The 288,358-nt window shown below is 35.7% G+C and overlaps 2 protein-coding genes across 7 annotated transcripts; one reads left to right on the top strand and one right to left on the bottom strand.

The window, feature by feature from the left end:
- Positions 1-36,250: 36,250 nt before the first annotated feature.
- Positions 36,251-42,665, bottom strand: NDUFA4 (NDUFA4 mitochondrial complex associated). The gene is made up of 4 exons (XM_053553424.1): positions 42,501-42,665; positions 41,483-41,571; positions 40,803-40,863; positions 36,251-36,466 (listed from the first exon to the last, which is right to left on the bottom strand). Exons 1-4 carry the CDS (start codon positions 42,540-42,542, stop codon positions 36,410-36,412), a joined length of 249 nt encoding a protein of 82 aa, XP_053409399.1. The 5' UTR covers positions 42,543-42,665; the 3' UTR covers positions 36,251-36,409.
- Positions 42,666-72,567: 29,902 nt separating this feature from the next.
- On the top strand, positions 72,568-268,047 carry PHF14 (PHD finger protein 14). 6 transcript variants are annotated; one of them, XR_008383698.1, is made up of 21 exons: positions 72,580-72,972; positions 73,451-73,561; positions 82,568-83,361; positions 89,181-89,325; positions 118,896-119,055; positions 124,396-124,507; positions 132,607-132,744; positions 141,388-141,534; positions 142,155-142,425; positions 142,713-142,819; positions 143,548-143,643; positions 145,488-145,591; positions 147,730-147,861; positions 149,905-150,073; positions 166,543-166,593; positions 166,719-166,840; positions 168,702-168,780; positions 207,198-207,222; positions 208,326-208,393; positions 210,687-210,716; positions 211,509-211,626. XR_008383698.1 is itself a non-coding variant. In XM_053609493.1 (18 exons), coding segments are annotated over exons 1-18 (2,853 nt in total). In that variant the 5' UTR covers positions 72,568-72,971; the 3' UTR covers positions 267,921-268,047. The 6 variants fall into 6 exon arrangements, 4 of the variants coding, with proteins under 4 accessions (XP_053465468.1, XP_053465470.1, XP_053465469.1 ...); XR_008383697.1 differs by having other exon boundaries at positions 208,326-210,716; XM_053609493.1 differs by lacking the exons at positions 168,702-168,780; positions 207,198-207,222; positions 208,326-208,393; positions 210,687-210,716 and adding an exon at positions 267,846-268,047 and having other exon boundaries at positions 72,568-72,972.
- The last annotated feature ends 20,311 nt before the right edge of the window (positions 268,048-288,358 follow it).

Raw genomic sequence — 288,358 nt, 5'->3', positions numbered from 1 at the left:
AATCATATATGTATAACATGTTCATGGGCAGGAGAAGGGGAAACTGAAATCAGCAAAAACACACAGTGTTGTTGTCTGGCTTCTATGGAATCAGAAATGAATGATTTTCTGTTTTTCAAGTAAGTTAGTGTCTAATGAAATAACAGTCACATCAACATGCCGATAAAACAAAATAACTGCTCAACTCTCATTCTTAAAGGATTCCAAAAAGAAAACCCCAGTGAGAAACATTGTCTTGGAACTTATTTTCCAGGAAATATCTAGAATATAGTTCCGTGTGTTGACACCTGAACCGTCTCCTAGACTTGGGTGCTCAGTTTGTGTCATGTGAGAATACACGAACAACAAAACCAGCCAATCCAAACTTCTAGATTCACCTTGAGTGAAAAGTATGAACTTAACCTTCATTACCATAAACTGAATCCTAAAGAAGGGAGAATACCTGATGTTAACCGTAATAGAACATGGGACTGAATCAGTGAGACTTTACATAAGTGACTGAGCTATTCATCTGCAAACTGAGAGAGCAAGGAAGCAAAAAGAAGTAGTCCCCTGGGTCCACAGGAGTCCTGGAGCTATTTTTAATTTTTTGAAACTATAATAGAATTAATGTATTTGTTCCCAGTTAGTCTGCTTTAAATGCTAGATTTTTAAACTTGACTGAAATTCACTCTCTCAGGATCGTACTATTGCTGAACCCAGGCTAAAGAGATCAGCAGCTATACGTGTTTCGGATTTATTTAAAATGAAAAACCCAATTATCATTTAAGGAGTGCTTTTGGTGAGAAAAAAATAGACAAAATATTTTGAAATGTTGAATCACTAAAGAAAAAATAATTAAAAGAGCCCATAGCAATGAAAATGTCAAGGACCACTTGTACCAGACAATGCTGTGATATCTTCCAGCTTTAAAAATCAATTTGACTGTGCACCATTTTTAATCATATTTTTTAATTCATTGTATAAAATTAGCTGAAAAGGATCATATTTTTATTTCCAGGCAGTTTTAAAGGTGATTTTTTTAAATGTCTCCATTTTATATTTCCCTGTGTCTATTCATAAGAAAGTAGGTTATCAAAAACTGTTTATGGTCTAATGACAATCAACCAGCTCCTCAAATTTATCTACTTACTAAAATTTTCCATAAAGACATGAAATTCAAATAGCAATAACTTCTACTTTAAAATAAGGTTACATATAAATTTTTTTAAAAATTTGAAAACCAAAACGAAAGTATTAGTAATCACATCATGATAGTTGAGCGAAAGGAAACAAGCATTTGACGATGGGTTTATTATTATCTAATACTTCAGAATTCAAAAATATAAGCTCATATGAGAGTAATCTAAAATATTCCTAAAATACTTTAAATTCTTCCTAACTCCATGGCCCAAGGTATTAATAACTAAAGAGTTTAAACTGCACTAAACTATTTTTGTGTATTCTTTTTACAAGTTCTAACTTAGAAGACTTTACAAAGACACACACCAATCTATTTAAAACAGAACAAAGAATCTTGGAAAACCTACTCCATCTTCCTTTTATGTGATGTGCCCCAGCTTTTGTTCTTCATATAGAACAAAAAGTGCCCCAGCTTTTGTTCTTCTTATATGTACAAATAAATGGGATTGCAACGTTGTCTGGCTAGCTACCTTAGGACAATTAGTAGGAACTAAGGAAGGAAGGATGCGAGACTCTTCTGTCATTCTGCACAGTGTTATGGGGTGAGAGTTTCAATTAAACTAATCACCAATCTAGTCAAGGAATTTCAGATATCTTGGGTATCTTTGAATTGATTCAGTCTCCAATCCCCTAATTTGTCCATGAGAAGACAGAATCACAAGTAGGCAAGTGATTTGCTCACGATCACGTACATAGCTAGTTTGTAGATAGGCCTAGAATCCAGCTCTTAGGACTCCTAGTAGTGATGTTTCCACTAACAGAAGTTAGAAACTGTTTTTCTAAAAAACAGTTGCCCCTTCTTACAATTTCCATGCTACACAGGTCCTCCCGCCCTACCCATTTGCTGCTCACTTGTCCCCCCCACATTTGGCCTCTTCTAATGGAGGGTCTGCTCAGTAATGTCAGAGCCATGTTGTCATAACCTTCTGACATCCAGGTTCCTGTACAGACATTACATTTCCCTGATATCTGCTTTTCAAGCTTCACCACAGCTTTATCTTCTTCAAAGGAGTCACTGGTAACCCCTGGCTTTTGACTTACACTTGGTGATTTATTTGTTTTTTTATTTGTTTGTTTCAATTCTCCAAAGGGTTTAAGGTAAGTGCCTGTTAAGCACCTGACCCTTCTTAGCACTCTTGTTTCTCCTTCATTTTGTTGGCCTCTCAAGCTACCAAATAGAACCTTTAATGCAGACTCCTTGAACCCAAACTTCTGTCTCTGCCCTGAACAGATGGTTTCCCAGGCTGGCAGAACCTCTTCAGTCTGTGAGTTAGTGCTTTTCCTGCCAGTCCCTGGCTTCTGCTGCCCTCTAGCATCCATTGGTAGCATGGCAGGACTTGAAACAGTAAAGTCATGTTTTCACTGACATGAAGCACTCCATGGGCTGTTTTAGATTTTATGCAAATACAAGCTAAAAAAACTATGACATGCAATCGGTATCAATGTTATGTGATTCCTCCACCCCAGACCAGTGTCAGAATGGTTTTAAAGTTGGAGTTATAATAGGACTAATAATGTCTAGGCATGCTAAAGATTACTTTGTTTCAATTATTTGCCCAACTCTGATGCTCATCAGTGATTCCTTTCAAGAGACAATTGTTTAAGCCTTGCATCTGTTCATTTGAAATCCTGGCATAGGAATACTTCAAAAGGAAGAAGTGAGAAAAACAACCTTAAATGTCCTTAAATTGTTAACAACCTTAAATTGTTATCAGAGATTACTTAAATGAATTATAGTACATCCTACAATGGTATATTTTATGACTATTAAAAATTATGTTTCCTGGGCGGCACCTGTGGCTCAGTGGGTAGGGCGTCGGCCCCGTCTACCATGGATGGTGGATTCAAACCCAGCCCCAGCCAAACTGCAACAAAAAAAATGGCCGGGCATTATGGCTGCTGCCTATAGTCCCAGCTACTCAGGAGGCTGAGGCAAGAGAGTCGCCTAAGCCCCAGAGTTGGAGGTTGCTGTGAGCTGTGTGACACCACAGCACTCTACCAAGGGCAGTAAAGTGAAACTCTGTCTCTAAAGAAAAAGAAAAAAACAAAAAAAAAAAATTATGTTTCCTGGCCCAATGTGATAGCTCATGCCTATAATCCTAGCATTCCAGAAGACCTAATTGAGAGGATCCCTTGAGCTCAGGCATTCAAGACCAGTTTGAGCAAAAGAGAGACCCCCATCTCTACTAAAAATAGAAAAATTAGCTGGGTATTGTGGCAGGCACCTGTAGTCCCTGCTACTTAGTAGGCAGGTGGATCACTTGAACCCTGGAGTCTGAGATTTCTGGGAGCAAGCTATGGCACTCCAGCCTGGGCAACATAGTAAGACTCTGTCCACAAAAAATAATATTTTCAAAACATTTCCAAAACTATGAGGAAATGTTTATAATGTCATATTAAATGGAACAGCTAAAAATGTATATATTATAAAATTCCAATAATAGAGAAAGAAAGAAAGAAAAGGTCAAGGGCCCCCCCTTTCAAAAATGGTCTGAAATGTTAATAGTGGTTAGTTTTTGTACTATACAATAAGCACACATCACAGCTTACAGTCATAATAGCTGCATCTGTGGAAGTTAAACTGTGGATCACTGATGCCTGAGTACAAGACTAAGAGTAAGAGCTTCAGAAAGACTACTGTGGCCTATACAGGTTATTGCAGTGGTGACAGTGGCATCATCACAGCCAAGGACATGGGCATATTAGTTTGAGTGGAATAAAGTGTTACCACGGCAAGACTTTTCTTGTCTCGTTGCCTAGAGTTTGCAAGATAATCCCTTTTAGAAAATTAAACTTACTGAATTTTTCAACAATTCACACAGGGGTGGCTTCAAAAGTGAGTTACCAGATAGATATTTTGAGTGTGCATAATATTGGGCAATTTATATGAATGTAATTTTTTAAACTAAATATGACCTGTTGTGTAGCTAGGCTGGTGAAATAGCTCAATCATTTACATGAACAACACTGACATTATTATACAGAAGTTGGGGTGTCAGCTATCATAAATACGTTTCAGGTTTTCTATATACATAAACAATTTCCTTCTGGGAAGTTTGTACCAATTTACTCTGCAGGTATAGTGTGCGTAGGGCTGCAGTTTGTGTTAATCCTCCAGCATAGTTGCTGCAAATCCGCTGCTTTCTCTCTTTCAAAAAGGGGAGATTCTGATTCAAGCAGCAGAGATAGGGGGGAAAGGAGGTTATGGTAATAATCATCACATCTGTTCTTATGTCGTTCTTTTAAGTAAATCTTACTCAAATTTTGGTTCTTCTTCATTGAAGACAGCACATGTACACAAGGACACATTGTCGTGGCAAGTACAAGAGATTTACTCCCCACGATGAGGACCAGATGCCCACACCTCGGGCAGGTGCTGCTGCCTGGAGTGAGCCATTACTGAGCCCAATAAGAATCTTTATATTTTCCTTGTTTTAGTTTTTAGAAAGTATTTGTGGTAGAGGAAAACATTTAACAGTACATTTTTGTTGGCCCTTCTGAGTGCCTTTTATTGTACCCCACTCACATTTTATTGGCTACCCAATATTTTGGGAAAGTTACAGGTTTCCCAATAGTTTCCAAAGACAATTTCTATACCCTCATTAATGAGGAAGTTAGGAATGCCAAAAAGCACAAAGACTAGGTTTCTTCTTTACTTTTTATTTATTCATTCAACAATTCAACAATCATTATATTCCAAGCATTGTTGTAGGAATTGGGGCCACAAAAGCGAACAAAAATAAACCTAACCTCCCTCCAAAAAATCTCTGACCTCATTAAGCTTACACATCAGGATTTTAAAGTAATTCTTATTCATAGTAAATTCAGATTTATATATTTCTGAACCAAAGTCATCACCTTTAACTATGAATCTTCACTTTCTTACTTGCTGAGATTAAATTGCATCATTATATGTATCTTTCGAATATACCACCCACTCCCTTGCTCCCTGCTCCCTGTCTTTGTGCCAGCCTCCTCATCTGTGCCTGCGTTCCCTCAACAGAATGTCTTTGGGGAGAAAAACATACACCCATGCAAACTCAACTATCCCAATCAATCTATTGCTTTGAATTCATGACTTCTAACTCAAGAAGGTGCTTAGCTGCCCAACAATTACACTACATTCCTTCTGGTCCATTCCTTCTACCTCTCACATAGACCACTAGCAGCAAATCAGAAGAGAATGTCCACAAACTCACCACCATATTTAACCAGCAATCTTCTTCCATACACGTATGCCCTGCCTTATCTTTTACTGATATGTACACATTTTCTGTCTTCCTAATAAGGGTAATCCTCTCCACGTATATATCAGATCCTATTCCCTGTGACTCACTAATGAACATAGCTATACCTATTTTCTCCTCTCTCCTGCATCATCAGTTTTTTCCTTTCTATTAGATCTTTTCCATCAGCATAAAAACATACTAGATTTTTCTTCCTAGCAAAACAACCTCTTCGCTAACTACTTTCCCACTTCTCTGCCATCTTTATGTCAGAACTCCACTGAAAGGTTGTGAGTACCTTGCTTTACCCAGTTCCATTGTTCTCATCCTCTCTTTCACTCGTTCCAATCAGGCTTTTGTCCCACCTCTCCCCTGACTCAGCTCTCTTCAGGAATGACCTCTATCTCAATCCTTACTTGATCAGTAACATTTCTCTCCTTCCTAGAGCATTTTGTCCATTCTGCTTTCAGACACCTTCCTGAGTTTTCCCCACCTCATCTGTCACCCCCTGCCAACTTTTGTGCTTGTTTATCCTCATCCTGCAGCCATGCCCTGGGCTGCATTTCTTGGTTCCATGTCTGTAACTCCCTTTTTCCAGCACATTGCACAGGTCTGTCACCCCACCCTCCTCTTGTAGATAATTAAATTATTTAGGAAGGCAGGAAGAGTATGGAGTTGCAAGTTTCTTTTATTATTATGACTTTTTTGAGACAGGGTCTCTTCTTATCCTACACTCACTCTCCCATCTACCATGTCTTCAAGCCCTTTGATGATGAAAATTCTCAAATCTTTACCTCCAACCCAAAGTGTTCTCTCAAACTCCAGATATAGACTATAGTCAATTGCCTATTAAATGAACATCCTTTTTGACATCCCATAGACACTCAAGCTTAACATGCTTAACACCAAACTCTTAAAACACGTATTCTCACTCAAACCCCCTTTTCCCACATGCTACCCCATTTCGATGAATAATAATCATTCTACCAGTTAGCAAAACTGTGGAGCTGTCATTAACTCTTGGTTTTTACCCTCTACATCTAACCCATCAGAAAATCTTATCCACTCTAACTTCAAAATATGTCCAAAATCTGACCAATTCTCACATTTTCAGAGATACCATACTTTGTCTAATTTAATTACTCTTCTGATAATCCCAATACTATCCTTACTTTCAACTTCCCTCTCCCTAAGCCCCAGCCATCCCACATATATGAAAATCTACTCTACATGAAGCAGAGGTCAAACTCTATCAGTCCACTGCTCAAAATCCTCCTGTGGTTCCAGCTGACTTGAAGAAAAAGCCAAGACTGTATGATGGTCTACGAGGCCTTAACTGAATCTGCCCACTTCATATCTCATCTGCTGCTCTTTGCCTTGCTCACGGTGCTCCAGTGATGGTGGCTTCTCTAAACACACAGGGACGGTACTTTTGTGCCTCAGGGCCCTTGTATATGTTACTGCCTGAATACTCTTCCCCAAATAGTAACATGACCACCTCTTCTCTTACCAACTTCAGATCTTCACCTTGTAATCTTAGCAAGGTGTTACCCTAGCTTTCTATTTAAAATTGCAACTCTATTGGCTGGGTGCCATGGCTCACACTTGTGATCCTCACACCTCTGGAGGGCAAAAAGGAAGAACTGCTTGAGGCTAGGAGCTTGAGACCAGCCTAACCTACATAGAGAGACCCCCATCTCTACAAAAAGTAAAAATCAGCTGGGCATACTAACACACATCTGTCGCCTCAGCTACTAGGGAGACTGAGGCTGGAGGATCACTTGAGCCCAAAAGTTCCAGGCTGCAGAAAGCTATGATTGTGTCACTGTACTCTAGCCTAGGCAACAGAGTGAGACCCTGTCTCAAGAAAATAATAATAATAAAATAAAATTGCAACTCCATACTCTTCCTGCCCTCCTAAATAATTTAATCCAAACCCCCCACAAAGTAATCATCCGTACAGGGTGAGGGTGAGGTGACAGACCTGTGCATTTTGTTGGAGTCCATGAGCACAGGGGACGCTGACAGAGGAAGCTTAAAGGGGGATGTTGCCATCTACACGGGAGTGAAGAGCTCAGCCCTGTGCAGGAAGGGGGAACATGAGCAGAAACAGGAAATCGGTTCCATTCAGAAAGGATTGATGTAACATCCTATTAATACAAAAAAATTAGCTGGCAGTCTTCAGAAGTGTCAAGTTTGAAAGTCAAGAAAACACTGGGGCGGTGCCCTGTGGCTCAAAGGAATAGGGCACCAGCCCCATATACCAGAGGTGGTGGATTCAAACCTGGCCCTGACCAAAAACTGCAAAAAAAAACCACTGAAAAACTGTTCTTGATTGAAAAAAACATGATAATTAAATATAATACATGATCCTACATGGAATTCTTCTGTTAATAAGAACTTTATTGGGAAAACTTTTGAAAATGGATGAGATACCGTAAAGAATCAGTGCTGATTTCCTGATTTTGATGATTGTGTTATGGGTATGTAGGAAAAAGTCCTTGTTGGTAGTATTCAGGAGTAATAGCAACTTAACTTAAATGGTTTATGAAAACAGAGGTTTCCTATAATAGTCTTACTTTTTTCTATAAGTTTAAAGCTATTTCTGAGTAAATAAATAAAATTATAAATCCTCCCAAAGCCTTCCTTATCTCCTTCTCCACTTTATTTTTCTCTAGAGCACTTATCAACATGTGACACACACTGTATTTTATATATTGGCTGCTATTGTCTGCCTTCCTCTACCAGAACATAAACTATCCGGATTTTTGCATTAGTTTTACTCCATATTCTAAAAGTGTCTGGTCCGTAGATGAGTCTCAATAAGTCTTTGTCCAGTAAATTAACCCTTCCTCTCCTCGGGTGCAGATCCCCTATCAGCTGCTAATGAAGTTAAGCATGCAGCCCCAGCATGCCAGTTAGGAGGCAAAGGTCCACACAATGACATGTGACATGCGTAGGAAAGAATCTCTGCTCCAAAGGAAATGCTTTCTGCAGAAATGCACCTCTAATCTTCCCACTCCTAGGACAGTTCAGCCCCTCAGAACCCCCAGAGTCCCAAGTTCCTCCAATCCTGTTAGTTGTACATAACAAAATGGCCCACAGCAGTGTTTCCAGAAGAAACAGTGTGTGTCCAAGTCAATTCAAGTTACCTCTTTTACAAGTCAGGTTTTAAAAAACAACTTTCTGGTTAAAATGGACAATACTTCTACTATCTACCAATCTCATTAGTTTTCAATGTTTTTAGGTCAAATTTAAGGTATCTTGTTAAATCATCTATCGACGTTCTTAAATGTACACTGGGAGAAAAATCATTTAAAAATTCCATTTGAAAGACAAAAATTAACTGAAGCATGTTTTGACTTTTTTGTATCTTCTTTATTAGTCATGCAGTTCTCTAGAGTGTAGTTAAATCAGTATGAGAATATTATGGAAGGCACAGGAGCATTCAGCATAAGAGTACTAGTCTTAACATCAGAAAGACAGAGGTGCATTCCACCTTTGCCAATCATTAGTATTATAATATTGGGCAGTTATTTAACTTTTCTAAGTCTGTTTTATTATTATAAAACTGACACAGTAATGGTAGTGCCTACTTTATAGGTTAATTGTAAAGATTAAAAAATAATAAAGCACTTAGTATAGGCCCAGCACATGGTAATGAATATATAAATACTAGCTTTTACTTTTGAAATACATAACTTAAATGTAAAATCTATAATAAAATATAAATACAAAATAAACCTAAGAGAAGGAAAATATACAAACTTGTGGCCTTTTTCCCCAAGTTTTATTCTGGTAACGTTTTACACATGGAGTCTCATTTTCTGTAACTCACATTAACATATCCTTGAAAAATTATGTTGTAGTGTGATATAAATATGAAGATGTGATGTGCCCTTTGCTTTGTTAATGTTTATCAGAAATTCAAATTGTACATAGAAATTATATCTTTCAATTTGAAAATGATTTATGCAATATGACATTCCATTCCATTTGCAGACATTTTGTCTCTTGCTGCTTAAATAATTTTCTAAATCAACTTGGATTTGTCCTCTCTATTTATAGCTGAGGGTAACAACCAATTTGTTTTTGAACTCATATACATAGTAAATAAAGTGTTTTTTTATATAAAGTATTATGTATAAATATTAGCTCAATAAAATGTTAAAGAACTTAGAAATTTAAATTAATTATGTGATCTGCATACATTTTTATTTATATCCCATTAAATGTTAAAATAATAAAAGCAAGGCAATTGTTCCATGGGCTATTCTTTTCTCATAATGAGTTGATGTGATGATAACTTACCCTAGTCTTATACTGAATCCGGTTTTGTAAAGGTAGCCTTGGTTGTTCCTAATACACTTATCTCCAAAGTTAGGTGGCAAAATGTTTCCAATTCTCAGGCCTAGTCTTGAATTTCAGATCTTCTGACTTATACCAAACCCAGCTAACAGCAGGAAAGCCTACACTGAGGACATAAGAATGGTCAGTACATTCTTCAGAAGCTACAAGTCACAAGTTCAATGTAATGTTATTTCATCTATGATTAGATTATGTTCCTGAGTTCAGACATGGTTTAAGGAGCAATTAAACTTGTAGTAAAAATAATATTAACTTCCTTTATATATTTATATTTTCAAAAAAAGTTTCCAAGAGCTGCCATACCAAAGACTGCCAGGTCAGTCAGGATAGGCTATGTTGTCCTGTAATAACAGTAAAACTCTCAGTACAGATTATGGCAGGTCAGCTACATGTTACAAGTCATAATAAGTAACTAGTTACACATTAGCTCCCAAAATTAATGGGAACTACAAATCCATATTAGAAGCCAGAATAAGTAACTAGTTACACATTAGCTCTCAAAATTATACCCAGAAATGACATATTACTGTTGTGCCCAGATCTCGAAATCCCCCACAAAGACCACCAGGTAGCCGAGTCTGATGCAAAAGCAAAAGGGCCTTTTATTGCAAGTTCGAACTTGGGCTCCCAGGGACTCCTCTGCAACGGATCGGAGCCAGGAGCCCCGAGCTCTGGAGCAGGGGGTTCTTATGGTCCCACTCAGCGGGTGGGCATGCACAGCTTGAAACAAAGGGGGCGCTTCTGGATTGGTTAGGTTGGGGGGGGGTCCCTGATTGGTGGGCAGTTGTCTCATGATTTCGGGGAATTGCCTGGGCTTGTACTGAGTGAAATGGCAGGGAAAGTGAAACTTAATTCTTAAGATGGTGCTGGTCTGGTTCTTTCATTACTATTCACATTTCATTGGGCAAAGACACATGGTCCCATTTAACTTCAAAGGTACAAGAAAATGCAATCCTACCATGTACCATGTATCCAAAAAAGGAGTAAACTAGAAAGATTCAATGAACAGCAACACTGAGAACCATAAAAGGCCCTACAGCTCACCAAATATCCTGTTCTTCCACTGGCAAAATATACTCACCACCTCCTTACAGAGACAATTTAAAAGTAATGGTATGAAACTTAGAGTTCGGGATCTTCGGTGATACACAAAGTCTCTACATCCATGGCTGATGTGAAGTCCAGGTTGTGGCTTCTCTCATTCTTAGGCTTCTCTCATTCTTAAAAAAGGCAAGTTATCTGATCTACAAACCCAATAAACAACAGTAGAACAAGACAGGATAATCAAAATAAATATATTCACCAAGTGAAAAAAATGGAAGAAGATGCATCTTTGGCCGTTCTAAAATCTGCAGGGCAAAACTGTGAGGATCCCCTTACATTGAATGAAAAATGATTTTTGATTAGGCCTTAATTTCACTTCCTGAAAGTTGCAAACTTACCATTTTCCTCATGGTCCCTGTCTCCACCCCCTGAGGTAGACCTCCTTTCCCACAGGTGCCACACCTAAGGCAGGCACCAAGATACACACGTGTCTTCTTTGAGGCTGGAGCTGCTTCCTTCTGCCCATAAATGGCATTATTTTAAGCCTCAAATAGTTCTATCCTTTTTGTATTCCAGTCTAATGGCTTATCAACATGACTTTCTTACAAATACAGAAAACTTTTTATCTCCTTGATTCTAGTTATTTTAAGGTGGCAATAGCCATTGTCAAGTTTATTTCTAGGCATATTTCTTTGATTTGCTATTTGTTTATTTCTTTGTTTTTCTTTCTTGCCACCACATCCACCTCCAATATAATTATGTATGCTATGAGACTATCAGAAGTGGAGGATAACTCATTAATCTCTTTTTCCTGAGCCATGTTTTTTAATTTAAAGGATTTACTGATTGTTCCCTTAAGATATTCACAAGTTTCAGCAATGGGTATACTGAGCAAACACTTGGTTTGATTCTAATCGTGTGGTTTAATTTTAATGTATTTGTCATTTTGTATTTACTAGTTGAGACTGTGAAGCTTCCCCTTGTCCAGCCCTGCATGTTTGTGAATTTCTAGACTCACTCTATTCCATTTAATCCTCACTTATAAGCAGACGAATTTTTTTTCTGAGCTTGTCTCTATCTTATACTGCCTTGTCAAATGCAATCAATAGACGGTAGCTAATATTTCTAATACTTCGCTTAAATCCTCTTTCCTATAAGTTACATATTAATTTGGTTCATAATTTTCCTTCTACATCATTGCATATAACATTTTCCCCAAAATTTTTACCACAGCATGTGGATTGCTATACTTCCTCTCTCCAAGAACCACTTTTTACATGTTGTCTTCAAATCTTTAAGCCAATACCATACATTTTAGATTTTTAATGACAGCCCCTACTTCTGGTACCAATTTTACGTAGAATAGGCCTGATTATGCTTTGGTAACATGAGATACTCAGTGTCTTAGAACAATGGTGGTCTATTTCTTAGTCATGCTACATGCCCATTATGAGCAAGCTTGGGTGGAGAGTAGGAGGTGGACACTTCCCCATATCATCCTCACTCAGGAATTCCAGCTAACGGAAGTCCATCTGCATGTTCCCATGTTCTAGGACAAGAAGAAGAGAAAATGCTACAATGTGTAATGACTCCTACAGCTTCTGTCTAGAAGTGACTAGCATCACATCTGCCCATATATCACTATCCAATGCAAGTAACCTCAAGATACAGGAAAGTACAATTCTACCTGTAACTGGATATATTTAGGTACTAGAACTAATTACTCCTCAACTATTAAAATGAGATCAGTATATAAATGTAAGAGCTATATTATTTGGACTTCTCACACTTTACTAGCACCTTATCACCCAGGGCTAATTCTGTCTTATGGAAGAACATCCCTCTATCATTCTATGTACCTTCTTTTTAAAGCTGCTACTCTTTAACAGAGCAACATTTATAAAATAGAAGCAAACCCATTCTTAATAACAGCTGCGTTCTTCTTCTACATGGATGCCAACCCACTATAAGATTCTAATATGACCTCCAGAAAATATTGGCTACTTAGCCAAAGCAATCCTGAGAAATAAAAAGCAGGAGTACTCACATTTCATGATTTCCATACTTAGTGCAAATCAAGACAGTGTGTACCAGTACAAGGACAAACACACAGATAAATAGAAGAGAATTGAGAAGTTCAGAAATAAACCCAGACATCTATATGTCAACTGATTTTGGGGGGAAGAGGGTCAACTGATTTTTGATGAGCATGCCAAGACCATGCAGTAGAGAAAGAATAATTTTTTCAATGAATGATACTAGGACAGCTGGAGAACCACCTGCAGAAGAATGAAGCTAGACCCTTTATGTTGTAAGATCTGACATTTCATGTGCTGCCTTGATAACTTCAAGTTTCATAAGGCCCCTAAATCCTAACCATGAGATTCCTTACTCTAACTAGAGTAGAAAAGTCTCCACACCTGGTTAGTTCCCCTAATCAGCTGAGCCAGCACTCAACGTTCCCATCAGCCCCTCAAGTTCAAACAAGCAAATCACATCCTCTCGTGGGTACCAGGAATGACTTCGTCCTCTGGTTACTATAAAGCCAGACATCCCTGCCCCTGATGTCCTTTCTATCCCCAAGTGCAACCCCCACATGGCCCTTCAGGACAAGCTCCTGAGGCTATGTTTATGTTGATTAACAAACTATTTGATTTCATCTGTCTGGTCTTAGTTATCATGTGTTCAATCATCTTGTAATATTTATAATAGAGGATCTCTCCCTCTGCAACAGGGAGAATAGAAGGCAAACACCCTTACCTCACAATAGATACACAAATTAATTCAAAATGGATCAAGTACCTACATGTAAGAAATAAATCTATAAAACTCATAGAAAACATGTAATAAGTCCTCACAATCTTGATGAGGAATTCTTAGTATACCGAAATCATGAACAAAAGAAAAAAGTAGATAAATGGGGCTTCATCAAAATTGAAACTTGTGTGCTTTAAAGGACACCATCAAAAAAGCCAAAAGACAATCCATGCAATGTAAAAAGACATTTTTAAATAATATATCTGGTAATTAAACTTGTGTCTAGAATATATAATAATAAAAAGACAAATAGCCCGAACAAAAACTGGGCAAAGGCACCGAGCATGGTGGTTCATGCCTGTAATTCCGGTACTTTGGGAAGCTTAGGCAGGAAGATTGCTTGAGGCCAGAAGTTTGAAACAAGCCTGGGCAACAGTGAGACCCTGTCTCTACCCAAAAAATTACAATTAGACAGGCATGGTGGCTTATGCCTGTAGTCCTAGCTACTTGGTAGGCTGATGTAGGAGAATCACCTGAGCCAAGTAGTTTGAGGCTGTAGTGAGCTATGATAGCACCACTGTGTTCCAGCCTGGGTGACAAAGTGGTAAGACCCCTTCTCTCTCTTTCATTCTCTCTAATACAATAAAATAAGGCAAAAATCTGAAGAGATGTTTCTCCGAGGAAAATATACTAATAGCCAATAAGCATATGCCTAACATCATAATATCATTAGTCAATAGGGAGATGCAAGTAAAAACTGCAATGAGATATCACTTCATACCCATTTGAATGGCTAGATTTAAAAGTTCAGATAATAAGTACTGACAAGGATACAGAGAAATCAGAACATCCATATGCTGCTAGTGGGATTGTAAAATGGTACAATCACTTTGGAAAGAGTCTGTCATTTCCTTAAACGATTAGACATAGAGTTAATGTATGACCCAGCAATTTCACTCCTAGGTGTATACACAAAAACTTGTACATAAAGTATTGTATCTGCATTATTCGTAACTGCCAAAAGGTGGAAATAATCCAAGTGTCTATCAATGGACGAATAAATAAACCATGTGATATAAACATGCTATAAAATATTGTTTGGCTATAAAACGAAATGAAGTACTGTCCCCAGTGGCTGTGGAAGATGGCAGGGACATGTCCTTGTGCTTAATGGCTGGGGCCATCTCCTGGGCTATCTGATAGCCATCATGGCCAAGCAGGCACTGCTAGGCTGTATGGTAATGGTCATGCACTGTAAAGGCATCAAAAAGTTTTATAGAAACAAGTTAAACTACCTGGCCTTCTTCTGTAGGTGATGAACATCAACCCTTCCAATGAGACCCACCAAGCCACCCACCCACCCCACTTAACCACTGCATCTTCTGGCAGACAGTGCAAGACATGCTGCCCCACAAGGCCAAGCAAGGCCAGACAACCTGGGCTGCTTCATGGTGTTTGATGACATCCCACCACCCTATGAGGAATAGAAGTGAAGGGTGATTACTGCTGCCCTCAAGGTGTGCATCTGAAGCTTGTGAGAAATTTTGCCTACTTTGGGGTACCTGACACATGCAATTGGCTAGAATTACCAGTCACTGACTGCCACCCTGGAGAAGAAAAAGGATCTACTACCAGGAGAAAAGAACAGCTCATACAGCTATGGAAACAGAGCCAAAAAGAATGTGGAGAAGAAGGCCAGGCTTGGTGTCTCATGCCTGCAATCCTAGCACTCTGGGAGGCCAAGGCAGGTAGATCACTTGAGCTCAGGAATTCTAGACTAACCTGAAAAAGAATGAGAACCCAGCTCTACTAAAAACAGTCAGTTGTTGTGGTGGGTACCCATAGTTCCCAGATACTTGGGAGGCTGAGGCAAGGTGATCACTTGAGCCCAGCTGTTTAAAGTTGCTACAAGCTACGACACCAAGGCACTCTACCTAGTTCAACAGAGTGAGAGTCTGTCTCAAAAAAAAAAAAAAAAAAATGAACGTGGAGAAGAAAATTGAAAAATAAGCAGAGGTCCTCAAGACTCATGGACTCCTGGTCTACACCCAATAAAAACTGTTTATTCCTCATGCTTGTCCTGGCCTGCCCCTCCTCCACAACTGTCTCAGGTTGTGAGGGACCCAAGAGTGGTAGTCTGGGTACTGTAGGCAGCTTGGAACTTACAAGACTGGGGACAAAGAGAGGGCCTTAGTCACTGCCTTTCTATAGGATTACTTGAAATGATTCTAAGACTCGGGCAGACATACAGTAATTTGTCTATAACCTACTTGTTCATGAGAGACCTTTAGAACATTGTTAATAAGAATAACCAGTTACTTCAGTTTCAGTATTAGCAAACGTGGCCTGGAACACTAATTGGAGCAAAGCCCTACCTCGTGAATGAGGCATCTGTTTTAACTCCCCACATGGTCATACACTACACTCTGTTAGCTCTTGGAATGTGAGAAGACGCTCCTGAGGGCAACGTGAGCCTGTTATTGTACCAAGTATGTATAAATGCATAGACTGGGAAGATGTGTGACCAAGTGGTCACAGGTATCACCCTGGCTCCTTCCTGTGTTTTGTAATCAGAAAATAATCACTTTCAAAGAATAAAAAAAAAAAAAAACACCAGTACGATTTAGATGAATCTTAAAAACATCATACTAGGTGAAAGAAGTCTGCCACAAAAGTTCACGTATTATATGACTTCATTAAAAAAATAGGCAAATCTATAAATCTATAGAGGCAGAAAGAGGATTAGCAGTTGCAGTTGCTTAGGGGTTAGAGAGTTACGGAAGAGTAGGGTGACAGCCAGAGTACGAGAGTTTCTTTCTGAGGTAATGAAAATGTTCTGAAATTGACTGTGGTGGTAGTTACAAAACCACATTGAATTATACTCTTTAAAAAGGCAAATTGTATGATATGGAGATCATACCTCAATAAACTTATCTAAAAATATATATTTGCTACTACCAACAAGAGTATGACAGTAGATTCCAGAAGCTTGACACAAATACACAGATGACTAATTCAAAATAAATTGTTAGGAAAAGTTATCAAACTTGGTTTCAGTTCTTGCCCAAAGGGAATTTTGTTCTCCTATAAAATATTTCTTCAGCTAGGTGTGGTGGAACACACCTATAGTCCCAGCACTCAGGAGGCTAAGGTGGAAGGATGGCCTGAGCCCAACAATTTAAGGCTGCATTGAACTAACTATGATCATACCAGTGTACTTGAGCCTGGGAGACCGAGCCAGACCTCATCTCTAAAATAAATAAATAAATAAAATAAAATAAATATTTCTTTGTAGCTTTTATACAAAGAAGATAGAGATAGATGGCCCACTGGGTCTAAAGAAATATGGCATTTTGTGGGCTTTTATATGATTAAAAAAAGATAGCGTTTTCAAAATTTAAGCTCTGAAATAATGAATCCACTCTTTTCCCTTATCATAACCTCTCCCAGTTCCTTGAAACCATCATCCATCTTCTGATTTTACTTGCCTTCTTAGAAAACTTAAGCAGAGCTCTCTGAAATGATGCTTTCTTTGACCTTGGGGACACACATGGGGACCTAGACCTACCAGGACAGCACTTAGTCACCTCTGGCAAAAAGCAGGCTCCTCTGGGGCTCCTCAGAGGGCAGCCCAAGTGACATCCACCAGTGGTGAGTAATCTCTGGTGCCATGACACGTGCAGACAAGGATGTGCTCTGTCACCTGGACATCCTCAAAATCGGTATAAACATCCAGTAACTGCACATTATACACAAATGAGCCCCGAAGCTGCTAAAGGAGTCTGTTTTCCAGCCCACACCCAGAAAGTTAGGGGTGAGGAAGGAAGGCAGGCAAACACAACTGGAGGCTATCTGCCCAAAATCAGTCATCGTAAATAATATTGCTAGCTAATTTGCCATTGTAGTGGCCACTAACCTAGCTATAAGGTTATTCTTCTAATAATGCATATGTATTTAAATGTTTGGTCTGGAAAAATTTACTTTGATTTGAATCTCTGTTCATTATCTAAAAATATTATATATTTGTCAATAAAAAAATGATAATATGTTTTTAAAAAGTTTTTGAAACTGATTTCAATGCTTATAAAATTAAACGATCCTATAGAATATGATTTGCTATTTTTATTTTAATACATACTTATGTGAATAACATTTTTTATCAATAATGATAATGGTTCAGGCAGCTGTCTGCATTCTCAGTTCTTGGTGTGCTGTTTGCCAAGGAATGACCAGACCCACAAAAACCAAAGAAAGCATGAAACTAAGTTTATTGAGGAAGAGAAAGATAGATTTATAGAAAAAGAGCAAGACATAGGTTTACAGAGCAAGCAAAATGCGTTCTGCATACACAATAGATGGGCCCCTGATAATGGTCCACAGTCCTGTTTTATAACATCTGGATTTAGCCCTCCATGTGGTTCAGATGTCACCATGGCACCACTTTGATGGAAAATTAATGATACGACAATTAGTCTTGTTATTCTAGGCCACTTTCCAAATCCTCTTATACCTGGGCTGCCTGGCCCAAGTGTGGCAATTGTTCAAGATAGGATTAAGCTAGGGCAGCACTAAGGAGCCCACCCTTGTTCTTCTTCCCAGGTAGGACAATTGCTGGACCTGGGATCAAGGTAGGGCAGCACCAAGCCTGGGTACCTGCCCTTTGACCCCCAGGAGAGCCAGAGGTCTTAACTATCTACCTAACATGACTATCAACAATTTAAAGGAATCATCAAAAAGTCTTAATTGGTCCAGGGGTAGTGGCTCATGCCTGCAATCCTAGCAAGGAGGCTGAGGTGGGTGGATTGCTTGAGCTCGTGAGTTTGAAAGCAGCCTGAGCAAGACTGAGACCTCGTCTCTGAAAAAAAAAATAGCCGGGCGTTGTGGCAGGCACCTGTAGTCTGAGCTACTCAAGAGGCTGAGGCAAGAGGATCTCTTGAGTCCAAGAGTTTGAGGTTGCTGTGAGCTATGATGCCATAGCACTCAACCCCAAAGTGACTCTGTCTCTAAAAAAAAAAAAAGTCTTGATCTGGAATTGCATTTGGTCATTTTAGGGGGAAAATAACCCTGATTTTAAACAATGATATGCTTATGAAAATGAACCTGAGTTTTTCATTAAAACATTTTAAAAGATGTTATTTAGAGGCTGGGCACAGTGGCTCATGCCTGTAATCCCAGCACTCTAGGAGCTCCAGGTGTGTGGATTGGTTGAGGTCAGGAGTTCGAGACCAACCTGAGCAAGAGCAAGACCCCCGTCTCTAAAAATAGCCAGGTGTTGTGATGGCGCCTATAGTCCCAGATACTTGGGAGCCTGAGGCAAGAGAATTACTGGGGCCCACAAGTTTAAGGGCATTCTACTGAGCATGACAGAGTGAGACTCTGTCTCAAAAAGATTGTATACAAATTCAATAGTTAATATTTTCCACAATATTTGATTTTCTCTATTTTCATGATAGTATATACTACTAAAAAATAAAATAACAAAATAATTTTTTCCAGCAAGTCCCATAAAGATACCTCCAAATGCCACAAAAAGTGTCCTTTCTATGTCATTTTCCTGCCAAGACATGAAAAAAGTAGAAAGGCATTAATTTAAATCCAATAGTCAACCATTTCAAGGAAGCCCTCAACAATATTGTCTGTTTTCTGTCCCCTCCTTCATTCTCCCAAGAGGGCTTCTCTTTATCACTCCAACTCACAATCCTGTTTACCTTGGCATGTATGCAAATTCACATTCCCAGGTGTCAATGTCTTGCTTGGGAATATGATCAAACTGCAATAAACAGATGCACAGTCTTCCCACTTAACTACCTAAAAGCATCGGGGGGTGTATTCTCCTTTTGTAAGAGTGAAACTATCTATTATAGACTGGGTTGTGCCCTGCAAAATTCATATATCAAAGCCTTAACCTTCAATGTGACTATATTTGGAGATAGGGCCGTTAGGGAGGCAATTAAGGTTAAACAGGTCATGGAGGGGAGCCTTAATTTGATAGGACTGGTGTCTTCATAAGAATAGGAAGAGATACCAGAGTAGATGTCACATGCGAGGACAGGGAGAAGGAAGCAGTCTACAAGCCAGAAGAGAGGCCTCACCAGAAACTGAGCTTGCCGGCACCTGGATCTTACACTTCCAACCTCCAGAACTGTGAGAAAAAGAGTTTTGTTTTTTAAGTCACCCAGTCTGGTGCCATTCTGTTAGTGCCGCCTTAGGTGACTAGGATCCAATCCCAGAAGAGTTACATTGTTGGTCATTTACTACATTTTGCTGTGTTTGGTTACATCCTATCTTCTTTCTTCTTGCCTCTGTGGAAAACAAAAACAAGAACAAAAAACCAAAGCTTCTTATGTCCAGAGTCCATCCTTCCCCTGCAGCCTTCCTGCCAGCCCTTTCCATCCCACATCATCTCTGTTTCTCTCTTTCCCAGGGACATTTTCCTTTCTCTTTGGGATCAAGTCACTTTGGGACACTGAATTATTAGGGAAAAGGTGGTTTTTAGGCACGAAACCAAGTGAAGAGAGATGGATAGTCTTGAGGAAATATTTGTTCAGAGAATAAATAGCAAAATCTAAAGAATTGTCCTTGTCCTTTAACAAAGTCAGCTCTGTCGTGATGAAAATGGTTCTCTCCAGGTTCATTGTTATGCTCCCTTTTCGGTTGCTGGATTAATAGTATCCTAGATTCCTGGATTTTGGTCTCCCTTTTTTAGCTTCTATGCTGTCACTCTCCGTTAATTAATTTTCATCTAGAGATAAGTAATGTAATTATAAACTGGTAAATTTTCCATTCACTGTAGTATATGAAGTTGCAATTTAATTATGTTACAGCTGTTTACTATTAATATGATTCATTTATGCCTAAAGACTCTTATCTATATTCACTGTCTCCATTTCCTGACTTTCCACACATTTCTCAGCCCACTCCACAGACATTGCTCTTGTCATGATCTGCAAAACAAGAGTGACAAGTTGCCATCCTTTTCTTCTGGAACTTTTTGGTGCAAGGGCACAGTTACCCACCACCACAGTCTTCCACTGGGAATGCATTATACTACACTATGTCTCTAGAGCACTTTTTCTGTCTCCTTTCCTTTTCTTCCTTCTTCATAAGATCTCTAAATGTTGGTGCACTTCCAGATCTTTCCAGGACCACCTTCTGTTCTGTATCAACACTCTCTCCCTAGCTGATCTTAACCAGTCTCCTGCTTTTAAATGCCATCAGTATGTGGATGTCTCCTTAATGTTTATCTCTAGCCTAGCCTTCTCTGCAAGGGGCAAGACCCACAAATCATACATGATACACTCACTGGTATGTGATACACCCACTTGGATGTCTAACAAATATATCAAACAACCTGTACAAGTAGAATTCTTTTTTTTTTTTTTTTTTTTTTTTTTTGTAGAGACAGAGTCTCACTGTACCGCCCTCGGGTAGAGTGCCGTGGCGTCACACAGCTCACAGCAACCTCTAACTCTTGGGCTTACGCGATTCTCTTGCCTCAGCCTCCCAAGCAGCTGGGACTACAGGCGCCCGCCACAACGCCCGGCTATTTTTTTGTTGCAGTTTGGCCGGGGCTGGGTTTGAACCCGCCACCCTCGGCATATGGGGCCGGCGCCCTACTCACTGAGCCACAGGCGCCGCCCTGTACAAGTAGAATTCTTGACTTTCTCACTAACCTTGTTTACTCCAAGTGTTTCCATAGCTCAGTAGTACTCTAAGGTCAGTAAGATAGTACATCATTCATTAGGTTGCTCAAGTCAGAAACTAAATAGCCATCCTTAATCTTTCTTTCTTTCCCCCTTCCATCCATCATTAAGTCCCCTTTCTTCTGGTTCCATATCATATCTAAAATCTACCCTCTTCTCTCCATCCCCACTCCCTGAACCCTAGTCCAAGTGCCCTTGTCCTGTCAAGATTGTGAAAAGTGGCTCTGAGCTAGATTCTTTGCCTTCACCCTAGGCCTCTTCCATCCATTCCCCAGACAGCAATCAGATTACTCTTTGGAAAATAAAAAAGCAGAAAAAAGCAAATCATATCACTTCCCGGATATAAATCTATCTATTGCCAAAATAAAGTCTAAACTCCTTACTCTGGTTTGGCTCCTACCTCCTCTTCCACATTTTTGTATTGATTTTCCACAAGGCTACATTTTACTCACATGGCTTCCCTTGGTTCCCTTTCTGAGCTGAAGTGTCTTTGCACTTGCTGACACTTGTGACTGTAAAGCTATTCCACCAGGTCTTCCTTTGCCAGAGCATTCCTACCTCTTAGGTTTCAGCTTGCATAACCACCTCCCCCCCCCCCCCCACATACACACACACACACACACACACACACACAAAACAAACTTCCTGGATTACCAGATTCAATAGTCTTCCTGCCTTTTCTTTGTACTTACCACAACCTAAAACCATTTGTTTACTTCTATCCCCCAATAAGAACAGGGCATTGTGTCTTACCACTCTGTATCTCTAGTCTCTATGACAGTGCTTGTCATTCAATAAGTATTTATTGGCCAAATAGATGAATAGATAAATAAATAAATGAATGTTATTTTGAGCCCACGCCCCACTAACTGATAGACTTGGAAATTCTTAAAGCTCATTTTCACATTCAGTGAGTTCAGAGAGAGTAATTCTACTGGCAGCTAATTTGCATTCATTCCCTATATGTTCTCCACAATTTCATTTCCAGAGAGTAACACTTCTTCTGCATTACCTCTACTACCACATGCACATGCCTACTTACTGACTAAAACCAAGCAGGCATGTGTTCCTAAATGTATAGGTCAAAAGCAGACTCTGTTATTCTTTGGATTTGTAGTTTTAAAACCAGAACAGTCCCAGGCAAAACCACCCTGGTTTGACTGGAACTAATGGTGGCTCCGGGATGAGAGTGAACCTGGGAAAGATCTTGATAAACCAAAATTGTTTGGTCACCTGCAATGTTACAAGAAAGTGTTAAGACAAAACTTTCACCACTCTTGATTTCAGAGTGGATATGATGAACAGAGTGGATATGATGAATTCTCATTCAACCCACAGTAAGCATGTAACATGAAAGAAAAATGAGTTTGGGTTGAGTAAGTCACTGAGATTTAGTAGTTTTTGATTCAATGTCATATTCTTACCTATCCTCAGAAATGTAGAAATTGGTACTAACCAGTCAAGTGCTACTGTAACAACAAAACCTAGCAAATGTCACTCTAGGCCTAGGCAATTGGTCTTAAGGAAACTCCAGAGGCTGAAAACATGTTTTTTTAATACTATGCCCTGGCAAAACTTCTGATAATTTTGCCACCTGGAATAACATAAATGGAAGATAATATATCTAATGAACTTGTAGACTTAAAGGAAAAGGTTGGAAATAGAAGTTTATCAGCATGTTTTGGTTGCTGTGCCTATACTTAATGAGATATTATAAGAAAATGAAAATCTCATGGAAATAATTGGCTGGTAACCAACAGAAATATACGATTTAGAGAGAACGTGCAAATTCAGGGATTTGTAGGGTCAGAAGAGGTGATTATCCTTAAACCTAAGCTGTAAAAGATAAAATAGAGAATACCTTTGAGCAAAAAAGATTAAAACTCAGCCTTCTAAAAGAGATCAAAGCTAGGGTTTGTAAATAAATTGAGGCCAGCACAGTATATGCTTTCAATTGGCTAAAATGGAAAGAAGTTAAGAGTGTGCTTTTGCTACTAAAGTCTGAGAAGTCCAAGATACTCCAATTAGGTTGAGACACAAGAGAGAATGATGAGAGTGAGAGAATAATAGAAATAGAAATGGAGAAGGAGAAGATGGGATGGAAAAGACAAGATATATAGTAAATCTAAGTATTTTGGACAGAACTGTAGGTATGTTATTAGTACATAGAAGCAACTGTAATCAGATTAATATTCTATTAAGTTTAAAAGAGCACTTTTTCTGTTAAATAAATTATGATCCTAGACTAGAATTATCTGTGACTGTTTGAAACTTAGAACAACCTTTATCCTCCAACTGGACAAGAAGCACCCTGGAAAAAAAAGCTATTTAGTCTCCAAGGAAGGCATATTCTTCAATGTCAGTTTTAAATGGAATCAAAAAGAATAATGGAAAAGAAGAATCTTCAAACAGAAAACCTGAGGACCACAGAGAACAATGCATGGGTAGGATCTCCTAGATCATAGGATTGAGCTAATCAAGGAATATTCTCTATGCTAAAGTAGGGAATCCTCACACCATGGAGAGATTTCATACACCAGGGACTCCTGTGTGCTCCCGTTCTTCCTCTTTCTGAGTGGAAAGTTTCTTCATGGTTACCCTGTCCCTATCCTACCATTATTTACTGAGTATTTGAGATGTAGACAGCTTGCCCTGTCATTCTCAGGTCTCTGTATCAAGAGGGGCTTTACACAGACCTGCTTGAGAAATCACTACACATCACTCCCTATAAATGTGGAAACTATCACACATCACCCCAAGAATAACCCAACTATATGCAAATTAGGAGGTGACCATTTTGCTTGAGAGAAGGTAAATGAGCCAAATTTTTGGTGACCCTCCGGTGACTGAGGAAATAAGACTTCCATCAGTCTGGTTTCAGTGTGACTATGACAAGCAGAGCTTCCTTGTTGGCCTGTTTTAGAAATTCTCTATAAGTGAGAATAAACTTTTAGACGTACTCCATAAGTGAAAATAAACTTCTGCTAGTAAAGCCAATGAAATTTTTAGTGTTGTTTTTTAGCATAGCACATCCTAGCTTGTCTTGACTGACACAGCTAAAGTATATATTTCAGTCTTCTTTGCAGTTAGACTTGGGTGTGTAAATGAATTATTATCTTAGGAGTGTGACAGAGGGATATGGATGAACCACTTCCAGACATGGCTTATACAACCTCCCATGAATGATCTTCCATTCTCTTCACCCAGTTACCAAATGAATGCAGAGAACTCTATGGCCCTACAAAAGGGTGGAACACATCACAAAAAGGTCCCTGAATAACCCATATGGAAAGCTTTCTGCCAATCAAGAACACCTGTTTTGGACTTCATTAAATTCTATCATAGTAAACCATGGATATTTGGAGGTTTTATGGACTGAACATTTGTGTTCACCCAAAATTCATATGTTGAAGCCCTAAATCCCAGTGTGATGGCAATTGAGATAGAACATTTTGGAGGTAATTATGGCAAGATGAGGTCATGAGGGTGGGACCCCCGTGTAGGAATGAGTGTCCTTACAAGAAGAGACACCAGAGAGTTCACCATCTCTTCCACCATGTGATGACTCAGAGAAGGCAGCCATTTATTAGCCAGGAAGAGAGTCTTCTCCAGAAACCAAACCAAATGGGCACCTTGATCATGGACTTTCAGCCTCCAGAATGGGAGAAAACATATTTCTGCTGTTTATGTCACCCAGTCTATAGCATTTTATGATGGCAGCCCAAGCAGACTGAAGGGGATTTGTCTCATTTAACAATTAATATTGTCCTAATAAATATACATAATATAAGTTATTTTTAAATAGCCTTTCATTTGGACATCTTAATTCCTGTGTCTTTTCTGTCTAAGTCACCAAGGACAACTATGCTAAATTAATCTCACAAAAGGAAACCTCTGGTTATGCTTATCACACTCCTCCTCAACTGCCATGTAAAATCCAATCTTATCTTTTTCTCCTTTCTTGATCTGTCCTCAACACACACTTGCAGTCTTATCTCTTACTACTAGCTTACACACCTTACACTACAAACCATATGCCTTATAAACCTTATATCCCTATTTGCCACTATCCAAATACACCTTTTGTTTTCCTGCCTCTCACAACATAAACTGAAAGCAGAAGTTGCCATAACACAATCACCAAGGCAATCCATTAAAGCACTGCAACTGAGCTGCCTTCCTTCACTGCTCCCTCCCCCCACACATGCACCTCCCCCAGCCACCTTTCCACAAGCAACATAAATCACCAGGAGATAATGCAACCTATGGTAGGGAGAAAGGATTACTTTTCCTCCTCTATGAGGCTGGGCATTGTAGCACAGTGGTTAAGTGCACGTGCTCCAGAGTTACTCTGCCTGGTTTCAAATCTCAGTTCAGCAATTTGTGTCCTGTGTGACCAGAGATAATTTTCTTTAACTCCAATTTTCTCAGTTGTTATAATATGAACTAAAGTAGCCCAAGGACAATGAAAAAAAAAAAAAAAAGCAAGCTACAATTAAGGCAAACATAAGCCACTCTCCTCAGGGCGGCAATTTTGTAAATCTACAGAGTTTTGCCAATGACTTTAGGACTGTAAGTAACTGACACCTCTTCATGGGCTGCCCCAGCAAGTATAGCTGCAAACATAGAGGATCTTGCCAGAAAAGAGGAATGGGTAAAGAATGGACTTGAGAAGCAATATATTAATATATTTGGATTTAAATATCTGCTCTTAAAAGCTAATAGTATGACTCTGAATCATGTATTCAGTCAGACACCCTGAACTTTATTTTTTCTATATGGAAATGAGAAAAATAATGGCAGCCCTAAAAGACTGATGTAAGAATAAAACATAAAATAACCCATGTAAATAGCCTTGCACACGTAAACCAAAGTCTTTTCTCTCCCCTCCCTACTCATTACAGAAGCAAGAGCAAAATTAATACTCCTAATTCTTTAAGCTTCATTTTTTATCCCCAGCAATCTGATTATTCGATGTTCTTTGCTTCCTAAGCATTTCTTCCCTAATACAATATTTCATGAAGTTTGTGCTTTTAAGAAGCAATATAATTAGCAAAAATGTTCTCTGTTTTCTTTCCAGTGAACTAATTCTCACTGCATTCCAATAAATAAATTGCACCGCATATCTTGCACTTGCATATGATCTGTGATCTTTTTCATATATTGATGTGCCAGCAAATACGATTCTTATTGTTTTCTCCTGGCAACATTTATTTTAACTCAACATTATACCTAATTGAACCTTGAGTTCAAAACTAGAATTAAAATCATTTTTTTGTACCAATACTGGCCAGTAATATGATCTATTTTGTTTGTTTCCAAACGTGAAAATTAATAGTAAGTATCCAGTTCTTACTTCTCCATGGCATAATTTATTATCCTTATCCATTAGGCCCTTTGTTGTAGCTGCAGTAATGAAACTAAAAGAAGAGGAAATTTCATGCTTATAGTCATTTTGCTTCATTATGAAAAACAAGTCTATAAATTTATTCATGACTGTTAGTTACTGTGGGATTCTAGTAAAAATAAGAGGTGGCAATGTCGTCACATTATAATAATAAAGTATAAATGCCTACATACATCATTTTTCCAGAGTAATTCAAATTAATAGCTTCCATCTAGAAACATCATATAAGGTGTCTACATGGTAAACAATTGTCAGTAATTAGAGTTTCCTCAATAGCTATTTTATTGCTGTTGTATATATAATCCCTTAGGTGCTTATAAAAAAACATTTACTACATTTTATCTTTATTTTAATAACCCATGAGTACTTGAGTTTCCACTTCTAAACATTCATTCAAAATTCAGTTACCATCTACAAATTAAATTATGCTATCACTGAGAAAATGTTTATACATCAAAAGCCTCTGCAATCGCATTATGTTCAATATATTCAATCAATGAATACTTACAAGCCTATTACATGGACACTGTCAGGCCCTGGAGATTCAATGATGAGCAAAACAGACATAGACCCCCATTCTTATGGATATACAGAAACCTAAGTGCACTCAGTGTGTGTAATGTAGAAGTAGAATTAACAAATCACGTTTTTGAAGATATTTTAAATATTAAATCCATGGCCAAGTATTGTGGGAGGTGGAAGAGAAAAGGAATTAAAGTGGCTGGAAGTCACACTCTGGATTTTTTAAAAGAAACAGAACTAGAAATAAAGTACTCTTCATAAAAAAAAACAAATTCATAAAGTATTACCCAGTACATATATTCCCCTCTTCCCACACCCCCTACCTTTTCACAGCCCTTATGACATTTCTGGATTGAAAGCGAGTTGAAAGTGGCCATCATTTTTTTTCTCCATTAGCCAGATGTCCCAGCATACTGCTCTAACCCTAATGACCTGATGTATCCGTTGAATTGTATTTAACACGTCAGCATGCTTATTCAGATGCACCATTTTCTTCTAGTGGAAATTTTTATCTGTGAAATATATATATGCACAAGGATTGTGTCATATATTTTTAAATGGCAATTTTAGTTGAGGTTAAATATCCAGCAAATATATTGGAATTACATAATATTAACATATTTTTAATGGTTTAAATAAATTTCAAGAATATGGATTCACAATAGGACATATGAAAAATTAGATGTTCTTGCAGGCTGAAATCATAGAAAACAACCAATTTTCCCATAAAAAGAAAGTATTTGTGAATTAATCCAAGAATAATTGGACCATTAGTGTACCTAAACATGTTCAGTCTTATATTGGAACATTAGACAAAACACACATACACACATACTCAGAATACAGAGCAGTAAAATTAAGGAAAAGATGAAGGAAACAGGCTTGGTGTGATGGCTCACACCTGTAATCTTAGCACTCTGGAAGGCCCAGGTGGGAGGATCCTTCAGCTCAGGAGTTCAAGATCAGCCTGAACAAGAAGGAGAACTCATCTCTACTAAAAGTAGAAAACATTAGCTGGGTGTTGTGGCAGAGGCCTATAGACCCAGCTACTCAGGAGGCTCAGGCAGGAGGATCACTTAAATCCAGGAGTCTGGGGTTGCTGTGAGCTAGGCTGATGCCACTGCACTCTAGCCTAAGCAACAGAGTGAGACTCTGTCTCAAAATAAATAAATAAATAAATAAATAAAAGATGAAGGAAACAATAATTTACTAACTACTCGTTTTAGGTGATTTTATCATTTATTAATTTAATCAGAAAACGATTGCTGAGTGTCCATGTAAAGCAAAATACATGGAAAAGGAGTATGTACCCAGAGCAACAGAAAAACAAAGCATAAAGTGCCACAAAAAGCAACTTTCAAGAAATAAAAGGAGCTGTACCACACCAAATGCAACAGAGATATCGTATCAGGTAAGAAAAATTCAAAAAAATTATCATGGCCATTAGATTTGGCAATAAGGGCTGGGCTCAGTGGCTCGTGACTATAATCCTAGCACTCTGGAAGGCCAAGGCAGGTGGATTGTTTGAGTTCATAAGTTTGAGACCAGTCTGGGCCAGAGCCAGACCCCATCTCTACTAAATATAAAAAAAAATTAGTTGGGCGTGGAGGCAAGTGCCTGTAGTCTCTGATACTCAGGAGCTGAGGCAAGAGAATCACTTGAGCCCAAGAGTTTGAGGTTGCTGTGAGCTATGATGCTAAGGCACTCTACTCAGGGTAACAGAGTGAGATTCTCTCCAAAAAAAAAAAAAGACAAAAAAAAGCAATAGGAATTCAATAATGACCTCAGGGAAAGCAGAATCAGCACTTCTTTATTTAATTTATATTCTACTATGAAATATAAAGAGAAAATAAACAAAACTTTTCTTATTTGACTCCACCCAGTGGTGTGCTGGAGTCAGTTCACATCAACTTCCAAGAACTAATTATTCCTTTCTTTTCTCAATCTTTGATCAGTAATGCCAAATGTAGTGGCTTGAGTGGCACAAATTTATTATCTTATAGTTCTGTAAGTTAGAAGCCTGTCATGGTTCTTGGTGGGCTGAATTCCTTTCTGGGAGCTCTGGGAGAATACATGTCAATAGCTTTTCCAGCTTCTGGAGGCAATCCACATTCCCTGGCGCACAGCCCCATTCTCCATCTCTTCAAAGCCAGCAGATTGCACTTCTTTGACCATTCTTCTGTAGTTATCCTTCCATCTTTTTTCTTTAGCTTCCCTCTTCCACTTGTAAGCACTTTCTGATTACATCGGACTAACCTGGATAATCTAGGATAATCAATTTTAGGATCATCTAATTAGCAACATTAATTTCATCTTCAGCCTTGCTTCTTTTTTGTATATAACCTAATATAGTACATATTCTCAGATTTCAGAGATTAGAACATAGATATCTCTGAGGAAAGGTCAATCACAGCAGAAATATTTAACACAACAGAAATAAGCAAATGCTGCAAATCAGGATTTTTTTTTCTCCCCAAAGAGCTGGTTGTTAAACGTTTGCCAGCATGCTACTACCTACAAGTAATAATGAGAAAACATCAGACAAATCTCTTATTAGAATTATAGGATTAAAGCAATTTAACAGGATTCTTCTAACAATGTTTTGTAATTTAAGATGTTTAAATGGACTACAGATGTTCCTCAATTTGTGATGGGGTTATGTCCCAATAAATCCACTGTAAATTGAAAATGCATTTAATACACTTAATCCACCAAACATCCTAAATTAGTCTAGCCTACTTTTAACATCCTCAGAACACTTACATTAGCCTACAATTGGGCAAAATCATTTAACACAAGATGTATTTTATAATAAAATGTTGAATATCTGTGTAATTTGCTGAATAAATTATCTTGTATTGCAATATGCATATTTCTTTTATACAATTCTAAGTTGAAAAATTGCAAATCATCAAAGCTGGGGAAAATCTTTATATACAAAGAGAGGATAAATAACTGTTTGGCTTGTTTAAAACAAATTATATATTTGCAATGTAACTTCACCTAGAAAAGAGGTGTAGCATTAACTCCTTTCTTTTTCTGGTTAGGAACAAACAAAAAAAGGTTATTATGGAACATACAAACTATTGCCTTTTTTTTTTTTTTTTTGCAGTTTTTGGCTGGGGCAGGGTTTGAACCTACCGCCTCCCGAATATAGGGTGGGCACCCCACCCCTTCAAGCTACAGGCACCGCCCAGCTATTGACTTTTAAGATTAAAAAAAAAAACCTCAGAGGAAGAGACCTGAAATAAATTTTTCCTGATGCTATTTGTCATTCACATAGCATCAATGAATTCTTTCTATATCAAGCATGGATAAACTCAGTATCATTTTCAACCTAGGAAAGATGACCTGCATATCAAGATTTTAATTCTCTGAGTCATAATGTAAATCAGAAAAGGTGGAACATTATTATGACATGCTATGTGGGCAGGCACTGCTTTGGAGAACCCAGGGAAAAATATAAATCACACCACTTCTTAGACTTACAGCTCTGGTGTAAAGGCAGTCACCTTGTCCATATGTTGAAATCAATGATATTTGCCATAAAAGATTATTTAATCAGATTGTTGATAGTTGGATAGGCTTTTCTTTCCTCTGAGTTTTACATAATGACTTTTAGAATTTTTCCATTAAGGTTTCTGAAGATGGGAAGAAATGCATTTCAGAGTTTATAATTACGGTAGCTAATATTTAAGTAATGCTTTTTCTGCCAGGAGATATACTAAGCCCCTTACATAGAAGATTTCATTTAATTCTAAAGATGACCTTATGAGATAGATCCAGAGGGTTCAGGGCTTGAATTCTGAAGTAAAGTGTTTGGATTCAAGTCTTGGCTCCACCATTTCCTAATTATGTTTCACTTTCAGCACACTTTTTCCCACATTTTTCTAACTTGTTTTAAAAAAAGGAAGGACTGGAAAGAGGGTCTGACTTACAATGCCGTGATTAGTAGTAAATAAAGTAGTACACGTAAAGAGATCACAAAAATTAAGAAACATAAAATCCACAAGGACAGAAACAAACAAAGCCCTCCCAGCAACACCAATAAGCCAACCAAGATGAAATTTGCACACGTCACTCAGAAAGGACACTGTCCACTGTGCTTTTTAGAAGTGACATAATGAACCATAACACTACACAGTCTGACTCAAAATTTTTGTAGTTACCTACGTAAGAGATGCTCTTATAACACTTTCTTTTGCCTTTTATCTCTACATTCTACATAACCAGAAAAAAGATTTCCTCTCAAGATGAATTCTACCAACTGCTACAATAAGAAATATGAAAATGTATACTAAGATGCATTTTATAAATGTATATATAATTAGCTAATTTTAATTTTCAAATTAGCATATAGGATCTGTATTGCTCAACAGCTACTGTTATTTGTTAAAATAATGAAGTTCCTGAATGCCATACTTGAGCATTTTTTTCTTTTTTATTGTTTGGGGTTCATTGAGGGTACAAAGAATTAGGTCACACTGATTGCATTTGTTAGGTAAAGTCCCTCTTATAATTGTGTCCCACCCCCAAGAGGTGTGCCGTACACCATGACCCCCCCATCTCCCTCCCACCTCCCTTCTACCCACTCCCTCCTTCCCTATCCCCCACCTGGTATTAGATCATCTACTGCCTTCATGAGAATTGAGTACATTGGATTCTTGCTTCTCCATTCTTATGATGCTTTACTAAGAAGCATACTTGAGGGTTTTTGAGAGCTCAAGCATTCAACATACTTAACAAACCACTGAAAGAAAGACTGGTATACATAAAATGTTTTTTGTCAATTACTTTTTGAGTATAGATTGCTTCTATAATTGGAAAGAAAAGAAAATATGGAAATAAAAGAAAATGGATAATTTTTAGCAATTATGACTATGGTATTGGATTCCAGGAGATTTTTTTTTTAAGTAAAAGAAAAGACCTTTTTATTTGTGCTTGATTTGCTTATATATTTCTTTTTAAAACTAAAATCCATCTTAATTGAAATATTATGAAATAAAATAAACAACTTTTAAAACCCAGGATGGAAGAGACTGATTTAGAACAAACATAATGCTCTCTTTAGAAAATTTTAAAAATCTATTTAAAAATTATAAACTGGGGTTGATGATGAGAAAATACCACTCACAGTCCCTTTGTATAGGGCCTTCTACTATCTCTAATTATGACTCTGTCACTGGTAAAGAACCACTTGCAGCCACTTGAGACTAGATATTTCAGTCACACTTGATGAACTGGCCCTTTAATCAACAAATATTTATGTGCTAGGTACCATCTTAGGTGTCCAGAATAGAAGTGACAAAAGGCAAAAATATCTGTCCTCACAGTGCTTACATCTTAGTGGTAGAAAGACATTTCAAACAAAATAAGTAAGCTAATTATAACATTAAAAGGCAGTGAGTACCGAATGAAAATAAAAGACAAAAAGTAGGAAGAGTGAGAAAGTGTAAAATTTGGGGCAGGAAAGCCTCATTGAAAAGGTAATAGTGGAGCACAGACCAGAAAGGGAGCCAGGCAGTCCAAGTAGAAGGGCAAATGCAAACCCCTGCTGCAGGAACATGGGCCTGTTAGCAGATCAAAGCGTGGATGTGGAGAGAAGGGAACACTTTGACACTGCTGGTGGGACTGCAAACTAGTACAACCTTTCTGGAAGGAAGTATGGAGAAACCTCAAAGCACTCCAGCTAGACCTCCCATTTGATCCTGCAATCCCATTCCTGGGCATCTACCCAGAAGGAAAAAAATCCTTTTATCATAAGGACACTTGTACTAGACTGTTTATGGCAGCTCAATTTACAATCGCCAAAATGTGGAAACAGCCTAAATGCCCACCAACCCAGGAATGGATTAACAAGCTGTGGTATATGTATACCATGGAATACCATTCAGCCATTAAAAAAAATGGAGACTTTACATCCTTCGTATTAACCTGGATGGAAGTGGAAGACATTATTCTTAGTAAAGCATCACAAGAATGGAGAAGCATGAATCCTATGTACTCAATTTTGATATGAGGACAATTAATGACAATTAAGGTTATGGGGGGGGGAAGCAGAAAGAGGGAAGGAGGGAGGGGGGTGGGGCCTTGGTGTGTGTCACACTTTATGGGGGCAAGACATGATTGCAAGAGGGACTTTACCTAACAATTGCAATCAGTGTAACCTGGCTTATTGTACCCTCAATGAATCCCCAACAATAAAAAAAAAAAAAGCAGTTCATTTAGTGAAAATGTGCCAGCAAAGTGAAGAAAAGTAAGTTAGAAAGTTAGTAATAGGAGAGGTGGCAGATTTTGTAGGGCCTTACTGAATTAAGTATCTAGCTTTTACTGAGTAAAATGGGGAAATGTTGGTGGCTGTTGAGCAGATAATTATCACATTCTGTGTTAGTGCGAAAGATAATCCAGGTTAGATGATGGTTCATGATCAAGAGGATAGTACAAGAATTGGATGCAAAATATGTATTCTAGTTTTATGAAGTCAGACAATTAAGTTCAAGAACTTGTCCTACAAAAAGTGCTTTTATGTCATTGCTCAGTATAATCACCAGATGGCCAAGAGTACTTCCAAGAGGTTTGTAGCAGTTTTTGCAGGAGGAGTTCATGAACTTAAATGCCTGACTTCAGACTTTGAAGGTAAACATGATTTATTGATATATTAGATACAGGGTGTGAGTTAATGAAGACTCTAAGGCTTTTGGTCTGAATCCCTGCAGGGATCCCAAGTGTTGGAGATGGGGCCTAGTAGACATTTGGGTCATGGAGGAAGATCCCTCATAAATGAGTTGATGTAGTTTTCATGAGTGAATTCTCACTCGCTACCCTCAAGAGCTGGTTGCTGAAAAGAGGCACCTTTCACCTCTTTCTCTTGCTGCTTCTTTCAACCAGGTGATTTCTCCATATGCCAGCTCCCCTTTGCCTTTAGCCTGAGGCTTTCAACAGAAGCCCAAACTTCTAGCCAGCAGAATCAAGAGGCAAATAAACCTTTATAAATTACCTCGTCTTGGGTATTCATTCATAACAACACAAAAGGACTAAAACAAGTGCCTTCTGGGAAGCATTTGTAAACACTGAAAACTGTAGCTTTTCAAGTTCACACAAATGCTAACCAAGGACATCTATTATTTAAATGTAGCTTTGCCATGTGACCTCATGAACATGAGAAACTAACAAAGGAGACCATTTTCTGATTAAGTAAGAAGCATAGTAAAAGCACAATTTTAAATAAATTCATTCAAGGGGAAAAAAAGTATGATATCTTTCTTGGCAGCATTGACATCTGATACATTTCCAAAAAGGACAATTTACTTCTATTGCCACTGTTAATTTCCTAAATAGCAGTAAAGTAACACACCATATTTCATTTAACATTTAGTCTTATACTGCAAAGTCCAAGAATAGACACTGAATACAAAGATGTTATTCTAAGTGTCTTTAAAGATCTATAAAACTATCAATAATAGGAAAATGCTGTTACTTCTTACAGTAGCATTTATTTGAAATTGCTTAATGTTTTTCAATTACTTGACACACTCTTTTCTTTACATAATTTTGAACTCTGAGGTCAGTGGTTTGTGCCAAAGTGTCTAGGGTAGTTAGTTCTCAACAAAAGTGGGAGTGGGGCAATTTTGCTCACCAGACATTTGGTAATGTCTGGAGACATTTTTCTACAACCTAGGGGCCCGAAGGGAAGGGATGCTTCTGGCCTGCAATGACAGAGGCCAAATTACCCACAAACCATGCTAAAATGCACAGCACAGTTCACGGCAGGAAAGAACTGTCTAACAGAAATAGTTGATAGCAAGTCTGAGAAATCTTTGTCTGAAATTATACAAGACACAATTGAAAAGCACTCCACATACTCTAGATTCAAAACTATGTAGGCTCAATATTGACCATTTGGCTGAAAGAATGAATTCAAGTAATTTAATCCAAGTTTTAATTTCCTGAACTGTTTAAAAATGAAAAACCTATGTGAGACAATCCATGCTTTCCAACTGCTTAGTTCAGTTCGATACGTAAAACATGCTCTATCTAATAAACAAAATTTAATGTTGCTTATATATTAAAATCCAAAATTGACTAAATTCCTCAAGTTTCTGACATGACGACTTATACACACCTACGTGAAAATCTGATATACATGATAATTAATTCTTGGCCACTCTTGAATGTTCTGCTCATTGGATCATTGGACTCAGCTAAACGGACTAAGCCTTAACAGGTAAACATCAACCAACATACACATTCACTATTTCTCCAACTTAATTCCAGTTCCATAATCCATTTTAAAAAAGATAAACTCTCTCACATTTTCCCCACTTTAAAATTGCTATTAACATATGTTAATAGCCTTGAAAACCTGCCAAGACTCAGCAGCAGAATTTCTCAAAATCTCTTCACTTCTAGGCTCCATACTTAGCAGTGACAGACTTCAGATTTCAACTTCAATCGTAGGACCAGAACAACTGAAATCCTTGAAAATTGTTAATGAAGAGAACCAATAACAGAAATCCAGGTTTTCGTTTTGCCAACATCACAGATTCCATGTTCTTTCCAATCTACCCTTCTATAATTTCCAGTTCCAGTTGCTTAATACACCCTAGTGAAGTACCCATGGCCTATAAAAAAAAGTCAGTGTTTTATTATACAAATACAAAGAAATTTAAGAAATTCTTTAGGCCAGGAGCAGTGGCTCACACCTGTAATCCTAGCACTCTGGAAAGCGGAGACAGGTGGATTGCCTGATCTCACGAGTTCAAGACCAGCCTGAGCCAGAACAAGACCTCATCTCTAAAAATAGCCAGGCATTGTGGGGGGTGCCTGTAGTCCCAGCTACTTGGGAGGCTGAGGCCAGAGAATCACTTAAGCCCAAGAGTTTAAGGTTGCTGTGAACTGTGATGCCACAGAGCTCTACCGAGGGCAACAGGGGAGATTCTGTCTCAAAAAAGAAAGAAATGCTTTACATTTTAATAGTTTATCTCCTATATCCTACTTATAAAGTTCAGAGCATATTTTCAGCATTAAAGAGTGACACATACCAAGTTTCGGATATTTATTAATCAGTGTAATCCTCAACACAATACATCAACATGATTTCATGCATTTAGAGGAAAAATATTTCCTGGTTAAGTGGAAAATTGTGCGGATGGCTTCTGGAAGACCTTCATTCTAAGCAGCTTTATTGCGAAACATTTGGTTTAGAAGTCTGGACCTTCTTTCTTCAGTTTGCTATAATCCACATTCACTGAGTAGAACTTGAAAAAGAAAAAAAGATATTTTAGATAATCTATCAAATACACAGAGATGGCACAGAAATTTTATTCAGTTTTACTATAGTAACAGTTATACAGATACAAATTATACAGATACAAATTTTTAAAGCATGTTTAATAATGTAAAAGATATTCAGAGAAAAAAAATGACACCCAAAATTCCAGTTCTAATAAAGTAAAAACATTCAATCTATCTCAGAAAAGCAGTTAAAGAATAGTCTATTAGTTAAGAACCTATAAAAATTTTATTTTACTTCAAAGTAAATAATTAAGAACTCCTTCTTATATTCCCAATCTGTATGTTTTTATTTCACCACCATTACGTACATGGAGGAATCTCCAAAAGAACAAATAAAGGAATATCAAGAATTATCATCCCTACTTGGTTATAGAGTGCAAAAATTCAGATGAGGAGATCTTGAAACAGCGGCTAGTAATATAAAATAATGCTTTGTTTTTATGGTTTAGACAACTTTTTACAAACAAACTGGCTTGCCTCAATGGCTTTTCTATTTTTTCTGTCTTTGTCACATAGATATTTCCTTAATTTCCTAAGTCAGACGTATGTACCAACATCAAACTGATATTTCACCACCTGTGATAATAGCTTTTAAATAATATTCCAATTTTTTTTTTTTTTTCTAGAGACAAAGTCTCACTTTGTCGCCCTTGGTAGAGTGCCTTGGTGTCATACTCTCAGCAACCTCCAGCTCTTAGGCTTAGGCAATTCTCTTGCCTCAGCCTCCCAAGCAGCTGGGACCACAGGGTGAACCCACCACAACGCGCAGCTATTTTTTTTTTGTTGTTGCAGTTTGGCCAGGGCCAGGTTTGAACCCGCCACCCTCAGTATATGGGGCCAGCACCCTACTCCCCTGAGCTACAAGTGCCACCCTAATATTGCAATTTTTGCATGTCAAAAATTTCCAAAAATGTTTTATATTCAATTAAAATTAATTTTAGAACACTTACTTAACTACTATTAAGCTTTTATGGACAGAAAATTACGAATAAGCCATAAAGCATTATTCTTTCTTCTGACATGATTCCCTTAAGTTATAAACTCAGACGAGACTTAAAAAGAAACTAACTGTCCTACCCTCTAACATATTAAGAAAACATTAGGAAAATATTTACAGAAGGGTCTGCAAGTATATATTAAGAAGAGAAAAATAAACATTTGTTGGGCTAATGTCAGAGACTGGGCTAGATGCTTTATGAGTATCATAGTGAATTATCACAACCCTTCTCATTCTTATTTTATAAAAGAAGCAACTAAAGATGAAGTTGCCAAACACTGAATGAATACAAAGGAAGATTAAGCCCCTTCACCCATGCAAAGAAAGCTCACGGTACCTTTGCCAATTTTCTCAAAACTAAGCAGGCTTCTGATACATTTGCTTCATAGTCAAAATTCCCTCTACAATTAATTTTTAAATCTGCTTTACTTTTTGACTTCTATGCCCCTATTTTTTTTTTTTCCATTTAAGGGTAATAATTTTAATTTTAAGAGTCTTTTTTTTCCTTAACCAGAGTCTCACTCTGTTATCCCAGACTATAGTGCAATGGCATCAGCCTAGCTCACAGCAACCTCAAATTCCTGAGTTTAAGTGATCCTCCTGCCTCAGCCTCCCAAATAGCTGGAATTACAGGCCCCTGCCACAACACCTAGCTAATTTTCCTATTTTTAGTAGAAATGGGGTCTCTTGCTCAAGCTGATCTTGGACTCCTAAGCTGAAGGGATCCTTCCTCCTCACCCCCCAGACTACTAAGATTATAGGCATGAATCAATGACTCTGCCCGGCAAATAGGGTGACTACCTTGAGAGTCCTTGAAGCAATAGTTGGGAAGGCATGACGTATTCTGATCTTAGCTTTGAGGCACCTACTCAGTTGAGAAGTGATGGGCCTTTAAAGCTTAAATCTTGTATTAGTCCTATCTCTTGCTCTGTATATTCATTAATTTTTGCTACATTATAACACAACAACAACTAACCTGCTATGGACTGAATATTTAGGTCTTCTCAAAATTCCTATGTTGTAACCCTAAGCCCCAGTGTGATAGTATTTGAAAACTGGGCCTTTGGGAAGTAATTAGGTCATGAGGGTGGAGCCTACACGACTGGATTAATGCCTTCATAAAAGACAAAAGAGAACTCATATCCTGTGACTCCACCTTGTGAGGACATAACCAGAAGACAGCCCTCATCAGGAACAGAACTGGTTGGTCCCTTGATCTTGGACGCTGAAAAATAATCATGGTACAGGAGCCCAAACTAAGATACCCTCAAATCTTAGTGGGTTACAACAATAAAGGCTTATTTATCACTCTCTTATATGTCATTTGTAAGTTAACTGCTCCATGTTCTTTTCACTCCAATTCTAAAACCAATAACAAGCCCTTACCTGTTAATTTTGGTCTCATGAGAGACCGAAAAGAACAATGAGGGAACCACACAATGGTTCAGAAATAGCAGATATTATTTCCCCTAACTTATGATTTGCAGAGCAACTCACATGGCCAAATCTCATATAGCGAGCCAGAGGTTATCTTAGGTGGGGGACCATGAATGAAGGAGACAAAAATCTAGTCTACCTCACTGTGTCTGGGTTTAAAGCAGTAGTTAAGTAGGCTTCATTTATTCCAGGTTCCCAAGTTTCTGGATTTGGTTCCTTTTTGTTTCTACCATTATATACCATTATTTTTCACCTTCCCAGACTCTAATACAGTGTCATAGCTATTCTCAGACCATTCTAGGCCATATACGTTTTTGATGCATCAACATGCCATTTCCAGTTCACGTGGCTCACACTGGCATGTGTTATCATATTCCAAAGCATCAGCAACTGGATGCGTTATTGGAATCGTCGGTTAAGTTTCTGAAGTATACATAGCCAGGGACTCCAATATGCTCTCTGGTGGAAGGACTAAAGCCTGCTGTTTTTTCACTTACTTTTCTAAAGTTTCATAGATATGGAATAATTTTCTCTGGAACAGACTTAATTTAAATAAATTCATAAAACCAATAAATAAATCAGGATGTCTACTGATCATTTTTTGAGGCAAAATCTACACAGATTAGATGGCTATTTCAGCTTAGCCAGTGCATTTTTATTTGCTTCTGGCAGGGTGATGTATTTAAAGATTTAGAAGCCAAATTATAATCAGGTTAAGAAGGAAGGTTGAAATCAGAAAAGGGTGATCTCAATAGTTGCTGTCAACAATAATATCACCCATCTCCACCATGGATATCTGTTAGCTGAAGGATTATAAACACACACTTGGTCACAGCCCCTCTTCTTGAGAGTGCTAAAGTAAACTGCCAGTTACTTTCTTTTGACAAAGCAGCTTGGCATAGTGGAAAGTGCATGAGTGAGTTAAATACTTCAGTAGATAAAATATATGGTATGTGAATTATACCTTAACAAAGGTACCTTAGTTTTTGATGTTTTTGAGGATCTGTCTTTACATGCAAAAATATTATGCACACAGAAGGCTATGTTTGTTTGGGGAATTAATAAATGATCTCAGTACTAGAAATTATTCTCTAGAATAGTTCCACAGACAATGTTAAGTTTATTTAGGATGTTCTTGGTAAAATTTAAGCTTCAACTGACTTTCATTTCTCATTATGCCTCACCTAAAATATTTCAACCACACCAATAAGAACTAACCAAACCAAACAATAGGTTAGTACTACTCAAAATGTGATCCATGGACCAGAAGCATCAGCATCATCTGAAACCTTGTTAGAAATGCAAATTCTCAGTTTCCACAAAAGACAACCAAATCAGAATCTCTGGGAGTAAAAGTAAAGAATCAGAGGGTTTTTCTTTTCTTTTTTTAATTTTTATTTTATTTTATTTTTTGCAGTTTTTGGCCGGGGTCGGGTTTGAACCTACCACTCCGGTATATGGAGCCTGTGCCCTACTCCTTTGAGCCACAGGTGCCACCCAGAATCAGAGGTTTTAACAAGCTCTATGTACAATTAAGTTTGAGAACCAACTATCATACTAACAAAAAACTAAGGAAATGGTAAATGGTAACTATACCACCTTTTTTAATCTCTTAAGTGAAATAACTATAATTAAGACATTACCTTAATTTCACACCCAGAATCTAAAGACTAACAACATAAAAAACCCTAGAAAAAATATTAGAATTTGCTGTATTATGGAATGTTGCTGTAGATCACAGATCTAATAGTCCTTCAAAGTTCATTATAGTAGATTTTTACTTGTATATTCAATATCAAAATACTCACTTCATAACATCTTTATAAGATACTTTCTAGCAATTTTCAAACAAATTTGTAGTTTACCTTGTATTGATCAGTGGGACCCAGTTTGTTCCATGGTTCTGGATTATTCTTTCTGTCCCAACTAAAAGAAATAAAAGATTATGATTGTTATAGTAATAAAGCACTATTTAAAGCAATGTTTTGTACTTCTTAAGGAGCTAGAATCTTGAATAGATCAATCTCCCTTTCAATCAGTGTTATTTTCATTATAGAGTTGAAACAGAGGTAGGATATATAATTAGCAATCCATGTGAAAACAGTAGAACACAGGTCCTCTTGCAGCAGTTTGTTTTGTTTCTATCCCCATCACAAGACCTGCTTTTTACAAAGTTTTCTATTCATTAATAAAATACTATACAGAATGTTGAATCAATCTTTTCTTTGCTGATTGTTTTCCAACTGCAGAAAGAAATATAACAAGAACCATAATATTTAAAAAACAATTTATTATTATGTCAATCCTCAAAACATTGTAAGCAGTTGACTTTATCAATGAGAAAAATGAGACTCATGGAAATTAGATAATTTCATGAACTAGAAAAAGTAAGTAACAGCGGCAGATTGGAAATCTGAACTTATCATATGACTCTAAAAGTCAAATTCATTCTTCCACTTGATGTTACCTCCCTAGAAACTCTAGACTGTGGCTCCTAAAGCAGTTTGATAAGCTATCAAAGTTCTAAACCTGTTTAAGTACTTACCTGACATCTGGATTGAACAATGCCAGACGCAAGACATACAGTGCTGCTCCAGTACCTCCGGCTCCAATAAATACGAAGAGGGGAATCAGCTACAACCAAACATAAAATAAAAAAAATTAATAGCCATCTTCAAATATCTAGACACTGAACAAAAAGAAGCTCTATGGTAGTTTCTACACATTGATTTCCAAATTTCAAACTACTATTTTATCTTAAAATTTGAATAAAGGTTCATCTTACACTGAGGTAGTATTTCTTAAACCTATGTTCTAAAAAATATGGAATTTTCAAAGGCTATTAGATACAGACATTTGAAAACTAAAATCTCTATGAAATAAGAAGTCTGAAAGAAACAAGTACACCTGTCTTTTACAAATACTGGCATAAGCCAAAATCTCTGAAAACATTTTGCTACCAATGCTTTCTGCCTATTTAGGGAACTGGATTTAAAATAGATTAAAGACCATATATAGTTTTGGGTCCACAGCACATGATGTGCTGGGGGGGAAATAAGATATAAAATAATTTAACTGCAATTAAAATCTACATTACCAGATACCCCCCGGCCCCGAGCCAAATGAAGATTCCAAGATAATGGACCCCTCACATTTGCCACAAGGCCTGGTGGTGCAATGCAGTGAGTACAAATGTTCCAAGAGATGGCATGCAAATTGCAAATATGCCTATGCCAGTCTCTAACTCACACGGCACTCACCTACCCGCCCGAACCAGCTAACCTGCAAGAGAGCGCGGCCACCAGATTGTTTCAACATTCGCAAGTTTGTTTTCCTCGCAGGGGTCCCTCACCTTCCGCCTCCCAGCCAAAACCCCACAATGCACGGTATAAAGGTCGCAACTCCAGTGCTGGGGGCAACTGAGACGGCAGTACTAGGAAAGGCAGGGTCTAGCCCAAGATACGGTAAGTGGCTATGAAAGGACGCTCCCGGGGGACTGAGGCAGCCGCACCCTGACACAAGACGGACAAGGGAAGACACTGGCAGAGAGACCACAAACTTACGCTCGGATGCTTCTTGGCCTGACCGAGGATCTGGCGAAGCATGTTTGCGGCAACGGCCTTTAGTCTACAGGGGAAGAAAAATAAACCTGCGAGCCACGACCTAGACTAAGCGCCGGGGCTATGCGGACGTCCAAAGTCACCCTACCTCCTACCTGAAGGACCCCTGGCTGGAAGGGCAGCCTGCGGCAGGAGGACCCGTATGTGGCTGTCCTTAACAGTGCCTGATTTGATCCAGCTACCCACGTGTCCGTCCTAACCTGGCCGGAAAATAACTATTCCGCTTCATAGTAAAACATCGTTATTTACGGTTCCGTGCTATTTCTGATGGGTAATGTTTTGCGTTGACTCTAGGACCCTTCGAGATCAGACAGGCACTTTCCCAGGAGGCCACGTATGAGGAATGGGTCAACCAGCCGGCAGACGCGCCGCGGGCTGGGAGAATGAGGTCATCTCTAGAGGCGCCGGCGAGCTGGGGCCGCGCGCCGAGGCGCTGGGACGCGCGTGGCGGGCGCGCGCCTCCCGGCCCGGGCTGCCGCGGAGGGAGCTGCGCGGCGTCTCTGGTGGCCCAGCGACAGGCGCCTGGAGGGCGGGTCAGGTCTCTTGTCGCTAAGGTCAGCGGCTGCGGTTTAAGAGGACTGCAGCTGCTTCCTGTCGCAGGCTGTCGCTTACAGGCAAAAGTTAAAAACTAGTAAATGACTTAAAGATGATAATAATCCTGTTAGTGTGATGTCTTAACCCTCAGGTCCCAGTCGCCGGTTGAAAGTTCATCGCCACAAAAACAATTTGCGACATGCCCCATGCCTCCTCCCTGGTCCGATAATTGCATTCTTAAAATGTGTTTCCAGTGGTTCTGTTCCTACACGTCATCTTTTTCACCACCCCAATCCAATTTTCGTTTATCAACTTTTTAAACTTGAACTTGAAAAATTTCCCTAGAATAGGCTTCCTGGGGCCCTGAAGATGAAACACACACTCCGAATTCTTCAATATCCTTACTTAGCTTAAATTAGCATTCATCAAATGTCAGGTCAGTGATAGGAAAGAGTAAGAGAAAACTCCGAAAAGTAACATTAGACCCAAAGGACATTACCGTTTAACAGGTAAAAACGAAGGCAGGCTTAAGAGCAGAGGTAATGCGTGTGAAGGTCTGAAGCTAGCAAGAACTTTTGGGGAGCTGAAGGCGGTCTCTGGTATGGCTGAAACTTGAAGAGGGAGAACAAAGTGGGGATCAGATCTGCAGGCCAATACCTTACATGTCATGGGTTTTGTACTGAGAGCTTTGGGAACTTGAGCAAATATAAGAGTTGTAGCTTAAATGATTTCTTTGTCTATCATTGAGGGTGGATTAGAGGGGGTGAGTATGAAAGGGAGAGACCCATTAAGGTGCCATCACAAGAGCCCCTGTTAGAATAATGGTAGCTTGGACTAATGTAAGGAATGATAATGGCCTAATCAAGAATGTGACCATCACACCTTTGTTAAAACATTTCAATAAAATATTTTCTGTAAATCCTTTCAAGTGAACAATTTGAAAATCTGAACAAGGATGTAGCTCTCCCACAAAAGTCCACAGTGTCAAGGTGACTGCATTAAGGGTAAAGAGAGATATGTCTGAAAAAGACTTGTGGATGTGGCTGTTAGTGCATGGAGGAAACTAGAATCAAATGGAAGTAGAGTACTGCTACAAGAACCAACAGCCTTAGACTGAAGACACTGTGACTGTTCCAAATGTGAAATGACATAGGCTTCCCAATCTTCTGGAGATAAGAAACAGCTAGAGCGACATCCTGATCTTCCAAGGAGGTGTCTTCTCTGATGTCCTCCTTAGATGGTTCTGAGGCAAGACTACTCAGAGTGAGGCAAGAACCACCCAGAAGAGTAGAACAGAACTAATTCCAAAGTAGCAAAATCAGGGCCTAACCAAGGAATATTCCCCACCTCCAGTGAGAAGCAATTGTAAGCCAGTGAAATTTCAGGACCTGTGGATACCTTCCTGTCTTTCACTTTCACAATAGTATCATTCATTGTAATGATCCAGTCCATGTTCCACCATTGTATTTTGAGTGTTGTGGGGCAAATAACTTGTCTTTTTCACTTCATAGATCACCAGATCAAGAGGAGACATACCTAGAACAAACATAGAAATGACAGCATCATTCATAGATCATAGACATTGAGCTGGAAATAATGACAGTAATGACATTTAAATTATCTCCCTCAGGGATTACGTTTTGAGAAAATAATACTGAGATTATTGTACAATACAATCATTGTCTCAATGATTGTAATTAGAAGGGCAGACTGTTCTAGATTTCCTTTTTGTTCACAAATATTTAATGTACTTACTGGGAAGATACTATATTGTATTTCCCTTTTGATATCATTTAGCTAGGTAATTTGATTTGGGTAATAAAGAATAGAAAAGTAAAAATACTGATAATACTATGGAAAGAATTGAGACCATGGGGACTGTGAAGAACTTAATGAAGACTGTGACAATCTATTGGACTGTAGAAAAATCAGACTGGAAAAGAGGAGGAATTGCATTTCCTATAGACGAAAAATGGGTACAGGGTAGAGAGAAAAGTGTGGAAGAAATGGAGATGAGTTCAGTGTAATGTGAGCTTAAATTGCCTACAAAGGAGTTATAGAAAATGAAACTGAAAAAGTTAGGCCAGATTTTTGAGAATTTTAGATTTGGGACTTTATTCCTTAGGCTGTGAAGACTTATAAATGTTTTTTATCTAAGCACAGAATAAAATTTTAATAACTGCAGGGCATAAGGGTTGTAATAAATGAATTGGAGTTATCGTTTATCATCTCACTCTGAGACTTATCCCCCCCGAGATTTCTGTCCTTTTGTTTGCTTTAACTTTGTGATCCATTTACAACATAAAAAAAATAAACATTAGTTGTCCAAATTAAATGCAAGTTGTATGATGAATAGCTCTAAAAAACTATTAGTGTATCAATAGTGATACTGGAATTTCGCTCTTCAATAGGTTCTTGGTCTCAGTGATTCAAAGAATGAATCCGCAGACTACAGATCAGTGGTAAGACAGGATTTATTTACAGAAAAGAATACAGATGGGCCAGAGCTCCTGGCAGAGAGAGAAAATCCAAGTCAGGAAAGAAAAGCTCTCTCTGTCTCTCTCTGTCTGTCTGTCTGTCTGTCTGTAGGCTCTTTGTCTAGGATATATAGTCTCATGGGGCCCTCCGTAGTTACATTCAGCAGGGCTTGGTAATTACATTTAGCATGTCTGGGACATCATGTCTGGGACATGTCTGGCGCATGTCTGGGACAATGTATCTTGGACATGTCTGGGTCGTATCTGGGTCACAAATGAATGGCTACAATCCCTTTCTTTCCCAGGCCTAGGAAATGGGGCCCCCCTGTTCACCCTCCAGCCTGCTGGTTCCCCTGCTTGCTGCCACTGCACCAACATCCCCAAGGTGGAGGCAGCTGGTCCATGCCCCTCAGCTTCATGAGCTGGCTGGGATGTCACTTGTCCTGTATCAATAGCAGTCAGGATAAAGTACAGGTATTTCTCTTGCACAGTTTCCCTGAGATTGCTAGCCTAAAAAATTCTGGAAGGTATAGTGATTATATGTTGTTATTAATGTGTGACAGTAAAGAAATAGCTTCTTTAGAGAAAAATAATTTGTTTAGTGAGCCACGGAATACAATTATGTTAATACAAATTGAAGCCATATCTTACATTTTTTATTGTTTGCATTTAGGCATTTAATTATTTTTCTAATAGATAAATTGACAACTGATTGTTTTACTGATAACACAAATTCAAATTATACCTTCACTTGTTAATAAAGATTCTTCAGCTATTCTTAATCTAAAAACAAATATGTTTTTCCACTGGGTATCATGGTTATTTAGCTTAAACTATGTTTAATTATAAAATTTCTGTTAGAAAAATGAAAACTTTTTTTGTTTGTGGAAGCTTACTTCCACTCTTATAAATATCAAAGCTTCACATACTATCATCAATTTAAATTAAATACCTGAAGCACTTTATGTACAAGATTCAGGGGAACAAAAGCCGAAAGATTCTAGCAATTTTAAATAATGGTGTTATTTTCGCTGAAACCTTCTAGTTAAATAATATTTTAGGATATTGTATTTACAATTTTTGGAATAGTATACAAAACACCTAGATCACGAAATTATAGCCCTTTTTAAAAGATTTCCTGTGTTCTGGCTTGGCACCCGTAGTTCAGCAGCTAGGATGCCGGCCACATCCACCAGGGCTGGCGTGTTCGAACCCAACCCAGGCCTGCTAAAAACAACAATGACAACTACAAGCAAAAAATAGCTGGGCATTGTGGCAGGTGCCTGTAGTCCCAGCTAGTTGGGAGGCTGAGGCAAGAGAATCACTTAAGCCCAAGAGTTTCAGGTTGCCGTGAGCTGTAATGCCACAGCACTCTACCAATGGTGACATAGACTCTGTCACAAGAGAAAAAAAGATTTCCTATGTTCTGTTACTCCTCTATATTTCCCTATATTATCTTTTCAATTTTTATCTTTCCTGTGAATTCGTCCACTCATTCATGTGTTCATTCATTTATACATTCATTAAACATATACTGAGTGCCTCTTAAGTACTATTCATTGTTCTGAGTGCTTAGGATAAGAAGATTAATATGTTGATGTCTTTTTTCAACATTTTGTAGTACAGTGGGGCTAGCATATACATACTTATTACTAAGCTTTATGATAAGTCCTGTAATAGAGACTGGTATATGGCTTTGATTATTCAGTATTACTGAATATGAACTCATTTTTGGAAATGTTGTCTAAGACACCTGTGGAATATTCTCCAACTAGAGACACCCTGCTTGCAGCCAGAAACATTACTGTTGTACTCTGGGGATACAATTTAAAAATAGATGGCATATAGGTTAGAGTTAATATAAAAGAAGTTGATGATCTTATCTATAAGTGATACCAGAATTTCGCTCTTCAGTAGGTTCTTGGTCTTGGTGATTCGAAGAATGAATCTGCAGACCACAGATCAGTGGTAAGACAGGATTTATTTACAGAAAAGAATACAGAAGGGCCAGAGCTCCTGGTAGAGAGAGAAAACCCAAGTCAGGAGAGAAAAGCTCTCTCTGTGTGTCTGTCTGTCTGTGTAAATGTCTGTCTCTAAGCTCTTTTTCTAGGGGTATATATAGTCACATGGGGCCCACGGTAGTTACATTTAGCTGTGCTTGGTAGTTACATTTGGGTCTGGGACATGTCTGGGTCATGTCTAGGACAATGTGTCTTGGGGGCATGTCTGGGTCACAAAAGAATGGCTACAATCCCTTTCATTCCCAGGCCTAGGAAATGGGGCCCCCTGCCCACCCTCCAACCTGCTGGTTCCGCTGCTTGCTCCGAGGTGGAGGCAGCCGGTCAGTGCCCCCTAGCTCCAGGAGCTGGCTGGGATACCACTGGTCCTGTATCATAAGGTTGTATAAAAAGGAGAGTATAAAAGAGAGTCAATGCTAAAACCTTAGAGAACAAATGAGGACAAGGGCAGGCTTTGAAGAGTTAATAAAGAAAAGTTAGAACAAGTCATAAATGTAGGCAGATACATTAGTCAGGACAAAACCTGAGAAGTAGAACTTCTAGGATATGTGTATGTACAATAAGATATATTATAAGGAATTAGCATTCCAGACACATTCCTCTATAACTCCATTGAGTTGTATACCCCGTTTTCCTCTTGATAATCAGGTTCAGTCACCCAAATAGAATAATTTTTTATTTGTCTGTTGATTGACTGACTGTGGCAGTCTCAACTTCCAGTTTAATATTATAGAACATTGTTGTATCTTCTCAGAGTCCCAGCTGCTTGGGAGGCAGAGGTAAGAGGATCGCTTGAGCCCAAGAGTTTGAGGTTGATGTGAGCTATGACCCCACATAGCACTCTAGGGGCAACAAAGTGAGACTCTGTCTCAAAAAAAAAAAAAAAGAAAAGAAAATTAGCCAAGCCCGATGGTACAAGTCTATAGTCCTAGCTACTTGGAGGCTAGGACAGGAGAAGCTTACGAGTAAGGTTAGGAGTTTGAGACTGCTGTGAGCTATGTATGGTTGTACCACTGCACTTCAGCCTGGGTAGCAGAGCAAGACTTTGTCTCAAAAAAAAACAAAAACAAAAACTATTCCCTGCAAAAGAGCTGGAGAATTGACATAATCCTGAGGTAAGATAGTCAAGGTATGTAACTAACTAACATAAAACAAGCTACTTCTGATGGTCTTTAATAATAGCTACAGATACAAAAGTGCTCACCAATTCAATTGTTAAACATGGAGAACCAAGATTTCTGTTTAATTTCTCTAGCAATAAAACCAAATCTAAAACTGCAGCTGCGATTAAAATTACCACCAGATTAAGTCTATAACCATTCACTGTCATTCTCCAAGATCCCCCATTCTTCTCTGCAGTCTTAACTGGTAAATTGAATGGGTAAGGATAAGAAAGACCATTTTGCGTGTTCTGGTGGTACTTATTCCATTGGTCTTCTAAGAATATGTGTTATCTTTGATTCACTATTTTGGAAGCAGTTCTTGGGACCTCCAGTTCTGTTTTCTAGATTAAAATAAAACAATATAAATTCTGCTTGGTACCGGGTATATGCATTGCAATTACACAATTTGGGTCTGTGGAAACAACCTCTGAGTAGATTTGGGAACCCACTGGATCCCTGTGAAATGGAAAAGAGAACAAAAAACTCTACTGACCCCTATAAGTACATGCTCTGACTAGCAGACTACAGAGATGGCTGGTCTTCAGGAATTAGTGTCAGTGCCGAGATAGTGTACAGCAACCCTTGAAGTCTGATTATTTTCCCTTTCCCAAGATGTATTCATCCCAGTAAATGGCTTAAAACTTCTTGGGAAAGCCGAAAGGACATTTACAGTTTAAAATTTAGCCTAGGTAGCTGGCCTGTAATTTGTCTCAAAGCTGGGAATTGGTTAAGGAGCTGCAACTCTCCACTGTGGTGATTAATTTTGTTCAACAGTCCTAAAACTTTCTGCTTATGCATGTCAAGACTTTAGTAAATTTACTATCTATTTCAGTTCTAGGAACTTTATAATCGATTAGTCAATTTCCAACATTTTTGCATCTATGACTATTTTTATTACTGCCTTGGCTCTGCTGCCTGCGACAATAACCATACCTACTTTGTATTTTGTGATGTAAGTGCCACCACTTGGCCTACCACTCTCTGATCTCATCAGTGAGAGTGACTCTCCACTGAATTCAGACACTCTAGTCCATGAATTCTCTTATAAATTCTCAAAATCTTGACTGTCCTGTGGACCCTCACAAGGGAAATCTTTAGGAGATGGGAAAAAAAGTCTTACATGTGCTACACAGTAAATGCACTTTATCATTCCAATCTTCCTAAGTCTTTTGATACCTCCCTTTACGTGATACCTGGAAAGTTTCAGCATTTCAGTTTCCTTAAGTTTAAGCTACCTTTTGGTCCAGACTTTAGTTAATCAAGAAAGAAAGCTGGAAGAGCCCCATTCTTAAAACTTCAGACTAACACCACTAATTTAAACATCTCTGCTTAGCATGACCATGTTAATAAATTTGGCTCAATCCAACTTTGTGTTTTCTCTATCCTCTACCATTATCTCACACTCTTAGTATCCATCCCTATACATCTCCACCAATTTGTGTCTATAGAAATTGGCAAAATTGGCCAATTCTTTTGGTGTACATTGCTCCTCCTCATTTTGTATTGATTCCAGATTTTTCTTCTCCTGGCGGTGTTCTTGGTCTCAGGAATTAAAGAATGATGTGACCATCAGGTGCTCAGGGTTCTATGTCTTTTTTAAAACGCAAAGTTAAGAAATGAAAAGGACAGGAACGTGCCAAGCATGAAGTCCACTCTGCTTATCTTTCTGAAGAGGGTGCTGGGCACCAAGGATGATACCTGATTTTTCTTCTCCTGGCCAGGTCCTTGGTCTCAGGAATCAAAAAAAATTTCATGGACCACCAGTAAGCAGAAGCGCTAGAGCAATAGCTGATTAGAAGATAAGAAAGCTTCTGATACAATGGAAGGGGTCCCTTGCAGCTGTTCCAGCTTGGCTGGGTTGGACTTTTATGCCTTGTCTGGCTGCCCAAACGTGCTGGAAAACACTGATTAAGTCCTTCAAACCTAGCTGGCTTACACTGATTGGTTTCTTTGACTGGCCTCTGTTTTGGCTGCTTATTTGTGTGAGGGATCTTTTTCACCCAATTCTAGAGGAAGTCTCTTCTCTGGCATTGTCATACCAGTGATCCATGGTCCCCGTAAAGGAGCACATTCCCCTTTTCTCTACCCATTTCTCAGTCCTGCCTTAAAGACTTCTAACTCCTATCAGTATTATACACATTGAAGGCTATTTGGACTTGAATTTTATGGAGCACATCTTCAAGTTATATCCATGTTGTAGTATCTGTCAGAACTTCCTTTTTAAGGTTGAAGAATATTTCATGAATGTACATAACACAGTTTCTTTATTAATTCTTTGGTTCGTGGACATTTAGTTAATTTCCATCTCTTGGTTATTGTGAATGATTTTTCTATGAACATGGGCATACAAATATCTCTTAAAGTACTTCCTTTCAATTATTTTGAGTATATACCCAGAAGTGGTATCAGTGAATCATATGATAATTCTATTTTTAATTTTTTGAGGAATTACTATACTATTTTTCAAAGCAGCTGTACCATTTCACATTGCCATTAACAGTGCATAATTGTTCCAGTTTCTTGATTATCTTTACCAACACTTGTTATTTTCTGGGGTTTTTTTTTGTTTGGTAGTACCCATGCTAATGGGTATGAGGTGTGGTATGTCCTTGTGGTTTTGACTTACATTCTCCTAATAATTCATATTGTTGAGTATCTTTTCATGTACTTACTGGCTATGTACATATCTTCTTTGGAGAAATGCCTGTTTAACTCCTTTTCCCATTTTTGAATTGGAATTTTTGTTGTTGTTACTGAGTTTTAGGATCCTGGATGTTAATCTTTTATTAGATATGTGCTTTGCAAATATTTTATCCCATTTTGCGTTTTCACTCAATTGTTAATGTCTTTTGAGTTTTTGTGAAGTTTAATTTGTATGGACTTTTTTTTTTTTTTTTTTGCTCATGCTTTTGGTGAGAGTCAAGAAATCATAGTCAAATCATATATATACATGTATCTCCATATATATAGAGACAGGGTTTTTATTTTTTTTTAGAGACAGGGTTTCACTCTGTCTCCCAGGCTGAAATGCAATGGTGTGATCAAAGCTTACCAATTTTTAAACTTTTTTTTTAAAAAGATGGAGCCTTGCTATTTTTCCCTGGCTGATCTCAAACGCCTGGCCTCAAGCAATCCTCCCACCTTGACTTCCCAAAGTACTGGGATTACAGATGTGAGTCACAATGCCCAGCCTGAGTCAATTTTTGTGTATGGAGTGGGATAAGGGTCAACTTCATTCTCTTACACAAGGATATTTATTTTTTCCAGCATTAGTTGCTGAAAAGACTATTCTGCACAAGACTTTGGCACCCTTGTCAAAAATCATTTGACTGAAGTAACATCAGGAAGATGGTGGAGTAGGAGTCTCTAGCAGTCATCCCCTCACAGAAAAATCAATTTTAACAAATACCCATGCATGAAAATACCTTCAGAAGGGTCAAAGAGTCCAGGTGAGAGATTACAGCACCCGAGTAGAGCTAGAATTGGGTGAATTTCAATGAATTGGCTGAATTGAAGAGGGGAGGAAGAAAGGTTTTATATTACCTGTATCACAACTTCCCCAAGCCCTGGGCAACACAGCATGAAAGAGACCCTCCAGCATGAGGGAAGAAGAGTGAAATGAGCACATGACTTTGCCATGGACTCCGGGTTGCTCTGGTGTGCAAGGCTCCTTGCTGGCTATTAGAGCCCTAGGCTCCAGGCCCACTCCATGAACCTAGACTAGGCCCACTCACCCCTATGGATTCAGGTTTAAAGTCCTCCCTATACATTTGGGTGCCAGGTCAACCCAGTGCTACAGTGAACCCAGGCTCCAGGCCTGTCTACCTGCTGACCCATGCACCAAACCAGCCTGCCACAGAAGTCAGCTGTAGAGGGCCATCTATGGACCCTACCAAACAGTCTACCCAGAATCTCTGGACAAGCTGACTGGTAAAGGGCTTTCCCTGCTAGAAAATGTACCTATTTCTTCAAATATATGGACATTAGCATAAGGCCAGAAGGGTCATGAATAACCAAGGATACATACTACTATCAAATTTAAAACTTATAAGTTGCTTATTTCTGGAATTTTGTATTTCATTTTTTTGGACCAGGTGGATAGGTAACTAAAACCACAATAAGTTAAAGCAAGGGTAAGGGAGTACTACTGTAGTTCTAATAGGGGGTTTATTGATGTCATCTTTAGAGTTTTCTAATATAAGGTCATATCATCTGCAAACAGCAAAAACTTTACATCTTCTTTTCCAATTTAAATGCATTTTATTTCTTTTTCTCACCTAATTGGTCTGGCTAGGATTTCCAGTGCTATATATTGAATAAAAGTGGCAAAAGCAGACATTTTTACCTTGTTCCTGATCTTAGAGGAAAAGCTATCGTTGTTTGCTTTAAGCATAATGTTCACTATGGGCTTTTTAATATGGCTTTTATTATATTGAGGTAATTTCCTTTTATTCCTTTCCACTTTGTTGATTGTTTTTATCATGGTAGAGAGTGGGAATTTTGTCAAAAGCTTTTTCGGTATCAATTGTGATAATCGTGGTTTTGTTTTTTTCCCAATTGCTCTTTTAGGGTAGTATATTACATTAACTGATTTTCATATTTTTTTTTTACCTTTTTTTTTTTTTTTTTTGAGACAGAGTCTCACTGTTATCACCTTGGTAGAGTGCTGTGGTGTCATAACTTACAGGACCTCAAAATCTTGAGTTCAAGTGATCCTCTTGCCTAACCATCCCACCATCCCAACAGCTGGGACAACCAGTGCCCACCACAACACCCATCTATTTTTAGAGAAGGGGTCTTGCTCTTGCTCAATCTGATCTTGAACTCCTGAGCTCAAGCAATCCACCTTCCTCAGCCTCCCAGAGTGCTAGGATTACAGGCATGAACCACCACATGTGGCCCTTATGTTCATACATTGAATTTTCTTTGAATACCCAGGAATATATCCCACTTGGTCATGGCATATAATCCTTTTTTCTTAATTTTATCATTAAAAGTTTAATCATTAGGCATATTAATGTCACATATACTTTGTTATAAACATTTTTAAAAGCTATGTTTTACAATATGATACCAAGAAAACATAGCTGATATAGTTTATGTAGGTGATCATTTTAATTGTATAAGAAATATCAGAATACTGTTCCAGTGATAGAAAAATATCTTCTTTCTAATCATTCACATTCAGCAATAGTGAAAATGCTCTCCATACACATCAGCTCTGAACAACTCCCTTCTTGTCTGTTTCAAACCTGCTATGCCATCTATTGCTATTTAGATGATTGCACAGTTCACCATACAAATGCATCCCACTCAGATCCTCAATAATAAGTCTGACAAGGCAGATAACTTCCCAATCACAAAAACTTAAGATAAGTATTGTGCAAATAAGCATGGAAACCAGACCTGCTATAATCAGGACAAACAGACAACTCTAAAAAGAACACTGCATGTGTAATGCCTGCTGCATTTATACGCACTGGCCTACATTCTCTACCTGGCCTCCTCCTCTCTGAAGCACTGAGGTATAATTACACTAGAAAGTTACTAACTGGTGTAATATGAGAGAACTGTGTTTAAGAAAGCAAGGCTTTTGGATAAGAAATCTCCAAATATTTTCTATCTTACATATTTTTATGATCTTTCTTACAAAGAAGGAGTGCTTTGTGTGCAACACCTGCAAATAGCAATAAGTCTATATTTCACTCAAGCCCAATCAAGTACATGAAGCAGACTACAATGGCAAAATGATTCCCAGGACAGCATGTGAAAAATCCAATGTTTTGCTTTCTATTTACATCATTGTGCTTAGAAAAGAAATGTCCCAAAACTTCCTTTCCCATTCCACTTGAACCGATCCCCCATAATTCTGACAAACATTTCCTGTGACATGAGGTTGTCATCAGCCTGTGTGATCCCAAGCTCATTCAGCCTTTTCTTCTCCATCTGGCCTTTTTGGGTAGAGGCAGCAACTAGTTCATTTATAATTTCACAATTTCCCCCGACTTGCTCAGAAAGGTTGGATCTCTCATGAAACTCCATTTGACCAGCTGCACATTGAACTAGCTCTTCCAGACCCACTCTTCCAGCGGCATCTGCCTCTCCACTCATCTGAAGTCTAAGTGCTCTATTTTATAAGACAGGTCTATCCTGCAGGGCATCCACTGTCTGAGTAAATACTGGAGATATTTGGCATGATTCTTGCGTCAATGTTCTGCATTCACCCAGTTGTTCACCGATTTTTATGGGAGAGAACTTTGACATCATTATGAATCTGTTTTACTCTTCCCAGTGCCTTGAAAAAATCCCCCTTTACTTCCTTAAAAATGCCTACAAATTCTTCATTGATGGTAGACATCTATGTTCAGTATCTCCACGTAAATTTCTCCAAGTCTGCAAACTATTGTCAATGAAAAAGGTTGAAAGTGCCTTGAGAGCTTCCAACATTTCCTTGTCGTTGTCCAGCCTCCTCTCCATGCAGCTTGTGGGAGAGTGTTTTGTTGAACGGTGTTGAGGTCCCACCTGTCCCATTGCTGAGGCCATCGGCAGCCCTGGAGGTCAGCACTGCGACCACTTCCACTGTGCCCTGGGTGCGTCCTGACCACCGCAGCTGAGGTACCACTGTGGCCTTCAACAGGGACTGCAGTGATTGTGCAAGTCATATAATGCTTAATTTGGTTTATTAGTATTTGTTGACGACTTTTGTGTCAACATTCATAAGGGACAGATATTACTATGGTATGTGGTGCTGGGCTAACGTGAGTAAAGCAGGCAGTCTTGCTTAAGCCTGAACCAATATGAAGAAGGAGTCTGGAAGAAGTTGGAGAAACTGTAATCCCCCTACTGGGCATATACCAGTAGACCAAAAATCACACCATAACAAAGATATTTGTATCAGAATATTTATTGCAGCCCTATTCATAATTGCTAAGTCATGGAAAAAGCCCAAGTGCCCGTCGATCCACGAATGGATTAATAAATTGTGGTATGTGTACACCATGGAATATTATGCAGCCTTAAAGAAAGATGGAGATGGGCAGCGCCTGTGGCTCAGTCGGTAGGGCGCCGGGCCCCATATACCGAGGGTGGCGGGTGGCGGGTTCAAACCCGGCCCCGGCTGAACTGCAAACCAAAAAATAGCTGGGCGTTGTGGCGGGCGCCTGTAGTCCCAGCTACTCGGGAGGCTGAGGCAGGAGAATCACTTAAGCCCAGGAGTTGGAGGTTGCTGTGAGCTGTGTGATGCCATGGCACTCTACCGAGGGTGATAAAGTGAGACTCTGTCTCTACAAAAAAAAAAAAAAAAAAAAAGAAAGATGGAGACTTTACCTCTTTCATGTTTACATGGATGGAGCTGGAACATATTCTTCTTAGTAAAGTGTCTCAAGAATGGAAGAAAAAGTACCCAATGTACTCACCCTTATTATGAAACTAATGTAGGACCTTCGCATGAAAGCTATAACCCAGTTACAACCTAAGAATAGGGAGAAAGGGGAAAGGGAGGGGAGGGAGGGGGGAGGGGGGAAGGAGGGGGACTAATGGGATTACACCTGCGGTGCATCTTACAAGGGTATATGTGAATCCTAGTAAATGGGGAATGTAAAGGTCTTAGCAAAATAACTAAGAAAATGCTACAAAAGCTATGTTAACTAATGTGATGAAAATGTGTCAAACGATCTATGAACCAAGTGTATGGTGCTCCACGATCATACTAATGTACACAGCTATGGTTTAATAAAATAAATAAATAAATAAAAAGAAACTGCAAACTGGAATGCTACTCTAGTAGTTGTACCTATATACCCAGAATTATGTGAAATTGAAGGAGCATATCCAGTGAGAGTTGCCCAGTGACAACAAGGAGAACCAGCAGAGCAGTGTTAACATTGATGACTTGCAACAGCATCCAGTGCCCTGAACCAACATTCTTAAAACATAAAAGAAAGTGGCTGCAGCTTCTTTTCTATCAACCAAATTTCATGGAAGTTTCTTGGTCCATACTTTATGCAGAGAAGGAAATTTTCTGCTCACTCCAGCACTTCTTCGGCTATATATAAGAGTATAGTTAGTTGCACTGATTATTAGCCTTTGTATTTCAGTTTCATGCTTTTCTCTTATTGTATGTATCCCTCTTCTATATCTGCTTTACAATGCCGGTTTGGGGACTCTACCGAGCTTTCCACTCAACATGGAGCTTCCCCCAACTACTAAAAACTCTGGAAAGGCTTCCTCCTGTCCTGGACCTCTGTGGGGTGCCAGGTGATCTCAGCCAGTTGCAATCACTTGCCTAATTCATCAGATTTCCACTGCTCTGAATCATACGCTGTATCCAGCTGACCACCTCCTCACTGTGCTCTCTGAACTATGACTTTGGGTAAGGTCCCCAAATCAGGTATGGCTGAGTTCTCTCTTTTTCCCCATTCTAGGAGAACTCAGCTGAACAATACTTTTGATTGAGCATCTTTCTTAACCCCTCCCCACCAAAGCCATCTCTTTGTAGATGGGATCTTCAGCTTATGGGGCCTCTTTCCCCAATTTTTAAGGCATCAGCACCTTAATCAGTGTCTTTACCCAAAAGTCTGAGTCTCAACTCCACAGGGTCTGTTTTTTAAACATTGTGGATATTTGCGGCTTGCTGAAGTTGCTACCTTTGTGATACCTTACTATCCTCTTGCTGGCACTTTAGTTCCCTGATATCTGTTAACACTGAAAAGATTTTTTTTTTTTTTTTTAGACAGAGTCTCAAACTGTTGCCCTGGGTAGAGTGCCGTGGCATCACTGCTCACTGCAACCTCAAACTCTGGGGCTTAAGAGATCCTCTTGCCTCAGCCTCCCGGGTAACTGGGACTATAGGCACCTGCCACAATGCCCGGCTATTTTTTGGTTATAGTTGTCATTGTCATTTGGTGGGCCAGGCTGGAGTCGGCTGTGGATGGTGCCTTAGCTGCTTGAGCTATAGGCGCTGAACCTGAAAAATTTTTTTTTTTTGAGACCGAGTCTCACTTTGTCACCCTCTGTAGAGTGCCATGGCATCACAGCTCACAGCAACCTCCATCTCTCGGACTTAGGTTATTCTCTTGCCTCAGCCTCCTGAATACCTGGGACTACAGGCACCCGCCACAACACTGGCTATTTTTTGTTGTTGTTGTTGTTGTTGTTGTTGCAGTTTGGCTAGGGCCAGGTTTGAACCCACCACCCTTGGTATATGGGGTCGGCACCCTACTCACTGAGCCACAGGCACTGCCCACCTGAAAATTTTTTTTAAATTAAATTTTCTTTGTTTAAATAAAGGATGTGTTTTCTAGTAGTTCAGACTTTCCAACAGTTTATCAGTTTTATTCCTCTTTCCCAAGAAGTCAATATTTGACTCTTTACCGTTTTTAAAATTATCCCTAGTTTTTCTGATTTTTTTTTTACCATTTACCTTATACTAATTTGTTTGGATTTGATTTGTTATTATTTTTCTATCTTTTTGAGAAAGATATTTAGGGCACAGCTTTTCATGCTTTTCCCTAATATAAGTATTTAAAACTGTAAATTTATCTCTAAGCATCATTTTAGTTGCATTGCATAAGTTTTGATTTGTTATACTTTCATTATCATTTAATAAATTGTTTTTTGAAAAGAAAATAAGGCAGTCTCAGTTAAGGCTAAGGAAAATAAGTTTAAGTAAGGTATACATAGTAAAAAAGGAAGGCTACAGATGAAGTCTTATAAACAGTAAGCATGGTATAACAACAGGTATATAAGAAAATTTAAAGAATATTATGACAGACAATAACATTTTTATAAAATAATACTTTTATAAGAAAATACACATAAACACAACTGGCCTATGGTGAGTTTAAATGAAATCAATAATGGTGGAAAAAATTGATCAAGTTATCAAATAATCTTTTGTAAGAGTTTTTATTTATTTATTTACTTTGAGACAGAATCTCACTCTTTTGCTCCAGGCTAGAGAGCCATGCATCTTAAGTGGCAGCAACCTCAACTCCTGGGCTCAAGAGATCCTCTTGCCTCAGCCTCCTGTGTAGCTGGGACTATATGTGTGTGCCACCATACCCGGCTAATTTTTCTATTTTTAGTAAAGATGGGGTCTTGCTCTTGCTCAGAGAGGTTTTAAACTCCTGAGATCAAGCAATCCAACCTCTGTGGCCTCCCAGAGTTCTACTTCTTAAGATACTTAAGCAAAATGCTGTTCCTTCAAAGTATAGGTAATTTCTGTGCTGTTGAATCTATCACATAACATTGAAAGAGTAGACTTCCTTGGAAGTTTCTGAGGTTAATGCAAAGCTAGTGTTAACCTCATAACAAAACTTTATAAGAATAGTCTATATTCTTATAAAGATAGATATAGATGGTTTATTTCATCTTAACCAAACTAATTGAAGGAGTTTCTCAAAGAAAAACAGATTTCTCAAAATGTTGGACCCTAAGAAAATATTATAAGTTAAAATTACTGGATTTTAAAATTGTTCACAGACTTTCACTTCCAGGATTGGCAGACTAGGTTATTTAGATGTTGCAGATTGTGTATTTCTGTTTGGACTTTGAGGACTGTATTGGGTTGAATAGGGTTACTCCAGAATTCATGAATACATGGACCCTCAGAATGTGAACACATTTGGAAATGAGCTCCTGTGTAAATATAATTAATTAGATAAGATCATACCTTCTTCACATGGGCCCTAAATCAAATGATTGGAAGTAATACACAGAAGTAGAGACACACAGGGAAGAAGGCCATGTAAAGACAGAGGCAAGGATTGGAGTTATAGTGTCATGAATCCAGAATCATTCAGAGCCATTAGGAATTGGAAGACACAAAGAAAGATTATCCTCTATAACCTTTGGCGAGAGCATGGCCAGTACATACCTTGATTTCACATTCCTGCTTTCAGAACTGTGGGAAAATAGATTCCTATTGTTTTAGGCCATTCAGTTTGTAATAATTTTCACAGCAGTTCTAGAAATCCAATATAGATTTGGTATCATAAGTGAGATGGTACTGTAACAGATACCGAGACATGTAGAAATGGCTTTGAAATTAGGTAACTAGGATCAAAACTGGGCCTTTATTGCGAAGATGGCAGCCGAGTAACAGCTTCCTTGTATCTGGGCACCGTGAGTCTGGGGAGATAGGACTCCAGGCATCTCTGGCTGGTGGGATCTGCCTATCATCACCCCTGTGAGGATACAGGGAGTCAGCGAGAGACTTCTGGACACCAAGAGGAGGACTAAAACAATGGAAAAACGGCAAGTGGTCACGTGTGTTCAATCCATCTAAACCCGCCCACAACTGTAAGTTCAGTAGCAGTGAGACTGCAAACCAGAAAGGCCTTACCTGTGAACTGTTTTGGTGTCTTTGGACTTGGCACTCAGTTGAACTGCCTTGGGGAGAGCCTGAGCGGGAGTGCTGAGAACTTTGGCCATTGTCTAGGGCCCCAGTCTGAGCCGCTGAGCCAGATGGAGCTAATAGTGTTTGGCTGTGGGTCACAGGTAGCCATTGTGAGCAATCTGCCCCGGCAAGCTCCGCCCTCAGGGTTGCAGAGCTAGAACCGGGTGGGAGCTGGTAACCCAGCGACCAAGTAGCCTAAGGGTGGGGTGTGAGCCACCTTGCAGCCCTAAGCCTCAGGGGCAGAGTAAGACCGGTTTTGGCACACTGGGTAAGTGGATAGCCACTTCAGCAGTGATTCCAGCGACAAGCACTTTCCTGGGAAAGCTTCTGCTCAGCAAGTTTACAAGTTCAAAGTGCCTTTTAAGTGGGCTGAAGAGAGATTTAGGGTGTCTACTTGCTGGGGTTTGAGAAATCAGCAGCCTCCCGTCGTACCAGAACTGTGATTAACATCTCATACACCAGAAGACCACGTGTTGCCCAGACAATATTCAATAACATGTACATACTGCTTTGTTTTTGGTTGTGTGTGTTTTTTTGTGTGTGTGGTTTTTTTTGTTTGGTTGTTTTTTTGTTTATTTTGATGTTGTTTTGTTTTTTAATTTCAACCTTTTCCATACAGATCCTTTTTCTTTCTCAATTTTTCTAGTTTAATTATAATTTCCCATTGCTGCCTTTTTCAATAAATAGAACTTAATTTTTGCTAGTGTTTCTACCGGTATTATTTGGTTTTTCACCCAATTTTATCCCGTAAAGTTTTCTGTTTGCTTATTTTGGTTTGATTTATAGCATTTTTGTCTTTCCTCTCTACTTTATGGAGGTGGGGTACTGTGTCTGATCAGGTTAGCAAAGAGCTGCTGACCTCAAGGGAACCACCCAACTGGGCACCCCCAGAAGGTGGAGTTTTTTTAAGGTTGTGTCAAAGTACCCTACTGTATACCTATATTGCTCTGTCTCCCTCTTTCTGTGCCTCTCTTCTTTTTGTCAATATTCCTTTTACCCACCCCCTCTCCTTTCTCTATTTTTCTTTTTTTTTCTTATCACTCGGTCCTCCTTTCTTTCATCCCTTTTTTGCTCTTCAACCTTCTCACCCTTCTGGTCCTGTAACCCTTAGTCCACAGGCATGAGAACTTAAAGAGCAGGAGGAAGTGAAAGGAAAATTAGGGCAAGGAAACAGATAAAAGAAATCACTCATGAGGAAGAATCAGCAGAAAACTCCAGGCAACATGAAGAACCAGTCCAGAACAACCCTGCCAAGGGACCATGAGGTAGCTACTGCAGATGATTCCACCTATAAAGAAATGTTAGGAATGACAGAAAGGGAATTTAGAATACACGTTTTGAAAACAATGAAAGAAATGATGGAAACAATGAAGGAAACTGCTAATAAAGTGGAAAATAACCAAAAGGAAATCCAAAAACAGAATCAAATAAGAGATGAACGATATGAAGAATATAAAAAGGATATAGCAGAGCTGAAGGAACTGAAACAGTCAATTAGGGAACTTAAAGATGCAATGGAAAGTATCAGCAACAGGTTAGACCATGCAGAAGAAAGAACTTCAGAGGTAGAAGACAAAGTTCTTGAGATAACTCAGATAGTAAAAGAGGCAGAAAAGAAGAGAGAGAAAGCAGAACTTTCACTGTCAGAATTATGGGACATTATGAACCGTTCCAACATACAAGTTACAGAAATTCCAAAAGGGGAAGAAGAATGCCCCAGAGGAATGGAAGCCATACTAGAGAATATTATAAAAGAAAATTTCCCAAATATCACCAAAGATTCTGACACACTGATTTCAGAGGGATATCGGACCCCAGGTCGCCTCAGCTCTAACCGAGCTTCTCTAAGACACATTGTGATGAACCTGTCCAAAGTCAAGACAAAAGAAAAGATTCTACAAGCTGCCAGGAGTAAGCGCCAGTTGAGCTGCAGGGGCAAATCCATCAGAGTGACCGCAGACTTCTTTAATGAAACTTTCCAAGCAAGAAGACAATAGTCATCTACCTTTAATCTGCTTAAACAGAACAATTTTCAGCACAGAATTCTGTACCCTGCTAAGCTAAGCTTCAAAATTGACAGAGAAATCAAATCATTTACGGATATACAAACATTGAGGAAATTCGCCACAACAAGACCAGCTCTACAGGAAATACTTCAACCTGTTCTGCACACTGACCACCACAATGGATCAGCAGCAAAGTAAGAACTCAGAAATTAAAGGACAGAACCAAACCTCCACACTGATGCAAAAGATAAAACTAAGCAATGGATAGAATACTACCACACTTATCAATTATCTCAATAAATGTTAATGGCTTGAATTCCCCACTGAAGAGACATAGATTGGCTGACTGGATCAAAAAACACAAGCCATCCATTTCCTGTCTGCAAGAAACACACCTGGCTTCAAAAGACAAATTAAAGCTCCAAGTCAAGGGTTGGAAGACAATTTTTCAGGCAAATGGAATTCAGAAGAAAAGAGGAGTTGCAATCTTATTTTCAGATACATGTGGATTTAAAGCAACTAAAGTCAAAAAAGACAAACATGGTCACTTTATATTGGTCAAGGAAAAAATACAACAAGAAGACATTTCAATTCTAAATATTTATGCACCCAATTTAAATGCTTCCAGATTCTTGAAACAGACCTTACTCAGTCTGAGCAATATGATATCTGATAATACCATAATGACAGGGGACTTTAACACTCCTCTTACAGAGCTGGACAGATCCTCTAAACAGAAATTAAACAAAGATATAAGAGATTTAAATGAGCCCCTAGAACAACTGTGCTTGATAGATGCATATAGAACACTCCATCCCAAAGATAAAGAATATACATTCTTCTCTTCAGCCCATGGAACATTCTCCAAAATTGATCATATCTTGGGACACAAAACAAATATCAACAGAATCAAAAGAATTGACATTTTACCTTGTATCTTCTCAGATCATAAGGCACTAAAGGTGGAACTCAACTCTAACAAAAATGCTCGACCCCACCCAAAGGCATGGAAATTAAACAATCTTCTGTTGAATAACAGATGGGTGCAGGAAGAAATAAAACAGGAAATCATTAACTTCCTTGAGCAGAACAACAATGAAGACACAAGCTACCAAAACCTGTGGGATATTGCAAAACCAGTTTTGAGAGGAAAATTCATCGCTTTACATGCCTACATTCGAAAAACAGAAAGAGAGCACATCAACAATCTCAGAAGAGATCTTATGGAATTGGAAAAAGAAGAACAATCGAAGCCTAGACTCAGTAGAAGAAAAGAAATATCCAAAATCAAATCAGAGATCAATGGAATTGAAAACAAAAGAATCATTCAGAAAATTAATGAAACAAGGAGTTGATTTTTTGAAAAAATAAATAAAATAGATAAACCATTGGCCAGACTAACGAGGAATAGAAAAGTAAAATCTCTAGTAACCTCAATCAGAAATGATAAAGGGGAAATAACAACTGATCCCACAGAGATACAAGAGATCATCTCTGAATACTACCAGAAACTTTATGCCCAGAAATTTGACAACGTGAAGGAAATGGATAAATATTTGGAATCACACCCTCTCCCTAGACTCAGCCAGGAAGAAATAGAGCTCCTGAACAGACCAATTTCAAGCACTGACATCAAAGAAACAATAAAAAAGCTTCCAACCAAAAAATGCCCTGGTCCAGATGGCTTCACTCCAGAATTCTATCAAACCTTCAAGGAAGAGCTGATTCGTGTACTGCAGAAATTATTCCAAAAAATTGAGGAAGAAGGAATCTTCCCCAACACATTCTATGAAGCAAACATCACCCTGATACCAAAACCAGGAAAAGACCCAAGCAAAAAGGAGAATTTCAGACCAATCTCACTCATGAATACAGATGCAAAAATTCTCAACAAAATCCTAGCCAATAGATTACAGCTTATCATCAAAAAAGTCATTCATCATGATCAAGTAGGCTTCATCCCAGGGATGCAAGGCTGGTTTAACATACGCAAGTCTATAAACGTTATCCACCATATTAACAGAGGCAAAAATAAAGATCACATGATCCTCTCAATAGATGCAGAAAAAGCATTTGATAAAATCCAGTATCCTTTTCTAATTAGAACACTGAAGAGTATAGGCATAGGTGGCACATTTCTAAAACTGATTGAAGCTATCTATGACAAACCCACAGCCAATATTTTACTGAATGGAGTAAAACTCAAAGCTTTTCCTCTTAGAACTGGAACCAGACAAGGTTGTCCTCTGTCACCTTTACTATTCAACATAGTGCTGGAAGTTCTAGCCAATACAATTAGGCAAGACAAGGAAATAAAGGGAATCCAAATGGGAGCAGAGGAGGTCAAACTCTCCCTCTTTGCTGACGACACGATCTTATACTTAGAGAACCCCAAAGACTCAACCACAAGACTCCTAGAAGTCATCAAAAAGTACAGTAATGTTTCAGGATATAAAATCAATGTCCACAAGTCAGTAGCCTTTGTATACACCAATAACAGTCAAGATGAGAAGCTAATTAACGACACCTTCACCATAGTTTCAAAGAAAATGAAATACCTAGGAATATACCTAACGAAGGAGGTGAAGGACCTCTATAAAGAAAACTATGAAATCCTCAGAAAGGAAATAGCAGAGGATATTAACAAATGGAAGAATATACCATGCTCATGGATGGGAAGAATCAACATTGTTAAAATGTCTATACTTCCCAAAGCAATCTACCTATTCAATGCCATTCCTATCAAAATACCAACATCGTACTTTCAAGATTTGGAAAAAATGATTCTGAGTTTTGTATGGAACTGGAAAAAACCCCGTATAGCTAACGCAGTTCTTTGTAACAAAAATAAAGCTGGGGGCATCAGCATACCAGATTTTAGTCTGTAGTACAAAGCCATAGTGGTCAAGACAGCATGGTACTGGCACAAAAACAGAGACATAGACACTTGGAATCGAATTGAAAACCAAGAAATGAAACTAACACCTTACAACCACCTAATCTTCAATAAACCAAACAAGAACATACCTTGGGGGAAAGACTCCCTATTCAATAAATGGTGTTGGGAGAACTGGATGTCTACATGTAAAAGACTGAAACTGGACCCACACCTTTCCCCACTCACAAAAATTGATTCAAGATGGATAAAGGACTTAAATTTAAGGCATGAAACAATAAAAATCCTCCAAGAAAGCATAGGAAAAACACTGGAAGATATTGGCCTGGGGAAAGACTTCATGAAGAAGACTGCCATGGCAATTGCAACAACAACAAAAATAAACAAATGGGACTTCATTAAACTGAAAAGCTTCTGTACAGCTAAGGAGACAATAACCAAAGCAAAGAGACAACCTACACAATGGGAAAGGATATTTGCATATTTTCCATCAGACAAAAGCTTGATAACTAGGATCTATAGAGAACTCAAATTAATCCACATGAAAAAAGCCAGCAATCCCTTATATCAATGGGCAAGAGACATGAATAGAACTTTCTCTAAAGATGACAGACGAATGGCTAACAAACACATGAAAAAATGTTCATTATCTCTATATATTAGAGAAATGCAAATCAAAACAACCCTGAGATACCATCTAACCTCAGTGAGAATGGCCCACATCACAAAATCTCAAAACTGCAGATGCTGGCGTGGATATGGAGAGAAGGGAACACTTTTACACTGCTGGTGGGATTGCAAACTAGTACAACCTTTCTGGAAGGAAGTATGGAGAAACCTCAAAGCACTCAAGCTAGACCTCCCATTTGATCCTGCAATCCCATTACTGGGCATCTACCCAGAAGGAAAGAAATCCTTTTATCATAAGGACAGTTGTACTAGACTGTTTATTGCAGCTCAATTTACAATCGCCAAAATGTGGAAACAGCCTAAATGCCCACCAACCCAGGAATGGATTAATAAGCTGTGGTATATGTATACCATGGAATACTATTCAGCTATTAAAAAAAATGGAGACTTTACATCCTTTGTATTAACCTGGATGGAAGTGGAAGACATTATTCTTAGTAAAGCATCACAAGAATGTAAAGGCATGAATCCTGTGTACTCAATTTTGATATGAGGACAATTAATGACAATTAAGGTTATGGGGGGGAAGCAGAAAGAGGGACGGAGGGAGGGGGGGTGGGGCCTTGGTGTATGTCACACTTTATGGGGGCAAGACATGATTGCAAGAGGGACTTTACCTAACAATTGCAATCAGTGTAACCTGGCTTATTGTACCCTGAATGAATCCCCAACAATAAAGAAAAAAAAAAAAAGAAATTAGGTAATTAGAGACTGAATGAATTTTGAAGTACATGATAGAAAAAGCCTAGATTTCTATGAAGAGTCATGTGGTTAAAATGTGGACACCAGAGGCAATTCTGGTGAGAGTTCAGATGGAAGTGAAAAGGACGGCTAAGAAAGCTTCTATCTTAGAGAACATATAAATTACCATGAACAGAATGTTGGTAAAAATTTAAATAGTGCTTTTGGTGAGGTCTCAGAAAAAAATGAAGAACATTTTGTTGGACAGAAATTTGACAACAGGTTTAGAGTCAAGATAATAACCTACCTTTAAGTCAGACACAGTGGAGCATGCCTTTAATTTTAGCACTTTTAGAAGCCAAGGCAGGAGGATCACATGAAGTCAGGAGTTGGAGAACAGCTTGAGCAAGAGTGAGACCCTCTCTCTACAAAATACAGAAAAATTAGCTGGGTATGGTGGCAGCACACACTTTGTGGTCCCGGCTACACGAGAGGCCGAGGCAGGAGGATGGTTGAGTCCAAGAGTGTGAGGCTACAGTGAGCTATCATGATGCACTGCACCCTAGTGGGGCAACAGAGCAAGACCATGTCTTGAAAAAAGAAAACAACTGGCTTTAGATAGCCAGGAGGGGTATTAATTATTGATAAGGGTGTTTGCTTCATGATGATTCTTTGACAAATACATGTACATATTTATTTTTCGCTTTTCTCTGTTATGTATTTCAATAAATCTTAAAAAGCTGAGTTAAAATACTTAGGGCAATGTTACAGAGTTTGCTTATGATTTGTCCCTTAGAGATTGCAATGTACTGAAAAAAACACAAGGTATCGTTATACATTTTTTTTTTTTTTTTTTTTGAGACAGAGCCTCAAGCTGTTGCCCTGGGTATTGTGCTGTGGCATCACAGCTCACAGCAACCTCCAACTCCTAGGCTTAAGTGATTCTCTTGCCTCAGCCTCCCAAGTACCTAGTACTATAGGCGCCCGCCACAATGCCCAGGTATTTTTTGGTTGTAGTTGGCATTGTTGTTTGGCAGGCCCAGGCTGGATTCAAACCTGCCAGCTCAGCGGTATGTGGCTGGTGCCCTAGCCGCTTGAGCTACAGGGGCCGAGCCCATTACACATTTTTGTTTGTTTGAAAGCTTGTTTTGAGTTGATGACATGAAACTTCCTGTCTGGAACTAACCTTATTTGTCTGTCTAACATATGATATTGTACCCTTTATGATGTTGTTCTACTGTTGCTGTCTTTGCCCGTCTGTTTTGCTTTCTTGGGACTTGCCCCTTGTGAAACACAGCTTCGAAGACTGTCATTCATATGCACTGACACATGAATAAATTCCTCAGTGTTTTTAAGAGATCTGTCTAATAAACAGTTATTATAGCAAATATTGAAGTGTTCACTTCTCACTTTTGTTTCTTTTCCATGCAGAACAAATACTGATAACATTTCATAGCACTGACTTAGTTAAAAACAAATTATATTACAACATGGATGAACCATGAAAACATTATGCTAAGTGAAAGAAGCTGGACACATAAGACCACTTATTTTTTTAATTCCATTAATACAAAATGTCTAGAATAGGCAAATCCATAGAAACAGAAAGCATATTATTAATCAGCAGGGGATAGACATAGGGGAAATGAGGAGTATGGGTATGGGTTTCTTTTTAGGCTGATGTAAATGTTCTGGAATTAGATAGTGGTAACAGTTGTGTACGTTTTTAATAAACACTAAAAACCACTGAATTACACACCACAAAATGGTGAATTATATTTGAATAAAACTGTTATAAGACTCAGCCCTGTGCTAAGCACCATTAAAAATAAGTTACTTTTGTTGTTGCCTCTAAAGAAATGACTAAGTAGGTAGGGCACAAATACACGATGAAAATTCTAGTTGTTATGGTATTCTTGTCCATTTAAAATTTTTGTACTGGTCGGGGAAGTTGCTCATGCCTATAGTCCAACAATTTGGGAGGCAAAGGTGAGAGGATCACTTTAGGTCAAGAGTTTGAAACCAGCCTGAGCAATATCCTGAGATCTTTTCTCTACAAAAAAAAAAATTAGCTGGGTGTAAAGGCTCTGACCTCAGGAGACTGAAACAAAAGGATACCGTGAGCCCAGAAGTTGAATGTTACAGTGAGCAGTGATCATACTACCGCTCTCCAGTCTGGCAACAGAGTAAAATAAATAAAATAAATAAATTATTTTAGAGACCCTACCTCTAAAATAAATGAATAAACAAAAATTTTTGCTATATGTGTACATACTATCTATGAAAAACTAATTTATTAAGTGCAAACTTCAAAAGAATTTTTTTTTGAGACAGAATGTCACTATGTCACTTTCGCTCTTGGTAGAGTGCTGTGGTGTCACAGTGATACAGGACAGGTGGCGTGGTGGCACCCCAGCCACCTCAGCCGGGCTGAGCTGGAGGACCTGCCGCCTCCGCCTTGGCCGTTTTGGTGCAATGGCAGCTGGCAGAGGAATCAGTGGGCTGGAGGGTAGGCTAGTGGGGGAGGCCTCCCACCCCCACCGGAGGCTCCAATAGCCAAAGGAACAGAACAACCGGTGAGGAGACACTGGCACCTCAGTGTCTCCTTCTCTTTATACTTATGACTGGATAGGGAACCCCCATTTCCTACGCCTAGGTCAATTTCATGTAAGTTTCCTAGGCCTCAATTCCATGAATGGACTGTGTCCATTCATTTATACATTTGTTCACTGTGCCCCAACGGAAGACAGTGTCCATTCATTAATACATTCATTCACCTTGCCCCAGTGGAAGGGACTGTCTCCATTCATTAATACATTCATTTATCTTGCCCCAGAGGAAGGGACTGTGTCCATTCATTAATACATTCCTTCACCTTGCCCCAGCAGAAGGGACTGTGTCAATTCATTAATACATTCATTCACCTTGCCCCAGTGGAAGGGACTGTGTCCCTTCATTAATACGTTCATTCACCTTGCTCCAGCAGAAGAGACTGTGTTCATTCATTTCCTGGCCAAGGAACCTGTGCACCTATATATACCACTAGATGGAGAGAGACGGAAAGAGAGACAGTGAGAGCTTTTCTTCCCGACTTGGGTTTTCTCTCCGGGAGCTTTAGTGTAAACATATTCTTTTCTGTAAATAAATTGTCTTACCACCAATCTGTGGTCCACGGATTTATTGTTCAAATCACAGAGACCAAGAACCTGAAACTCATAATAGTTTAAGAACCTCAACTCTTGGGTTTAAGTGATTCTCTTGCCTCAACCTCCCAAGTAGCTGGGACTACAGGTGTCCACCACAATGCCTGGCTATTATTTTTGTTATAGTTGTCATTGTTGCTTTAGCTGGCCCAGGCCGGGTTTGAACCCATGAGGCTTTGTGTATGTGGCTGGCACCCTACCCACTGAGCTACAGGCACCACCAAACTTTTAAAAAATATTATTGATTTGTAAAAAGTTTTTTTTCTTTTTTATTCTGAGACTGAGTCTCACTATGTAGTCCTCAGAAGAGTGCACTGACATCACAGCTCACAGCAACCTCCAACTCTTGGGCTTAAGCCTCAGCCTCCCAGGTAGATGGGACTACAGGCGCCTGCCACAATGTCCAGCTATTTTTTGTTGTTGTTGTAGTTGTTATTGTGGTTTAGCAGGTCTGGGCAGGGTTCAAACCCACCAGCCCCGGTGTATGTGGCTGGTGCCCTAGATGCTGAGCTACAGGTGCCAAGCTAAAAGTTTTTATCGTGTAATATCAGAGTAGATCAATGCTACCTAAATATGGAAGAAAATTCGGTAGCAGTATTTTAACATAATTTGAAAAGGGTGATTAACAATGAACTTTTTATTATGAAACACTGAAATGATTTTAGAAGTTCCCAGACATCCAGAGTTGCTGTCAAGAATTCCAATTTGAATCTGATTCCTGTTCGTTTGTAGATATCCTGTCTTTTCTCTCTGGTAGCATTTAGGATTTTCTTGAATTTCAGAGCTTTCAGCATAGCCTTTTCTTACTTTCTTAGTATTATTTTCTCTTGAATGTCTCTGAAAATATTAATAGTTAGATAAAATGAGCCATACATTCTCTGCAAAGGATTAATGATCTCCTGAAGAGATCATAAATGACAACTATTTGGCTAGCTGCCATACTTTGGAGTGCCAAGTTAACAGGAAGAGAGGAATTGCTGTGGACAAAGTAGAAGTTTTTTTTTTTTAATAAGTCGTATACCAATCAAGGTATAGTGTACCATAAACAGAAACTACTTTCTGTTTTTAAAAAGAAAAGAATGGTTAGAATTAGATGTTTATAAACTCAATGGGAGGGCTGGAGAAGAAGATAGGAAGCTGTGTCCTGAGTTTTGGCTCCAACGTTACACAACTATGTTTACAAGCCAGTTGTCAGGAAGCTGGTGCTGTTATTGCTTTTGTGGTTGCCCACATCATAACCACCTAACATCCACAACTCATATCCAGGTGTTGGAACAAGTCATCTGGTCACACCATATTGGAACTCTTATTTATTGGACTTCATTAATACAACTGAAAGAAATCGGCTATCCCTTCCTTTACTATTTTTAAACCTTGAAAGTCCATCTTATTAGCTGAACCTAAATAACATGTATAATCCTAATTATAAGGTAATCTTAGAAAGGTAGTTTTGATTTTGACAGCTCCTATACTACAGGAAGTGCATGAAAATAGTGCCAGTGGAAAATAGCCCAGTTTTCTGCTTTAGCCCACTCAGTAGTCATACACGCCCTTCTACAAATAAATCTCCCCATAACAATGGTAGTAATAAAACCAGGCTACAATCAGACATAAATTAACCACTCCTAATATAAATAAAAACAGAGTCAGAATTTGTCCCTGCCTGGGGAGCATCTGGATCTGACTAGTTAATAGGATGCTGAGGGGGAATGCAATAGAGATAGGCACGAGAAGACCATCCTCTTGCAAAGTAATTGTCTCAGGTGAAACCGTTCGCTAGAGTGTCTTCAACAAGAAAGAAGAGTAATTCCAACGAAAGGGGGCTCTAAGATTTGGAGGCATCATTCTTTCTCAATAAATATCCTGAAATCTTACAAACTTGCCTGATATCTAAAACTTGAGGGTTCAGACTTTGGGGCATTGATGGTACAGGAAGGGTACATGTGAGTAGGCTCTCCTTTATGGTTTATGAGTAGTTTCTATGCTGGTTTTTCCTATTCCTTGAGATAGATGAAAGTCAGCTGGGTTACTATTTCCCTGCTATCAATCCGGTGCCCATTCTGATAATCTATGAAGTTAGACTTCCCACTTAATAGAATCAAACTTTATGTATAAACAGTGTTAAACAATAGAAAACTACTAATACTGATTCACATTCTAACTTTTTAATAACGTTTTAAAAATAGTTAATTTGTTTGTGAATACACTGTTGAAGGACTACGGTATCTGTACATACCATCACGTTTTTGCGGGATTAAAATTTCCTCTTAAAAAACAAATTCCCTAATTGGATACAAGGCACCATTTCAGTCATGTGGACACAGATCCTGAGAAAACACACACTGTACTTGTGAGAAGGAATTTTCGCCAGATTTAGTCTTCCTCTTTTTCTCTTAGCAATACTGTGTGTTTTATTTATGCGGGAACGTCTGTCCACAGTACAATAGTTCATCAATATAATTAAATACTTTTTCTGTCATGTTTATAATTTTTAAGGCAGCAAAGTCTAATTATCCATTTCCTGCTAATAAAATTTTTGCACGTGCCCTGGAATTTAGCGAAGCAGCAGCAGGTAAAATGCATCTGTCGGTATCAATTGTTTTGCTAGTGAGTTAAGGTAGCAAACGTCCCTTTGTGGAAAGTTTACTCTGAGTAAATTCTTAAAAAACAAACGGGAAACAAAAACGGCTTCCCACAGATTGGGACTGAGGGGCGAGATTAGGCACAGGGGACCGGGAGAGACCTCTGCTCCCGCCCGGCACATCCTGACACATCCCGGCTCCACCCGGCAGCGCTCGCCCCTGCCCCTTCTCGGCGTCTGCTCGGCTCTTCGGTTTCCGCTCCGGGCGGGAGCGCCGCGGCGAGGCCCGCGCACGCGCCCTTGGCTCCGGTTCTCTCCGGGCTGCTCCCGGCCTGGTGTTTTCACTTCCTTCCTCTCAGAGCTGTATCCGGGTCGTTGCTTTCCCTATTGTCTGAGGCAGCCGACCTCGGACTGTGCAAATTCTGGGTCTTTTGTTGGTTCTGGTGCAGGCTAATAAAGTTTTTCTTTCATTTATTTTTTTCTTCTACTTTTGACGGGAGAAATTATCTCCCCAGGGCCGCCGGGTTGGAAGCGCTGCCTAGGCCGGAGGTGTCCTCCGGCCGGGAAGCGCCGTGGTTAGGGGACCGAGCGGCCAGGGCCGGGGGTGGGCGGGGGACACCGCGGCGCTGCTCCTGAGAGCGCCCTGGTCCGGTTGGCAGCGCCGCCGATTTGAAATAGCATCTTTCGGACTTGTCTCCGCGGTCCCAGTCCCAGACCTCGGCGCTCCCTCTCCCTAGGTCTCCAAACGACCACCTCACGGATTCCTTAGTAAGTGTGGCCAAAGCCTCCGCCGCGAGAAAGGTCTAGTAGCCCGTGTGGAAGTCAGGGCTGGGACGAACAGGGCAGGGGTGGGACAGCCCCGCAGGAAGCTGGACCCTTCCACGGTCCGCGGCAATGAACGCCGCTTTGATTCTCTGGGCTTCGCGTTTTCTTTCTTTTGACTGTCACGGTGTCTGAATGAGGGATTCCCAGGGAGTCGCAGAAACATCTTGACAAGATACGCGAGGAGAGGGTCGGCTTGGATTTGGGCCGGCCCGAGTTGCGTTGGCCGTATCTCTGGGCAGGAGCTGTCCGTAGAGCTGCCCGACTCCCCCAGCCCAGGTCCCTGACCTTCCTCCGATCACTTTTGCTGAGAGCTTAGTCAAAGATTCCCTGTACGACGGCATCTTTATCTTCCCTTAGCAGCACACCTCTGCCCCGTGTTTGGTGTGATTATGAATGACGAAGTAAATTTTTCTCTCAACAGTGGATCGCAGCTCCAAGAGGAGGCAGGTGAAGCCTTTGGCAGCTTCTTTGCTGGAAGCTCTCGATTATGATAGTTCAGATGACAGTGATTTTAAAGTTGGAGATGCCTCAGGTAACTGTTTCCTTCTCTCTTCCCCTTAGCCCGGCTTTATGGAGTTGGGCTTATTTTTAGATTTTTTTAAAAATTGGTTTTGATTAAAATGCAATTTAAAGCATATACACTTCATTTGCATTTTGTCTGGTTTCCCACATTACCAGAGATCCTATCAGTAGATCCTATCATTGCTTCTGTTTTCTTTCATACTTAACTCTGAGGTAATTAGAGAGGAAGGCTTTTTCCAAAGATGCAAAAGCATTTTATCTATTCTATACCTGAAATATATTTATGCTTATCTTATACACAGAGGTAAAAAAAAAATCAAGAGATAATATCCGAAGTAGAATAATACCCTGAGAGTAACGTGGACCATGAATAACCTAACTCTTGAACAGTGTTCTTGTTCTGATCTTTTCACATCACTTAGCACCCTGTGAGGGGCAGTTTTGCATTTTGTTTATTAGCTCTCTTTTTAGAATAAAATTGACTGAAGTAAAAGTTGTGCTTTAAATTATGATAGATGCTGGAAGTTGGCATCTGTTGGGCTTTTCAGAAATCTTTGAGGTTTAAAACATACGTGCTTGCTCATTATGTTTAGTGATTTTTAAGAACAACTTTTTAGAAAGTCATATGTTCACATTTTACAAAATTGCAAAATGGAAGTGTGATTTTCCTTTGTGTCTTCTGGTCAGTATAGCTGATACATACATGTTTATATATTTATATATATATATAAAGTTTTTTTTTCTTTTTTTTTTTTTGTTGGGGATTCATTGAGGGTACAATAAGCCAGGTTACACTAATTATATATTAAGTTTTAATTCTTTCACTAAAACTTTGTGTTTTTTTGGAGATGAGGTCTCGCTATGTTGCCTTGGCTGGTCTTAAAGTCTCCAGGGTCAAGTAATCCTCCCAAAGTGCTAGGATTACAGCTGTGGGCCACTGCGCTTGGCTGTTTATAAAGTTTTAGTTGAAGGAATCTGAGCAACATAAAAATTAAGTTGAATATTTTATGTGAAAAATGCTAATGATAATTCTAACATGAACAGTAAAAATTATTTACAGGTTTGCCCCTTTTGATGGAAATTTAAATAAAATGAGAAAATCCTTTCCCATTTCATTCTTTTAACAATTTTTAAATATTCTTCTGGAGAGTTTGCTACATTTAGTCACATTTCTCTCCTTCCTGTTGGTATTTCTTTGTTTTCTTTCCCACTAGAGATGGTAACAAGGGATGAAATTAGGTTGTATCATGTTGCTGTTGCCTTTTTTAATAGCATCAACAAACAGAATTTGCTTTGTGATTTATTAATCACTTTTTGTTTGCATAATCTCATTTAATTTTTACACTGAGTCAGTGAAGGAGATACTATTTTACCGGGTACCAGTATTGAGTTTGAAAAACTTGCATGAGATTACTCAGGAAGTAATGGAGCCATGGATTTGACTCCAGAATTAACAGTCTCCGTTGATTAGATCCCAATAGTTGAAAGATGGAATCTTAAACTGAAACTACTTGGAGATTGTGGTTACTAATTGAGTTCATATCCAACAATCAAAAGTTGCTAAGTTTATTTTGATTGACTTTTTTAATCTTTGCTTCTTCTTTATCTGCCACTTAGTTGGGTTTGCTGGTGTTTGGTACTTCCAAAGAAAGGAAAGAAAGGGAAGGGAAAGGAGGTAAAATTTTAATCTTAGTTCTCTTGCCAAAGACATAAGAATATTTCTGGCAGAATGTAGTTTTGGTTTGTTATGGTTGAGGTTGTAAACCTTGACAAAAATATAGTTGGGTCCCAGAATTCTTATTGGGTCTTACGGATCTAGTTGGGTCTTATGAATTCTTTGACTATCTTTAAGAGGAAGACTCCAAAACTTGTTTTAAGTATTCCATAGTTATTTCCATGACAATAAATCCTTACTTTTTGGATAATTTTTTTTTTCTTTTTGTTTGTTGAAATGAACTCATTCACAGGTATCACTTCTTTTTACAAGGAATAAAATAATCAAATGATGTAAACTTAGACTACTTTCTCAAAATAATTTATGGTACCAAGCTAAGTATACATTCCTGAAAGTCCTAAGCAAAGTTGAAGTGAACTATTTCTGTTTCTTGTGAAGAGTGCGAGGATGACTTTTATTAGGCTGACATATATATATATATAAAAGTGTGTGTGTGTATAAGTATATATATGTGTGTGTGAGTGTGTGTATGTATATATATGTCCCCTAAAAATACTAAAAAATATATACGCATACTTTCTGTTCTTTTCTCAAAATAATTTATGGCAGCAGTTTTCAACCTGTGAGTCACGACCCACAGGAACTGTATTAAAGGGCCATGGCATTAGGAAGGTTGAAAACCACTGATTTATGGTAATAAAACTAAGTGGAGATTGTTGACCTTATTAAATCTAACTAGAATTGAAGGGGACTATTATTTGTGAAAAATGTTGGGATGAATTTTGTTAGGCTTATATACGTGTGTATGTGTGTGTGTATATGTATATCCCCTTAAAGTACTACAAAATATGGAGGGTGCTAAAAATTTACACATTTTAAGAAAGGAAAAAACTATTAAAACTGTAATACTCAATATATACTGATAACATTTGTTATCTTGTATATTGTAATTGCAGAAGTCAAATGTGACTTGAGTATTACAATTTTAATACATTTTGTTCTTTTCTTGAAATAAATACATTTGTTTGGCACCCTCTGTATATAGCCATAATTTTTCAACTGGTGTGCCATGAAAAATTTTAAAGGTCGTTAATGAAATTATTTTTGAAAGACATTCAAGGCACAGAAAGTATATTCTTTTTGTTACTCTTTTTTTTTGATCAACATAATTTAAGTTTATAGGTTCAAGTGTGTTGTGAGATAAAAAAGGTTAAAAACACTGATATATACTTTCTGTTCCTTTTTATCATACAGTACCTGGACTGCTGCATTCATAATTGATTTCTTGGACCCATGGGTAGCTTAAATTTCTGAGCTAAAGTCTAAGGTCACAAATTTATCTGTGTAGTTCTTGATATGTTATTATAAAAGGAAATTAAGTAGAAAATGATTTTGTTTAAAGTAATTAAGAGTCAACAGAAACTGAATCATGTTTTCTCCTCTTGGTTCAGGAATGTTGGTGTTCCCCGTAGGTGAGATGTTGGCTTACTCTAGACATCCAGTGTTTCTTGTTTGAATCTTTTCTCCTCTCTACCTGAGACAGTATAGTTAGACTCTTGTAGGAAATAAGACATGAGTCCTGTCATTGGTTTTCAAACATGCTGAAGTTGTGGAATTGCAAGCCTACTTATGACTAGATTAAGCTGGAGGTGGTAAAATAATAGCCAAACACTGGAATGATCATATCTTCCTTCAGAGCAACCTCTAGAAATGATTTATTTAATGAACTACTGACTTCCTCAGAACTTACTGTTAAAATGGTTAGATTGGTTGGCCTCAGTTTTGTTAAGTGGATTCTGTGCATCAGTTTCTTCTTGTCTTCATTTTGAAATATGGAATTCTCCTATAAAACTTTTCATATTTCTGTTTGGAAAACACCAAAAGATTATGATCAACACTCTTGCAGATAAATGTAATTTTACTCATATGCTTCTCAGGTGATGATACAATAGAAAAAAATCAACATTGCTAGAGATTGGCAAGTGATTAACAACGATTATAAGACTCTACCTCTATGTTTAAAATACTATGAAACTGAAGGTAGTTTATCTTTTATTTCTTAGTCTTGTGGAAAGCAAGACTAAGTTTCTGATTTTTCATTGAGGGCAGTTAATAAATAAAGTTTAAAATGATTAAGTATGAAAACAGAGTATTTATGTGTTAGAATTATGTTGACAACCACTAGAAGAACTATATGTAGAAATGTTAGGGGGAGACCAGGCATAGTGGCTCACTCACACCTGTAATATTAGCATTCCCTAGCTGAGAATATCACGTGAGCTTGGGGTTTTGAGACCAGACTGAGCAAGAGCATCACCTCATCTCTGTGAAAAATAGAAAAATTAAGTGTCATGGTGGGTGTATGTAATACAGCTGCTTGAGAGGCTGAGGTAGGAGGATTGCTTGAACCCAGGAGTTTGCAGTTGCTGTGAACTAAACTGATGCCATGGCACTCTAGCCTGGGCAGCAGAGTAAGACTCTGTCCCTCTCCCTCCCCCCCCCCAAAAAAAAAAAAAGAAAGAAAGAAAAGGAAATGTTAGGTGGAATCAAATGAAATGATCTGTTTTCTAGGTCTAAAGCAGTGTCAAATATTGGCTATTTCCTAGTTCAGTGTAGTAAAAATGGTCATACATCAGACTCAAGCCTGGGATTGGGGATAGGACAGCAGACTTACTTAGATTTAGTTACCTGCTATTTGAATTAAATGTTTAAAAAAAATTTGCGTGTGTTTTATTCCTAATAATGCCATGTTTAGTCTTCCCAACTCCTGACCGAAGTAAAATGGCTAACTTAAAATCTTGATCCATGATTAGTTAAAAGTTATACCATATTACCAGGAAATAATTTGAGCAGAGGAATTTGAGACTTTGGGGGTGTTTTGCTTTGATAGTATTTTATGCTTAATCCGACTTAGGATAAATGAGTTAAGATATGTTTACTGGTCATCTTTAGTTTTGTTCAGTGCTTTGCTAGATGTTATAATTAATTTTCAAAATAATAGTAATAATTTTAAAATAAATAAAAGGATATCAAATAAAATAATAACTAGAATAATTTAATAAAAGGTGAGAAAAAGGATGATTACTTGTATAGATCATGTCTTTCAGAGGACTTGGGATTACTTTCAATTGATGTAGACTCTAGAACAATTAAGGAGATAAAAATGGACCTATCAACTGAAAGAGGGAAAAGATTTAGATAAATAGCAGTCTTGATGTGGAATGTGGGAAACATTAAATGTTAAAGGTGTGGAGCTCAGAATTGTCATTTATATTTGGGGATCAGGATTGAGTAAAAGAATAGTAGAAGAGATAAGCCTGGGAAAGTAGAAGGAGGGCAAATTGATGTCCTATATTCTAGTAGAGAGTTTCTCAACCTGGACACTATTGACTTTGGACAATTTGGTGCTATTTGTGTTGGGTAATTCTTTGTTGTGGAGGTGTGTCCTGTACATGGTAGCATGTTTAGCAGCATCCCCGTCCTCTACTAGATGCTAGTAGTATCTTCCTTACTTGCCCCACCCCCAACTCCCTTGTTGGACTCTTGTTTCCATTCATTGCCAGATGTCCTATGGGGGAAAAAACTGTCCACATTTGAGAATCACTGATTTAGATTTACACAAGAAATGTAAAGTAACAAAACTGGAACTAGAGTCATAAGTAGAGGATGAGTTGTGCTGACTCATTGGATTTTTTCAGGAGATACACAGAATTAGTCAAAGATGACTCCAAGATGAAAATCCTGAATAACTGGTAGATGCGTGCTGTGCCTGTTATCTATTGTTTACATTGATAGTGCTAATCACTGTTGCACAACATTAGTGAACAGAATAATTCAGATTGATGAAATTGATGAACATAGATTATGTTGCAAAGTTAACAGAAAAACTCTGAAAGAAATCATATTGATTTAATTGTTCAATATTTATCATGGAGAAAACTTAAGCATTGGATATAAGGGTATTGATGGTTGATATTAGTAAAATTAATTTTTATTTTATTATTTGAGATTCTGAAGTGGTTCTTGAAGCTTGGTTTCTACAACTGTAAAACAAATCACTTAGTTGACATAGATATTGCTTAGAAAGATTTTGATATATTATCATTGAGAAAGGTTACTTTTTATGTAACCAAATGGGTAGTAGGGTTTGAATTTTAAAGATTTTTTTTATGAAAAAAGTTTATTATAGACTTGGAATTAATGTATACTGTATACATTACTCCTTTTTTTCACTTCTTAAGTCTATTCCATTTTGGAGGAGATATAGGAATGATAGATTTGGAACATGACACAGAGTCATTTTTTGATTTTGTAGCAGTGGGAAATTTTTTCTTTATATTCTATGAAAGTATAAACAGACAGGGACCTTGGTTTTCTTATTGTCATTATTATCCAGCTGTCCTTTTAACTAAATGTTGTTTACGTCTGTCCCTCAAGTGCATATGCATCAAAAAGAAGTTGTGACTAATTAGTTGAAGTTATTTTTCAGAGATCAAGAAAATACAAGACGTTTATATTTCTGATCCCTGTAATTGGAGTATGACTAATGTGTTAAGAATGAAGTGTTGAGGAAACACTAAAATTTGGATTTGTGGAAGAATTTCGTATTCTTCTAATAATACATTAACAAATATAAAATACTTAAATATTTTTTAAAAATTGCTTTCTTTTCAGGAATGATTATAAAATAAAAATAGAATAAAAGTGTATCAATTTACTTCCTAGTTTAAAAAAAATAGTTATTTGGCATTGCAACAATAGGCAAAAAAAATTGCAGAAGTCCCATACATTTTGTAACACTTACCAAGTAACAGCAAAATTTGATTGGCTTCAATTTTGATCAGGTAACCACACATCTGCCCCCAGTTAATTCAAATTTTGTATCTATCATTAATGTTTTTTTGGTAGAGATGCTTTTAGGGTATTGATCCAGAAGAAAAGTACCTTTTGGTTTTATCCTTATCTCCCAGTCTCTTAATTGTTTGTAAGGTATTTCAGTTTTCCTTAGTCAGTGTGCAGAACAGATCTTTCTCTGCCTTAGAAGCATTTGGTCAACTCTGCTTATTATTTATTAAATAATCATTTTTATCCCGGGTGATTTTTCTTGGTAGGTTGTGTTTAATTGTTTGTGGTTTACAAAGTCATAATTTTCTTAGTGCTTTGTAGTGCTCTTGGACTGAAAAGTCACTTGTTTGTAACACTGGGTCCACACTCATTGACATCTAAGAAGCTCAAAATCCAAGTGTTTCCTAAGTTTGACACATACACCTTTGATAGCAAAACATGACTGGAACTTATGTGAGTTTTTCCTAGTGTGTTTATTTCTCATACTCTGTAAATAGTCATACTTTTCACTGCAGAAATAATATGTTTGAGTATAGGATAGTACTGTAGATCTCCCTGGGGGTATTGATGTAATATATGGTGCATATGTCATGCTACTTGTTTAAAATCTGAAAATTTTTGAATTCAAAAACATGCTTGCTCCCAAAGGATAGAGAATTAACTTATATGTCATTGTTTTTGTATCCTGTGCAAGATTGTTTAAGATGAGAGTTTTATTTTTTCATCACAGTCTGTAATAAGTTGTGGATATCTACCTGATAATCTTGAGATTGATATGGATTTCATAGGGTCAGTCAACATTTGTTAAATGTTAGTGTTTTTTTTTTTTATGTGATTGAACTTGCAGAATATTTTTATTATCGGTCATTAGTATAGGTATTCTGACGTGCTTTAGAAATAAATACTAATTATAGAAAACTTCACTCACTAAAATTTTATTGCCCAGTTAATTTTATAGAGGTTAAGGCTAATTAAGTTAATAGAAATTAAAATGATGTGGAAATACTGACTTTTTTCACTATTTTATCATTACCTTTGTTTGGCTATAGGTATACAAAATTCATTATCCTATTTATTTTACTATTGGTATTGGCCAAGACTTGATTGGTTTCTTCTTCACTTCTACTTCCCTCTCTGCTTTCCCTCTTCCTATTAATCCTCCCTTCAAGTATTTTAGATTCTTATTTATTTGATTAGGTACAGAGAGTATTAGAAGATTACTGAGTAGTGTTAGATTGAGAGAGACTGGACTGCCCCTAAACAGAATGGAGGAAACTTGCTAGAAAGAGTATAGTCCTGCGTGAATTTTTTTTTTTTTTTGCAGTTTTTGGCCGGGGGTGGGTTTGAACCCACCACCTCCAGCATATAGGGCAGGCACTCTACTCCTTTGAGCCACAGGCGCCACCCCCTACATGAATTCTTTAATGTCCTTAGTCTAACTTTTCAATAACTACCTGCTTATTCCAGGATAGACTCCTTTATTGGTCAGTTTGTTCCATTCTAGGGCCTATGGTAGTTAAAGCCTAGAATTTTTGAAAGTTAATGGTGACTCTTTTATTGATATGACCAATATTCTGATATGCAGGAACATTGTAACTTCTCTTGCATTGCTATATTGTCTTTTTTTTTTTTTTATGTCTGTACTTAGTACTCCTAAAATTAACTTGGCATAGAAGAGATGTGATATAAGTTGACTATCATAAATACCTATGCTCATTTTGCTGGATAAAGAGTAAAATAAATGAAACAAAGTTTTTTGAGCCAGATTTGTGTTGGATGTGACTCTTTTCAATACTTATAAATTCTTCCAGCTTATAAAAGGAAAATGTAAGGGAAGAATTTTGTTTGTATTACATGAAGTTTATTTTATTTATTTATTTTTATTAAAATTAATCTGAGGGTACAAATTATTAGGTACATTGTTTGTGTTTCTAAGGTAAAGTTCAAGTTGTAGTTGAGGTTGTACCCTTACACTGTGACCATTAGGTGAGACTTTACCAATCCCCACCCTTCCTCCTGTTCTCCCTTTACCTCACTAATATGAAACCAATACAAAAACAACTACAGGGAAAACTCAAGTATATTCAAGTGGAGGGGAGCGGGAGAAGGGAAAGGGGAATGTATTATATTAAGTTTAAATCAACGGCTTAATTTAAAAAGAAGCACATTAACTTTTAGAAAAAAGGTTGCCTCTAAGGTACCAATTAGCATGAAATATATGACACAAAATAGCGCTCCTCTTTTAAAAGCATATTTTAGTTTAGAGTTACATTTGTTCATTTTTATTATTGCTATACTGAACTAAAATCATCATACAACTTCATTGATTTATTATTTAATCAGGTTGGGAATGTCTACCATTCTTTGACTTAAATTTGTTTATATTGTTTTATAAGTTATTCACAAATTTTGGTGGTTTCATTTGTGTCAGCGTTGTGTGTGTGTGTGTGTATGTATATACATATGTGTGGTTTTTTTTTCTCATATTTTTAACAGATTCTGAAGGGAGTGGTAATGGAAGTGAAGATCCCTCAAAGGACAGTGGAGAAGGATCCTGTAGTGATTCTGAAGAAAATGTTTTAGAGGAAGAATTGAATGAAGATACTAAAGTAAAAGAACAACAATTTAAAAATTCTGCAGAAGAAGAAATACTATCATCAGAAAAACAGTTAATTAAAATGGAAAAGAAGGAAGAAGAAGAAAATGGAGAAAGACCTAGAAAGAAGAAGGAGAAGGAAAAAGAGAAGGAGAAAGAAAAGGAGAAAGAGAAAGAGAAGGAAAGAGATAAGGAAAAAGAAAAAGCGACAGTGTCTGATAATGTGGTTGTTTCTGCTGCTGCCTCCACACCACCCACAAGTCCTCCTCCTGTTAACACATCCCCTCCTGTTCCCTCTACGACAGCTGCTACAGACGAACAAGTCAATGAACCAAAAAAGTGGAACCTTCGTCGAAACCGACCACTTTTGGATTTTGTATCCATGGAAGAGCTGAATGACATGGATGACTATGACAGTGAGGATGACAATGATTGGCGGCCTACTGTAGCAAAAAGAAAAGGAAGATCTGCATCTCAGAAGGAGGGAAGTGATGGTGACAATGAGGATGATGAAGATGAGGGGAGTGGGAGTGATGATGAAGAGAATGATGAAGGCAATGATGAAGATCATAGCAGCCCTGCCAGTGAAGGGGGTTGCAAGAAGAAGAAGAGTAAAGTTCTTAGCAGAAACAGTGCTGATGATGAGGAACTGACCAATGATAGCCTGACATTATCTCAAAGCAAGAGTAATGAGGTAGATCAACCCAATTTTTATGATATCTGTCTGTCTGGGGAAAAGGGAATTCTTTAAATCACTCTACACATTATATTAAGTGACTTCCTTGAAATCCTATTTATTGACAGCTGTGGGAGTGAATGAGCATCCTAACTCTAACGTTTATTCATTTGGTCAACAAATTTTTATTGAGTATCTACTATTTGTCACCGTTGTCAAGGAACTCACAATCTCTGTCCTCAAGGAGAAATATGTAATAATTTTTATATTCATAGATTTGGGAAATTTTATTAATAGAGTTTTCCGTTCCCCTTTTCATCCCCTTAATCCATTGTTCATAGGACAGCTGAATAGTGCTGAGTGGATTATGAAAATAAAGGTCACCTTTCTTTCAGCTTAACTTATATCCAATCCATACAAAAACATAGGGCTTTAGAATACTTTAGGACAGGGCAACCGACAGCTTAATGATTTTCTCAAACTTAGAGATTCATTTTTTAAGGGTTAATTTCTTTACCAGTTGTAGCACCCATCATCTTTGTAGTCACCAAATCTTTGCTTTATTTGTATGGGAATACATATGAACATATATTTACTCACATTTAGTGAATAAGTTCTCTCTACAAGGAAATGGGGGAAAAAAGCAAACATTTCCATCATAAAACAAACATTTTTATCATAAAACTACAGTAAATGGCTCAGTTCTTCCACTTGAAGTTCTACTACAAGTTAGGTTTATCCATTGGGCCCAGAGATGCATCATTCAAGACTCTTCAGTCAAAACACATTTGTGTCTTTTTGTCTGTGTGTCTATGTATATGTTTTTCTTCAAAAGAAAGATTGAGTTGTCTTACATGTAGATGTATCTGTTACATCACATGTAGAACTGTAGTATTATAATTAATTGTTATTTCTGTTAATGTGTTTGGTCACCAAAATTTACTTCTTTGCTTGATGCTTTTTTGTTCTTTTCATGTCATTTAAGTAGGTTAAACTGGTAGAAAGATTTTTAGTTAAGCTTCACTTAAAAATTTGGCGATTCTCCTATCAAGATAATGTATAGCAGATTATGAGGGGTTATATGTCAGTGGAGATAAGGTAGTAGTTTATATTTTGGATTGTAAACATTGGTTAACTTCTGGGTGGCCCATTTTCATATGAAGCATGTCACCTGCCATCCTAATTCTTATCTTTAGGTAAAAGAAAATTGTCATTTGTGAAATAGTGTTTTTAGTGATATAGTCCGGGCAATTTCATATTATCAGTGCTATCTCAGGGAAACAGATGTGGAAAATCTAATTGTTCATATCTAATTTAGACATGACTTCTGTTTATAGCACTTAATACCCTATATCTAATGAATAAAATTATTTTTGGTAACATTAGTCCCTTAATTTTTATTAGGCTGATACAAAAGTAGTCTATCTGATGATAGAAGCAGTATAGATTTATGCTAAGGTATGGGGGACACTTGCATGTATTTAGAAATTTGCCATATAAAATGTGTATGTTATCTGTTTGCTAATAACCTGTGGTTCATAACATACTGCTTAAAAGGTTGTAAAGATGGACCTTTATGATGCATTTAAATGCCACATGTGCTGTCTAGTTTTCTCCTAGTAGAAGATACTTTCATAAATAATGAGACCTTTTGTATTTAGTCAATAGTCCCAGAGACATTCCAAGAATGAGATTCTGAAGCACTTCTGGGAAAAGTGCCCATGTAGAAGAGCCTATAGAAAGTTAATTTTCTCTAAGAATAACATTCTGCCTAAAAAATTGATAATTTTTTTTCACAACCTTATTATTCAAACTCTATAATATTTTTTTAATGATCTGGTTTTATTAATGTTACCTAAACTAGATACTAACTTTTAATTAGAGAATTAATCAGTTGAGATTATTACTTAGAGTTTTACATTTTCTATTCATATGATCTTGATTTTACAAAAATATGACTAAAGTTAATCCTTGTTGCCTTGTGGCCAGTGTTAGTGTCTTAATTTTCCTGGTTATTTTATTTATTTATTTATTTATTGAGACAGAGTCTCACTATGTCACCCTCGGTAGAGTGCTGTAGCATTACAGCTCACAGCAACCTCAAACTCTTGGGCTTAAGCGATTCTCTTGCCTCAGCCTCCCAAGTAGCTGGGACTACAGGTGCCCACCACAACGCCTAGCTGGGTTTTTTTTGTTGCAGTTGTGTAGTTGGCCCAGGCTGGGTTTGAACCTGCTACCCTTGGTGTATGTGGCTGGCGCCGTAACCACTGTGCTATAGGTGCCAAGCCTTTCCTGGTTATTTTAGATAGTGGTAATTGCTAAGTATCCATTGGATAGTTAATAAGTATATATTTGTTTACATCTGAAGTTTTATTTTTTCTGTTTTTACTTTAAGTTTTCAGATAACACTTTGTAATAGAGATAGTTGAAAGTATAGCATTAGAAATACATAATTATATCGCATTTAGTTTATAAGCAGGCAAACTTTTTTCTTGACTGCTATGTAAAGTGCATCTGTAGGGAAAGGATGTAGGGCATCATTTTTTTTTTTTTTTCCAACACTAAAATCAAGGGGAAAATGGTAGTTTTTTGGTTTTTGTGAAAGGAGGAAAAACTTTTTCTTACAGAATATTTAGAATGGGAGAAAATTTGGATGACTATTTTGTAATTATAACCTTATGTTCTTTGCTGAGCAGAATTTTTTGGGGGGTGGTAAAAGGATCTGTTTTTTTAAATGGAGTCAATATCTTACGTTAAGAAATAGCAATTGTCACCTGAGTTTTGCCAGTTAAAATATACAAATTTTGCCTGAATTTATAAATATACTTCTTTTGGGGGCTTCTGATTGATTAATCAATTGCCTTTTTAAACATTTCAAGATAAAACAAATTGCTGTACATCCTAAAAAATATCAGTTGTGTAATATTGTACAGTCATTACCTGAGATTTCGATGATTTAATCTTTGTTAAAAACATAGAGCAAGAATTATTGTTCACACTTTTTGGTATACTAGTTTTTTCTCATCTTAAGGGCAATAAGATTATTTTTGATTCTGATTTTACAGGACGTGTGATAGAATTTCCTTCTAGTAAACACATATAACCGAGATAGTAAACTCTGGGCTATTGTATATACCATTTAAAATCATATATGTAGATTTCATATATAAATGAGCCCTAACATTTTAGAGTCCGTAGAAAACATTGGGCCATATTATTATTTTTGGGGTCAATTTTAAGTCTTGAGAGAAAAAAAATAAAATGATTTACTGTTAAGTACCCTGTTTCCCTGAAAATAAGACATCCTCCAAAAATAAGACCTACTTTCAGGAAAGATAAGACGTCCCCTGAAAATAAGACCTAGCACATCTTTGGGAGCACACCTTAAAATAGGACACTGTCTTATTTTCGGGGAAACGGGGTAGTTATTGATTTATTAGTATAGGGCCCTAATTATTCTCTCCATTATATAATATTTATATCTTCATAAATAATACTAACAAAAGTAAATTAGGTTTTATGTGTATTATAGATTTGATCATAATTGTACTTAAACTGTTTGATCTACTAAAGAAAACTTAGATTATAATTTTTTACAAGAGGATACGTTCAGTTTTCCCAAACATTGTCTGCCAGTTGTTTGGCTCGGAGAATATTATAGAGACATAGTTTCCTCCAGTTCTCTCTTTCATTACCTTTCTATTGAGAGTCTCAAATCACAGGAAATCAGAGGGCTAGAAATACCAGTTAATTTTCTTCTCTTTGCCTCTAAGTGATTATGTATGGAGACAAATTGGTATAGAGATACATACTTTTTCTAAGTAAAAGAGAAAAATAGGAAAATAGAATGAAAACTCCTATATTTTCTAAGCCATAAAAATTACTTGTTTCACATGGGTAAACCTTTTTTTTCCAGGGAATTTTATTATAATTCCACCAGAAAATGCTGGCATTGTCCAGAAACAAAAATAGCCATTTACTTCTCAAACTCTGATTGTTTTCTAGGTCATTTCCTAGTCCATGATTTTTTTTTTTTTAAACCTGGATGTGGTCTTTTAAGAAAAAAGGCACTTTTGGACTTAACCAGGGGGATGATATATAAAGTAGCAATGCTGATTGAGGCTTCTAATTTTTCTCTCGGGGTTCTCAAAAGTGTAATGAATTGACAGTTCACATTGCTCTTCTTGAATTACCTATAAGAAATGCAGAGGAAAGGAGATGGGAACGAACATTTATTGAGTGCCTGCTATATGCTAGGAACATTCTTGCCTTACATTATTTTGTTCTCACAGCAATCTCAGGAGGTAGGTATTATTTTTATCATTCCTGTTTTATACATAAAAAATTGCAGCCTTTTAGGTTCGATAGCTATTAAGTGAGAGAGCAAAAAGTGAAACCCAGGAATGTCAAATGCTGTTACTTTGAAGCATAGTTAGTAGTATGAAAATCTGGGCATATTTTTGTTTGCTTACTGTGCTGCAAAACACATGAGGTTTTCTTTTTAAAATGTTTTCATCCCATGAGTTTTCTTTTAAGGGTGTTTTCATCTGTATGTGGCAGCCATTTGTTAGCCCCAGACTATTTTGTGTGGTTTTATGACAAAGATAGAAGCAAAATATAAAACTTTGAAGTACTAGAATTCTCAAGGGAAATGATACTATGTTCTTACTGATTTTTTGCATTCTTTCCTGATTTATTTTACAGATTAACTGCAATTTTAGATGTAATATACAAAATATGTTGAAAGAATTATTGTGACCTTCAAGTGTTGTTCAAATGTCATTTATAAATTGTGATTGAAATGATGGCTCCAAATACTACTTTTGGATATTGGTTGAAATAAAATATATCTAGTAAATATATGGCACAAAGCTAATTTATTAAATTTGTTTCTGAATATTGTTAGGTTCATAAATGAAGTACTATAGACTCAGTGCCATTTTTTATTGCATTTAGTATTAAGCCCAACCTATTAAATAGCAGAATCATTTTCTTGTTCATGTAAGTAGTATTTAAAGGTTAAATTCAAAATACAGTAGATTTAAAATGCCAGATTCTTTTTTTCCTTGAAACTTTAATTTTCTTATATGTATCTGTTGAGGTATCTTCCTTTTTTCTTTTATATTATAATGAGTTTGGTGTCTTTTTTACCAGTTTACACTAGATATTTCTTGGCATAAAACTAATTGGTAGAGTTCTCTGACTCTTACAGCGACTAGTCGGTTGGCTCCTTTTTAAAGATAATTTTCTGTAGCTATCTGGGATATACCTAGGCAGGCTTTCATGGATCTATCTTCTAGTAATTTTATAATGTTGAATTTCTGAATTCCCAGTACTTAGGGGGATAGAGTCTGTACTCTGCTGCCATCACATGCATATTTGCTTCCATCTTATCTTGAATAGATTTCTTCCTATTTCATATACAAGTGTCTTATCTCTCCTAGGTAGAATTATAGGCTCTGAAAGTATAAGAATTATGTCTTATACTTTTTTAACCCATCTGTAGGATTAATAATTACTTATAGATTAATTTTTTCTTTCTCCTATAAAGGGTAAAGCAGAATCGCAAAGCAGTTGAAGAGTTGTTAGTTGTATGCCTGCCTTCTCATTTCCTAGAGGAGAGAGAATATGGAATTTCGTAGAAAAGTGAAAAATTAAGTGAGAGAGTGCTTAGAGAGTCCTTTGACAAAGAGGTATATTTTGTAAATGTAGCATATTTTGAAATCACTAGAGTGGAAAATGGAGCATAAATTTGGAAATGCATAAAATCTTTAAATAATATAAATGAGAATTTTAAACATATCATTTTCTGATGTATTTTAATATTTTGATATTAGGACTCGCTGATTCTTGAGAAGAGTCAAAACTGGAGTTCTCAAAAAATGGACCATATTCTGATTTGCTGTGTTTGTCTTGGAGATAATAGTGAGGATGCTGATGAAATAATTCAGTGTGATAATTGTGGCATTACAGTCCATGAAGGTAATTTTGCATTATTTTGTCTCCTTTTAGAAATGGCTTTTTCATATAATTTTTAAAAAATATAATAGCTCTTTTGTATTTGTACTATTCTAAGGTTTTTATGCAATATTTAACAGTATTTCAACAAAAATTAGGAATATTAAATAACTCAATCCTTAAAGTATGATGGGTGCTATTTGATCATCTTAATTTAAAATGTATTTTATGTGATTAAAGTAGAAATGTTATTATATGGAAATCACAATATTTCTTAAAGGTTAGTGTTACAACCTTTTCTTCATGGTATTATTTATTTCTTGTTTTTAAATAAAGTTTAGAAGTAGAAAAAATTTTAGTATGTTAGTCGTATTATATAAAAGAATGCCCTTGTTTTTCAGAAATACACATATATAGGGGTAAAGGAGGACATTATGTCTACAAAAGTCCATTGCCTCTTTTTTTTTTTACATTTTTTTCTTTCATAATTATATATTTTAATTTCAGATTTGAAAGAGACTCTGTAGAGATCTGAAAAAGGAACCACTCTAATATATTAAAAATGTTCTTTTTCCCATTATGATTTTCAAACATATTTGTTATGTATTTTTTTTACTTAAATTATTTTGACGTAATTTCCCACTTTCAGAAAAGTTACAAGAATAATATAAAAACTGCTCTATAGTCCTTCTAGTCTTTACTCAGTTTTTGCAAATGGTAGCATTTTATCATATTTGATTCTTTGTTTTTTTTTTTTGAGACTGAGTTCACTTTGTTGCTCTAAGTAGAGTGATAACAACATCATATCACAGCAACCTAAAATTTCTGGGTTCAAGCAATCCTCTTGCCTTAGCTTCCCAAGTAGCTGGGACTGCAGGCACTGGCCACAATGCTTAGCTATTTTTTCTATTCTTAGTAGAGATAGAGTCTCTCCCTTGCTCAGGCTGGTCTCAAACTCCTGAGCTCGAGCAATCCACTGGCCTTGGCCTCCTGGAATATTACTATATTTGTGTATCTTCTCAGTCCCAAACAGTTGTCCTCCTTTGTCCCTATATATCTTAGTGTATATGTCTTAAGAACAAGGGCATTCTTTTACATAATCACATAATTGTAAAAGTTAGGAAATCAATATTGATGGAATATTCTGATCTGTGGACTATATTCAGAGTTTGCCATTTGTCCCAAGAGTGTTGTTACTATCCAAATAAAATCCAGGATCATGTATTGTATTCAGTTGTCATGTCTGTTTGGTTACTTTAGTCTGGAATTGTTCTCAAGTCTTTCTGTTTCATGCCACGGATATTTTTGAAGGCTATATATATATTTTGAAGTAATTTTTTTTAAGTAAAAAAATATTGCTTATTTCTGTATTTCCTAATACTGTTTTGTGTGTGTGTGTGTGTGTGTTTTTTATTAAATCATAGCTGTGTACATTAATGCAATTATGGGGTACAGTGTGCTGGTTTTATATACAATTTGAAATACTTTCATCAAACTGGTTAACATAGCCTTCACCTCATTTTCTTATTGTGTTAAGCCATTTATATTCTACACTTAGTGGATTTAACATGTACCCTTATAAAATGCACCAGTAGGTCTTCTGTGTTTTCTCATGGTGAGGTGCAGATTATATGTTATCGTCAGGAATGCCACAGAAGTTATCTTATATTCTTAGTGTATCATATTAGGAGGCATGTAATATTTATGTAGTTGCTGGTGATGTTATTTGATTATTTGGTTAGGAAGATGTCTTCCTGGTTTTGCTGGGGTAAAGTTATTATTTTTTTCTTTTTTTTCTTTTATTAAATCATAGCTGTGTACATTGATATAATCATGGGGCATCATTCACTAGCTTCACAGACCATTTACCAAGTTTCACATATACCCTTGTAAGATGCACCGCTGGTGTAATCCCACCAATCCCCTTCCCCCCTCCCTCTCCTCCCTTACCCCCTTCCCCCTATTCTTAGGTTGTAACTGGGTTATAGCTTTCATGTGAAAACCCTAAATTAGTTTCGTAGTAGGGCTGAGTACATTGGGTACTTTTTCTTCCATTCTTGAGATACTTTACTAAGAAGAATATGTTCCAGCTCCATCCATGTAAACATGAAAGAGGTAAAGTCTCCATCTTTCTTTAAGGCTGCATAATATTCCATGGTGTACATATACCACAATTTATTAATCCATTCGTGGATCGATGGGCACTTAGACTTCTTCCATAAATTAGCAATTATGAATTGGGCTGCAATAAACATTCTGGTACAAATATCTTTGTTATCTATGGACTTCTGGATATATATGCCCAGTAGAGGGATTACAGGATTGAATGGCAGATCTATTTTTAGATCTCTAAGTGTTCTCCATATCTCTTTCCAAAAGGAATGTATTAATTTGCATTCCCACCAGCAGTGCAAAAGTGTTCCCTTTTCTCCACATCCGCGCCAACATCTCTGGTCTTGGGATTTTTGTGATGTAGGCTAGTCTCACTGGAGTTAGATGGCATCTCAAAGTAGTTTTGATTTGCATTTCTCTGATGATTAAAGATGATGAGCATTTTTTCATATGTCCGAAGGCCGCGTGCCTGTCTTCTTCAGAGAAGTTTCTCTTCAAATCCCTTGCCCAGCCTGCGATGGGATCCCTTGTTCTATTCTTGCTAATGCATTTGAGTTCTCTGTGGATTCTGGTTATTAAACCTTTGTCAGAGACATAACCTGCAAATATCTTCTCCCATTCTGAGGGCTGTTTGCTTACTTTACTTACTGTGTTCTTGGCTGTGCAAAACCTTTTTAGTTTGATCAAGTCCCACTAGTGTATTTTTGAAGCTGCTTCAATTGCCTGGGGGGTCCTCCTCATAAAATACTCACCCACACCGATTTCTTCAAGGGTTTTCCCTGCACTCTCCTCTAGTATCTTTATAGTTTCATGTCTTAAGTTTAAATCTTTGATCCAGTGAGAGTCTATCTTAGTTAATGGTGAAAGGTGTGGGTCCAGTTTCAGTCTTCTACAGGTTGCCAGCCAGTTCACCCAGCACCATGTGTTAAATAGGGAATCTTTTCCCCACTGAATGTTTTTAATTGGCTTGTCAAAGATTAAATAACGGTAAGTAGCTGGATTGATCTCTTGGTTCTCTATTCTGTTCCAGACATCTACTTCTCTGTTTTTGTGCCAATACCATGCTGTTTTGATCACTATTGATTTGTAGTATAGTCTGAGGTCTGGTAGCGTAATTCCTCCTGCTTTGTTTTTATTTCTGAGTAATGTCTTGGCTATTCGAGGTTTTTTCTGATTCCATATAAAACGAAGTATTGTTTTTTCAAGATCTTTAAAGTATAACAGTGGAGCTTTAATAGGGATTGCATTGAAATTATATATTGCTTTGGGTAGTATGGACATTTTAACAATGTTGATTCCTCCCAGCCATGAGCATGGTATGTTTTCCCATTTGTTAATATTTTCAGCTATTTCTTTTCTTAGAGTTTCATAGTTCTCTTTATAGAGATCTTTCACGTCCTTTGTTAGATAAATTCCCAAATATTTCATCTTCTTTGGCTCTACAGTGAATGGGATAGAGTCCTTAACTGTTTTTTCAACTTGACTATTGTTGGTATATATAAAGGCTACCGATTTATGAATGTTGATTTTGTAACCTGAGACGCTGCTATATTCCTTGATCACTTCTAAGAGTTTTGTAGTAGAGTCCCTAGTGTTTTCCAGATATACAATCATATCATCTACGTAGAGCGAAAGTTTGATCTCTTCTGACCCTTTATGGATACCCTTGATCGCCTTTTCTTCCCTAATTGCAGTAGCTAAAACTTCCATTACAGTGTTAAAAAGCAATGGAAACAATCGGCAGCCTTGTCTGGTTCTTGATCTGAGTGGAAATGATTCCAATTTAACTCCATTCAATATGATATTGGCTGTGGGTTTGTTGTAGATGGTCTCTATCAGTTTAAGAAATGTCCCTTCTATACCGATTTTCTTAAGTGTTCTGATCATGAAGGGATGCTGGATATTATCAAAAGATTTTTCTGCATCGATTGAGAGAATCATATGGTCTTTGTTTTTTAATTTGTTTATGTGCTGGATTACATTTATAGATTTACGTATATTGAACCAGCCTTGAGACCCTGGGATAAAACCGACTTGGTTATGATGTATAATTTGTTTGATGTGTTGCTGGATTCTGTTAGGATCTTGTTGAATATTTTTGCATCTATATTCATTAGTGATAACGGTCTATAATTTTCTTTTCTTGTTGGATCTTTTCCTGGTTTGGGGATGAGGGTGATGTTTGCTTCATAGAACGTGTTAGGTTGTCTTCCTTCTTTTTCTACCTTTTGGAACAGGTTTAGTAATATAGGTACTAATTCCTTTTTAAAAGTTTGGTAGAATTCTGACATGAAACCATCTGGTCCCAGGCATTTCTTTTTAGGGAGGTTTTGTATGGTTGATGCTATTTCTGAACTTGATATGGGCCTGTTCAACATTTCCACTTGATTCTGGCTAAGTCTTAGAAGGTGACGTGCTTCCAAGTATCGGTCAATTTCCTTCAGATTTTCATATTTCTGAGAATAAAGTTTCTTATAATAGTCATTAAGGATTTTTTGGATTTCTGAGGTGTCTGTTGTTATTTCGTCTTTGTTGTTTCTGATTGATGAGATTAGAGATTTTACTCTTTTTTTCCTGATTAGGTTGGCCACAGGTTTATCTATTTTATTTACCTTTTCGAAAAACTAGCTTTTTGATTTATTGATCTGTTGTCTTATTCTTTTGTTTTCAATTTCATTTAATTCTGCTCTAATTTTGGTTATTTCTTTTCTTCTACTGGGTTTGGGGTTGGAATGTTCTTCCTTTTCTAGTTGCTTGAGATGTCCCATTAAGTTGTTAACTACTTCTCTTTCCGTTCTCTTGAGGAAGGCTTGCAGTGCTATAAATTTCCCTCTTAGAACTGCCTTTGCGGTGTCCCAGAGGTTCTAATAGTTCGTGTCTTTATTGTTGTTTTGTTTCAAAAAGTTGGCGATTTCTTTCTTAATCTCATCTCTGACCCAGCTATCATTGAGCATAAGGTTATTTAACTTCCATGTTTTTGTATGAGTATGCAGATTCCTGTTGTTACTTAGCTCAAGTTTTATTCCATGGTGGTCCGAGAAGATGCATGGAATAATTTCTATTCCTTTAAGTTTACTGAGGTTAGACTTGTGACCTAAGATGTGATCGATTTTGGAGTAAGTTCTATGGGCTGATGAGAAGTATGTGTATTCAGTTTTGTTGGGATGAAATGTTCTGTAGATGTCTGCTAAATCCAAATGTTGGATGGTTAGGTTTAAATTTAAGATTTCTTTGCTCAGCTTCTTGCTGGAGGATCTATCCAACACTGCCAAAGGAGTCTTGAAATCTCCGACTATTTTTTTTCTCCCCTGAGAAACTGGGGCCCTGGTGTGGTGGAGCTGGAGGAAATCAAGTTGCTCAGGTCTGTTACAGTTTCTCTTATAAATTGAGGTGCATTCTGGTTGGGTGCATAGATATTAATAATTGAGATCTTATCATATTGAGTATTACCCTTAACAAATATGAAGTGACCATTCTTGTCCTTCCTTACTTTTGTTGGTTTAAAGCCTATTGTATCTGCAAATAAAATTGCAAAACCTGCTTTTTTCTGATTACCATTTGCCTGAAACATGGATGACCATCCTTTCACCCTGAGTCTGTATTTGTCTTTTAGGTGAAGATGTGACTCTTGTATGCAACAAATATCTGGCATGAGTTTTTGTATCCAGTCAGCTAACCTATGCCTCTTTAGAGGACACTTTAAGCCGTTCACATTAATGGAGAATATTGAGAAGTCTGGTGAAGTTTTGGGTATTGAGTTTTTCTAAAGTGCAGTGGGCATTTTTAATCCTTTCGCCAGTGTGGAAACTGGAGTTTGATCCAAAGTTTCTGAGTGAGTTTACTTATGTGGTATAGGATTGGGTTGGTCATTATGGAGGATAGGTCTGAGAATATCCTGAAGAGCTGGTTTGGTTATGGCAAATTTCTTCAACATATGAATGTCATTAAAGTATTTAATTTCTCCATGATAAATGAAACTCAGTTTAGCTGGATACAAGATCCGGGGTTGAAAGTTATTTTGCTTTAGGAGATTAAAAGTCGGTGACCACCCTCTTCTGGATTGAAAAGTTTCAGCAGAGAGATCTGCAGTCATTCTAATATTCTTCCCTTTGAAGGTAATGGTTTTCTTTCTCCTGGCAGTTTTGAGGATTTTCTCCTTCATATTAACTTTAGTGAAGTTAATTATGAGATGCCTGGGGAGTGTCTTATTGGGGTTGAGTCGTGCTGGGGTTCTGAAGCTGTCCGCTATCTGAATTTCAGAATCTCTAGGCATGTCTGGAAAATTCTCCTTCATAATTTCATGTAGAAGGGCCTCTGTGCCCAGCGAGGCCACTTCATCTGTTTCTGGAACTCCTGTGATTCGGATATTCGCCTTCTTCGAATTATCCCAGAGCTCTCGGAGAGAATGTTCCATTTTTGCTCTCCATTTCTCTTCCTCTTTGAGAGTTTGGGAGCGTTCAAAGGCTTTATCTTCAATGTCAGAAATCCTTTCTTCTGCTTGCTCCATTCTGTTGCTGAGGGATTCTACTGTATTTTTCATATCTTTGAGGGCTGCAAATTCTTGCTTAAGTGTGTCTAAGTCTTTGGTGGTTTTGTCTTTAAATTCGTTAAATTCTTGAGACAACTTTTGAATTTCTCCTCGAATTCCTAATTCCACTTTGTTAATCTTGTCTGCAATCCAAATTCTGAATTCGATTTCTGAAATCTCAGGCAGTTGTTTATGAATGGGATCTTCAATTACATCTGCCGTATCTTTCCTTGGGGGTGTTGATCTATTCTGGTTATTCATGTTATCAGAGTTTTTTCGCTGATTCCGCCCCATGGTTGTTTTACTCCCTTTGATTTTTTTTCCCCTGGGGCTTTGTCGAGGGCCTGTATAGTGTTGTTGCCTGAGAAACTGGGGCCCTGGTTTGGTGGAGCTAAGTGGTTCTGTTTTGTTTTCAGCTGGTTTCTGTTCCACCCTAGTGAAACAGATACTCTGGATTGAAGTCTCAGCTGTGGAGAAATATCAGCAATGAAGTCACCCCACCCCGCACCGGCAAACAACTGGAAAAGAAAAATCAAACCTTCCTACCACCATGCACCCAGGGCACCACCTGATTTGTCCTCAGGCGATTGGTTCAGTTCAAAAAGTCCAAATGAGTTGTCTCTGTCTGCTCCTGTCTCGGGTGAGAGAGTTTAAGAGGTCTCTGGGAACTGGATCACAGGGGTCTGGTGACTACTCTGGTGTGGCTTGCTCCAGTGCTGCGTGGAGTCAGGCGGAGCCACCCAGCCAATAGATCAGTCTGGGAAGGTTGATACCTCCTTCCCCACCTTGCAACACTGTCACACCCAGTCACTAATAGCCCTGCAATTGGCTGACCCAGTTGCCTGTAGTGAATCGGTACTCCAGGAGTTTGCACCTGCCTGAATCACAAGGTAGTCTGCCAGGCCACTGTGCTCTGCCTCTCTCTAGCCGGAGGAGGTGAGGCCTGACAACCTCGGGTGCTTGTTGAAGGTTGGGGGGTTTTCACTCAGGTCCAGTCTCTCCCCTGATTAATGTTACTGACAGAACAGACCAGAACAGAAGAACTCTGCGGTTCCCCTGCAGAAGAGAAGCTGAATTGAGTTCCAAATCAGCTTGTCTTTGCTCTTGTATTGCCTGTAGGCTGACGATCCCCTGAGGGCCAGGTGCGTCTTAGGTTTAGTAAAGCGGACCTCTGGGTCAGCCCCGCCCTGGGAGTTTCCCCGGTTTGCATGTTGGAGTAGCCTCCGGCAAATCCTATACTCAGAGTCTCTGGTTGCCCAGGGAGACAGGGGGTGTGGCTTCAGAATATTGGGTAGTGAGCTGTATTGCTAGCAAAAGACAGCTGCTGTTTTATGGCTCAGGCAACTGCTGCTCCAGTGTAGCTCCCCTCCGGCCAACCGTCCTCTCTCTGCTCCCATAACCCAGAGTCTGCACCAACCGGCTGCAGCCCAGCACTCTCTACACCCCTCGAGCAATTGCCCAAGATTCTGGACCCCTGGCGGACAGGCCTCCAGACCTTAGAGCAAGAGCAGAGGGGAGCGCGGGGAGTGTTGGGAGCCTGGGGTTGTGGGCAGAGAACACACACAGCTTTACACAGTTTTATGCCTGGCTGTATTGTCACCAAAAGATGGCTGTCGCACTGTGCCTCAGGGAACTGCCACTCCGGTCCCCTCTCTGCTGTGGTCCCCTCTCCGCTGACGGGGACTGACCTCCAGACCTCAGTGTGAGTGAAGGGGAGCGCTGGGAGCTCAGAATTCCAGGTAGAGAGTATATACAGTTTATACGGTTTTATGCCTGACAGGAGGACGCTGTGGCATCCTAGTAGGGGAGGTAGGTCCATTTTTTAGGAGGGTCTCTTCCATGGAGTGTAGTGGGTGGACCTTTGAACTCTGCCCGATTGTTTGTGGGGCACTCTGAGCCATTCTCATGGGGGAGGGGACTCCCGTCCGCTTGGTGATGGATTTTGTACCTTTTGTTTGTATCCTTGTGGTCGCAGCTCACCCAGGTTACTTGCTGAATTTTTGTCCTTTAATTCTCCTACTGGACAGGAGCCTCTGTGGAAAGCTGGCTTCAGTTAGCCATCTTGTCTCCTCCCCCATTATTTTTTTCTTAACAGTCAATTTTTTTATTTTTTTTTAAATCAAGGTGCTGCCTACCACAAAACAGTATTTGTATGACCTGGCTCTTGCCTTCTTTTCTGGTATTACAACCAGTGCTCCTCCCAGACTCCTCCAGCAGTCTGGGAGTCTGCTGAGTTTGAGGGACCTGTGGGGCCTGTGCTTCTTCAGTTAATTTTCTTGCCTTCATGGGGAGTTACCCTCTCATTCCCTTATTGTTAATTTATTTTTTTTAGTAATGTTTATTGAGTATCTTCTATGTGCTTGGTATTCTGTAAATTTTAGTATATGAAATAGAATGTTAAATTGCTGACCTTGTGGATCTTAATGTCTAGAGAGACAGGCAGTAAACAAATAAACAGTAAATATCTAATAGATAGGGATTTGGACTATGAAGAAAAGTAAACCAGAACAAGGAGTATAGGGAATACTATGGATGGGGGTGGTTGCGTGGGTTTATATTTATAAAGGGTAATAAGGAAAGTGCTCTGTAATAATGTGGTATCTAAGCAGTGACCTGAAGGAAGTTAAGGATCAAGTCATGTGAATATTTGGGGGAAGAACACTCGAGGCAGAGGGAGTAGTGTATATAAAGATCTTGAAGTGGAGTGCTTGGAATATTTGTATAATGGCACAGAGGTTAATATGGCTAGAACTGAATAAGCTGTTCTGAGCTGCTTAGTGGTGGGGGTGGGGATGGTAGTAAACCATGTCAGTCCTTGCAGATTATGGTACTGGTTTTAGATTTTACTGTGACAGAGATGAGGATTAATATGGTTTGTGTTTTAAAAGGATCACTGTGATGGAGAGTAGACTGAAGTGGATCTAAGGTGGGAAGTGGGGTGATTATTTAGTAGGTCATTCTAGTGATCTAAGCAAGGAATAGGTTTTGAGGTAGTTAATAAATATTTTGTTTTAAACCATGTGGAGTTTGGGTAAAATGTGGAACCAGAAATGTAACGTTGGGACTTACGAGCCTGCAGATATTATGTAAAGCTGTAAGTCTGTGATATTTAGGGACTGTATGTAGCAAAGTATTCCCAGCACTTTAGAGGAGTTGAGGAACACATTGCCAGTGAAGTATGAGGAGAACCTGGAGTGATGGCACAGAACAAATGTTTCTAAAAGAGACAGTGGTAACTGCCAAATGATGTTTTAAGAGTCAGATGAGGACCTATGTAATGTAGGAAATGACCCTATTTTAATGGTAGACTCTAGGTATACTAATAGGCAAGCTATCTCAGAGGTTATGGGAAAAAAGTTCATTCACAAAATGTGTCATATGCTTTGTTAAGTAAATATAAAATACATAGAAACAAAGGGAAAGTCAGAGGGTAACTTAACCCACTTAGATGAGGTAGAAGAACTATGTTACCTATGTTCATATATTCTGCCTCTCTTTGTCTTATCAGCCATATTCCTTGCTGATGCTATGACTGTGAAGACCTGAGCCCACATGAAAGGTGTCCTGGGGCAAAAATATACTCTCAGGAAGATGGAGAGACAAGTATGCTTGGCTACTGCTTTAGCTCTCCAGTTAACCTGCTAAACAGCATGGGTTTTATTTGTGTTTCTTAGGAAGTTGACACTTGTTGCCAGAATAGGTATTACTGGGTAGCCAATTAAGACCTCATGAATATTGAGTTATAAATATGTCTCATATATATTTAATATATTCTGACTCTTCCGTGCCTTTCATATGTTTGGTAAATCGGTACTTCAAGGGTATTAGGTATCTTTTGGTCCTTCTGTCCTTTTTGTCTGGGTTTGATGCACATAGACTTTACTTTTTATTTATACATAGCATATATAAGTTTTATCAATCTCATTTAGTTCTCTGTAGAAGAATTTAAAATCCTCAAGCACAGCAAAGAAAGCATGTAATAATTAAGAATTTGCCATTGAACTTAGTGACATGAGGATTATTGGCCATCTTGATCCAAGAGAGTTCAATTGACAGTAAAAGAAGGGAAAGTGAAAAAGTTACTACATACAATTTCTGTGATTAATTTTTATGTAAGGAAAAGTAGAAAGATGAAATCTTAGCTAAAGGGAATGTGAAATCTCAATTTCAAGAAGAGTGTTCCTTCTTATTTTAGAAGCTGTGTTAAGTTATCTCCTGCTATGGAACAAATTATCCCCAAGCAGCAGCTAAAATCAGCAAACAGGTTAAGAATCTGGGAGCAGTTAGTTGGGCTATTCTGGCTTATGATCTCCCCTTGAGTTGCAGGTCAAAGCTGTTAGCCTAGGCCATAGTCATTATAAGGCTTGACTGGGGCTGGAGGATTTTTTCTAAGCTTACTGACCTAGTTGTTGGTAGGCCTCAGGTCTTTCCTGGCTATTGACCTATGTTCCTCATCACGTGGGCCTCTCGATTGGTGTTCGTTCCTGGATGTTGACCTGGGTTCCTCACCACGTAGGCCCGTTGATTGGTGTTCTTTCCTGGCTGTTGACCTGTGTTCCTCACCACATGGGCCTCTCGATTGGTGTTCTTTCCTGGCTGTTGACCCGTGTTCATCACCACATGGGCCCCTTGACGGGTTTCTTTCCTGACTGTTGACCTGTGTTCCTCACCACATGGGCCTTTTGATTGGTGTTCTTTCCTGGCTGTTGACCTGTGTTCCTCACCACGTAGGCCCCTTGATTGGTGTTCTTTCCTGGCTGTTGACCTATGTTCCTCATCAAGTGGGCCTCTCGATTGGTGTTCTTTTCTGGCTGTTGACCTGTGTTCCTTACCACGAGGGCCTCTTGATTGGTGTTCTTTCCTGGCTGTTGACCTGTGTTCCTCACCACGTGGAGCCCTTGATTGGTTTCTTTGCTGGCTGTTGACCTGTGTTCCTCACCATGAGAGCTTCTCGATTGGTGTTCTTTCCTGGCTGTTGACCTGTGTTCCTCACCACATGGGCCTCTCGATTATTTCTTTCCTGGCTGTTGACCTGTGTTCCTCACCACGTGGGCCTCTCGATTGGTGTTCTTTCCTGGCTGTTGACCTGTGTTCCTTACCACATGGGCCTCTTGATTGGTGTTCTTTCCTGGCTGTTGACCTGTGTTCCTCACCACGTGGGCCTCTCGATTGGTGTTCTTTCCTGGCTGTTGACCTGTGTTCCTTACCACATGGGCCTCTCGATTGGTGTTCTTTCCTGGCTGTTGACCTGTGTTCCTCACCACGTGGGCCTCTTGATTGGTGTTCTTTCCTGGCTGTTGACCTGTGTTCCTCACCACGTGGGCCTCTCGATTGGTGTTCTTTCCTGGCTGTTGACCTGTGTTCTTACCACATGGGCCTCTTGATTGGTGTTCTTTCCTGGCTGTTGACCTGTGTTCCTCAACATGAGGACCTCTCGATTGGTGTTCTTTCCTGGCTGTTGACCAGTGTTCCTCACTATGTGGGCCTCTTGATTGGTGTTCTTTCCTGGCTGTTGACCTGTGTTCCTCACCACGAGGGCCTCTAGATTGGTGTTCTTTCCTGGCTGTTGACCTGTGTTCCTCACCACGTGGGCCTCTTGATTGGTGTTCTTTCCTGGCTGTTGACCTGTGTTCCTTACCACCTGGGCCTCTTCATTGGTGTTCTTGCCTGGCTGTTGACCTATATTCCTCACCAGATGGGCCTCTTGATTGGTGCCTGCATGTTTTTTATGACTTCAGTGTGAGTGACTGAGTTTTCTTTTTTTTTTTTTTTTTTTTTTTTGGCCGGGCTGGGTTTGAACCCGCCACCTCCGGCATATGGGACCGGCGCCCTACTCCTTGAGCCACAGGCGCCGCCCAGTGACTGAGTTTTCAAAGAGGGAAAGAGATGGAAATGATTGAATGAGAGAGATAGTATCTTTTCTAATCTAGGTTTTGTGATGTATACAGTTGTTTATTCCAAATTCTGCTATTCACACAAACCAACCTTAGTCAAATGTAAGAGAGGGCATTCTAAAGAGTATAAATTCCAGTAAGGTGCTAAACATTCAGGGCCATCTTAGAGGCTACCTGCCACATGTGCAGAGATTATATAGCATGTTATGTTTCTGGAAGTGACCTAGTGAAAGGGAGAGTTGACAGTTGTGATATAAGGAAAGAAAGGGAAACAATTGCTGGTCAAAAGCTTTGAGTGCAAGGTTAGAAGGGGTGAGATCCACTACCAGGTAGAGAGATTGAATAGTCCAGTAGCCATAGTGATTGTAGGGAAAAGAGGGAAGATGGGTCCAGATGTAGGTAGGTTGTTAGATGTGATTGGAACGTGTGGAAGTTGTTTTTAGATGTTCCTTGTTTCACAGTGAAATAGGAAACAAGGCGATTATGGGGAGGAGTTATTGCTGATGTGGAATACAGATCTGAACACTGCTGTTAGTAGTATTAGTGGCTTCTTTTGTTACGCTGAGGGTGCTAGTACTGTATTTATCCCTCTACATCATAAGCTGATGGTACTATCTCTGCTTGGTAGGTTTTTCTTAGATTGTGGTCATTGACCACAGGTGTATCTTTTTTTTTTGAGACAGAGTCTCAAGCTGTTGCCCTCTGTAGAGTGATGTACTGTCACAGCTTACAGCAACCTCAAACTCTTAGGCTTAAGCGATTCTCTTGCCTCAGCCTCCCAAGTGACTGGGATTACAGGTGCCTGCCACAATGTCCGGCTGTTTTTTTTTGGTTGCAGTTGTCAATGTTGTTTAGCAGGCGTGGGCTGGGTTCGAACCCGTCAGCTTTGGTGTATATGGCTGGCACCCTACCCACTGAGCTACGGGCACTGCCAACACAGATGTGTTTTTGAAGGCCAGCCCTAGTGGTTTTAAGAAATTGAATTGGTTGGTAATGTTTAGACACGGAAGATTTAAGATTTAAGATTGTACACATTTAAGATTTCCGGCAACTTTTGGAAAATGCAAAGTTCTGGCAGTTTAGGGTTTTGTTGTTTGTTTTTAGACATGAGGTCTCACAGGCTGGCTTTAAATTCTTGAGGTCAAGCAGTCCTCCTGCCTCAGACTCTTGGTAGTTGAGACTGTAGGTACACACTAGTACCTAGTGCCTAGTTTAGCACTAGGTTTTTACTCTCTTCTAGCATAATATGCTGGAGCTGAATAGGGCTGCCTCATGCTGGTCAGGTTTACAGTCCTTGTTTACCACAGTCCTCTCTCAAACCACTTACTCATTTTTGTTAGTCCCTAGAGCAATGATTTTCAACTGGTGTGTGCCACGGCACAAAGGTGTGCCGTGAGAGGATCTTAGTGTGCTGTGAAAATATTTAAAGATCACTAAATTATTTTTGGAATAATTTCAAAGCACAGTAAGTACATTCTTCTTTTTACTCTTTTTTTTTTTCTTTTTGATCAACGTAATTTAATTAAAGCCATACAGACTCCTGCCATAATACCCGGCTATTTTTTGTTGCAGTTTGGCTGGGGCTGGACCTTGAGCGCCCCACCCTCATATATGGGGCTGGTGCCCTACTCACTGACCCACAGATGCTGCCCCAAATTTTGAGTTTTTAAAAATTATGCCTCTACTTTCATTCTCTAGTATAGGTAATTTCCCATTTCCCTTTATAATTTTGGAGTTTCTGTTTTATTGTTGTGATTACCATACAATTTTTTCTCTTTTGCTTTCTTCGTAGAGTTATAACTAATAGCTTGAAGATTCCTGGTTTTGGAAATTTTAAGTCATCTGTTTTTGATTTGGGGAGAAGTGTTATTAACTGTAAATGTAATTTTCATAAACTTAATGAATTAAAGTAATGGTTAATATAATCTAATACAATTATTATGGAGTATTTGTCAGTAAATGAATTTGATATATAGTTCCTTTCAAATGTAATTTCTTGTAGGTAATTTTTGTCTTGGCAACTAGTCTGCAGGATTTCTTTACCAGATATCACTGGATAGTATGCTTGAAAGGTTGTGCTTTGCCATGCATATATTCCTGACCTTTTCATGTTTTCTTTAGTAATATTTGGATAGTATCAGTAAGAAATTATGTTGACTAGTAAATTTTTTATCTTCTACCAGCTTTACATCAGTCATATCTATTAATAGGAAATTTCAAAAGACCCAAAATCATGTTTTTGTTTTGGTTTTTTTTTTTGTTGAGACAGAGTCCCACCCTATACCCTGAACACAGTACAATGGTGTCATAGCTCACTACAACCTCAGACTCAGGCTGTGGGCATCCCACTGCCTTAGCTTCCAGAAGCAAGTAGGATTACAGGTGTTTGTCTTGGCACCCAGCAGGGCTTTTCATTTTTTTATTAGTCAGGATCTCACTCTTGCTCATGCATGTTTCCAGCTCCTGAGCTCAAGCAGTTCTCCTGCCTCAGCCTTCCACAATGCTGGGATTACAGGTATGAGCCATCACTCCCAGCCCAAAACCATGTTTAATAGTCTTTGTTAGGTTAGATGGTTAAATTTCTTTTCTGGGAAAGAATAGTAATGTTAATTCCCAATACAATAATGTATAGCTGATTAGTATGTTTATTTTCTGGAGTCCTTTTGAGTCATCAGAGTGTTACTGGTACTGTTATGTATGTGTTGTTGCTCATCCATGTTAGTTAGAGCATAGGCTGAAAAAATGGAAAGTAATGACAGGTGACCTGGTCCAAATAACTTAGATTTTTTTTATTGTTTGTTTCTTTTTAAGTATATCAAGTTCTTATTATTTTTTAAATTTTAATTTTACCTTTCTATAAAATTGGTGTCACCAGCTTTCAAAAGTAAAGTAAATTTTTGTTTTTTTTTTTTTGCAGTTTTTGGCCGGGGCTGGGTTTGAACCTGCCGCCTCTGGCATATGGAACCGGCGCCCTACTCCTTCGAGCCACAGTTGCCGCCCAAATACATCTTTTTTTTTTTTAATCTCAATAGGCGCTTTTATGGCTACTTATAATTAATTTTAATTTTAAGGGTGTCTCTTACTATATAACTGAACTGTTGCTAGATCTGAAGTATATGAGATTTTTAAAATATTCCAGAGCTCATTTAATATTTAAATTAAAGTGGTACCCTTACTTATTTTGGTAATTTTAAAACCATTTTTATTTTTAATCTGTGTCACCATGGATATATAATAGTTGTATGTATTTATGGGCTACATGTGATGTTTTGATAAAGGAATACGATGTGCAGTGATCAAATCAAGGTAGTTGGGATATCTATCACCTCAAGCATTTATCATTTCTTTGTGTTAGGAATATTTCAATTCTGTTTTAGTTATTAAAAAATAACATTGTTAACAACACCCTATTGTGCTACTGATAATTAGATTTCATTTATTCTATCTATCTTTTTGTATCCATTAACCATCTGCTCTTTATCTGCCTTTTCCCACTACTCTTCCACTATCCTTCCCAGCTTTTGGGAACCATCATTCTACTCTCACTCTCCATGAGTTTAGTTTTTTTTTTTTTTTTTTTGAGTTTTCACACACATCTGAGTGAGAATGTGTGATTTTGTCTTTCTGTGCCTGGCTTATTTCACTTAACATAATGTCCTCCAGTTCCATGCATGTTGTTACAAATGACAGGATTTCATTCCTTTTTTCTGGCTGAATAATATTCCATTTGTATATATACCATGTTTTTCTTTGTCCATTTATCTATTGATGGATACTTAGGTTGATTCCTTATCTTGGCTATTTGTGGAAGTGCAGATATCTCTCCAGTGTACTGATTTCCTTTCTTTTGGATATGTATGCAGCAATGGGGTTGCTGGACCATATGGTTGTTCTATTTTTAGTCTTTTCAATATTTCAGTAATTTTAAAGAACTTGCTACTCAAAGTGTGGTTTCTAGATCAATAATATTAATCTGTGTCACCTGGGAACTTGTTAGAAATGCAGAGTCACAGGACCAGTCTCAGGTTTTTCTGAACTAGAATCTGTATTTTAACAAGATCCCCAAATGTTTAATATTACATTTACATATTACATCACCAGTATACACATTAAATTGTTAGCTCCGTTGATGGTATAAAGGAGTGGCTCTGAAGTGCTTCCCAGGGTATCTGAAATTTAAGATTTTTAAGACTACCATAGGCCACAGTCAGTATCATTGTATTCAGAAGGATAGAGGAGGAGAAACACAGCTTGCCAGCAAGATAACCTCATGCAGTCCTTTGTAGTAGTCCTTAAAGTAGCTTACGTGGTCACTATGGAGCTATCTTCTTTGGATTCACTGTTTTCCAACCTTCTCCTCTCTCTGCCCCATGTGATGGCTCAGAAATAGGAAATGAGATCTCCCTAAGGTAATTGTAAACCATGACATGGAAACTTCACCCTGCACAACAATCAGCATACCTTTTAACAGTGCCATAATCATGGGTGCTAAGGACATGCCCCATTACTAGAGTCACAGCACTCATGGAAGCCTGAATTAGGTGTCCTGTGAGGCATTTATAGTTCTTCTAAGTTCAGATGTAATCTGCCAAATAGGGGTTATTTTTTTCCATAAAAAAGTATTTACAAGTAGCATCGTTGATAATTTACCCTTGTCTGGTTTCCAGGGTTAACAGGGGTGGGAAGTTAACTAAAGGTCACATTTTAATGCAGTGAGGGAAAGAATTAGTTAAAATCACAGGGACTCCTATCAGTAATTTAGACTCTAAGGGACATGAGGTGTTCTAATGCCTGAATCTCCTTTGGACCTGCTTTCTAATGACCATAGCTATGGTTTTATTATCTACCTACCCCCAAATGCTGTTTTATATTTTTTTCTCAAAAATACTAGACTTCCTTGTTACCTACCTTTAAGTCTTAGGGCCTGTCAGCATTTCTAGATCTTTAGTATTGTAATACTAAATTTACTACCTCCTAGGCAGGATGAGAGATTATAAATAAACATTAACTGTTATGTAAATAACATGTCATTTGTTACCTTGATTTTGTAAAAAATTAAATGCAAAATTTTGTGCTAGGCAACTAAGGGTTGCAGAGATATAGTTTCTGCTATCTCTGTTTATATTATAATAGGAAAGATAAGATGTACATAAATAAGAGCAAAGAATAAAGTTTTATAAGTCGGTAGTAGATTCTGTGCTATGGGGTTATCTTTCTAGTGAATGGATAGGTGGCACTACACTTTGTTCACAAATTATGTCTGAATGCTAACTTGATGGCAGAAATAGAGGGTGCCATGGTGCTTATATAAACTTATTTTCATAACAGGATATGTATAAGGTAGTGTAGCATCTTTGTCAAAATAGGTGACTCAAATTATTTGCATAGACTTTGCTACGCAAACAATAAGCTGCAAAATCTTGTAAAATGTTTCTGAATATATTATATATAGCCTTATTGCTTTTTAGTTCTGTGAAATTTTTGTGTGTTTATGGTTTTAACCATCTTTAATACTATTAAATTCACCTATAGGCTTAGGGCAAATTTTTCTTTTCATTTGGGAATCACTCTTTTTCCAGGTTGCCTTTTATGTTATTGCCTTTAGCATTATGCTACTTTAATAAAAATAAACTTGTTTAAGCAGAAATTATTCTGTATTCATAGAAACAAATTATGTTTCTTGTGAAAAATCTTCCAACACAAAATTTTTAACTTTGTTTTCAGTAATGAAAGTAAGACATTTAGAGGTATCTGATACATGTATAGAATTGAGCATGATGTAATTTGTTTTATAACAATAAGGTGAAGTAAAACCTTTATGAATTTGAGAATAGTTCTATAAAGACGTTCACAAAGTTGTTACAACAAATAAGAAATAATGCCTTCTGGAATTAACAATGTATATTTTTAAATTTATTTAAATAATTTTCACTGGTTATGTAAGCAATAGGATTAAATTATAATATTTTAGATGACTCCATAATGTGTCCATTGTTGGTAATTCTGGTATCAGAAGCGAGCTTCTTAACATTCTTGAATCTCTACTTGCTCACCCGCATTTGCTGTTACCAGTGTTCTGGGCTTTGGCTGTTCTAACATCCTTCTATATGTAGTACTATCTCATTGTTGTTTTAATTTGTATTCCACCCCTAATGGTATATGACATGGAGTGTCTTTTCATATGTTTATTTGTTTTCTGTGTGTCTTCTTTGGTGAGGTGTCTATTTAGTTCTTTTGCCCATTTTTAAAATTGGGTTGTTTTCTTCTTAAGTTTTAAGAATTTTTTTTGTATATTTTGGATAACAATTTTTATTAAGTATGTCTTTAGCAAATATTTTCTCCTAGTCTGTGTCTTGTCTTTTCATTCTCTTGAAATTATCTTTCACAGAGCAAAAGTTTTATAGTTTAATGAAGTCTACCATAAATTATTTCTTTTATTGACCATGCCTTTGGTTTTGTATCTAAAAAGTCATCATGATACCTAAGGTCATCTAGATTTTCTCCCGTGTTTTCTAGTTTGGGTCTATAATCTAATTTGAGTTAATTTTTTGTGAAGGGTATAAGGTCTTTCTCTAGGTTCATTTTTTTTTTTTTTGCATGTATATGTCCAGTTGTCTCATCACCATTTGTTCGAAAAACTATCTTTGCTCCATGGTATTGCTCCTTAGTCCAAGATCAGTTAACTGTATTTATGTTTGTCTATTTCTGGTTTTAATTCTGTTCCATCAGCTGACCTATTTGCTCTTTCCTCTCTACCACACTGCCTTGATTACTATAACTTTATAGGAAGATGGAAGTGTCACTTTTTTGACTTTGTTTTTTTTTCCTTTGATATTGTATTGGCTCTTCTGGGTCTTTTGCCTCTCCGTGTAAATTTCAGAATCAGTTTGTCAGTATCTACAAAATATCTTGTTGGGATTTTGATTGGGAATGCATTGAATCTATAGATCTAGTTCAGAAGAATTGACATCTTGACAATAATAGAGTTTTCCTGTCCATAAACATACATCTTTCTGTTTATTTGGTTCTTTGATTTCGTTCATTAGTTTTATACTTTTCTTTATATAGATCTTGACAATATTTTGTTAGATTTATTCCTAAATTTTTTCTGGGTGCTGCTAACGTAAATGGTATTCTGCTTTTAATTTCAAATTCTACTTGTTCATTGCTGATATAGAAAAAAATGATTGGCTTTTGTATATTAATCTTATACCCCACAATCTTGCTGTAATCATTTATTAGTTTCAGGAGTTTTTTTGCTGTTTCTTTCAGATTTTCTACATGGACAATCATGTCATCTGAAAACAAAGATCTTCCATCACAGTCTATATACTTTTATTTCCCTTTATTGTCTTATTTCATCACCTGATGTTGAAAAGCAAAAGTTAGGGAGGACATCCTGCCTTGTACCTGATCTTAGAAGGGGAAGCTTCTAGTTTCTCATCAGGTATGATGTTAGCTATATGCTTTTTGTAGATTTTCCTTACCCAGTTGAGGAAGTTACCCTTTATTTCTTTTTTTTTCTTTTTTCTCTCACCAAGTTGTGATTTTTTTTTTTTTTTTATCATGATTGGGTATTGGATTTTGTCAGATTTTTTTTCTGAATCTATTGGTGTAGAGTTTTTGTTTTTTAGCTTGTTAATGTGATAGATGACATTAGTTGGCATTCTGAAGTTTAATCAGTTCTCGCATACTGGCAATGAATTCTACTTGGTCATGGTATATAATTCTTTTAATACATTATTGGATTCAATTTGCTGATATTTTGTTGAGGATATTTGCATTTGTGTTCATTGGAAATGTTGGTACGTAATTGTCTTTCAACGTCCTTGTCTGGTTTTGGTATCAGGTGAATACTGGCCTCATAGAACGGGTTAAGAAGTATTTTATATTTTTCTCTTTTCTGGAAGGGATTGTGGAGAATTGGTATAACTTTTCCTTAAAGTATCATCAGACTTACCTGGATCTGGTGATTTTAGTTTTGGAAGGTTATTTATTGTATACTGAATTTCTTTAATAGATAGAGGCCTATTCAGATTGTCTCTTTCTTCCTTTATGAGTTTTGTCAGATTGCGTCTTTCAAAGAATTAGTCCCTTTCATCTAGGTTATCAAATTTGTGTGTGTAGAGTTGCTCTTAGTATTCCTTTTAATGTCTGTGGTATTGGGTAGTGATGTACCTCTTTTATTTCTGGGATTAGTCTCATCTTTTTTATTCTTAGTTATCCTAGTAACTAAGATTAATTATTAATTACTTATTGATTTTATTGCTCTTTTTAGAAAGACCACTACCTGGTTTCATTGATTTAGTTTTTATTATTTCTGATTGAGGTTATTAGAAATCTTTTCTGTTTCTTATTAATCTGGTGAAAGATTTATCGATTTTATTTCTTTTTGAAGAACTATTTGTTTTGTTTATTTTCTGAATGATTCTTTTGTTTTTGATTTCATTTATTTCTGATTTCATTTTGGTTCTTTTCTTCTATTAGGTTTGGGATTAGATTGCTCTTCCTTTTCCATTTCCTTGAGATGATTCATTAAGGTGTTGATAAGTGCCCTTTCTGTTTTTCAGATGTGGGCATCTCAGATCATAAATTTCCCTCTTAGGACTGCTTTTGCAGTGTCCCATGGGTTTTGGTAGCTTATGGCTTCATTGTCATTATGTTCAAGGAATTTAATTTCCTCCTTGAACCAGCTGTTATTCAGTGTAAGGTTGTTTAGTTTCCAAGACTTTGTATGAACATGAAGATTTTTGTTGGAGGTAGACTTTTATTCACCTATGTTCTGAAAAGATACTGGGTATAATTTCAGTTCTTTTAATTTTGTTGAGGTTTGATTCGTGTCCTGAGGTATGTTTGGCTTTGGAGTATGATCCACGGGCTAACAAGGAGAACATTATACTCATTAGCTATGTGACGGTATGTTCTGTATATGTCTATTATCCTAATTTTTCGAGGGTTGCAGTTAAGTCCCTTGTTTCCTTGGATAGTATCTGTTTAGAGGATCTGTCCAGTTCTGTCAGAGGGGCGTTAAAGTCTCCAGCTGTTATGGTGTTGTAGGATATCATATTGTTCAGACCAATTAGGGTTCATTTCATAAATTTGGGAGCATTTAAGTTAGATGTATATATTTAGAATTGAAATGTGCTCTTGTTGTATTGTTCCCTTGACCAGTATATAGTGACCATCTTTGTCTTTCTTGACTTTCATTGCTCTAAATCCACTTGTATCTGAAAATAAGATTGTAACCTCTCCTTTCTTCTGATTTCTAGTTGCCTGAAATACTGTTTTCCAACCGTTCACCCTGAGTCTTTTTTTGTCCTTTGAGGTTAAATGTATTTCCTAAAGATAGCATATAGTTGACTTACGTTTTTTTAATCCAGTCAGCCAGTCACATTGATTGAGAGAATTGATAAATGTGGTGGAGTTCTCTTTGTCTTGTTTTGTGGAGGTCTGACACCTAGTTTTATCACTTGGGCCATTGTGGAAGCTAGGCTTTGACATTACATTTCTGGGTGTATTTACTTTGTGGGTAGTCTATTGTAATGGTCTGTGTGTAGTATGGGTTTTGAGTACTTCCTGCAGGTCTGGTCTTGTAGTGACAAATTTCTTCAGTGATTGCTTGTCAGAAAAATATTTGATTGCTCCATCAAATTTGAAACTTACTTTGGCAGGATACATAATCCTAGACTAGAAGTTGTTTTGTTTGAGTATGTTGTAAGTCAGAGTCCAGTCTCTTCTAACTTGTAAATTTTCAACTGAGGAGTCTCCTGACACCCTGGTGGATCTGCCTCTGTAGGTTAATTAGTGCTTACTGGTAGTTGTTTGCAGAATTTTCTCTTTTCATTTTGACTTGGCCAAGTTCATTACATTGTGTATAGGAGATGCTCTGTTTATATTGAGGTGAACAGGGGTTTGATATGAATCTAAAAGGAGTGTGTCAAAATCTTTGGTGATGCTTGGGAAATTTTCAGTTGTGATATCTTCTAGCAGGGCTTCCGTACCTTTGGGTTCCCTTCTCCTTCAGAAATACCCATAATTCCTGTGTTTGTACGTTTTGTGAATTCTCTTAAGAGATTGCTCTGCTTTTACTATCTTCTGCCTCTTTAAATGCCTGAGTTAGCTCAAGAGCCTTATTCTCTAGCTCAGCAGTTCTTTGTTCTCCATGGTCTAATCTGTTATTGATACTTTCAACCAGATCTTTAAATTCCTTGGATATCTTGTATAATGCTTAGTTAGGGCTTTTGGTGTGCCCATCTCCAGAATCGTATTCATTATCCCCAGTAGGTAAGTTTTTGTTTTTTTTTTTTTTTTATTGTTGGGGATTCATTGAGGGTACAATAAGCCAGGTTACACTGATTGCAATTGTTAGGTAAAGTCCCTCTTGCAATCATGTCCCAGTAGGTAAGTTTTTATTTCACATCCTCTCATCTCTTCCCTCTTCTTGGTTTCTCAGGTCCTTTAAATTGCTTTATGCCCATGTGTAGCCATCTATCATTTTCTACTTACTAGTGAGAATATGTGGTGTTTGATTTTTCCATTCCTGAGGCACGTCACTTAGTATAATGGTCTCTACTTCCACCCAAGTTGCTACAAATGACATTATTTTATTCCTTTTTATCACTGAGTAGCACTTCATTCCCACTCGGGAATTGAAGTACACATAGGTTGATTCTATATTTTTGCAACTGTGAATTGTTCTGCAATGAACATTTGAGTGCAGATGTCTTTTTGATAAAATGACTTTATTTCCTTGGGGTAAATACTCAAGTAGTGAGATTGCTGAGTTGAATGAGAGGTCTAGATTTATTTCTTTGAGGAATGTCCATACTGTTTTCCATTGAGGTTGTACTAATATGTAGTCCCACCAGCAGTATGTAAGCATTCTTTTCTCTTTGAATCCACATCAGCAGCTATTATTTTTTGACTTTTTAATAATGGTCAGCCTAATAAGCATAAGATGCTATCTCATTGTAGTTTTAATTTGTGTTTTCCTGATGATAAGTGATGTTGAGCATTTTTTTTTTTATAGTTTGGTGGCCATTTGTCTATTTTTTTTTTTTTTTTTGGAAACTTCTATTTATGTTTTTTGCCTCCTTTTATGAGGTGTTTTTTTTCCTGCTGACTTAAGTTCTTTGCAGATTTTGGATATCAGTCCTTTATTAGATACATAGTTTGTGACTATTTTCTCCTATTCTGTAGGTTGTCTATTCACTCTGTTGATTATTTCCTTTGCTGTGCAGAGTTTCTTTTTTCTTTATTAAAAAAAATCTGCTTCTCCTCAAGTAATCATAATTAAGAGAGGTTTTTAAGTTGAAATTTTGCTAAAAGGTTAAGTTTTTTTATTAAATGTATGAATGTATACTATTAATATAATTGCTTATCAGATAACTCACTTCATCTAAATTTAGATAAACATTTTTATTTTTGAAATCTGAGGGCTGCGGGGTGGCGCCTGTGGCTCAAGGAGTAGGGCGCCGGTCCCATATGCCTGAGGTGGCGGGTTCAAACCCAGCCCCGGCCAAAAAAAAAAAAAAAAAAAAAGAAATCTGAGGGCTGCAATCTTAGTATAAATACCTTTGTGTTAATATCGTGTAACTGACTTGTAGGGTGCCCCTCATTGACTGATGTCATTGTGTCTGAAGAAAAATGTTAGGTATATGTCATAGTACATGAGGGAATATTAGGTGGTATACACTTACCAGCACTTGCCCATAGGTTTAGTTGCTATGCATTAAACAAGATAATGTTTACTAAGAGATATTTTCCCCCATTATTTGTTTTTCAGTTTACTGTTAGCTTAGCCCTACACCTTTTTATTTTTTAGTGTATTCAAAAAGATACCCTCTATTACACTCTAGGTAGTAGAGTATGTTCAAGTTATAACCATAAATACTTCGATTTTTTATACATTAGGATATACTTGTGACAGTTATTATGCCTATCATAGGTATTTCTCTTTTCATAACAATATTACTCATTTAAAAATATTTTTTTAGGACAAGTATGGTGGCTCAAACTTGTTTTCCCAGTAATCGGGAGGCTGAGGTGGAGGATTGCCTGAGACCATGAATTTGAGACCAGCCTGGGCAACATAGGAAGATCCTGTCTTTATGAAAAATAAATAAAAATATTAACCAAGCGTGGTGTCATGTCCCTAGCTACTTGGGAAACTAAGGCAAGAGGATTGCTTGAGCCCAGAAATTCAAGGCTGCAGTGATTTATAAGTGTACCATTACATTCTAGTCTGAGCAACAGAGCGATACCTTGTCTCAAAAGAAAAAAAAAATCATTTTTATTGTTGAGTCTTGTAATCAAAGGTCTAGTAATAGGGGTCGGCACCCATAGCACAGTGGGTATGGCGCCAGCCACAAACACCCAGGCTGTCAAGTTCGAACCAAACCTCGCCTGGGCCAGCTAAAACAACAACAACTGCAACAAAGAAACAGCTGGACGTTGTGACGGGCACCTGTAGTCCCAGCTACTTGGGAGGCTGAGGCAAGAGAATCGCTGGACCTCAAGAGTTGGAGGTTGCTGTGAGCTGTGAGACTCTGTCTCAAAAAAAAAAAAAAAAAGTCTAGTAATAGGATATTAAATTAAGAAAAAGTATTTTAATTTTTTTTTCAAATTTTTTTTTTTTTTTTTATTGTTGGGGATTCATTGAGGGTACAATAAGCCAGGTTACACTGATTAGTATTTTACTTTTTAAATGGCGACTTTTGTGTTCTATTTTTTCCTTTATACACATCTACCGAGAGATAATTAGAATAGATATTATTAAGCATGTCCTGTAGATGAGGTAACTAAGCCTCAGAGATTTGGTTTGTCCAAAGTTACATAGGTATAAGGTGGAAGACTAAATAGCCATAGAAATATGTTGCACATTTGAAAACATAACACACAGGAAATGAGTTTTACATGTTCATAATTTTTTTATTTTACATGTTTACTTATATAAATATTTTTTCCATACTCATGTTTTGTATGGAAGAAAGATTTCAAAATATATTTAGTCATTAAAGTGAATTAGAGTAGATATAAAGTTGTAGGACTTTGGTCTAGAACTTAGTAAACCCAACAGGTATGGCAAAGAAATAGGGTAAAAGTGGCAGGTGGAAGTATTAAGTAAAGAACTCTATAAAGGTAATGATGCAGTGTGGATCCTTTTTCAGGGTCAGTAAAACTGAAGAAGAATTGTTTATCCCCTTACTGGTGGTTCTTTGAGCCTGCCCAATACTTGTCTTCTGTGTATAAAGGAGCATTTCCTAGGAGTGGAGCTAGAAATCATTCTTAAGGTTGTTTGCAGGAGGTTTAAAACTCTGCAAGTGTGTACATTTGTCATTCTTTAAAAACAGAATTTAAATTTTTACTTTATTCCAAAAAGGAAACTTGTGTGATTTAGGTTGATTTTGCTGAATGAAGTTAATAAATGGGATAACCCTTTAGGGACTTTATCTCTTTATAATTGCCTATTTTGTGTGAATACAGATTTTACCTAGTTTAAAAGAATTTGCTTTAAAGGAACATTATTTTGTAAAGAAAATATTTACCCCCTGTGGTATTGCATAGCCTATTGAGAAAATAGATTTACAATTTTATGATTTTTCTGTGAATGTAATATTTGGCTCACTGTTGCTACTGTTAAAGAAAAATTTTAATGTAAACAATAATATCTAATCCCAAGAAGAAAATTGTATTTCCTTTTAATTTTATGATTGTTTATTTTAAAAATGTATATCTAAACAAAAGTGATAACAATGATAATTGCCAACCACAATTTAATGGCATTAAAAAAATTAGTTTTGATTCCTTATTTTGTGTTCTGTACTCTAGTTTCTAAAAATCTTTTTTTCTTTGTATTTTTAAACATGACTTTCAGGTTATATTAAAATTTGCTATTAAAAACCTGTGAAAACCAAAAGTATAACAATAATAAAGGATTTGGGCTGGCTGAGGTAGCTTCTGTCTATAATCCTAGCACTTGGGGAAGCCAAGGTTAGGAGGATTACTTGAGGCCATGGATTAGAGACCAGCCTGAGCAGCATAGCGAGGCTTTGTCTCTTCAACAAATAAACAAACAACCCCCTAACCCCAAAGTACTCATCAATACAATAGGCCTCTGCATCTGTAGACCCTGCTACTCAGGAGCCTGAGAGAGGATTGCTTGAGCCCAGAATTCAAGGTTGCAGTGAGCTATGGTAACACCAGGGCAATTTTTGAAATTTTGGATATCTTTGGTGGTTGTAAGAGATCACTCTCCAATTTAGGATCCTGTTGTTTGTTTAGTATATAAGCAGTTCAGATAATAACATGATTTTACGTTGAGTGCATATAAACTTATCTATGTGGTGAGGCCTTTTGAGAGGTGATTATCATTGATACATGTTTCTCATAGTGGCTTTTTTGATATCATGAAGTTTAATGGGGGTTACTTTGGGTGATTTAGAATTTGTTACTAGGACTATCCTTTTAGAATAAACTTGGTCAAAAGTATCCAGGGATGGTTGCTGTTTGGTTATCTTTAAAAGTGACCTATCTTGAGATGTAATAAATATGTCTTAGGAGATTGGCGCACTACCTAGACCTCAAGATGTATACATCAGGACTAGAATTAAATTGTAGTCTATTTCCTTACTATAGAGACATTAAATTGTTTCTCTGAATGATATCTTAGCATAAGGACACTGTCTTCCTTTTTAGAAGAATGGAAATTGGATAATATGAAGTGGGTATATGTCTGACATCATTTGGGAAAAAGAAAGCTATTTAGGAGTCATGACTCCTATCACCAGAGAAGTGCTCTTTATTGTAAGTCATCAGGTGTTCAGTATGGTCTTTTTATAGTGTAGATAAAATTCACTCTCAGAACTTTTCAATTCTGCTTTATCTGATTCCGTGTTTATTAGTACTTTGTTGGAACTTAAAATCTTTAGACTGTAGTCTTCTAGGTGTCTTGTTGCGAGGGAGAATCATTCATGTTAATGAGTATCACATTACTAGTGAGTTTTATTGATTTGTCAGGCACTGAGCGCTTCATCAATGCTGAGTTCTTAGACAAAGTTGAGTTTTAGGATTTTTAATGATGTGAACCTGATCTTACCAAGATGTTAGTGAAGTCCTGTCTTAATTTCCAGTTGGATTACATCTTTGACTTTTAATCTATTCTTTTATAACCTCAAAATCAAGAAAAATATTGTGACTTCGTAAATATTTTAAGAAGATTTGGAAACACTGATAAATTTAAATATATACTTATCTCTTGGGATATGCTGGGAATTGGTTCTAGGACCCCCATGTATAGCAAAATCACCTATGCTCAGGTCTCATGCTTTACCCTGTGGAACCCGTGTAAATGAAAAGATAGCCCTCCATATATATGAATTTCACATTTTGTGAATACTGTATTTTCTATCTGTTTGATTGAAAAAAATACACGTATAAGTGGACCCACACACTTGAAACCCATGTTGTTCATGGGTCAACTGTAATATAATTCCAGACATGTGTATTTGATTTAACAAGGAAACTTTTTGCTTTTGATAATTGAAAGTTAGTTGAAATAGAATTTGTCTTACTCTAAAATGAAGAATAATACTGAATTATCTTGTTAGGTATGATGATAAGGATGTTTAAAGATTTTTTTTTTCTTTTTGAGACAGTCTCACTTTGTCACCCTTGGTAGAGTGCTGTGGCATCACAGCTCACAGCAACCTCAAACTCTTGGGCTTAAGCGATTCTCTTGCCTCAGTCTCCCAAGTAGCTGGGACTAAAAGTACCCGCCACAATGCATGGCTATTTTTGGACACGAGGTCTCGCTCTGGCTGGGCTGGTCTTGAACCTGTGAGCTCAGGCGATCCACCCGCGTTGGCCTCCCAGAGTGCGAGGATTACAGGCATGAGTCATTGCGCCTGGCCCATGTTTAAAGATTTTTATAACATCTGCCTAAATAATGAATCCAGATCTTCTCCGAATATTGAGTTTAGTCAATGGGAAGAGGGAAAAAGAGAATGACTTCATTCATTTTGGTTATGGGTCAGTTTTCACAGAAGACTGAAGAATTTTAAATTTTTGAAGACTCTAAGCCTAGGCGTGGTGCCTCACTCCTGTAGTTCTAGTACTCTGGGATGGCAAGGTAGGAGGATTGCTTGAACTCAGGAGTTGGAGACCAGCCTGAGCAAGAGAAAGACCCCCATCTCTACTATAAAAAAAAAAAAAAGAAAGAAAGAAGAAGGAAAGAAAACTTCTCCATGTGTAGTCCCAGCTATTTGGGAGGCTGCCCTAGGAAGATTGCTTGAACTCAGGAGTTTGAGGTTGCTGTGAGCTAAGCTGATGTCATGGTCCTCTTGCCTGGGCAAATTGTTCTGTAGCTTTAAGTTATGTGTGCATGTATGTTTCTGTATTACTTTCCTTTTAATAATACATGCTTTGCATTCATGGGTGTGTGAGTCCTTGTTATAATCTGCCACCTCCAAAATTAGGTCAGAGGCTTTTTTCTTTGTATGTTTATTTTTCATGAGTTTAGTATATTATATACAACTAGAAGGTGCAAAAAAAATTTATATGCATTTTAAGAAAGGAAAAAAACTGTATTAAAATTGTAATGCTCAAGTCACAATTTGACTTTTGCAATTACCAGAGGCAAAAGTATGTAACTTGTATTCATCTTTTGTTATTGTTATATATTGAGTATTATAATTTTAATACAGTTTTTTTCTTTCTTAAAATGTGTATGCATTTTTTGGCATCCTCTATATATTCTAGAACTTGTTGATATAAAGGTACCTGTATAAATATTTACTATCTAATAGTTCATTAATCTGATTTGTTTTTAATGACAACTCATATTTTTATATTTTTAAAAAACTAAGACAAAACAATTATTAAATGTTTTCCAACTTTAATGCTTTTCCAGTATAACTAAACTACTTTAAAATGTAATTTATTTCATTATTTATATTACATTAGGTGAAAAGTATTTCTTTCTCTTTTTATTTTTTGTGCAGTTGTAAATGTGAGTTTACAAAAAATAAACTCTCTTTAATTGTACTGTTTCTTTTTTTTAGGTTGTTATGGAGTTGATGGAGAGAGTGACTCTATTATGAGTTCAGCTTCTGAAAACTCCACTGAACCTTGGTTTTGTGATGCCTGTAAATGTGGTGTTTCTCCTAGTTGTGAGCTATGTCCTAATCAAGATGGAATTTTCAAGGAGACAGATGCTGGAAGGTTGATTTTATAATTATGTTGGGTTCATGTACTACTTTATAATGTTTATGCTTTTGACTTACCTGTTCTATTTGGGTTTTCTGAATTACACATTTTCATTTGATTGCTTCTTTTTATCTCCTTCACATAGAGTAAATGGCTACTAGACTATAGATGGGGAAAGGAGGGAGGAAAAACCATTTATTGAGTACCTGCATTTGCCTTTTCACCCATAATCTCATTTAATATTAATAATAACCCTATAATGAGGCAGGTAGGTATAGGTATAGTATCCAGGGCTGAGATCATTTCAATAATTAATTAGTTCAAGGCCCCAAACTAGGGAATAGTCAAATTTGAGCCCAAATTGGTCTTGTCTGACTTTAAGACTTTATCAGGAGATAGAATTTATGCAATGATTTTAAAAAGGGGAAGTTTAATATAAAGAACTATTAAGCTAGGATAAAAGAGTAACCATAAGAGAGAAAAGAACTCTTAAGGATACCCAGGGACTAAGGGAGTGGCAAAATTGGAAGGATGACCTCTTCCCTCAGCTTGGGGTTCAGATTTTGTTGGCAAAATTGTGGCTGTAGCCTACTGAGTGGCAGAGAAGTATCTGGTTTGTCTGAGTCAGAGGGGAAGCAGGGTGCTGGTTTACAGCCTGGGGCATGTGTTGTCAGAATTGAGAGAGTCATAGAAAGTGATCTCCAGGTTGAACCAGAGATTCTAGGTCACTGAGGGACTATGCCTATGACAGGGGCAGAGCGCAGGAGGATGTGCTCTGCCTGTCCCTGCTGGGAAGCCCCTACCTCCTACAGTACTCTCTACCTTTGAGCTTATAGTGCCCTCTGCTATTGGGCTTATTGACATGCTGACTGCGAAGGAGAAATACTGAAGAATTTCTGTCCATTATTGCAGAATAAATATTGAAGTATGAATTTGATGTTGAGAGGCAATAAATTGATAACTGGCATAAAGACCTATATTTTTTTCACTACATTCACACTCCTGTTTGTTACCATATTTTAGTAGTTGTCATCATAATAGTGTTGACGTCTTTCATGTTTTTTACCATTTTGGTTTGTGACTTAAATATAAAGGTAATTTTTAACCTTTTGTATTTTATATAGATCAGTAGATTACTCTCTTTTCCTTCCCTTTCTTTCCCAGTTTAAAAGGCGGGGGGTACTTAAATTTTTATTTTGCAATGTAAGGATACATACTACTTCATTATTTTTTAAACATGTTTAATATTGTATAGACAATCTATGTATGTTATCATAATAATTTTAACATATAAAAAGGTAGGATACATTTTGTCCTAAAAGAAAGGATAGGCTTTTAAATTAAATAACACAAAAATAAAGAATATTTTTATTTTTTTCATTTTTGCCTCCATCAGTGGATAGACCCTTGAGAAACGGACAGGATTGCTGGGATAGCCTAGAATCTATCTTGGAATCTTGGAGAACCCTCTGTGTTGATATCCAGGAAATGACTCAAAAATTTTTTTCCTCATCCCCAATTCAAAAATAAAATATATAATAGATATATTGATATATTTACATGGATCTGTGGCCTGTAACATAGATGTGGGCATTATTTTATGTTTGGACTAGAGTTTATAGGGCTTAAAGTGTGTACTTTCCTGTCAAATTGCCTGTATTTGAATTCTGTTTTTTTACTGTGATTATAGACAAATTATTTAACCTCTTTTCCCTCTGTTTCCTTAGTACTGTTAAAAAGATTAAGTGAGGTGATTCATGCAAAGTAATTAGTACAGTTTCTGGTACATAATAAATGATCCTTGCTCCTACTCTTGCTGCTGCTGTTATTGCTAGTGCTTCCTTATTAATAGTATTGCTACACTTAAGGTAATCATGGAGTACCAGCTGCTGCATACATATTTTTGGTAACTCTTCCATTCCTGTGAGTTGATATTTATGCTGATAAGTTATGTAAATAAGTAAGGCAATTTTGGAAAACATAAAGCTTTCTGTTAGGGAATTTTTTTTCTTCTTAATAATTTAAAAGTTCTACTGAAAAATTGTAAACTAGCTGTCTCTTCATGCTACCATAATCCACAAAGCAACTTGTAAATGAAGAAAAGTGAGACCCCTTAACCCATTTAGATTTGCTGAGTGATATTTGTGTTGGCTACTGTGGATATTATGTTTCTTCCAGGCAAAATTTTTGTATGTACCATGTGAACACTTTATTTATGTTTATGTCCACATTCACCCATAGGAGTGATTTTCAACCTTCCTAATGCTGCAAACCCTTTAATACAGTTCCTCATGTTGTTGTGACCCCCACCCATAAAATTATTTTCATTGCTACTTCATAACTGTAATTTTGCTACTGTTATGAATTGTAATGTAAATATCTGATATGCAGGATGTATTTAGGCGACCCCCGTGAAAGGGTCATTCTACCCCCAAAGGGGTTGCTACCCACAGGTTGAGAACCGCGGATGTATATGCTGTAGTGGAAATTTCAGGTCTTGGTATATTTTGGATGATGTGATAGTAGGTTGATTCAAGCAAGGCATAAAAAGCCAAGAAAATTTAACAAGCCTTTTAGTATTCCATATTCTAGTGGAAGGCAGAGGAAAAGAAAGTAATGTGTGGGAAGAATGGAAAAGGTTTTGAGGTTGACTTATAAAATATGGACTTAATTAGGGTTTTTTTCCCTTTATTCTTGGGAGTTGTTAAGTTCTGCGTAGAAAACCATGTAATTTAATATCAGAAAACCATCAGTACGTTCTTATCATTAAATTTTTATATCTTTTGGACAGAATTTTTCTTATGTGTTTTTGTAAACCTGATTGTGGGGAATATTAGAGATGCTCTTTATGTACTTTATTGATTGTCCTCCATTCTACTGTGAATGAAATGTGGCTCTGAACTAAATTCCCTAACTTTTTAATTAAGCATTATTGTGTAACAGGCAGCGCTGAATGTTTTAAGTTTCAGTTCTTTCTCTTGCTTGCTTTATTATATTAGAAAATAATTTAATCCTAGGGCAGCGCCTGTGGCTCAGTTGGTAGGGCACCGGCCCCATATACCGAGGGTGGCGGGTTCAAACCCGGCCCCGGCTGAACTGCAACCAAAAAATAGCCGGGCGTTGTGGCGGGCGCCTGTAGTCCCAGCTACTCGGGAGGCTGAGGCAAGAGAATCGCTGAAGCCCAGGAGTTGGAGGTTGCTGTGAGCTGTGTGATGCCACGGCACTCTACCGAGGGCTATAAAGTGAGACTCTGTCTCTACAAAAAAAAAAAAAAGAAAATAATTTAATCCTTCTGAACCCATTTCTTGATATGCAAAGTAAGAATAATAGTCACCCCAGAAGCTTTTAGACTTTTTTCTTATAGTTAATATTTCTTGAGTGAAGACAGCAAGCAAGCCACTATGCTGTAAGCACTTTACATAAATCTTTATAACTTCCAAACCGCCTTTGTGTTGCCCAGTGCCCAGTAGACACTTAGTAATTGATTATTGAATGAAGGAATAAAAATAACATCCCGGAAGTGAATTTGTTTGATAACCTATAAAGGCACTGCAGATACAAGGCATTTCAAAATCCAGCTTTATTGATTAATATAGTTTCCATTCTGAAATGAGTATCTTTTGAGAAGTCTTTTTCTACTTAGTCTGCTTTTTTAAAATATATGAATTTAAAAGAATCTGTTAATAGTTTGTGCTAGAATGCCAATTCTGACTCTGTTTTTTGGTGGTTTTATGTGATGCTTGTTTTCTGCTCCTTTCCCTAATCAACATCTGTCATCATAGCTGCAAGCAAAATTGATGGTGAAGTAACAAGGAAGATTTTTTTTTTAATTTTCAGATTTGTCTTAATTACAAAGTTCTAAACATGTACAGCTAAACAAATGAGCAAAAAACTGTTTATTGTTGGCATTAATATTAAAAGGGATCAAAATGTCTCAATGGTGATTTTCACTGACTTTGATGTGTATTTTAATAAGGTCTCAAGTTAGTATCCTCACATGAGTGGTTGGGAGAAATAATACACTTGTGTGCCAATCACGTTGAAATGGCAGTTTAAATCTGTAGTGTTTGTGTGACTTATACTAAAACATTTCAAGAAGGTCAATGTGAAGCAAGCAGCCAGCTGTTGGGTTTATCAAAGATAAACTCCTACAGAGTACAGCGACATTTAATACATCAGTGGAGCATGAAAAAACTGCACAAATTAAATTGAGAAAGCAGCTGCTTGTTGAAGATGTGTATCTTTATATTGAACTCCACAGGGTGCATTTGGGAGGGTGGATTAAAATGTTCTATCAAGAAAATCTTAAAACCTTAGATTTTTTTTTTTCCCAATAAAAAACTTTTAAGAACATTTTCCCACTACCACTTTAGAATAATTCTTAGTCAAAAAAAAAAAAAAAGAATAATTCTTAGTCTTAGTCCTTTGAAACACATAATGCATCACAAAGCCAGAACCATGTAGCATTCACTGTCTTTAAGTTGTGAGAAAGCCAAATTTGTTAACATATTTACAAGATCTGCTATCTCACTTTTATCCCCTTTTTAATAAAAATGAAATAGATCTGCTACTTAAATTTCAAAATCAGTAATCCCACATTTTGTTTGGTTATAAGCAAACAGGAAGGATGCCTAATACACTAAAAATGGCTTAGAGCGCTTTTAGAAAACTGAAATTAGAACAACCCTCCTCCCTTCTTTTTCAGTGTTCTGAAACTGAGCATTCTTTGTTATAACATCATACAATCTTTAAAAAATATTTATATTTAGGGTGTCTAAATTTTGGTACGCAAGTTGTGCACTGAACAGATGACATCAATGAACATAACCTGGAAGGAAAGAAAGTCAAACTTTATTCAAAAACTGTTTTAGAATGTGTCCTTAAAGATTACCTATCAGCTTTTGGAAAAGAAAGCAGTTTTACCTTATTAATGTAAGAGTAACTTCACCCTTCTTAAATTAGGATCCTTAATTCTTCAAATGCTTAAAATAATGAATGTGACTACATTTCCATGCATATGAAACTGATGTTTTGTTTCATCCGAATAGTAGTTTTATGCAGATATTTAAGAATGACAGATAAGAGTAACATGCAGTAAATTTTAAGTGAAAGTCAGTTATAGTTGTTAACTCAGTTTTGGCAAAGTTGCTGGAAAAGTATTTGTAGTCTCTTTTTTTGTTATCACTCTGTAGATGTTCAATATTCTTCAGTTATGTGTCTGAGTGTGAGATTTTAACATTTGATCACAGAATTCTTACAGTAGTATTTTGAGATGGCACATGTTTTGTATGTTTGTTTAACGTGGGAATTTCATGAAAGGATTTGATAGCAAAATTATATTTTCTCTGCTTACAGATGGGTTCATATTGTTTGTGCCCTGTATGTTCCTGGAGTAGCCTTTGGAGATATTGACAAATTACGACCAGTAACACTAACAGAAATGAACTATTCTAAATATGGTGCCAAGGTGAGATGAAGTGTTTTTGATTGTCTAAAAGAAAAATATTTTATTTGTTAGTTTACATGGCTTTTTATTTATATCATTGTTGACTACAGAAATGCTATTTAGTCATCATGCTCTTTAGCACTAAATTATTCATTATTGGTAGTAGTTTGCCCAGAAAGCCAGTAATGTATAAATTCTCCCATGTATTCTTAATTTAGAATTACCTATGGGAGAAAATGATAATTAGTACTACTATTAATTTTCTTGTCACTTTTCATACTGCCTAATACATAGACCAAAGCTTTGTTTATAATATGTTGGATCACTTACATAAACTTAATTTTTGACTTTACTTTTGAAGTGGAGTTTATCAGAATTATTTTTTTAAAAATAGTAGTTCTTTTACTTTATTTTACTTAGGTTTCAAGGACTCATTTTATCTATATGAGTTCATAACCTACTGCTCAGCAGATGGTTCTCAGCCTTGATAGTTTACAAATTGGTTTTTACTCATTGAGCTTTAGAATTATAAGTGATTAACTTAAACAGGTGTATAATTACTACAAACATCCTGGGAACACTAAAGCTAATTACACATGATAATTCTCTTTTTTTTAATACCTGTTGGGAGATGAGGACGGTAGACTCTTGAATAGCATCAGTAACATATTAAAAGTGGAGTAAGAACATGTCTTAGTACTTTCAGACTGCTGTAACAAAATAAACTGGATAATTTATTAAACAGTAGAAATTTTTTTTTTATTAAATCATAGCTGTGTACATTAATGCAATTATGGGGTAAAATGTGCTGGTTTTATATACAATTTGAAATACTTTCGTCAAACTGGTTAACATAGCCTTCACTGCATTTTCTTAGTTATTGTGTTAAGATTTTTATGCTCTACACTTAGTAGATTTAGCATGTACCTTTGCACCAGAATGTTCATTGCAGCCCAATTCATAATTGCTAGGTCATGGAAGAAGCCCAAGTGCCCATCGACCCATGAATGGATTAATAAATTGTGGTATATGTACACCATGGAGTATTATGCAGCCTTAAAAAAGATGGAGACTTTATCTCTTTTATGTTTGTATGGATGGAGCTGTAACATATGCTTTTAAACAATAGAAATTTATCATGCACAGTTCTGTAGGCTGAGGAGTTCAAGATCAGGTGCAAGCAGATGTAGTGTCTGGTGAAGGTTTGCTCTCTGCTTCAAAGTGGAGCCTGTACATCCTCATGTGGCAGAAAGGGACAAGGCATTACCTTCAACCTCTTTCATAAGGGCACTAATCTTTTTGCTAGGTCAGAGCTCTTATGACTTAATTATTTTCACCAGGGCCCCATTTCTTAATATTATCACATGGGATATTAGGTTCCAATGTATGAATTTTGGGGAGACGCTAACATTTAGACATAGAAAGAACTTACAGATTGTTACATCTTGGAAAATTCTGATACTGAAAATTTAGAAATTTGATGATATAAATAAGAATATTGTCCTTGGGCTCTAACCTCTCTTTCCAGTATCCCTCGTCATCCTTCTCCCCAACCTTGACCCAGGACTCTTTGCTTTAGTTTAAGTAATTGCTATTGGACTATCTTAAGTTTCCCTCTCCAGAACTATTTAACCTCAGGGGGAAAAGGCCCAGACACTGAACTTTCCTGGTCCTCAGGTGATTATACAGTGTCATGTTACCTGATGCCTTTAAGGTATAGTTAAAAACATAATAATAATTTATTCAGATTGTCTAGTTGGGGAACATTAGCACAAATTATCTAGTTCACCGTTATTGCAAGTGTAAGTTACTTCTTTTGTGTTAGTAGCCTCAAAATTTATAAGCACAAGTACTTTTCATTGGACACACATTTTACAATAAATATAAATCTAGAAACAATTAAAAAAACTCAAAGAAGGTTAAACATCATTTCTTACTTGACGATGCTTGCCATGCAAATTTAACATACCAAATAAGCCAAGTCAGTTTTGTTTCTCTCTATATAAGCAGAGAGGACAGATTTTGTAGCATATTCTAGGGGTTTTCTTTGACATCCCAAAGTTGTTTCAAGGTCAAAATAACTTAATTTTGAATTTTATCTTGGGAAGTTGTAAAAAATGTCAAAAGGTTTAAAACACTTGATTAAATAGAATTATGTTCCTGTGAAACAATATTTAGTTTTCAAAAGTTACAAAAGATTTCATAGGCAAATACAGAAAGTTTTTGTAGGAAAATCTTACCTCTTTTAATAGAGAGAACTCCGTTTTCTTAAGTAATCAAAAACCTGTTAAAAGACAGCGTGAAAAATAAAGATAATAAATAATAAATTATTTTGATAAGAGAAATAAAATCTTTGTTTTCTTGGCAGTTTACTTAAAAGGAAAAAGTAAGGAAAACCTTTTAGTATTTGTTATTAAAAGCAGGCCAGTACTCTAGGAAAACATTGTTGTTTTAACAAAGAGACCAATTTCTAGTAGTGTATCAGTGTTCTATTAATAGTTGTGCTCAATAAAAAAAACTAAAAGTGCCTTCAAATCTTGGCCAGCTTGATCACATATACAATTCCTTTTCAAGATTCATTTTCCACAAACCTTCTATGACTTTGTTCTATCCTTTCAGTTTTTGTCTTATTTTTTTCCCTTTTTCTCATTGTGAACAACCAATCATTTCAGTTTAGGACAAAAATTAATTTCCTTAATATAACATAATCCATTACAAAAATACAACCCTCATACCTTTAGGTTTTTACTTCCCTACAACATGCCTTGCTTTTCTCTTATAGAGTTATTTCTGTTATTATTTCTACTTTTAATTATCATATATTAGCTAGAATTCTTTTTTTTTTTTTTTTTTTTTTTGAGACAGAGCCTCAAGCTGTCACCCTGGGTAGAGTGATGTGGCATCACAGCTCACAACAACCTCTAACTCCTGGGCTCAAGTGATTCTCCTGCCTCTGCCTTAGTCACTTGAGCCACAGGTGCCGAGCCTATTAGCTAGAATTCTTAGTAATTTTAATTTTTAGTGAAACTTAGGAAGCAATCAATTATGAATTGTCTGTCACATACTAACATTATGTAGATTAACACCATTTCATAATTTCTAGAAGCATGTGCTTCTTCATAGTATAATTTTTAATCTGGTGGGACATGTATACTAACAGACCCAGATATCTTTAGTTCCTTTGTAATAAGAAGCCAGAAGTAGAGATACTTACATTCAGCAATTAATGTTTCATTATTTTATCTTATTTGGAAATTATCTAGATATTCAGTGAATATTCATCATTTAATTCAACTTAGCAAAACACCAAGGAATAATTTACCAAAACAGTTTGGGAAGTTATTTTAAGTACACATAACAACAAACAAGGGTAGCCATCAATAAGTTATTTACCTGTTAGTTATTTATATTATAGCATGTATAAGTTAGGCAGTCATGAAGGTAAGGACCCTTAAAAAAAAAAATGTATGGGCTTTTTTATCTTACTACTATGCTTGAACTGATACTTGCTAAAAAACACTTTTATAAATGGAAACCTAATAAACACATGTATATATAAAAATAAAAAAGAAACACTTATGATTTTTCATTTGCCTTTTGTAGGGAGCCTTTTAGAGAAGTAATTTTTGATTTATTTAATCTTTTGGATGTCTTTGTATAACAGTCAAAAATGTCTTATTATTTTTGAGGCATTTTTGATTCTTTGTTTTCTGATGCACCTCACTTTATCAAGATTAAAGCTTCCTTGTTGTGGCCACTGTAACTCCCAAGTTGTCGTTAGTAAGGTTAATCTATTTTTTCAAAAACACATAGGTTCTGGGCCTATGATTTTTATACATAAAATTAACTGGTGTCTTGGAAAGTGAAGTCCCAGACTCTTTAGATTCAGGGAAACCCTTTTAGAAGGTCTCTGACGCCTCTAACTGGACTTAGTCCATTTATTAATAGGATCTAATCTAGTTCTGCACCCAGTCTGGTTAAAGAAATGCTCAAAGTCTGAGAGTTCACAAATGTAAGTTTGCAGAGTTCTAATCTGAGAAGAACTCACCCACAACCTCTAGTTAACAAATAAGAGAACAATGAGCACGGTCTGCGCCTGTGGTTGCATTTACCTAGTTGCTCATTATTCCTGGGAAACACCAAAGGTCTCCTTCAAATCCTAGGCTGACACACCCAAACTGTTAAAAACTATGAGCATACCTTATTTTAATATACTTCATTTTATTGAGCTTCACAGATAATGCATTTTGTACAAACTAAAGATTTACAGCAACCCTGAGTCAAACAAGTCTAAGGGCATGTGCTCAATTTGTGTCTCTTTGTGACATTTTGGTAGTGCTTGGAATATTTCAAATCTTTTTTTTTACTGTATCTGCTATCGTGATCTATGATCCATGGATCTTCTTTTGTTTTCTTTTGATTCATTGTTTCCAGTGCCAGCATGGGAATCTTTACTGTGTTATAATTGTTTTAGGACACCATGAACTATGCCCATATAAAACTTCAAACTTAATTGATAAATGTGTATGGTTTGACTCCCCATGGACTGACTATTCCCATCTCTCTCCCTCTCCTTGAAGCTCCCTATTTCCTGAGACACAACAATATTAAAATGAGGCCAATTGATAACCCTACAGTGGTCTCTAAGTATTCAAGTGAAAATCAAAAGCCAGAAATAATTAAACTTAGTGAAGAAGGCATGTGTAAAGATGAGCTCAGCTGAAAGCTAGGCCTTTGATGCCCACCAGCCGATGTGTGAATGCAAAGGAAAAATTCTTGAAGGAAATAAGAAGTGCTATACCATTGAACACATGAATGATATGAAAGAGAAACATTGTTGCTATGGAGAAAGTTTTAGTGGTCTGAATAGAAGATCAAACCAGCTATGATATTCCCTCAAGCTGAAGTCTTTTGTAGAGCAAAGCCGTACTTGCATTCAATTCTGTAAAGGCTGAGAGAGGTGAGGCAGCTGTAGAAGAAAAGTCTGAAGCTAAAAGAGGTTGGTTCATGAGGTTTAAGGAAAGAAGCCATCTCCATATCCTAAGAGTAGAAGGTGAAGGAGCAAGTATTGATGTAGAAGGAGCTGCAAGTTATCTAGAAGATTCAGCTAAGATAGAAGAAGAAGGTGGCTACACTCAACAGATTTTCAATGTAGGCAAAACAGTCTTATACTGTTTGGAAGAAGATGCTATCTAGGACTTTCAAAGGATAGGCTGACTTTCTTTTAGGGGCAATTGTAGGCGGTGACCTTAAGTTGAAGCCAGTGCTCATTTGTTTTTCTGAAAGTCCTGGGCCTTTAGGAATTATGTGAAATCTACGCTGCCTGTGCTCTCTGAATGGAGCAACAAAGCTTGGATGACAGCAGATCTGTTTACAGCATCTTTTACTGAATATTTTAAGCCCCTATTGAGACCTACGCTTAGAACAAAAGATGCCGTTCATTTCAATACTGCTGCTCATTTACAGTGCACCTGGTCACACAAGAACTCGGATGGAAAAGTACAAGGAAATTAATGTTATTTTCATGCCCTCTAACACAGCATCCATTATGCTGCCCATGGATCAAGGAGTAATTTTGACTTTCAGGTCTTTACTGTTTAAAAAAATATATTTTATAAGGCTATAGCTGCCATAGATAGTGATTCCTCTAGATCAGCGTTTTTCAACCTTTTTTAACTCATGGCACATTGGAACCTATAGTTAAACTTCTGTGGCATACTTAAATTATGTTGATTGAATTAAAAGAGTAAAAAAATATATATTTACTGTGCTTTGAGCATCTTTTAAAAATAATCTAATTACCTTTAAAATTTTTTTGTGGCATACCTACGATCTTCTCGTGCTTATTTTGCTTTAACAAAATATCACTGGCCAAAGTAGTTGAAAATTATATGCTCTCAGTCTAGCTCATCTACATAAATCAAATATAATGTTGAGAATTATATTGGGGACAGTCTTCTGGACCACATTGCTTACCCATTTTCTAATCTGAATTGCTTCTCCCCATTTCTCAGTTGCCTAGTTACCTAGTATTCTAAATGATTCAACAATTGAGGAAAATGTTATTTTCTTTGATATATTATTTTATAGTCTAATGAGACTCTGTTGTCAAGAAGTTTTTTCTTGTATTCATGCTGAAATTTCTTGTTCAATTTTATCATATTACATGAAGATTGCCCACTTGGGGAATTATCCCAAACAATCTGTCTTTCCATGGTGTTTGACATCCTTTAGATAATTTAATTTCTCTATCTTCTCCCCTCCTTTTCTCCTACTCTTGTTCTCTCTTTTCTCTCTCTTCCTTTCTTCTTCTCTCTGTCTCATTCTCATGTTCTCTTTCTTTCTCTCTCTTGATCTCATGTACAGATTGCTATTTGCCAGTATTTTATACCATACATGTCTGCTATTACTGAAAAGAGATTGTGGGCTAGGCAGTAGAGTGTCAAGATTTGAGATTGTTTTTACATCTGTACCCAAAGTCTTGTTCTTGCTAGATTTATTCATTTCTGATGTCCATTTTGGTGCTGCCGACTCTTAACTGTTTTAGCATTAAAACAATAGCTTTAGTGTCTATTAAATTTTTTTTTTTATTTCTCATTTCCTTCATATATCATTTGCTTAGAATAAACTAAATAATTTAAATAATTCTTCAATGGTCCACTGGCAGTCTTTCATAATTTAATAGGTTTTGTTTTATGAAGATTTATTTTGTCAGAGCAGTTTATATGTTGAGACTAGTTTTTTTTCCCTCTCTCTCTTCTTCTGTTAAGATAGTTAAAAAGATAAAAAAATAAATTTGGTGAGAAGATTTTGGTTAATTTCCACAGTTCATACTTGTGGTTTTGCATTTTTTTCTATATAGAAAGAATATAAATAATTGGCTGTATTGTATGTCACTACAGATTTCACCAAAGAAGAAATTATTTTATTTTATTTGTTATTTTTTTTTTAGAAATTTTTTTAACCTAAAATTTTTTTTAGTTCTTTTAAAAGTGTTTTTAAAAATGCATTATTTCTAGGTTGCAGTGTCTAGAATTTCTGTTGGATTTTCTCTTTATTCTTGTTTGTTGTCTTTCATTTTCCAGGCAATATTATATTGTTTAAGAGTTAGTATAGCTTAATAGTGGGATTTAAAGGAAGAACATCCTGGTTTGAAGCATGACTTCTAATTACTTTCTTTGTTATTTTTAGCAGATTTCTTAATTGATCTTCACCTCCCTTTTCTCATCCACAAAATGGGAATTATTATAGTACCTCTTCTGCATAGTACTTGTGAGTGTTAATTGGTTTCAACTTATGATAGACTTATCAGTACATAACCCCAATTATAAATTGAGGACCATGTGTATAAATTACTTATGATAATTTGTAGACTTATCAGTACACAACCCCAATTATATATTGAGGACCATGTGTATAAGTTACACATTTATAATTGGGGTATAAATTACACATGGTCCTCAATTTATAATTAGGGTTTTGTACTGATAAGTCTATCATAGTTGAAAACTTCTTAATTTGAAATTTATTTAATACACTTAACCTACTGAACATCATGACTCAGCCTATCCTTTAATGTGCCAATGTGTTCATCATACTTACATTACATTGGATAAAATCATGGAACACAAAACCTATTTTATAATAAACTCTTGAATATCACATGTAATTTTTTTTGATACTATACTGAAAGTGGAAAACAATGCTTGTATGGGTACTTGAAGTATGGTTTCTACTGAAAGTGTATCACTTTCACACCACTGGAAAATCAAAAACTTAAGTCAAATCATCATAAATTCGGGACCATTGTATGTATAAAGTGCTTAGAATACTGCTTAGCACAGTAAGTCCTCAAATAATATTAATTATGATTATATTGTTTCTTGTTATTATCATCATTGTATTAATGGAATTTTTGTTTATCGGAGCCATGTAGAGAATGCCTTTTTTTCATTTAAACTCTTGACTTGCCTGCAGTTATTGTTTGTATTAGTGTACGGTTGGTTCACTATTTGTATTTCTTTAACATTTTTAATCTCTACTGGATGCTTTGTATGAAAACTTGGTCTTTAATGTGGAAATATTTTTGCTCTGATAATTTTTCTGTTATTTTGTTGTAGGAATGTAGCTTTTGTGAAGACCCTCGTTTTGCTAGAACTGGAGTTTGTATTAGCTGTGATGCAGGAATGTGCCGAGCCTATTTCCATGTAACCTGTGCCCAGAAGGAAGGTTTGCTTTCAGAGGCAGCAGCAGAGGAGGTATTTTTATATAAATCCATAGTTGGTGAATATGCACGTAAGATTTCTTATGACTATATTATGTCCTACAGCACATATTAATAATAAAAGAAATTTTAAAATCTATTCTTAAAGTCTTTGCTGAGATAACTGTTGTAAAATTTTAAGAGTAAATATTTGTGAGTTTTGTCAGTCTTAAAGCTCATCAGACATTTGGAAAATGTGCTAAAATTTTTATAGGGAGAGCTCACAGATAAAGATAATCCAAGGTGTTTAAAGCATTAAAATGTTAACATATTTTATATGAAAATCTGAAATTGTATTTAGGTAACCTACCTCTGTTTTTTCCTAAGCAAAATCATTCCCCTATTTTTAGTATCTGTTTCTGTCTCTTTATGATTATTTTTAATTCCATAGTACTCCTTCCAGGGTTATTGGCTTCAGATCAAGCAATTAGTCATTTTCAAAGTGTTTTGGGGACTCCTGAAGATTCTTTGTAGCAGTCTGAGTTTAAAACTGTTTTCCTAACAGCATGAAAATGTTGTTTACCTTTTTAAACTTTTTTTCTCATAATAGTAGAGATTTCTCTATTCAAAATACTATGTATAGAATATGGAAATAGTGTTGAGAATCTAGCTATCTTCTATGTCATTAAAGCCAAAAAATGTAAAATAATGGTACTCTCTTCACTAAATTTTTTGTTGTAAATCATAGTTATTTAAATAAAAGTGTATTCTATATAGTGGGATTTTTAAAATATAAGGTAACGTATTTCTAAAATTTCTCAGTTTTAATTTCTAATATGGTAACTACTTAAAAATATGTCACATAAACTAGGGTTTTCAGAAATTTTCAGGAGAGGGAATCATGAGAGTAGGCTTCAGTTGATTGTTTAAGCTCTTTATATAATAAATGTTTATTCAGTAATTTTTGTAGTATATTCATCATGGCTTTATGGTAATACCTAAGTCTCTTTTTGTTATATTCTTTTATTGCATAAGTTTTCAATGTTATATAAAAATGTTTATTATGCTGAACTTTTACCTTACTACATTTATTTCATTGCTAGGAAACAGAGAAAGATAATCTGATGAAGAAAATGTGTTGAGACAAATTTGAGGAGTATAATTTATGATTAAATAGACTTATAGCAATTGTGCTTTTTAGACATATAGCTGTTTTTGTTCCAGTCACTGATTGAAGAGTTATACTTTGATTAATTGATGAAGGGTACTGGATGAACAGTGAGCATTTTCACAGCTACTAGGTAGACACTGCAGTACCTGTATAATTATACAGTAAGATCATATGGATTAGTCATGGTTACAATTCAGGATGGTGGGAAGTGCAAAGGGATAATACAACTTAAGACTCAGAGGACCAGACAAATCAATCCTAGGTGAATACTTGGGTTAGGGAATCTGTTGGTTACAGTTAGCTGTCTACCTCTGGAAAATTTGAACTTTGGGGTCAGGAAGGTTATTTTTGCAATCTTTTCTTTTATAACTTGTTGGGAACTTTGTCTTTTATTCTATTCTAAAAAACTTTGTCTTTTATTCTGCTTGACTTTTTCTGCAGAGCACTTTACACCATCCTTTTTGTGAAGATAGTCAATTAACAAAAATGTTTAAGGCAGCCACATACGGAACAGTGGAGTATAATGACATTTATACTGATTTGGACAGTTTATCTCCATCTAAAGGCAAACAAGTTAAAATGAAATATACAAAATGTAATATTAGCTTCATAGTTTGCAATCTGTGATCTGTATATGTATATTTATGAGTTAATTTGGATAACTTTACAAGGAAAGCTGAAATATATCAGGTAGTGGAAATTGGGCCTGAGGCGGCTTCTTTGCTTTGCCGCCTCCCTTGATTTATTAGATTGGAGTCTTGGATGCTGGAATAATAAAACGTAACTTTTCTCCCTGTGAGTTGCCTTGCTCCGTGTACACTATTTGAGGAGAAATAATTTAAAGCATATTTAATATGTTCCTGGTTTGTTGTTATCAACACTTAGAGAATTGAAATATTAGAAAGGTTTCTCAACAGTGTTTCAAAAGCCAAGACTTTGTGTGAGTCAAAATTAATGATTCATTTGCTTTTGACAGTAATCATTGTGTTAAACTAAAGATCTTGAGTGTTTCCACATGATCATACTACTTTACATTAGGATTCATACAATGTGATAGGATTTTTAATTAAGAAACAAATTTTAAATAAAAATAAATTTGTTGTTTGTGAGCATGTTGTACTATCTATTTCAGTGTTATACTGTCTTTGTAATCTTCTGATTTAGACTAGAAATCAATTTTTGTAAGTTGATTTACAGGCATACGTCATATTATTATACTTTTGCTTTATGTACATAGCAGATACTACATGTTTTAAAAATTAAAGTTTTGTGCTGAGCAAGGCTACAGGCACCATTTTTCCAACAGGATGTGCTCACTTCACATCTCTGTGTCAGATTTTGGTAATGCTGACAAAATTTCAGATCTTTTCATTGTTACTTTATTTTTTATGGTGATTTGTGACCAGTTGTCTTCGAAGTGATTACTATAATTGTTTGGGGGAACTATGAACCATGCCAACATTTAGATGTCAAACTTAATGATAAATGTTGTGTATGTTCTGATTGCTTCACAAATTGACTGCTCTTGGCTGTCTCCCTTTCTTTGGGCCTCCCTATTTGCTGAGACACAACAATATTAACACGAGGCCAATATTTTAAGCCCACTATTGAGATCGAAAGAGAACAAAAGATTACTTTCAAAATATTACTGCTCATTAAGAATACACAGGGTCATTCAAGAGCTGTACAAGGAAATTAATGTTGTCGTGCCTGCTAATGTAATATCTAATCTGCTGCTCATGGATCAATGAGTAATTTTGACTTTCAAGTCTCATTATTTAAAAAGTACATTTTGTAAGGCTATAGCTGCCATAATAGTCAAGGGAAAGAGAACTGAAAACCTAAAAAGGATTTATGATCCTAAATGCCATTAGGAACATTTTTCCTTAACAAAAAGAGGTCAAAATGTTTACATTGACAAGAATTTGAAAGAAATTAATTCTAGCCCTTACAGATGACTTAGAGGGATTTAGGACTTAAGGAGAGGGAGTCAGTACTGATGTGGTAGCAATGACAAGAGAACTAGTAGACTTTGGAAGGGGAGCCTGAAGATGTGACTGAATTGCAGCAATCTCATGATGAAAGTTGAATAGAAGAGGTATTGTTTCTTATGGATGAGCAGAGAAAGTTGTTTCTTGAGATGGAATCTACTCTTGGTGAAGATACTGTGAACATTGTTGAATGAAATGACAACAAAGTATTTAGAATATTATATAAACTTAATTGATAAAGCAGTAGCAAGGTTTAGAAGGACTAACTCTAATTTTGAAGGAAATTCTGTCTTTTGACACTATCAAAAGCAGTGTCATACGCTACAGAGAAATCACTTGTGAAAGGGAAAGACAATGTGTCAAACTTCATTGTTGTCTTATTTTAAGAAATTGCTTTGGTCATCCCAAGCTTCAGCAGCTACTGCTGTGGTCAGTTGGTAGCCATCAGCATCAAGGCCAGACCCTCTAGCAGTGAATATGCTATTATGGCTTACTGAAGGCTCAGGTGATCATTAAGATTTTTTAGCAATAAACTACTTTTCATTTAAAATATGTACTTTTTTTAGACATAATGGTATCGTTTGTATGTACTAGGAAACCAAAAATTCATGTGACTCATTTAATTGTCATCGTCACTTAGTGAGATGTTTAAAACTGTATCTGCAGTATCTTCAAGGTATGCCTATATAAGACCCTACTTGATCCGCCTTGACGTTGCCTCTGTGACATCCTCTCCTCATTCAGTCTTCCTAGCCTCACTTCTCCTTTAATGAATGTGTCACATGAGTTCCCACTCCTGGCTTCTGGATTCATTTTCTTGTATAGGCTGCCAGATGGCTTCTCCTCATGGCTTATTCTATCACTTTTTTCAGGTGTTCGGTCATGTTTTCGTCTCCTTGTGGTCTTTGCTGGTCACCCTTGTTTAAGGTTTCAATACTATCTCTACCATGGCACCTTGTTTCTTAATTAAAATTATCTTTTTTCTGGATATTTCCATAATCCACCTCAAATATTTTTTGAATAAGTAATATATAAATAACCTATAGAATAAATACATGTCAGTTCCATTTTTTTCCTGATAAAGATACTTTATTGTTATGAATTGTGAGTTTTAGAGCACAGTGTCTAAATTGGGATGTCTGCCATAAGATCTTGTATGTATTTACATTATAAACCTCACTTAAAAGAATAAATTTGGAATGACCCAACTAAGCTTAAGAACTTATTAAATTAAATAATAAATAGATGGATAGTTCTTAAATATATGCAAAGTATTCATACTTTTCTAGCTAAGACTGATGGATAAGATGAGCTTTAGGTATAGGATAAATTAATGTAGGTTCAGTCTTGTTATTCTAATAGATACAATTAAAAACTGAAAGGGAGACTTGAATAGAAATACTATGTCAACTTTTAGTAAACTTAATAAACAACAGTAAAACCTAATGCCTTTGTGAAATCTGATGCCAAAGTTTAATTTTGCTATTCTGGATAAAGGCTTATTTGTCATTAGTTAGATTAGTGTTAGGTTATTTTGTACAAAATGTGAATGGAAAGATAATATTTTCATGAGGGATAAAGAAACCACGATGTATTTTGAAACAAATTTAATGAGGCATTTAATTTAAAATATACAAAAACATTTAAGGTAAATTTAGATTTAGTTTACTTGATTACAGCCATATTCTGCATATAATGTGTGTTAGTGGTTTAAGACAGGCTGTGGCCCTGGCCTTCTAGGTCAAAAAGTGTGGTCTTTTGACTGTATCCAATTTTTTTTTTTTTTTTTTGTTAGGGACAGAGTCTCACTCTGTCTCCCTGGGTAGAGTGCTGTCGCATCACAGCTCACAGCAACCTCTAGCTCTTGGGTCAGGCAATTCTCTTGCCTCAGTCTCCTGAGTAGCTGGGACTACAGGTGCCTACCACAACTCCTGGCTTTTTTTGTTGAAGTTTGGCCGGTGCTCGGTTCAAACCCACCCACCACCATCGGATATGGGGCTGGTACCCTACTCACTGAGCCGTAGGCGCTGCCCCTGAATTCAAATTTTATAGAACAAATTCTTCTATTATTAATATATTTTTGTTTGTCTTTTATATTTTTATTTTACTTTTATAATGAACATATTTAAAATAACAAAGAATAAATTACATTTCAGTGAAATAATTGAATGGCACAATCAGAACACTGATAAACCATAAGGACTACCTTGATGGCCGCTATGGTCATGATTTAGTTCTATTGTTTCCCCCCCCCCCCCGCAACTGGCACCACTATCGCACAAGGCTGGTTGGCAAGAGTTTATGGGGCTGAGTATGCCAGTCTGTCATCTTTTACAACAGTGCATTGTAATTTTGTTTGAATTGGAAATTGTAAATAGTTTCACAGCTTGGCAGCATTTTTTAAATCTGTACGCTTAACAGCCCATCATGTCAGAGACCAAGAGAATGCTGAAGGAAGCAAACAGGTATTTTAGTGAGGATTCAGAATTGCAATATTGTCTTGTTTCTGCTAAAGATGAGATGATTTGTGTGCTTTGTGATGCTGCAATATCAACATTAAAGAAATTTTAATATTCGTCTGCATTATAATGCTCATAAGGACCATAAATAATTAGATGGAGAGGCACAAAAGGTCCCTTTCAAGTCTATAGCCAGAGATTCTGAGGGCTGGCTTGGCTTGGTGAGATAGCACAACTTGGCTCTGTCTTGATGTCAGCCTGTCCTCTACCCAATCCTAAGGAGTGGGGCATTTCACTGGGATCTATGCTGGGCAAAGAAACAAACAATTGTGACCCCAGCAGGGAGAGTTGGGGAAGAGACAGACCTGCTGAATCCACCCTGTACAGTTGCAGTGCCACTGCTGCTCAAACAAAGGCAAACAAGTGGTGAACCTGCAGCTGCAGATGGGCTCCCGGAGAACAAGAATCAGCGGATGGCTGTGGCTGAGAGTTTCAGTCATACTTGCACAGGCAGCCTGAACAGTGCCCACCCAAATGATTTCAGAGGGTTGCCAGGTGACCATCCTCAGGCAGATCTGTCTGAGAATTCCCGAGAGGTTGGAGAAAAGTTTTTTTCTGGTGGGAAAGGGAGTCTGGAAAGTTTGCCCCTCTCTTCACCAAAGTTAGAACTGCAGCACCACTTTATGTGCTGCGGCTCAGAGACTCACAGGATGCCTGTGAGCCTCTGAGAGAACTTGCCAAACACTCCAGCCTCTGTGGGGGACAGTCTTTCAGGCAACTAGGATGGTGGAAGGGTGAGCTATGTGCTTAGGATTGCAGAGGAAATGTTTGTTTACTTTTGTGCCAGGCAGGATTGGGCTTGGCTCAGAGGTGGGACCTCCTTGGTGTAGGAGGACCTGGATTTAGTGGCCTCTGCTGTGGGGTAAGGTGAGAGGTCCTTTGTTCCCTGCTGTGTTCCCAGGAAACCCTCCAGGAGCCTCTTGTTTGGGGGAGGGGGATCCTGTCCTCTTGGCAATGAGCGTCTTCCAACTGGTTGCTTCCTACCTGATACACCTAATCTTTGTTGTCTTTCTTCCTCTTTCCTAGCCTTGCCACTTATCTCAGCAGGGATGTGCACCTTCACTTTCTTCTCTATTCTTAGCTCCTCACCTTCGGTTTCTCTGAGTCTACTTCAGTCTAATATTTCTCCCTCTGGACAGGAGCCTCTGGCAAAAGCTGCTTCAAGTGGGCCATCTTGACTCCTCCCACAACACATTAGATTTAAACATGTTTTCTCTATGCTTTCTCATGTGTCCTCCTTGCTAATGTCATTATTTCTCTTTGGGTTGTAAAACCTCATCTTACTAAGAGATTTTTTTAACGTAACTTAGATAAAAATGTTATACATAGCTTATCTTTACTGTTCCTTCTTGAGACAGAACAAAGGAATGAACTACTTATGATTTTGTTAGCAATCACATTGGAAGTTAGTTTTTTTGGCTATAAATATTTACAGTTATTATGATTTTTGATAGAATATATGTTTTTTAATACCTTACTTTCCATATATAAAAAAGTGTACCATTAGGCTAAACCATGAAGGATGTCTGTGAGAGAGCTGTGATTCCATTTGAAGATTTATTTACAGTAGAATCACCATAGTACTACCATAGTAGACCACCTCTCTATGTTGACCACCTACTTTTCATAGACTGGACATGCACCACCCATAGGTGACATCAGAGTAGGCCTAGGTCCTTATGTTTACTACCTCTGTTTGTTGACCAGTTTGTTACAGTCCCCTGATTCTACTGTATTCATTTATTTTTTGAGACAGGGTCTTGCTTTGTTGCTCAGGTAGGGTGGGATCATCATAGCTTACTGCAACCTCAAACTCCTGGGCTCAAGGAATCCTCTTTCCTCAGCCTCCCAAGTAGCTAGGACTTACTGGCACATGCCCTCAGAACTGGCTAATTTTTTTGTTTATTGTAGAGATTAGGTCTTACTATATTCCAGGCTGATCTCAAACTCCTGGCCCCAAGCTATCCTTCTGCCTTGGCCTCCCAGTGTGCTGGGATTACAGGTGTCAGTCACTGTGCTAGCCTTCTTTTAAAAAACAACAGTAATATATATATAGTATATAATAATACATTTATAATATATATAATTTAAAATAATACATAGAGGCTGGGTATGGTGGCTCAAGCCTGTAACCCTAGCACCTATGAAGGCTGAGGCAGGTGGATTTCCTTGAGTTCACAGGTTTAAGAACACCCTGAGGCAGAGTGAGACCTTGTCTCTTTAAAAAAAAAAAAAAAAAGCCAGATGTGCACCTGTAGTCCCAGCTACTCAGGAGGCTGAGGCAAGAGAATTGCTTGAGCCCAAGAGTTTGAGGTTGCTATGAGCTAAGGTGCCACTGCACTCTAGCAAGGGCAACAAAGTAAGACTCTGTCTCAAAAATAAATAAAATAAAAGAAAAGAAAATATAGCCCCCTGTGACGGTAGATTCTTCATTGGCAGATTCAACCATGGATCAAAAATATTTGAAAAAAAAGAAACAATTAAAAATTAACAACACAAATAAAAAATAGTACAGATAAAAAACCAGTACAGTGTAACAATTATTTGCACAGCAATTACTTTTGTGTATTAGATATTACAGGGAATCTAGAGATGATTTAAACTCTATGGGGAGTATGCCATTTTTTAATAAGGCACTCAAGTGTTTGTGAATTTTGGTATCCTGTGGCAGGAGAGGTCCTGGAACAAATCCCTCACTGCCAATATTGAGGGATGACTCTACAAGTACACCAAATAATACATTAGATTTGATTTCAGTATCTTTAAGTCTATAAGATCCTTTAAAGAAAAACCTTATTGTTTGGAAGTTGATGATTTGAGGTTAATGCACAGAATTAAGGTTTAGCACTAATTTTTCTCATTATGTATAAAAAACTACTTTTGTAATTTATTATAGAAGTAACTTTAGGAGATTCTTCAAAAAGGAAATTTATTTAATTCTTTTTTGTTAGGTTTTTAATGACTCGGAGTATTCGAAAATATTCACGTAACCCTCTTCTTTTTTTTTTTTTGTATAGGATATAGCAGATCCATTTTTTGCTTATTGTAAGCAACATGCAGATAGATTAGACAGAAAGTGGAAGAGAAAAAACTACTTGGCTTTACAATCCTATTGTAAAATGTCTTTGCAAGAGAGAGAGAAACAGCTATCACCAGAAGCACAGGTATGAGATTCATGTCAAACTTTGTATTGTTTTTCTTTTAAGGTTATGGATTTCAGATTTCATGTGTTTTCCAGGTGACATGGGAAGTATAATTATGTAATTTGGTTAGTTACTTAGGCAGTGGATGTGGGTAAGGTAAATTTTGAGTACAGTTTGTGGCTGCTTATATTATTCTTCATCTAGTCAGCAGTAATTTATAAAGTATGTTTCCACATTGAAAAATGCAGCTGATAAAAAATTATTTTATCAGTGCAATATATTGACTATACTGCTTTTGAGTTTGTTCAAAGGATTTGATCAGTTTGCGCATTATTTAAAATATGTGTCTATATACATTAATTAAATCTATGGAGTCTATTGCAGTTATTGAGAAGAGAAACGTCAACTTAATCAGATTAGTTTCTCACAATTCTTATCATAAATTAGGACAGTTGTTACTTGGGTAGATCTAGTTTATTGTAACTCAAGAATTATACAGTATTTCTTAAGGGCTATTGATATATGGAATTTGCACTGACATAAAAAATTCTGTTTACTTTGTCTAAATATGAAGGTAAAAATCATAAGGAATAGGTTTCATTTTATTATCCTTTAAAATTTTGTATGTGTTTCTTTTATAGGCAAGGATCAATGCCCGGCTTCAGCAGTACCGTGCCAAAGCAGAGCTAGCTCGATCAACCAGACCCCAGGCCTGGGTTCCAAGGGAAAAATTGCCCAGACCACTCACTAGTAGTGCTTCAGCCATTCGTAAACTGATGCGGAAAGCAGAACTAATGGGGATCAGTACAGATATCTTTCCAGTCGACAATTCAGATACTAGTTCTAGTGTGGATGGAAGGAGAAAGCATAAACAACCAGCCCTCACTGCTGATTTTGTGAATTATTATTTTGGTTAGTATAGACATTGATACATGCACATTTTCACTGAGAACAATTTGCTAGTGAAAATACTCGATATAATCTTAATTTTTAGAAATTTGTTAGCCATGCTATATATGGCTCACTAAGAGGCATGTTTTCCTAATAAGTTGTGTGTATTTGTGATTATACTTAAAAGTGTTTTAAACAATGTAGATTTATCTATGTGGCTATCTCTTTGGCTAATTCCTTCCTTTGTATATTCTGTAAATCAGCTTTTATTTTCTACTAAAGTAAAATTGGATATTTAATTTAAATAGAGAGAAATATGCGCATGATTCAAATTCAGGAAAATATGGCTGAACAAAAGAATATAAAGGATAAATTAGAGAATGAACAAGAAAAGCTTCATGTGGAATATAATAAGGTAAGTTGGCTATAAAAATCTGTAACATAATGTAATAGATCTTATTGATGATTTGTGATTTTTATGGCCTTTCTGTTTATGTTTCATTTTGAAATTCTTCTAGAACTTTGGGGTTCTTCCCTATAATTCCTAACCCCTTATTATCTTCATTATCTTCACTATCTCTTACTGACCACTTTATGTGCCAGGTATAATTCTTATCTCTTTACATGCATGAACTCATTTAATTCTCATCTTATCTTTACTGTGTATATTATGGTTATTGCTCCTATTTTCAGAAACTGAGTCTTGAAGAGGTGAAGTAATTTGTCCAGGTTCATATAGGTAGGAAAGGCATACTGGGGATTTTTGCTAGTTCTGTGATCTTGGCCAACTCACCAAACTCCATGATCAGTGGTTTTCTCATTGGGAAAATGGTAGAAATGCATCTTGATAGAATCATGAGAATTAATTAGCAGAATCTGTGTGAAATTATGTAGTAAACTATAACAATATATAAATGTAGGTATTATTGTTAGTAAAAATGCTAGCATAAAACAAAATGCTTGCATAGCATGTAAGATGGTGCTAAATAATTGCATAGCCAGTGGTATTGTGACTTCAATATATTAAAAATATATGGAATAGAAACGTAGATATTCTTGGATGTTTATTGATTAAACATCAATATTAATTAATTTAAATTTTAACATATTTAATGAGGTTCACTAAATTTATTTATTTTGTAGCTCTGTGAATCTTTAGAAGAACTACAGAACCTGAATGGAAAACTTCGAAGTGAAGGGCAAGGAATATGGGCCTTGTTAGGCAGAATCACGGGGCAGGTTAGTTTCTTTCCAGTTGCTGTCTTCTTCAGTTCTTACTCTCTGTATGATTTTTAAAGAACAGATTTCTGATGGAACTGTCACTCTGCTAACTGAAGAACTCTGATGAGGACCTAGTCCTGTGGGATAATGACTTCTGCCTGAAATACATATAGTGCATTGGCAGCTACCTAGTGAGAACTTGTAGCTTAATTTGGTTGTTTCAACAGCTATCTTATTTGCAAAATTTTTCATTTGCTGTTACTGATTGAACTGTCATTTGTGATAAAGTGAAGATTTGAAGCATGAGTTTCTCCTACTGCTTCTTCCTTCCTTTAATGTAGCAATTTTAGATTCCTTGCCCTATTTTTTTCCAGTTTTTGTGCTATTTTCAGTTCTTTTAAAAAAATTTAGGTGATTTAAAATTGCAAACTAGAAGGATCATTTTCATGTTAATTTTGTTTTGATCTGTGTAAGAAATGTTTTTTAAATTTTAATGTTAAAGTGTAGTTTTTTTCCCCTTTAACACTAGTTATGATAATGGTTATTAAAAAAAGAACAGAACTTTATCCTTAAAACACTTTAGGCTGTTAAAATTCTTGGTGTTGAAAGAAAGAATTATTGTCAAATAGAGTTCTTTGAATATCTTTTTTTTAGTGCTGTATATATAATTGATGAATCAGTAACAATTTTTTCAAATAATTTCAGTTATATTTTTCAAAATTATGGAGACCCACTGTTTGTGGTCTTTCCTCTACAAAAGTAGTTTTATTTGTATAGGAGGCTTTTCTGAGAACAAACGTTTTTTGTGTACTTGTTTCCGAGTTTTACACAGTGTCCCATCTGTCAAACAATTTGTTTAGATACATTATTTTATGAAGTGATACATAATGATTTCTACTGTGCCATACTAGCTCTGAAGATGCTTTTTTTTTTTTCAGTGAACAGTGTATATGGCTTATATTTTGAAAAATAATTTATTTTAAAAGGTGAGAATAAGTAATTGCCCTGGAAGAATTTAGCCTTTTTTCTCCATTGATAGGTTGTTGATAGATTTTTGGAAGATTATGGTAATTTTAATATTAAGAGAAGTTAATATTGAGTACAAGGCTTTAGTTTATCTTCCTACTAGTGTTTTCGTTTCATTTACAAGTTTCTCTCATAAGAATCTCCTAATTTAGTGTAAAATATTGTCTACTATAAAGGGCATTTTTATTTATTAAAAAATGACTTTTTAACAGAGGTTGGCAAATTTCCTTGTGCAAGTGTAAAGTATACAGCGGAAGTAGAATTCATTTGTACTGCTTACATGACACTTTGTTTAGTTGGTTGAACAGATGTGGGCCCACCAGGCTACTAAGAAATGACTTTGATAGATGGTTGCTGTCTGAGAAACCAGCATACTGCAGATTAGTAGAAACCCAAAGAGCATCTTGTCTGCTTTGTTATAGAGTTTGGTCCAATAAGATAATTTTTCTCATTAACCTGTGGAGCACCAGTATAGCTGGGATGTTGAGGAAAATAAACAGCCTCAATATTCTTTTTGTCGAGTGTACTGTGTTATTTTTTTTTTAAGCTTCCTCAACGCTTATTCTTGTCTTTCACTTTTAAAGCTAAAAAAGTTTAATTTTCATACTGTTTTAGTGTACCATTGAAAATTGATGAAAGTATGTAATTACAGATTTCTAATGGATATAACATTAGAAAAAACTCATTTTAATCTTTTTGCTAGTATAATGGCTGGTAAAGCAGATTTTCCCCTAACAGTCCTAATATATTTAGTCGGCTTGAGTGGTGAATAGAGGAAAAAGTTGCTTTTATTTCTTCCTTAAAACAATATATACTGCATTTGTTCAAATCAATAGAAGTTGACTATACCGGCAATTTTGCGAGCACCCAAGGAGAGAAAACCAAGTAAAAAAGAAGGAGGCACACAAAAGACTTCTACCCTTCCTGCAGTACTTTATAGGCAAGTAATGAAAATATGATAGAGTAATACCATGTGTTTTTTAACTAACACTTAATAGTAAGATATTTTAAACATTTAAGCATTAGTTATGTTTACACTAGAATTTAAGTTAAATGCATTTGAAGTTCATTCTATAAAATATGCTTTCCAGGTTGAATGATAGAAGGAAGACATTTTTGTTGCTATTTGAGTAAGATGAATGACTTTTGGTAGCCTTTGAATAACTGGGAATATATCTGCATGTGCTCCATGGAAATGAGCAGTTTTCTTTGAGGAATTGGAACATTACTGTAAATGACATTATTATTGTCTCGAATAATTAAAACAGCAAAATAGTTAAATGGGTGTATTTATTTTACTTGAATGAGCTGTAGAGCCTTGTATTTTTAGGTAGTGATGGATATCATATATGTAGTCTGAAACTATTGCTTTTGTAGGTGGTGGATGATGAAGATAAGTTTTAGATTTGAGTATGTTTCATACTTTTTTCTCTGTATCCTTTGTTTACAGAACTATTTTTGTTCTTTACTTCTTTTTTTTTTTTTTTTGAGCTGTCGCCCTGGGTAGAGTGCTGTGACGTCACAGCTCACAGCAACCTCAAACTCTTGGGCTAACGCAGTTTTCTTGCTTCAGCCTCCCAAGTAGCTGGGACTACAGGTGCCTGCCACGACGCCCGGCTGTTTTTTGATTGTAGTTGTCATTGTTGTTTGGCGGGCCTGGGCCGGATTTGAACCTGCCAGCTCTGGTGTATGTAGCTGGTGCCCTTAGCCACTTGAGCTACAGGTGCTGAGCCCTTTACTTCTTCTTTGCTTAATATTTTATAGTGTTCACCTTTATTACAATTTTACATAGTTAATACTTTTCCATACCTAAATAGGTTAGGATGTCACTTTTCCTCATGTAACTTAAATATTAAGTGATTATGAAGATGCTGGTGTGTTTTGTAAGTGTATGATGTACATGTATATAAGTGTATATGTACACATCTATATAAATCCATAAATATTTTCTCAAAACTTCTTTGTCAGAAATAGCAATAACAGTAGTATCAATATCCATATACTACCTTCTGTTTTTCTTGGAGGCTCTCCCTACAAGTAATAGCAAATAACTTCCTTGAAATAGGAGAAAAGCCCACTATTTTGTTAATGTACAGTGTGAATGTTAGCATGTTCTCAGGACAGTTTTCCAAACAACTTGGTTCATATGGAGCATCAGGCATATCACTATACTTCTGACTTCTATGACAACAATTTATTTTTGGTTCAGAATATATTTTAAAGTGATTTCTTTTTTTTACTCTGAGACCAGGTTCTGCTTATTCTATGGAGGTTTTTGTTTGTGTGTGGTTTGTTTTTTCTAGAAGTATTAAAAATTCTAACCATCGTCTTTCTTTTGCTCTTTCTGTACATCAATGGCTTTTAGGGTTTCAATAACTTTTCCTCACCTTGTACCTTCCCAATATAAGTATTCCCTAGATTTCTGGGCCATATTGGTTCTGTTCTCAGGAATAGTTAAATTGCTTTTTTGCACAACACAAGTTAGATTTCTTAAAAAAAAAAAAAAAAAACTCCAAAATAACAGAAACAATTGTGAAACTCTGTAGTCTATGCAATAAATATCAATTGGTATTTTAAGACTGAAAATCTGATTTTGAAAAGGAACTTATGTTCATAGGTAGCTTACTTACGTGTTGTAGAATGTAGACTCTTTGAAAAGTATAATTCATGGTAAGGGAAAGTAAATTTTGTTTGTGAAGTAACTTCTTTTGTATTTTAGAAAATCATAAAATTATTTTGTTTGATAATTTATGTATCTAGAGAAAAAGCAAACTAATGTTAAATGGGTTTTAAGTGACAATTAAAATTAAAATGAAGGTAATGTTGAGACTAAATAGCATGTATGTGTATATACATATATCTTTTTTTTTTTTTGAGTGTGTTGACTTTAGTAATGTTTAGATTTATGGTCAGTCCAAGCTATTTTTAAAAAAGATGTGCACTATGAGAAATATTTCTGATCTCAACAAACAAATACTGAGTTAGTGTGAAATTTTAAAATTCGAAAATTATGCTACAAATAAACTTCGTTTCACTATGATAATTACTCAAATACTTATTTGCTGCCTTTACTCAAAGTTGTGGGATTTGTAAGAAGAACCATGATCAGCATCTTCTTTTATTGTGCGATACCTGTAAACTCCATTACCATCTTGGATGTCTGGATCCTCCTCTTACAAGGATGCCAAGAAAAACCAAAAATAGTTATTGGTAAGTAAAATGGAGGAGATTTAAATGTTTCAGCTGATTTATTCTTAGTTTTAGCAGAACAAGTTGAAGTTGTTTCATGGAGGTTTTCGTTTATGTGTGATTTGTGTGTGGTTTATTTTTTTTGATTCATAATAAAGTGTTTGGCATATTTTTGAATTGATATATTCATAAGCATTTATTACAGTGTTATGTGAATAAGGCTATAATAGCTTTTTGGAGAAATGATTTTCATTTAACTGGTGTCTTAGCAGTGGATTCTTATTTAAGGCAGGAATTCTGTCCACTTTGTTTATAATTCTTTATTATTTTATATTATTTATTGTTAAGAATTTTTCATATACTTTATTTTTGTTTTTAATTTGAATGAATTTATCAAAAATTTGCCCCCATATTTATGCTTTTACTTGTAATTTAATGTTTTATTTTTGAATTAGTGTCACAGAAGGCTTTATTTCTGGTATGGGTTATTTGTGCTAGTAATTTTTGAGTGCAGCTTTTCCTTGAAAATCTAGAACATTTGACAGGCATTTCTGAATTTTTTTTATTGACTTAGGCATATTGAATCTCTACAGATGTTTAATAAACGTTTATGGTATTTATAATGAGTTTTAGCCTTTTATTAATTTTAGTGCAAGAGAGAGACAGATGTTCAGATTTTAACAGTGATTTCTTACAGGTAGGAGAATATAGGAAGGAAATGGAATACTTTGGAATGAACATGAGTATTCTTTTTATACAAATTACCTTTTCCAGTTTTAGAAAATAGTGAACCCCAACTCCTTAAGTGGTAATGTGTACAAAAGGTAGTGTGTTTTCCTCATATACAGTAGGTATTTTTTTAATCTTACTATTTCAGCTCTTAAAACTACCTCTGTTTGTTTGATGTAGGAAGCTGATATTTTTCCACCAATTTCAAAGGATTGCTTGTTCATAGTGTTCTTTTACCAGTTTGTTTTGAGACATTCATATTACCCTTCTTTTAAATACAATGGAGTATATTTCTTGCGGATTTTATGTGCTTCAGAAACTTTAAGAGTTTCTTCATAAGAAGAAAGTGCTATAGCATATTAGAAAGCCTATTGATGTTATTTAGGTCATTAAATATGAAGTGTCCAATTTCACATCAAAAGTTTTGTTGATTATGTCTCAAACAAGAAGCAGTACAGTTAATTGGTAATATAAAGATTTCCATCAGTTGTTGTCTAGATTTTTGCTGTCTAAATGTTAGCCATTAGCCACATGTGGCTGTTTAAATTTAAATTAACTAAAGTTTGAATTTAAAAATTCAGTTCCTTAGTCACATCAGCCACATTTCAATTGCCCCACAGGCAAATATGGCTAGTGGCTATTATTCTGGACAGTATAGACATAGATAATTCTGACATCACAGAAAGTTGCAATGGATGCCCCTGATATAAAGTTTCAAATTTCAGTTATTTTTACTGTTGCCCATATTAAAATGCTTTATAAGTACTTTAGTATATGAATCACCAACTAAAATGATTGTTTTTTTCCAACAGTTTTTAAGAGTTTATTTCTATAGTTTAAGAAGTATTTCCAGCACAGCTTGTCATTAACTACGACTACGATTAGAAGATGTGATAACTATGACAATGGCATAGTTATCAAGGCCCATCAAGGACATTTGGTTTTAAAATGTCACAGTGTTTGTCACTTATAGAAAAGTCATGATTTCCAAAGGGAAACTGCTTTTTTAACCAGTATTAAATATCTTAACATTGGTTTACTTAAATATACAGCATTGTTGCGTGTCTTCTTATTCTTACAGAGATACATTAAATTGCTTTATATATTGTATTCATAGTAGTCATTCTTAGAGAAGTATATGTGCATTTTTGTATTTTTAATCATAATATACCCTGTAATAACATTACCTGTGTATATTTTTTTTAAACCTGTATATATTTTTATATGGTCTAAACATTACTTGGATTTTTTTTTACTTACAGAAGCTGTAGTTAAAGCTAGAAGATAATAATAAATATATGATCTTCCCTTTTTTTTTTTTTTCCCTTTATGTAGGCAGTGCTCAGAATGTGACCAAGCAGGGAGCAGTGACATGGAAGCAGACATGGCTATGGAAACCTTACCAGATGGGACCAAACGATCAAGGAGACAGATTAAGGAACCAGTGAAATTTGTTCCACAGGATGTGCCACCAGAACCCAAAAAGATTCCAATAAGAAATACGGTAACTTATTCCTTATCATGATCATAAGATTCTGAGGCCAAAATTTAAGAGAGTAAGAAAGACAGGGTAAACATATACTCAGGAGCCAAAAGAAAGTAACATGTATTACCATTGGTTATTCTTAAGAATTTATTTTTCTATATTATGAAATATGGAAAACACTTATAGAAAATTCCATACTTACCTGAGAGTTTATAGTATATGTTCATTTGAAGTCATAATAAATGAGTACACCAGTGCAGGTGCCACCCAGTTTAAAAATAGAACATCCTCAAATCCCCTATAGTCCCCTGTGAATCCCTAGGCAATCTCATCTTCATTCATCTAGCCCAGAGGCTACCTCTTTCCTCAAATTTATAGTTCTCATTTTCTTCTTTTTTTGTGTGATTACATTCTCAATCTGTGTATTTATAAATAATGTATAGTGTAAGTTTTGCAGGTTTTGAATTCTGTATGAATGGAATCAAACTTTTCTTCTGTAGCTTGATATTTTGACCAACATTATATTTGATTCATATATGTTGATCCATGTAGTTGTAGTTCATTTATTTTCACAGTTGTATATCAGAAGTCATTTATATTTGTTATTGCAAGCTACTTGAGGATCTCTATCATCTGAGATTAAGTTTTTTGGTGTGTGTGTTTTCTATTATATCAGTAATGTAAATTTCTGCTCCAAGCTTTTATAAGTCTGGCTTGTTGATATGACTTCTTAGGGGAGACATTTTTTACTTTCCTGCTTTAGCTGAGGCAGGCACTTCAAAAAAATCTCTCTGCAAGGGAGACATAAAGATATTTTTAGGGTAAGTTATCATTTGTTTCCTGTTTCATATTATATAGTCTTTATTTTTTTTTCCTTCAAGTATCAGTTTTCTTAAAAGTTAAAAAAAATCTATAGTCAAATAATCCCCTATTTTATAATCACTTGAAAGACCTTATTTATGAGTAATCACTTAGATTTTTTTCATTGAGTTTATATTATAGGGTTATATGATATTGGTGAGGCAGATATGGGGATTGTTACTTCTTTCATATATTTTGGGTGCTCTAAATAGATGAATGAAATAGTTTTATTTGTGATCCCTACTAGTTTGAAACATTTTTATTAGGCTTCAAAAATATATTTTGTTTATACAGGAACTAGAGAGAATTTTTTTTAAAAAATAAGTTTGCTAGTTTCTATTTCTATAATATTTTCTGTAACTGCTTAAGACTGCTATCTACAGTTAGTCTTAAGATCTTAGAGAAGTTATTACTTCATGTATTTATATCTAAAAGATTATCCCTTTTGAAATATTATTTTTCCAGTCTCTTTAATTATTTAAAGAGATCCTTTTTATCATTATTATCATCTTCTGCTTTGGAGTTACTGTATAGAGGGAAATTATGAATATTATAGTGATATTTTTGTGCCCACTGTTCAGTAATACCTAAGATAAAAGAGGATTCTTAACAACTTAAAGACTCCTTTTTTTTTCTTTTACCTATCTGCCTTTTCATCTTAGAATTACAAGAAAGCTTTTAAATTTCTCATTTAATCCAATTCCTTTCATTTTGTTCTTTGTCTCTAGTTTTCTTGTTTCATATTTAATATAGACATTGATGAATGAAAAACCAGGAAAGGATTTCATGGCTAATTTTAGAAAGTATATAGTATGATAATTTTCTTATAAGCATTCAAATGCATATTGAAGGTCAAATAAAATCTTACTATTTAGAAACATGGTTACTGTACAAGATTTTAAAAAGCTCTGAAGAAGATTTTTCCTTCATATTAATATACATGGTAATCATGACATACCCTAAGGTTCAGTCTTCCATTTCAAAATAATATACCCACTCAGTAAAACTTTTTAAGTGGTCATTTTTTCTGTTACTTCTGTTCAGTTACTGTCAAATTAGTTATGTTCTTTTAGGTTACAGGGATTGTACAATTTATAAAGGTAGCGCTAAGTTATATCATGCTACTGAAAATGATTTTCTCTTGTTTCATTAATTCATTTTATCAGATATATGACTTAATATATTCTTGTGGACCAATTTTAAAAAATTTTTAAAAATTCAGATTTTGTAGTATAATTAAACATGAATCATTTTAATCTTATCACTGAACTTTGTTGAGATGATCCAAAACCATCCAAAATAAAAAATGATTAGGGCTGCTTTAGATTGAAATCCTATTTTGACTGAATAGTTTTCCTTACCCCTTACTATATTTTACGATTCTTTCACACTTTTTATACTTTATGATTCTCACTTTTGATACTTTATGTCATTATGTTTAAAAATAATATGGTGGTGATAAGAGAGTAAAAATGGAATATTTGAGTAAGTTCTGCGGTATTATTACTATTATTAATAAATCCAACATTTTATTATTTGGTATTTCTTTCTACTACTTTTCCTTTGAGTGTTTTATTTCATTACATGTTTCAAAGGTAGGCAAATCAAAAGAGGATAGGTGAAATAAGAATCCTATTATTTACTCAATTCTAATAAGAGGACAATTAAGGTCCTAATACACAGTGGGGAGTTGGGGACAGGGAGAGCTGAGAAAGAGAAGGAGAGAGGCGTTGAGGGTCAAGGGATAGGATTCACTTTTGGGGGCAGGACACAAATACATGATGGTCCTTATCTAACAAAAGGCAATCAGTGTAACTTGCTTCTGTGTACCCTCAATGAATCCCCAACAATTAAAAAAAAAGAGAGAATGGTCTAATATACTTGACATTTATTGAGGGCTTATTATGTGCTAGACACTGTACTAAATCCTCCATCTGGCTTCTTTTTAAAAATACAAGGTGATGTTTATTGGATCTCCTGTTTTACTAAAAATGAAACTGGGGCACAGAAAGCTTCAGTAACTTGCCTGTGATTACATGAATAGTAAGTAGCAGAATAGGAATAAAACCCAGGTAGCTTGAATTAATAACTCATGTCTTTTCTGAAGTCTGTAGACAGACATTTAGCTGAGGAGTATGGATTTCTTGTCAAAGTTTTGGTTATTAGACAGCAAAGTTGGGAATATGGTACTCTATAGTTAGATATCAGAATGTTCCTGTTTTTTTTTTTTTTCTGAGCGTAGTCTGGGAAGCCTGGGACATATCTACCTACTAACTTGTATGTTTGATTTTATTTACATTAAGTATTAAATTTAGCATTCCTTTTGTTTGTACTTTCAGTTGATGTTAATGGTTTTCCTTTTTAAGCTTGTGTGTAAAGCTTTTTAAGCATTGACATCACATCTATCATTCACTGTGCAATAGTCTAGAAGTTAATAAAATGTTTGAAGGTTATTCTGCTTTGAGGAAGTTAATATTTGAAAAAAAGAAGAGAGAGCTGGGCAAAGTGACTAAACATCTGTAACCCTAGCACTATGGGCAGCTGAGGTGGGAGGATTGCTTGGAGGTCAGGATTTTGAGACCAGACTGAGAAAGAATGAGACTCTGAGACCCCATTTCTACATAAAATAGAAAAATTATCCAGGTGTGGTATCATGCACCTGTAGTCTCAGCTACTTCTGAGGCAGTGGCAGGAATATTGCTTGAGCCCAGGAGTTTGAGGTTGCAGTGAACTATGATGATGGCACTGTACTTGTATCCAAGGTGACAGAGTGAGACTTTTCCTCAAAAAATAAAAAAACAAATTGAAAAAAGTAAAATTAAGAAGCAACAGATTAATAAGTATGTTGATTGCATGTATGTGTGGGAACCACCAGTATGTTTATTTTGCTACTGATGTATGGTGGTTTGCTTTTTTCCTCCAAATTGTGACTACTTTGAAACCTTTTCTTGTATTAAGAATCAAAATCAAGATAGAGTTGTTTTCCTTCCCATTTTTTTCCTTTCCTAACTAGTCTCTCCAAATCTACCTGAAACATTTGGCTTATTGTATGTCAGCTTTTTTGTCTAAGCAATGGATATCTTTTTGATTTGTTGACTTAGGTGATAACAGGTTGCCGTTACAAGGACATTTACTTTTTCTTGGTGATAGCCATTCTCCATTTATCATAGCTAGAGAGTTTAACAGAGTGTAGAATGCCTCAGCAAAACTTAACTATATCTGGATACTGAGAAAAGTCATTGTTTATTTTAGTCTACTACTCTGGTTTTTTGGTGTGGAATTATGGAAATTGAAAGAGTATAGCATATTTTGAGACAGTTTTAATAAAATACAGTACTTTTCAAGGTGAGCATACCCCTATTATATTAATATTTTTCTCCTACTTTATTTTTTTAATCAAAAGGTGGTAAAAAGATTAGCCAGAAAATAGACAAGTTACTTGGAAAACCACTGAAGATTAAAGGTTACATATAATGGGTTAAAAGAACTATTTCTAAGTGTAAGAAAAAGGACTATACTTTTAGAAAGTACTCTCCCTATACAAACAAATAAATATAGATGGGATATAGGCAGAGCCAACCTAAGGTGTTGTACAAAGTCAAATATCTGGAGCAGGAAACAATATCTAAAGAAGCAGATTCCTTCTACTTCATATTTTAACATTATCTTGTGTTTAGCTATTAAGGTCACTTTTTTTGGAGTGACCTGGTATTCAATATCCATCGGGTATGTGTGTGTCTGAATCTTTGGCAAAGCTTGGTAAATATTCAGCTATAATATTATCAACCAGGGCTTCCATTTATGTTTTGGGGGACTCTTTTTCTTCTCCTTCAGGGATATTTATAATTCATATGTTTGTGTACTTTGTGTTATCCCATAACACTCTATAGGATTCTTTCCTGCATCTTTAAATGGCTCAGTTAGCTTGAGAGACTCGTCTTCAACCTTTGAGATTCTTTCTTCTCCCGAATTTAATCTGTTGTTGAAACTTTTTACTACTTTTTGAATCTCTCTGAATTACTCCTTCAAGTCTTTAAGCTCTGTTCTAGCCTTTCTAATTTTGTCAAGATTTTTGGAGACTTTATCTTTACTTTTGTTAATTTCTTAAGTCAAATTTTAGATTTCCTTTTGCTGATTTTCCACTTTCCTTCAATTCCCTTCATCATTTTTGTCATCCATAATCTGGATTCTATTTCTGTCATTCCCACAGAAAAGGGAGAGAAAAGAGATAAAAGGAGGAGGGGGAGGAAAATAATAAAATGAAATAAAAATTAAAGAAAAATGAAAAATAGGAGAAAAAGAAACAAAAAAATACAAATAACAGGTTAACATAATCCTCTTTGGTCATCTGGAAGAGATAATAAAAGGGAAAAAGAAAAAGAGTGTTTTTTTTTTTTGCAGACAGAGTCTCACTCTGTTGCCTTGGGATTGAGTGCTGTAGCATCATCATAGCTCACAGCAACCTCAGACTCCTGCTCTCTTACCCCCCAAAAAATATTACATGCCCATTAGCAGTGATTCCCCATTTCCCACCTACCACCTCCAAGCCCTCAGCAAACCATTAATCTACTTTCTGTCATTATAGATTTACCTATTTTGGACATTTCATATAAATGGAATTATGTAACATAAAGTCTTTAGTGATTTGCCTCTTTTATTTTAATGTAATGTTTTATGTGTGCTATGTGACATAATGCTAAAATGTATTTCTAGTTCAACTCTTAACAAATAGAAAATGACTTAAGAGACTATACATTTGTTGTGAAACATTAGTTGATCTTTTACTATTATCCCCCATTTTGGGTTGGTATGAGTTATGAGGACAAAACCCAGTACAATATTAATATGTGGGTAAGAGGGTGACTGACTTGAATGATGAAGTTCTAGAAATCATATTCTGGGAAATAATTGAAAGATTGTTTCCTTACCACTGTTTTCTTTTGCTGCCCTAATCACAATTGTAATTGTTTTTGTATGTTTGTTAGATTAATAAATGAATGGAGACTTTTAACATAATAAATAACCTACTTATTTGTCTTTAAATACTTAAAGTTCTGTTACATAGGGTGGCTCTTGTGGCTCAGTGTGTAGGGTGCTGGGCCCATATACTGAGGATGGCAGGTTCAAACCTAGACCCTGCCAAACTGCAACAAAAAAGATAGCCAGGCAATGTGGCAGGTGCCTATTGTCCCAGCTACTTGCGAGGCTGAGGCAAGAGAATCACCTAAGCCCAAGAGCTGGAGGTTGCTGTGAGCTGTATGATGCCCACGGCACTCTAATGAGGGCGATGAAGTGAGACTGTCTCTACAAAAAAAAAAAAAAAAAGTTCTGTGACATGAATACTAGGACAAAATCAGTCTTTCTTTCTTTTTTTTTTTTTTTTTGTTGAGACAGGGTCCCACCCTATGCCCCTGAGCAGAGTGCAGTGGGCGTGGTAGCTTACCACAACCTCAGACTCAGGCTGTGGGCACCCTGCTGCCTCAGCCTCCGGAAGCCGCTGGGATTACAGGCGCTTGCCATGGCGCCCGGCTTTGTTTTTCCATTTTTTTCATGAGTCGGGGTCTCACTGTCGCTCAGGCGAGTCTCGAACTCCTGAGCTCAAGCGATTCTCCCTCCTTAGCCTCCCACAGTGCTGGGATTACAGGCGTGAGCCACCGCGCCCAGCAAAATCAGTCTTTCTTTAGACATTAAAATGAGGACCAATAATTAGAGCTGTATTACAGTGAAATATACTGCCTTATTCTTTATAAAAGTTAAAGCTATATAACTGTCAGTGATATATTTTGAAGAGTTTTCTGCATTGGGTATAGAGAGGATTATATGAAATTATCATTAATTTTATTTTTCAGATGTCTGTGAAATAAGCTTGATTAGATTCAAATTCTTTTGACTTCAGTTTGCTGTGGGTCTTTATTTACATTTCTGGGCTAGTAGTCACCTTTATTCTCATAATTACCCAGCCAAGTTACCCTGGTAACGTCTGCCTTCACTTTAGTTCTGGTACCTTATCTGGATCTTATTTTTAGTCATTTTGTAATGCTTTTGCTACCATCCTTTATTCTTTTGTCCTCTAGCCCTTCCTAACTAATCCGGAACTCTTTTTATCTCATTCCTGCTAGAGGTTGTCAGTATCACACTTAAATCTGTTTCTTTGAGCATTTAAAAAAAAATTTCTTAGGCATTTTCCCTATTTCCATCTTCAGACTGAATATGGAGTTTTATATCATTAATGGGTGTTAAAAATATGACTCACTCTTACATTGAAAGATAATTGTGATATAAATGGATTGTAGTTGAGATTTTGAAAGATCTAAGAAACACATGACTTTATTTTTCTAAGTCATGTGCTACTTAGATATTTACCATATTTATAGGTAATTATTCATTTTGAATAATGTAGGCTCATGGACCTGAACATCAGGTGGACAGGAACTGTTATATATATATTTATATATGTATAACATACATGTATGTATATATAAATATATGTATATCATATATATGTATATATACACACATATATTACATACATGTATGTGTTTTATATGTATATATGTATATACATATACAAATATACATTTATATGTATATATAAATTATATATGTATATATAACATATATAAAATATATATAACTCTATATATATAGTCTTCTTATATATTTTACCATATTTCATCATTGAAACTAGAATTCCTGTAAAAGCAACTTGAAATACCTCTGTTTAAATACCTTGCTATTTAGATATTTTCTCAGCATTATTTTTTATGTGGAAACTTTATGCTTTCTTACAGGCAAGGAAATTACTTTTGAAGAAAATATAAATTAGCTTACCCATGTCTCTTTTGAAGTTACTTTAAAATTGATATTTGTACTTTGGGCGTATTTTCTAATAACTTTAATGTAACTTGAAAGCTTTCAGTTTTTGTTTTGTTTGCACTCTATGCCATCTAGTGACTTTTCATCTTTTATAAAAGTGCCAAAGGACATGCATGGAACTATTTTTCTATAGTCTTTTACACACATGCATCATCTATTCTCTTTGAAATTTTGAGGTCTTTCTTCCTGACTGATTAATTTCTGTTGTGTCTTTTATATATCCTTTTTTGCCAAATAAATGTAATAAGACAGTCAACTTTCTTTTTAGCATCTTTGGCTTGAAAACCATATTGTTTTCTAGGAAACACTCTTTCTTTTATATCATTATGTTGGAAAGGGACTTAAACATGTTTAATCTGTTTTTCATCTTAGTTAACACAATGAACCATCAGTCTGTTCCAAGTGGTAGTCTTTATTTAAAAGATAATCAAATAGGGCAGCACCTGTGGCTCAAGGAGTAGGGTGCTGGTCCCATATGCCGGAGGTGGCAGGTTCAAACCTAGCCCCGGCCAAAAACCAAAAAAAAAAAAAAAAAAAGAATTTGAGGTTGCTGTGAGCTACGATGCCACAACACTCTATTGGGGGCAACAAAGTGAGACTCTGTCTCAAAAAAAAAAAAAAATAATCAAATATTAGAGTCTACTTTTATTAAGTTTATGTTTTAACTTGTTTTACATGTATACAAAATAGCTATCTAATGGTAGGACTTAAGCCTTGAAAATCTGAAATATTTCATATATATATATATATTTGGATGTTAGTTTAGGAAGAAATGGTGAAACATTTGGATTTAGTGCTGTGGAAATGACTAATAGTTACTGTACATCATGTCCATATTTTATTTTACTTATCCTGTTTGAATTATTATAGTTTAAGGAAAGAAGGGTTGTTTATGGAGGCTTATAATACCAGAGTAGCAAACCTCAGGTGACCTCTGAAATAGTAAATGGATTATAAAACCTCTTTCTTTCATAGATTCTTAGAGGAAACCTTAGCAAACAATTTTTGTGGTGAACTTAATTCACTTTGGCTATATGGTGGGGGTCTACAGGCCAAAGGCTCCTGTTTTGCTTTTTGCCTCTTAGAAATCCATCATTTTATTTATTTCCAGGAGTATGAAATAAAGAGAATGAGGGAGAGATGGAGTGTCAAGATTTTAATTATTTTGTATATACTGTTATCCGTGAGAAGGTTTTTGTAGTAGCACTCATGGTGTAAAATACGTATTTTATTTCCTATCTTTACACCTGTTGTTAATTTATAATAGTTAAGCCAAATTGGTCACGATTTTCTTATTTTTCTAGCTATATTTATAACCTGGTTAATATAAATTAAATTAGATAAAAATAAACTCTAAAGCTAATTGACCAGAAGGGAAGCACTCACTTTTGGTGATCACCATTGCATCTGTTGTTTGTTGATAGCCAGTAGAAACAGATGGCACTTTTCACACCTTGTTTTCATATATAGCATTTTTCTTCGAGTATTTTATAAACTTTAATTTATGATTTGTTTTCAGGATAGTTTCATGACTGAATAAACTTCATATTAAAGCATTTTTGAGCAGTTGCCAGAAAACTACTGGCATTTATTCCCCAACACAAATCTGATGCTCTTTAACTTACCAGCATTTTTTAAGATTTGACTTTATTGTCGTAATTAACACGGAATTTGGAATTTTATTCATGGAATGAGCTTATTCTCTTTTAAATATAAATCACAGAGGGAAGCAATAGTTATGATTCATTCTAACCATGTATGAGTTGCTTATTAATTGTTACTGGTATAAATGTCCATTTGTCATTGGAAACTTGTTAAATTTAGAGAAAACAATGCATAAGTAAAGCTTAGTTTAGTGTATTAAAGATGTTAAGGTGTTTGCTGTGTTTGAGTTTTTTGTCAAATGATAAACTAACCTTGGGAAGATTATTATGCATTAGACTTAACTGTAAATTAAAATAACCTCAGCTCTAAGGAATTAATTAAAATTTGTTACATGTTTTCTAGTCCAAATGAGAAGTTATAAAAGCATTTAATTATTTGATTCAGATGAATAAACTATTACATTTTATTCTTTTTCAATTCAGACACGTTGTCTCTAATACCATGTATATCTACAATGCCAATCTCTTCTATGTATGTTTTTATGACCTCTTTCCAAGTAAATTTACCATAGACAGAAAAAGAGCCAGGTGATCTAAGCAGATCAGATTATTATTGTTCCTTAAGCAAATCAAGTTCTTAAAACCTTAAAAAAAAAATTGGAATATGTCAAGATTAGGAGTGAATTTCAAACTTTACTTTTAGTAGCTTAATAATTACTTTCAAAAGGAAGTTTAGAATTGAACCCTTTATGGATTAATGAATTAGTCATTTGGAATTTCCAGATAATGTATCTATGTTAAGTTCTAAAACGCCTATTTATAAATTAAATTGTTCCTTCTTCCACATATTGTTTTCACCCTGCTGCTTTATTTATTATGTTTTTAAGGTAGTTTGTGTCCACTTCAACATACACACCCTATATATTGTGAAATGAACACTCACTTACAAATACTTCTATTCATCTGAGATGAGCCAAGCTCTTTGAAATTTGTTGGATGAGCCAAAACTTGTTTTTGTTTTTGTTTTTCTTTTTGTTTTCTTCACCATTTCTGCCTCTTTTAAATTCTCCTTACAAGGCCAGGTGTGGTGGCTGATGTCTGTAATCCTAGTACTCTGAAGGCCAAGGTGGGTGGATTGATCTCTTGTCTCTAAAAATAGCTGGACTTTGTGGCAGGCACCTAAAGCCCTAGCTCCTTAGGAGGCTGAGGCAAGATCACTTGAGCCCAAGAATTTGAGGTTGCTATAATGCCATGGTACTCTACCCAGGGTGCCAAAGAAATAGTCTGTCTCAAAAAAGTGAAAATAAACTCCACTTATATTTTTGGTACTCTACCCAGGGTGCCAAAGAAATAGGCTGTCTCAAAAAAGTGAAAATAAACTCCACTTATATTTTCTGATTAATTCAAAGACAGCACATTTAAGACAGTTTGTTGTGAACTTAGGCAGTTATGAGTTTTCATGGTTACGAGTTACTGTCACTAGAGAAAACCCACAGCTCTCAGCATTTTCTTGAATACTTTATATTTTGAATAGTTGTGTTTGGGTTAAACTTTTTTTATTTGTTCTTTGGAAATATTAGTAATGTAACCAATGCTAAAGAAGTATACTATAAATTACAGTAGAACCTCTGTAAGTTGACACACAAGGTACTGTAACAAACTGGCCAACATAAGAAACTAGGCCAGTTCTGCTGATACATGTATAGACCTATACAGCTGTTATTAGAGAATATATGAAATCATATGTAGTCAAAGCACAATAAAATCATACAGTATCATACACAATCAGTACATTTACTGTTTTCTCATGGTTTAATCATTCTTTCTGAAAAAAGAGTCAAGTTTAGTCTGTTTCTTATTCTTATTACAAACATAAATGGAGAAAGTCCTCTCAACACTGTCTACACTGCTCAGTATACCTGGGGATTTTTTCACAGCAGATGACTTCAACTGCATTATCAGATGCCTGATACCCTCTTCTTTTGGAGTCTTCGTAATTTCTGTGTCATCCTCACTTGCTTCTCCCACTTTCATCAGCTGCTTCATGCACTTACACTCTGATCTGTACTTAGGTCAATATTACGTGGATAGTTGCTTCTGTCTCAGGTTCATTACGGGTTGCCACTTCATCATGCATTGCCACAAACCCTTAAAAATTTACTTCACATTCTGCCATGGGAGATGGATTGTCTGAAGGGACTAAGTATTGTGCTCTTGGATTGTGACAAATCCACCTTTCTTGAAACACTTCTGTATCATTTCTGTCTGAACTATGGAAGCAGTTTTATCTGCTACAGTTTCATCAGCCATGTAGCAGATGAATCTGCTTCCACAGGCAGACCACAGGTTTGTCTTTTAGTAATGACCCACTGCAGGAGCGGAGCTTGGTAGTGCATTTTAAATGTTTTGCTGATGCCTGGTCAAGAGGTTGGATTTTGAGGACATACTTGGAGGCAGAAATTTCAGTGTTACCTTTGTGAGATGATTCTCTAGTGGGTGACCAGGACAGTTTCTTCTTCTTCTTCATTTCGTGGTTGATACCCCTTATCCACTACTTAAATAGGGTACCAGTCAAGTCACGGGGGCACATTTGTTTGATCTCTAAGTGATGGGGGGGTGGTCTTTGGACTTCAGTTTCTTGAATGCATGTGGCTTTGCCAATTTACTAATCACCAAGGGCTTTAGTTTCTCTAAAATTCTACTTTGAGATAACTTTAAAGCAGAACCGTGAAACATTTTTGGAAGGTTTTCTGCCCTGCTTTTAACATTTGTCACACTGCATGATGAGGCTCCTGTCAAGCATCATCTTGAAGAAGAGTCCACACTCAATCACTGTTAAAGGTGTCATCATGTTTGAACCCGTCTGGTGCAGTCTGGGAACTCTTTGATTAACTCTTCCACAAATTCTACTGGAACTTCATTGGATATTCCATACAAGACTTCTGGGAGATCTAGTTTTGCAGTTTAAATTTCTTGTGTCAACCATCTGATGCTTGGAAACCTGCCACCTGAAATTCCTGTATGAATTTTTTAGCACCTTCTTGGATCTTTGGCCCAGAGGTTCATGTGTTTAACATCTCTCATTTGTTTGAACCACCTTATGTGGCTTCATTGACTTCCTTGAGGGAAGTTTTCCTCCTTTCCTGCTGTAGATTCCCTGCTTTCTTTACCACATCTCTTTAAGTACTCATGTTTACGTTTTTGGATGTTACTAACTGTGGTCTCACTAACATCAAAATGTTCCGCTATCTTTCCTTGGCTGCTGCTTTCCAAAAAAATGTAGAAAATCAACCTTTTCTGTCAGTGTCAGCTCTTGGAGTTCTTTCCTTTGGGCCATAATATCTCAAATTTTTCAGTAATGTTATTGTCCTCAGAACTAGATGCTCAGAGACTCAGAGATAGCACTGCACACAGAATGATTATTATGAGGGGGAGACCAAGGTTCGCTCAGGCCATGGGTAACTACCTACATTTATTGGGTGTTTTTATACACAGCACTAGTCAAAAGAAAAAAAAAGGTATAGAAATACAAAAAGGAGCATATAATGGTGAAATCATAAAGACTGCTAAGACATTCTTTGTTCAGCACATAATGCTGCTAGACACATACATAGTTAGTTCTAAATCGAGACCCTTTGCTCAACACTTTGCTGAAGGCTTAACCACAGTGGCTTGTAGCTGTCTTGTGCTTGATTGATTCACTAAAACTTAGCAGAGCACTTCTTCCTGCAACTCCTGCAGGTGCCCAGCCCCCAGCTGCAACCATGCGAAGCCCTCTGGTAACTTTCCTTTCTGTGGACATTTAACTGCTTGTTCTTACTAGCCCGGGCATGTCCACAAAGAAAGTTTTTCCATCTTAGGGTAACGTTCCTTGGGGAGCACCTGAGGCCATGTCACTTGCTTTGGTTGGGAAGGGCCAGTACCTCTCCACAGTAATTCTAGGATGTACCTGCAATTCAGATCAGTCCTTCACCTTGAAAAAATCTTCCGCAATACATGATAAACATTAGGACAGTAGGCTTAATCTAACACATAGTAATAATAAAATATGAAAAAAGAACTTACACTAAAGAAAGAATAATACAACTAAGGAGCAAAACCCACGCCTTCTACCCCTTGGTGTAGAGTAGACACAACTGGTCAAGTTATAGAGGGTAAATTAATAATGTGTGTCACAGATCAATAGGTCAAGATACAACTTACAGAGGTGGTCAATATATTGAGGTCAGTCTTCCATGGAGTACATGTGGTACATGTCTGGTCTATGAAAATTAGGCCAACTTAAGGAGGTGGACAATGTAGGGAGGTGATCGACTATGGAGGTTGTAGTCTGTTTTGGTAATGGATTATGTTAGTCATTGTACTGTAAGGGGATATCTAATTAGCTAGTATATGGTGCCAATTTGAATCTCCTCTCCATTAGGTATAATACAATGCTCTAATTTCTTTTGAAATGTAAGAGATCTTAATTGGGCATCATGATGTTATAGTTTAGTTAAGTATTCAAATGTAATAAGAGATTTTCTTTTTTGTAATTTTGCTCACTTTTTTTTGAGATCCAATCATTAGTGTTGGCTTTGAAATTCAGAAGAAGTCATCAAATTGAGAATTGAGATACCTTTTAAGGTATCTCAATTTTAAGTTTAAAGTTTACTTGTGATGCTTACCAGCTGTTCTCTGAACTGCTTTTTTAGAGTTTTAAGATGGTATTTCATAGTCTTATAGTAACACTTTAATAAAAAAATAAGGAATTTATAATATGTAGAGAAATGTAGCTATATCATTACGTGATAGAATCACAAATTGGCATTATGCCATGTGATACTAATATCAATCTGGGTATGAAAAGAGTTTCTATTGATGGAATCATACCAGATGTTTTAAGATTTAAAGTACTGTCAAAAATGGTAAATAATTCATTGTCTTTAAAATGATTGAAAACATGAATTTGGAAAATTAACATATATGCTTGAAAGATTAATTCAAAAGTAGATGATGTATTTCCTACTTCATTACCTAAAACATGAAGAGAAATGTGGAACTGTAAAGAGAAATGTGGAAATGTACAAAGGCCATTATGAGCATTCTGTTTAGAAGTTCAGAAAACTAAAATGAGTAATTTGAATATTTTCCCCTCGATATTGGTTACTAATTGTAAACACCTTATTGAACTGCCTCCCATATATAAATTATGCAAATTGATAATAGATTATCAGAAAGAGGAAAAATAATTTAAAATTTTGTCAAACATTTTGTCCTCTGTATTATGCAGTATAATCACTTACTAGTTTTAATCTGCTTATTTTATTAAAACATTCATTGAGTCTTTATGTAATAAACAATGTGTTATATTAATAAATTCAGTTGGATACGTAAAGATGGATATGATATGATCCTTAACAATTTGGGGATGAATGTATCAGGGGATAGAAATTGGAAGCATAATGTCTCAGAGTGTTCATAGAAGAAAATGAGATAGATACAGAAAGTGATAGCCATAAGGTTTCAGTTAGAATTTGAGTAAGTTTTGTTGATATTAAAGACTCTTCTACACTGGTGTTCTTAAATTTAATGTGCATTTGACTTATTTGGGATTCTTGATAAAAGGCAGATTCTAATTCGGTATGTTGGAGTGAGCCTGAAATACTACATTTCTAAAGGGCACCCACAGGATACTTACAGGTCATGATTAATATGTTGAGGAGGAAGGCTCAGTATTGTTCTTTGGAAGGAAGAATAGTAGATGTGGGGTCTGTATCTAAAGATCTTTTCTATATACAGTCTTCCTTTTTTCCCCTAGTTATACTTCTATAATGTAACTAAAACATACCATTTGGCAGTGCAAATGTAAACTGACACAGTCTATAAATTTACTCTTTTGGATGACAGATTTAGTTGCTTCTTGGTTCTCTAGGGCAGTTTATAATGGTGTGCAAATAGTCATGATATTAAGTAACAATGGACTTGGTCTTGTGAAGAATTGAAATTATAGTAATTTAAGAAAACATTAATATATTTACTTTATAAAGTAATTCTGTTTGAAATTATTTGGGGATGTTCCTTAATTTCAGCTGTTGGAGTAATTTGTGGGAGTGGTACCTCCTCTCTTCTACTCTCTAAAGAGCTATTGTCTGCATACAGGGATTATAAATCTACAGAGACTGTATGTGAGCTCCCCACATGGCTGTGTGGTAGAGATTTCTAACATATTAGCTGCTAATACTAATACTATTGCTTATGTTACTTTTAAACATTTGAATGTGTTCTCAAATGGCAGATGTGTTTTTAAATACAGGTTCTAAATTTTAACTATGTCAGTTTAAGTCATTTTGTATCATGTTTCAATTTTATTTTAACTAGAATTTTGAGACATATGAGAACTGTTCATTTCCCCCTTTGTGGGTGGGAGGAGAGACAGAGTTTTACTCTGTTGCCCTGGGTTATAGTGCTGTGCTACATCACAGTTCACAGCAACCTCATACTCTTGGTCTTAAGCCATGCTCTTGCCTCAGCCTCCTGAGTAGCTGGGATTAGGGGTGGCCACCATAACACCCGGCTATTTTTTTAGAGGTGGGGGTCTCGCTCTGGCTCAGGCCAGTTTCAAACTCTGTGAGCCCCCACACCTGGCCCTGGCTACGTTTTCTATGTTTAGCAGAGACAGAGTTTCATTCTTGCTCTGGCTGCTCTTGTACTACTAAGCTCACGTCATCCTCCAGACTCAGCCTCCCAGAGTGCTAGGATTACAGGCACGAGTCACCACATGCATCCCATTCCACCTCTTTTTTTGAGTGCTTAAGAATTGTTTCTTTCATTACACAAATATATGCATGTGTTAGCATATCAGCTATAGAAGTCATATGTGATAAGTTATAAAAATTAAAGTATTGAGAAGATCCTTCAAAATAATTTTGGAGAATTTATTTTTCTTATCAGATATATGTTTATTTAAATGTAAAGTATTGTAAAGGGTTTATGTTTTCATTTCCTGTGACATAAATTGTAACAAAGTGCAATGGTCCAACACAGCATTAACTAGAAATACTAATTTTCTACGTGTCTAAAGTAAGCAGTACCATTTAACAAAGAAAAATTATTTTTACCACTAATTAAACATTAGATATTTGTGTGGACTTTTTTGTTTTTTAGAGAACCAGAGGACGAAAACGAAGCTTCATTCCTGAGGAGGAAAAACATGAGGTTGGAATAAGTTAAGCACTTTTTACATGACCTAAACTTTGAGAAACTTTCTCGCTTGAAATTATTTCTTTTTCCCTTACATCCTGATTTTGTTTTGTTTTATTTTTTCCTCCCTTATATGTCAGGAGAGAGTTCCTAGAGAAAGAAGACAAAGGCAATCTGTGTTACAAAAGAAGCCCAAGGCTGAAGATTTAAGAACTGAATGTGCAACTTGCAAGGGAACTGGAGACAATGAAAATCTTGTCAGGTAAGCTGGTTGCTATGACCTAGTGTTTAGGGGATTAGAGTTTCATGTTTGTGGTTTTCTTATCACAGATAAAATGAAAAATACTACACCATGGGACCTTTCTTAAAGTATTATTTAGTAGAAACATTACTTCAGAAACAGATTTGTGTACTTACTAACCTGCCACATATAGTTATACTTTGGGTTTAGATGTTTAAAAAGGAGCAATAATCTATATTTTAAACACAGAGAATTATTTTTCTCTTGAGAAGAGGTGGATAGTGCTCTCTAAAATAATTTGATCTAAACACTTTGTATTAAGATTATGTTTTATGTCTTAAAACAATAAAGTTACTATTCTGTTAGCATGTTACTAAAGTTGAAGTTTATTAGCAATGAGAGTACAGACTTTTTATTGATAAGAACTGCATTAGCATCTCCCTATTGCTTATTGGAATGAATGTGTTAAATGCTTCTTTCTTATGAAATAAAGAAAGGTGAAAAGATGGCCTAGGTATATTTTGATTTTTGTTTTGCCTTTTTTATTTCTTTGTTTTATTTTGGTACTTACAAAAATAAATCAAACATAAAGCTAATTAGGAATCTTATCTAATGCTGCACAGGGTCCAGAGACTTCTAATTTTAGCCTTTTACTTCTTTTGCTGAAATAAGAGATTGCTCAAAGCCCTGAATGACATGAGGGAGTGCGTGGGTGAAAATAAAAAGAGAGCCTATTTGAAAGAGGGATCAGTCTTTCAAAAAAGAAGAGTGACGCAAAGGTTGTATAATATGGTATAGGAACGCTTTCTGATTTCTTTCAAAACTTGTCTTTTGGTAAAGCTCTATCAAATTAATTGAGGACACAGAAAAATCAACATTTCATAAAGAATAAACTTATGTGGATAAGACAAATATATTAGTATTGTCATATGTTTTAAAATATTTACTTCCAAGATGATGTAATTTATTTCAGTCATTAAGAATATAATTTCTGTCTTAATACCTCAAATAAAAGCATGCATTTTTAAATTTTATGAATTTTTTTATACTGTCATTGAGAAAGATAAGGAGAAAGTAAAAATTCCAGTGAAGAAATACAGTGTAGAAAAGTGCTTCAACAAAGTTAAGAAGTCAACGTAGTTGGCCAGTGATTTTTAAGGTAGTTCATGTAGAATGTCATGGGAGGTATCCTGAAGGTTAAGTGCATTTACATTTAGGGTGAAGTAGTTTCAAGTTCAGAAGAGGTACATGAATAATTCTGACCACAGTATAATTTCTAAAGTATGTCATAATGAAATCAAGCATAAGTATAATAAATTATATAAAACATAAATATAAAGAAAAGCCATAATATCCTTATATAATGAACAAAAATTTAATTCAGGGAAGTTCCCTTGGGCTTGGGGAGTACAGTTGAGCAGCTTGATTAGTTTGAAACAGTATGTAAAACCTTAAAGAGCTAGTGATCCCCTTTTTAATTATTTGATCCTATATGAAAATTTACCTTCCTATTAATCTTTTTGAGGTACATAATTGATTCAGGACTTTTTGCTATAGGACCTACATAATTTCAACAGTTTTTTTGTCTTGTTTTGTTTTTGTCATATATTTGAAACTAAGAACCTAGGAAATCAATATAATTTTTATTTTAAAAATGACTTCATAATGGGATATTTCCAACCTATCAGATTTTAGTTGTTTTTTTAAAAATAGGTACTATCTTTCTTCTGATCTCGATAATATTTTTAATGGTGTAATTCTGTTATTAATTTCATTAGTTTCTATTATAAAATTTTTATTTCTAATTTTATTATTGTAATATGCCAGTGTCTAGAATTATGTGACAGCCTTCTGGAAAGTAAAAATATTTTTATTACTCTAGAAATAATGGATATACAAAGTCCCTCTGGTTTGACGTTGGTAAGAAAACATCATTGGTTTTCTGCAAAGGTTTTAAAGAGGTAATGAAAAAATAAATGTTTTACAAATATTATATATTAATATTTTTGAGAATAAGGCAACATGGACATCAAGCAACTCCATAAGATGTTTTATGATTATAATATCTTTCTTTAAAAAAATAATTATTTAAGCACTATTATTTTGGGGTTAAAGAAAAATTTTATTTTATATATAGAATTTCATATATTTAATAAAATAATGCTATAAGCTAATATTTTTTTATTAAATCATAGCTGTGTACATTAATGTGATCATCCTGTAAGCTAATATTTACCACTTTCCTGACATCTCTTTTATTTGCAACTGGCACCATTATTATTTAAAAATCATCTCCCCCCAAATCCACATTTTTGTGATTATATTAATCTTAAATACTATGTATACATGCTATTTTTTTAACTTTAATTTTAAGATATTTTAAGTAAGTCTTTTATTTTCTCTAAAGATATATTTCAGTGCTTGTTCAGAGATACATTATACTGATTGTGTATTACTAGTTCTCTTCTGAAATTACACATCTTGGGTCATAATAATGTTTTTTTCAATAAATTCTTTATTTTTTCAAGTTCCTTTGAGTGTACATAACTCAGGAGAATCTGCTCTTTAGCAGCTTCAATTTTGAAACCACACTTCTCTATGTAATTCAGGCTATCTAGAAAATTCCTTTTTAATTATTTTCCTTGCTTTTTCAGTTGTTTGTATATTTTTGTTTGTGAATTTTTTTATGTATCCTTAGGAACTTACATGCAATTTATCAGTGAAGTATAGTCCAGTTCCATCTTTTGTTTTCTGCTTTCCTGTAAGTTTTTCTCAAGTGTTTGGTAAATAATTGTAGTATTTCTGTGCCTGTTTCTCCAACCTAATGTACATGATCAGAATCATACTGTGCATTATTAACTAGTTTGTGAATAATTGCTGATTGATAGTAGAGTTCTTTCTATATAAAATATTAAAACAGTAGTAGTATTTAGTAATGAAGAATACATGTGTGTGCGCATTGAAATAAGGGTCACAATTGGTAAATACACTTCTAGTAATGATAAATTCTTTTTCCCTCTCAGAAAATGTACATTTCCTGTTTTTGTGTATATTTATTTATGGACTATAGGGGACAAAAGAAACTTGAATTTGTTGTTAAATGTTGTTTAAAATAAGACTGAAGGTTTATAGCATCTTAAGGATTTTTTTTAAGTTCTATTTTTTTACCATCTACTTTTAAAATTTAATTGGAAATTACCTGAAAAGTTTCCAACCCCAAATATATTTCTTTATGTCATTTATTGTACTTTAAATACTAAAGCCCATTTGAAACTCTGTCATGGAATTGTGGCTTCTTTTTAGACATTTATCTGTTTGTGATGGTTGTTCTTTATTGGTTGTGGTTATGTACCCAATTAGTGATAGCCTTATTTATTTTTTTGTTTTCCACAGTTTCTAGTGCGTTTAATATTCAGTAATGGCTAATAAATGAATGATAAATGCCTGATCTCCACATAAATAATGACTGAAATAATAAACTATTTTTGCTGAAATAATAAACTTATCACTATAATTTAATTCTAGAACAAATTGAGTCACTAAATATAAGTATTTGATGAAGAAGAGAATTGCTTTCATGTCACTAGTGGATTTTTTTTTCCTATATGTTATATGAAGAAATACTACCTACAGAATAATTGCTGCCTCTATAAAAAAAGTAAAAATGATGTGATTCCTCTCCTTAAATATATTTGAGAGAAGGTGGTCTTTTTTTTTCATGAGTCTTTATTAGACTATCACATTAGGAATAACACCAATTTTCTCTTAACTGTGTAAACCAAATGTGACACATTCTATTACTTAATGACAGGACAGAAGGAAAAAAAAGGTTTCCAAAAACTAAGAACCCTAGAATCCACGAGCCCTCTTAAATAGGATATTTAATTTTATTTTGTATTGTGGTCATTATTTAGAAATATTGGTGGTAGGAGATAATCTATGAAACTATTTCACTTTTATGACTAATTCTAAACTATTAAATGCTTGCTAAATTCTCCGTATTTCAGTGTATAGCAACTTACAAAGGTATTGAACCATTTCCTTACAAGGTTAAGCTGTCAGTTGGTTTCTAAACAATGTTGTTAACACTTTTATTTCACATTTTAAACATCTGGTTTGAGAATACTTCCCATTTCCAAACATAATTTGATTTTATCACAAATTGTTAGGATCACCAGCAAGAATTCATATACAGAGATAGCAAAAAAAAATGTGTACACATTTTAAGTGATGGTATCTATGTATTACTTTTAAAAGTTGTAGGTGTTATTAGTGGTCAGGTATACCTAGACATGCTCTGCACATTTTACCTACAATTTGTACACTTTATGGGAATGAATGATTTTATTTTCAACAAGGTCTCTTAAAATGTATATACATTTTTTGTACTCTCAACATATTTTCATTTCAAATATTAGTCTCATTCTGATTTTTTTGCTTTTAATTAATTTTTCTCTTCTAGGGAGGTTTGTAGATTGCCTTAAAGCTACAATTGATTATAAATTTAGTTTTTATTTTCTTAGAAATAGATTATTTTAAATTAAAAAAAGATGAAACCTAGTTTTTTCTCTTGAGATCAGTTAAAATTGTGTTTGATAAATTTCATAAAATAGATTCAGTTACTTTAATTTGATTATAAACTTGCTAAATTACTATTTCTTATACATTTATCATATAGTAGTCACTCCTTAGCAGTAATAAAATTTGCATATTCATTTAAGAATACCATGATTGTGAAATGATGATGCAAATTTATGTTACTTGGATATTTGCAAATTAATACTTAGAATCAAATATAGGTCTTTAAAATTATTTATATCTTCTAATAAATTTTAAATGCATTAAAGCTAGACATTTTCTACACAAGGACAGTCTTGAATAAACTTGGATAAACTGTTTCTGGTCTTTACCTCTACCAACAATTTCCAGGGTAGGTTTTGTTTTTTTTGGTTTGTTTGTCGTGTATTCCTACATCATTGATGAGTATTACGTAGTTGTTATTTTTAAAGGATTGTTTTCAGAGCTTGGTTTTCTTTGTATTTGAATTCTTTTCTTTTCTTTTCTTTGTTTCTTTCTTTTTTTTTTTTCGAGACAATGTCTAGCTTTGTAGCCCAGGCTAGATTGCAGTGGCACGATCTTAGCTTACAGCAGCCTCTAACTTCTGGCCTTGAGCAATGAAGTACTTAGAACTATTGGTACATGCCACCAAATATTTTCATTTTTTTGTAGAGATAGGATTTCTTTCATTATGTTGTCCAGTGTTGCCCAGGTTGGTCTTGAACTCCTGGCCTCAGTAATCCTCCTGCCTTAGCCTCCCAAAATTCTGAGATTTTAGGCATGAGCTACTATGCCAGCTCAGACCTTAGATGTCTAGTATTTCTTTCAGTTAAGGGTGGCAAAGTGTATCTCCTCTTTTCACCCCATTCCTAACAAGATATAAAACATTTTCATTGCTCCAAAGACTCAAAGGAAATCACTTTTCTAGTTTTTTCACCATAGATTACATATTGAAATATGTGAGCTGTCTAAAATTAAGTTTTCTAAATGGTTTCAGGTAGAGTTAAGAAAGTTTTGTTTATTATCTATCTCATGTGTATTTCTAGTTTTTTAGTATCAATTGTTGAAAATGCTCGCCTTTCCACATTAAACTGCCTTGGTGCCATTGTTAAGTATCAATAGACTTTTGGTCTGTTTCTTGACTTTGTATTATATTTCATTGACCTAGGAATTCATTCCTATGCCAGTAACAACTGTCTTGATTACTGAGGACTTATAGTAAGCTGTTTTTAATTCTAGATCCTTTGCATTTTTATATAAATGTTAGAAATGGCTTGTCCATTTTTATTTTAAAAAAACCCTGATTACTGGATATAATGCCAAAAGCACAGGTAACAATAGCATCAAAAAATTAGATAAGTTGAACATTTAAAATTAAGAGTTTTTGTGTATCAAAAAACATTATCAACAAAGTGATAAAACAACCCACAGAATGGGAGAAAATATTTACAAGTCATGTATCAGATAAAGGATTGACTTTGGGAATGTATAAGGAACTTATATAACTCAACAACAAGAAAACAACCCCATTAAAAATGGGCAAAGGGCTTGAAAAAATTTTTCTCCAAAGAAGATATACAAACAGCCAATAAGTGCATAAAAAGATACTCAGCATCACTAATCATTAGGGAAATGGAAATTAAAACCACAATGAGACAACACCTTACATCATTTAGGATAACTACTATCGAAAAAAACAGATTATAACAAGTGGTTGCAAGAATGTGGAGAAATTGAAACCCTGTGTGTTTCTGGTGGGAATGTAAGATTGTGATAGAAAACAGCATTGCAGTTACTAAAAACATAAATTTAGGATTTCCATTTGATTTACCATTACTGCTTCTGGCTACATACGCAAAAGTATTGAATGCGAGTACTTAAATATTGGTATACCTGTGTAGCATTATTCACACTGGACGTCTGCATCTGGTGAGAACCTTAGGCTGCTTCCACTCATGGTGGAAGGTGAAGGGAAGCCAGGGTTTGATAGGGATCACATGTTGAGAGAGGAAGCAAGAGAAGGAAGTTGGGAGGGGTCTCAGGCTCTTTTTAACAAGCAGCTGTCTAGGGCACTAACAAAGAACTTAATCCCCATGTGCATTTATCAGGTTGAGATGATTAATCTCATCATGAAAAATCTGCATGATCAGATACCTCCCATTAGGTCCACCAATATTGAGGATCAAATTCAACATGAAGTTTGGAGGTGACAAGCATCCAAACCAAGGCATACATACATTTAAGTATTTATTATATAGTTTTTAAAGGAATACAATTCTGACACGTTATAACATAGATGAACCTTAGGGATATTATGCTAAGTGAAATAAGCCAATGAAAGAAGGACAAATTTCATGTGATTCTATTTGTATGAATTTCCTACAGTAGTCAAATTCACAGAGACAAAGTTAAAATGGTCTTGCTCGGGGAGGGAGGAATGGGAATTTAGTGTTAATGGGTATAGAATTTCATTTGGAGAAGATGAAAAAGTTGTAGAAATGGACAATGGTGATGCTTGTACAACAATGCAAATATACTTAATGTCACAGATCTTTTTTAGTTAAAAAGTGGTTAAAATGGTGAATTTTATGGGCGGTGCCTGTGGCTCAAGGAGTAGGGCCCTGGTCCCATATGCCGGAGGTGGCGGGTTCAAACCCAGCCCCGGCCAAAAACCACAAAAAAAAAAAAAATGGTGAATTTTATGTATATTTTACTACAATTATCTTTAAATAAAAAGCCATTACAATTTTAACAGGATTGGAAGCATTAACAATGTTTAGTCTTTCAATCCATGAACTTAATACATCTCTCCATTTATTCAGATACTTAGATAATCTTCATTTTTTTTGATTACTGTTGTTTTCAGTGTAGAAGTCTTGTGTATCTTTTATTAAATGTATTTCTGAGTATTTGTTTTGGATATTATTGTATGGGGTATTTTTAATATTTTCTGTTTATGTTAAGAGTTGAGAGCTACCAGGTGGTCAATTAGGATAACAATCCAGATTGTAAGTAACAAACTTTTCTTTGATTACTGCAGTAGTATAAGCATGAGGCTAGACAGGAAACATTGCTAGCTCCTGAGTATTACATTTTTCCCCTCCGAATGGTATGGAGTAAGTGTCAGGTAGATTATTGTGAAGAAAACAGTGACACCCTGACGTCATTTTGGGCTTTTAGGCTTTCATCTTCCATTTGGAGAAAACCTGAAAGCTCCTAGTTTCATTTCTTAGTAAAACCACACCACTCCCTATCTCCTGTAATGCGTCCCTATCTCCCAGTTTCATTTCTCCTAGTTTCATTTCTTAGTAAACCACACCCCTCCCTGTCTCCTGGGATGCATCCCTATCTCCCAGAGTGCATCCACCCCGCTGAGCCATTAAGATTGGTGGGACCCTATCAACTTTGCTTCCCACACCCCCTCACCCGCCTCATAAACCCCCCCCCGCACACAGTGAGCAAGGGGCTCTAGGTCCCAGCTGCGTCTGGGGGTGCTTACAGCGCAGGTTCGAGCTTGAATAAATGCCCCCGTGTGATTGTATCAGTGTCTGGCACTCTCGTGTGGTCATTGGGGACCCCAATTCTCGGGTATAACAATTGCAAAGATTAATTGCTCCTCTCCCCCTGGTACTCAGAGGAGGAATTTACTCTTACTGCTGTTTGAGCCCCCCCCCCAAAAGCCTTGTTTTGGGGGGGACAGGGGATTGCAGTTTTTGGCTGGGGCCAGGTTTGAACCTGCCACCTCCAGTATATGGGGCCAGTGCCCTACTCCTTGAGCCATAGGTGCCGCCCTTCCCCCCACCTTTTTTTTTTTTTTTTTTTTCGCAGAAAAGCCTTCTGTTTTATGGATTTGTGTGATGGTGTGTGGGTGTGTATGGTGAGGGGGTGGTAGGACTAATGGCTAGGAAATGAAAAAGTAGTGGGTCAGAATGGAGAAAAGTCTTCAAGTGCCCTCAATAATAAGGAGGCTTGGCACAGGTACAAGAACAATGTTCCAGTAGACCCTTCCCCAGACCCCCTCTTTTACCAGAGAGGCCTCAAAAGTTGAATCAACATTGCAAATTTGGGATAACCCTTCCTGGTCATGATGTACTTGCATATTGCCTCTTTATTTTGAGATTGTGATTGTTAGTATTTTGATAAAAGTTGTGTATCTGTATTGATAAAAAGTATTTCTTCAGGTAATTTCTTTTTTTGTAAAGTCTTTATCAGTCTTTTATTACCTAATACTGTCTTTATGAATGGAGTTGAAAAATGTTCTCTTCTTTTTTGTTTTTAAAGCATTTATTTACGTTATTGTGTCTTGATTAAATTTTGTTAGAATTTTTCCAATGAAAATTGAGAGAAGGTTTCTGACAATGAATTCAATTTTTTTTGTTTGTTTGTTTTTGTTTTTGAGACAAGAGTCTCAGTCACCCTGCCGTTGAGTGCTGTGGCATTATAACTCACAGCAACCTCAGACTTTTGGGCTCAAGCTATCTCTTGCCTCTGCCTCCTGGGTAGCTGGGACTACAAGCACCTTGCCCACAATGCCTGGCAATTTTTAGAGACAGGGTCTTGCTCTTGCTGGTCTTGAACTCCTGAGTTCAAGTAATCCGCAGGTCTTGGCCTACCAGAGTGCTAGCATTATAGGCGTGAGCCACCACACCCAGCCAATGAATTCAATTTTTAAAATACACATATTAAGATTTTTTTCTTTCATTTTGTGTCAGATTTGATAAGCTGTGTTTTGCAAGTAATTTAGTCATATCATCTAAGTTCCCAGTTGCTTCTTTCCAGTGTGTCAGCACCATCATATTTTAAAAAAATCATTCCTTATAAGACTATCTTAGTATTTACTTCTTTCATGTGTTGTTTCTGATTTATATGACCCCATGTTGATCTTGCATTAATTGCCCTGGGAACCCTCATAGAATTCCACTTTGTGTTGTCATCTACTTGTTTGTAAATTGTGTTAGCATCTGTGAATTACTTTTGCTTTTTTTGCTAGATTAATGTAGAGTTTGGGCCTTCCATTCATTCCTGATGGCTCTCAGAGTATGACTCAGGCAGTTAATTCACAATACTTGTTAAATTAATTTACTGATGCATTACTATAATCTGTACACATTCGTTAACTTTATACATTTGAAATAGTTTATAATCTCTTTTCTGGCAGAGGTACTTTAATTCCTGATTAGTTTTATTTTTAAAAAATAAAAACTTTTAAAATTGTTAAATACAAATTTAAAAATAGTACATACTGTTATAAGTAAGAGTAATAGGTAACAAACAATGATTTGATTAACTGATGATTCCTTATTTTTTAGTAGTTATTTACTGAACTGAGAGAGGAGGTCTCGACTAGTTCAGACTTGTCACTTAACAATTTTATAATTTTAAGCAAGTCGCTTAATCTCTGTGGATACCAGTTTCCTTATTTCAGGAGAGGACCTTAGGGTATATTATCTCTAGGGTCTAACACACTCGCTCTAGTATTTAAAGACTGTATGATATTCCAAGTTCCCAAATCCATGCTACCTGTTTATTTATATTTGGTCACAATCTTGTGTAAAAACATACTCGCAGTAACATTTCTTTCAGAGATACCCTGTAGTTGTTAAAATGTGATTATTTTTCCTGATTAAATCTCTTAGAATTGACTCTGGTGTTCTAGTTGCCCTGTCATTTAGATAGTGTAGAAGAAAATAAGTCAGTTCCAAAAACCTGCTTCCTTTGCTAAATAGCAAATAATTCTTAAAAAAAGAATAACTCTATTAGGACATAATTTTCATCTCATAAAATTTCATGTGTTATAAATGTAGAGCTTAATAATTTTTAATAAATTTATAGAGTTGTTCAGCCATCACTATAATCCAATTTTGGAGCATTTCCATTACCTCAGAGAGTACTTTTGCCTTTTTATTGTCAGTCTTAGCCCCAGTCTCCAGTTTTAGGTAACTACTACAAATGTTCTGTTGCTGGTTTCTCATAACCATGAGAGATGTTTATGATGTCTAAATTATTGTTGCTCCCCAAATTTTAATGCACTAAGGGAACTTTTAATTAAGGAAATATGAAAGTTTTATAATGTGAAAAAGATATTCGTTCTTCAACTCAGTATTTTTGATGTTGGATATTTAAAAAGGGAACTTAATAAATTTGTAGAAAGAGCTTAGATTTTATTAAATTTTAAAGTGTCTTTCTGTACTTTGAGAGATAGTACTGTATAATGAATGATTAAGCCTGAGTATTTATAGCCATTCTGCTGGATTTGAAAGTTGTTTCTGTTATTTGTGAACTCCGCCTTTTTCTTCCTTGAATCTTAACTTCCTTACCTATAAAACAACAATAGTACCTACTCAATGGGTTGATTGGATGATTAATGAGATAGTACCGTAGAAGTAAATGGCTTGGTACAGTGGATAGGAAATGGTAAATGTGCTACATACACAAGCAACAACTCTAATAACACTTACATAATATTATGTATCAGCCATCTTAACATATATGTATTAAATCATTTAGCTACCCTGTGAAGTAAACAGTATTATCTCCTTTGAATTGATAAGGAAACTAAGGCATAGAGAGCTGAAGTAACTTCCCAAAAGTTGCATTAGCTAGAAAGTGGTAGAACTGTGATTCAAATTCAGGAAGTCTGGTTCTAGAGTTCATGACCCTAATCCCTACATTCTCAGCATAATTTACATTTTATCTTTGTGGTTGGAGAGAACGTGCCTTTGATAAATGTATTTGTTACTGGCTAAATGATGACATCCCTGTCATGATCATATCTGATGTTTTATTGTCTTTATTTTATGGTTTTTCAGACTATCTTTGGTGTTCTTTGAGATTTGGGGGCTATAATCTTTATTTTCTTAAGCATGTTATTTGATTTTCTTTAATATTAAATGGATTTATTAAAATATACTTACTACTTTTAACTTTAAATGTCATCAAATTCTTTATGTTTTATATTGAATGAGGGTCATAGCACTATTAATGGAACTGAACTAATCTGTGTAGGTGCTTATCTCTGAAATATTTTGGCAAGATTACACTTTTTTCAGGTAATTTTAAGATACGTGATTATCTCATTGGTATATGAACATGATATATTTACATGTATTTATATTGTATATGCACATATTAAAGTGGCACATATTTAATTGTGGTACATATTTAATTCACACACTTAATACACACATTTGGTACCTCATGTGGTACATATTTAATTCACACACTTAATATACACATTTACTACCTTTTTTCCATTTTTTAAAAATTTCAGTAAATTTGGGACGTACGTGTGGTTTTTAGATACACGGATGAATTGCAAAGTCTGGGCTTTTGGTACTTATGTATACCTGACACCCAAATAATATACATTGTACCTGATAGGTAATTTTTGCAACCTCCCTACTTCTGAGTCTCCAAAGTCTATTATAATCCCATATATATTTTGAGGTTCCTATTTGGGAAATTCTACCATGGCATCCACACTTTTACTTTTTGGTCATTAGCAATTTTAATTGTGGCCATCTGTTTACTAATGTTCTTGTAATCTGTCTTTAATATAAACAACAAACATCATTACTCCAATTGTAGATTGAAGAAACTTCTAAATAATTTTGGCATAATGATGAAATTTTAAGTATTTGAATTGACCACTAGCTCTACAAAAAAGCCAGTTTACAAGCACATTCTATTTGCATTTCATGAATTAAATATGGAGAACAGATTATATCTCTCATACATTGAGCCTCTTTTTTACTGGTATGTGAGGGGTCATTATTTTTTAGGTAGAAGAGAGGATATTTGAGTAGAACAATACAAGATATACAAAGAATTACAGTTCTTTGAAATTACATAAGCTTCGCAAATAAGAACATTCCCTATTTCAAAATCTTCATAAAATGAATGTCAGTTTGTTCCTCAGTTAAGAAATTTTGTAGCATTAAATTTTCTCTTCAGCATACGTGAAACTGAGACATAAATTTCAAGGAGACATGACCTCAGGCTTACAGAACCTTATGGTGATCTTGTTCAAGTATTAAAATGCGTGTGGGTGGTGGTGGCAGTGTGTGTGTGTGTGTATGTTTTAACACTGATATTTGAATCAGAAAAAATAGAAAATCTGTTTTCTGATTAAGGATAGAGAAAAGAAGCTATCAAACTTCATTTTTTTCCTTATTTCTTCTGACTTACTTTATTCTTTAGATATGCAATGTATCATTAGTTTATCCCGTTTTCCCCTTAATATTGTTGATATATATGGAAAGGTTGTTAACTAGAAAAACCAGGATGACAGGATGATAGTTTTTGTAATTATTAAGGGACAGTCTTCCCCAACCCCCAATTTTTTGAGCAATGGTAGTGTATTTCATATTTATCTTAGGGGTGAACAACAAAAAAATGAGCCTAACTTAAAAATTTAATTAGTAGTTAGGTAAAAAGGAGGAGTGAAGGCATAGGGCTAAAATTGAAAGGTTGAAATTTTTGGTAAGGTTCTGCCAAGAAGAGGCTTTGTAACCATTAGAAATTCAAAGAACCTCTCTGGGAACCAGTGGTCTTATTTGTAGAATGAGCAAGGTATCAGATTGATTTGAAAATTGCTTTTAATTTTTACATTCCATGATTTTATGATATTATAGGAAAGAAGAAGATAAAGAACTTTGAAAATGCAAACTATTATCCAGGTATAAGGAATTCTGAATCATTTGTAGAATAAACCACCTACTGATCATTATGTTTTTAATTATATTATTAACTCATAATATTTTTCTAATTTTGTTTTAGTTACATATTTTATAGGCCATCTCCTATCAAAAATGTGAGTTATTATAAGGCAATACTTTTCATTTATTGCTAATTGAGTCAAGTTTGTAAGAAATGTTTATAGTAGAAAATGTTTTATTTTAATCTGAAAAGTTTATCTTTTTCTTTCTATAAAACTAAATTGAACTTTTAAATAGAATAAAATGTTTGTAGATTAAAATCAGTTATATCATCTGGGTAAGTACTTATAGCATTTCTCATATTTATTCTCTTTAGGTAGCTACTAATGTGCAATATATGATTGCTTTTCATTTTAATTCTTAAGTGCCTAAATCCTTTTTGTGAAACAGTTTAAAGGATCAATTACGTTTAATCCTAAACTGAAGTGAATTAAGGTTATCAGTTTCTGAATTAGCTTTTTCTGTCACAGTGAACTTAAAAGGATTTAAATCTAAAATGGTACACCTATATATACACAGCAGGCTTTTTTTCAGAAGATGTTTCCTCCAATTTTGTTCTCCTTTTTAGACTGACCTTATGTATTATTAAGAAAACACATAATTGAGAATTAGGTTGTCATTGTGAAATGCTTGGTAGCTGCCTTTTACCATCACATGTAAGTAGAGTAGTTATTCTAAATCACAACATCACGTTCACAAAAATCACTGCAGTGTGGTTTTCTGAAAATGCTATAATCCTTCAAATACCACATTAAACTGAGAGAAGAAACCATCAGTAGTGCCTGCACAGTTATGTAGAAGGATGAGCCATGAACCAAGTGAAAAGATGTTCTGAAGCACAGTGACCTTTCCCTTGATGTGTGCATTTCCCATTACATTTTTGACACAAAATGTTACCGAATGATTTAATGATGACATTTTGTTTTGCTGACTTTTCTTTTCTTCATTAAAAAAAAAACCCAAAGCTAGGGTGGAAATGTAGGGCAAGAGTGACCAAGCACAGAATTCACATAATAGGAATCTCTGTTTTCAAAATAAATTAATAAAATATTTTAGGAGCATTACTTTTCCCCTTTTATTTTGTATGTTAAGAGTAATATACAAAGTCATTTAGCTTATTATTTTGTCAAAACTAACAGTATTTGTTCCTGAAAGGTAATCTTTTTTTCTCCAGTCATCATCATCTTTTTTTTCCTTCCTAGTAGTCCTTGATCATAAATGACATGTCAGTAAGTCAGAAAAGTTTTGTTTTAGTAATGACATAGACTTTATTACATGTAACTGGAAAAGTATCCTACTTTTTTGATAATTACTTTGGTTGTATTTTACTAGAATTGATTATACAAGGAAACAAAATACAAGTATGCTAGGTGGTCTAAATGATTGATTCCTGTTAACTTTGAGAGGATACATTTCTATTAGGAATGAATGTCATAAAGTTATCCCATGTAAATAAATAAGTTCAAGGTTTATTTGTACCTATGAAAATATACTAAGTGTACTCAAATAGAGAACTTGACAAAGTAACAGTTTAAAATATTTTTACTGCATTAAATTTTCAGTTGTAGTGTTCATGTGGAGTACCTGGGTGTGCGCCCTGTCACACATTTATTTAAAAAACAAACAAACATATTTTAAAAACTTGAGGATTTTTCACCTGCATGTTTGTTAGTATCTCACTTTAAAAACAATCATCAGATAGTGTTTGACTAAGCACTACTCTGGCAACCTCAAATACCTGGGCTGTAGCAATCCTCCTGTCTGTCTCCCAAGGTTTAGGACATGGTCATGGGCCACCATGTCCTAATAATTTTTCTATTTTTATAGACACTGGGTCTTGCTCTTGCCCAGGCTGGTTTCTTTAAACTCCTGGCCTCAAGCAATCCTCTTCGAACTTCAGCCTCCCAGAGTACTAGGAGTATAAGCATGAACCACCACATCCAGCCAAGATTTAGTTTTTTAACAAATACTGACATTGCTGCTTTTTCTCCCAGATGTCTTAAAATAAACAGTTGACATTTACCTCAGTTATTCATTATCTTCATTTATCTTATTTAATACTTGCAAATAACTCTTCTTAGATCAAAAGAACTAATCAGCATCATGTAGTATGGACATATATCCTTCCAGTTTCAACTAAGACTGACTTAAGTGCTTTGTTAAAGTGTTGAGCAGGTCATCAAGTATAAAATCTTGAATTCTGAATGCAGAGAAAATTTCTAAAGAGTTGGACTATGTATTTTAATTTACTTATATCATTTAATACCTATTATTTATTCCATGTGTTAGTGGTGCTACCAGAGTGAGGAAGATAATTTTTTTTTTTATTAAATCATAGCTGTGTACATTAATGCAATCATGGGGTATAATGTGCTGGTTTTATATACCATTTGAACTATTTTCATCAAACTGGTTAATATAGCCTTCACCGCATTTTCTTAGTTATTATGTTAAGACATTTTATATTCTACACTTAGTAAATTTAACATGTACCCTTGTAAAATACACCGTAGGTGTGGTCCCACCAATTACCTTCCCTTCCCCCAACCACCTCCCTCCCCTCCCTCTCCTCTTTCCCTTTCTTCTTGGGCTATAGTTGGGTTATAGCTTTCATATGAAAGCTATAAATTGGTTTCATAGTAGGGCTGAGTAATTGGATACTTTTTCTTCCATTCTTGAGATACTTTGCTAAGAAGAATATGATCTAGCTCCATCCATGTAAACATGAAAGAGGTAAAGTCTCCATCTTTTTTAAGGCTGAATAATATTCCATAATGTACATATACCACAATTTATTAATCTATTCATGGGTTGATGGGGACCTTGGCTTCTTCCATGAATTAGCAATTATGAATTGGGCTGCAATAAACCTTCTGGTGCAAATATCTTTGTTATAAAGTGATTTTTGGTCTTCTGGATATAGACCTAGTAGAGGAATTGAAGGATCGAATGGCAGGTCTATTTTTAGATCCCTAAGTGATCTCCACATTTTATTTCTCATTTTCTCTGGTAAATTCCTACTTCCCTGTTAACAGTTGCTTTAATCCCTTATTAATCTTTTCTCCTTAATCTTTTGCTTTACCTTCTACTTTTCAAGCAAAGATGGTCTGTGTACCAAATATGACATGCTTCATTAGCAGCTTATGAAAGCCCCTATGATAATACTTGTCACACTATTTTGTTGTTCCCTATTTTAGAATCTTATACTTTTTTTCACTTGACCCACTACCACCAATCTATTAACCTACCCCCCCCATTCTAGTACTCCATGAAAGAGTTGTACTTTTCTTTATGTCTCAAGAGTCAGGATAATCTTTGTCCTGCTATAGTCCGTCAATAATTTCTTGATTGGATGGTTTCTAAAAGGTTACGTAGTAAGTGAGACTAAGTCTTAGAACCCAGACTTCTTGACTTTAGAGTTTACTCTAAAGTAAAGTACTGTTTCCATAGATTTTGTGTTAAGTTCTTGCAATAATCGTAGCCTTTTAAAAGATACTCTTACATTGTGCAGTTGTATCTTTACACTCCCTATCAATAATACTTTAAAAAATGAAACATGTACTTTTAATACTTTTATTGTAGTGTCTTAAGTCATCATTTTTCTTGTTTGGGGAGAATACTTTCTGCTGCTTTAACTGTACATGTTCCTTCATTGTTTAAACACTTGAAATACTAAATACTTTGTAGTACAGTGTCACTGTATGTCATTGCGTTTCCACATTTTCCTTCTGTGACAACAGCTACTTTCTTTCTGGGACATTTATTTCTTTTCACCTGTTCAGTTCAGTGTAAAAGTGGTCAATTCCTGATCTATTTCTTAAGCTTTAATCTTCACTGTCACAGGGACTAAGTATTATCATAGGGACTTTCATAAGTTGCTAATGAAGCACGTCATACTGTATAGAAAGACTATCTTTGCTTGAAAAGTAGGAGAAGGTAAAGCAAAAGATTCTGCCCATTATAGTAGCAGTATTATATCCCTTATATGAAAATATTTGCCATATGAATTCTCTAGGCCTTCTTCCAATATTTGGCTGTCTTAAGTCCCTCCAAACAATTTTTATTAACAGTGTGCAATTTATTGGTATCAGAGAGACATGTTATTGTAGGCAAGATTTTTAGTTCATTAAGCCTCTGTACTGGTAAATAATAAAAACTCTATTGGCCAGGCGTGGTGGCTCACGCCTATAATCCTTGCACTCTGGGAGGCCAAGGTGGGTGGATTGCCTGAGCTCACAGGTTTGAGACCAGCCTGAGCCAGAGAGAGACCCCATCTCTAAAAAAAAGAGTTGGGCATTGTGGCAGGCACCTGTAGTCCCAGCTACTCAGGAGGCTGAGGGAAGAGAATCTCTTGAGCCCAAGAGTTTGAAGTTGATGAAAGCTATGATGCCATGGCACTCTACCAAGGGTGATAAATTGAAATTTTTGTCTCAAAATAAATAAATATATAAATAACTCTTATTCCATAGTGGTGTTGTATTTTTTAAAAATGACATTAAATGCTTAGTAATACCTGGAATATAGTAGGTTTTTGACAGATATTTTTTCCAATCCCTGCTTTTCTTTACCTTATCACAATTATTTTGTTTTCATGAATATTTTATAGCAATCTACTTCTTTCATAGTATGAAATTGCTTTTAAGTGGAACAGTTTATAGGACAGCTGACGTAATATTTCTGAGGTTTTAGTTTTTAAAATATTCCTTGAAAGGACATTACATTTTGAAATATAATATTGCTCCATTTATACATAATTGCTTAACTTGTAATTTTCTAAGGTAAGAATGGATTTGGGATTAGATTATCTTCATCTAAGGTTGTTATTTTTCACAATAATAATTTGAATTACACGAACTACACCTTTGGGTTACACTGGCTTTATTACTAGAAGTAGAATTTAAAACTGGAACATCAATAATTGAAATGACTGAACCAGAAATTTCAAAAGACTTATTTCTTATCATATCTTGATTTTTCTCTTTAAAAATCTTGCATATTTTCACAAAAAAAGTCCTCGTAGTTTGTTTCTTTACATGTATTACTATCTAAGAATTAAATGATCAATCCCAGAATTCATTATTTCTTCCCAAAGCAGTACCTTTTTTCATTTACCCAAATCAGTTATTATGATATTTAACTCTATCCTAGGCACAAATATTCTGTTACTTAACCAGGGTTTCTTTTATTGTACCCTAACTTTAGTTCTTTGGTAAAAGAAATCAAAAAAATTTAGAAAAATATTTAAAAAGTGAGTAACTCAGTTTTCTCAGCCTTTCACAGATACTATGTCAGTTCTTTGATTCCTATGGTTTTTCTTTGAACCTTATCTGAATACTTGATGAGTTTCTTTAAAAGGTGAAATTCAGAACTCTGGAAGCATTTTTTATGAGGTACTTAATATATGTCTAAAATAGTTAAGCAAATTTGAGAAAGGTACTATGAATGAATAGAAAGGGGGCATCTTAAAGTGGTTGATTATTACCTCATGAGTGTACTGTTGAAAATGACTTCAGTGTACAATTATTCACACATTCTTCATATGTGTCATTTTTTTAGGTTAAAATAATGCAGGAAGCCAGAGACCCTAAGTATGACTTTGTTCATAAATAGGTAACCTGCTAAGGTCTGTGAGAATTGACTGATTGAACTACATGAAAGTACAATAGAACCTTCACAGTAGGAAGTACTTCAGGGGAATCAGTAAACAGGAATAGAAGACAGGGTGGAACCATGGAAGTTATGTGTGATGTTGGCTTAAGAGAACAAGTAGATTGAGGCCTGGATTCAGGTTAAAGGTGTTAAGAGGCCCCCCGGGGATTTATTGAAGGCAAGGGATGATATGAAGGATAGATTGTACTTTAGAAGATTGATATTGCTGTAGAGTATGTGATGAATGAATGGGCAGCTAGAAGGAAACCTGTTGAGGAGCTGGGAACCTAGGCTGGTAGAAGTAGAAATGGAAAAGATTGAAAAGATCCAAGAAACATGATGTCACACCAGGGTTGCAGCAAATAATTAAACAAAAATGGGAAGGCAGGGAAGAAAGGGGGTTATTAAACTAAAGTAGCTGACTATAAGATGAATAATTAAAGAGAATGGTAAGATCAGTTAACAGAAAAAATGCATGTGGGATATGTTTATTTCTCGAAGACAAATACAGTAGGTGAATAGAGGTTTGTGAAATTTGTTTTTAGGCCTGTTGAATTAGTAATTTTCAGAAAGTATTTATAGCTATGTGATTAAAAAAATAGAGAAGAGTAAAACTCTGGAAATAAATATGGTAACTGTTAACAGATTTCTTCTTCACTCCTTAAGTATTTAATTCTAATTGTTTTTACTTTTACTTTATATTTATAGATTTACGAATACTCAACCAGCCTTGAGACCCTGGGATAAAACCGACTTGGTCATGATGTATAATTTGTTTGATGTGTTGCTGGGTTCTGTTTGTTAGGATCTTGTTGAATATTTTTGCATCTGTATTCATTAGTGATATTGGTCTATAATTTTCTTTTCTTGTTGGGTCTTTTCCTGGTTTGGGGATCAGGGTAATGTTTGCTTCATGGAACGTGTTGGGTAGTATTCTTTCTTTTTGTATACTTTGGAACAGGTTGAGTAATATAGGTACTAGTTCCTCTTTAAATGTTTGGTAGAATTATGATGTGAAGTCATCTGGTCCCGGGCTTTTCTTTTCAGGGAGATTTTGTATGGTTGATACTATTTCAGAACTTGATATTGGCCTGTTCAACATTTCCACTTGATTCCGGCTAAGTCTTTGAAGGTGACGTGCTTCCAAGTATTGGTCAGTTTCCTTTAGATTTTCATATTTCTGAGAATAAACTTTCTTTTAATATTCATTAAGGATTTTTTGCATTTCTGAGGAGTCTATTGTTATTTCGTCTTTGTCATTTGTGATTGATGAAATTAGAGATTTTACTCTTTTTATCCTGGTAGGTTTGCAAAAGGTTTATCTATTTTATTGACCTTTTCAAAAAACCAACTTTTTGATTTATTGATCTGTTGTACAATTCTTTTGTTTTCTAATTTTGGTTATTTCTTTTCTTCTACTGGGTTTGGGATTGGAATGTTCTTCCTTTTCCAGTTGCTTGAGATGTCCCATTAAGTTGTTAACTTTCTCTCTTTCCGTTCTCTTGAGGAAGGCTTGCAGTGCTATAAATTTCCTTCTTAGGACTGCCTTTGCGGTATTCCAGAGGTTCCCATAATTCATGTCTTTATTGTCGTTTTGTTCCAAAAATTTGGCAGTTTCCTTCTTAATCTCATCTCTGACCCAGCTATCATTCAGCATAAGTTTATTTAACTTCCATGTTTTTGTATGAGTATGCAGATTCCTGTTGTTACTGAGTTCAACTTTTATTCCATGGTGGTCCGAGAAGATGCAAGGAATAATTTCTATTCCTTTAAATTTACTGAGGTTAGACTTGTGACCGAAGATGAGATCGATTTTGGGGTATGTTCCATGGGCTGATAAGAAGTATGTGTATTCAGTTTTGTTCGGATGAAATGTTCTGTAGAACTGCTAAATCTAAATGTTGGATGGTTAGGTTTAAATCTAAAATTTCTTTGTTCAGCTTCTTATTGGAGGATCTATCCAACACTGCCAAAGGCGTGTTGAAATCTCCAACTATTATGGAGCTGTAAGAAATCAAGTTGCTCATGTCTGTTGGAGTTTCTCTTATAAATTGAAGTGCATTCTAGTTGGGTGCATAAATATTAATAATTGAAATCTCATCATATTGAGTATTACCCTTAACAAATATGAAATGACCATTCTTATCCTTTCTTACTTTTGTTGGTTGAAAGCCTATTGTGTCTGCAAATAGAATTGCAACATCTGCTTTTTTCTGATTACCATTTGCCTGAAATATGGACGACCATTTTTTCACCCTGAATCTATATTTGTCTTTTAAGGTAAGATGTGACTCTTGGATGCAGCAAACATCTGGCCTGAGTTTTTGTATCCAGTCAGCTAACCTGTGCCTCTTTAGAGGACAGTTTAAGCCATTCACATTAACTGAGAGTATTGATAAGTCTGGTAAAATTTTGCATATCAAGTTTTTCGAAAGTCCAGTGGACATTTTTAATCCTTTCACCACTGTGGAAGTTGGAGTTTGATCTAAAGTTTCTGAGTGAGTTTACTTTTGTGGTAGAGAATTGGGTTGGTCATAATGGAGGATAGGTCTGAGAATATCCTGAAGAGCTGGTTTGGTTATGGCAATTTTCTTCAACATGTGAATGTCATTAAAGTATTTAATTTCTCCATCATAAATGAAACTCAGTTTAGCTGGATACAGGATCCGGGGTTGAAAGTTATTTTGTTTTAGGAGATTAAAAGAGCTTTGCTGAGGACCTATACAGTGCTACGGCCTGAGAAACTGGGGACCTGTTTGGTTGGTGGGGCTAAGTGGCTCTGTCTTGTTTTCAGCTGGTCTCTGTCCGACCCTAGTGAAACAGTTACTCTGGGTTGAAGTCTCAGCTATGGAGAAATACCAGCAATTATGTCACCCCGCCCCCCCACAGGCATCAATTGGAAAAGGAAAATCAAACCTTCCTACAACCACACACCCAGGGCACCACTTGGATAGTCCTCAGGCTATTGGCTCAGTTTTAAAGGTCCACATCAATGTCTCAGTCAGCATCTGTCTCAGGTGGAAGAATTTAAAAGGTCTCTGGCAACTAGATTGCAGGGGCTGCTGACAACTCAAATATGACTTTGTCCGGTGCTCTGTGATGTCAGAAGGACCCACCCAGGAAATGGATTAGTCTGGGAGGGTTGATGCCTCCTTCCCCACCTTGCACCTTTGTCACACCCAGACACTGATAACCCTGCAGGGCTGTAACCCAGTTGCCTCCAATTAGCAGATATTCCAGGGGTTTGCACCTGCCTGAATCACAAGGAAATCTATGTCTCCTCAGCCAGGCCGCTGCTCTCTGCCACTATCCGGCAGGGGGAGGTGAAGCCTGACAACATCCGGTGCTTGATGGAGGCTTGGGGGTGTTCACTCATTTCCAGCTCCTCCCCTGATTGATGTTACTGATGGAACAGAATAACTTTGCTGAATTTGTTTCTGTCTCGGCTAAATTCCTTTGCAGAAGAGAAGCTGTTTTGAGTTCACAGAACCTGCACCTCAGGCCCTGTCTTTGCTGCTGTAGGTTTGTATTCGCAGCACAGTTAGCTGTCAGTTCTAGCCTCCTGCCCTCCTTTGTCTAGGCTGATGATCCTCTGGGGGCCGGGTGCTTCTTAGGCTCAGTAAAGCAGTCCTCTGGGTCAGCCGGCACTGCGTGTGCGTTTTCTAGTCCCTGCGCTCCACCCAGGCCGGTACCGCCTCAGGCAAACACTTTACTCACAGGGCCTGCGTTTCCGTCCTAGATCTGTTCCCCCGGTGTTTGCCACCTGAGAAGATGCCCGGCCTCCTCTGGTTCTCCAGAGAGACAGGGGGTGTGACTCCAGAATATCCAGGGCTGAGCCCTGTTGTTGCCCGAAAATGGCTGCTGCTCTGTGCCTCGGGGCAGTGCCGCTCCAGCATGGTTTTCTCTCAGCCGACCATCCTCTCCTCACTCCTGTGTTGCAGAATCAGCACTGGCCAGCAGCAGTCCATGCCCTGTCTGCACCTCTCGAGATAATACCCAAGAATCTGGACTCTTGGGGGACAGGCTTCCAGACCTGTGAGTGAGAGTGGAGGGGAGTGCTGAGAGCTCAGAATTGCAGGTAGAGAATATATACAGTTTTATGCCTGGCAGGAGAGCGCCATGGCACCCTTAGTAGGGGAAGTAGGTTCAGTTTTTAGAGGATCTCTCCCGTGGAATATAATGGGAGGACTTTTGAACTCTGCTTGTTTTTTTTTCTTGTTTTTTTTATGAGGTACTCCCAGCCATTCTCATGGGGGAGGGGACTCACATCTGCTTAGTGATGGATTTTGTACCTTTTGTTCGTATCCTTGGGGTTGCAGCTTGCCTCAGCAGGGTTGTTGTGCGTTCTTCAACCTTCTCTCTTGGAGCAGCTCTAATCCGCCAGGTTACTTGCTAAATTTCTGTCCTTTAATTCTCCTTCTGGACGGGAGCCTCTGTGGAAAGCTGGCTTTAGTCAGCCATCTTGTCTCTGCCCCCAGCTTGCATTTTTTAATCCATTCAGGTAGCCTATATCTCTTGAATGGGGAGTTTAAACCAGTCACATTCATTGAAAGATTTGATAAGTGGGTGAATTTCTTTTTTTTTCTGTTGAGTAGTACTTTTATTGCTCTGTTTTACCTCTTAAGCCATTGTGGTGACTGGGCTCTGACCTTTACCTTTTGGGTGATTGTACACTGATGTGTGTCTATCATGCCAATGGATGTATAGTGCAAATCTGAGTACTTCCTGCAGGGCTGGTCTGATCTTGTTGAATTCTCTCAGTATTTGTTTGTCTGGAAAAGACTCTTTTTTTTATCAACTGTGGAACTTAGTTTTTCAGGATACTAATTCTGTAAAAGATGAATGAACATGGGGGCCCACTTCCTTCTGGCTTATAAGGTTTCTGTTCATTAGCCTTTTGTTTTCCTGATGGTTTTTTCCACAGTAGGTCAGTTGTTGCTTATGTCTAGCTGCTTGCACAATTTTCTGTTTCGTTTTTACTTTGTCCAGGTTGAGTACAGTGTGTCTTAGAGATGTCCTCTTTGCTATAAATCTTCCCAGAGTTCAGTGACCATCCTCTATGTGTATGTCAGAATCTCTAGTGATACTAGGGAAGTTTACCACCATAATTCCTTCAAACAGATTTTCCATGCTTTTTGCACTTACTTCTTCTCCTTCTTCAGGGATACCTATAATTTGTTCACTTCACACAGTCCCATATTTGTCTATGTGATTGCTCTGGCTTTGTTCTTTTCTCTGCCTCTTTATATAACCGGGTTAGCTCAAGAGCATTATCTTTAAGCTCTGAGATTCTTTTTTCATCTTGGTTTAATCTGTTGCTGAAACTTTCTGCTACATTTTGAAATTCTCCGAATGACTATTTCTTTAAGTACTATATACTTTTACTGATTTTGTTAGCTTCTTTAATGATCTTTTCATTTATTTCCTGAAATATTTTTTAGGATTCTTTGTTGGTTTTTAACTTTCTTTTTAATTCCATTCATCATTTTTTTTTTTTTTTTTGTAATTGCAAATGGTATTTATTGACCTTTAAGGAACTGGTGGAGGCAGAGCGCCTGGAACTGGAGCTGAGTAGGAGAAGTGGGGAGGACTGAGGTGGGAGGAGGACGTCAAGGGTGGGAGTCAAGTCTGGTGGTGGGTGGTAGGTTTAGGGAGGGGCATTCTGTCCTCCAGCATCACAACTCCGTGGGTCTACTGTGTGAGGCTTCTCTGCAATGTTGAGAATAAGTTCCTGGCCTTTGACCTCCTCAAAATTGCCTCTTAAGAGGAGGCTGTGGGGTTGGGGCTTGGTGGACTGTCACCGGGCGGCTGTATCGGTCCACTGGTATGTTCCATTGTGCAGGACCCACGGAGGTCACGTTCTGCTCCCCAGGGCGGAGTGTGAAGCAGAGCCGTAGCTCCACCCCGTAGCTCCCGGGGCTCTTGGAGCTGCAGGCTGCGGACCCGAGCGGGGCCAGCTGGGAAAGGGCCCATTCATCTTATTTGTCATCTTATTTCTGAATCCATTTATGTCATTTTAGAAGTTTCCTTATAAATGGAGGTCACTGATGTAGCTACATTGGCGTGTTGGGTGTTGATCTGTTTTCTGTTTTCATGTTGGTTTTCTTATTGTCTGAAACCTTTTCTTTTGTTGGTTTTCCTATTATCTGAAACCTTTTTTTTTTTTTTTTTCTCAATTCAGGGCTAATAGATTTGCAGGACTCCTCTTCCTTGCTGGGTGGTCTTCAGATAGTTGTAGGATACTTGAGTTGGGAGCTGGACAAGACCCTCATTATTGAGGCTAGTGTTACTGGGATTGCTCTATCCAGAGATTGCCTACTAAAGTAAATGCAGCAACTGGATAAGGTTGTCATGGATTCCTGAGTTGTACATAATTGCTCAAAGTAGATCATAGTTGCTGGCGGCTTGAGGATTGCTGGTCTCTGGTGGGGAGCTGGACTTCGGGGCAGTTCTTCCTGTCTTGTTTTGGTGGTGGAAACTGTGGAGTGGTGTCATGTGTTTCTATGTGCAGTGCTGGAGATGGTGTCTCAAATGTGGTGGAAGTTCAGAGGCAAGAGGCGGAGCCTCAGGCTCTGGTGTTAGTGCCTCAGAGCTGCCACTGGGAAGGAGCAAAAGGTGGAGCTTCAGAGTTGTGCTTCTAAGGCAGAGACTGGCGGTACAGATAGCAGTGCTGAGCTAACCTTTAGGGTGGGGCCAGGGCCAGGCATACAGGAGGCTAGTGGGCCCTGTGGGGCCAAGATGGGGTAAGCAAACACATTCTGCTTCAGGGGCACAGAGGTTCCACAGATGCCAAGTCAGGGGTATAGGTCAGGACTGGTAGCCCAGGGTCCATAGAATTCTCTACACCCCAATTAGGACCTGCCAAAACAGTTACCGAAGGCTTTCAGGTTGAGTCTGCTGAGCCCCTGCCTGAGAGTCTCACAGCTTGGACTAGGAAGGAGCCAGATGCAGAGGTCTGATCTTAACTGTAGGACGGGGTTGAAGCCAAGCAGGCAGGCAGGAGTTGGTTGCCTGCAGTGTGGAGTTGGGGCAAGCAAGTGGCAGGCCATTTTGTAGGCATACGTGCCCTGTGGATGTCAAGTCAGGCAGGCAGAGGTCAGCTCTGGTGGCCGAGGGACTACTGAGCTCTTCACACTCCACCCAGAACCTACTGAAGTGGCCATCCACAGCATCTTAGGTCAGAGCTTACTGTGCTCTGGCATGAGAGCCTTTGAGCTAGAACTGAGGAGTAACTGCAAGCAGGACCTCTATGCCAGAAGCAAGGCTGTGCAGATGGCTGGCCTATCTGACCTGAAAGGTGGGATCAGGGCCAAGCTGGCAGGAGGCACCTGGGGACAGATTGTGGAGGACAGACTCTGACAGAGCCAGCAGCACTCACCATGCTTGTTGTCTGGTACAATGGCTCTGCATGGACTCAAGGCACGTCCCCAGGTTTGAGGTGTGTAGGGGTGGTGGGAGCTGTTTTATAGTTCATTTCGCCTTGCACCAGGGACAAGCTTGGCACTCACTCTAGCACTCTGTTCTCATACCGTTCCTTTCATGTTCTCTGATGTTGGTGCAAGTATCACCTTCATCTTTTTTTATACACTGAGTGTCCTTCATTGCTTGTCTGTGATTTCATGATGCTGTTTCAAAGAAGAGCAATCTGTATGTAGGCAGATACCTATACCTTTCACTTCTTTCTTTGGAAGTGGTGTGTCGCAGCTCCTATGGCCCCTATGGCCTCGATCGCTGCAGGAAGGAACCAGGCATGAGGCGGATTAGAAGTACAAGCTTGCAGGAGGCGGCTAACCTTGATTGCAGGGTAGCCCCAAGCAACCTCCGCAGTAGCCTTTTATTGAGACAGTACAGGACAGGTGAGAGGAGTATTAGACAATGACTATGTGCCTAAGGATCACCATAGGCTGGGCTTTTTCTCCACAAGGAGCACCTATGGACAAATTGCCCAAGGTTCCACCCTCCCAGCTGCAAATCATCTTGCTCAGAGGTCACCTGGCTCTTGGCATCCTCTACAGTGGTGAGCTGGCAGGCTGCCTCTTGTCCTCCCATTTCTTCCAGGGTGCTGGAGCTGCCCTTTTGTAGAGATCTTACAAGAGGTAGTCCCATTCAATATTAATTAAACCTGATCATTGACTCTTAGAGCCTTGCAGGGGTCCTCAAACTGCGGCCCGCGGGCCACATGAGGTGGTGTGATTGTATTTGTTCCTGTTTTGTTTTTTTACTTCAAAAAAAGATACTTGCAGTGTGTATAGGAATTTGTTCATAGTTTTTTTCTTTAAACTATAGTCCGGCCCTCCAACGGTCTGAGGGACAGTGAACTGGCCCCCTGTTTAAAAAGTTTGAGGACCCCTGCAAGTTAGGGAGTAGATAGGATTTTCTTGGCCAAAATAATTTTATAAAATGTTGAAGCAAGGGCATGGTAAACTCAGAATAATTTAAAATTCTGCATGTAAATTAATAAAATAGTTAGAAGTCCCTCTCCTCACCCCCTCTCCCCCAATATGACTCTTAACCAGATTGGTAGTAGCAGTGGTTCTAAAATGCTCTGAAATAGGGCAATATCTGACTGTATCTCTCAAGGACCATGATTTCTCTTTTTACTATAGTCAGAAAATATAACACAACACTGCCAGCAAAACTAGCTTTTAGGTTTTAGACTCTAAACTTCTAATTTCCCTTGTGAGTTCCTCTTTTAACTTGTCAGTTATTTAAAATTGTGTTTTATTTCCAAAATCTTAGGGGGATTTTCCTGTATATTTCTGATAAAGATTTTTAGTTTAATTGCATTGTGATCAGAGAACATACTCCAGTCTCTCCTTCATCCCTTCGTTTGTTGTACTGACTGCTTTGTTTCTTGATGGTGGAGTCTTTCTTTCATTCTTTTCTTTCTTATATTTTATGTGCCTCATAAATTTTGATTGAATGCTGGACATTATGAGATGAACAGTAGAATATTTATGCCTGGAAAAGGATATAACCCAGTTCTTTTAAACTGCTGTTAGCGTGGAGGTGTTGAGTCAGTTTTGTTTGGAGTTGAGTTGGGCTCATATTTTCTTTTTTGCTGTGCTTATTTTCTGTGTACCACAGCCTTCAGATTTCTTTGCCTGTGTTTATGGTTGTGGTTGTAGTGAGAACCACAGAACTTTTTTTCTTAGTTGTACTCCTCTCTTAAATTTCACCTTTCTCTGTATACCTGCACTACTAGGAAACCCCACTCCACTCTCTTTTCTCGTCCTCAGCAGTATACTGCTGGCCCTTGTTACTCAACCAAAGGTTGGTTCTGAGGTTTAGGGGTCTTCCGGTGATCCTGCCCCTTTTTCCTATGGAAGCCTTATTCTGCCTTGTATCTTTGGCAAATCTTATGTAGGAGAGACTTTCTTTCCCACCCCGGTGGTAGGAGGTCTTTAAAGATACAAGTGTAGTGTCCTGGGCTCAGGACAGTCATTCCTCCAGGGGTAGGGGATTTTTCCCTCTTATCTTTTTCTCTCCACAGTGAATTCTTTGTAACTTCTGTGGCAACAGGGTGTACAGTCTTTCCTTTAATGACATTGTGTCTTTTCTTTCTTAGGGAAGAAGGGTGTTGGCAAGACTTTCTGCCTTTCCTACCATACCGCTTCCCTTCTCCATGCCTATACACCTGTGGGTGCTCTTTCTAACCTCCTACCTCGCCTAAATCTTTCTCTTAAATATCTGGTGGAGGTCTGTGTTAGTTTTCTGTGGCTACTGGAACAAATTACCACAAATTTGATGACTTAAAACAGCATAAATTTTTTCTTTTATAATTCTAGAGGACAGATCAAAATCTGTTTCAGTTGATCAAGGCTTCAGCAGGGCTTGTTCCTTCTGGGGTAGTTAGGTAAGAACCCGGTGTCCGCTTTCCTTGGCTTTTAACTTCTTCCTTGCATCACTCCAACTTCTTGCTTTCAAGAAGTTGTGACTGACTCCTACTTCTCCTTTAAAGGACATTAGTGATGACGACCTTTGCCCAGGCTTCCTGGGCAATCCAGGATAATCCCCTCGTCTTAAAATCCTTTCTTTATTTAATCATATCTGCAAAAACCAATAGCTATTAAGGTAATATATTTGCAGATTCTGAGGATTAGAACATGGATTCTTTGGGATCGTTATTTAGCCTACTGCAAGATCATTGGAAAAAAGTTTGTGAATGAATGGAAACATTCCTGGGCCAATGGCTCCCAAGGTTTCTGTACTCGCATGTTAGCTAACATTTGTTCTTTAGTAAGTCTTTAAAATTTTCAACTGAATTCTTCTTCCTTGTCTGTATGCTGTTTAGCATCTCTTCCTCTCATTCTGCCTCAGGTTAGCCAGAGCTTGTATTCCATCTCTCTTTTGTTGGGCCTTTCTTTCCTTAGATTTCAGGCCATTTGTTTTCCCTATGACTTCACTTCTCTGATGATTTCCGAAAGTTGTGATTTCGTAGTTTGACTTTTTTGCATTAGGACAGAATATCAGAATGCTACTTTTAGGCTTTTTTTTCCATGCGAGCCAGAGCAGGAGTTCAGAGAAACTTCCTACCTTTCCTGAACCAGAGGGAAACTTCTATTTTTACTGAACTAGAAGCCACCTTCAATAATCACCATCTTCAGCTTAGTAGTAAAAGTAGTAGTAGTACAAGCAGGAGTTGTAATAGTAGTTGTAGTTTTGGTAGTGATGAAGACAGTGTTAATAATAGCACTTACCATAACCATATGCCATTATTGTAATAATTTTAAGCATTTATTTAATCCTTAAACTCTAGTAAGGTGGGTATTATTTTTATTCACATTTACAAATGAGAAAACTGATACACATGGAGATTGAGTAATTTCCCTAAAGTCTCAACAGGCTGATAAATGACAGAGCAGGATTTTAATCCTGGAAGTACCTCTTTAGTATCTGCACTCTTCATTTAGGCTACGTTCCTCCTCAAAGGATAATTTGCTTTGGGGATAAGATAGGTTGTCATTCTATAGTTAAATCAGTTTCCTCTGTGAATGTTTTTTGCTGAACTAGTTGCTGATACTTTTTGAGGGTCATGGTCTCCATTTAATCCTATATCACCAGAAATAGATGGAAATTAAGATCAGCTTTTCTTAGCTTGAGTTTCCTGAGAAAATTAATCCCTAATGCTGTAAGATGCATCCATTGAATGTACTGAATAAATGTTTTTTTGACTTAAATTGTATTCAGAAGTAAAAAATCATCACTCAAATAATTTTCTATGATCTTTGTTGCTTCAGATGTGGAGCTCCTGTAATCCCCCAGAAATGGTATGCCTGTGTTATGTAAATATCAAGTATCATGAATATCTCACTTAGGGGTTTGAATAAAACCTTCTCATCTTGATGTTCTAGATTTTTACCCCATTCTTGTAACCTTTGAAAGTGAAAATTTATCTTTTTCCAGTTACTATCTAATCAAGGGATATATCTCTACTTGTATATAAAAGATCAGCTTTGAACTCTTCTTTCTGGGGACTATCTGAGGAAATCTTTACCACTGGAAATCTTAAAAAGATTCAGGGCGGCGCCTGTGGTCGGTAAGGCGCCAGCCCCGTATACCGAGGGTGGCAGGTTCAAACCCGGCCCCGGCCAAACTGCAACCAAAAAATAGCCGGGCGTTGTGGCAGGCGCCTGTAGTCCCAGCTACTTGGGAGGCTGAGGCAAGAGAATCGCTTAAGCCCAGGAGTTGGAGGTTGCTGTGAGCTGTGTGAGGCCACGGCACTCTACCGAGGGCCATAAAGTGAGACTCTGTCTCTACAAAAAAAAAAAAAAAGATTCACATCTTTATCAGAATGCTAAAATTTAAAAATATATTTCAGATAAACAGGGGTTTTCTCAATAATGCAAAGTTCATTTTGGTGCTTGTATTCTTTCTTGATACCTGACTATATTCATGAATGGGACATTTACAAGTAACTTTTAAATCAGATTAATGAGTCTGTTTAAAACATTATTTTTAAATTCAGCTATTGTATATTATTTGAATGGGAAAAATACCAGAATTGGTGGGGGGAACAATTTTCCATCATAACATTTCTTGATTCATTTACTCCCTTTTCTATTCAATGGCTTCTCAATATCCGGTCTCTTTTCTACCATGTTATTCTATCTGTCTTAGCTGCTGTGTTATTTCTTCTTGCCTTGTTTCTCTGTTTCTCACTTGTGATTATCCCTGCCTTGGATTCTACTGTTTGCCTTACTTCTCCTCATTTTTATTGCTAGGGTATAACAGGGTTCTATAGGTCTGTTATGTTTACATTTCTCTAACCTTCTGGATCTTTCTCTTGCCCAACAGTACAGCCAGAAAGTGAACTCCAATCATTGTACAAGTTCACCATTGTCCTCACTAACATCTAGAGCAGAATATGTGTTCTCCTTCTTCTTCATTCCCCATTATACCCTGCTGGTCTTTATTTCTTTTCCAAATACCATTTTTACAAGGCGGTCTTGTACATTTACCGAAAATTTTAAGGTAACAGAGCTCTTACAGCACATAACAGTATAGAATTTAAAATTAAATGCTTTGTGTCACTTTTTTAAAAAGTTATTTGGCTAACTGCACTGCCACAAAAAGTTTTCTCTTTTCACCTTAGACCTGGCTTTATAAAAAGCAATAATCAGTGATTTAAAGCGAGCTGAATATCTTTAGACTTAAAATGATGCTTCATGGTGAAGGAGCTAAGGAAATTTTGCCCCAAAATATGACTCCTTGGTATAAAGAAAATTTTGAATTGAAGGCCATTCATGATCAGGAAGCATTGAAAGAGGCCTTAGGTTTTGCCCTGATCCCTGCAATGGTACATTACAAAGAGATTAAATTCTAAGGAAAGAATAGAAAATTAAGGGATTTTGTGAATGAAACTTTACTAAAAGTGCTTTTAAAAAATGTTCTATTAGTAAAAATTGAGGAAAAGATGTTTAATTTTCAAAAAAAAGATGTTTAATTTTCTAAATATTTCTCTTTGGATAATGAAGGCAGCCTAGCTGCTACTACATTTTTCTTAGTTTGGTCTTCTGATATAATTTGAACCAAAAAAATGTCTACTTAATTATTTGTTTCTATAATTAAGTTAATTTTATGATTTTGTTAGAGATTTGGAATGTCTAACCTCATCTTTAGTATTTATTTTATTATTTGACTTTAAAGTTTACATTAAAACATCAAACCTATATGTGCCTTTTTATGATTTATAAATATTTTTTGTTATTTGTTATCAATGTTTTAATTTTTAAATTTTCTTTTTTAATAAATATGGTATAGACAAGAAATTGTATTTAAAGAAAACAGAAGCCTGAACATAGTATACATTACATAGTGAAGTGTGGTATTTCTGGGGTACTCAATTTTAGAGTAGTAAACATCATAATTTCAAGCAAATATAGCAATGAAATATTTCTCATTTCTCATTATTTTCAGTACGATTTATTTTTGTAATTTTAACTTATTTTCCATTGTAGTGTATTAATATTATTAACTTATAAAAGGAAGGATTATTTATTATATACTTAGTCATTTGGAAAGATTGATTAGCCGTAGTTCTGCTATTGGCTAGATGCACGACCTTAGATTGAACTACCTTTAAAGTCATTTTCTTATCTGTAAAAATGAAGGTATCAACTTCATTTTTTCTTAAATTTTATAACTTAATAACTTTGAGATTTCAAAACAATGTATACTTCCAAAACAAAAGAACCTGAAGTCTGTAATCTCACCATTTATCTGACACTTGAATCATTTGCTTAGAGCTCCTGCCAGGGATAAAGGTATGAACCACTTCCCTCTTGAGGGTGCTCTGACTATTGACATTTTCTCTTAAGTGAGCTAACATAGTATTCTTTAAAAATTTCAGTCCTTGGAGTCATACAAAACAAACATAATCTCAATGTCTAGTATTAGAAGCCAGCCATATTGTTTTCTGTTATTTCTTTCTTTTTTAAAGTAAGTATCCTGTTTCATTTGTTTATCTTATGACCAGGCTTTGATTTGTATTGATTTTGTATTGCTTTGGACATATGAAATAGAGGTAATATTAATGAAATGATAGGTGAAACCAATTTGAAAATTGGGTTAGATTCAAATTTTGAAGCTTGACATATTTTGATATTTAAGAATTTTTTTAAGATTTATAATTGAACCCCAGTGAAATGTTATCTTAAAGTCTTTTTAGCCTGAGAATTAAAATAATGCTAATACTAGATGCTCACTGTGTCTCAGACTATCCTCTGCATGTATTATCTCATTCACTTCTTGTAAATGAGGTAGGTATGCATGCATATGTCCATTTAGAGATGAAGTAACTGAGATGCATGGACCCTAAGCAATGCGAAATAGAAATTGTTTCAATTGTATGCTGAAATTCTATTACGTAAGTTATGTATTAAAATATAATTCTTTCCCTTTCCAGAAATAGTACTATAGTGTCTCATAAAATCTACTGGCTTTAACATTAGTTGCCAAGATTTATTGAGTGCTTATTATGTGCCAGTCATTGTGCCAGTTCTTTTCATACTTCATCTCATTCAGTGCTCACAATAACCACACAAGGTAGATGTAGATGTCGATTTTATCACTATTTTATGGGCAAATTACCAAGAAGAAGTATTTGCTCAAGTTCATAAATGGTGGAATTAGAATTTGAGTCTAGGTGATCTCCAATACGGCTCGTGCATTAATCTTTAGGCATCCTGCCTCATCACACTAAACTGCTTTAGCATATTGGGGCAAAAGAAGTAGATACCTTCTCTTGAAGGAATTCCTACTATATAAGATGCAGAATATATTGATAATTACTAGGGTGTGCTTCAGTGAAGCCCTTTGAAAATACTTTATTTCTTTTTCCCTACATTTATTTGTAAGTATGCTTACCAGTGCATATGAGATAAATACAAAGCCTAAACTTGATCTTTCATTTAAAATACTGTACAGACTTTTGTCCTGGGAAGGGTAGGCACTGCAACAAGTCACACTGTTCATCTGGCTGTAGGGGAAATTTAGAATATTAAATGAAATTTAGGATGGAGGAATATTAGTGATAGTTCTTCAGCTTTTTTGAAGTTAAACCTCAGCTTGGATTTAATTGGTGTTTAAAGCAGATTTCCACGTATATCTATATTCAGATACATATTCGAGTCAAATACAAATATCTCTTTTCAGTTGTCTGCTCCTCTCCTTTATTTGTGCATGTAATTAAGAATGAATTGCACTTCTATTACAAATGATGTGGTTGCTTCCTCTTGCATTATGTCTTTCAGTAGTGCTTAAACTGCGGACAAAGCACTTCTCAGAATAACAGATTTAGAATGTGCTCAAAGCCCTTCACTTAGAGACTAAAGCACTGAGGAAAAGCACGTGTGATCTTACTATTCGCTAGGTGAACTCAACTCTATTTCTAATATGTTGATAAATACATGTTTCTCTGAAAACTGTTTTTCATTATTATTATTTTTGGTAAAATTTTGTTTTTTCTTTCTTTTGAGATTATTCAGTTTGGCATGATAGCTCTCCTTGGTAGTGCTTTATTTGTTTGTATGCCACTTTTCACTTTCTTTTTCTCAATGGAACTTAGAAGCATTAAACACATCTCTCTCATAGTTAAATATAAGAAATGAACTTTTCTCTATGGTGTATGTTTACTTGGAATTTTTATCTCATCTACACAGATCTAAATACTTGAAAGAAATGATAAATTTTTATGTTTACTACAGTCAAAAATTTTCCTCTTAATCACTAAGCACCTAAAATTTCTCCTCTGAAAATAAAGACAAAAGGTAGCAAATAACTGCAACCAGTCTTTTTAAATGGAAAGCAATGTAAGTACAGGAGATAAGAATCATTTGAAATTTCCTCCCTGAGATTCTGTATTTGAATATAACCAGCGCTGTAACTGATTAGATGTGCTTGTTTTCAGCACAATTGCCTGCTTTCTCGAGCAATGTTAAGTGGCCATATTTGGTGAAAAAAATAACACTGCTATTTTTGAAAACATTTATTGATCACTATGTTTTCTTTTGTAAATATAAGTTCTTTATCATTTTTATATCATTTCCTTTTTTGTTTTAGGGAGATAGATTTATTTTGATAATCAAAAAGTAATAATAATACAAGAGGAGGCAACTCAATGTTCCAAATGATAAAAATAGTTCCATTTAAACCAATAAGAATCTACATGGGATCATGGCATTTAGTTTTAGGGTTCTCTTCTTTACACCAGATCATATGTTATTTGAATCTACTGTGGTATTATTAGTATGTTTCTTTAGACATAGTGCAGAGCTACTATGATCTTTCGATGTTAATATTCTTTTCTTATCACTTTACTGTGTAGATACCCTTCATGAGACCCAACTCTGCCACAGCTCATCCTCGGAGGCAATCCTGGAAACCTCTTTTATAAGTGTGATTTTAAAAATGTGGATTAACCTCTCAATAGAGTACATAAAGTAAAGGAGAACAGCTATCTTGTCCTTTTCATAAGCTTATCACTGCAAAAAGTTACTTTTGCTTGTCAGGTTTGGATAGAATGTAATTAATCAGTTTGTTACTTGGACTGACAAGGCAGTTGATTTGCCTGTGTGGATTTTTTTTCTATTTTTTTGTCTTTTTTTCTTTCTTTTTTTGTATTTTCTGCACGGATCAGAAATACTTGATATGTGCATTATTGAAAAATGCTGGATAAATGTCTTATCAGAATTGTCTTATTAAGTAATGACTTTCCTTCTTTGGCAAACGATGATATATAATGTTTGGACTTACTGAAGAGTTGTGGAAGCTCATGGGACTTAAATGCAATATGCTACTCCTTGCTATTGAACAATACAAGTAACAAACAAGAAAGACAATGCATTCCACTAGCCTGCTATTCTGTTTCAGTCAACTTAATACATATATTCATACATGAAATGCTGCACTGGGAAACAACTATAGACTCTTACATAAAACGTTATTTCTATTTATTATATTCAGTAAAAGTGAAAGACTGTGAAGCATATGACATTCTATTTTCGACTTAACTAGCCCTAGTGTGAAAGCACTATTATTAGCATGAAATTTTTACAACTTCAGATTTTAAGCTCATGAATTAAAACATATCTGTGTTGATCTCTAGATATTTTTAGTACTACCCAAATATATTTGGTCCATATTGTTTTAAAATGAACTTTTTGTGTTCTATAGTTTTCTCAACCTTAAATATGAACTTACGAAATAAGGAGGGAAATACAAAGCTTATTGACTATACAACCTGCCAGCTGAAAGATCTTCATCAACATCTGTATCTTTCCAGAGATATGCAGAATTAAAATTTGATCAAGCTTTACGGTCCAGTCTTAAGTCAACAACAGAAATATGTTGAATTTTCCATCACTCAATCTTGAACTGATTTAGAAAAGACTCTTTGCTGAAATTGAAATGTACATATACATGTAAATTATCAGTATGTATCTTGGAATTTCCTTATTTATAATGTGGTTTTGAATATCTTTTCAGGTATAGTGACATTGAAAATAGTTTAAACTTACGAATAGAATAGGCAATGTTATAGATAATTAAAAGTATTTGTAATTATAAAGTTGCTATATGCTAGTAATCTATAGTTATATTAAGGAACCATATGATTGATGGTATGTTTAATACAAGTAAAATATGTATATAATTACATATAAATAGATTATTAACTGAAAATGCTCGTAACATTGGAGAAAAAATATTAGTTATCTTTAACAAAAATTAATAGGCTTTCTTTTAAGAATAAGAAAAGACTAAAATCTCTATATAAGTATATAAGCTTAAGAAAAAAATTGGTAATTACTACTATTGCTGAACTCTACCTGATTTTAAGAAAAACGCTAGATTACAGTTTACTTAATGGAACATGCTAATTGCAGTTTACTTAATAGAATATGCTAAAAATTGGACCCTGGTTCTCTTTTAAGATATGATGAGAAATTACTAGTGGTCATTTTATTTTCAGGTTTTTGAGAAATCTTTAGGCTTTGTAGTTTTGGTGCCACTGTTAGTCAAACTGCTTTTCATCTTGGTACTAGTTAGAATAATACATTATCATCATTCCCCATCTTACAGTTTTCAGTGGTGGATATGCTATTCCATATTTGGTGCTAGTGCTAAGAATCTTTGTCTTATATTACACATATAAACTGCATAATTCATAGGATGATAGGTCCTACAAGAGTGTAGTTGAAGTATGAAACTATTGAAGGAAGTAAAATAAAGCACTTTCTCCTAGTAATATCCTAAACATTCTCATATTTTCACAGTGTAATATTAATCCTTGTCCATAATTGGTCCCCTATAAGGAGAAAATCAACATAATTAGGAAAATATGTACTGAATGATTTATGTTTCACAAAAATATATCAAAGAAAATGGTACATCAGGTAATGGTCACACAATAGGAAAAGGAAGAAACACTAAAATATCAGGAAGGAAGTTAATGTCTCCAAAATACAAAAATGACATGGTAGTAAATAGTAGTTCTCAGACTTTATCATGCATCAGAAGCACAGGAAGAATTTGTTAATACACAGATGTCCGCCCTAGTCCCCTCCTTTTCCTCCCTCTCCTCACCTTACTACCTCCCCCGTCAAGCTGCTGTTTCTAATTTCAGTAGGTCTGGGATGAAAGCTGAAAGTTTGCATTTCTAACAAGTTCCCAGGTGTTGTTAATGCTGCTGGCCATAAAGACTACACTGATAACCATTCATGTGTAGAACTCAAAAAAAAAAATCATTATGATACATTTAACATTGATTGATAAAGGAATATGGCTTTAATTGCCTCATAAGGGCCCTTAGATTTTCAAAAATTCTTGTTTCTAGATAAAAGAGTTTGCGGTGGTTTTATCTACAACACATATAATTTCTTTTTTTTTATAAATTCAATTAAACAAATGTTTGTTTTATACTTATGGGAACAGCACTATTTTATTTTAGATACAGAAAGGAATCAGAAACATAATGTGTCCACAATTCAGTAATTCTTTTGTTACAAAAAGACTTGAAGTTGGGGTTATATTTGAGTATGAAAATGAAATTTAGCCTTAACCTTTATCTAGCTTAAGTTTAGAAGTTACATTTATGCATCTCATACAAATCCTTGTCATTTATTATTGCTTGAATGTTTGTCTGATTTTACATTTATGATGTAACAATAGATTGCTAATAGTTAATAAGAAAATTCACACTCACTATCCTGTTTCCTTGTTTTTCCATCCTATCCTTAATGAAACCACTTTTTAAACAGTTACAGTCACTTATTTCACAAAGTTTACCGCTTTACTTGATTCACAATATGGCAGTATTTTATAAATATTTATTTAAAATCTATTTAAGGAATTCCATCATACTCTTCCAAGTGAAGTATTTACATAATTCTTTTTTATTTTTCAAAAATGCTTTTTGACAAATTAAACTTGTTTAAGAGACTCAACTTAGAGTTGTGTGGCATATAAAGGTGGAATTTTTTTCCTATCTGTCTAATTCATTACTTTGTAAGTTAACACAATATTATAGGTTTTTATTTCTAAGATAGTCATGCTTTGCAAATACTTCTGTATTAAAATATAGGCCTCTTTCTCATAGTACTCACTCTAAGGTTTTCTGTAGGTTTGCTGATAAGATTCACTGCTGTTCAGGTACAGAAGATGTAATGAAACTATATGCTCATGCTGGGCTTTGTAAATAAAATGAGATTGACCCCAAGCCATTACCTCATTTATCTGATTTACATTGTAAAATTAGAATCCATGTTATTAGCTAATCCATAATTAGCTAATTATGAAAAGGGAAATATAAAGTTATGTGGACGTTGAGCACAGCAGGTTATACTGCTGAAAAGTTTCCAAGGGCATGAGCAGATGGAGATCAGTTTATTAAAGAACAAAGCAGATGTGTTTCAGGTATGGAAATGTCTAATCTTCCTCTCATGCTATGAAGAGGTACTAGCCCTTATTGTGTATTTTATATGAATTGTTTTGTTTCGTGTTTTATTTTTTTGTTTCATTTTTAATCTTGAAACATAGCTGTTGCAGATGTAGCTAATTTCATTCTCTAAGTAACTGTTAAATATGGATTTGAAAGTGAACAGTTTTGCACATTTTTTCAATTAGTATACTTTTATGTATAAAGAATATTTTTCTTTCTTACTACCCATTCATTCATTATTCCCTGTGATAGAAATGTATAGTAGCATTACTGAAATAGGATCAAGTCTTTCATATTAGTCTTATTTTTGTGATACAGGATATAAAAGACATTTTCTGATTATTTTGTATAGATAATGCTCATGTAGGTGGTTTGCCCTGAAATTGTTGTAAATTATAAGGAATAAAATATTGTCTTTATTAACATTAAGTGTTATTCAAATATTGGTAGAATGCAGAATTTTATGAAAGCATTATTTTAAAAGTGAGTCAGTTTCTTGGCCAAATCTGTGTTTTTTCCATGTCTTAAGATGTTTAATGGAGGCTCAGCGCCTGTGGCTCAAGCTGCTAAGGCACCAGCCATATACATACACCTGAGCTGGCGGGCTCGAATCCAGCCCAGGCCGCCAAACAACAATGACGGCTGCAACCAAAAAATAGCTGGGTGTTGTGGTGGGCTCCTGTAGTCCCAGCTACTTGGGAGGCGGAGGCAGGAGAATCGCTTGAGCCCAGGAGTTGGTGGTTGCTCTGAGCTGTGATGCCACAGCACTCTACCCAGGGCGACAACTTGAGGCTCTGTCTCAAAAAAAAAAAAAAAAAGATGTTTAATGGAAATAATTAGCCACTATTCAATGAAAGAATTCATCAGTGCTGGTTAATAGATTTGTGTAGGTGTTTGAGCTGCTAGTGATATTTAAGTAATGTTAATATTCAAAAGTAATTTTTTGGTCTTTCTTAACAGGAAATTTTTACATAGCCATGAAAAAGTCAGAAAGTCTAGCTCATCAGTTCTGTTGACATTTGGGTTTTTTTAAGTGAATAGATGTAATGGTGTATATTTTCAGAGTCAGTTTTTTATTTTATTATGTATAGGCTTGGAAAGGATCTGCATAAAATGTTCCATTATTATAAAAAATAGTATGATTAGCAAGTATAAAAATGTACATTCCTTTTCAAGTCACAATATGGATTTTGAAGTTTAGCTTATCACCTGGCTATAAATGATTTGCCCAGCAGATGCACTTAATAGTTATAGTTAGTTTTCAAAACTATTTAATTTTATTCCTGTAATGAAATTGTCAGTTGGAAATTAAGGGAGTAAAGAAACTGACTTTTAGACTATCTCTTTGGAACACTGACTTTTAGACTGTCTCTTAGGCCTGAGAAGAAATAAATTAGCTGCTTCTTTTTTTACTTGTTTGCAAATTCTCAGTAGTCAGATAAACAACATAATTTGCTTGTTGTATGGATCATAACACATATAAAGATAAATCTTTTTTTCCCTCTTCTTTGTCTAGGGTGCTATACTTAATCATATGCTAAGTAAGTATTTTAAAAATATGTGAGAACTATGTTTACTTGGTCACTGCATTTTGTTAAATCAATGTGTAAAAGACCACTTATAAAGCTGCTTTGTTATTTACGTCTGCGTCTATTATGAATCTGATGTCTAGGAAGTTGTATTTAGTGATAATCTAAACAGATTTCCTTTTATCTTATAAATGAGAGTAATATTATCTCATTTAAAATTGTGGTTATAGATTGCCCTATAGTGTTAATGTGTACAGTGTTTAGTGATAGAGGCTTAAAGGGTACTTCTTTGAGCGTCCAGTTTGCATTTTATTTTAAAAATTCAGTGTTTCCATATAGGTTAGTTTTAGATTCTCTTTTAGTATTCTAAGACATTGCCTTCCTATTTAATAATGCGCCATTGGTGTATTATCATGGTCTGTTTTTATTACATAGACATTTGTGTTACTTAATAAAGTATATTGTGTTATATCACAATACTTTTGTGGGTCAATGACTGCTTTTGCAAATATTGTTTTAAACATTCTATTCACTATTTATTTTGATAAGTTAGATACGTCCTATTTTGTGTTCTGCAGTTATTTGTTTTCATGTATATGTAAGAAATACAGGTAGAGATGATAAACAAAATTAATCAACAACTACTTTATTACAGTTTTTTCATAGCAGATGGTTACAGACCTTTATATGAGTTTCTGACTTTTGAGTTCTTTTAAAGATCTAAATTTGCAACACATCCACAATTTGTTGAATTACAAGATTTAATAAAGATTACAAAGTAGTGTGTGTGTCCATGAAATAAGAAAGATGCCATTTGGCCATCCATATTATTATTTTATTTCTAAGGTTCCTAGGAATATCTCTTATATTTGTCTATAGTACATTCTTGTAAATTATGCTAGAATTCACTTATGTCATTCAGGATATTTTTGTTACCAGCACATACAGCTATGTGTTTTTTCAATTTTCATTATTCTAGGATAGAAACAGCCATATTTTTTCCACATGGAAATTTTAGACATCTTTACAAAGAGCTTATGTTTGTATATTTATGTGTTTCTCAACAAAACTATTGACTTCAAGATTCTTTGTTTTCTTCTCTTGGATTTTGGCAGTTCCTAAGGATATTAATTATTTCTTATGACATTTAGAGAGCTTCCATATCACTCCTAATTCTGATAAGGTAATTTTGCTTTTTCTTTGGAACCCATCCCAAATACCGTAGATTTTTTTATGTTGACTAAATCATTTTGAAAAGAATAACTGATGAAAAACTTGATCAGTAGGAATTAGATCACTTCTAAATGGTGCATATTTAGAATTATGGTCTGATAGAGCTAACATGTAGAACATTTTTTCCCCTTTTCATTAGTTCTTAAGATGAAAGCTAATTCAATGTCATACATGTAAAGAATTGAAATCAACAACAGAATGGAACTGTATCTGAAGTCAACTTGTTCCTAAAGTGTTAGCTGGAAATTCTTAGGTATACCAGTAAGAATCATTTATGTACATGAACGTGATAAATAATGAATTCACTTTTACCTTCATCATGATGTTTGCTCAAGTAATACATACACTAGAAATCGTAATTTTCAAATTATTATGGCAGAGTTATAAAGTAAATATGCAGTAGATTGTAATTTGATGTGAACTAAGAAAATATACTGTAACTCTTCACCTATCAAGAACTCCAGACTTGGCACCCGTAGCACAGTGGTTACAGTGCCAGTCACATACACCGAGTCTGGCGGGTTTGAACCCAGCCCGGGCCAGCTAAAACAACAGTGACAACTGCAACAAAAAATAGCCAGGCATTGTGGGGGACATCTGTAGTCCCAGCTACTTGGGAGACTGAGGCAAGAGAATCACTTAAGCCCAAGAGTTTGAGGTGGCTGTGAGCTGGGACGCCATGGCACTCTACCAAGGGCAACATAGTGAATAAATAAACTCCAATTATTAGTGATCTAAACTATATGATGCATTGCCCAAAAACCTAAAGTTAAGGAAAAGACTATAGTTAACAACCAAAATTGAGCCCATCTACTTAACTCAGTAATAATTCTCATTTTCATATCTTTTTTTACTGTCGATTTGCATAGCCTAAATTAAGTTTTAGTGGCCTGGTTTCTGCATCCAGACACATTGTTGGAAAAATTATGGTTAGACAACTACACTGACAAGTTTCAAGCAAGTGAGGACCTTGCAAACCTTTAAAAGTTGAATACAAGAATTCAAATAGAATAGCAGACTAATGGTACTCACTCTAAGTACAAAACACTGACAGACACACTGTTGGACACATAACAGCATATATTGTTCGTACTTATGAACCTGAAATGGCAAAGACAGTAAATTATATTCATTTCCTTGAAACAAATATGCAATTGTTTTTAAATTTGTCACAAAAAATGATTAAACTATTAGTTTTTATGTTAGAGGGAGTATGCCCTCAGCTGTCTAGAAATCTCACCCTTTTAATAAACTCAGAAATGCTTATACTTTGAAGGTTCCTGTACCTGTATATTTTATATAATTGAAATTTTGCCTGTTGAAAAGTCAATAAGATATATTGAGAAAAAAAAACATTAACTTATGTAGACATGCCATTTAGTATTCTTATATTACATTTGATGGTAGCTATATATTGTCTATTATTTTTTCTTAATGCCAGAACAATAGGTAAATTTGAACATAAAGTGCTTGTAAATATATTTCAGATTGTTTATTTGTGATACTGGCATAGTAAGTAAAGTACTATTAGACTTATTTTGTTGTATCTATTGTGGTACCTAGAATTATCATAGTAAATATGTTTTTGTTGGTCCAAAAAAGAATCTAAAAAACTTTTGGAACTGTACAGAAGCTTATTTATACGGAGAAAGTTGTAGAGGAAGAAATACATAAATTGATGGTATATTATTGTGTTTTAAATTTCTTTATAACTAAGTAACTTAGCTAAGTTGTTTAACTTTATTGAAACTCTTGATTCCCAAAATGGACTTTTGAGAGATTGGACTTTTGTAGCATGATAAGGAATTTTTACTAAAACTGTAGATTTAGAGTCCCCGTTATTGTAATGGTGCTTTAAAATCAATGGGGTGTTTTTGTGTGTCTGCTGTTTATATAAGAACAGGTCTTTCCCATTTTTTCCTAATAAAGGTTATTGAGTATTAATTTTTATTTTATTCAAGTTAGATGTGTTCTATAAATTTTTCACCTTAGTTTCTTAGTTGTAGATTTCTTGACATTTGAAATTTTAAATCAATAATAGGTAAATAGTAAAGAGAATGTAATAGGTTGAGAATATATTATTGTTTATTTCTTTTAAAGCATAAAGAAAAGAGGACTATGACCCTTTCTGTAAAGTCTATACATTTCTGGTTTTTGTTGTTAAATTTTGGTCTTGTTATTCCAACTGATGCAAAATATTTTTACAAAGCACTGAAATAATACAGATTTTTCTTCATTGTCAGCAGGATGAGATTGTCTGAAACGAAGAATGGGTATGATAGTTTTCTTAGATTTTGTATGTCATAGGTAGCAAAGACTATGAAAACATTTGTTAATAAGTTTTAAAATGTACTAGGAAATACTTTGTAAAACCAAATGCTCTGAGAGAAAGTGACAGGTAAATTTTGAGTGAATAATATTAAATTCTTGCAATGGTTTCTTACTCTGTATATTTAAGTGTTCTGTGATTTAACATGTAAAGATTATTTTTATTTGTTGTAGGTTGCGTTAGCATGCTATAAATGTTAAAAAATTCATTTGAAATCTACTTTAACTTGGAAAGAGAGAAAGAGAGAGATGAGGTATAAATTGTATGTGTGTATAGCAATGATTGTAACGTAGTGTAGCTTAATAAGAATTTTTTAGAATTTTCAAATAATCACAATGTATTGGATTTAATTCATAAATTATATGTATTTCATTACATGCTTTTAAAGTATCTAATGGGAGAATTATTAATTCCTTAAATTCACAATTCAAATTGTTGTGGTTATTAGTTGCGAGCACATAAGATTATACACATAACATTCATTCATATACTCTTAATGTTTTTACTATAAAAGTGGTCTGAACGATAATTGTTTTGTTGATTTTATTGTTGATGTATTTTGTTTTTCCTCAAACATTTATTTCAGGTTTAGGTTACTTTTGTAATCATTAATCTTATGAGTCAAGAATAGAATTAACAGTTTTGAAGTTGAAATGTATAATAGTTTGTATTTTGTCTTTGGAATAGATGATTTTTATATTATTTAGATATACCTATAAATGTGTTTATCCTGCAGGTGTGATGAATGCAGACTCTGCTACCATTTTGGCTGTTTGGATCCTCCTTTGAAAAAGTCTCCTAAACAAACAGGCTATGGATGGATATGTCAGGAGTGTGATTCTTCATCTTCTAAGGTAAGAAAAGAAGAGTCTGTAAGAAAAAGGGTTATTTCCCTTCATTTAATAGTTTCTTCATATCATACCTAATTTTAAAGATAATTGGAATATGAATAATCATTTTAGGAATTACCCTTTAGGAATATATGACTGTATTGCTTAAATTATGGAAAAAACAACTCTGCTAAATGATAAAATTTCCTCTGTGGAATATTTTGCTGTTTTGTGTATTCTCTATATTATTGTAGCAAATTAAGTAGAGCTCTAGTAGCGAAAAAATCCAATCACCCTCTTCTAATGTGGTATTATCTAGGGAATGGCAAGACAGTTCTACTATCCAGAGTTATAAGAAATTATGTTAACCAACAGAATAACCAATAAAATCCGATTTTATTTTATACATGATAGTCATCTTAAAATATAATACATATATTGTAGATATTTTATAAGGTCTGTTTTTTAAAAACAGACAACTGGTTTTTTGCATCCTAAGTCTTATTACTGTTGTTTATTTTAGCTGAATAGAAGGGTTGAAATTGCTAGGAAGGTGGTTTAGATTATCCCCCAAAATAAATTTGAAATTCATGTTCTTTGATATAGATAGTCTAGTCTTAAATTGTGGTAATTTGTATTTAATGACTAGTCCTTGTGTCTTTAAAGTGTGCAAGTGAATAGCTATGCTCCTAATGCTTTGACTTATTTGACAGAAATATTTGGTACATTTGAATGAAGATATTCTAGTCAACTATGGGTTATTCAAATTGCTTTTTCTTTAGAGGAAATGAAAAGTAACTGTCTACTGTAGTATGGACATAAAACCATCTTTCTTCATGCTACTTAAATGCATTTTTCTGTCCTAGAGGGAATTAAAATCAATACTTAGTTCCTGTCTGAGAATGGAATCAAAAATACCCTTTTTTATCATTAGTTAAAAGGATTTATTCCAGCTTACTATAGTGATTTCTGTAAAAGTTTATTAGAAACTGTAAAAAGTATTATGAACTGTGTCAAAGCTTTTACATGTTGAAATGATATTTGTTGGGTTAAATAAATATATTACTATATGCAGAAACTGCAAAAGTGAATTTGGTTCTAGAAAAATGTAAAGGTTTTTAAAAATCTATTTTAAACATTTACATATTTTTAATATTATTAAAATATAGCATTTTATACATTTTATTTAATAGTCAGGCATCTGGGGCGGCACCTGTGGCTCAACGAAGTAGGGCACCAGCCCCATATGCCGGAGGTGGCGGGTTCAAACCCAGGGCCAGCCAAAAACTGCAAAAAAAAAATAGTCAGGCATCTTTGCTAATATTAAAACTCTGTGATAGCAAGAATTACTTTCCATTTATTTAGTAAGACCTTGATTTAAGAGGATGCATATTTAATATCCAAAAATGTTATTGCATAGTTAAAAATACATTCCCAAAATTTTATTAAAATAAAATAAGTTGTGGTGGTGCTTGTAGCTCAGGGTGCCTGCCACATACACCAAGACTGGTGGGTTCGAACCTGGCCCAGGCCAGCTAAAATAATGACAACTGCAACAACAACAACAAAAAAATTAGCCTGGCCTTGTGGTGGGTGCCTGTAGTCCTAGCTATTTGGGAAGCTGAGGCAAGAGAATCACTTAAGCCCAAGAGTTTGAGGTTGCTGTGAGCTATGACTTCACAGCACTCTAGCCAGGGCGACAGCTTGAGACTGTCTCAAATAAAAAAATAAAAAACATTGTGAAATACTATAAACTGTAAATAGTTGTCTTAGAGGACTCTTTATTGTATAAGGTAATTTTTAAGTGCATTTTTTATTTAAGGCTCCCTACCACTCCCACAAACAGTTGTTTCAAAAAACAATTTTTGAAAAGGATTTATTGCTTGCACATATTCTTTTGAAAAGGCTCTATACCGCTGTAAATACGTAGCATCACATTAAATGCAAAGCTGTCTTTATCACATTACATAGTAATTTTATTAATGAATATTGAAAATGTAAAGACCATATTTCAGATTTGTTGGGAGTGTAGCATACATTTTGTACATGTCATAGGTGCCAGTAGCCATCAGATAAGCTTTTGATTTGTTTTTATTTTGTAAAAATAAAAGCTTTTTATTTTATTTTATTTTATTTTGTTTTTATTTTATTTTATTCTGTATGAAAGAATGGGTCTTTGGACTCTAAATGGAAATCCTTTAGGAAAGCATATTGTTAGAAAACTTGCATTTTATTTTACTGGATTCTGTTTGAATATGAAATGTAAACAACCAACATCTTATCCAAATACCGTGTCAAATTTTTGGAATTTTGTAGCAGTTTACGCTAAGGATTACAGCAGTGAAATAGAATTATATTTTCATCATACCTACAATGACTATTAATATACTACTTTTTTCCAATGAAAAATTAAATTAAGCACAAAATTAAGGTGACTCTATTAATTCCCCTGAATATTTGTGTTACATCAATTCTGTTTTTCTTACTTTTGAAGACTGTCATTCCTGACTAGCAAGTAGTAAATTTCTGTTTGTATTTTTTCCTGGAAGATACTTCTAATACTGGAAGATGTTTGCCAGTATTAGATCCTAAGAAGAAAGCATTAGTAGATAGATAATGCCATACTTTATAATTCAGTCAATTGCTACAGCAGCTTTTACATTCAGAAAACTCTATATTATTAATATTGAACTCAAGAAAATTAGAAAAAAAGAAAGTCATATATTATTAATATTGAAGTCAAGGAAATTAGTAACATCTTAGAGCTTACAAAGAATCGTATAATGAAACTTAATGCACTTTGCTTATTCTGTGTTTTCCTACATTTGCTTTGGTAGAGTATTATTTGCTGGGTAGCACTGAGTATATTTGCCATGTTCCTATAGAAACGTATTTTAGTAACATGAAAAGTCAAGAGAGAAATACTTACTACCATGAGAAAGGAATAAATCAGTTGCACATAAATGTAGATAAGTAACTTTGTCCACCTTCCTACCTCTGTGGTAGTCAGGTTGAGTCCCACAAGTCTTAACTTTTACTATAAAATTTTGACTCCCCATACAAAAATTACTTATTGTGCTTAGAATTTTAGATAATACAAAGTGAGGGTATATTATTGAATATTTGCTAAAAAATGCATTGCACTTTAACATTTCATATTCTGTGAACTGGGGAAACGCTAATTGCCGTGTATACTCTGAGCCACTCTCGCACTTATGTGTGACTTTGGCTTTCAAGTAACAGGTTTTTTGCTGTCGGCTTTGTGGTGGCAAAAATCTTCTGTGTCACTAATTTCTGCCTATTACTTTTAGGGAAATTCCATAAAAGTCTAACAAGATTCATCATATCTAAATCCATAATTTTTTATTTTAACACACAAAGGTGTTAATTTATTTTTAATCATATCAATTTAATAATAATTTACCCCAAACTAGCTTTTATTAAACCCAAAATCATGAAGTGTGGCATGATGAGACTTTCTCTGTTTCATCAACTCTGTTATAAACCTAGGAAGTCAGAACAGAAACATATACATATTTATATGCACAAATGTAGATAAAATTACTCAAACACAAATACATCTTTTTCCCATAAGCTGTGCTTCCAAGATAATTGACTAAGGCAGCAGCCATCCAGACAGCACACTATTTATATTTGGTGGAATTAGTTCATTGCTACCTATGTGCATTGGTTTTTTTTTTTCCCCTTACTCTTTATTATTTTGTGAAAATCCTTTTGTTAATAAATGCTCTATGCTGGGAAAGCAACGTATGTTTTTTTCTCTACCTCACCCTTCTCTTCTTTTTTCCACCATCTCTGTTTCTATTCATTCATGCAAGCCAAATACCTGAAGTCATCCTTAAGCCTTCTCCTCCTTGTATCACATAGAAAATCACTTCCCGAGTCCTATGAAAATTTTCTAGATCCTTGCAATATTTCTCCAATCAACCCTTTTGCTCCCCTCTACTACTGCCTTGGATTCAGTGCCTTTTTTTCATTCTGTTATGATTTCTCCTATTTTAGAAGCTTCTAAATAGGTCTACCAGGCATATTCCCCTTTTATACATTCACTTCAGAAGAGCTCTAAATGAAGTGTTTGTACTCTTGAGAGACATGTGGAATGATTGATTAAATCAACTTAATTCTGTATAGCATCTTATTTTAATTTCTGTGTCTGGCTGTGTTTTATAATGTAAATAATATGCTAATATTATTGAACAGATATATAAAGCTTCATACATATGTATTTATATTGGGTGTGTACTTAAAATATTTTACTATTGGATACATCATCAGAAATATCTTATACTGCTACCAGAGTAATCTTTCTGAAAATACAGTCGTCACACCTCTGCTTTAAGTTTGTCTGTGTTTTTTTTTTTCCTCCTACATATCCAGAATATAACCCACAAACTCAGGAATTTAACATAAATAGGTAATTTCCACCTAATCCTCAGATTTCATTTAAGTTTTGCCATCAGTCCCAGTAATGTCCTTTATGGAATCACATGTTGCATTTATTTTTTATGTCTCTGTAGTCTTTAATCTGAATAGTCTCTTAGTCTTTCCTTAACTTTCATTATCCTGCTATTTTTGAAAATTATAGGCAGTTACTTCATAGAATGTATTTCACTATACATTTATAAAATGTATTTCACTATACATTTTTTCTGATGTTTTCTTATAGTTAGGTTTATTTTATGCATCATTGATAAGAATACCACAGCTGATGTGATGCTGTATGCATTCTACACATGATTTTGATTTGAACCATAAATAATAATGTTATCTTTAATCATTTGACTAAGAAGTTGTTTGCCTGTCTTCTTTACTCTCATCTCCTTTCTAATTAATAAGTGATTTGCGAAGACCCTTAAGACTATGTCAATACCCTATTTGTCATCAAATTTTCAGTTTTAGTCAGTGGATTTTGTTGATTATTATCATTATTTTGATATTCAAATAGCCCCAAATTAGACTAATATGAAAGCCACTTTAGGATGACTTTTGTGTCCTTTCAACATGACTCCACCAATCTTTGAGTACCTTCTTGCTATAGGTGTTCCAGACTCAACTTGTACTTTCTTTTACCCCACTCCTGGAATCAGCTGTTTCTCCAAGGTGCCTTGGTTCCTTATGATGGAGAATGGCATTTAGAAACACAGATTGTTACTAGGATGTTGTTTTTCCTAGTTCCACTTAGTACACACAGACTAGATTTATGTTTATCCATTTATGCATAACCACATGGTTTTTATAGTACTAAAAACATCCTAATTTTCTTCCTTTTCATCTTTATAACTCTCTTTTTTGATAGAAAACTGGCTCCCATTATTCTTGTCATATATTCTTATGTGATTACTCCCCTGTTAAGGAACCTATCTTTTGTTACCCTCTACCCTTACCCTACATGGATACCTACTTTGCTTACCACCTGATAACTTTTGAATTGAATCATTCAGGAAGAACAGAAAGAAGGGATAAGATAGATACTTGTATATTTTACAAGTTTCACAGAGGATTTTATGAGCAGTTAGGAATAAGAACTCTTATACCTACTTTATAAATCCTAAATTATTAATAAAATTTTAAAGCTAAAATTTAACTTATTTGAATTTTAAAACAAGTAATGTACAATATGTATAACGTAAGTACAATTCTGTCAAATTGACATTTTAATATTATGTTGCATACTTACATATAAGATATAAACCAGACTTAGTATTTTTTTTTTTTTTTTTTTAACATAGGGCATAGTTCACTCTCTAGTCCTCTCTGGGATTTTCTTGAAATAATCTCAACAACTCATGTCATTTTTCACTCACAGTGAAAAGAATTTGTCTTGGCATGGTAAATGACATGTATAAATATTTGTTTTAAAAATATTTCCTCTAAGTCATATACATGGATATTCGTAAGTGCCACTGAAGATTTAAATGTACATTGTGTACTTTAGAATGACTATGCCGATGCTATTCTAGCCTTTTCTCCTTGTTTGAGCTCTGTTTTGTGAAAAGCCATGGAGTGTACATGACAGGTCATTATTGGACTACTTAAGATGCACTGTCTTAGCTAGAGACTTCCGTTTGGTTCATTCTTACTTGATCTTTCTAGTAACATACTAGAAGTATGTTATTTATTACTACTTTTTGAGTAGTAATAAATTGTGACTTCGTATGCATAGAAATCTCATCCAAATCCCATTTTTTGGAACTGCTAGTACATGATATAGCAGCTGAGTCAAGAGTATTTCTTGATAATCATTTGTATTAAAAATCTCTGAGCAGGAAACAAATGATTTTCTAATTTCCATTTTATTTTTCTACATTTTCTGCTTAGCTCCTAGAATTTTATAACATATTAAAACAACATATACAAATACATATTTCCAAGTAAAGCAATCATTGAGAATTATGCCTCTTTAAGAACTGAACAGAACAATTTCTCCAAGGAGTATCTTGCAACAATACAGTAAATAATAAGCACATGTAATTGAACCTGATCATATTGGATATTGAATGTCTGAATTAATGTATTGAGAAGACTTATGAAAAATATAAAATTAAAATGAATTATCCTTGAAAGTTCTTTAAAATTTGAAGCATATACCTGACCTTTTTTAAAAAAAAGGACTTTTAGTATTTTTAATATTTTAACTATTCATTTGACCTCTGAGATTTTATCTGGTATTAGGTTGAATTTTAAGTTTCCAAATTAAATATGTTTAATAGGGAAGTCATTTTTTAGGTAAAACTTAACACATTTGTCTAATTTCAGTACTCTTCTAGGATTTCTTTTTTTTTTTTTTTATTAAATCATAGCTGTGTACATTAGTATGATCATGGGGCACCATACACTTGGTTCATAGACCGTTTGACACATTTTCATCACACTAGTTAACATAGCCTTCCTGGCATTTTCTTAGTTATTTTGCTAAGACCTTTACATTCCACATTTACTAAGATTCACATATACCCTTGTAAGATGCACCGCAGGTGTAATCCCGTCTTCTAGGATTTCTGTGACAGGTTTACAAAAGCTCATAAAAATATGCTTTACTTAGATTGAATTTGCCTTTTTACTGATATGTAAAAGGCTAGGGAAAATGTTTGTACTGTATTGTACATTAAAATCCCATAGAACAAATCCATGGTGGTTTGTAGACTTATTTTAAAAGTCTGAGAATTAAAACAATAGTGTTTATATGCTCAAAGATGGCTATAGTTTGGTATTTAAACATTAGATTTCCTCTTTACTAGTGGGTACAATGATGCCCCCAAACTTCAGTTGATCTTCTAGTCTAGGACAACGTCCTCAACTAAGTTCAGGCTGTGTCGTTCGTTTTCTGTAGCAGGCAAAATTGTTTATGTAAATGTCTGATAGCCCTTCTAATTCAGTGCTGTGCTTTGGGACTAATAATAGTGATTTGCCATCAATAATCCTGCTGATTATAGTTGGTATTGTGCTTAAAAAAAAGTAATGGGTTTTTGTTTAAACTGAACTTTTATGTTATCTTGAGATTGAACTTATTATTATTTGTCATTATTGCCTGCTCAGAGAGGTTGTTTATTTGACTGTCCTGAAAGTGTTTTCTGAAACCTACCCCTAGGTAATACTTTTATCAAGTAACAATTTTTAGTAAAGATTGTTTACTGATCATTCTTTATAACAGAATTGGAATCAATACTCATCTGTTGAGTTCTATGACCATACATAGTTTTCATGGCAACCATGTAATACACATTAATCATACAGCTTACTAAGTCATAGTCAGGTATTTCTTAAAAATCTATTTGAAAATGTGATTTCTTAAGGTAAAGTTTGTCAGTGTTTATGGCACATATATTTTGATGTATTTCATTATCAAATTCACAGAGAAAGGAAATTGATTAGAACCTTCAAAAATAGACAATTTGTTCTATATTGATGCTTTGCAAAATTGAAAAACTAAGTCACTTTCTGTATTATACTTACTACAGACACAGAAAAACTAAGTCATTTTCAGGTGGCACGTGGCCTGGTGCATTTACATAGCATGCTGTGGAATACCGTATGTAATAAACTAAATCACAACTGAGGCAATTAATCAAAGTACAGTAGGGTGCCATACGTACACATGCTTTTAAAAGTCAACAACTTCATATTGTCCTTTAATTAAAAACTTTTTTATGTTTTAATTTTTTATTATATTAGAGAAAAAGATTACTAAGTATCAGAAAATTAAGGTAAAGGATATTTTATTATAGCTTTTAAAGCATTCATACTAATATTTTTTGCCTAATTAATTCAGATTTCAAATATTAAAATTGAGTTACATAATAAAGCAAATCATCATAGATCATAATGTTATAAAATTGAGAAGTAATAATGGAATGTATTAATTATGTAAACTTGTTATTTCCTTATTTTTATACAGTGTGACTATCAGAGACATGTTCATTGTGGAGAGGTAGTCTTAGTTGAAATTATATTCTCAGAGTTGTGAAAGTAACACCTGAATAGGAAAGATATAATTTCTAGTTCAAAAAAAAAAAAAGCACTGTGCTGTGACTCATGCCTAAAATACCAGTGACTTGGAAGGTTAAGGTAGGAATCACTTGAGGCCAAGAATTCAATACAGTAGTGGCACCTTATCTGTGGGGGATGTGTCCAAGACCTCAAGAAGATGCCTGAAACCATTGTTTTTTCCTACACACACTTTTTCACATCAAGAAAGCAGTTTATGGCTTTTCTTTGGCATATTCAAATAGCCAGCATCACTACTCTTGCACTTTGGACAGTTACCAAATAAAATAAGGATTCCTTGAAGACAAGCACTGTGATACTGTGACAGCTGATCTGTTTACCAAAATAGCTACCAAGTGACAAATAGTAGGTGGATAATGTCTATGCCGTAGATGCTCTAAGATGATTTATGTCCCAGGCAGGATGGAGTGGGACAGTACATGATTTCACCATGCTATTTAGAATGGTATGCAATTTAAAACTCATGAATTGTTTATTTCTCACATTTTCCATTTAATATTTCCAGGCCATGATTCTCCACAGATAACTGAAACCGTGGAAGATAAAACTGCGGAATAAGGGGTGGTTTACAGTATGAGACAAAGGGCAGTAATTTATATGTGTAAATTCTTCAAAGCCCTATCTTTTACACCTTACAATTCTTTCCCTTTCTAACACTTGCTGCTCCGATTTCCAGGGGAAGGAAACAATAATATATGTACTTACTTCATTATAACAAATACATTTCTCTATTTGTTTACCTTCATGTTCTTTTAAAAATTGAATATTTTCCTGGCTTATTGTACCCTCAATGAATCCCCAACAATAAAAAAAAAAAAAAAAATTGAATATTTCCAGGAAGACCAAATATGCTGCTCTTAACACATTTTCCTTTGGTAAGGCAAACCGTGAGACTGTGGTCCACCCTATCCTCCCACTGACCAAACATTTCAACTTAGTCCCATCTTGCTCCATAGTAAATTAATAGCTTCAGTTTCTCATTTTACAGGGCTCTATGAGCTGCTTTTAACCAATAGGCTAGTGAGCATCACTGTGTTATTCCTTATTGTGCTCTATTTTTCAAAAATTTAAAAAATTATGTGATTTATACCACAGAGATTTTTACTGCTTATCAAACCATACACTCAGATGCCAGTGTTTTTTTCTTCCAAGGGTAGTCTACATACTACCTGCACCAGGATCTTCTAAAGTACTATTAAACATGCAGTTCAGAGGGCCCCATGTAAACCTGGTAAATCACTATCTCTGGAAATGGTGCTCAGGAATCAGCCTTTCTATAGGTTATAATTATTAAAGTTTAAGAATCTCTGCTCTTGAACCTAATCTCTTTTAAATTCTTTATACGTAGTTTTGTCTCTATTTAAGTGTTTAATTACCATACCTACTGGCTAACATGTCAAAATTTAATGTTGTATAACAGGACTGTCTTTGAAGCCCACAGACAAATTGAAAGTAGATTGATAACACCTGATCCAGATTCAGTACATTTCTTGCATCAGTGTAACATATGCCCTTTTTCTTTCCAACTTCTTAAATTTCTCAGCAGCATCTCAGGGATCTCCGAGCTACAAATTCAGTTTGTTCTCATCCAGAATTTCCTCTATTACTCTGCCTCATCTTTCATCCACTTTGTTGCTAATTCTTCCTTTTAAAAAATTCCTTTCTTGCCTTCAGTGAACCTGTTATCTCCTGGTTTCCTCTCTTTCACAGACATTTGTTTGGTCTTTTTCATAGACTTATCTAGGTTGGTTTTTCTGGGTTAATCTTCTTTTCTCATCATAGAGCCTCTATACCCAAAGTTCAATACCTTGCGAACCCATTTTGCAACAGAAAAACTTGGGACTTAGGATTTAGTGATCTATCCACTCTCTCTAATGATCTTAGGAGTGAGACTTTCTGCCTTTTAAAATATCCTTTTGTGTAATAAATAAGACATAGTAGCAATAAATTTGCCAGTAAGTTTTAGTTGTTCACTTCCTCTAATAGTCTCCTTTATCTATAATAGTGTAATAGATACTTATATTTAACGAAGATAGTCATTTCCTCTAATAGTTTAAATAATATTTATTTAAGTAGGAGGATATGTATTAACTCAATCTTCAAATAAAATATTATTCTGAAGATATGATTAAATATGTTGTAATTAAAGTGTTAGACTCTGAGGTTTGATTAACTTTAAATCCAAAAAATAATTCAAAGTAGGGTTTTTACTTAATAAAACTAGTATCTTTTACATAAAATATTACTTTAAAAAAATAACATACTTCTCACTGTTTTTCTTCTACTTTTTTCTTTTTTCTGACTCTACTTTTCTGGAAAAAGTTGGAATCAGAAAAAAAGTATATATACTTTGGCTATTTTTTGTAAGAAGTTTTATAAAGGTAATACATGGTCATTGTGGAGTATTTGGAAAATTTTTGAAAACAAAAAGAAGAAAATTATTTTAAATTATCTGCAATTATAGCCCCTAAAGATACTACATTTCTCTTCATGTTTTGGTAGTACATGCTTAAATCCTACTGCAACCTGCTTCTAAAAAATTGCAGTTATAGCATAATTTCTGTTTCATAATGGTCTTTTAAAAAATATAGAATTATATATGTGCCAGTTTTTCATGTCTTTTAATACTCTTCTAATCTGATTTTTTTTAAGTGCAGTATAGTATAGTATTTCTTTACAGAGGTATATTCTAATTGTAGTAGCTAGGTCAAGGAATATACCTGTGGTGCATCTTACAAGTTATATGTGAAACTTAGTAAATGTGGAATATAAATGTCTTAGCACAATAAGTAAGAAAATGCCAGGAAGTCTGTGTTAACTATTGTGATAAAAATGTGTCAAACAGTCTATGAAACTAGTGTATGATGCCCCATGATCATATCAATGTATACAGCTATGATTTAATTAAAAAAAAAAAAGGAATATAAACATTTTTAAAATAAGAAAATATCATAATAGCAGTTAACATTCATTGAGCATTGAGATGTGCCTGGCATTATCTGAGCATTTAAAATGCATAATCCTGTTTCATTCTCACCACAACCTTGCTATTGTTTGTGCAGATGAAAAAAAAAATGAGATTTGGAGAAGTTAAGAATTATACAAGTAATAATTGGGTGTTAACAGTGACCCAAACCCAAATCTGCCTGATTTCAGAGCCTGTTTTTTAGAAGCTGGATTTTATTTATTTAAATATGTATTTTCTATTTCTTTTTGCAAGAGATTGTCAACATTTTGTGCTAAAGCCATAAAATTTTCATAATGTAGAAACTCAGTTAATTTTTCAATTATAAAGTAACGCCACTAGTAACAGGAAAAAGGAACGTATTATTAAGTGGGATCTGCTTTGTTCTTTCTAACAGAGGAGTAAAGCCTGGATATAATTTAAAACAAATAAATTGATTAAAGATGGTTCTACTATGAGGTGTGGGAAGATGGATGTGGAAGATGATGTAACACCTCAAGACTCTTCCTTCATAAAATTCAATGAAATGAGTCTCTGTGTTAAAGAAGGTGCCATTTGACAATATGGATGATTCTGTAGGCTCAGCAGAAACTAACCTATTGAACTTGGAGGGAGATAAGGGAAAAGTGAATAAAAGTGAATTTTTTTATTAGGCAGTGGGCACTGTATTTTAGCTGAGTCAATTCTTGCTTTTTAATGTCTGTCATGAGTTGTGAAGTTTGAAACCTGTATTGTGAAAAGAAATAACAGCCAGCATATTTAATCTCTTTTCAAGATAGTTTTAGTGTATCTTGATTTGTGCAATGTCAGCCACTTTGTGTACACTCTGGAGGATATTGTCATTTTTACCCACTATCAGGATTCTTTTGCAGTAAAAATATCTTCAATTAAAAACAATGTTGTTTGTAAGTAGATTAAGTACTGAATATAGTATAATTCAGACCCACTTGTATTAGTTCTTTTGCTGAAAATTCTTTTGTTAATTCCTTTGTTAATCAAAGAATATGAAATTATTACCTTACCTATAAACTGTTAAAAAATGATTCTCTCCTCATTGACAGAATAAAGGTCCAAATGTAACTTTTTATTCTACTGTACTTCCACCTGTGACCTAGCTCAGCCATCTTTTGTGATTCCTGACTTCGCCAAGCTGTTGTGGGTTCAATACACTGTTGTTCTCTTTTTTCTCTCTGGACTGTATTCATATGGTAAATCTGATCTTTGGTCACCTAAAATGCAACCTATTTTAATGTTTCCTCTGAAGGTTTTTTAAAGGTTTATGTTGCAGTGTTATACCTTCATTGAAGTTAAGTTGCTTTTTGTTTAATGTACCTTCAGTAATGGCTACAAATGATTATCTGCTTCACTGGTTTGAGAACTCTTTAATGTATGCTTGTAGAGGTTAAAATTTTTTAAGAATCACTTTGAAAAGTTCAAACTGCATCAAAGTACTTTTGTCAGCATTATGTTCACTTTTGTGTTATTGAGGACTGGACTGTTCTCTCTGTATTTAAAGGCAAATACTATTCTTTATATTCTGTTTCAAAAATCAGATTTCTAAATTTCAGTTATCAGACATGTATAAATTATTTTCCAAGGAACAGATGTGTATAAAGCAGGTCATGAGTATATGAGGTATTCAGTATTTCAACCAATTTCAATAGTATTTCATGAGTATATGAGGTATTCAGTATTTCAAGCAATTTCAACCAATAGTTTAGCAAATCGTTACTTAATAACTCAATTTAAAATTTATCCTAGTAGTCAATTAACTTAGTTATTATTTACTGACTTTAAGTTATGTTCAGAATATGAATGAAGTAGATATTTTTAGAAAACATTATTTAGTCTTTCATAAGAAGCCAAGTGCTGTGAAGGGTAGACATTTTTCTACCTTTTTCTGTGACAGTGTTGAAGTCTTAACCTGTTTATAGAATAAGGACTATATGAAGTATCATCTTAATCTTTCATTTCTTTTTGTGTGCTCTCAGATTTGCTATATGTGAATCTGATTTTTGCAGTATTGTTATTTAGCTTTTTCAAAAATCTCTGAATTTTCTCTTTCTCTGTATGCCTCTTCTCATTCACATTTCCAAGCAGTATTTAGAAACATGACGCTATGTATTTGTCAAGTATGTTTGTGTTCCCTGATTAGTGAAAAGCTTCTCCAGATAGAAACCTCCCTAATAAGGTCAAATATAGTTGGTTTTGTTGTTGCTGTTGTTTTTAACCTCTAAACAGCAAAATGGAAAGAAAAATCCTGCAATCTGAGGGAAAAAAAACTCTTCAAATTAATTTTAAATAAAGAGTAAAAATTTTCTGTTCGTGTCTTTTGCCTACTTTTTAATGAGTTGTTTGATTTTTTTCCTGCTAATTTGCTTGAGTTCTTTGTAGATTCTAGTTATTAGCCCTTTATCAGATATATAGCATGCAAATATTTTTTCCCATTCTGTAGGTTGTCTGTTTACTGATTGTGTCATTTGCTGTGCAGAAAGTTTTAAATTTGATCAGCTCCCATTTGTTTATTTTTATTGTTACTGTGATTGCCATTGGGGTCTTCATAAATTTCTATCCTAGGCTGATATCTTAAGAGTTTTTCCAACACTTTCTTGTAGAATTCTTGTAGTTTCATGTCTTAGGTTTAAGTTTCTTATCCATTGTAAATTAATTTTTGTGAATAAAGAGATATGGGGATCCTGATTCATTCTTTTACATGTGTTTTTTCAGCACCATTGATTGAATAGGGATTCTCTTCCCTGTTGAATGTTTGTCTGCTTTAGCAAAAATCAGATGGGAGAATGAGGATGGTTTCACCTCTGGGTTCTCAGTTCTGATACATAGGTCTATGTTTCTGTTTTCGTGCCACTACCATGCTGTTTTGGTTACTGTAGCCTTGTAGAATAGCTTGAAGTCTGATAAAATGATTTCTACATCAACAAAATATAACATTGGAATTTGATGGGTATTGCATTGAATTTGTGAGTCACTTCAGGTAGTATAGCCATTTTAACAATGGTGATTCCGCTAATCCATGAGCGTGATATGTTTTTCCATCTATTTACATACTGTGGGATTTCTTTCATCAGTGTTTTATAGTTCTCTATAAAACAGAGAGAACTGTTTCTTTTACCTCCATAGCTAAATACATTCCTAGTTATTTTCTTTTCTTTGTTACTACTGTGAACAATATTGTATTTCATTTTTTATTCAATTCTCAGCTTGACTGTTCTTGGCATATATAAAAGCTACTGATTCATGTGCATTGATTTTGTTAACCTGAGGCTTTGCTGATTTATCGATTTAAATATCAATTCTTGGTTGAATATTTGGGGTTTCCTAGTTATAACATCATATTGTCAGCAAAGAGTGATCCTTTGATCTCTTCTTTTCTCATTTGTACCCACTTGATTTGCTTCTCTTACCTGATTGCTCTGGCAAGGACTTCCAACACTATGTTAAATAAAAGTAGGCACTGGTTCCAGTTCTAAGTGAGAATGTTTACAATTTTTCCCTGTTCAATATGATGTTACCTATAGATTTGTCACATATGGCCTTTATCATGTTGAGGGTGTGTTCTCTCTATTGATTTTGTTGAATTTTTCTTTTTTTTTTTTTTGAGATAGAATCTCACTCTGTTGCCCAGGCTAAAGTGCCATGGCATCAGCCTAGCTCACAGCAATCTCAAAGTCCTGGGTTCCAGTGATCCTGCAGCCTCGGCCTCCCAAGGATCCATGACTCCAGGTGCCCACCACAGCATATGTGTAGTACACACATTCTGGGAGGTTTTTTTAATCTTTTTTTAGTAGAAACAAAGTCATGCTCTTGCTCAAAGACTATTCTTAAACTTGGGAGCTCAAGCCATCCTCCCTCTTCTGCCTCCCAGAGTGCTAGGATTATAGCATGAGCCACCACGCCTGCTGTGAGTGTTGTTATCATGGACGGGTGCTGAATTTTGACAAGTGCTTTTTTTACATTGATTGAAAGGATCATGTGGCATGAACAGAAACTTTATAAACAAATATAGTTTATTGGCCAACAAATATTGGCCATTAGAAAAATGCTCAAGCTCTCTAATCATCAGGGAAATACAAATGAAAATACACAGAGAGGTATCACCTCCAGTGAGAATGACTGTTATCAGAAAGTTACAAAGCAACAAATGGTGTGAATACAAAGAGAAAGGAACCCAGGTTCACTGTTGATGGAATTGCAACCTAGTAAAACCTCTAAGGGAGGTAGTATGGAGATATCTCAAAGAGCTAAAAGTAGACCTAACTTTTAATACAGCAATCCCACTACTATGCATTTACCCAAAGAAAAAAAGACATTTTATAAAAAAGACACTGTACTCAAATGTTTACTGCAGTATAGTTCACAATTGCAAACATGTGGAAACAACCCAAGGGCATATCAATACAGGAAGGGATTAATAAAATGTGGTATATGTATACCATGGAGTACTACTTAGGCATAGAAAAATTGGCAATCTGCTATCTTTGATAACAACATGATTAGAACTGGAGAAACATTCTTCTAAGTGAATTATCACAGAATGGAAAAATGAACAACACTTGTACTCAATGCTAAATTATAATTAGTTAATTAACACTTAAGTGCACATGTGGAAGTAAAACTCAATGAAAATCAAGTAGAGGGAGGGATAAGAAAGGATAGGGTAAATTCGCACCTAACAGGTGTAATGCACATATTCTGGGAAGACACATCCATAATACTGAGTTCATTTGTGCAATGCAAGTTCTATAACCAAAATGGATTCACCCCTATAATACTCTGAATTTTAAAATTAAATAAATAAAAATAAAGAGTAAAGAAAGATTAATAGAAGTGGTTTTACTGTCCAGATTGCTGTTTTTAAATGGAGTCTTCTGTTTTTACTCTGATTTAAGTAAATTTTGCTCTGTAATTCAAAACAAGGTGCAAACAGAAACCAGGTTAATTCTTTCATCTCAGTGCTTTATGCATGTTCTGTTGGATCTTCTTTCTCCGTGACTCTGAGTTCACATGGCTTTTCCAGTTACCCTTAGATAGTAATAGTCTTTTTGTTAATATAAAAAAAAAAATCAAGTCTAGTTTAATGTCAGAGCTTCTGTCTCTAAAGCAGTTCAAAGCTGTTTCCTCTCATCACCTCAAACCTGCTTTAACTGGGAAGTCTGTAGTTTTGGAAAGGGGTTGTACTTTGATTCTTATCTCTCTTTCCTTTTGTGGGTTTAGTGATCTCTCATTGCTAGAGTTTTCCTACATGCAGGTCCCTTGATAGATGAGAGATGCCTTATCCTGTGGGTTACTTATAACTTCCTTTTCAGAACTTAAGTTCTTTCGTCTGCCCCTTGATTAACATCACCTCATCCCATTCAGGATGTCATCTTTGGGTTGAGAGATCCCTTTCTAGACAGAGCAGTGCTCATTTCTTTGGCCCACATTTGTCCTAAGAGAAACATAAACTCTTGCTCTGCCTGCATTTGGCTGTGCTGCTTTGTGGCTACAGCCACCCAGACAGACATGCTTCATCACCCAGTCTGTGTTCCCCAAACTCCTAGGAGGCAAACTGTCTGGGTTATTTCCAGAAAATCCCTCTTTTATGAAGGGCTTCCTTTAAAGTACCTCTTAAGCAATCCTTATTTTCTAGTTTCTTATTTTTCAGGCTTCTCTTTTGATGAATTACTAGACCAATTTTTTTGGTGAGACTTTTAATTGTTAAACCATAGCTGTATACATTAGTGCAATCAAGGGGTACAATGTGCTGGTTTCATATACAATCTGAAATATTCTCATCAAACTGTTCAATGTAGCCCAATATTTTAGAACCTTTATGGGAGCTTGAGAGAAAAATTCACCCACTTCATGAGTCTTGTAATGGGATTATGTCAAATACCATATCACCATGACTCAAATCATGATCTTTTTTCTAGCATATTTTTAAAAAATTACCGCTTCTTCCACTCCTTTAAACAGTTTGTACTAGTTCCTCAACTCTTCTCAAGACCTCTAGGCCACTGTATTAATTTTGAATTTATTGGATACCTTTTTAAAGAATTGTCACTTGACATTTTAATGTACATATACTTTTTGAAGACATTAGGGTTCTCTATTATAACTCCTCAACTTTCTTTGGATCCCCTATGTTGGTTCATTTCAACCATTTCTTTTTTGTCTAGAAATAACTGGAGACATTTATTGAAATTCATTACAAATTCATACCTCCTAATTTAAACCAGACTTCATTGCTGTCTTTTGTGAACTCCTTATCAGATTTTTATAGCAATTATTGCAAATCTTTGCCACATATCTCAAGTCTCCAGTTTTATTCCCAGGACCCTCATTTTTTTCAAGATGACCTGTCTCTTCACTGAGAAAAGGAGGGCTATATCCTTTTCTCTTGACAACCTTAAAATGTCTGTTCGTTTTCTTACCATAGTCTCTTATTTCCTCTTATTTCCTCTCTGAGAAGAAAAAAATGACACGTACCTTTGTTCTTTATTCTAAAAATCTTTCTCCTCACTACCTAAGTAGGTGTTCTCATTAAGCCATCCTATAAACTTTTTCCTAGTCACTCTTCTTGAAAGATCACTTTTCACATTTCAGGTCAGAAAACCCAAAGAAGGAAGCAGAGAAGGAGCTTTCATTTTCCATACTACAGGATAAATGTCAGGGTTTTATCTCTGAAATTTAGGGCCATCTATTATGAACCCATGCTAATTTCAGATATATATCAATCTCCTTCCCATTCCTCCTCCCTCTCTCCCCCGTTTTCTTTTTCTTTTTCTTTTTTCCCCTCACTGTCCCTCCTTCCCCTCCATTTCTCATTCTCAGTACCCTTTTACAAAAGCTTGATCAGTAGGTTTCATTGGTTCTTTTTTGGAAAAATTAAATCTCTAATTTAAATCCTTTTCTGAATGTATTTATGTTCGTTCGTTCTTCACAAGGTTTTTGTTTCTAATCCTTATCTTAAACATTGTTATTGTTATTAAATTTTAAGTCTCTTTAATTTTGTGAAGGCAAAAAAATGGAAACCTAATTAACACCTGTATATGTAAAAATTAAAATTAAAATAAAAAAATTAAATTCTAGTTTCCCTACAGTCCTTATAATTATATAATTATGTTAAATTTATTTTACCCTCTTTTTGCTAGACTCTTTGTTTGGCATTCAGTAGGTTATTTTTTTGTATTGTTATTTATCTTTTTATTTTTAGGTTGTTTGTACCAACTAGGTACAAATTCAATTATAGTAGAGGATATCTTTCTCATACTTCCTTGAACACAAGGAGCCTGGATATTATACCTTCTTATTCTAAAATAAGTTAGGTTTAAAATTCTCCCTGTTCTCTACTGGTAGACTGTTTTTTGTTGTTACTAAAATTATTTTTTTAACTTTTATTTTGTTGAATAGCAGTAGAAGTGTTACAGGTTCTAGTTTTTGCCTTATAGAGCTAAGGCTATTTGTTGAGATAGTGAACGATGTCTGAAACATAAATTTCTTCCAGCCATGAACCAAATATGCAAATAAGACCAAAAGTAAGAGACATAAGAAAGTATCTGGTCCGCAAATTTTAAATTATATTCTTTCTTAGAATAGTTTCTGCTCCTACATGGTTCACTCAGCATTTCTGTTAACATTTAATACTTCCTGTTGATTATAGCAGATTTCTGTGGAATATAGTTTTAAATTTTAATAGGTTGTATCCTCAAGAATAAACAACCCTGGGGTTGTCTGAGACTGCAAAATTAATCTGAAAGTAAATGTATGTTTTGTGGGTTTTTAACATAAAATTTGAGAAGAAACAATAAATCTTTTATTTGTAAAAATATTTTCTTTCTCTTGATCTATGTACCAGTATGTCTGCAATAGGAATTTCATTTTATTGAATAAAAATCTGTATAGTATTTAAAAGGAGTGCCACACACTCTACCAATTGCTTGAGATATATATACTAAGATAATCAGATATGAATCTTGCCCTTCATATCTATTCGGCCAGGCTCTGTGGCTCATGCCTATAATTCCAGCGCTTTGGGAGGCAGAGGCAGGAGGGTTGCTTGAGGCCAAGAGTTTAAAACCAACCTGGGCAACATAGTGGAACGCTGTCTCTACAAAATATATGTTAAAAAGAAATAGCTGGGCATGGTGGTGCTTACCTGTACTTCCAGCTACTGGGAAGGCTGAGGCGTTTTGAATTTTAGTCATTCTGACAGTTATCTTCTTGTTTTAGTTTGCAATTCCCTAATGACATATGATGTTGAACATCTTTTCCCATGTTTACTTGCCATGTGTGTCTCTTCTTAGTTGAGGTATCCAGATCTTTTACCTATTCTTTTAATTGGGTTGTCTTATTTAGTTTTAAGTTATTTGTATATTCTGGATGCCAATCCTTTATCAGATATGTTTTGCAAATGTTTTCTGCAAGTAATTTTATAGTCTAATCAGTGTGTTTTGCAATTCATTTCAAAGACATTGTCACCTAGATTTTCTCCTATGTTATCTCCTGGGAATTTTATAGTTTTGCATTTCAGATTTAGGTCTGTTATCCATTTTGAGTTAATTACTGTGGAAGGTGGTAGGTCTGTGTATAGATTCCTTTTGCATGTAGATGTCCAAATGATCCAGCACTATTTGTAAATATTTGAAAGTCTTTGTTATATTACTGCAGTGAACTGGAGTTTTTGTTGTCGAGTGTTTTGCTTTTTTAAAAAATTAATTTATTGTGTATATTTAAGATGTACTGTGTATTACATATAGGTAGTAAAAATGTTACTATAGTGAATCAGGGTAACATATCCATCATCTGACATAGTTACCTATTTTTTTGTTTGTTTATGTGGCAAGAGCAGCTAAAATCTACCACATAACATAACTCCCAAATAAAGTATAATGTTATTACCTATAGTGCGCAATTTTGTACATCCGTATCTCTAACCCTATTCATCCAGTCCATCTGCTACTTTGTGTCTTCTGACCTTTACTTTCCCATTTCTTCCCCATGTTCCCAGTTAATCACTCTTCTGCTCTCTCTGTATATTTTATTTATTTTATTAGATTCTACAAATGAGTGAGGTCATGTAATATTTTTCTTGCTGTGTCTGGCTTATTGCATGTAGCATAATATTCTCCAGCCCCATTCATGTGTGACAAATGGCAAGATCTTACTTATTCCTTTTTATAGGGCTGAATAATATTCCATGGTATATGTAACCAGTTTCTTTATTCATTTGCCTGTTAACAGATACTTAGCTTGTTTTCATATCTTGGTTATTGTGAATAATGCTGCAATGAATATAGGAATGCAGGTATCTTCATGAGGTAGTGATTGCAGTTCCTTTGGGTGTGTGCTCAGAAGAGGGATTGCTGGGTCATATGGTAATTATATTTCTGGTTTCTTTGGAAACCTTCATACCATTTTCCATAATTGTTGTACCATTTTATATTCCCACCAACGGTGTGCAGAAGTTTCCCTTTCGCCAATGTTTATCTTGCTAACTTTTTGATAGTAGCCATCCTAATGGTGTGAGTTGGTATTTTGTAGTGGTTTTGATTTGCATTTCCTTGATGATTAATAATGTTGAGCTCACCTATTGGTGGTTTATGTCTTCTTTGAAGAAATGTCTGTTCAGGTCTGAAATTTGAAACTTAATACTATTTGATTTAGCACGGGGGCAGGGGGGACATGAAATTCTTAGATATAAATCTAACAAAATATACACAAGATCTACATGAGGAAAACCACAAAATTCTGAGAAATCAAAGAACTAAATAAATGGAGAACTTTTCCATGTTCATAGGTGGAGAACTCAGGATATCGTTCTTCTCAGCTTGAACTACAGATCAACTGCATTTGCAGTCAAACTCCCAGGAAGGGAGTAGGTTTTGGACAAACTGATTCTAAAAGTTATATGGAAAGGTAAAAGACTCAGAATAGCCTACACAATATTGAAGGAGAGCAAAGAGAACTGACACTACCCAATTTCAAAACTTACTATAATGCTACAGTAACCAAGACAGTGTGTTGTTTGTGAAAGAATAGACAAATAAATTAATGACATAGACTCGAGAGCCCAGAAATAGAACCACATAAGTAATTTGATCTTTGATAAAGGAACAAGGCAATTAAATGGAGAAAATACATTTTTTTATGTGATATATTTTTAATGCAGAGTGGTTGAGACAATAGATTGAGATATTATAAAGGGTTGTAAATATTGTGGCATGAATTTATGGCCATTGAAGTTCTGTTCAGAGTTTTTTAGAGAATGTTAGGCATCAGAAGTGGAAGTTAATTTCCAAAGTACCTTCCCAAGCAAAGGCACTTGCTTTTTCTAAATAGAAATTGCAGTGCAGAGTTTAGGGCAGTGTCCTTACTTTAAACTTTTCAGCTGCCTGAGTTGTAGTATTTATACATTTAGATTATTCTTTTACAAAGGCATACGCCATTATTACATTGGGTTATACACATTATGTCCTGTAACAATTCTTCCTAGGTGATTACCTTCTAACACAAGAGTAGCCCTGATAGAAAAGGAAGTTTTAATTTACAGAAAAGTATGTAGGAAATAATTTTGGATTTTGGAATTATTTTAGGGTAAAGACTCACCTGGGTCAAGTAGCAGAGTGAGGAATTTAAGGATGTTAATCACTTAAGTAGAAAGATGCTAAGTAGTTAAGAGGAGTTAACAAATTAGCCTTCCAACTTTAATCCTTTTTCTAAAACTAATTCCTAGGTAATGGGATACTCATTTCTCTTCTCTTTTTTTGTTAGGAGTCAGAATTCGAAATAGGCCTTGTGATTGGGCTATAAGTCTTTTAAAAGATTTCTGGGGGAAATATGCTAAGTTTAAAACAGTAAACTTACCAACAGACTTGTAGAATCCAATTTGTTTAGAATCTGAGCACTACCTATATCTTTAACCCAAGAAAGACCTTAAACTCTGTCTAAGCTTTATTAGTGTGAAGGTTTTGTCATTTTTTTTACTTTCAAAGACATAACTTAAAATCTACCTGAATTATGCAGTTTAATAACTAGTAAGGACCTGAACTAGATAGACCACTGACTTGCAAACGTTTTAAATTAGAGATTTACTTTCTATTATAACATAATACTTTATGGATAACAAGAAAAGGAAATGAAATGGTTTTCATTAAGATAAAGATGAGGTTGCTGATAGTGCTAGCGCAAATATGGTGAACATTCCTAAAACCTACCAGATTTTCTGTAAGAAGTGTGGCAAGCACCAGCCCCACAAAACGACACAGTACAAGAAGGGCAGGATTTTATGTATGCCCAGGGAAAGCAGTGTTATGACAGGAAGCAGAGTGGCTATGATGTGCAGACTAAACCAGTTTTCCAGGAAAAGACTAAGACTGCAAAGAGGATTGTGCTGAGGCTTGAGTGTGTGGAGCCCAACTGCAAATCTAAGGAATGCTGGCTATTAAGGGATGCAAGCATTTTGAGCTAGGAGGAGATAAGAAGAGGAAGGGCCAAGTGATACAGTTCTAAAGATCTTTTGTCTTATTATGAAGACAGTAGAATCTTGAGATTATGTTCACTTCAAAAAAAGGGTAAAGATGGAATGTATTTTTATAAATAGTTCAGTATTTCTGAAGTACTGAGAATAACACATCTGTTGTATTTTTATTTTTTCTTTATTTGAGGACTATTCAAAATTATTTAATATCTGGCTTAATTATGATTTTTGGAAATGCTCTTTATTTTAAATTTAAGTTTAACCAAGTGTTAATTTTTGTATATTTTTCACAGTGAAGAAATGTCCTTTTTTGTTCTGTGGAAACTGTTTCATTAAGGAGCAACATCGGCAATGTTAAATGTAACTTTAGCTTTCAATTCATTGCTGCCGTTATATTTTCAGAGCCTGCTGTAGGAGATAAACCCATTGCAAATGAAGACAGCATTCATTTTGCTTCCACCTCAGGCCACACAGAATTGATTGGGGTAATAAAATGACAGCACCTTGTAATATACTGAAGGCTCTTTAATTTGAAAACTAGTTCTAACCTGATTCAGAGCTTGTTTAGAGCTAATTTATAGCTTACATAATTTTCAGCTGGCCGACCAAGGTAAAGGATGATGTATGAAAACTGATAAAGAAGTAACTTATGATATATTCAGACATGTCATTAAATCAATTGGTATTAAAAAAACAGGGAGACAGAAGAAATGATAGAAAAAATAATTGATAAGCTTTTGTTTTCCATAAGTAACGTTGTTGACAATAGTTTAAATTCTCCGTCATCTTCCTTTAAACACAGCTTCTTGTCCTTTCTTTATAAAATCAGTTCTATTTGAATTTCTTGTATTTTTAAATACTTCCGTTTTCTTCACATGCTAAGGCCAACATAAGTCTGGATACAGTTAGCAGCTGTGGTGACTTCCACAGTGCCGAATCTGTTGTATGCCATGGTGGAAGTACTGCTGCTAAATAGTTCTGGTCTGTCAGCATTTTAATTATAAATAATCTTTTTCAAGATGCAAGCTGAGAGTATTTAGAGCTCTTCATTTTTATTTTAGCTGATAAATCAGCATTAGGCATTTTGCCTTTGTGGGCTATTTTTATCTATTTTTCTTTAGCGTATTTAACCATTTTTAACCCACAAATAATATAAGTACCATAGTAAAATATTCTGTACAAGGAATGAATCCAGATTTTCAGAAATTTCATGTCAGCATTCACATGTAAAAAATAAACTATATTGGGCGGCGCCTGTGGCTCAGTGAGTAGGGCGCCAGCCCCATATGCCAAGGGTGGCGGGTTCAAACCCAGCCCCGGCCAAACTGCAACAACAACAAAAAAAAAATAGCCGGGCGTTGTGGCGGGCGCCTGTAGTCCCAGCTGCTCGGGAGGCTGAGGCAAGAGAATCGCGTAAGCCCAGGAGTTAGAGGTTGCTGTGAGCCGTGTGACACCACGGCACTCTACCCGAGGGCTGTACAGTGAGACTCTGTCTCTACAAAAAAAAAAAAACAAAAAACTATATTTTGCTTTCTTATGTTTAAGTCCTTTACATAGTTATCACTTTCTACTTAAAAAAAAAAAAAGACAGAGGATAAGCATGTATTTTGCCATATTCTATCATTACAACATCCTAACAACTGTCAACCTTTTCACAAGTGTATCGAAATTCTTAACTGTTTACATGTATATTGCACTTCAGTGTGCTGCAAAAGTTTTAGATGTTTGTGCTAAAGAAAAACATTAGTAAACAAATTTGTATAAATATATGAGACTGAGAAATTCTATAGTTTCTAAGACTTGTCTAGATATGTAATTAGGTATTAAGACCAAAAACTTGTGGTGTAATCCTGATGTCTGTGGCCAACATGATCATATTTTTTAATTGCTTTAAAAAATAATTTTAAAGTAGTACTTATTATAGAAAACTTAGAGAATAATATAAAGATAAAAGTAATATTATTCAAAGAATAATCACGCTAACATTTTGTTATTTTTATTATGTCTGTATTTTAAGACTTTAGACTTGTAAGACATATACCATGCATTTTTATTGTAGACAAAATGCAAAGACAAAAAAGCAAAATTAAAGTTGTTTGTGACTATCCACAGATAGCCCCTTCTCAAGAAAAAATTTATTTTTAATGTAGTATTTAATTTTTGTCCAGTTACTTGGGTATCACATAGACGTTACAGACATCGAGTTTGTGGAAAGCACAGATAATCAATGCTGTAAAACAATAGCAATAGATGGATGTACGTGGAGGACTTTGATCTTGAAGTTACTTCAGTAGAGGTGGCCTGCCCCTACCTATTGGCTGCCTTGTGGATGTTGTTTATGCTTGATCTTAAGTGCTTTTGTGTGTGACAACTCTACACCTATCCCTAGTTAAGAGTTATTTTCTCTTCTCAACCTTATTTTTCCTTGTATTTTGGATAAAGTTCACTAAAAAGATGTTTAAGACATGTAACTGTTTTCATTACTTTTGTTGGAGACAAGTTTTGAATGATTTTTTAAAACATGATTTTACCTTGTTATTCTTATGTTTATGTAAATTGAAGTTTGTGTATGTACTTTGATATATTATAATTTATATATATAAATTGTATAAAGTTACCCAGTAAATACATTTTTAAAGTTTTCATAACGTTAAAATTTTAACTTTAAAAATTGTATTTAGTTATTCTTAACATTTTTTATGTTTTTATGTATAAAGTACAATTGTACTTATAGTACATAAACAGATCAATAGTATGTCTGTGGCACTAAAATTTCTTGGAAGGGGCAGCTGGCAAAATTATCTCTAAAAAGACTCTTTGGGAGATGATAATGGAAGAAAAACAAAGAAAAACTCTGGCATAATCAGTTTTTACCCTGATCTTTCCCTTAGTTCTATGTGGTAAACATTAAAAATTCTTTTTAAGCAAAGCCAGTTTTATGCAGTGAACATTCTACTAAATTAAGAAGTAAATAATAGATTCACTTTTGTTACTAGCAGCAGTTATAACTCATCGGGCTAACAAGCAAATATTTAGCAGAATAAAGTATAACAATAATACCAGATTAATCATGTATTACACTAAATGTTATAACAAATAATGTTATCGAAACTTATCTAACTTGTGAGTAATTTTTGCTGGTTCTCTAAAGAGGGAAACAAATTGTGAGAGACCAAGCCTTAGAATGAGTAATGGGAAGAGTATATTTTTGCTTACATTTTCCTTCTTGATTTTACAATTGAAGACTGTTTTTTTACACTCACCATCATTTTCATTTGCTTCACTGGTCAGTAAAACTTAATGCTCTTTGACTTGAATCATATAATATAAAAAGTTCTGTAAGTTTTACTTCTTTGTAAATGAACTTGGACCTAAGTAACCTATGCAAACATAAACAAATGATTGTTAACACTTTTCTTCTGTTTATAGCTTGGGGAAAGTGATGTTTCTAAATCAAATATTTTCTTTTTTTTGCTGTATGAATTTTTAAAAATCTAATAAAAGCAAGGAGCCTGGAGATGTTATAAAAGTCTCATAGAGCCAGGAGGTCTGCAGAAGATATTATTGTTTACATATTCACAATATTTATATACATAAGAAAAATTTTGTTTTGAAGCAAGAATTTTTTTAAATACATTGCTCTAGTTTCACTGAAATTGACAATAGGAAGCAGTTAGTTTTAAGTAATTTAAAGTAATATTTGCTCCTAACATGGAAGTGAATTATTTAAAATTTTATTTTAAAATTACAGATTTATTAACAAGAAATACATTGAGATAAAATATTTAAATAAGCTATAATTAAAAATAGGCATTCGTCTATATATCACCCTTCAGAATCACTATTTATTTCCATGTATACTAACTTGTTTCTTCTGATATTTGGAGGGTATTTACTACATAACTTCAAGTCATTTGCATTATGTAAGAAGATTAATTTTACAAGCTCAGTTCTCAGTTTGAGTAACTTTACATATTGATCTATGAAAGAACATCGTCAACTTAGCATAATTAACTAATTGTCGCACTTTGATGAATTTCATATTGGGAGGAAATTAAAGACAAATCATTATCTTTTTGTTTGAAATTAAATATTAAGTATTTTACAAAGTCGTATGATATTTAATTAAGAATGTACCCATTTCATACTAACCCTAAAGTATTGATCACTGAAAAGTCAGATATCCAGAGCGTGCCAAGCATTTATTTAGTTTTATTTCTGAAATAAATGAACAATAAATTACAAAAAGATGGAAAATATGACAAATAACTTCTGGTACCCTGTAAAGTACAAAAAGCATAACTTAATGTAAATGTTTATAGAATTAAAAAGAATTGAGTAAAATTTTACAAAATTTAGTAAAAATTTCTAATAATTACTAATGCATCATTATGATCATTAAGGCCATGTTATAATGACACAGACTTCTGGATTCTTGTCAAATTAGTAGGGATGACCTGGCTTATCAGACTGGTTGTTTGGAATAGTAACCTTGAAAGGTCTTTGGGACTCATAGTAAGAAATACACGTTACCCTGCATATTCCTACACACCATCCTATGCACATTCCTACATGCACCCATATACACGTTTCTATGTAAGACTACAACATACCTCTTATACACCAACCTTCTCATACCCCTGCACACCTGTACATACATCCTTACATTCCTACACATAACTGCACATACCTTTGTGCACACTCCTATGCAGCCCATTATGTACCCTTACCATATGTATACCGTGTATATACATATGCACACCTCCCATACTGAAATAAAACTGCTCCTTTTATCTTTACTATGTTCAGTATCCTATTTTATTCTTTCTGTTCAATTTCACCTTTAAACAAATGTTGTTCACAACTTACTAAATCTGTATTTTATCTAGACCAAAGTAAGCTGGCTGTATAGTGCATCCTGACTGATATAAAGGCCTGTATGTTTTTTGCTGGTCATCTAAGCATACAAATTCAGTTATAGAAGTAAAAAAAGTATACAATGTACTCAATACTGTTATGAAAAAATATATAAACACTTACATATTCATAGGAATGATAAAATACAAAGATAGTCCAGAAAGAAAGAGGGAGAGGACAGACAGGGGATGGGGGGAGTGAGTGGAGGGCGGGTATTCGGTGGGATCTCACCTAATGTACACGATGCAAGGGAACATTTCAAAACAACTAAGAGTATATTAGAAATATACTCTTTCATACCACAAAAATAAGTAAGTGAGATGATGGTTCTGTTAATTAGTTTGATTTAACCGTTCCACATTGTATATCACATCATCACATTGTACCCCATAAATGTATACAGTTATGATTTAATAAAAATGAAGTTAAAGAAAAATAAGTAAATCACACAGTTTAGGATAAAGTAATGTTTTGCTTACAATGCAAGTTTTTGTAGTTTTTTTCAAGCTTTTGTGATGTGATCTCTCATTGTTCAGCACAATGAGCTATAGGTATAAATTTTTTTCCTCATCATACAATAGACAAACTGCAAGAATATTCTGTGCAGAAATATTTAAAGAGACTAGCAGTTTAAGCAAAGAGATTCAAATGGTAGGATTTAAAAGAAGACTAAATAAAATGATTGAATTTCTATACTGTTCATGATAAAATGAAGGGTTTCATGCCATTAGAATGGCAGTAGACTACAGATGCTGATATAATCTGAAATTGTTCCCAACTACTTACTGACATTGAGAAATGTTTAATTCTTAGGAAACATCTTTGTTATAAAATCAGCTCTTCATGTAAATGCCAAGAAGCCAATGGTGTTTATATTTATTGTCTATGAGGTAGCCTCCTTTTTTAGTATCTATTTCCATAAAATTGAAATTAAGTGAAATATATCTGAGGAGCTTACAATTTGTAGTTCCACTGACCTGGATCTAAGTAACTACTTTTCCATTTAGTAGCTATGCCACCCTGGGTAATTCTTTAACCGTTCTGAGTTTGCCTTTCCTCATCAGGGACAGACTTGGTTCTCCAAGGTTATTTGAGGAAAATACTAATCCAGTTAAACCTTGAGGTGTTTTGCTTTTATTACACTTCTCATTCATTAGCATAGTTGGAATCTTAGTGACTTTATAAATCAACCAGTCAAATTCTCTCAGGTCTTGCTTCCCTAAAGGTTATCTTCACAATTACACAATCCAGAGTTCAGAAGGATTGTGAATGATTCGGTCTAAAAACACAAGGAAGTTGTGGGAGGGCCCTGGATAAGTACTTTGACTTTCAGTCTCCAAAGTCCAGTGCCCATTTTATATACATTTGTGATTAAATCTCTTACAGTGCCTATACGATTTCCAAATAGTATACATACCTCATAGCATGATTATGCTAGTTGTGCTTATTGTTTAGTATATATAGAAAAAGTAAAAATCTTTTGTTGTTTTGATAATGAATAAGTTACTTTGAAATTTTCCTTGCAATGTGTTATATAGTAGTCTTAAGTTTCATTAAGAGTATAATTTGAGGTATGATTCCCACAGGGAAGTTTAATCTTATGCACAGATTTCATTCTCTGAAATTACTTTGATATCAGTGCAGTGTGTAAATCTCGACCTGATTGTTGGTATTTTTGTGTTCTATTTTTAAGCCTAGTTTTAATTTATTTATAGCATCTATCAGTTGTTAATACATATATTTGACTTTATTATTGATATATAGGTTTTTGATTCCTATTTGATACTTCCTCTGTTTACCATGTCATCTTCCAAAATTGAAAATAAATACTACTTCATGAAAGAAAAAAACATACTAGCATAGTTTCCTCAAGTTACCTGACTGAGAATTATTTCTCTAAAAGATTTTAAGTGGACATATTTTGAATATCTAGAAATCGGAATTGGTGAAATAAAATGAATAATTAAGCAAATAGCTTTAGTGGTTTTTAGTTTTACGGTTTCTTAGAAATTGGTTTTTTAGTTTGTTTTACTGCTGTAGATGCTTCTCAGTTAAAGCAAATAGTTTCATTGCATTTTTTCCAAAGTGTGCTATAGACAAAAATGTTAAATTTGTGGTTTGTGAAAAGTTATGAAACGTAGTCACATATTATCCCAAATGTACAATATTACAGATTTTTTATTTTCTCAGCAACCTTAGGTATCTTCAAATTTAAAGCTAGTAGAAATACTTGATGCCCTTTTCTGTTCTTATAATGATATACATAGCAATTATTCACTGCTTCATAATGGATCATTTTTATCTGTATTTTATGCCTGTTCTGTTTGTATAGAATAAATATTTATGTTTTCTCATTTTTCTGGACTAGGAGATACAAATAGAATAGGTTTGGAATATCAGCTATAATTCATTGCTTGAAAATAAATGCCTTATACTGATACTGTGTAAAAGAAAACTATCTGTTAATAAATCATTTCAGCAGCCAGCTTATAACCAAGATAACATCAGCATTTTCCTTCTTGAAAATATGTCTTCCATATATTAAAGTAAAAAAGCAGTATTTTATTAAAAATGTTTGTGACGAGTTACACCTTTCACATCACAAACCTAGCATAAAGAAGATCGTGTTATGTTTGATAGGAGAAAAAATGATAGTAAGATTTTGCTTTAGTCACATGCTTACTATTGCAAGATTTTAACAATAATCCTAAAATGCAATGAAATGTAAATGAAATAATTCTTACTTTACTAGTTCATAGTTTCCTATTTTAATTTCTCAAAACCAAATCATTATCTAAATAATAACAATGATAATACCAGTTTAATAACTTACTGGCTACTTGGCTAATGTCATAAAAGCTATCATATATATTTGACTTTATTATTGATATATAGGTTTTTGATTCCTATTTGATACTTCCTCTGTTTACCATGTCATCTTCCAAAACTGAAAATAAATACTACTTCATGAAAGAAAAAAACGTACTAGCATAGTTTCCAGTTTGAAAAATCGGGAATTTTCTTTTTTCTCTTTTGCTCACTTACAAAATGTAGCCTTATAATTTACTACATCTGGGATTTTTGTGATACAGTTAAGTATCTGTATAGAATAAGTATAAGCTATACACTATTTGATTCATATTACTTAAAAATTAGAAAAAAATTAGAAATTATAAAAAGTTTTAGTCTTGTCAGAAATATGTGCCATGCTTTAAGAATCTATTAAATTTCTTGAATTTGGCATATTTGCTTTCCAGTAATGCAAAATAAAACTTTATTGAACTAAGGTTTCTGATACTAAAATGTGTTTCTAAATAATTTTTTGAAGATAATATGCTGTAGTAATTTGTTAAAAAAAGTATAAATTTCATTTACTATAAACATTTTCTATAAATAGCCTTTCACATTAATTTAGTTGTTTTTATATTTTCCTTTGTCTGTGGTTTTTTATTGTCACAGATTGCTTTAAGAGATGGCATTTTGAATGTATCAGAATGTATTATCTTGTTATGATGCAAGTAATACATGTTCATCGTAGAACATTTGGAAAATGCTGAAAAATATATAAAGAAAACAAAAGTCATAACCTGCTTTCTAGAGTTTTCCACTACTAGCATATTAGTGTATTTTTTCCAGATTTTCCTCTTGCTATTTATTTAATAAATAATTACCAATTATCTTGTGAGGGTGAAAGCTCAGTGATGTTTGCTGGAAATACCATGGTATCCCTGTCAGGACCTGACTCCTATCCTGTTAATGCTTATAGTTTGTAAAATAGTTTAGGCAAGTGACATGAAAACTATGTAAGAAGAACCCAAGGTACTTTTCAATTAGGTAGCAAAAACAAAAATAAAGGGGACTATATCAAACGAAAAAGTTCTGCACAATGAAGGAAACAATCTATGGAGTGAAGTGACAACCTGTAGAAGGGGAGAAAATATTTGCAAAGTATTCATCTATAAGAGGCTAATATCCAGAACATACCAGAAACTCAACTCAATGGACAAAAATACATATTTACATATTACAAAATTATATTTTGAAATAAAATAATTTGGGTATGAACTAAGACTTTATTTTTCAGACTAATACCACAGGAATATCCAGTGGGAAATATTTTTGTTCCTTCAAGATGAATCTCATTTCTTTAATTTTTTTTTGACAAACACATTTTAATATTTCCCTTTCTTTCTGAGATTCTAACCTAACCTATCCTCGTTTCTTCTCCCACCACTGCCTCATTTCTGTACCACAGCAAAAGCTTTAAACAGTTGTCTCTACCCAGAACCTCCATTTCCTCACCTTCACTTCTGTTTTTCTTCAAAAATGGAAATATCTTAAGAAATAAGTGAAAGAGTACAAAATATTATATACCTCCTGATTACAGTCATGGATAATACCCAGAACATTGAAGTTGAGAAGAAAATTGGGATCTGTCTGTGTGTGGTTAGGGGTATATCAAGGCAACATAATTTGTTGTTTTTTATAAAAGCATTTAGAGAACTCTGCTATGTGTGAGAGTTTTCCTTTCATACATACATTCTGCTGTATACGAGGTTGAACAGTTAAGTTTGCAAACTCATCCTAGGAAAAGTGCAACATACTTCATTGCTGACTATTACTGCAGTCACCAGATGGCCAAAGGGAGTACTTCAAAAGTGACTAGTAATATTCAGCAATGAGATAGATATATTGCACTTTTCCTAGGATGAGTTGGTGAACTTGTGAGATCTCATATGATGGTAGCTCTGATGACCATTCCAGAAAAAGAGTTCAAATATTGCTTTGAAGGGTAGTCTGGGTGCTGGTGTCGATGCAAATCTTCCCCAGAGGAGTACCTCGAAGATGACCATGTTACTTAGCAGTGAGGTATGTAGCACTTTTTCTAGGATGAGTCTGTAAACTTAATTGTCCAGCCTCATATAGTCGGTCATTTCCAGCATAACAAGGACATGTAAATCTAGCAATGAGATGATGCAGTAACTGCAGTGGACTCGCCCTTGTGCAAATCAGTGCGCAGCTCTTGTTTTTTTTTTTTTTTTTTTTTTTTCAAACTGAAAGTTGGCAGACGAGGATAGAGAACATACCATGTGTTGTTTGGGGGAGAGAGATACATTTTTATGCTGCAAGAAAGATTTGATTAAGTATAGGGATATAAAATACAATACTTAGGAAGCCGAGAGATAGTCATCAGAGGAAGTCTATCAGGTGTGATTTTTCTATTATATGATTCTTTTGGTCTTTCAAAAGATGGTTGCCATTGCTCCAGTTGTTAGCCCCTACTTACTGAAATTTAGGAGGAAGGGTTAAGTGCAAAATAGCATCTTCTATTCCCTCTTTAAACTATTTTGACCAGACTTTGGTTCCTATTACTCTATGATAATTTGGCCTCTTTCTGTATCTTCTCAATATCATTTGACAGTGTTGATAATTCCTCTTTCTTGAAGCATTATCTTTTCTTGGTTTCTATGACCTCTAAACTATAATGATCTTCTTTCTTCATAAATGCCAGCTCCTCTTTAGTCTTCTTAGCTGAATTTTCTACCTGTGTTCAAATTATATCATTAAGGCTTGGTCCTGTTGCCCTTCTCTGTGTATATGTCCTGATGGTTGCATATAGTCTTATATGTATGTTAGAGACTTTCAAATTTGTAATAACCATCCTAGAACTTTACTCCCAAGATCTACATTCATATATTTAGATGTTTGCCTAACATTCCCATTGGATAAGTAAAGATCAGCTCAAACTTTGTGTTGCTAAAATAGAATTCTTTTTTTTTTTTTCTTAGAGACAGAGTCTCACTTTGTAGCCCTCCGTTGAGTAATGTGGCGTCACAGCTTATAGCAACCTCCAGTTCTTGGGCTTAGGTGATTCTCTTCCCTCAGCCTCCCAAGTAGCTGGGACTGCAGGCGCCTGCCATAACACCTGGCTATCTTTTTGTTGCAGTTTGGCTGGGGCCTGGATTCAAACCTGCCACCCTCGGTATATGGGGCTGGCGCCCTACTCACTGAGCCACAGGCACTGCCCCAAAATGGGATTCTTGATTTCTTGATCTTTCCTCATTCCCATCACAATTTACTTCTCCCACATTCTTGCTTAATTCAGTTTCACCATTTTTGAGAGCCAAAAGCAGAGGAGTCATTCCTAATTACTCTTCTTTGTTTAATAAAATCATATATTGTACTCCTTTCCATTCTCACTACTATAATAGTACTCCAAGTCTCTGTCATTCCTGATCTGACCTTTGCAATAGCCTTCTTCCTTATTTCCCTGTTTGTGTTTTTAACTAACTTCTACCCATCATCTGTACTGAATAAACTTAAAACTCAATATCACACATAATTACTTAAATTCTTAAATTCTCCTATTGCCTCTTACTGCAAATCTAACAACCAGTATGGGCCTACATAATTACACCTAACTTTTTGTCTTATGCCCGATATCCTGACCCTCGTGATGCTCATACATGCTGAGGTTATTTCTACTATAGGGCCCTTGCCCTTGTTCCCTCCCCATACATTCTCTGCTCATAGGTTAGTGTGTGACTGGCTCCTTCAAATCATTTAGGTCTGAGCTCAAATGTGAAGAGGGGCTTCCCTGAGCACCTTACCTAAGAAAAAGTGTGCTGCCATAGTTTCTGTCCCTTTCCCTGATTTTTTTTTCACCATGTCAAAATATGAAATTATTTACCTATTAACATTTTTGCCTTTATCTCCTTATTGAAATTTAAGATGCATGGGAACAAAGACATGCTGTTCCTTACAACTGTTTCCCCATCTTTTAGAACAGAACCTGGGACATAGTAGACACATATTTGTAGGTTAATAAACAAAAGAAACACATATAAATTTAGGGAATTCTTAATCTTAAAATCTTAAAATATGATAGTTATCTTTTGTATTATAATACTAAAATTGTAGTTTAAAAAAGTATGCAAAATGAACGTTTTTATTCTGGTTAGAACAATAAAAACTATATGCATCTGAGTTCAACTTTGGGCCACAATTTTTATATTTTAAGCTTTGTAATAATTATAGCTGACATTGTTTTGAGAATATCCTATTATAACATTATACTAGCAAAATTTGTAAACATACACATTTTTTTTTTGTTTTGTTTAAACCCAAAGTCATTCTTTTAGGTTGGGTTTTTTGGTTTTTGGCTTGTTAGTTTGTTTTCTGTTTTACAGATAAGGAAACTTTGGCTTGTTAGTTTGTTTTCTGTTTTACAGATAAGGAAACTGAGACCAGGGGCTCAAGTGCTTTTCCCAAGGTCATACCAAGAGTAAGGGCCAAATCAGGATTCAGATAGGTTTATCTGACACCAAAGCCTATGCATTTTCTACAATATTCATGGAAATATTTTAGGTAACAACATCACAGTTATCTTTCAATGTAAGATCAGTTCATAGGATACACACACATACACATACACACTCACAGAAACATTTTTTACATGCTTCATTTGCTATCATTTCATTTAAAATTATTTTGACTCATTGTGGCAGACAATTCCAGGCAACAACTTAGGACACAGGAATTCAGATTCCAGCTCTACCATTAATTGGCTACAGGACTCTAGAGAAGTCAGTTATGTACTCTGAAAATGACTTCAGAGTAAGAACAATGATTTTTAAATAAAGTCTGAAATCTAGCTCTAAAATCTTATGGGCTCCAGGTAGAGAAGAATAGTAAATGAATCTGTTGGAAATCTGTTGCAATTTATCTTGGCATCTGATTTATCTTTCGAATGTAGATTGCTTATTTAGCTGATCAATTTCTTCCTCCTGGAAATACACATAGTGGGAAAGATGCCAACTTTAATCAGTCTTGAAATTTAAGGAGATTATTAAAAGAGTACTAATACATGTACAGAATTTAAAAGTTTCCTTGAATAATCTCTAGTTTTATTGTTTGTTATCTACTGTTGATTTCTTCATACTATCAAGAGGTTCTCACTGAGTTATCTTCTTATTTATAACAGTGTTTCAAGTTTCCTCCACTACACGGATAACATAGAAGAAACAGGCTAAATGTGAAGTATGTCAGAAGTAAAAAACATGAGCATTTGGTGATGCTAGAACCCGAGAAGCAGTTGTGGCTTGCCTTTCTATGTCATTTTCTGCTACTTTTCTTTCTCTCACTGGACTCTTCAGCTGACTTAGACTTCTCACTGTTCCTTCGCTCAGAATATTCATCCCTCTGTTCTTTGCCTGACCAACTCCTTCCTATCCTTCAGGTCTCAGTGTATTAATTATTTTCTGGAAGATGGAGAACATCACTGAAACTTTTAGGCTTTGCTTCTAAAAGTCTCATAGCACTATATTTTTCTTTTATTGAATGTATCATAATTACAATGATACAGCTACTAGAATAATCCAGTGTTTCAAAAATTATAAACGCCATAAGGCAGGCACTATGTCTGTTTTATATGCCATGGTTTTCTTTTAGCACCTAGCTTTTTGCTCAGTCAGGGAGGAGTGGATAGATAGCTCAATATAGCTTTCCGGAGATCTTTTTTTCAAATAAAATAACTTAAAAATGACATTATATGAAATAATACGTTTCTGATGTCTAGATCAAGACGTATTGAGAAATATTATATACTTACAGAATAATTAATTGGTCATAGAAACCATCGGTTAAGTGAATGTATTTTTAGGCAACCTTTATAAATAATTTGATACTTTCCAAGGGACCTGCTTACTATGAATTATTTAAGTACATATCAGTGCCTCTTTTTCATAATTGTAATAGTTTAAAACAATCAGTTAAAAATATTTAATCATTTACAAAAACAAAATAGTAGCTAAGAGATAATCTGTAAATTCAAGATGTGAAAATCTGACTGCTGTTTTTGGCACTGATTATAAGGGGCCAAATTTTTGTGTGTAGAATTTTCTAATGTAGTACTTTTAATTTTTCTTGAAGCAAAATCAACTTTTTTCCATCTATGAGAAATTAATGTCCCATAGGAGATAAGTCACTTAGATATCTAATGAGCTATTAATTTCCAACAAAATTACAAAGATTGATAGGTTCACTCTGGGGAAAATAACATTCAACTTGAAAGAAAGGGGTTCGGTGCCCGTAGCTCAGTGGTTACGACACCGGCCACATGCATCGAGGCTGGCGGGTTTGAACTGGGCCTGGGCCAGCTAAACAACAATGACAACTGCAACCAAAAAATAGCCGGGCGTTGTGGTGGGCACCTGTAGTCCCAACTACTTGGGAGTCTGAGGTAAGAGAATCGCTTAAGCCCAAGAGTTGGAAGTTGCTATGAGCTGTGACACCACAGCACTCTACTGAGGGTGACATAGTGAGACTCTGTCTCAAAAAAAAATAATAATAATAATAACTTGAAATAAGGATATTTTAGGCAACTTAATCTGTTCACTTGGTAGTAAAGTTTTAAAAATTCACTTTCTGAACATGTCTATTCTGAAAGGTGATGTTGAGTTTATCTTAATAGAAAAACAGGATAAGTTACATTGAGAAATACTTGTTTTAAAGATTCATAACACTAATCTTTGGGCATGAGGAAGGATATATTATTTTCATATCATAACCCACCTCTGCAGGATTTTTTAAATATTTTTTTATTTCAGAATACAAGGGAAGTACATGTGTTATAGAATATTAATAGTTTAAAGCTATCATTATATATTGTTACAATTCAATTTTCTTTGTCACATTTATATACTTGATGTATTTTATTACATGCAGTACTTTCTCCATTGCATTATAATTATTTACATGCCACGTTAGAGCAAGAAATCCTCTAAGCAATAAGACATTTCCTTCATCTTTATCTTCAACACTTTACCAAATATTTGACATATGATCACTGTTAACAAATTTTTGTGAGAAGAAATAGGAATAGAAGTTAGTTCAAGAGTCAATATTATCTTTAAAAAAGGTAAAATGTCTAATATAAGTTAAGGGGAGAATGTATTCCACTCTTCTAAAGTGAGAATATTGTTTAATTAATAACAATAAAGTCTGTCAAAAACAGAAAAAAAAGAGAGACAGAGGTGTTGATTGCCAAACATTTTCGCTTTGTTTTGGCACTTCATGTGTTATTAAGGAAGTATTAGATCAATTGATGCTTCTATGGAGAAATTTCTTTTGTTAAGCAAAAGTATCTTTTTTCCTTTAGATATTATAATAGTAACACATCCATTCTGAAATCCTGATTATAGACGCTGAAATAAAATGCCAAGGAAAAGAGGAAAAAAAGAAAAGAAAAGAAAGTAGTGACTAATTCTCGCATAAATTGGATTTAATTTTGATCAAAGTGCATTATTTGAACAATAATTTTTAATTCAACTTATTAATATGTTGTTTAGGATATTCATCCTCATTTATAAGTGAAATATATTTGTGATTTCCCTTATAATAATATATTTTTTCCAATTTAAATATTAGGTATATCCAGATGAAGTAGAATAATTTTGAAGTATTTCTTCTTTTAATATTGTCTATAAGATTTGGCATGATCTGTTTTTTTGAATTTACCTTCTATTTTTATTTATAAATATTAATTGTCTATTTTTTGAGACTTTGGGGAAAAAAAGAAGTTAAGTGATGACTCCATACTGAACCTCACAGTCAAAGCATTCTATGTTAGACATATTTTTATCTGACAATGTGAATGTTACTTTTTTTGCATTATCATTATTATTATTATTGCTTAATATTTCATTGCAACAATCATCTCTTTTCTGAATATATTTATCTTTGTTCTTTGCGAGGTTTTTGTTTCTAGTCCTTATCTTAAACATTGTTATTGTTATTAAATTGTAAGCCTTTTTAATTTTGTGAAGGCAAAAAATGGAAACCAAATAAACACATGTTTATGTATAGAGAAAATAAAAAAATTAAAATGCCAATTATTAATAAGAATATCTGCTATCCAAAGAACTACCATTGAAAAAATACAGAACAATCATATTACATTTTGCCATATTGCAGTTGATTCTTTTCCAGATGGTTCTTAAACTGCAAGAATAAAAAAAAAATGACAATGAATTTCATATATTAAAAGTCGGTTACTGAATGACAGTGGTTTTATTAGCAATCAGTAAATACACTTGCACTACTGTTTATCTCAGCTCAATTTATGATTGCCAAAATGTGGAAACAGCCTAAATGCCCACCAACCCAGGAATGGATTAATAAGCTGTGGTATATGTATACCATGGAATACTATTCAGCCACTAAAAAAGATGGAGACTTTATTTATTTTGTATTAACCTGGGTAGAAGTGGAATACATTATTCTTAGTCAAGCATCACAAGAATGGAGAAGCAAGAATCCTATGTACTGAATTCTGATATGAGGACAATTAGTGACCTAGTACATGGTAGAGGGTGGAGAAAGGGGAGAGGAGAGAGAGGGAAGGAGGAGGGGTGGGGGTGATCATGGTGTGTGACACACCTTTTGGGGGCAGGACACAATTAAAAGAGGGACTTCACCTAACAAATGCAATCATTGTAACGTGGTTCTTTGTACCCTCCATGAATTCCCAACAATAAAAATAAAAAATAAAAACCACTCAGTGTTGCTGAATGACTATGATTTTATTAGCAAGCAGTAAATATTGATTTATATAAGTATGGAGTCTGTAATGTGCTGGCCATATCATGGAAATGCTGAAACCCCATTATCTATAACTCTGATTACCTCTGCATATTATTTTGTCAGGTAATTTTATAGTACTTAAAAATCAATGCATACATGGTCCACTATGTATTCGAAAAGTTTTGAGACAGACTGTGTTAAGATCCATTATTTCACTTCCAAGAAACATAGGTCGACAATGACCTTTTTGATTCACCCGTGCAAGTTTCCACTTGCTTGGCTTTTTGGTGTTGCTGGGATGCTTCATTTGTTTCCATCCATGCAGATTTTACATTTCTTGATTTTTGTGTATCTCAAAACTTCTATAATGACCTATTTACTTACTTCTGAATCTTCTAACAAAGATTGTTTTTTGTTGTCTGTTTTTATTTTTTATTTTGAGATACCTTTAGGTTTTAAAAGAATACAAAAAACAGTATGGAGAGTTCTTTATAATACCCTTTAACTACCTTCTCCTTATGCTAACATCTTTAATAAGCATAAAACAATGATCAAGCTGAAAAAGTTAACCTTAGTACAATACTGTCAAGTAAACTATAGAATTCGTTTTTATTTTACCAATTTTGCCAACTGGTGCCCTTTTTCTTGTTCAGGGTCCAACCCTTATTTTGGAAGGTTTATCAATTTCGTAACTGAAAATATATATTATCTGGCTCGGCACCTGTAGCTCAAGCGGCTAAGGCGCCAGCCGCTGACAGGTTCGAATCCAGCCTGGGCCTGCCAAACAACAATGACAACTACAATCACAAAATATCTAGGCATTGTGGCAGGTGCCTGTGGTCCCAGCTACTTGGGAGGCTGAGGCAAGAGAATTGGTTAAGCCCAGGAGTTGGAGGTTGCTGTGAGCTGTGACGCCACGGTACTCTACCCAGAATGGCAGCTTGAGGTTCTGTCTCAAAAAAAAAAAAAAGAAAAGAAAATATATTATCTGGATTTTTTCCTAGATACTAAATTGTTTCTTAGTCTCAAAATTGTCAGTTTAAAGGTTCATTTTGTCATCGTGTCTCCTTAATCTCTTCTGGTTTGTGGAGTTTCCTTAATCCTTATTTGCTTTACATGATCTTGATGATTTTAAAGAACGTTGTTGAGTTATTTTGCACAATGTCCCCCAGTTTGTGTTTGTCTGGTATTTTCTCCAGATTAGATTGAGTATGTGCATTACTGGGATAGCTACAACAGACCGGAAGTGTTGTTGCTGTCAGTGCAGCACATCAGGGGAACATGGTGTCGACATGCATGCTGTACTTTACTAGAGATGTTAACCTTGGTCATTCAGTTAAGTGGTATTGGCAGGTATCATCTCCACTAAGAAGTTACTATTTTGATTTAACAAAGTTTTAAATCATTTGAGTGTGAGAGACTGTTTGGGGAATTGTTTTTTTTTTTTTTTTTTTATGCCACTAGACAGTTTCAAAAATCTCATGGAGAAATTGATTTCATATTTTTGTCAATTCAGTGATCAGAATTTTAATAGTGAGGGTATAGGTAAGATGTCTTAGGATTTTTCTCATTTTAATATTCTGTGACTTGATGACTCCCAGGAGAAATATATGAGAATAAGAGAAATGTCCCATACATACCATAGTTGCTCCCAAATTAGCCTAAAGTCCATCTTTAATTGATTGGCTTTTGAAATGAATACATTGCAGTATCCTATTTACCAAGGGTACTGTATATTGAAGATACTTTATATTGAAACCATCTATGAATTCCCTAATTGAAAATCTATTATCTAGATTTTTTCCCTAGATACTAAGTTGTGTCTTAGTCTTAAAATTGTCACTTTAAAATATTTATTGTGGCCCAAAGCCGGGAGTGGAGGTGAGTTGGGAGCCGGAGCGTCCCAGGCACTTGTCTTCTCAGCAGATGGCTCTCTGCGTGGTGCCGCGGGACTGGAAAACCAGGAGGCAGAAGTGCCAAGCACTGGAGATAAAATGTGAGGAACCACAGACGTCATCCTGCCCTTACTTAACTTTAGAGACTAGTAGGGGAAGACAACTAATGACTCAAACATACAATAAGAAGAATATATCTCAGAGTCACTTTTAAGACATAAAATTTATGAACAAAAAAGATGAAAAGCAGGTTAGCCAAACTATAGTTGCATCAAATATCAGAAGATTGATATCCATCAAATATAAATTATTAAAAACACAGATAGGAAAAAAACCAATATCTTAAGAGATTAAAAAGGCAATTCACGAGAGCTGCGGCCGGGACTCTCCTGGACCTTCGGAAGAGCTACCCTGCGATCCGTGATCGGCACCCTCCTGGACCTCCAGAAGAGCTGCGCTGTGACCAGCAATCAGCACCCTCCTGGACCCCAGTAAGAGCTGCACCGGGACCTTCCTGGACCTCTGAAAGAGCTGCGCCACCCGGAGCCCGGTAAGAGCTGTGCCAGGGCCCTCCTGGACCTCCGGAAGAGCTGCACCCACCAGGACGCTGGTAAGACCTGCACCGGGACCTGCTACCCCACCCACCGGGCCTCCCCACGCCCTAATCAGGAACTCCGGAAGGCACACAACCCCGTGTCCTCCCTCCTGTACCCTCCCTGCCTCCACACTGCCTGCTCATCTGGCCAGGGACTCTGGTAGCCATGTGCCCTCTGGAGCCCTCCCTGCCTCTGTGCAGAGCCCTTCTCCTGACCAGAAACTGCTGGAGCCTTGGGCCCTCTGTGCCAAAGTCACTGGGCGCAAGGCACTCCCAGAACTGTGTACACCACTCCATGCCTTGTTGCTGGATCCGGATCCAGCAGTGGAGTGTGTCACACTCCAGAGACGCTCCCACAACCAGAACTCCCTGGCTGGGGCAGCCCCAGAAGAGCTACACAGGGTCACTACCTACAAAGATCCAGCAACAATAGAGTGATCCCCCCAGGGTCTAATCTCAGAGAGACACCACCGCAACTCTGAGGATGGCCAGATGTAACAGTGAAAAACAACCATGAGACGAAATCAAAGGAAAAACTGGCAATATGAATAATCAGAGTAGATCAACTCCCCCAAGGAACAATGGGTCGACACAGCACAAGATCCCATGCACAAATAGCTGAGATGTCACAAATTGAATTCAGAATCTGGATAGCAAATAAGATCAAATTAGAATTCCAAGCAGTAACCCAAAAGATGTCTCAAGAATTCAATGAACTCAAAGACCAAATGACCAAAGATTTTGACACATTGAGATAAGAAGTTGCAGCCCTCAAAGATCTGAGAAACACAGTAGAATCCCTCAGTAACAGAATGGAGCCAGCAGAAGAAAGGATGTCTGACATTGAAGACAAAGCTTTCGAACGCTCCCAAACTCTCAGAGAGGAAGAGAAATAGAGGACAAAAACAGATCACTCCCTCAGAGCGCTCTGGGATAGTTTGAAGAAAACCAATATTTGTCTTATAGGGATCCCCGAAAGTGATGAAGTGGCTTCACAAGGCACAGAGCATCTTCTCCATGAGATTATGAAAGAGAACTTTCCAGACATGCCAAGAGATTCTGAATTTCAGATAGCAGACAGTTTCAGAACTCCAGTACAACTCAACCCGAATAAGACATCCCCCACACATCATAATCAATTTCACTAAAGTTAATATGAAAGAGAAAATTCTGAAAGCAGCCAGATGAAAGAAAACCATTACCTACAAGGTGAAGACTATTAGAATAACCGCAGATCTCTCTGCTGAAACCTTTCAAGCTAGAAGAGGATGGTCATCGACTTTTAATCTCCTAAAACAAAATAACTTTCAACCCAGGATCCTGTACCAAGCTAAACTGAGTTTCATTTATGACGGAGAAATTAAATACTTGAATGACATTCACATGTTGAAGAAATTTGCCACAACGAAACCAGCTCTCCAGGATATTCTCAGACCTATCCTCCATAAAGACCAGCATAATCCTCCACCACAAAAGTAAACCCACCCAGAAACTTTGGATCAAATTCCAACTAACACAGTCGCAAGAGGATTAAAAATGTCAACTGGACTCTCAAAAGGCTTATCAATATTCTCAATTAATGTGAATGGTTTAAATTGTCCTCTAAAGAGGCACAGGTTGGCTGACTGGGTAAAAAAACTCAAGCCAGATATCTGCTGCATACAAGAATCTCATCTTACATTAAAAGACAAATACAGACTCAAGGTGAAGGGATGGTCATCTATACTCCAGTCAAATGGAAAGCAGAATAAAGCAGGCATTGCAATCCTATTCGTAGATGCAATAGGTGTTAAACCAACCAAAATAAGGAAGGATAAGGATGGACACTTCATATTGTTAAAGTAATACTCAATATGATGAGATTTCAATTATTAATATTTATGCACCCAACCAGAACGCACCTCAATTTATAATAGAAACTCTAACAGACATGAGCAACTTGATTTCCTCCAGTTCCAGAGTAGTTGGAGATTTTAACACCCCTTTAGCAGTGCTGGATAGATCCTCCAAAAAGATGCTAAGCAAAGAAATCTTAGATTTAAACTTAACCATTCATCGTCTACACTTAACAGACATCTACAGAACATTTCATCCCAACAAAACTGAATACACATTCTTCTCATCAGCCCACGGAACATACTCCAAAATGGACCACATCCTAGGCCACAAATCTAACCTCAGCAAATTTAAAAAAAAATAAAAATTATTCCTTGCATCATCTTTTCAGACCATTATGGAATAAAAGTTGAACTCAATAACAACAGGAATCTGCATACCCGTACAAGAACATGGAAGCTAAATAATCTTATGCTGAAGGACAGATGGGTTATAGATGAGATTAAGAAGGAAATCACCAAATTTTTGGAACTAAACAACAATCAAGACACGAATTACCAGAACCTCTGGGATACTGCAAAGGCAGTCTTAAGAGGAAAATTTATAGTACTGCAAGTCTTCCTCAAGAAAACAGAAAGAGAGGAAGTTAATAACTTAATGGGACATCTCAAGCACATGGAGAAGGAAGAACATTCCAACCCCAAACCCAGTAGAACAAAGGAAATAATCAAAATCAGAGCACAATTAAATGAAATTGAAAACAAAAGAATTGTACAACAGATCAATAAATCCAAAAGTTGGTTTTTTGAAAAGGTCAATAAAATAAACCTTTGGCCAACCTAACCAGGAAAAAAAGAGTAAAATCTCTAATTTCATCAATCAGAAATGGTAAAGATGAAATAACAACAGACCCCTCAGAAATTCAAAAGTCCTTAATGATTACTACAAGAAACTGTACTCTCAGAAATATGAAAATCTGAAAGAACTCGACCAATACTTGGAAGTATGCCACCTACCAAGACTTAACCAGAACAAAGTGGAAATGTTAAACAGGCCTATATCAAGTTCTGAAATAGCATCAACAATACAAAGTCTCCCTAAAAAGAAAAGCCCAAGACCAGATGGCTTTACGTCAGAATTCTACCAAACTTTTGAAGAAGAACTAGTACCTGTATTACTAAACTTCTTCCAAAATATAGAAAAAGAAGGAATACTACCCAACACATTCTATGAAGCAAACATCACCTTGATCCCTAAACCAGGGAAAGACCCAACAAGAAAAGAAAATTATAGACCAATATCACTAATGAATATTGATACAAAATACTCAATAAGATCATAACAAACAGAATCCAACAACACATCAAAAAAATTAGACACCATGACCAAGTGGGTTTTATCCTAGGCTCTCAAGGCTGGTTCAATATACGTAAATCTATAAATGTAATTCAGCACATAAACAAACTAAAAAATAAAAGACCATATGGTTCTTTCAATTGATGCAGAAAAAGCTTTTGATAGTATCCAGCATCCCTTCATGATCAGAACTCTTAAGAAAATTGGTATAGAAGGGACATTTCTTAAACTGATAGAGGCCATCTACAGCAAGCACACAGCCAATATCGTATTGAATGGAGTTAAATTGAAATAATTTCCACTTAGATCAGGAACCAGGCAAGGTTGCCCATTGTCTCTATTGCTGTTTAACATTGTAATGGAAGTTTTAGCCATTGCAATTTGGGAAGAAAAGGCGATCAAGGGTATCTACATAGGGTTGGAAGAGATCAAACTTTCACTCTTCGCAGATGACATGATTGTATATCTGGAAAACACTAGAGATTCTACTACAAAACTTTTAGATCAGGGAAGTGATCAAGGAATACAGCAATGTCTCAGGCTACAAAATCAACACCCATAAATCTGTAGCCTTTATATATACCAACAATAGTCAAGCCAAAAAAAAACAGTCAAGGGTTCTATTCCTTTCACAGTAGTGCCAAAGAAGATGAAATATTTGGGAGTTTATCTAACAAAGAATATGAAAGATCTCTATAAAGAGAACTATGAAACTCTAAGAAAAGAAATAGCTGAAGATGTTAACAAATGGAAAAACATACCGTGCTCATGGTTGGGAAGAATCAGCATCTTTAAAATGTCTATACTACCCAAATCAATATATAATTTTAATGCAATTCCTATCAAAGCTCTATTGTCATATTTTAAAGATCTTGAAAAAATAACACTTTGTTTTATATGGAATCAGAAAAAACCTTGAATAGCCAAAACATTACTCAGAAATAAAAACAAAGCAGGAGGAATCACACTACCAGACCTGAGACTGTACTATAAATCTGTCGTGATCAAAACAGCGTGGTACTGGCACAAAAACGGAAAAGTAGATGTCTGAAACAGAATAGAGAACCAAGAGATGAATCTAGCTACTTACCATTATTTGATCTTTGACAAGCCAATTAAAAACATTCAGTGGGGAAAAAGATTCCCTATTTAACAAATGGTGCTGGGTGAACTGGCTGGTGATCTGTAAAAGGCTGAAACTGGACCCACACCTTTCACCATTAACTAAGATAGACTCTCACTGGATAAAAGATTTAAACTTAAGACATGAAACTATAAAAATACTTGAAGAAAGTGCAGGGAAAACTCTTGAAGTAATCGGCCTGGGTGAATATTTTATGAGGAGGATTCTCCAGACAATTGAAGCAGTATCAAAAATACATTACTGAGACCTGATCAAACTAAAAACAAGTGGATAGTCCTCAGAATGGGAGAAAATATTTGCAGATTATACCTCTAATAAAGGTTTAATAACGAGAATCCACAGAGAACTCAAACATATTAGCAAGAATAGAACAAGTGATCCCATCTCAGGGTGGCCAAAGGACTTGATGAGAAACTTCTCCAAAGAAGACAGATGCACGATCTACAGACACATGAAAAAAAGCTCATCATCCTTTATCATCAGAGAAATGCAAATCAAAACTACTTTGAGATATCACCTAACCCCAGTAAGAGTAGCCCACATAACAAATCCCAAAACCTGAGATGTTGGCATGGATGTAGAGAAAAGGGCACACTTCTACACTGCTGGTGGGAATACACACTAATACGTTCCTTTTGGAAGGATGTTTGAAGAATACTTAGATAACTAAAAATGGACCTGCCATTCGATCCTATAATTCCTTTACCAGGTATATACCCAGAAGACAAAAAATCACAATATAACAAAGACATCTGTACCAGAATGTTTATTGCAGCCCAATTCATAATTGCTAAGTCATAGAAGAAGCCCAAGTGCCCCTCGACCCACAAATGGACTAGCAAATTGTGGTACATGTATACCATGGAGTATTACGCAGCCTTAAAGAAAGATGGAGACTTTACCTCTTTCATGCTTACATGGATGGAGCTGGAATGTATTCTTCTTAGCAAAGTATCTCAAGAATGGAAGAAAAAGTATCCAATGTACTCAGCCCAACTATGAAGCTAATTTATAACTTTCATATGAAGGCTATAACCCAACTATAGCACAAGAATATGGGGAAAGGGCCAAGGAAGGGGAAGGGAGTGGGGAAGTCAGGGTGGAGGGATGGTAATGGGTGGGGCCACACCTATGGTGCATCTTAGAATGGGTACAGGCGAAACCTACTAAATGCAGAATACAAATATCTACATACAATAACTAAGAATATGGCATGAAGGCTACGTTGAACAGTTTGATGAGAATATTTCAGATTGTATATGAAACCAGCACATTGTACCCCTTGATTGCACAAATGTACACAGCTATGATTTAACAATAAAAAATAAATAAATAAATGAAAGTAAAAAAATAAAATATTTACTGCGTATCTGGCCTCAGAAGTAATAATATTAAAAGAATTTCAAGTATTAAAATACTTTAAGTCAGGCTATTTTATTTCTTAATGCAATTTATAATTTTCTTTCTGAATGTTAGAAATTAGATTCAATTAAATCAAGTTACTATGCAAATTATATCATTTTCATTAAGGGAGTCTATGTTACCTTTCACTTTTTGAATGTCTTTTATGTATTCTAAAGTAGCATTAAAGTTGCTAGATTACCATTTATACAAATTCTGTTTGATTTTTTTTTTGACAGTGGTAAGAGCTACAACTGTTTAGAACTTAAAAGACTCTGCAAAGGAAATATAGAATTATATTTTTAATATTTTCTCTTATTTTTTATTTTATCAGTTAAAATGGCCAAAAATTATTATTATGCTTTTGCTAATAACAGAATAGAAGTTAGTTTTGGTAAAAAATTAATCTTAGGACCTGACTAAGCATAAAAGATATTTTTCTCCTTATATATGTATTACCTCTTCAGTGTTGTATTAAAATTCCCATTGTCCATTGAAGAATAATACTGTCATACCTCTTTAAAGAAGACACTGCTTCTACAATGGCCAATCCCAGTATCATGGTTATTGCTTATATTAATGATTAAATAAAACATGCTATATGTAAATATTTTTCAGTTTATATAATGAAATTAGTTATTGCTGAGTAATTTCTAGTCATACTAAACAACACGTGTACATCTCTGAAAATTTTATGGCCTGGTCACTGATTTCTATCCAACCTAAAAATCTCTTGACTATTCAACTATAATCTTGCCGATTTTGGATATTTTTGGACATTATTTTTGTCTGATTTTAATTTGGTAGAATTTTTTAAACTTTCACATGTATTTAGGGCAAAAAAATAAAACTATATATAAGTGTAGAAATATCTTTTCTCCTTGAGTACTTGTGGGAAAAATAGTTTATATGTACCATCTTTAAATATTAGCACCTTTTGATTTTTTAAATACTACATTTAGTAAATAAGAGAAAATTTATGTAAAAGTATTAGTCAATATATATTTAGACATGTGTGCTGTTCTCATTTGAAAATATATTTATGTTGGTTTCTTTTTAGAATTTGAGGGAGGTTTTTTTTTTCCTATAACCAGTGTTAACTGAACACTAACTTATCCACCCAAATACTTCAAAAGCAGATAACTTTTAAACTAAAAACGTTAAGAATAAAGGAAAGTAACCTATGTGTGGACCTCTAATGTAGCTTTCTAACATACTCTTTCTTGCTTATCTCCCAGATATTGGAAGTATACTAACAAAGGAGAGTGTTCTGAAGTGCCTTAGAGGCTATCAAACATGTTCATCATGTAAGAGCTCGTCTGTCAGGGGAAGAAAAAACCGTTATGGTATTTTTAGCCCCTTGGGTTAGCACCATATCTAAAATATATCTTAAACACCTAAAAATTAGTGTTATAAAAGTTGTGCTTTTTCATGTTTATGGGAAGATTAAAAACGTAAGAGAATAGAGTTTATGCTCATTAAGAATGTACCCTAACTTGCACTTACTATCCATTCACTTCCTTTCTTTTATTTTTCCTATTTTGCCAGACTCTAACTTTCACTCACTAATTTTCATTTCTTTTAGTATAAATATGCCTTTTTTAGATGGCTGTGCCAGGGCCTTTCTTCCTTTCTCCAGAGAGAGTCCCTTTTAATCTTCAGTCACATATGGGAAATCCAGTCTTGTTTTTAACTGTCCCATTTCTTTGCTACCAAAATCCATCACAAAGAAGTAAAAAGTGATAGAAGGGGATAAAGGCTAAGAAAACTTACTCTAGTAGATCTGCAGAATCACAAATTGGAGAAAGAAGTAATAGCTCAAAGAAAGAAAGAGTTACTCAAGTATTCTCATATATGAAATTAGACATTTATTACTGTCCTTTATCTTATTTCTTATTAAAATAAAGAATATGATTTTATAACATTAAAGGAGATTTCTTTAACTACATTTTATTTAATCACTAAGTAGATAAAAAGGTAAAAATTTACAAAAGGAGCTATTTTTCTTTATAAACCTAGTTCATACACATATATAAAGAATGCCCAGGTTACTTTAATCTTATAAGGTAGCACTAGAATTTCTGATTAAATATGCGATCTTTGTCATAAGAAAAAAAATTTCTTATGCTTTTTACCGTAAATTTAATTAAGCATTCCTTGTAAGTTCATTTTAATATCTATCATGGCTCACTAATGTTGAGATTCAGTTGTAAAATGGTAGATTAATTGCCTTTTGTATAAAGTGAAAGAAGAATCTCAAATATGCAAAGTCAGGAAATTTAATTGTGGTCTTCAGTTGCTTCTTCAATGCATTGGAAAACTGAATGCAGAAATATAGAAGAAAAAAAAAAGGCCAAAGGGTTGTTAAATGAAGCACATCACACACATTTTGCACTTTACTTAATGATCCAAGTGTTTATTACTATGAAGTAAATGCACCATTTAAAGAATTACGGTAGAATTGTAAAACATTAAAAACTCTAATTAATTTTAGTCTGAAGCATGCAGTGTGCTCATTTTGCCTAAAACATTTTCATTATCATCAGTATTTTTCTAGTTATTAAGATAAATTTTTTACTCATTGTGCAGCACTAGCATATTTTATATATTAAAAGCACGTTTGTAAATGCTGTGGAGAATTATATCTAGAGTTCACTTTAAATGAATAAAATAAGGAAATTTTGACCACAGATTGAAGCAATATATTATATACTGATTTTCTACACTTCTTCTATAACTACAAGTTATAATGGGTTGAGTATATTTTCCCCAGAAGCTACTTAGGTTTTTAAAAAGGATGGACCATTTTTAAAGCATACAGATAATTTTGAGTATTAATTTGAATCCAATTACAATAACTATTCCTTCTTTGATTAGACAGAGGAATATTTGAAATCTAAAGAAAATATCATAAGAAAATATTAATAAAAACATTTTAAGTTCTTATCTGTACCTTCTCACTTCATTTTGCTATTGTGCAATCATGTATCTTTGCCTGCTGTGAATAGCTAATTTGGTAAAGTAGAAACAACTAACTTCATTATCTTTGTAAACATAGATTCCTGTTATTCCTGAATTATTTCTGGATATAGTTCAATTGGCCAGATTATAAAGGGACTTAATAAAAGAAAGCTATATTTTCTGATTGTGAAGGTAATCCATGCTCACAGTGGAAAATAAAGAAAATATAGGAAGGCACAGACAAGAAAATAAAAATTAAAAACATCACCATTATGAACTTTTTACGTACTTAGTAAAGGAGTTAGGAGAAGAATGATAGAAAGAAAATTATTTATTTTAGCTATATTTTGTATTTTGGTGTAGGGGCTACAAGTGCCTTGAGGTTTTTCCTCATAAAAATCTTTGTCCATGTATTTTACGTATTTTTTTCTTTTTATTTTTTTTTATTAGTATTAGATCATAGCTGTGTACATTAATGCAATCATGGGGCACCATGCACTGGTTTTATAAACAGTTCAAAACATTTCATCACACTGGTTAACATAGCATTCCTGGCATTTTCTTCGTTATTGTTTTAAGACAATCATATTCTGCATTCACTAAGTTTCACATGTACCCTTGTAAGATGCACCGCAGTTGTAATCCCACCAATCACCCTCCCTCTGCCCAACCTCCCCCCTCCCTCCCCTCCCACTGCCCCTTCCCCATATTCTTAGGTTATAAATGGGTTATATAGCTTTCCTATGAAAGCCATAAATTAGTTTCATAGTAGGGCTGAGTACATTGGATACCTTTTCCTCCATTCTTGAGATACTTTATTAAGAAGAATATATTTTACGTATTTAACTTGAATTTAGAAAACTTTCATTAAGTGGACAATTTTTAAAATATTGTAAAATACTTTTAAAACTACAGAAGAACTTCAGAAATAGTATAGAGAATTTTTATTTGCCTTCCATCCAGTTTCCTATAGTGTTACCATTTTATATTTATATAACCATAGCATGTCTGAATCTAGGAAATTATCACTAAGATACTATTAACCACACTGTGGACCATATTCAAATTTTACCAGTTTTTCCACTAACGTCCTTACAGTTTCAAGTCTTACCATTTATAATATAACCCTGACCCTTTTGAAGATTACTATTTATATAATCCTATCTTTAAAAAGAAATCATTTAAAAGTTGGCATTGTACAAGGAAAACACAGAGTCATCTGTATTTGCAGGCTGTGATTTAAGCCCAAGTATTAACCTGTGTGGTATAAATCCAGAAGCTGAAATAATTGGCCATTGTTTGGCGTTAGTGACCTCTTAAGAGAAAGGAAAAGAAGAATGGATGGGTTTTAGTAAGTAGCATCAATTCTTTGAATCATTATGAGAACTAAATCATGTTTGTAAAGAAGGAGAGAAAGAAGGACTTCTCTATTCCAAGTTGATAGTACAAGCTAAATAACAAATTTTAAACAAAATCTTGGAAGTTTTACTCAGTGGTAAGAGAGAGTTTAGATAAATAAACATGCCAGAGTTTTTATTTATTTCTCTTAGATTAACTCTTCTAGTGTCATATTGGCACCTGGAACACTAGACTATTATTATGTGGTCCATGTATGCCTAGAAATTACCATTCTCTGCACTATCATTCTATCAATGTAAAAAGAGCAAGAAGGCTCAAGAACCACATTTAGTTATTTTGTGTTACTGTTAAATGAGTGCACATTCTTAAATTCTACATAAAATTAGCAGATCTACAAGGTTGTTATAATCAACATGTTTTCTGGAATATGAATTAACAAGTTTAAATATTAAGAGATAAGCCTGTCTACTTTCCATTAGCCTCAAAAGGTACATTTCCTTGCTGGCTGTTTTCAGAACACTTCATGAAACAAATGTCAAACTTGTCAGGGCTGTCACTAAGAAATTGATCCGTGTAGCAGGGGTCTTCTTCCATTGGGAAACAAACAGATGTCTTATCTGACCAGAGAATAGAACCTACCACTTATCTGAATGTATTTTTGCTTGCCTTTGATATCCAGTGGTAAAGAAATAGTTTGGTAAAAGCTTCTCCTCTTTGCAGTTTTATTCATTATGGGTCAGTTGCTGCTTGAGCTACTTTAATGATTTTATTAATTTTGAGATACATATAAAGTTCTTATAAAAATTGACCTACAATGTTAAAAACACAAATTAGCATTAAAAAATATCTTTTCTGGAGACTTTATTGGATCAAATCTAATGTTTTTATTTATGATAAAATCTATTAGTATTATTTTGATGATGTGATACATTAGCAATTTTAATGTTAAACTCTAACATACAGAGTTGAATGCCTTTTCTACCCTTCCTTAATTCTGTGCTACATCTAGATCACATATATTTTTGTAGAAAGGAGAAGATTGACTTGTTAGTTATACAAGTAGTTTAAAAACATAAAAGGGCAAGATATTTTAAGACAAGTCCTCGATATTAAGAAAGATGTAGTAGCAGAAGGCATGTGTTTATCAACATACTATATTACTAAGAAAAATTCAACAACAAAAAGACTAGCATTTTATTAATGTCAATTTACTGGCATATTTCCATGTATTTTATCCATATATTAAACTATATCCAAATAAAAATTGTGAATTTTCCCAAGACCAGAGATGTTGGTGTGGATGTGGAGAAAAGGGAACACTTCTACACTGCTGGTGGGAATGAAAATTAATGAGTTCCTTTTGGAAAGATGTTTGGAGAACACTTAGAGATCTAAAAGTAGATCTGTGATTCAATCCTGTAATTCCTCTGTTAGGCATATACCCAGAAGACCAAAAATCACATCATAACAAAGATATTTGTACCAGAATGTTTATTGCAGCCCAATTCATAATTGCTAAGTCATGGAAAAAGCCCAAGTGCCCATCAATCCACAAATGGATTAATAAATTGTGGTATATGTACACCATGGAATATTATGTAGCCTTAAAGATGGAGACTTTACCTCTTTCATGTTTACATGGATGGAGCTGGAACATACTCTTCTTAGTGAAGTATCTCAAGAATGGAAGAAAAAGTGTCCAATGTACTCAGCCCTACTATGAAACTAATTTATGGCTTTCACATGAAAGCTATAACCCAGTTATAACCTAAGAATAGAGGGAAGGATAGAAGGGAGGGGAGGAAGGGGGGAGGGGGGACGGAGGGAGGGTAATTGGTGGGATTACACCTGCAGTGCATCTTACAAGGGTATATGTGAAACTTAGCAAATGTAGAATGTAAATGTCTTAACACAATAACTAAGAAAATGCCAGGAAGGCTATGTTAACCAGTGTGATAAAAATATGTCAAATGGTCTATAAAACCAGTGTATGGTGCCCCATGATCACATTAATGTACACAGCTATGATTTAATTAAAAAAAATTGTGAATTTTTATTTTACGTAAATTGTATTTTGGAATCATAGTTAAATGTGAAAGCAGAGTGTGTAGATACTTCCTAGCCCTCTAGGTTACTATTAACATTTCTTTACATTTTTGTGTGGACTTAGGGCAGCATTGAAGGTTGCTAGGGAAAACTAAATAACCAAGCTGATTAAGACTGGAAACCGTGTATGTGGAAACTTCGTAGACTGTCCATGTGATAAAAGGCGCCATTCCTCTGCAAGTTAAAGGATATGAACTTTGTAATCCCTGTTTTGGCTTATATTGCTTCAAACAGTTTTTGCTTATTTCTGTTTTCAGAGGTGTTATATTAAGATTGCTAGAAATGTGACAGCCAAATAAGGAATGATACTATGGTTTTCCAAATTAAATATTAGTTCAGGTAGACCTCTCTGTCATTCACTGCTTCACATAGTTCAGAAAACATTTATTGAACTCTCCAACTGCCTACTTAATATGACTTGTTAAATGGTAGGAATACAAAATACAAAAGATAAAACCATGCCTTGTGGAACATACTGACAATGCTATCTAACAAGTTTTTTGCCATTTCTACCCTTTGATTTAACACTATCTGACAGTATCTCCTTTGCAGAAGATAGTGAAAAGTGTAGAGCAAAATTTACTTTTTATTAAAATGTAATCTTTAGGTACTTTTTGTCTAAAAGTGAAAGCTACCTGTATATTAATAAATTTTCAACAGTCATTTGAACATTCTCAAATATTTCCATTCACTAGAGATAAATTGGGAACAAATTAAATGACATATTGTTGCCATCATGCTTAGAAAAATAAAGTTACACTAACAAAATGATATTCAAAACCCCATCCCTGGTATCCTATCTGTCTATAATAATTCAAATTTGTTGAAAATATTGATGATTTCTCTACTGTCCTGGTATTGACAAAGTCTAAATAGCAAATACTGTTGAATTTAGAGAGACAGAGTATATAAAGGAAGACTTTTTCACCTTAATGATTACAGGAATGGGCTGTGGTTTTTTTTTTGTCTTTTGCAGTTTTTGGCCAGGGCTGGATTTGAACCCGCCACCTCCGGCATATGGGGCTGGCGCCCTACTCCTTTGAGCCACAGGCGCCGCCCGTCTGTTTTTTTAATAGAAAACAAGTATATGTATTTTGATTTGCTTTTACTTAATAAAATCAATTTAGTATATCAATTTACAGAGCTCAGGAATTACTTAATTCATTTTAATTTGGTTTCATCACTTAACAAAGAAATAGGGTGATTTGTTCGATGATACTGATATTACCATTGTCTGGAAATACATAAGAAATTGCTGCTTATGCTTTAATTAATTCAATAAATAACTAGATGGTGCCTTTTCTTTTTCTTAATAAAAATAGAAGATCTGACACGATAAATTAGAAGTATTAAGAAAGCAAGAGTTCTTTGTATTTGGGTGTTGTTGAAGAAACATGATGAAATGGTTTGCAAATGAAATATTTTTCCAGACTCTTATTACTTAACACATTGAAGGTCACCATTTAATATTGAACACAAGATACACTTCATTCCTATGGAAGCAGACATTATGATGTTACTTCATTTATTCACTGTGTTTCACTGGATCCTACCATGAATTATGAGGCCACCACTTAGAATCAAAACTGTAGAAGATTGTAAGCATTCTACAGCCTGACATGCCCATGTTTCCTATTTTAGACCTGACTGATTTTTAGATAACATATGGTACCACAAGTAATTGGAAAATTGGCAGACCTGTCAAGAAAGTATGCTAGATGGGACAAAAGTGTCATACTGGAGCACATAAAGTATCTTAGAAGTTAAATTTATTGTTTTTTTATCAAGCAGTGAAGTAAAACTATCTGGTTCATCTCTTAGAAGGAACACTTTCTAGTGGCAGGTATTTTCAAAATTAGAGCATTGATAAAATTTGTTGTTTTTAAAAATATATCAGGAAATTTTAGGCAATGTGTACTGTAAAATAATACCCACTGTAAATAATTCAAATGTATAATTCTATCATTTGCGTTTATAGATTTTTTTCCCCTAGAGTTAGTGGAATCGCATAGTTTATTGTTCTACAGATATAAATATAGTTAAAACATGTCAAATATAGCTGATAAAATATTATATAAAATATAACATTTATATTTTAATATTTTCTAAAATTTATTTCACAGGAAGATGAAAATGAAGCTAAAAGAAAAAATATATCTCAGGAGTTCATCATGGAACAGAAAAATCCAAAGAAATAAAAGATTTTCTCTAGTGTTTTGGAAAGTTTGCAATTTATGTAGTAGCAGATAAAATTTCCAGTTGTAAAATGTTAAATTGTAAAATCTAATTTGCAAAATGTTCTCAATAAAGATGTTGAAAATGAAATAGGAGTTTGTATTTGGAATTTGTATGTGTTTTAGAGCAATTTCAACTTTTATTTAAAAGCTGGATCCTTAAAATGTTTTTAAAAAGAGGAAAATTCTTAACTAAAATTTGAGAATAGAGACAGAATTTTCTTTTATCTATAACCTAAATGTCGACACATCTGGATGACCTCAAAAAATACTCTGAAAGTCTTTTTTCTCCTTACAACTATGTTGTATTTTTTAAGGGTCTTAATAAAATTTCAATTATCAGTATAAAGAAAAACCAAGATAGTTCAAAACTGAGCAGGAAATGTTTGCAGATGAATAGTTAAAACCAGTCAGTGCCACAAGATAAAATGTTATTTTCTGATTTCATCAACTTATGTATCACATGATACTCAAAGATTGCAGGGAAAGACTAAAAAAGAATGATAATTTAAGGTTCTGTATGGCAAAAGTAGTGCCATGATTTTTAATGTGCATGGGCTCTACTTTCATAGAGCTCACTTTTCGTAGGCTTGTCAAGAACAGTTCTCCCACATGTTTCTTTGATTTCGTAATTAAAAATTCCTCTGGTCCCTACCTTTATCACAGTTCTCAATAACCAGCCAGTTTACCGTCCCTCATTGCAGTTTCTAAGCTGCCTTTTACCAACTACAGCAGGAGCCGTAAATCACCTTGCTTCTTGAAGAGCCAGATTTTTTTGGCAGATGTCTTTGCTTATTTAAGGCAGAATTTCTGAAAATGAAGGCAGAACTTGGAGAAGTTTATAAAAGAATGTGAGAATGGAATCAGTGTATTTGCCCTGAAGCAAGTTCAAATGTGTTACAGGAGGACACACTGGTAGCTATGGTACAATGTGCCAAGATGGGGGAAACAGCGAGTAGGTAAGAGAAAATTCAGAAGGATAGTCTCAAATACTATTAGTATGGAGGTCAGGAAAACAGCCAGACACACAGAATGGGTGCCCTGAATAAATTCTGGAGTAAAGCCTTTGAGTCAAAGAAAAGGCTGAGAGCAGTTCAGACTGGCAGGAGGCCTTTGCAATAAGCAAATACTAAAATTATGAAACCACCTATTCCACCTATTACTTGTCTAAGATTTTTCAGGAAATCTTTGGCTGTAGTTTTCAGTGGACTGTTTTTTCAGTTATTGGTGTACGCTAATAAGATGTAATTTTTTTTTTTTTTTTTTTTGAGACAGAGTCTCAGTCACCTGGGGTTGAATGCCATAGTGTCATAGCTCACAGCAACTTCTAACTCGTGGGCTCAAATGATTCTCTTGCCTCAACCTCCCAAGTAGCTGGGATAAGGCACCCACCACAACATCTGGCTATTTTTTAGAGACTGGGTCTCACTCTTGCTCAGGCTGGTCTCAAACTTATGAGCTCAAGCAATCCACCCACCTCGGCCTTCCAGAGTGTTAGGATTACAGGCGTCAGCTACCACGCCCAGTGATACTTGGCATTTCTAAAGTAAACTGTTGAGTGGTGTGAAACACCACAACACTTAGACTCCCTAAAGGCATTCTAAATATTTAGATGTAAATAATATCTCTACCCACTTAAAACCTTAGTTGTCCTTTCTTTAAAAGTTTTCAAAACACATACTCTGGTTTAAGATGGTGAATAATAAAATATAATCACCTTAAATTTTCTGTGGGAAAAAGTTCTGTATGAATTACTCAAGTTTTAGAGTTCATACCTTTATGCTCTATGTATGTACATATAAATTTTATGATGCTACAAGGTTATTATGTGACTGTGATTAAGCCAGTCACTTTATTTGAATCAAATGATACATATTACATATATTTTTATATGGATTATGTTATGTGTCTATCAACTTGGGCTGCTATAACAAAATACCTGAGGGTGAGTCACTTAAACAGCAGAAATTTATTTTCTTTCAATTCTAGAAGCTAGAAGTTTTAGATCAAAGTCTACCAGGATTCACTTCCTGGTGAGGTCTGTATTTCTGGCTTGTAAATGACCATCTTTTTACTGCATTCTACAAGGCCTTTCCTGGGTGCCTGCACAGAGAAAGAAAGAATCTAATCTGAGTTTTCTGTTGTCTAATAGGGACACTAATCCTATCAGATTAGGGCCCCACTCTTATGACTTTATTTAACCCTAATTTTTCATTCCAAATACAGCCACAGGGAAGATTAGGGCTTCAACGTAAGAATTTGGGTAAGTTTGTGGAGAAGGGGCACATTCTGTTCATAACAAACTTAAATAAAATCTAGGTATCTTTGTTATAACATAGCTCTGAGCTATGTTAAGGAACACTGGAGAAAAGTCCCAATGAAATGTCTATGGTTGGCTCGGCACCTGTGGCTCAAGCAGAGCAGCTAAGGCGCCAGCCACATACATACACCTGAGCTGGCGGGTTTGAATCCAGCCCGGCCCGCCAAACAACAATGATGGCTGCAACCAAAAAAAAAAAACAAAACAAAACAAACAAAAAAATAGCCGGGTGTTGTGGCAGGCACCTATAGTCCCAGCTACTTGGGAGGCAGAGGCAGGAGAATCACTTGAGCCCAGGAGTTTGAGGTTGCTGTGAGCTATGATGCCACAGTACTCTACCCAGGGAGACAGCTTGAAGCTCTGTCTCAAAAAAAAAGAAAGAAAGAAAAAGAAATGTCTATGGCAATACAGATTATATGTATTTAGGGAAAATCCTTATAAATGATGTTAACTGAGGTATGATCTATAAATTGACTTCTAAAAAGACAAACCATTGCACAACTAAATGCACCTGTTTTCCTTACATCTTTGTTCCTATTACTTAGCTTATTTTCTTGGTCCTTACAAGGTGTAGCTCTGTTACTATAACTCAGTCTATAGCTAGGAATGTGGAGTACCTAAAGAAAAAGAACTCGTTTTTACTTCATGATGCCTGTATAATTTTCACCCACCGACCTGAAATGTATTCTCTTTATGCTAATTACCGAGTTGTATTTCTTCATCCCTTCTAAGAATTTAAAAATAAAAGAACTTCAAATCAGTAGGTGTCTCTATTCTTAGAGCATTTTTTTTTTAATTATATTCAGTATCATACTCTTTCCTCAGGTCTAGGGAACAAACAAGAAAAGTAGGAAGGGATGTTGCACTATTCCCAAATGGAGATTTCTGAGCACGAAGATGCCCAAGTTCTTAAAAACATCTAGCAAAATTTACTGGAACCTACTATATGATGTGCACTGTTCTATCACTGAGGATTCAATGACAGACAAATTTCCTCTGTTACAGTCTGGAAATTTTTAATTGTTGAACAAGGAGCCCCCACAGTTTCACTTTGCACTAAGCTCACAAATTACATAGCAGGTACAACTAATGTACTTTTTTTACTCTTGAGTCAATCTTATTGGAGTATAATATACATTTTAAAATATGCCCATTTTGAAAGTACAATACAACAAATTTTGATAAATACATCCATGTGGCCACCACTGCAAGCAAGGTAAAAAGCATTTCCATCACCCCCAAAAGTTCTTTTTTTGCAGTTTTGCGATCATTTACACACTCCTTCTGAAGCCAATGATTGACTTTATTTTGTGATTAGTTTTGCCTATTATAAAGTTTCATACAAGTGGAATTGTACACGTATTATAGATAACTTTTGCGTATGGATTTCTTCACTAGGGATGAAGTTTTGAGATTCATTCAAACTATTGCATGAATCTGGAACATTCTTTTCAGCTGATCACTTTTTCTTTGTATGAATATGCCACAATTTATGTTTCCATTCACCTGTTGATGGACATTTGCACAGACATACCATAAAAGATATATAAATGACCAAAAGCACATGAAAATATAATGTCATTAGTTATTGGGAAAATGCAAGTTAAAACCACTGTGAGTTACCACTGTCTGAAAATGTCTCATCACACTTCATACTGGTTATTCTTTTCAGAAACCATTTGTCACACTAAGCTGGGTAGTGTGGTTCACAATGGGTAGGATTTGAGGCTTGATTTTCTTTTAGGGAAATTGAATGTATTTATAATATTAACAGTTTCTCTAATAAGAGTATAAAAGAATAATCACTGTCTATAAAATGTGTTAATGAAAAATTTTAAAAACCTAAAGTACAAAAAAATTTTACAAATTCAAAAACCAGTCAGTGTGATACCTTATTTGAAAACAACACACTTAATAGTTTTTTAGTGATCCCATGTTGCTACTCTAATTTTTTTTTCTTTATTATATACCATGGGACTTTCCCATTTTTTTTTATTTCTATATATTCTTGGAGTACAGTGCTATTGTGTTACATTGACATGTCAGGGCCTTCAGTGCATACATCACTGAAGGAACACGCATTGTATCCACCACGCAATCTCCCTTCATGATTTTTTAAGTGCCCTTTGCAGTCAAAAATGCATTTAAACTCAATTTAAAAATTATAAGTGTAGGTACATGTTTCTGTAAATTCTATCCATTTTCCTTAGGATTAGAAAGCTTGAGTGAGAGAAGGCAGAGCTGTATGCCCGGCTGTTCCAACTTGAAGTGTACAGAAATTGCTTTGAGTTTCATTTCCACACATGCCACACCAGAGAAGACACACTCTTCCCAGGAGACAGTGGTTTTTCATTTGTATTTTGCTGCTTATCCAGATGAAATGAGGTGAGTCTAGGTAATTTTGTTCCTTTAATATTTTTTGAAAACAATGATACTGTTATTGCTCCTTTTATGTATCTCTTTCTGTAAAACAGTCACTAGTGATTTTCCTCTAAGCATGAACAGTTTGAGGCATCTGATATATCCCTACTTTCCTACATCCATTATAATTTGTCTTGTTTTTCCCAAACTATTGCTCTGTAAGTAGAATGTACACAAAACAAAGGAGAATCTTTTCTACAAATGCATCCCTCACATGGCTACGTCAGATTTATTCTGCTGCCCATTAAGAAAGAAGAAATAAGTTTAATTAATTGCTTTGACATTTCCCTAGTGCTTGGGGTCCCTGAGGCTTGAACACAGTTCTATTTGTTGGATGCCTACCCTGCTTGGGATTGAAGCAACTTACTTCAGATATTAAGCTAAATAAGATTCACTCCAAATAGTGAAAGTTGATTAGAAAACTACTCCATTTCACATTACCTCAAGAAAACAATTTTTACATAGCCATGAATGAGCAAATTTCATCTCCATCCCTGACTATCCTGAGCAATTACGGCAGGTAGTAAATGTCTCCCTGTGGTGAATTCAATGTGGAGTCCATGGCTTTTGTTATCTAGAGAGGAAGTTAAGTGCTAACAGCAACAGCATGAAAATGCATGCAACAATGGTATAATTCTGATTTGTTTTAGAAAAACTATTAATTTCCTTGTTACAAAGGCAAAAAAGAACAACTCTTTAAAACTGTTGAACCATGAAAGCCATTTTCCTTAAGGGTTTTAAATTTGGGAACACACTCGTGAAATTTATAGCTTTGATGAGATCTTCTTTGCCTGCAGTCAAGATGAGAGCCAGATCATTGGCTTCCCAGCATGACACCTATGTGTTCTTATATGCACTGGATATCATTACGCTCATAACGACACAGCCAACATCACATTAATGTTTGAAAGGTTCACTTTTGTCTCCTAGTTTACGTCTTCCATTTATACCTACTGCATGTTAAATATCTCATTCTAGAAAATAAGATACACTCCACCCAAATCGATACTATCTGTCAATGGAGTTTAAAAAAAAATAACTATATGCACACCCATGCTTTTAAAGCACACAGAGTTAATAGATAGGGCTTCTAGAAACAACAGATAATTGAATGGGACATTGTATTGTGTAAACCTGAATATGATAACCTTCTTTTGATTCGTTAAGGAACACAAAATGTGGATATCCGTGATACATGTCAGTTCCAGCTATTATTATTTTTAACATTGAGTTTAATTCTAAAGGTGATGCTAAACTGTTGTTTCTCTTAAAGATAGATAAGAACTTTAAGAATATTCAGATTTCAAGGCACTGAGAAAGGCATTTTAGTAAGTAGTACCTACTGATCAGAAAGAGGTAATAACCACTGCAGGCATTCTTCATCCTACTGTTCCATGGTGAAATAACATATGTGAAAGAGCCCTGCAGAAAGAAACCTATTATTTGAAAAATACCTTTTTTTTTGAAACAGAGTCTTACTTTCCTGCCCCTGTTAGAGTGCCATGGAGCTCACAGCAACCTCAAACCCTTGGGCTCAAGCAACTCTCTCCCCTCAGTCTCTCAAGTAACTGGGATTACAGGCGCCTGCCACAATGCCTGGGGCTTTAGTCTTGCTCAGGCTGGTCTTGAACTCCTGAGCTCAAGAATCCACCCACCTTGGCCTCCCAGAGTGCTAGGATTACAGGCATGAGCCACGACACCCGGCCTATTGTTATTTTTTGACATTAGGCAACGAAATTTTGTTTACAAATGCATAAGGAACTTAGTTCTGTAAGCTGTCACCTTATATTTGTGTAAATGTTTGAAGATATTTTATCTGTAAGTTTATGGTTCCTCCACCATTTAATTTTAGCATACACAAGAATAGAGAGAAAGTGCAATGAATTCCTATCTACTCTGAAGTGAGATTCAACGATCACTAAGATTGTTGTCATGCCGGCCTTATCTGTCCCTTTTTTATTCTTTTTCTGCCAAATTATCTTAAAGGAGATCCCAGGCATTCTTGGGTTTTAAGACTCTTTACAACCATTCATTTCTGACTGGATATATTTAACAGTCATATTTTTCTATGACAGATGCACATTTTGTTTTGTTTTTTAATAATGTTAGCCAGTCAATAGGTTAATATGCAGATTAGACAACAAATAGAATATTCTGTTCACACACTGCAGACTGTTTTTAATGAGATTCAAAAGAAGATTTTTGTTTTGATTTTTTTAATGGTGACGATATAAGAAGCAGAAATTACCCAGACTCTGTTTATATTTGCATTGCACCTTAAGGCAGAAAAATAGAACTAATCAGAGCTTCAAATCATAAAGGAAAACACATTTCAACCTCCAGAGCAGATACCTTTCTGATTATACCAACAAGGGACAAAACTGGTACATTCAGCAATGTTTTTAAAAATGTTATCTTGTTAGCAAAAAACAAATTAACAAATGGGACATCTGTTCAGGGTTATGATTCTTTCTCCTAGGGAATCCTTTTGTTGTTGTTTTGAGATTATATATTATTGGCAAGTATTGATTCAGTATTTATATTTGATTATGTCTAATTTAAGAAGTCAAGAATAGTCTTTTTTTTTTTTTCTTTTTAGAAACAGCAACTGGAGTGCAGTGGCATTAACATAGCTCACTGTAGCCTTTAATTCTTAGGCTCAAGTGATCCTCCTGCCTCAGCCTCTGGAGTAGCTGAGACTGAAGGCATGCAACACTGCCCCCAGCTAATTTTTAAAAATTTTTAGTAGAGAAGGGGCCTTGCTATGTTGCCCAGGCTGGTCTCCCACTTCTGGCTTCAAGAGATCCTCCTACCATGACCTCCCAAATTGCTGAGATCATAGGCATGAGCTACCACACACCACCAGAAATAGTTTTATAGAAAGTGTTTCAGTATGCTTTTTGGCCTCAAGTGTCCCTAGACAGATTAAATTTGGGAGTTTTTATTCCCTCATCCCAGCTGAGATATGCCTTCCATGGGAAAAAGTTTCCACTCACGATCTTTCCTAAACCCCTCTAAAATCAAGCCCTCTTTTCCCCTCCTCTCAAAACCCAGAATCTTTTTTTCATAGAATTCCACAGTTTCTCTCTCTCTCTCTTTTTTTTTTTTTTTATTAAATCATAGCTGTGTACATTAATGCAATCATGGGGTACAATGTGCTGGTTTTATATACAATTTGAACTGTTTTTATAAAACTGGTTAACATAGCCTTCACAGCATTTTCTTAGTTATTGTGTTAAGACATTTATGTTCTACACCTAGTAAATTTCACACATAACCCTTGTAAGACGCACTGTAGGTGTGTTCCCACCAATTACTCTCCCTCCACCCAACCTCCCCCTCCCCTCCCTCTCCCCTTTCCCCTTCTTTTTGGGCTATAATGGGGTTATACCTTTCATAAGAAAGCTATAAATTGGTTTCATAGTAAGACTGAGTACATTGGATACTTTTTCTTCCATTCTTGAGATACTTTGCTAAGAAGAATATGTTCCAGCTCCATCCATGTAAACATGAAAGAGGTAAAGTCTCCATCTTTCTTTATGGCTGCATAATACTCCATGGTGCACATATACCACAATTTATTAATCCATTCATGGGTCAATGGGCATTTGGGCTTTTTCCATGACTTAGCAATTATTAATTGGGCTTCAATAAACATTCTGGTACATATATCTTTGTTATAATGTTATTTTTGGTCTTCTGGATATATACCTGGTAGAGGAATTATAGGATCGAGTGGCAGGTCTATTTTTAGATCTCTAAGTGTTTTCCAAACATCTTTCCAAAAGGAACGTATTAGTTTGCATTCCCACCAGCAGTGTATAAGTGTTCCCTTTTCTCCACATCCACACCAACATCTCTGATTTTGAGATTTTGTGATGTGGGCTAATCTTACTGGAGTTAGATGATATCTCAAAGTAGTTTTGATTTGCATTCCTCTGATGATTAAGGATGATGAGCATTTCTTCATGTTTCTGTAGGCCATGCACCTGTCTTCTTCAGAGAAGTTTCTCTTCAAGTCCCTTGCCCACCCTGAGATGGGATCACTTGTTCTTTTCTTGCTAATAGGTTTGAGTTCTCTGTGGACTCTGGTTATTAAACCTTTGTTGGAGACATAACCTGCAAATATCTTCTCCCATTCTGAGGGCTATCTGCTTGCTTTACTTATTGTGTTCTTGGCTGTGCAGAAGATTTTTAGTTTGATTAGGTCCCAGTAGTGTATTTTTGATGTTGCTTCAATTGCCCAAGGGGTCCTCCTTATAAAATATTCCCCTCGGCCGATTTCTTCAAGAGTTTTCCCTGCACTTTCTTCTATTATTTTTATAGTTTCATGTCCTAAAGTTTAAATTTTTAATCCAGTGAGAGTCTATCTTAGTTAATGGTGAAAGGTGTGGGTCCAGTTTCAGTCTGCTACAGGTCTCCAGCCAGTTCACCCAGCACCATTTGTTAAATAGGGAATCTTTTCCCCACTGAATGTTTTTAACTGGCTTGTCAAAGATCAAATAACGGTAAGTAGCAGGGTTCATCTCTTGGTTCTCTATTCTGTTCCAAACATCTACCTCTGTTTTTGTGCCAGTACCATGCTGTTTTTATCACTATTGATTTATAGTATAGTCTGAGGTCTGGTAGCATAATTCCTCCTGCTTTGTTTTTATTTCTGAGTAATGTCTTGGCTGTTCGAGGTTTTTTCTGATTCCATATAAAACAAAGTATTATTTTTTCGAGAACTTTAAAGTATGACAGGGGAGCCTTAATAGGGATTGCATTAAAATTGTATACTGCTTTGGGTAGTATGGACATTTTAACGATGTTGATTCTTCCCAGCCAAGAGCATGGTATGTTTTTCCATTTGTTAACATCTTCAGCTATTTCTTTTCTTAGAGTTTCATAGTTCTCTTTCTAGAGATCTTTCACATCCTTTGCTAGGTAAACTCCCAAATATTTCATCTTCTTTGGCACTACTGTGAATGGAATAGAGTCCTTGACTGTTTTTTCAGCTTGACTATTGTGGCATATATAAAGGCTACAGACTTATGAGTGTTGATTTTGTAACCTGAGACACTGCTGTATTCCTTGATGACTTCTAAGAGTTTTGTAGTAGAATCCCTGGTGTTTTCGAGATATGCCATGATATCATCTGTGAAGAGTGTAAGTGAATTCCATAGTTTTAAGTTATACCGTGTATCACAGAAAACAGCCAACAGATACAGTGAATGAATTCTTCATGAGTATGTTGGGCTAACCTACGATATCCTGTGAGAAAAATCCCTCAAAATCTAGGAGCTTAAACCAACAAAAGTTTACATAACAGTCACATCACTTTCTTTTTTGTTTTTTGTTTTTGAGACAAAGTCTCACTATGTCTCCCTCAGTAGAGTGCTGTGGCATTTCAGCTCACAGCAACCTCCAACTCTTGGGCTTAAGCGATTCTCTTGCCTCAGCCTCCCAAGGAGCTGGGACTACAGGCACCTGCCACAATACCTGGCTATTTTCTTGTTGTAGTTGTCATTGTTGTTTAGCTGGCTTGGGCTGGGTTTGAACCCGCCAACCTTGGTGCATATGGCTGGTGCCATAACCACTGTGCTACGGTGCCCAGCCCACATCACTTTCTAATATGGATCAGGTAGCTGTTGTTGGAGAAGAAATGAATTGTAGATTCATGTGTTCATAGTGCAACCTCACCATTTGCCTGTTCTTAGTGGAGAATGAATTCACACTTCATCCTTTCAGACTGTTAAGTGCTGCAACACTTCCATCCACACTTCTAAGGCTGAGTACTAAGTCATGTGGTTTCAACCTAAATATAAAGGAGACTGAGAAATGTAAGGTGGTCTTAGCTGCTGCCCAACAAGGGGCAACACTGCTGAATACTGAGCACTGGCTATGTCTCAATTAATTACTGGAAAACTGCCTTAATATATTTTCCTCTTTACCCCTCAAGGACTGTAAAACATAGCATGACTCTTAGCATAGTTTTTGAATTAGACCACCCTGATTTCTAAACCCAACTTAAACATCTTTTGTGTTACCTTAGGCACACATTGACTTAACCTCTCTGAGCCTTTGTTTCCAAGATTATAATAGAGATAATAACTGGAGTTCATGTTTCTCTGTGTTTTTAATTGTGGTAAAAAAAAAAAAGTAGCATAAAATTTGCCATCTTAACACTCTTTAAGTGCACAGTACAGTAGTTTTAAGTTATACCATGTATCACAAGAAAACTCTGAGCCTTGTTGTTCCACAGATCTCTAGAAACTTTTCATCTTGCAAAATTAAAACTCTGTGCCCATTGAACAAAACTCTACTAGTCTTTTCTTTCCCCCAATTCCTGGCTTTCACCATTCCACTTTCTGATGCTAGAAGTTTGGCTATCTCAGATACCTCATAGAAGTGGAATCATGGAGTGTTTGTCTTTTTGATAAAAGTGACATTACTAATGTACAGTTCTATGTGTTCTGACAAAACACATCAGTGAGTAAACATCACCACAATTAATAACAGGGAGCAGTTTTATCATGACATCAAATTCCCTTGGGCTCCTATGTCATCAACCATCCCAGCCTCCTCCCCTCCCCTCAGCCACTGAAAACCTGTTTTTTCTTCTATAGTTCTGCCTTTTTCAGAATGTGGTATAAAAGAAGCCATATGGTATGCAGCCTTTTGAGTGGGGCTTCTTTCACTTTAATAATTCATTTTGTGACACACATCAGGATTAATTCCTATTTACTGTTGAATAGTGTTCCATTGTATGGACATACCACAGTTTATTTACCTATTCATCAGTCGAGTGGCTGAGTGGTTCCCAGTTTTTAGCAATTATGAATAAAGTTGTTCTAAACCAGTGGTTCTCAACCTTCCTAATGCTGCGGCCCTTTAACAGTTCCTGTGGGTCACGACCCACAGATAGAGAACCACTATTCCAAACATTTCTATAAGGATCTTTGTGAAGACATACTTTTCATTTCTCTTGAGTACATGTCTAGGGGTCAGAACTTCAAACAGCCCTTGATGATATGTATATATTTAAATTTGTAAGATTCTATATCATTTTACTTTCCCTCCAGCAATGCAAAGTGGTTACAATTGCTCCATGTCTCCACAACCTCACTAGCACAGAGTATTCAGGTTTTTCGGTTTTTGTTTTCTTTTGCCTATAGCCATTCAAATAGGTATGTGGTGGTTTCTTATTGTGGTTTTAATTTTTCTGTTCCTAATGACTAATGATGTTGAACATTTTTAAGGTGCTTATTTGCCATCTGTATATAATCTCTGCTGAAGTGTTCATGTAATTCCTTTTTTTTTTTTTTGAGACTGAGTCTCACTTTGTTGTCTTTGGTAGAGGGCCATGGCATCATAGCTCACATCAACCTCAAACTCTTGGCCTCAGCTCCCAAGTAGCTGGGACTTTAGGCATCTGCCATAATGCCTGGCTATTTTTACAGACAAGGTCTTTCTCTGGTTCAGGCTGGTCTCAAACATGAGAGCTCAGGCAATCCACCCACCTCAGTCTCCCAGAGTGCTAGGATCACAGATGTGAGCCACTGTGCCCAACTATATTTTATTAGTTTTTCTATTGGGGTGTTTGTTTTCAAAGTCATTTTTTAATGTGCCTGGTTGCTCTCTGTACCTATGACTGAGGCAGTTGCTCATCCTTTCATTATAGTAATCATTATTTTCTTTTTGTCTCATGGAACATTTTCGTAGGCCCTGCTTTCTAGACTAGCAGCATCCCCTTGATATATTCATTTGTCTTTCTTCATTCAAGGTCTTTCTTTCACACAGGTGATATCACAAAAACCTGTTTCATTAGATAAAACTTCAAAACGACTTTGAAAACAAACATCCTAATAGAAAAATTAACAAAAGAATTACATAAACACTTCAGCAGAGAGTATATATAGATGGGAAATAGTAAAAACTTCCTCTTTGCACTGCCCAGGCACTCTACACTTGGGGCAGCTTGTAGGCTGGCAAGCTTCACTTCAAGAGGCTGTAATGGGAGAATTCTCTGACTGTTAGCACCTCTGACTCTATTTTGTGAGGCTGGTCATTTATTACAGGATATTGAATTATGAAGTGAGGCTAGAGAGTCTCACAGCCCCACATGTGAACCACGTGAACTCTTACTCAACCTCCCTGCAATCCCCATCCTTAGAAGAACCTTGTGTCCCTTAGTCTAGAGCAGCGGTTCTCAACCTGTGGGTCGCGATCCCTTTGTAACAATGAAAATATATCGCAGCATTAGGAAGGTTGAGAACCACTAGAGACTCTGTGGTCTAGAGACTTTGTGGTCTACTTTCAGTAGGTAATGAACTTTCTTCAGCTGTTGGTACACACACCTGACTGGGGAGGTTAGGGAAGAGCACCTGGATATTCCTTGTTCACATTCTTTTTCAGCTTCAGTCTTCACCCTAGCCTCCCGTTGTGACTAGTGGCTCTGTTTGTTTATTTTTTTTTATGGGGAGATGCACACTGGTCTAATTCTCACCTCCCTCTGCAAGCACCTGGGCCTCAGCTTGTTGTGCGAAGTTTAGTTGATATTCATCTTCTCTTCTTATCATTACAAAATTTGACTCTATTTTTCTTTTTGTCCCCATGATTTAAAATCCTTGTTTTATTTTATGTGATTCTATTGGGTTGGGTCTATTTGCACAGAGTCTCACTCTGTCTCCCAGGCTAGAGTGCCCTGGCATCAGCCTAGCTCACAGCAACCTCATACTCCTGGGTTCAAGTGATCCTCCTGCCTCAGCCTGCCAGAGTGCTAGGATTACAGGTATGAGCCACCATTCCTGACCCAGTCTATTATTTTTAAAGCAAAAATCAGTCCTAATTTTTAAATATACTTTTTCAGATGATTGTGAAATTTCTTATTTAGACACAGTTTGTTCATAAGGAATAAAAGTACACTCATCCCTCTTTAAGTCATGAAGACAGATTTTATGTGTGAGCACAGGGAAACCTCGCAAAAGGCAAGGATTCCTTTATATCGTCTTTTAGTTACTTTTCTTTCCTCAAAATATGTTCTTTTCTCTCCCTCTCTGTAAACCTTCTTATTACTCATCAACATATATGTTCTAAATCAACCAGAGAAGGCCCTGCTCTTCTAACTCAAGAGACTTCTACTAATTACAGTAGAACCTATGTAAGTTGACCACCCAAGGGACTGAAACAAACTGGTCAATGTACAGAGGTGGTCACCATAAGGAACTAGGTCCACTTTCCTGATATGTATTCATGGTGTATGTCTGGTTTGTGAAAATTAGGTCAAGGAGAGGAGGTAGTCATTGGAGGTGTCAACTATGGAGGTTCTATTGTAATTCCAAGTTCTCAGATGAGGTAGGCTGATCCTGCTTCAGCCACTTGTTCCCCAGATGTAGTCAGCTCAGGGCGGGGGCAGGTAGGATGCAGACACAGTGACAACAGCCCATTGGAAGGAGGTCTCCCAGACCAGGATTACTAGGTTGTAGCTACTACTTAAAGATTAAATAAATTGTGAATACTACAGTGTCTGGTCCATGATAGATATCAAATAACATGTTTTTCTCGAATAATTGTAAATTTATGAAATAACTTCTTTATTTCATCATTTACAATTTTACAAAAACATGTTACTTCTGAGTAAGTGTAAAAGCTTAGACTGTAATAAGAAAAGAAAATAAAAGCTAGTAATATTAGCCAAGTGGCTCTGAAGAGCTACATGTGGTTATGGGAACTTAAATCATGTCTGTTTGCAGCAGCCCCGAGTATGAAGGCAGCTGAGGTACAAGATCTGAGTCCAGAACTCACATCTCCATGACTAACACAGAGCAAGACCTGAAACTTCTTACTGCAGACAGAGCAACGTTTAGGTGAAGATTAAGAACCAAATCACTAATGGCTTAAAAATATGAATGAAGCCGTCCCTACGAGAGGAAAAGCTTTCATTGAAAAGTAGGTGCAAATCCTGGGGGAGAAAGGAATGAAATATAAAAGAAAAGGCAAAAGCATATATGGAATTTCATTTTATTTTAAAAGTATTGTGGCTTGGAAATAATATTGCTTAGTCCAATAATCATTTTTCAAAGATACTGAGTATATAATGGTATTCAATTACAGAAATTATATAGTATGGATCAATAAAGATAATACAAAACTAGAGTAATAATTGTTGATTTTAAACACCCTCCCAGAAATCTGTAACCAAGTAATTTTTAAATTGGATGAAATCAAGAATCATGCTATTTCTAAAACTTGGAGAACAGAAAAGTTAGACAGAGATTGGTTTTTAAACATTCTAAGCACATCCAAGGAAGATTTATTTCGCTGATTTGTAAAGGTTTGTCTTTTTTTGCAGTTCACTGAACAGACAAAATGTCGGAGGGAAATCTCAGCTCATGTTGGCCATAGTTTACATTATAAAACATAATAGCTATGAGCTTCCCTTAAGAAGTAAAACAAAACAGCTCCTCCAACAAAACACTTTTGCTCTGTTCTTGGTCAACACCTGTCCTATGTATTTTCCCTCCTGGTTTAGTGCATTGTGATCTACACATTACCTTTGTGGGATCTGGGCTGGAGGTGCAGCCTTGGGAGGCAAGCAAAGGGGCTGGTCCCACAGAGTTAGTGGGGAGATGTCTGCAGCATAGTGCCCCTCCTGGCAGAAAGCCACCTGCTCTTTGGGCCTGGCTGGAGAGGGCCCAAGGGCACAGGTGTGTTGTAACCACTTTTGGATCCAATGCTGCCTTAGAGAGATTCTTTAACGGAAAGACCGAAAATCCCACAGCCGTGTGTGGCTCAGCTTGGCAAGATACTTCTAGAGAACTCAATTCCAGACCTTCCTCATATCCTTAAGCTTCAGTTGGATGAGTGGAATATGTCTCCATTCAGGATTCTCCTGACTCCTCAAGTGGAAAAGAGTGAACTCTTATGGAGGGGCTGTCATGGGGAGGGATGATGTGTTGACTCCAGCTGTTTCTCTCTTCCAACAAGGATAAAACTATTGTATTTTTCTCTTGAAGTATCTAAAGGTAATCATACCTGGCCACCGAGAGGGTTCATGTTTTTTATACCCATTAACTATTCAGGCTAGTCCATGGGCCAAGGCCAGACATAAACCCATGTTGCGTTTCTTTGCCTGTTGTTCTCTACCTGTGGTTCTTTCAGTAGCAAAATTCCTTAGCGTTTTAATTTTTATTAACTTATTTTAATATATCTACCAACCTTCAGGAAAATGTCTATTATGAGAGGAAAAGTACTTAAGCCACTTTACGAACACATAATCTGCAAGTGCTCACTGGAGCTCAGTTTTGCTAGACTATCTGTGTCAGAATAAGAGCAAAATGATATCAAAAACTTGTAGGTAGTCAGTCAGACTGACTGTTAAGGTTGCTCCTGTTAAAGAGAAGCAGAGCCAGACATTTGTTAAAGGCGGCAAGTCAGGTTCTACTCAGGCTAGTGCAGCAGCAGAGAGAGACTTGCCTAGAAACTGAGTTCAACTCCACTGAAACAAAAAGCAGAAGGCCTTTCTACTCTGCAGTGTGCTAAAGGATTTCCACTCTGTGGTGTGCTCATGGAAAGTATGGGGGTGGGAGGAGGCGGCAATGTGATTAAGGCTTCTGTGTCTGCTAACTGGTGCTTTTCAAAGTTAGGCTCCCACCCTCCTGCAGAAACTGGGAGACAGGGACCCTGTCTGTCTTGTTTTTTTTTTTTTTTTTGTAGAGACAGAGTCTCACTTTATCGCCCTCGGTAGAGTGCCATGGCATCCCACAGCTCACAGCAACCTCCAACTCCTGGGCTGAAGCGATTCTCTTGCCTCAGCCTCCCAAGTAGCTGGGACTACAGGCACCCGCCACAACGCCCGGCTATTTTTTGGTTTGCAGTTCAGCCAGGGCTGGGTTTGAACCCGCCACCCTCCGTATATGTGGCCGGCGCCTTACTGACAGAGCCACAGGCACCGCCTGGGACCCTGTCTGTCTTAATAGTATATTTCAAAGGGATGGATCCCAGGTTCTTGAGGAAGAACTTCTTGGATTGAAGAAGATTTACATCTCCAAGGGACAGAGAAATGATTTACAATTGCAAATTTTCTAAAGTAAATGCTATAAGGGAAGGTAGGTCAGGGGGCAGGTTTAGGCTGGAAAGAACAGTAAATTATTTTGGCAGTGTTGAGTTTTCTTAGGCAGGCATTTTAGGGGACCTGAGGTTATCATCCTAGGACACAATCTTGAGCAATTAGAAACCACACTAGAGGGGTGGCGCCTGTGGCTCAAAGGGGTAGGGCACTGGCCCCACATGCCAGAGATGGTGGGTTCAAACACAGCCCAGTCAAATCAAAACTGCAATTAAAAATAATAATAATAATCAAATAAAAAGAACAAAACCATACTAGAGTTTGTTCAAGTCTCTTAGTCTGGGTAGTGGCAAAGTTAAGAGTTTCATGGTTCTCACCCCTGTTATCTACTTCCTGGTATTTAAGCTTTTGTTTAATCCCCTCCCTTTGAGGCAGGCAAGACCTATGAGTTGCTTCTAACTAACTGATTATTATAAAGATTACAGGATGAAGATGATCACATGTATGTGACTATGTTACACAGATGATAATGTCCATCCTGTGAAAAGTCTGAATGTTCGTGTCCTCTTAACTCACAAAGTGACAGTGTTAAGAGGTGGACCCTTTGGGAAGTGATTAGGTCATGAGGATAGAGCCAGCATGAATGGTGTTAGTGCCCTCATAAAGTGGACCCAGAAAGCTGCATTGCCACTTCCTCCACGTGAGGACACAGAGACTGTGCCATTTATGATCCAGAAAGTGAGTCCTCAACAGACATCGAGTTGGCTGCTGCTGCTTCTTGAACTTGCCACCTCTGGATCTCTGAGAAATAATTTTCTGTTGTGCATAAAGCCACCCAGCATACATGGTAATTTATTATTATAATTTAGGACAAGGCTCTCTGCTCATTTGCTGACTTTTTATGTAAGGACATCCAAATGGTAAGGAACTAAATGGGGGCTTGTAGGAACTGAGGATGGCTTTAAGAGAGTCAATTTCCAGATTCTCAACTCCTTGTAGTGTCTTTTCCAAACCGACCTGCCAGAGAATACGCCTGGGGACGAGACTTCAAGATTGTTTTCCATTCCTCCTATACAAAAGAAAGGTATCACTCCCATCTGTTCCAAATAAACCCGTAGATGACAATCAAAAGGACAATTTGAAACATGGCGTCCATGTTGAGAAAGTGAATGACATACTGTATATCAAATCCTTTCACAAACTGGATTTCCTATTCTTTACTTTCACTTTGTGAAGAGCTTATAGGATGGGAAGAGTTGATGTGGCCATCTTTGCAAAATACAGTTTGTCACAAATGAGCAAATACATTTATAAATACAAGTCTCCTCACAGATCCTTAAAGCAAAGTGTCCAAGTACATAACCAAGCATATCCCCCAAGACAGAGTAACATCTAAAGCCTTGACTTTCTGGTGCTAAAGGCTGGCTAAACAGTGGTCAGTCATGAGGGAAGATGGAGATTGACCAAGCCCTGGGGTTCATGCACGCACGGAGTTCATTCTTACTGCAAAGCAGGAAGGGAATAGCTGATGAGGAGCCCAGCTCCGCACCAAACATGTTCACACTGAATCCCCACCACCACTCTAGAGGTTAGGTGAATGATTACCTGTTTTTTCTAAGTGTTGGAGATTATACTTTAGTGAGTCACAAAACTAGAACTTAAATCCAGATTTGGGGCTTCAAGTTCAGTGTGCTTTTAATTCCATACCATCAAGTAAGCCTTCCCCACTGAAGCAGGAAGGCAGTAAACTAACCCATTTTCTTTTCCTCTTAAAGGCAACACTGTTAAGTTCCTACTATGAGGATTTCTCCACTCTAAAGGGATCTGGAGAGCACTGGGCTCTCAGATTGATTTAAATGAAACTGAAATCTCTCAGGTATAGGCCTGTTCAATTGAATTCATAATCCGTAAGCATGACAGGACATATTTTAGCCCATGAGAGGTCTACAGAAAGACCAGGTGATCAGAGAGTGCTTTTCTCATAAACGATGATATGGCTGAGAAATATTTATGGAAACTAAAAATACAAGATCACTTAAGTGATGTAAATCACTGTAGGAACTGAGACACACCAAATGAATTTCCTATGACTTTGTTTATTCATCCTAAAGTGCATTCAACAGTTACATAGCACATGAACAAGTTAAATAAGATACTAAGACTGTCTCTCAATAAATTACACCAAGGAAGATGGATGACAAGAGGAATCGTGATTTTCCCAGGAATTTCTCATATAAGATTAAATACAGAGGCATACATAAAATCATAATCACTTGGTTATACACTTGGACACTTTGCTTTAACTATCTGTGAGGAGACTTGTATTTATAAATTTATTTGCTCATTTGTGACTCATTTTTTCAAGAGAAAAAAACATAATAAGTAAAATCAGGAGCAAATAAAATAGAAACTAGGATTCAAGTTCAAGACTGGAGAAAGGTGAAATGCAGATGGGTAGGTCTACTGAGTTATTAAAGTCAATTCACAAATTTGACTCCGAGCTTCCTGGAGGCTCAGCAGCTAGAAATTAATGTATAGACTAACAGATTTTCATACGTTATCAGTAGGAAGAGTATTTCTTCCTTTAGCTATTTAGTTCTTTAATACTTCACACTAAATATCCTTTGCAGATAAAGTTTGAATATGGAAATTTTTGTGTAAAACAAAGGTTTTGCTAATTAGAATTACATGTATAAAGAAGCTTGTTTACAAAAGTGTATCTCATTATGAAAACTGATGGGTTAAAAAAACATTATGATAAGAAAAAGAGTTTGAAATTATTTCTAGGTTAATCGGGGGAAAAAGTAACTAAAAGCCCGCTGCTTTGAAGGTTTAATCCAAGATGCTTATTCAACCTTTTTGTTGAGCAAATCTTGCAAATAAGGCCTTCTCCAAAGATTCACAGCATTTCCATGGGAGCTTGAAATGTCAGCAGAACAGATTTTCTGATGATGTTATGCAGGCATCACATCTTAGCAATTGGGATAGGGGTGGAAGTGGAAGATAGTAGAATTGCTTCATTGCCTAATTTTTATGCTATACCACATAACAGTTTTTTGGGCAATGATGATAGGTACAACTTAAAGAGAAGACAAACAAATAAACCAAAGAAAGAAAACAAGAAAGCTTGACAAGAGCCAGCCACACAAATCCTCAATTACTGGTATTACAGAAAACATTTCAAAAGAGGATAGAATTATGACTCTCAACAGATGAGAAACAGGCATATGTTAAAGATTTTATTTTATTTAACACATTGTTACCAGAAGAGCTAGGTAGCTGTTACAACTGCTTCCAAGGGGGATCCAAAGAACAGACATATTGTAGCTTAGTAATACTGAAATGAAATTTCATGTGGACCCAGAAGTGGCTTTTCTATGGAAGAAGGCTGTCCTTCACCAGACAATTTATTTGCATGTCCATAGACATAAATGATTTGCTTTGCCGTCAATTGCAAAATAGCTCAAAAATAATGAAAGGGTAAAATCAGATGACCCTGGAAAGGTGTCTCTAAACGAGGCAGAGTTCTCCACAGGACAGATCTAGTAATTTGATTTGTTTATTCTGAATTTCCTTACTCTGTTAAGCAAATCTGACCTCCATCCTGCATAC

This window comes from Nycticebus coucang, chromosome 11 (genome assembly GCF_027406575.1).
Source record: "Nycticebus coucang isolate mNycCou1 chromosome 11, mNycCou1.pri, whole genome shotgun sequence".
Taxonomy (NCBI): domain Eukaryota; kingdom Metazoa; phylum Chordata; class Mammalia; order Primates; family Lorisidae; genus Nycticebus; species Nycticebus coucang.
The sequence above is the reverse complement of the archived record's forward strand: the minus strand, read 5'-3'. Positions and strand labels throughout refer to the sequence as shown.

What these genes read in the sequence shown, in the direction of transcription:
- NDUFA4 (XM_053553424.1), bottom strand. Translation starts at nt 42,542, where the DNA reads ATGCTTCGCCAGATCCTCGGTCAGGCCAAGAAGCATCCGAGC. An exon ending in TTGTTCAATCCAGATGTCAG is followed by an intron (nt 40,864 to 41,482) that starts GTAAGTACTTAA and finishes TATTTCTTTTAG; the next exon opens with TTGGGACAGAAAGAATAATC. An exon ending in GTCCCACTGATCAATACAAG is followed by an intron (nt 36,467 to 40,802) that starts GTAAACTACAAA and finishes TTCTTTTTCAAG; the next exon opens with TTCTACTCAGTGAATGTGGA.
- PHF14 (XM_053609493.1), top strand. An exon ending in CTCAAAGCAAGAGTAATGAG is followed by an intron (nt 83,362 to 89,180) that starts GTAGATCAACCC and finishes TTTTGATATTAG; the next exon opens with GACTCGCTGATTCTTGAGAA. An exon ending in TTCATGTGGAATATAATAAG is followed by an intron (nt 142,820 to 143,547) that starts GTAAGTTGGCTA and finishes TTTATTTTGTAG; the next exon opens with CTCTGTGAATCTTTAGAAGA.